At 38.4% G+C, this 235,674-nt stretch overlaps 6 protein-coding genes and 3 long non-coding RNA genes across 14 annotated transcripts; 5 read left to right on the top strand and 4 right to left on the bottom strand.

The window, feature by feature from the left end:
* The first annotated feature begins 12,251 nt into the window (after positions 1–12,251).
* On the top strand, positions 12,252–18,266 carry LOC111570222 (toll-like receptor 13). Its single transcript, XM_023272857.3, has 4 exons — positions 12,252–12,538; positions 12,849–15,438; positions 16,400–16,517; positions 17,409–18,266. Exons 2-4 carry the CDS (start codon positions 12,858–12,860, stop codon positions 17,647–17,649), a joined length of 2,940 nt encoding a protein of 979 aa, XP_023128625.2. The 5' UTR covers positions 12,252–12,538; positions 12,849–12,857; the 3' UTR covers positions 17,650–18,266.
* A 1,349-nt stretch (positions 18,267–19,615) lies between these two features.
* ccl20b (chemokine (C-C motif) ligand 20b) lies at positions 19,616–22,531 on the bottom strand. The gene is made up of 4 exons (XM_023272858.3): positions 22,345–22,531; positions 22,088–22,190; positions 20,470–20,544; positions 19,616–20,381 (listed from the first exon to the last, which is right to left on the bottom strand). Exons 1-4 carry the CDS (start codon positions 22,424–22,426, stop codon positions 20,315–20,317), a joined length of 327 nt encoding a protein of 108 aa, XP_023128626.1. The 5' UTR covers positions 22,427–22,531; the 3' UTR covers positions 19,616–20,314.
* Positions 22,333–28,969, top strand: LOC129348053 (uncharacterized). Its single transcript, XR_008600473.1, has 2 exons — positions 22,333–27,526; positions 28,474–28,969. It is a non-coding gene; the product is annotated as an uncharacterized LOC129348053 (long non-coding RNA).
* LOC129348054 (uncharacterized) lies at positions 28,170–30,439 on the bottom strand. The gene is made up of 2 exons (XR_008600474.1): positions 28,999–30,439; positions 28,170–28,701 (listed from the first exon to the last, which is right to left on the bottom strand). It is a non-coding gene; the product is annotated as an uncharacterized LOC129348054 (long non-coding RNA).
* Positions 30,440–39,307: 8,868 nt separating this feature from the next.
* LOC111570217 (uncharacterized) lies at positions 39,308–45,620 on the top strand. The gene is made up of 4 exons (XR_008600357.1): positions 39,308–39,710; positions 42,369–42,489; positions 43,600–43,677; positions 43,906–45,620. It is a non-coding gene; the product is annotated as an uncharacterized LOC111570217 (long non-coding RNA).
* A 2,999-nt stretch (positions 45,621–48,619) lies between these two features.
* Positions 48,620–81,466, bottom strand: map3k15 (mitogen-activated protein kinase kinase kinase 15). Of its 2 annotated transcripts, XM_023272863.2 has the most exons (30): positions 80,678–81,466; positions 78,228–78,367; positions 76,256–76,279; positions 75,875–75,952; positions 74,332–74,525; positions 72,881–73,049; positions 72,638–72,744; positions 71,889–72,059; positions 71,688–71,800; positions 71,215–71,374; positions 69,816–69,966; positions 69,614–69,721; positions 68,479–68,528; positions 68,116–68,211; positions 67,877–67,964; positions 67,505–67,638; positions 65,059–65,186; positions 64,629–64,759; positions 63,513–63,618; positions 61,788–61,945; positions 61,509–61,692; positions 60,144–60,321; positions 59,439–59,613; positions 58,228–58,413; positions 57,615–57,720; positions 56,508–56,748; positions 54,722–54,834; positions 51,870–51,976; positions 51,701–51,777; positions 48,620–49,832 (listed from the first exon to the last, which is right to left on the bottom strand). In XM_023272863.2, the coding sequence occupies exons 1-30, from the start codon at positions 80,985–80,987 to the stop codon at positions 49,739–49,741; spliced, it is 4,077 nt and encodes a 1,358-aa protein (XP_023128631.2). In that variant the 5' UTR covers positions 80,988–81,466; the 3' UTR covers positions 48,620–49,738. The 2 variants fall into 2 exon arrangements, with proteins under 2 accessions (XP_023128631.2, XP_023128633.2); XM_023272865.2 differs by lacking the exon at positions 75,875–75,952 and having other exon boundaries at positions 80,678–81,464.
* A 2,714-nt stretch (positions 81,467–84,180) lies between these two features.
* sh3kbp1 (SH3-domain kinase binding protein 1) lies at positions 84,181–136,195 on the bottom strand. Of its 3 annotated transcripts, XM_035949366.2 has the most exons (19): positions 135,929–136,194; positions 125,693–125,850; positions 112,013–112,127; positions 110,226–110,332; positions 108,757–108,895; positions 108,521–108,597; positions 106,269–106,358; positions 98,584–98,653; positions 96,854–96,948; positions 96,661–96,756; positions 96,516–96,567; positions 96,359–96,430; positions 92,403–92,538; positions 92,232–92,302; positions 92,013–92,119; positions 90,133–90,270; positions 88,715–88,926; positions 88,570–88,633; positions 84,181–87,809 (listed from the first exon to the last, which is right to left on the bottom strand). In XM_035949366.2, the coding sequence occupies exons 1-19, from the start codon at positions 135,930–135,932 to the stop codon at positions 87,771–87,773; spliced, it is 1,842 nt and encodes a 613-aa protein (XP_035805259.2). In that variant the 5' UTR covers positions 135,933–136,194; the 3' UTR covers positions 84,181–87,770. The 3 variants fall into 3 exon arrangements, with proteins under 3 accessions (XP_035805259.2, XP_035805260.2, XP_035805261.2); XM_035949367.2 differs by lacking the exon at positions 96,359–96,430 and having other exon boundaries at positions 135,929–136,195; XM_035949368.2 differs by lacking the exons at positions 92,232–92,302; positions 92,403–92,538; positions 96,359–96,430 and having other exon boundaries at positions 135,929–136,195.
* Positions 136,196–145,080: 8,885 nt separating this feature from the next.
* tfr1b (transferrin receptor 1b) lies at positions 145,081–165,106 on the top strand. The gene is made up of 19 exons (XM_023272854.3): positions 145,081–145,177; positions 148,368–148,417; positions 149,746–149,953; positions 150,863–151,097; positions 152,303–152,440; positions 152,983–153,067; positions 154,261–154,383; positions 156,089–156,184; positions 156,283–156,422; positions 156,834–157,000; positions 157,091–157,210; positions 157,967–158,052; positions 158,157–158,220; positions 158,303–158,370; positions 158,453–158,520; positions 159,829–159,919; positions 160,350–160,577; positions 160,689–160,838; positions 161,894–165,106. Exons 2-19 carry the CDS (start codon positions 148,382–148,384, stop codon positions 162,104–162,106), a joined length of 2,316 nt encoding a protein of 771 aa, XP_023128622.2. The 5' UTR covers positions 145,081–145,177; positions 148,368–148,381; the 3' UTR covers positions 162,107–165,106.
* Positions 165,107–165,625: 519 nt separating this feature from the next.
* tnk2a (tyrosine kinase, non-receptor, 2a) lies at positions 165,626–197,183 on the top strand. 3 transcript variants are annotated; one of them, XM_055007281.1, is made up of 21 exons: positions 165,626–165,842; positions 167,969–168,046; positions 175,414–175,576; positions 175,765–175,835; positions 177,087–177,293; positions 177,434–177,583; positions 178,431–178,526; positions 178,810–178,991; positions 179,104–179,230; positions 179,374–179,520; positions 181,158–181,252; positions 181,669–181,863; positions 183,987–184,078; positions 184,204–184,248; positions 184,361–184,596; positions 188,828–189,031; positions 189,182–189,834; positions 192,350–192,491; positions 193,111–193,203; positions 193,831–193,957; positions 194,992–197,183. In XM_055007281.1, exons 3-21 carry the CDS (start codon positions 175,414–175,416, stop codon positions 195,015–195,017), a joined length of 3,051 nt encoding a protein of 1,016 aa, XP_054863256.1. In that variant the 5' UTR covers positions 165,626–165,842; positions 167,969–168,046; the 3' UTR covers positions 195,018–197,183. The 3 variants fall into 3 exon arrangements, with proteins under 3 accessions (XP_054863256.1, XP_054863255.1, XP_023128623.2); XM_055007280.1 differs by lacking the exons at positions 165,626–165,842; positions 167,969–168,046 and adding an exon at positions 172,756–173,283; XM_023272855.3 differs by lacking the exons at positions 165,626–165,842; positions 167,969–168,046 and adding an exon at positions 172,760–173,283 and having other exon boundaries at positions 193,111–193,206; positions 193,830–193,957.
* Positions 197,184–235,674: the final 38,491 nt, after the last annotated feature.

Here is a 235,674-nt window from a genome sequence, read left to right as displayed (position 1 = left end):
AATCATGCAGATATGATGGAAAAGGGGAGATATTCTCAGAGGATATTTAATCAGGACGCGTGTGTGTGTGGTAAGAGGAGATGGAGATGAAAACATGAGGTACCTCCACACACTTTCTGCTTCAGCTGCTCCGTGAGGAAACTTAATGACTCCGGTCAGCTCCACCTCCACAAGATCATTTCCCTGCTCCGCTCCAACCATTTATTTCCAGTCTCCCTGTTTTGAAATTCATAAGCACTTTTAGACATTTAGCATGCAGATCTCTTACACTTGCAGATTTGGAAGACTTTCCCAAATAGGCACCATAAGTCTTCATAATGACAGAAATAACAAGAACAGGAAAAGATGCAATATGGCTGCAAGAAACAACAAAAGACCTGAAAGAGACACAAAGTACTGAGATTGAAATTGACTGTAAAGACCCAAAAAATGACCAGAGACAAAATAAGTCCACAGACACTCAAAATAGCCACAAAACAAGACACAAAATCACTAAAAGGAGATTTTGCGTGACTGAAAAGATACAGAATGACAAAGAGATGCAAAATTACTGAAAAAGACACAAGAAAGACCACAAGGACAATTAAAATTTCCACAAAGAGGTAAAAAAAATGACTTTGAGAAAGAGCAAGAGACTCCAAAGTGACCCAAAATTACAGAAAAGAGATGCAACATAGAAAAAACTGTCCTCGGAGACACTCAAAATGTCCACAAAGACACATGAAATCACCAAACAGAACCACAAAACAGCCAAAAAGAGATGTAACATGACCACAAAGAGTTGTAAAACCACCACCAAAAGATGCTACATGACTGTAAAAGACCACAGACACTAAAAAAGATCCACAAAAAGATTAAAAAAAGCACACCAAATGAGCCAAGAGAGACATAAAACCACCAAAATGAGATGGTATATGACGGCAAAAGACCATCAAAATAGTAAAAACAACCACAAAATGACAACAAACTGATGGAAAATGCTATAACAGCGACCAAAAGGCTCCAAAGAGACATGAAGTTGCCCAATAGACAAACAAAATACCCACAAAAAGATCCAAAATGACTACATGAAGGAATTAAAGATCCAAAATGATACACAAAAAAACCCAAAAAAAGACAAACTATGACCACCAACAGATGCAAAATGACTGTAAAAGACAAACCAAGACCACAGGCAATCAAAATATGCACAAAGAGGTGAAAAATGACTTTGAGAAAGGGCAAAAGACCCCAAAGTGACCCAAAAATACAGAAGAGATGCAACATAGGGATTCTGAATGACTGTAAAAGGCGAAAACAGCCTCAAAGACACTCAAAACATCCACAAAGACAGATGAACTCACCAAACAGAACCACAAAACAACCAAAAAGAGATGTAACATGACCACAGAGACGCCAAACCACCACCAAAAGATGCTACATGACTGTAAAAGAGAAAATAAGACCCCAGAGACACTCAAAATGTCTACAAAAGATTTTAAAAACACCAAGAGTCAACAGAGACACACAATCACCAGAAATACATTGTTACATGACTGCAAAAGACCATAAAGGTAGGAAAAACAACCATAAAATGACAGCAAACAGATGAAAAATACAATAACAAACACCAAAAGGCTCCAAACAGACAAACAAAATGGCTGCAAAAAGATCCAAACTGAGACAAAAAGCAACCAAAAAACGATGAACCATGACCACCGGCAGATGCAAAATGACTGTAAAAGACAAACCAAGAATACAGACACTCAAAATGACAATAAAACTACGATAAAAAAAAAACCCATCAAAATACCCTAAAGAGACAAAAAACATTTGCAGATTTGGACAAAACCCTGTACACTGTTAAAAAAAAAATACATCTTAACATTTTTTTCTCTGTATTTTGAACAATTTATAGTTATTTTATAGATTTTCTTTGTTTTAAGTTACACAGAATACCTAATAAAATCCCAGAAAAAGCTATTAATTTACATATTAACCCAGACCTGGGCATCCTACGGCCCGCGGGCCACATCCGGCCCGCCGGATGACCCTGACTGGCTCGTATGAGGTCACTGGAAAATATTAAATGTCAATGCAAATATATATCATCGCAATACATGCAAGCAATACGCCTGCACTGCTTTTATTTTGAAAGGTCTGCTAAATTAACGTTTTTTCGCGCGTGCTTTCAGTACTTAGCATAAGGTTTATGTGCTGATTGGTTTGTTGGTCAGCTTCAGCCCGGGAAGATGTTAGCTAACGGCAAAGAAAGAAAGATTGATTCCGAATGCAGAGTTTTTAACAAGGCACGGACTTCCAAGTATTTCTTCACTGAAGTCAGAGGTAAAGCTCTGGCCTAGTTTGTGGTGAACAGGTTGCGGTGCTCAAGGATTATAATCTGAATCGACATTACGAGACCAAACATGGCGGAGAAGTACAAACAGACTGATGCAGAGCGGGGAGGATGTCTGAAGGTTTGCTAGCTAAACTGCTAAAGCAGCAATGACTTTGTTTTACCAAAGCTCACACATAAAGGGATGTCAGTAAGCCATTCTCTGATGGAGAGTTTGTCAAAGAATGTCTGGTGGACTCTGCAGCGTTTATATGCCCGGAGAAGAAAGGAGCGTTCGTTAATGTGCCCCTTTGGAGGCGAACCGTAACGAGGCGGGCGGAGAGCAGCGCCGAGAATCTGGAGCTTCAGCTGCACAACAAAGTGGACAATTTTGACGTTTTCTCCTTGGCTCTGGACGAGAGCTGTGATGTCCGTGATACAGCCCAGGTACTCATCTTTGTACGTGGACTAACAAAAACCTTTGAGATGACGGAGGAGCTGGCAGCTGTGCAGCCAATGAAGGAACCACGACGGTGAGTGATTTGTTCACTGAGGTAAATACACGCATGAACAAGCTGGGACTAAAATGGGAGAATTTGGTTGGTGTTACAACTGATGGCTGTCCAAATTTGACAGGGGAAAATGTTGAACTTTTGAAACGGATGCAAGATAAAGTGACTGAAATAAACCCAGAACAGAAACTGATATTTTTGCATTGTATTATACATCAGGAGGTGCTGTGTAAGTCAGTGCTAAAAATCAACCACGTGACTGATGTTGTAGCTAAAGTAGTTAACTTCATCAGGGCAGGAGCATTGAATTACAGACAGTTTGTTGTCTTTTTGGAGGAGATGAGAGTGAACATGGTGACCTTGGTTACCAGACAGCTGTCAGATGGCTCAGCCTGGACAAGGTGCTTAAACGAGTTTGGGATCTGAGAGCAGAGATTCAAGAGTTGGACATTGTACATCATTGTGTTGTGTGATTTACTGTTTTTATTGAGATATATTGAACATTGCTGTAAGTGTAGTGGGGAGCTGTTGTCTTTGTTTATGCTTCACAGTCATCTTAATGTAGATTTAGAAAAACTGACAACACCTCATAGCGTTCATGATGAACAAAAACTGACATGATAAGCCAAGTTTCAAATCTCTGCCAGCTGATGGTCATATTGTTTTAGAATAAATTCTGAGTGGTGGCTTACTTACTTTGTTTGTAAAAACAGTGACTGCTGAAAAGTAATTAAAGTACTTGGAAAATCAGTTTCACATTTTAAGTATGTCTTTATGATAGTAAATATCTACAACTCAGTAGGCAGCAGTCATAGTTTGAATGAAAAAACAAAATCTTTCATTAAATAGTTGTGTTCTGTGTTCCACATTTTCATTATATCATTGTATTGTTTCATTTACTGTTTTTATTGAGATATATATTGAGCTGAGCTTTTAAGTGTACTGGTCCGGCCCTTAACAACCGTCAAAGTTTCTCATGTGGCCACGTATGAAAATTAATTGCCCACCCCTGTATTAATCGATGGTGCCAGATTGTCGTTGTTTTTTACCGTGTGCGGTGCCTTTGGGGAATTCACTTAGAGTGTAGGTAGTCAAGTTATTCATCCCTCCCCCACAAAAAAAAATCTACTTTTCAATGCTACATATTATTTAGAGTAAATTAAAACAATTTAAAATCAGAGGGCGTTTTTGTCTTTAATGATTAAAGTAGAGAAACGTAGGCCGATGCAGAGGTTAAACTGGGACATTCAGGCTGCATTCATTAACATTTTCTATCAGAATTTTAAATGTTTTTACCACAAAGTTGTTTGTTTAGTTGTTTTTTGTCATACTCAGTATGTGGAAGACAGCTTGCAAAGGAAAGTGGAGTCCTAAAGGAGCGTGCAAGTGAGGTTGAAACCTCCTCAGCTTCTATTTGGATCACTTGCTCCTGCTGGTTTCCATTTCGTCCAGACTCTCAGACATCCACTTTCCTGCCTCCAGCCAGTTACAGTGGAAGTGATCTTTTCTTTAGGGGCATTTCTGCTGATGCAGTGCTGCAATTTGAGCCTTTTCCATGCGTTTCCACAAAAAGAAGGTATTATTGGAGACTCTGACGCATGAGCCTTGACGCATAGGGAAGATCTATAGATACAGACATATTACATCCCATTTGTCGTTTACATACTCATCTAAATGTGGGTAAATGTCAGGATTTGGCTCATGGGACTCTGATTTATCTAAAAAAAATAGCATAAAAACTTGCACAATCTGCCATTTTGCTTATTTTCCTTGACTTACATCTGCAGCAAAGTAAAAAACTCTGGCGATTCTGACTTAAATAGGTGGATTTGTTCACAATCTGGCACCCGGTTCCTGGTTCCAGAACAGAACCGGTTCCAGAAAGAGGAACATTTCCATTGAAAAAACTGCAGGTTCAGTTGCTATAGTGACTATCTGCCACTTTTGAGGAACTTCTTCTTATCATAAACAATTTGTGATAAAAGCTGATATTTACTATGAAGAAAAGTTCTTCTGCTGATCTTCAATAGTCTCCACAGTGAAAAGATGTGCACATACTTCCTGTCAAATCAGCGACGCCTGATCTACCTGGACCTCCTGATATTAAGTCTCAAAACGAAATAGCGCCACTCGTGGTTGGAGGAACAAATAAAAACAGCGAATATTTAAGATATTTTACACTGAAATTTCTCTCTCCTGTTATGCTTTTGGATACCGATCTAAAAAATATACAAATTGCACATTTTTAGCATAAAATAAAAGCTAAAGCCAGTCTACTTTAGCCTCATTGTTGTGTTTTTCTCAAATTCAAATGCCTGAAGTGGCATTTTCACTCTACTGTCATCATAGTTTTGAATGATGCTGCATAAACACATTCAACAAAAGCTGTCTGCTATAGTTACACAACCTTTTCCACAAGCATTTTAGAGACAAATATCTCTGCATCTGTTTGCTTTTGCATCTTCTGAAATATTCTCCATAACAAAAATAATGTGCTCTCACTGACTCCATCTTCAGTTTAATTTCCCTCAGCTCTGTTGACTTTAACAAGCTGCTGCAGTAATCGCACACTGCAGATCTTTGCTGCACTGGAAACTACAGGAATGACTTCTTAGTTGGGCAGTAACTGGAGTCATGTAACGATTACAGTGTTATTTAGTTTAATCAAAAGACTCGTGTTACATTGAGGTACCTTCTCACCTTTACAGCTTTTTACAAGCACAAACAGTTCAGCTGTAACAAAGTCCTGGAGGTACACTCAGATCCTGTTTCTTTAGGTTTGATTCACTGCTGCATCATCTCCTCTGTAGGTGGAAGTATGTAAATACAGTAGAAGGATGTGGCCCAGTGAGCGGACAGTCAGAGTTTTCTTTCCCTGCAGAGACCTCTGCTGGTCACAAGTGTTGCTGGGAAGTTATGAGGCAATACAAAGCATACTGTGTCTGTGGTGGTGTGTTGTTTCGAGATTTGTAGAGGAGACCAAAAAACTAATCACTACTTTTTATTGTAGAACTTAATCCAACATGTGGACACTGAGAATTTCTTCCTACGGTAGTCAGACAATGTGACCTCAAACTTTACATCATCAAATCAACATTTAAGATTGATACCAGCCTCATATCTGCCTGTTAAATATGAAGCTTCACCCAGCAGCTGCTTAGCGAGACGACGTGCGGATTTTATCGACTGCTAAAGTCAGATCCTCTCAGACTCAACGACACCGGATGTGCACAAGCCTCCTGATTTGTTTCAACTTCTGCAAATTAAAAAAGTCAAAATGATAACTGACAAAAAAGCTTCAGAAGCTCTCTTGATTCATCTATTAGGAGAACTAGTCCACTTGTCATTTACTGTCATTACATAAAAGGAACTATTGATTCATAACGTGCAGTTGGGGAAGTGAAAAGGGGATTAAAGAATGCATGGAAATTCATAAATCATGTTCCCACATTGTGTGCCGGTTATTTCCCCTCTATAAACCACACTTGATGTTGGTAAATTAATAACTTAATAAATTAATAACTGTGTGATTTCAGACAACTTTTGAGCCATTTTGGTTCAGAGATGAAAGTTTTCCGGGTTTTCCCGGAAATCCGGGATTTCAAATTTTGTGAGTTCATTTCCGGGAATCTGGGAAAATTGATCGAAGTTTTCAGTGAAAATCAGAATTTGATTGATAGTATTCTTTTTGAAAATCTTATTCTTATCGCTAATGCGTTGTTTGTTGTTTATATTCCTGTACGGAGGCAGCCATTTTGAATCTCGTTCATTGACGCGATTCCAATCTAATGCTGAATACATTGCTGCGAGAATTTGCGAGAGCGGATGCACTGAATAGCGCCAGTTTTGAGTACAAAGGAGAGATGAATCATTGAATAGCGCTCATTGAATAGACGACCTTTGCTTTTGTGTAAATGTAATGACCCGTACCTGTCAGGACAATGTTTAAACAGGTAGACAGGCACGCTGACGTGCGTGCTATAGACGCGACAGTCAAGAACGCGTTCCGGTGGTCGTGGTTAGAAGACAAAGATAAGAACGGCGAGTTCTTGTCTGAATATATCAGGAAATTAGACAAACCAGGTACGTTTTTTTAAAATTTTACAAAAATAGATATCAATATGTTGATAGTTTACTGTGTCTTAAGGTTCCTGTCTTAATGATATTATAATATAATCCTTATAATAGATTAGTGACACATCTAGACTAGAGTATGAAATGATTAATATATGAAATATGGGGTACTAAACTACTGAATAGTTTACATTACTGAACATGTTAACAGGAATGTTTCCGCATTTTTATTAACATTTTCACAGTTTTGTGCTATTCTTTTAATGAGGGAAGGGGGTTATGAAATTCTGGGCTTGGCCCTTAGGGGAAGTTCTGCCGAAATTTTTTTCAGGTCAGGACTTAGAATATTTTTTTCATTTTTTTTTTTGAATGAATATTATTTGTGCATGTTTTAGAAAAGAAAGATACGAACGACGATTTCTTGTCTGAATATATCAGGAAATTAGACACACTAGGAACTTTTTTTTTTATTTTACAAAAATAGATAGACCTCAATTTTTTCTTTTTTTTTTGAGTGAATAGATATCATTTGTGCATGCTTTTGATAAGATAGACTCCATTGAAGATCTATATTTGGTCATTTTTAAATTTTTATCTTCATTAAATATTACGTGGTCATTTTAATTTTTTATATATAGTCTTATTGTTAATAAAGACTATAATGCTATGTTAATTTAATTGTAACAATGACACTATTATAATTTATTATTCGGCACTCGCATATGGCTGCCTTCGGCAGCCTCTTGGAGCACCTTCGGCGCTCACTTGGCAAAGTTGCTTTGAAAAAAAATTTTCAGGGTTTTTTGCCAACAGCCACTTTCATCTCTATTGGTTAGATTTGAGTCATTCTAGTCAAATTGTGAAGCCTTTGGGAAAAATTTTGAGTCATTTTGGCCAAATTTTGAGTCACTGTGCAATTTTTGAGTCATGTTGGTCAGGTTTTAGTTATTTTTGACAACTTCTGAGCCATTCTGTTCAGGTTCTAGTCACTATAGACAAGTTTTGAAACTTTTAGGACAAATTTTGAAACTTTTGGGGATAAGTTCTGAGTCATTTGGGGCAAATCCAGAGTCATTTTAGACACCTTTTGTGCGTTTTGGTTAGATTTTAGTCATTTTAGAGAAGTTTCAAAGACTTTGGGACAGATTTTGAGTAATTTTGGGCAAACTTTGAGTCATTTCAGACAACTTTTGAGTCATTTTGGTCAGGTTCTAGTCATTTCAGACAACTTTTGAGTAATTTTGGTCAGGTTGTAGTCATTTCAGACAACTTTTGAGTCATTTTGGTCAGGTTCTAGTCATTTTAGGCATGTTTAGAAGCTTTTGGGACAGATTTTGAGCCGTTTTGAACAAATTCTGAATCATTCCACACAACTTTTGAGTCATTTTGGTCAGGTTTTAGTCATTTAGACAACTTTTGAAGCTTTTGGGACAAATTTTGAGTCATTTCAGACAACCTTTGTGTATTTTGGTCAGATTTTACTCATTTGAGACAAGTTTAAAATATTTTGGGACAAATTTTGAGTAATTTTGGGCAAATTGTGAATCATTCCAAACAACTTTTGTGTCATTTTGGTCAAGTTTTAGTAATTTTAAGCAACTTTTGAAGTGCTTAGGACAAGTTTTTAGTCAGTTTGGGCATATATGAGTTATTTCAGACAACTTTTGAGTCATTTCTGTAAGGTTTTAGTCATTTAGGCAACTTTTGGAGCTTTTGGCACAGTTTTGAGACATTCTGGGCAACTTTTCAGTTAGATTTTAGTCATTTTAGACACGTTTTGAGTCATTGCGGTCAGATTTTGGTAACTTTTCAGCTCAAGACAAATTTGGAGTCATTCTGCGCAAATTTTAGACACGTTTTGAGTCATTTTGTTCAGATTTTGGTAACTTTTCAGCTTTTGGGACAAATCTGGAATAATTCTGGGCAAATTTTAGACACGTTTTGAGTCATTTTGGTCAGGTTTCACTCATGCTTTTAAAAGGTTAAACATATTACTAAAGAAGAGTTCACAGCAGTAAGATGTAAAAGGTTCTTAATTGGATCCCTCTGTGGGCCTGTAAATGACTGGACAAAATGAATAAATATGAATGATAATGCTTCTATGAATAAAATATGTTTGGCGTATTCACCTAAAGAGCTGTCTTGCATTAACTACAATCAGAGAGTGTACAACAGATTAAGGGGTCAGGAATGGGAACACTTCAGAAGTTGCCTCAGAATCAATTAAATTTTGAGGATTTCTTTCATTTTAAAGTCATTCACTGGGTGTTTTCACTAAAGCATAAGCAGCAAAAAGGGAACTGGTAATTCAGCATACTTTATTTTAAAAATGTGAACATATACAGGCTTTAAAAAATAAGGCATGTGTTGCAGCCCACCCTGTAACTCACTGTCACCTAGCATCGTACTTCCTTTTCTTATAACTAATGAAGTGTGGACTCAGACCTTTCACTTCTCCTCTTTTAGCCATTCCACAAAGCAGAACAAAAACCTCTGGTGTGCCGCTTCCTCCGTTTCTGCTTCAAGATGATGTAGATTATTTTTTTTTTAAAAATCGATTTCTATTCTGTCTGTCTTTTATGCAGTGTTTTATATGTTTTTGGTATTTATACTCATTATATATTTTTTTATCATAATTAAACTTTATAATTATTAACATTTTACTGCAATATAATCAATTCATTTCCTGATAATAATTGATTGCTCTACCATTTATTCGTATTTGATTATTTTAACTACTCAGAAAATATGCTGATTTATTTCACTGTGCATTAGTCTCTAAATCTACTTTAACAACCTATGTTTAGTCAGTTGCTTGTAAAGCACTTAAACTGCATATAATGTGCTTGAAAAAATGCTATATAAATAGATTTTGATTGATTATCCTGCTTCAGTATGCATCTTTCTCCATGAAGACTCTTATAAATACTCTAAAATGACTAAAATCTAACCAAAATGACTCAAAACTGTCCCAAAAGTTTCTAAAGTTACCTAAATGACTAAAACCTGATAAAACTGACTAAAAAGTTGTGTGAAATTATTCAGAATTTGTCGAAAATTACTCAAAATGTGTCCCAAAAGCTTCAAAGTTCTCTAAATGACTAAATTCTGATCAAAATGACTCAAAGGTTGTGTGAAATGATTAAGAATTCGTCCAAAATCATTCAAAAGCTGTCTGAAATATGCCCAAAATGACTCAAAATTTGTCTGAAATAACTCATATGTGCCCAAAATGACTGAAAATGTGTCCCCAAGTGCTTTAAAAGTTGTTTAAAATTACTAAAACCTGATCAAAATGACTCAAAGGTTGTCTGAAATGCCTCAAATTTTGCCCAGAATTACTCAAAATCTGTCCCAAAATCTTTGAAACTTGTCTATATATTTCCACCACCATGTATCATTGTGAGTTTGATACACTGCAGTATTATTCTCTCTCCTATTGGTCTCCTCACACACCTTTCAGCTATTTTAATCTCTAGAGTTTATCAGTAAGTATAACTTTTTTTTCCGTAGTACAAAATGCTGCTATATTTAATTCCACCCTGTCTTTGGCCTCCTGAGAAGTAGTTTAGAGATGCTCCTCATCTTCTCAGACCACTTTGGGAGTCTTGTTTTCTTTATTAAGTAAATTCTATATCAGTGATGCAGCCATTTTGTATCTCTTAGTGAAAAAAGCTTTGTGTCTTGACCTTCTGATGGTGTGTTCACTGCCTGTTCCTGCTTTGGATGCGACCAAAACTGTGAACATGAGATCGGAAGTCACAGACCAGACTGCAGAAAGTAGAAATAGGAAACTTTACATGAACGTACTGCACATACTGGGTTCTGTTGATGTAAAATGTTGAGACAGACACATTTTCTTAATGTTGTAGCGTAATGTTGAAACTGAAACTGAATGCCATTCCCCTCCAGCGCATTAGTGAAATCACAGAGTCAGATATCTCAAAGTAAATCCGACCATCTACAGTTACAAACCAAAGAGTTTTTTTTTTTTCTTTGAATTTAAGTTTCAAGAAACAGTGACATTGCTGTTGTACATAAAAACAACTAAAACTACCTACAGTAACGTGTAGGCTGAGTATAATAAGCTGTGTTGACTGATTGTCAGCTGTCTTATTGCTATTTACTTCAATGATGAAATCAGTTCATTGTTGCAGTAATTCCACTGTTGCAAGTATAGCTGCTTACAAGCAACAAAACTAAAAACATTCTACAATAATCCACTTCATATTCTTGAAAATACCGTCCAGAAGAAACTATAAATGCAGAAAACAGAAAAGTATTAACAGTGAGACATGTGCAGTAGCTTGTAGAGAAGTGTTTAGGTTAATAATACTAGCATAATCATGTCATAAGATGGAAATGACTCATAAAAACCAACCGCCGTGCCAAACTGCAAAGAGCTTTTCACAACAGTTTGGACAAGAAGTGAAAGAAAAGAAGGCACAGTGTCTAGACGGGGATTTCAAGATCTGTAAATGAATTTAACCCCTGGATAAAACTCATCCAGTCTCTACAAAGAGCTTTAAAAGCTCCATAATCTGTCCTCTTGGGAACCTTCAGCCTAGCCATGATTTAGCTTTAAGAAATCTCCTGTTTAAGGTTATTTTTTGTGGAGTTTTATGCCTTTAATGTAGAGACAGGACTCAAAGGAGGCTAGAATTCAAGCCAGGCTGCTATGGTGCTGATTTTGGGTGTGGTACATGGACTGTGTACTCAATCAGGAGGCAACACTTAGTGATTTTCTGCTGGAAACCTGAGATACTGCTACATTTCTAACAGATGAAGAGGCCTTGAACAAGACAAACCTCTGATGAGCCGGTCAAATCCACTTGGGTGGCGTCTAATCACCGCTTCAATGGAAGGATACAACTCGAGGGAATCCGACCTTTTGTACTGAATGTTTAACTGTCTCTGAATCGTCACACTTTCTGATTACTTGCAGGTTTACATGAGAATATGTGGTCTCAGGTTCTCGGACCCCAATGTCTGGATGTTTGAATGAGTGTTGGAATTTCGTGATCCACCAGTGAATGGACTGACCCCAGAGGTTAAACTAATTGGAGCAGTGAAATATGTCTCTGGCCCTCTGGTTAAACTCAACAAAGAAGCAGAAGTGATGCTGTTAGTCTCTAGGCTTGACCTGTCTTTATCAATTCTGGACAGTTTTTTATTTTTTAGAGGAAGTGAGTAAAACCACAACACCTGGTATAATGAAGTAAAACTGAATTGAAGGGAATTAACATTAATGCCCAGCACATCAAAAGTAAACAATCGTTTGTATCATTTCCAGATATTTTGACCTGAATGTGAACTTTCCCATCAAAACCTGTTTCAAAAGTGAACTGGTCACCACTAAACAAAACATATCTTCTCATGTTGAACACTGTGAGTCGTAACTAAACAGTTTAGACCTATGACACTCCCCTCCTGTCTCGACTCTCACTTCCTCAGTTCATCCACAAAAAGACGATACAGGCAACAGGAAGACCACAAGCATCTATAGCAATACTAGAATGCACTGAAAGAAGTTATTGTCGCTATTTTCATAAAGAGGAACATTTCATTCTAAGAAACAAGGAGAATTTAACTTCAAGAAGCTCTGAACATTATCACTGGCTCTTCTCTCTGTGATGCAGTAAGTGTCAAAAACCATTATTTCTAACTATTATCCTTTATTTTTGAAATATATTTGCATTTATTAAATCTTTCTTCTTCCATTTTTGTTCTTATATTCTTGTTTATTGGGTTTTGTATCTGCCAACCTACCGAATGCCTTAATTCCGATCATTATTGATGAAGTGTCTATCTATCCATGTATAGTAAAGTCAAAATACAAAGATAATTTCTTCAAATGAACTATTTTTGAGTATTTTCCATTTGTTTGTTCTCTTTATTTGCCTGTTTAGTTGGATTTTCAAGAATATCCTTTACTTTTTATTCACCAGGTGGGCTGTATGTTGGAAAATCGCAATTCCTTGTCAGCTGGATTTTGCTTTACTGTTTTGAAAATGGGCCACAGATTGGAAGAGGACAAAATGAAACCAAGAGGAGGATTAAAATGTTGCAAACTAGGAATTATTTTCCTCTTGTTGACGATCATCAGTTTCGTCGGACCTGTGAGTGGATTTGCACTGAAGACTTGCCGAATCAGCCAAAATAACGCCATATGCGTCAAGAGCAAACTGAAAGCTGTTCCTCGTGATATTCCCTCAACAGTGACGGTCTTTGATTTATCTGAGAACAGAATTTCAAGAATACAAGCAGCGGATTTCAGAGATCTACCAGTTTTGATTCGGTTAGACCTAAACCGCAACAACATTTCACAGATAGATAGCGGCGCTTTTGCTAATCTGATTTCCCTCCAGAAGTTAAATCTAAATAACAACAGACTTGTCAAACTGGGCGAGAATGTTTTTAAAGGTTTGAGTGGCCTTACTGAACTCAGAATTCTCAGTAACCGCATGAAAGAAGTTGCATCCACCTCTTTCAAGCCCTTGACAAGCTTGCAGGTTTTGGATATTTCTCACAACAAACTAGACAGCTTAGAAAAAGTTCATTTAATATTGCAGCATTTGCCACATCTGGGGGAGCTGGTAATGAAAGACAACAATTTATTCGCTTTTAGGTCATGGGAACTGACAAACAGGTCATTGGACCTTCGTGCCATTGACTTGTCTCAAAATCCCATCGCAGTTTTTACGATCACCGAAGATATTTTCCCAAATCTCACTCGGTTTAACATCGGCGGCTCTTCCAGAAAGCAACAGATGATCTGGGACGTACATAACCACACTTTCCTGAGTCGAGTGTCTACACTTGATATCAGCGGGCTTCAAATGGCTCTTGGAGACATGAAAACACTGCTGCAGAGAGTGAACTCGTCTCTAACTTCTCTGAGAATGAACGCAATGAAATATAACCTCGCCAAGCTCATCAACATGTCCTGCACCATCCCAACTCTGTCCTCGCTGCAACTTCGATACAACAAGCTCAAAATTGTAAGCTCAGATTTGTTTAAGCTGTGCGTTAATGTCACCGAGTTAGATTTAACAAAGAGCAACATAAAAGCTATCGACGACAACGCCTTCAAATCCCTTCGAAGTTTAAAGATCTTGACCCTGAGTTCCAACAGGCTTCCGTCTGTCCCGGCTGCCACAAGGAATCTTCCGGCTTTATTAGAGCTGGACCTCAGTAACAATAACATCAGCTCACTCCAATGTCACGATTTCGCTGATCAGACGAAGCTTCGGCAGCTCAACCTTTACCGGAATTCAATCCCAGATCTGAAAGATTGCCTCTTTAAGGATTTAACACAGTTGCAGGTTCTGAAACTACAGTCCAGCCACATACGTAAATTGAACGGCGCTTTCAAAAGATACTTGCCAAACCTCACACAGCTAAATCTGTATGGAAATGAACTGACTGCTATCAAAGGGGGTGTGTTTAAAAGCCTGCGGTCCCTCCAGAACTTGTCGTTACATCAAAATAAGATAACGACTCTCGAAAAAGATAGTTTCGTTGGCTTGACAAATCTTACGCGTATTCAGTTGCAATCAAACAATATTAACAAACAGCAGCTAGACAAAGATGTTTTCAATACTTTGATTAACTTAAGAAGATTGGATTTGGAGAACAATAACATTAAATATGAGTCTAGTTTTGCTTTGCTTAATCCACCGTTTTCTAAACTATCCCGTCTGGAGGAGTTGTCTATCCCTGCACAGCACTACAGAAACAAGCATTTGCTGCCTCGAAACTTCCTGCAAGGTTTGACGAACCTTTTGCTTTTCAAGGTCAGGAACAATCAGCTTGTTTACCTGCACAAGGACACATTTAGTTACACGCCTAAGCTGCAAACGCTTGACATCAGCTCAAATGACCTTACCGATCTCCCTCCGGAACTGTTTTTCCCAATTCAAAACCTGAAGAGCCTATATATATCTAGAGCAAGCCTCCACTCTCTAGATATCTTCATAGGTGCCAACCTGACCAACCTGGAGTTCCTGCAGGCGAGAAATAATCTATTCTCAGTTATCAGGAAGGAGACAATAGAGTCCCTGCCAGCTCTGGTTTATTTGGATCTTCAATCTAACAGTTTCACCTGTGACTGCGATAACGCCTGGTTCCTCCAGTGGGTAAAAAACGACAGCCGCACTCAAGTTTTTGATGCTTATAACTATACATGCAACTATCCGCCAGTCGTCGAAGGTACGAAGCTGTTGGACCTCGACATCCGGGACTGCGTAGTCGACACTGGCTTCATCTGCTTCATCTCCACCACATGCACAATCCTCTGTTTTATGATGGCGACCTTCACCTACCATTTCATGAGGTGGCAGCTGGTCTATGCCTATTACCTTTTCATGGCTTGGCTCCTTGACACAAAGCACAAAAACAAGCAAGCGCCTCATCAGTATGACGCCTTCATCTCCTATAACACCCACGATGAGCCCTGGGTCATCAGAGAGCTCTTACCAAAACTGGAAGGAGAACAGGGCTGGAAGTTGTGTCTGCACCATCGAGACTTTGAGCCAGGTAAGACTGACTTTACACCTAAATTAACAGGCTCGTTTGAATTCAAAATGCCATTTCTAGAGGGGGGTGGCTATCCAACTGAACATATCTCTACGAGTAGATGGGTGGCCATGAAACCTGGGACATTCCTACTTATTTTGGGGATCTTTTGAGATGTCCTACTAGATATGCCGTCAATAGATATGTTCCGGTTTAACAGGTTAACATTCACCAAACCAGCCAGTTACTCCTTGTTCTTAACATCTTTTTTCTTTCTAATTTTACAAAACATTGTTTGAAAAGTCTTACAACAAAGCATGAATCTGGCTTTTGTTTGCAACACACAGAAGCTTCAGGCTAAGCAGCAATGTACTGTAAAAAAAAGCCTCCTGTTGTAGCTGAAGATTGTTATTTATCTGTGCATCTGCAGGTTCTACACTTTCTATAATTTTATTTGCCAAGGAGCTTCAATACACACAACAGTTACTGAGGTCAGAATTTATGTTTCGATGATGCTAACTGAAGCCACAGAAACCAGATTTTCAACAATGAAAGCTCTTGAGACTATATTTTTGTTTGACCACGAGAGGGTGCTGCTGCTACACATTAAACCTGACTTGCAGTACAGAACAATGTAGGCTTAAATTCAGTGATTATGGGTTTAATCAGACAATAACAAATTAAAAATAGTTTTGGACTTGGCTCTAAAGGTAAATTAGAGTACCTAACTGCTCTTATCTGGACTTTTCTTTGGTCCAGTCATAAAAACAAAGCAACTCTTTTCCTTGCACATGTACAGAAAAAGTGTAATCACTGTATGTAAACACAGTATTGGTGCACATATGTGAACCACCACAACAGATTTCCCCATTTTGTACTTTCATCTGCACTTCAGATGGTGTCACCTTAGCACTTTACTCAACTGTTGAGGAGATGCTGGTGGAAATACTCTCTCTGTTCTTTATCTTCTGGTCTTCCTCAGGGAAACCCATCATTGACAACATCACAGACGCCATCTATGGGAGCAGGAAGACCATCTGTGTGATCAGCCGCAGATACCTGGACAGCGAGTGGTGCTCTAAAGAGATCCAGGCGGCCAGGTAGCGCAGAGAAACACTTCACATCATCTGTATGAAGCACAAAAGTGGGAAACACTGAGTTGAGGTTAATCGTTTTCCAACTCTGCTTGGATTATTATATTTACAGTTGGTATCAATGTTTTTAATGTACATGCAGCCATGAAACAAATTTATCTTTCAATGCAATGCCATTGGAAAAGCAAGCCTGTCCCAGTCTGACTTGTAAATTTACACTATTTAGACACATATGTGACCCAATAAAGCCACTTTCTCAGCCAATTATAAGCCAAAATTAAGTACAAATTTCTGAAAAATGGCAAAACAGAAAAGCATGCTACCATTGATTACTGTTATTACTTTAAGATATACAGCTGGTGATGCTAACTCTCAGGTTTTTTTTTTTTTTTTTAACAATTAAATAGAAAAGGAGAATGAAACTAGACAATAAAATCATTGTCAATTGTATGAGAAAAATTTAATATTTATTGCAGTTTCTTTTCATTAAGTCAGCAAGGAATCCAAAATGCAGCAAGTTTAATGTCTTTATGCTAATGACAAGCTGTTTAATTAAAACTACCTACTGTACTGTTGTAGACACAAGGGTGCAAGTGACTTTTGAAAAATGTAGTTTTTGCTTAAATTTAATGCCAAAATGATCATTTATTCTATCAGTTTCTATAGATGTCTAGATCTTTAAATTGGTTAAAATGTGCTTTAATTCAGTTTTTTAGAGGAACTTTGGGGTTTCACTTCCCTCAACGTCGCTGTATTCTCCTCTTTAATCAGACAAATTAGCTATTTTCTTTTATATTTTACTTTTTTAAATCCGTTTGTCTTTTTATACTGACTCCTATCTTGACTCATTCTTCCATAAAGCCTCTAATGCTGCATTGTCTCCTTCCTAACTCACAGTTTCCGACTGTTCGATGAGCAGAAGGACGTTCTGATCCTGGTGTTCCTGGAGGAGATTCCCAGGTATTTACTGTCTCCGTACCACCGCATGAGGAAACTACTGAAGAGGCAAACCTACCTGAGCTGGCCGCAAGCCGGAGAACACGCCGAGGTGTTCTGGCAGAAACTCCGACAGGCTCTGAAGACCAAAGAAGATCCGGATGAGGACAGATTCCACCTCACTCTGCTGGAAACACCATGATGGAAATAAGAAATACAAGGTTTTTCAGCTTTGTTCTCAGTGGTTTGAGCAGTTTATCTGAAAGATATCAGCTACTGAACATAGCAGTCTTTACATATCAAAAGAAATGGACAATCAACCATACAATCAAACTAGAAGACCAAGTTATGGTTAAGCACTGAAGACTGAACATTTAATATGTCTGAGAAAAAAGAAGAAGGACTGACATGAACAGTTTTTTCAAAAGTCAGCTTAACCCTCCTGTTGTCCAGCGGGTCAAATTGACCCGTTTTAAAGTTTGAAAATGTGGGAAAAATACATATATTTTCACAGTGAAAACGTCTACATTTTCAACATTTTTGGGAAATTTTTGAACATTTTTTGGTGCAAAAAAAGAAATGCTAAAAAAAAAAATGTTTCTTTAAGAACCTTCGGAAAAACAATCTACCAAAATCCAGCGAATTTTGCTGGATTTTGGCAAATTTTTTCTGAACGTTCTTAAATAAATTATTAGAACTTTTACTGATATATATGGAATCACTTTAGATATTTTTAGGATTTTTTTGGAAGATTTTTATTCATTTCTTGAAAATATTTACATTTTTAAATTAATTTTTTTTATTTTTTAAAATTTTTATTTCTTGCCAAATTTGGAAATTTATTTTTTATTTATTATTATTATTATTATTATTATTATTATTATTATTATTATTATTATTATTATTATTATTATTTTATTTTATTTTATTTTATTTTATTTTATTTTATTTATTTATTTATTTTTTTTTAAACAAACTTTTAAGGGAAACTTTTAAGGAATTTTTGGAATTTTCTTCTTGAAGATTTTGCAAATTGTTATAAATTTGGGGAATTTTTTTACTGAGTTTTTGGATTTTTTTCCAAACGAGGGAACAACTTTTTTGGTGCCCGTAAATGAAGACATGAGAGTTAAAGGCACACAAAAAAAATAAAAATTTTTTGAGAACCAAGGCGAATTTTGATGCAGCAATTTCTCACTCACCTGTTTCTTTGCAAAACTTTCCCCCGTTTTATTAAAAGCTGTGATGAGATTCCTTCATGCTGATAGATAGCTTAAGTCTCAGAGTGCTCACTGCTTGACATATGGGACATTTTCCATTAATTACTTTTGCGATTTGTGCAGTTTAAAGGGCACTTCTGGTCTATTTCAACCTGGTGTATATCCCACTGATGTGCTTATGAGTGGTGTTATCTTTCCACCTCCATTGTAATTTAAATCTAGCTCGCTTCCAGCAGCTTTTTTTTTTGCATGAATCGTGTTAAAATGTTTGCTTTTGAGTGCTATCAATTATCTTTTTGATAAACTGCATCCATTCTGGGTTGTCCGTTCCAAAAAATATAAACTCTTTGGTGCAGCTCTTCCCTGAATCTCCACAATGGAGGTGCTGAGTGCGAAGCCAGCATCACCCAAAGAGCCAAAGTTACCAATTTAATGGCTGAAATAAATCAGAATTAACCTTTAAGGCACAATTCCTCTCACATGAACTCATCCTGGTATGTTTTCAGCTCCTTCTTGGACACCCATGTACAAAAAATCACAGTATTTGTACTGAATTTGCAGGTTTTAAAATATATATATTATTGTTAATGATTTTTTTTATGTACATATATTTTTATTTTTCACACTCAATTCTTTTTCAAGTGCATTTTGAGAAATCTGACTGTAAGAGGGCGGCACTAAATACAAGAGTGAGCAAGTACAGATCCATTCTACCAGTCTCAACAGCTGGAATAGTGTGTATTTGGACTTCTTCAGAGACAGACTGGTTAAATGCATCTGCACGGGGCCCTTTGACGTGTTTAACAAAATCTGAACACAGTGAAGAGGCATGATGAACAAAGGTGTGAACAGTGATGTCTCTCAAACCGAAAGCAAACAAGGTCTCAATGTTTTATCTGGTCTTTGGTCCTTTCTGAGTCAAAGTAGTCAAACACGGTGCAGCCAAGCTTTGTTCAAACCCACAAAACTTTATTTTTAAATTCCAAAAATTTGCAAAGATGCTAAATTTGTTCAGTTACATTTGGGGGAAATATTTAATGATGCAAAATAGTACAATGTTTGCACTGAATGAAGCAAGAGCTCTGAAGAAGACGGTGTGGAATTAAGCTATTTCAAAGTGGAATAAAAGGGAAGCTTTACCTCCTCTGTGCAACAAGTTCGCATTGATATTTTGTATTTCTTGTAATACTGAGTTATCATGAAGTAAAATGACATTTAAATGGCACAATATGTGACTGTTTGTCCATCATGTGTATTCTCAAAAATTGTTCTAATAAATCCATTGATAAAAATCAATTACAAGTAAAAACTCTCACTTTATGAGAAGTGGGTTTCTGACTTCATCTCTAAAAAAATATAAAGTCAGACCTGATAAACATCAAAAAAATACATTAAAAATATTTTCCAAAAATATTGTTTTCCTTCTTTTTTGTTCTTTTATGCACCATATCTACAACTACAGCTTAGTCTGTATTAAGAATACTACACTTCCCTGTTTATAAAACAGAACAAATATAAGAAAAGATCACAAATAATCACTAGACAGCCCCTGATATGGTAATTTCAAGATCTGAATGCAGAATGTGAGGAAATACTATGAAGTTAGGGCTGTTTTTCTTCTCTTTTTTTTTTCTCTGGAAAAACAGTTTATGTCAGCTTTGGGGCAGCAGAAGTTTCCTCTTTTGGAATGCGATTGACTGGCCTCCTTGTTTCACTGCAAAAGAAACATGAATTTGGTTCAGTGAGCAGCAGAGAGGAATAAAAATGAACAAAATGTACAGAAAACTGCTTTTTGTACTCACTCCACACACTTCATCGCCCTCTGAGTCCACTTCATGTTAGGGTTGCCGCACACGAACCGACCAGGAACATGAAATCTGCAGCAGGAATGAAAAATGATCTCATGAATGAATGCACTTAATTAAATTCACATATTTCTCATGCCAGTGTGTCAGGTTGAAGATTAACTGTGGACTTTCTTTAACACACATTGACAACAAACTAGTCCAAACCAGCTTGTCGTTATTGATTTTAGGTCAAACATTAACTTCTGGGGAAACTCAGGAAATTTAGACAAGTTTTTTTTTTTTTGTCTTCTTTTTTGTGACGCCTCTCAAATACTTCAAACTCAGTCACTGAATATCTTTTATTTCAGCCACAGTTGCATTTCAGGTGTATTTTATGAGTGGTCTGGTTGTCTTTGCATCCTATTTTCTTCTGTATTTAAGTAGAGCTGCATTTATTTGTCGGTTTCTTGGCGTTTATTTCGCTCCCGTCACATTTTTTTATTTACTGATTTTGACGACAGTATAAAGTCCTGCACCACAATGGAAACAACCATGTTTAGAGAGAACCTGAAACTTGGAATGAAGAAGTACAACATTTTCCCAAGTGCCCACAAGTGTTGTTAATACTGAAAAACAATGCTGGCTCTGCAAATTAGCGATATCCAACTGTTCACGTTTCATTTCTTTGTGTACTTGTCTCTTATCTGCTCTGCGTGCCTGCAGTTCAGCCCAGTTCAGCTGATAAGTCCTTGAATTTCTGTCACGTGACTGTTTTGCTCTTTGTTTTGTAGTATCTGGCTACTCCCAAGAGTTTCGATTTAACACATTTTTAATTAAGATGTGAAATAAAGAGATTTTGGCAAAATATCACAATTTTAAGCTTAGATTTCATGAATTTTTCCAATGAAGCTGCTTGTTCCAGATGAGTAGTTCAATGAATATTGTTGTTTTTTAAGTGTCTGCCAATTGATTAGCTAAATATTTCGATAACTGATTTTTTTGGTCATATTTAAAGTTCCGTTAATGTTCAGCCACTGCTAACTAGCTAACCCCAACCTGTCCCATCTTGTATTTACCAGCCTGTAGCCTGATCAAGTCGCTCCTCTGGTTTTCCTCGGTGTCATTCAGCCACATGGCATTACTTGGACGGATTTCAGCTCCATCATCTTGGACTGCAGCCGTCAGCGAGTCGGTTATTGCATCACCGGCCGACTCACTGCCATTGTAGCAGCAATTCTCTACCTGCTGCAGGTTCTAGTTGGTGCTCCAGCTTGCAGCAGATCTCTTGAATATCAGAACTACTGTCTTTACAAGCTGCAGTCCAAGATGATGACGCTGGGAGTCCAATGGTGGGACAAGAGTCTAACATTTGGCACTTTTAAAACAAAAATGCTCAACGCCTGCAGAATCCTGCTTCTTACATGTGAGAAACTGACATTTTTCTTGATCTTACATGACAGTAACGGAATATATTTTGATATATTTTGCAATTTTGAACCAATATCAGACTAGAAACGGCTCTGGATGACTGACGTGAACTTTAGAGGAAACATACTGATTGCAAAAACATAATCATAGGTCTTACTGCAAGCTTTTAAATTATACCATGATGTTTTTCTAATGTTTTACTCACATGATGGCATTGATATCACAGGCAGTGTTGATGTTCTGGATGGTGTAGCCAAGAAGTCGTCTACAAGGCAACGGACGCTTGACGTACCTCAGGCAACAGCTGGCTGCAAACACAAACACTAACTGTAAAGAATCCGCTACAAACAAGCTTGTTTTATTTTAACACCACCTCTGTGAATATGAAACAGTTTGCAAAAAAATCTCCTTCCCTAAATGCACCAACACTTTGACAATGTTTTCAGAAAGTGGTGGACTCACCTGACTCTGTGGTGCCAGTGAAGGTGACGAGGATGACGAGTGAACACAGAGCTGCGATGAGAAACACTTTCCTGGCTGCCATGGTTGGTCGGTCGGTGCTGTCGCTCTGCAGGTCTCAGTCAGTGTGAAGCTGAAGAGGTATGAAGTGCCTGAAGGCATTCAGTGAGAGTGTAACTGATACCGTACGCCGCTTGTTCCTTAAGTAGGACGCTTCTGGGATTTTCCCCTGTTGGGCAGGATTGTGTAATGCCATGTGCTATTGTTGAAATCGTGGAAACAAGCCAGGAAACGAGGCAAGGTACACCTGCTGACTTCCAGCCTCCAGGTGGAAGGAAGTAAAGCAGAAAATAACACAACTAGTGGAACTATAAACTTAGCTGAGCTCAGATTTCATGGTAAAAACATGAAAGTCTCAAGCAAGGTGATCACTATTAATCTTTAATCTCTATAATCTGTCATTGTAATGGTCAGCTCGAAGAAAATTTGGCCTTAACTTGACTGGAAAGAGGGACTTTCCTTGAACTTTGTTAATTTTAATCTGCTGATCTTTGGCCAGTGGACAAATGGTCAACCTGGTCTCCTGCAGCTACCAGATTTCTCGCAAAAAATACAACACAGTGATCCACTGTTAACAGAATTAGCACTGTAGCTAAAGACTGATTTTTTTTAACCATGTAAGAAGGGTACCAACTTTTGTACAGGATGGGACAGAATCAAGCATACAAATAAATTCATACCATAAACCAGGTGATGATGTATGAATGTTTGAAGAGAAATGTTCTAGAAATTTAGAGAAGCTAAAACAAGGCAAAGACCAAAAAAAGCCACTCTTGTTTTTGCTTTTCTGCAATAATGTGAATATACTTTAAGACTGAAGTAGGTAGTTTTCTCTGGAAACCAGTGTTGGATAGCCTAATGGATGTTTGTGTTGCCTGTTGTGTTATTCTATCTCTTTTTCTTCAACTGTTAGTCATTTATGTGCAGAATCTTTCATGTGTACAACCAAATACTATCTATAGGCCAAATCTGGAAGTATCACACTAATTAAAAAAAAAACCCAAAACATTCTAATTCTTGCAAAAAAGTTTTTAAGTTTGCTCAAAGTTCATTTTTAACTTATTCGAAAAGGAGTTTGCTTCTTGGGAGATGAAAAGGCCAATTTCTGAATACGTTTTGATGTAGTAAACATTTAACTGACACAACTGATTGGCTGCTTCCGCTTCTTTAGGTAACTCCAAAAAGCATGAAACATAGTCAATACAAGCTGAAATGTAAGAATAATTACAACTTTCCTGATCAAAAATGATTCTTGAAGACTTCTGTCCATTTTTCTCTTGCATATGGGCTAAATATTGTTTGTTTCTTCTATTTCTTTGAAGTTTTTTGGCCGCTGCAACCAGCTGGGTTTTATTTCCACCATTCTTCTGTTTTTTTACAGCTATGTAAAACATAGTCCATACGACCACCCTCTGATGATACTGTGCAGCGTAGTTTAATGCAATGCATGAAAACAAGCCTAATTTTCAAAATTTCAAAAGTTTACCTCAAACTGACTTGGAAATAACACGCAAACTTACAAATGGTAAATGTCCTGATGGAAAAATTGGCTGAAAATTTAAAATGTTTGTTGGTTTTTGTAAACAGTTTTATGTCCTTAACCTCACTTCCACTCTTTACAATGAGTGTTCAGAGTCCCTTAAGGTTTGGTGGAATCATTAAGCTCTGCAGGTGTTTTTAGCCACTTTTCGCTCATTGTTTTGACCCCAACTGCAGTCATTCTGAACAAAAATGGTAATAAATCCAACATACACTTCCTGTCCAGCAACACAAGCAGGCAGACAGCTAGCTAGCTAGGGAATATTAGCATCTAGTTGGCTAAAAATCAAGCTGTTCTTCTGATTAACCGGTGGAGACCAAAATGGAGCTTAAGAGAATGAAAGTTGGACTTTTGCGGCCAAAACCATGAATCACTGCTACTGTCACTCCTTGTTTGCTGGATTTTGAAACAAGATTTCTATTTTTAGAAAAAAAAAAGGATTGGCTCATTCTGTAAATGATCAAACCTAAGAGCATACCATTAAATGTCACTTGAACCATGACAAGAAGTAATAAAAGACGCCCAGCTGGAACGCATTTTTCTTTTTATGTTCATGAACAAGTATTAAATAACTATCTCTCTGGCAGCAGTGGAATTTCATCTGTGGGGGTTTTGTGATGTAGAAATGAACACCACATGTAAGAGACAAAGTGATATCTGAGGATACGAGGGTCAGGTAAGTTTAACATGACTCTTCAGCGTGTGACATGACACTAAATCTGGAAAAACCTCCTGTACAGCGCGTGTGAAAAGGACCTAGAACTGTTTAAAAATCAGCTGTATTTATCTCAGAGATGCATAGTTTAGATAACAATGTGTGAGCAAAGATGGGAAAAGACAACAGAGGCGTTCTGCAGAAAGTCCCTCAGCTCAGTCATCAGCTAAGTCCACTCTGTGATGAATTTATTTTAGCCTGCTGCTGAGTGAAATGGGACTCCATTTCACTATTTTAGGAATTTATCAGGAGTTTATTTTTCTTTTTTATCGCCTTCCACCCTGAATGTCCTTGAACAGGCTGTTCAATTCTGTCTGAGCCGTTTAAAAATGCAACCGAAACCATTTTTTGAAGGTTGCAAAGCTGGTGATAAGGATAAAAAGAATTACTATGTTTCACCTTTTTCTGCAAACACCAACATTTTAGAAAAGGCTGAATGTCGCCTGATGTCACTTTTTTAAATAAACAATGATAAACAGCAATTCTCTCTGCAATTGGTGCAATAAATCATCACATTCGTAAAAAATCAGTTTGTTGTTCAACAAGGAGAGGAATGCAACCAACATAAATATCATTCAAACACTCTGAATACATCTGCAAATGACAGATTTGGGTTTTTGATTTTTTAAGAAATTTGGAAAAAAATTCTAAAACCATGTTTTCACTTAGTGATTGTGGATTATTATTATCGGTAAAACATCACGTTTAGCCATTTAAACCACAATGGAACACAAAATAACCACAAAGAGAACAAAAAAAAGAGACACAAACAAATACAAGAAAAAAAACACTATAAAGCTTCATAGGGAGGAAAGGAACACGAAAACACACAAAATGGCCACAACCACAAACAGACACAAGTCAACTACTGAAACAAAATGACCACAAGAGAACCAAAACGACCAAAATGATACACAAGACAACCACAGACTTAAAAACCAACTACAGAGACACACAATGACTACAAGAAGACACAAAACAACTGCAAAAACACACATGTAAGTCAGAGACATAAAATGACCACAAAGATGCGCTTAACAACTACAAAGAGACACAAAACTATGAATGATCCAGAGAGAAAACGACCCAAAAGCACTGTTCCCGCTAAGCTGCGCGCATGCACAATTGAGCACTGCTGACACGCTCTCCGCGCACAGAAATCTGCGCTGTGCACACACACAAAAAATCCAACCTAAATTGAAAATAAAATAAACATGTAACAATTCATTCTGTGCTATTTTTCAGTGTGAGTCAGTGAGTGATCGGTGACTGGCTGCTGCAGCCAATGATGCGATTCACATACGTATTTACCATAGACTGTATATAATGGTATTTACGCAGCTAATCAACGTCATTGACAGGCGTCCTTATGTGCAGCCATCGTTGTTGTCATAGTTATGAATGAGTAGATAGGACACGCCCCTTTGAGCTGCGTGCTACAGCGAGGCTAAGCTAGTGGGGGCAAAGTTTCAGTGCATTCCGTTGATGTAGACGGCGTGAAAATGGAAACAAGAAGTATGCCGGCTCACTGTGCTGCATACAATTACACACTACGTCGTACGATTGAGACAAGGAAACTTGGAATGACTTTTCATAGGTAAGAATAGTTTTGGGCTCTTTTTTCATTATGAAATCTTGTTGAGAGCTTCCAGTTTATGAGAGCTAACTAGTTAGCCACTAGCAAAACACTTAGCCCTTGTCCACACGTAGCCGGGTATCTCACAAAACGAAGATATTTTTCTACGATTCGGCCTATCATCCACACGAAAACTCAGATTTACGTCATCAAAAACGATTCTTTTTAAAAACTCCGACCAAAGTGAAGATTTGCGAATTCTCTGTTTTATGCGTCTGCATGTGGACATCGGTAACCGGGGTTTTGCGTTTCGAAACGTCACCGCCTGCGACAAAATATGTTCTTACCTCACATATGCGACCTGTGTTTACATTCGGTAACAGTATGGATGCTCTCAAGGTTTTGGGCGCTGTTTCTTGTACAGGCGCTTTTTACTTGCTTGTTTTTACAAGCCCAGATACTGCTCCACATTCAACAACACAGGCGAAGGACGTTAAGGACGGTTATTCTCCACCACCTTGCTAGGATTTGGGGAACTACTGCCACCTAAAGGTCCGGCATGCTTATGAATGTGCTGAAAAAGGCACTTATGCGGTTAGGTGTGGATGAAGGCGAGCTAGCAGCTTGACAAGCAAATACCAGACGATTAATAGTAGCTGTAGTAGTTGTACAAGCAGTAGTAGTAATACTAAAAGTACAAGCAGCAGTAGTAGTATAAACAGCTGTTAGAGTCGTAGAAGTAGTATCAGCATTTGTAATAGTATTACAAGTTGTAGTAGCAGTGCCAGTATCAGCAGCAGTAGTTAGTACTACCACTACTATTAGTAGTAGTCACATTGCTATTACTACCACCAATACTACCAATAGTAGTTATAAAGCCTAACTCATGTATATCCAGATTACCATCTATGTTCTTCCTCCAAACCCATTTTATGATTGGGATTACAGGCAGTTCTTTAGGACTGCTCTCAAATAATGTTACTAAACAAGGTTATACTTATCAAATTAAATAGCTCTGGTCTCCAGTATATTGGCTAATTCGGTTCTTTGTACTGAATTTATTAGCATGATTTCTTTTTAATATGTTGTGTACAGACTTAATTACTTGTCTGTCTACTTTTCTTACTCCATGTAGGTTTCCCAGAGACTATGGGTTGAGGAGGAAGTGGAAGTTTGTCGGCTTAGACCTGGTGTCATTCCATCAGTGTTAAACTTCCCGACTCATCTTGGAAGAGTATGTGCCAGAAAGACCACGACCAAGCAGCCTTGAGATCTTAGACAGCGTCTCCCTCAGGTGGGTGTCAACGGTGTTCACAGTCAGGTCTGTGGTAATCCTGTCAAAAAACAAAACAGAAAAAAATCTAGATTATAAATGAACATGTAACCAAAGCACTCTGTGTATAATGCCATAGTATAGGATGTAGTTCAGAAAATGTCAAAGTATAGTATGCTTTACTCAATAATAACATAGTATGGTCTGTAGTTCATAGTACAGCATGTTGGCAAGAAAAAAAAAACAGATTATTATGTGGTTCAAAAAGCGCAAAATGATAGGATGTTGCCTAAAATTGTCATGTATGATATGTGGTTCAAAAAATGTCATAGTGCAGTATATTGTCAAAATAGTATGTTATTCAAGAAAACATCAGAGTATAATATGTCATCTAAAAAATGCCATAGAATAATAATTTCATTGCACAAGTAAAAGTATAGTAACTTTTAAAACTGTTCAAATTCTTATATGTTGCTAAAAACAACAACAAAAAACTAAAACAAAAAAAAGTCACAGTAATATGTCAATTAAAAAAGCCTATAGTATAGCGTGTCGCCCAACAAACATCATAGTATAGCATGTCGCTCTAAAAACGTCAGAGTATAGCCTTTAGTCCACAACTGTCAGTAGGTGAGGAGCAACACAAAAACAGTCCAAACGCTGGTTTCCAGAGGGTTAGATGAGTATTTATTTGAAAGAGTAAGTTTACAACAACACAACATGTGAGGGAGTTAAAAACAAATGGGTGTTAGTAAAATAAAAATAAATAAACAGAACTAAAAGTGAACTTCATGTTGACATTGATGGGCATTCCAACCAGGAACAAAGTAAAAGATAATCAATACGAAAAAAAAAACTCTTCGTGTTCACCTCTTAAAACCCAAAAACACACCGCAGTAGCAGGCTAAACCCTAGGCTAACTAAAGCTACCAGTGGGTTTCCTGTTTTCCTTTCTGAACAATTCAAAGGTCCCTCTCTATCTCCCCACACGTCCACCAACCACTGGAACACATCTCCAAAGTTCTGCTGGACCAGCTCAGCTTCCCCTCAGAAGAAGTTCCTCCAGATGAAGGAACCTTTTGAGAGGCAGCTGGCATCGTGATTGGACTGTACTTTGGTCTGTTCCAATCCAGCTTCAGCTCCAGAGACGGCAGGCGGGACGAGTCAACGGAGGCCGGATGGACGAAGGCATGCAGCTGAGTACAATCCAGAAAACAACAGAGGAGGAGTGCAGTGGCCCAGGGCCAGAAAAAACAGAGTAGCATGATATGTTTCTTAGAAAACATCATAGTCTAGCCTTTGGTATGAAAAAAGGCCATCATATACATCGTATATTGTACAAATAACAAGTCAAAGGAAAGAGACATCAACTGTAGAATTGTAGTAATTGTGGGCTGACTGATTTACTGATTATCAGTATTTTATTTTTTACTGATTTATGGTAATAAATACATTTAAAAATGGCGCTACTTTGGCTCTGAACCTTTATCTACCTGTGGTCGCTCTGTCTTCTGGAGTGATTTGATTGGTTATACGTCACGAATAAAACTCCTTTAACATCTGTAAACAAAAACGTATCAACAAAGTTTTCTGTTAGAGTTTGTGTTCTTCTAAGTTAAACTCCAAGATTTTAAATACTTTCATTTACTGCAAATGAATATCTACTCCAAATGTCTCACAAATAATCATTATCAGCCTTAAAAACCCACAAAACACCCCTCTATACTCGACCACACTTAGTACAGTCTGGTTCCCCCTTCTATAAATCTGCTTGGAATCTTCCACTTCCTGTTTGTCAAAGTGGCCTTCTACCTGGACAGGTTTTGTTGGAGCTCATGCAACAAACATTTTGGGTAACTGCATTTTAATATGGATGGATGACACTGAATTAGAGTCTGTTTTAATGAGACTGAGTTAAAATGTGTAGCTCTGTCATTAAATTGGAAATTATTTCTCAGAATTCACAGAGAAAAGTCTGAAATGTTTGCTAGGTTAGCGTCCCACATGTTCTTTGGCTCAGCTAAAGCTAACTCTCTCCAACTTCTGGATCTCTTGAGTTGCTTGTTGTTAAAATATCTTGCTAGAGGTGCTGAAGCTCAGAAAGTCTGAGATGTTTGTTCAAAATAAGCTCATTCTCAAGTCTGATCTGAACTGTCCTCTTTTGTTTGAACTTTCCCTAAACTTAGGAGTTAATGACAGAGCAGCACATCCAGACTCAGTCTCATTTATGTAGAAATTAAACTTTAGTGTCATTCATTGATGTTAAAGTGCAGTTTTTCAAATATTTGTTGCACATGCTCCTGACCAAACCAGTCCAGGTGGAAGACGATGTGAAGAGAAAGCTCCAGAGGATGAATATCACACATTTACGTTGGAAATAAATGTCCTTTAATTAGACATTGTCATGCAAAAGTTGGATTTCCCTTCAATGATGTTCAAATCTTTGTTGAGTGTTTTGTTGATGTTGGTTTCTAAATGTTTTTTGACACTCGGCCCCAAAGATTAAAACCTTTTACGACTCACAAGCTGCAACAATTCACACATTATCAACTATCTTTCTGACTAAACTAAGATAAAAAGTGAAAAAATGTAAATCTTTTTGGTTTTTATGACAGTAAACTGAATATATTTGGGCTTGACATTTTATAAACCAAAACAAGAAATGTATTACTGGAGAAAACGACAGATTAATGGACAAAGAAAATGTGTTTTCTATCATATATGGCTGAATTACTCCAACATTACAAGATACATACAATTTTAATTCAATTTTATTTATATAATGCCAATTACAGGTCAAATTGTCTCAAGACTTTATTTTTATGTTTTTTTGTCATATTTAAAATATGACAAAGTAAGAAATTTAAACCTCTTGACTAATCCAATTTATTATTTAGTTTTTAAGAGGCTAATTGACAATTAAAACTTTCTCCACTAAAACTAATAAACATGAGGTCAAATAGAAGGAACAGTTTTAAATACTGCAGTCCCATGACGACAAGAATAAAGTTTGTCAACAAAAACAAAATCTGCTGGTGGATTCCATTAAAATCCTAATAAATGATTAAAAAAAAAGTGTGATACTAAAGGTTTGTGGTGCTAAAAATGTCAAAGTAAAGATATCAAGTTGAAGATCTGGATGGAGGTTGATAAAAGTTGACCTCCCTTCATTTCTCTGGAGTCGACTCCATGGATTTCATGGATGGTGGTTAAAGACCTGCTCTTCTAGTGGTCTTCCTTCTAGTCACTGTAAAAAGTCAGTCCATCCTGACCGACTTCAACACCTCTTCATGACAACTTGTTCTGCCTCCGACCTGGTGGAAACTCCAGAAACTCGGGAAAACCCGTGGAGACTCGAAGAACTCGTGGAGACTCGAAGAACTCGTCGGGCGGGGGAAGGTGTGGTGGGCGGTGGGGAGAGGTGGGGGAGTAGAGGGGGGAGGCCGCCACCCACCTCTCCGCCTACTCTCCGCCCTGACTCCACCCAGACTCCGCCTTGGCTCCACCTATGTGGTGACTTCAGCAACTACGATGACAAAGGGACGACGAAATTATGTCTTTTCATCTGATCTGTAGCTCAGTGAGTTAAGGATTTGCCTATGGAGCTGCAGGTCGCCGGTTCAAGACCAGACACTTCTTAAATTTTCTCAAAATCCTGACAAAGACAAAGAAAGAAAAAGGCCGTTGGCGGGTCTCGAACCTGCGACCTACCGCTTGGTAGGCTCTTGTCTTATCCCCCTGAGCTATCCACTCAGATACTAATTCTTCTTTTTTTTGCGCATTTATCATCTATTTTTTGTCGTTTTCGAGTTTTTTTTTAACTCGAGTCTCGTCTCGACCGTTTTTCTCAGGAGGTTGGACTGGTTGGAGGGTGGAACCCTCAATTCCAAGACTTTCCAAGCCTCCACACCTCCCGAGTCCTCAGGACCTGAGCTTTCACACAGTCTGAGGGCTGAAATTTTCTAAGACCCACAGTAGTTCTCTGTTAGATTGAACTTTCAGACAGTCCAAGGACTGAAATCTTCGAAGTTCCTGAGTAGTTCTCTGTTAGTTTGAACCTTCAGACAGTCTGAGGGCTGAAATTTTCTAAGTCCCACAGTAGATCTCTGTTAGATTGAACTTTGAGACAGTCCAAGGACTGAAATCTTCGAAGTTCCTGAGTAGTTCTCTGTTAGTTTGAACCTTCAGACAGTCTGAGGGCTGAAATTGTAAAAGTTTCTCAGTACTTCTCTGTTACTTTGAACCTTCAGACAGTCTGAGGACTGAAGTTTTAAAAGTTTCTCAGTACTTCTCTGTTAGTTTGAACTTTCTGGTTAACAGAAGCCTCAAAACTTGTGACCATGAGTCTTGATTTCACATTTAGACCATCCATCTGAGTTCTTCTCAGACCTTCACCTGTGGGTTTTTTAGAAATCCTGAACAAACTTTGACTCTTTTCACTGAACAGTAAAGTTTGTGGAGATCAGAAGGTAACATTAGTTTGATCAATGCCTTCAACTACTAGTAGATTTTATCTGGAAAGCAGTTTTCTGAAATTAGTTCTTAGTAAATCTGTCCACAATCAAACCAAGAACATAGAAAGAGGAAATGTTTGAAGAAACAACTTGATGTTTTTATTTCAGACTAGAAAACGCATTAAGACCTTGATCTGTTTTTGCTCTTTTTGATCGTTTTATTGTCTCTTCTGTTTAATTTGATCATCTAAAGTGTAACTGGTGTCTTTTCAAAGGTTTTATCTTTAGTTTGATTCTTCTTAAATGTTTAGCTTTGCTCTTTTCTCACCTTTTATTCTTTTCTAATGTCTGATCTGATTTCAAAATGTTTTGTCTTTTTTAATGTTTAATTGTTTTTTCAAATGTTTTATCGGCTTGTTTGAATTTTTTTTTCTTTCCCAGTATTTAATTTTTCGATTAAATCTTTAAGGTTTTTCTTTTTAAATGTTTTACCACCTTTTAATGTTTAATTTTTAAATGCTTCATTGTATTTTCTGTTTAATTCCTATTTGAAGTTTTATTGTCTTTAAGATGTAATTTTCTAATTAAACATTAAATTTTTTAATTAATGTTTTGACTTTTAAAGGTTTAATAATCTAATTAAATGTTTTATATTTTTCTAAATGTGTAATATTCTTGTTTAATTGTATTTTTTAAATGTTTAATATTCTTCTTGTTTAATTGTATTTTTTAAATGTGTAATTATCGAAAATATTTTATCTGTAATTTTTAATATTTGTATTTTTAAAATTTTGTTTGATTTCATAATGACATGTATTGTATTGTGTTTAATTATCTAATTCAATATTTTGTCTGTTTAATATCATTTAATTGTATTTAATGTTTAACTATATTAAACAGACAAAATATTGAATTAGATAATTAAACACGATACAATACATGTCATTATGAAATTAAACAAAATTTTTAAAGTACAAATATTAAAAATTACAGATAAAATATTTTTGATAATTACACATTTAAAAAATAATATTAAACAAGAAGAATATTAAACATTTAAAAAATACTTTTTAATAATAAAATTTTTAAAAAGTTTTATTGTATTAAATGTTTTCCCTTTGATTTAATTGCTTTTTGTTATGTAGTTTATTTCTTTAATCTTCTTTTTCTGTCAAGATTTTAACCCCAACCTTAAAAATGAAATAAACCCTTAAATCACAATGAAAATACTTCTGTTGTCACAATCATGAGTTAGTCAATTATTCAGTTTATCAATTCAACTTTATTTGTTTAGCACCTTTCACACAGATGACAAAACTAAACAAGCAAAGAGAAAAAACTATGCTAAAACTATGATTAAAACTCAAAAACATAGTTAAAAAAAAACATTTAACATGGTAATAAAATATGTTGTGTCCAGGGGATGGAGGGAGTTTATTGACGTATTTTTGGGCTCACATGGTAAATCATTTAAAATATAAACTTGATATTCAGTCTAAAGAAACTGGAAACTGCAGAGCGACAGAAGAACCAACAATATCTCCTGTTTTCTCCTTTAAGGAGTCGACTCTTCTTGTGCTTTCAGACCAAAGAACTACAGACTCTTCACAACCTCCTCAAACTCTTGGTACAGGACCTCACCACACGGGTCAAGAAGGTTTCTGTCTCATTTCTACTCTGAAGCTCACCTTCTCCTGCTCAAACTGCTGACAAATGTTCTACTGCTCTAAAGTCTGGTCTCCAGAACTTCCTAAAAACTCTCAAAGTCTCTTCTGCTGCAGGTTGCTTTGTAGAACTGTTCCAGAAAACCTCACTAAACCACATGGAGGGGCCTCAAGATAGTCGTCCAAATGAAACCATACAAAAACCAAACTAGCACAACCCAAACGCTAAAGTCTCCTGCAGCCTACCAGAGAACCTCTGAGAACAGAGAATCAGGACAGGAACTCTTACCTTCTGGACAACCAGCGCTGGTTCTCAAACAAGAATACACAATGTGTCTGAGCAAAAACCTCTGAAGACTCACTACAGCCAAGATAAAGACACAACTCAGGTGCACCAAATCCACTAATCACTGCACACATTAGCACCATGTGCTAACTGTGGCTAAAGAACCACATTTACCAAGACAACTATCCAGTACAAAGCCCTAAAACACACCAAGAATCACATTAAAGATGATTTTACTGCTGGAAGCTGCAAGCCAACGCCTAAAGAACAAAGGAAAGCAACAGAGCCAAACCCAGATCAGTGGTGAAGAGAAGCAGAGGAAATGTTTGTCTGCAGCTAAATAAAGCAGGAAGACACTGAGCTGCTCAGGTGTTCCTGATAACACCAAGCTGCCACCTGGACAGCCAATAGGAACACAGCTTCCTGGAAGTCCAGAGGGCTGGCTTAGTGAAGGAAATTTAGTTTAAAGTTGAAGCAGAAAGTTAACAAAGAAAGTTGAAAACCACCTTCTGATACCTGAAATCTCTGAGTTTTCACACAAAGAACACCTGAACATGTCAAACTGGTTCCATTGTAGAACCATCATTGTAAAAACGTCATAGTATGGTGTGTTGCTCAAAAAACATTAGGACCCAGCTGTCAGGGTACAAACCTGTAAGAAACATGAGAACAGAGAGAACCCAACCAGTAGGTCACAGTTTATCATCCCCCAGTCATCTCCTGAAGTCCATATGGTGAGAGACATCAGTATCTGGTTGTTCATTTACCAGAGGATGCTTATAATCATGCTGATGTGGTCTGTACTCTACAGTATTTTAGTGACTCAATAAATGCCTAAGTTGTTTTTTTTAAATGCTTTTTAGTTTTTAATAAACATTTAACAGCCTATATGTGATCAATAAATGGCCTTTGTCTATCTTAAGAAAAATTCACTCAGAACTCTGATATGTTAACAGTACTAAATAAATCAATAAATACATGCATACACACAAAAATAAGTTAATACATTAACTGTGTTAAGATAAGATTTAGATAAAAAAAAGTTGTTTATGTGTTTGCAGAATCCAGTATTACTCACTGGTTGGTCATTACATTTTGTTAGTTTGATTTCACTGTTTAAAATGATGCCACCTCTTTTCAGACAGAACCTGTGATAATAAAACAATACAAAATTTTTAGTTCCGTGTTAATAAAGCACTTAAAGCTTTAAGTATGGCTAAATGTTTTTTTCAAAATTAAATATATCACTCCTTAGGTGGTAGTGGCCCCAAGTTCAGTAAAGTTGGAAAGATATTCACAGATTCAGACTTCCAGCATCAATAACTCGTTAGATATAGGTTGTCAAAACATAAACGGTGCCTCTTTCCCATTGTTGCAAGGCAGACAATGTGCTACAAGCCCAGTTTTATCAAAAGTAGCTGTCTTTCAAGCTACAGGAATAACATTGGTGTCTATGGAGTGAACAGGGTCCGTCTGCAATTTGCAAAACCGCTGCAACAGTAAAGAGAGACAAATATTCAATAACTTCACTCTTATACATTGTAGTGTCACTAAAATCACTGCAGCCTTCAACTGGCTCCTGTTGACAAAGTGTTTTAACAGAAATGTAAATGCTGTAATTTGATTCTTTTAATGAACCATGTAACTTGAATGGATGTGATGCTGGTGTGACCACAGTGCACACGTCTGATGTTGCTCACAGTGGTCCAAGGGACGCTCAGGGAGTTTGTGTCTTTGCTCACACTCAGGAAAAATTACAGGGAACGTTGTTCAAAAGGCTCTGATACTGAACCACATAGACACAAAATGGCTACAAGGAAACACAAAATGACACAAATCAACTACAAAAACACACAAGTCTACTACAGAGACACAAAATGTCCACAAAGACATAAATAACTTAAAAGAGGCGCCGTATTTCCTTTTACTATTATTTTTATTGGGAAGCTGACTATACTGAATTATAGAAAACTGTTGTGTAAGAAACATATTTGGACAAAAATTTGTTTGCGCTTTAAAAAGACAGGCCTAAATTTATAACTTCTGGCATACGGTTCATGAAATAAGGCAACAATTCAAGGACCCTGAAGGCTCTTAGTGGACTGCGTCAGACATTATTTGCACAACAAATGCTCAGTGATAAACTCAACGGAAGCAACTCTGATTACAGAAGCAATTAAAATACTAGTCTTGAGGTGAGGTTTGTTATCACACTATTACAAGCCGGCTGCATTTTTATGAAAGACCTGTGACGCACTATTCTGAACTTTAAGATAAAAACAAAGTGGAAAAAAAAAGCACTTGATGGTTTTATTGCACCACAAGTTTTTATTGAAACACAACAGATTAGTTTGCTTTACAATCTATCAGGGTAAGGAGATAATCTGCAGACTTTAATCATGTTGGCAGAAGGAATTCCAGTAGGAGAGACATTCTTTATGGCCTTCAGCCGTTTATGAAACATTTGTTCCTTCCTTTTGAAGTCACTTCAGCACTGTTCATAATGTTACACACGTGTTGGAATGCAATAAAGAGTCATCAAGGAGTGTTTGCTCGGACAAAATCGAAAGCTATAATCAAATAAAAAGCTTTTCCACCAACTTTCCTTTCGCTAGAATGTTTGTTTGGGTGGTTAATATGAAACATGTCTCTATAATAGCCAATATTCTGTCAGATTTAATACAAAAAGCAAAAGATTAAACAAGAAAGACAAGCTCAGATATAAAATAAATAAAATAACCACAAAGACATGCCAAATAACTGCAAAGAGACATAAAAACACCTACAAAGAGAGAAACGAACCACAGAGACACAAAATGATCACAAAGAGAGCAAGAGCAGCTGTGAGGTACACAAACTGACTGTGAAAGAGACACAAAACAACTATGCATATGCAAAAGTACTACAAAGATACACAAAATGACCGAATAGGCAACAACAGAGACATAACAACTCCAAAGACACACATCAACCACAGAGAGACAAAGACAAAGACGACACAAACTATGAAAGGTGCAGCGAGAAAATGACCATAGCGACACACAAAATGACCTTAAACGACTACACTGCCACACAAAACAACTGCAAAGAAACACAAGTCTACAACAGATACACAAAATGACCACAAAGAGACAAAATATGACCATAAAGAATCACAAAATGACTGCAATTACATACAAAACAACTACACAGACACAAATTGATCACCAGGAGAGACAAAACAGCTAGAAAAAAAATGCAAGCATAAAGAGACACAGAGAAAACGTCCAAAAAGAGACATAAAATGACCACAAAGACACACAAAAACAACTACAAAGACTCACAAAAGAAGCACAGAGTTGCAGAATGGCTACAAGGAAAAAGAAAATGACCACAGAACCACAAAAATCAACAGAGAGACGGAACAAGTTGGCCGAGGAAGTGCAGTCACAGCTTGGCAAACTCTTTGGAAAACCAGTAGTGACTCTGACATAAAAATCTATAAACAGAATGAGCAGAAGGTACAAAAAGAAAAGATGCAGCTGTTTTCCATAAATTGTTATTTTGATAAACTGCTCACATATTTGAAATCTAAAGAGCTGCTTTCTTGCATAGAGGTGTAGAGGTGAATTTGCAGTCAGAAGAAGCCGGATTTGAACTTTAAGGCTTCACTTAAAGGCTCAAAAGCTGTTTGAGGGGTATAAAGTTGAGTTTTTTCATCATTTAAGTCATAATAGTTGGTATTTTGGACATGTTCTGTATCTTCAAACTTCAGTGTGTGGAGCTGAAAACACGATTAAACAAAACTCTTCATGTTTGCTACAGACTTGTATGCAGTGAATGAGAGTTAAAAGCAGAAGACGTTGTAACCCGGTGCTCTTATCTAAACTATGTCACTCTGAGCTTCAACCCCAATATATAAGACGTCCTGGAGGTGCTAAAAATAGGACGAGCTTAAAATAGCAACGGATTGTGAAAGGGATGCATGTGGACTTTTGTTTACAGTGGCGAGGCGTGCCACTTACCCGTTGGTGATGCAACTCCACGAGGAGAAACGTAAGAGAGATTACAGCGCAGTATCGTGCGGGTGTAAAACCTTTCAGCTTCAGGTTTCGGATGATTAGAGGTTTATATGTGCTATAATGGGTTGAGGAAGTCATCCATCATCCATTATCTATACACCGCTTAATCCTTGAGTAAAGTACCAATAACACTATGTCATTTTACTAGCCAGAGAACCATGAGAAAACCCACACATGCACAAGGAGAACACGCAAACTCCATGCAGAAAGATCCCGGGAAGCGTTGATGTGAACCAGGGATCTTCTAGCTGCAAGGCGACACTGCTAACCACCGTTCCACCATGCAGCCTGAAACTAATCAGTCTTTATTATCAGTGGCAGTGTCCTTATCTTCTGTGGACAAGCATTTATTATCTTATCTAGGAAGGAATGTTTCACAATGCGAGCCACATCAAACTACACACATTTAATGTTTCATTTAAAGTTCAATACCTGCACTAATCTGTATTGTTCCATTAATAATGGATCGAATAACTTCTAATACCACTCCCTTTACAGATAAAACAAAGCTAAAGTCATTTAGATTGTTGCAGCAATAATTTCAGACCTTAAAAAAACACCTCTGCACTCTGAAAAATGAGCATATCTCAAAAACTACAAGATACACACAGTTCTATTAACTTCATGTTTGACAAGAATTAGTTGTCCTTATCTTGTAAACTGATCATTTCCTTGGATAACTAGGTTTTGTGTTTATTTTTTTTCAAAAGTGCACAGATTTTCGTCATGTTTACATGCATGACATATAGTTTATTGCGTCACAGCAGCCTTTTACCATGAGTTGTGCAGATTTTAGTAATAGAAAACATTTGAATGTGTCCAGGCAATTTCATGTTTTCCATGAAAATTCACACTTTTATCCATGTGCTAACATAACTTCACAAGGGTTTTCTAATCATCAGTTAGCCTTTCAGCACCATTAGCTAACACAATGTAGCATTAGAACACAGGAGTGATGGTTGCTGGAAATGTTCCTCTGTACCTCTATGGAGATATTCCATTAAAAATAATAGTTATTTACCACATTAACAATGTCTAGACTGTATTTCTGATTTATTTAATGTAATCTTCATTGAAAAAAATTGCTTTTCTTTCAAAAATAAGGACATTTCTAAGTGACCCCAAACTTTTGAATGGTAGACTATTTTAGAGTAGACTGAACGATGAACAAGTTATACAACTCAAAGCTTTTCAAGAACAAGAAACTGCAGCAGTTTCATCAGCAGTTTGTGACAAATAACAAGAGACCTTGGCATAAGACCTGTAATCTGGGGTTGTAATGTTACTTATCTGCAAATCACACTACGTGCCAAGACAGGAAGAACGACCTTCGATCTCAACCACATGTTTCCTTGCACAGATTATTGAGGTCAGCTCAGTGATAATGAGGAGGAAGTGGAAGATAAAAGGTTTTACTTGGCCACTTGAAGCAATAGTTACTGTGATGGTATCAAAATAAATGGTTTTTAACCTGCGAAATAGATGACATTTCTGCAGTATTAAATAAAGCTGTGAGTTTACACAGCATGGTAACTAAATAACACAAAGGCAGACAGAAAAGCAACATTAGACCCTCCCTCTGTATCCCCTATGTCTCCTGTAAAATATTACTGGCATCTTCACCTTTACACCCATTCCCTCGAGTCCTCAGTTCAGGTGAAATGAGGCTGTTTGTTAACCTTATGTTGGCTCTTCTCTGGCTGTCAATCACAGCTACAAGAAAACATGCTCAGGCAGGAGGTAAGCTGTTATTTGCAAAGCAGCTGAGACTGAAAGACTGTGTAAATTCTTTTGTTCGCGCTGTCTTGTCCAAATACCTGCTTTCTACATTTATGTACAAAATGATTGCAATGGATCTGCAGGAGGCTTAACTACTGGGAAAGATGATCCAAAGAAACAAAGAACACTTTATAAAAGTTTGGAGGCATGTATCCAATTTTTCAGCCAATGCATAGTTTGCTCATTTGTCATTTGGATGGCATTAAAAGCTCAGTTTACCATAATTTAGACTGAACTGAGTGTTTCTTTGTTTAAAGCTGCACTAAAAGATGGATCAAATAGCTAGACGTGATGTGACAGATGTTGCTCGTGGTGATTGCCATACAAAGAATTATTATTCAACTCTGTTTTGTGCTCTAAAGCATTGTTGGATGAATTCCTTTTTTCTGCAGCTGTGGTGCAAACCAGCAAAAAGTGGTGATTAATGGCTCAGAAATGATGCAAATGATACCTGCTGGCTGCTTTGGTGTATATTAAGTGTATTTATAATATTTACCAATTTATTCACCAGTTCAGTGTTGCATTGTTGTTGGACCAAAGCTGTGTTTGTATGCAGCACGTGGTCAAAGTATGTGTATACGTCGCTTTTATCACATGAATTGAGGGAGACATCTGACATATGTGCCAGCAAACTTCTCTTAATCAGCACACTGGTGTGGTTACAGTGGAAATCCATTGTTCTGGGTCACTTTCATTGCTGTCAGCTCAAACAAGCTTGAATAAATCCACAGTTCACTGCACTGTAAAAAACAAAAAAACAACAACAACAAAAAACAATCGCATTCAAAATATGTGAAAAACTGGCAATGAGGTGGAAAAATAACAAAAATAGTGGAATGTTATAATGTTGAAAAATTGTAAAAGCTGTAAAAAAAACTGCAAATATTTGTGGAATATTAATATTTTTTAGCTGATTTAAATACAGTAAAACTCAGTAATGTTAAAAAATGGCGAAAATGTATTAAAAAAATTTATAAAATTCAGAATTTAGATGTGGACATTATAGACAGTTTTGTCTTTTTTTTAAAGTGAACATGTAAATTAGCTCTTTTTTTATGTGAATTTCCTAGATATTATTTGTAACTAACAAAACAGGGGAAGTCTGTGTAAATTGTTTGAATAATAATTTACAATTTATCAATCTTCAACATACATTTTTTCCTTCAAAAATGGTAAACATCTGTGAAATAATATTTTTTGCTGATTTTAATACAGTGAAAATAGAATCATTTCACAGTCAAATTTTATAAAAGAACAAAATTTATGAAGACTTTTGACATTATTTACATTTTGGGCCTGTGTTTTTGTAGTTAACCTGAAAATTAATACTTTTTCTATGATTTTACTACAGTTTTTTAGAGAAAATCTTCAAAATAATGATGATAATTCCAAATCTTACAGTTAAAAACTACATTTTTACAGTGTGCCTGTCAAACACCAAACAGCAGACCAACAAAATCAGCAACGAGCAAAAAAACAAGACTGAAACAACAAAATAAATCTGAATACACTCACAGTCTCCTGGTCACCAGAGGAAAGGCTCCAAAGGTTCCACCGACTTCATTCAACTCCACCCATTCAACCACGTCAGCTTTATAAAATATCAGTGTGTCAACGTCTTACCTTTTACTCCAAGGAGCCTCCTAAAGGTGATGGCAAAAGTTTTTCAAGGACTCCAGCAGCTGGATGCTGTCAGAGAGCAGCCTTTTGAAATGAATAATGAGCAATAAATGCCTCACATTGGATCATCTTTCCTTTATATAATATCTGCAGAGTGTTTCCGTAAACTGGCACTGACTTAGAACCGGACTGGACCAACTCACAGACAGTTGGTGTGGACCAGATGGAATGTAAAACATATTGTAGGGTAGTTCAAAAGTTACTGCAAGTCACGCAAGTAATGACAACAGGTCTTCTGGGATGTTGTATTTTTAAAAATTTGAGCCAAATATACGCTATTGTTCAAAAGTTTTGGGCCACTTAGAAATGTCCTTATTTTTGAAAGAAAAGCAGTTTTTTCAATGAAGATAACATTAAATTAATCAGACATACAGTCTAGACATTGTTAATGTGGTAAATGACTATTCTAGCTGGAAACAGCTGATTTTTAATGGAATATCTACATAGAGGTACAGAGGAACATTTCCAGCAACCATCACTCCTGTGTTCTAATGCTACATTGTGTTAGCTAATGGTGTTGAAAGGCTAATTGATGATTAGAAAACCCTTGTGCAGTTATGTTAGCACATGAATAAAAGTGTGAGGTTTTCTGCAAATTATCCACCAAAGAATGCTTGAATTGTTGATAATTGGGGCTTTCAGATTGGGCCGACACAGCCTTCAAGCTGAGTTCTTTTTGGAGAATGCATATTGTAATCCGTGTCTGGAGTCTAGTAATGATTGCCAGAAGTCAAAATGTACTTTCTATTCCTTGGAATTTATTGCTATTTTGTCCAACCAAAACAAGCAAAGTGATGCATGCTGGAACAAAAACCTTCATTATGATACAGAAGTTACATGCGTCAGCTATTACCACGATGTTATCTGAAGAATTGGAACATTGGCTGGGAAAAAATGTTTGGTTTGAATGTCAGATAGTGCCTGTTTGTGTTTGTGCAGGACACCGAGGCTGCTGTACATCTTACTCAAAAATCCATGCTGTGAACTCCATCCTAAGAAGAGGAGGGATGGTGCAGTGCCAGAGACAGGAGATCACAGAACTCTGTAATATTAACTCAGTGTAAGATTATGTTTCTTGTTTTGTCCTCTCTTGTCTCCTGTGTGTCTCAGTATGACTGAAATATGATGATTTTCTTTGTGTTTTTCCCTTTTATAGTCCCTGCTTCATTTCAGGTAGACCTACTTCCTGGATTTCAATTTCCTGTCATCACCTCCCACATTCTCGAGCATTTCTCTGCATTTGTTTGAAAAAAAAATCACATAATGGGCACTAAGGCTCCTTGATAAGCTGTTTTAGCATTTGATGGCTTAACTGGATATATTGCAGATATCCCTAATTCCATTCCTCCTAGTCATAAAGAACATTCTTGTCTGGACAAAAGATGCAACTTTTGCTTTTCATGTATATGTGTATGGGTTTTCTCATGACAGGCATCGGTCCCTCAGGGTTAATAAAGTATCTATCTATCTATCTATCTATCTATCTATCTATCTATCTATCTATCTATCTATCTATCTATCTATCTATCTATCTATCTATCTATCTATCTATCTATCTATCTATCTATCTATCTATCTATCTATCTATCTATCTATCTATCTATCTATCTATCATCTCACCTGAACTGTGGGTATCGATAGCTGAAATATGACCAGTTGTAATTTCAGTTTCAGATATCTATAGTTTTATTCAGACTAGTCATAGATCTAGTCCAAGATGTCTTCTAATTCCCTCCGATTAAAGACATTGATGTCCTCATCAGATACCTTAATTTAAGCCCTACAAACTCTTTGCTGATAAGCTCTTCCAATTTTACAGTGTTTTCTATCAATTTTATCCACCACAGCACCCTCCATTACCTCTGCTAACATTGTTCAAATGCTTTGTTGGACCGACATCCAATGGGAAGCCAATTTGGACTAGTCATAATGATATTTGAGACACCTGCAACTCTTATTTTGACAAGTCAACAGCAAATGGCCAATATCCTGTCATACTGACTAAACAGAATGATGTTATAGATACCGTAGATAGAAACTTGGACTGGTCACAGCGTAATAACAAATTATGCCGTTTAATTCCAGACAGTCAAATTCAGCTATCAATGTTAGCGAAAGCCCAAAATGGTATCTAGTTAGCAACTTTCTTTTCTTTCTGTTTCTCCTCAAGTGTACTCAAGTGGAAATACAGGCAAATATGTGTGGATCCAAACCATCGCAACACACGGAAACTCCTTCCAAGCTTGTGGTAATTAGGACACAAACACACATCGAGTCAATTACAATTCTTTAAGTCACTCTTCCGAGGAACTATAATTATATATAAATGGGACCTTTTTCCTCACAGATAAAGCCAAAATGTTCAAAATGGGCAACATGCTTACATAAACAAAACCTAGTTTGCTGTCTATTGTTTGGACAGAGAAAGCTGACACAAAGACATGTAATTATAACACACTTTCTTTCTGTCCAACAGCAACAGAAAAATTCAGAAGGGAAGAAGAAAGATGAGTCACCTGCACAGAAAGAAACCCATTATCTGAACATACTCACCCAACTGACCGTCTTCTTTTACTAAGGAGTCATCCTCTATGGGAAACTATGATAAGAATTTTAAAGGTCTGTACAGAATGAGTTTTTTTTAGCAAAAGCTCAAAATGTTACAAACAGATGAGAAGCTGTCATCATGAGTCATTTTATCTCCATATTTACTTTTAAACTGCAGTTTAGTCAGTAAAATGCATGTACATCTACATGTCTCCAGTGTCAAACTTTGGCACAGTCATTTACTTTCGCTGCAACTACTTCATCTCGACTGCATATCACTAGTGCAGGACAAAGAGACATTAGCAGAAACACAATAGGCCTTCGCAAAACTATTCATCATTCAACATTTACATGTCTTCAGGCAATATGGCATGGTGTTAGGGATATCATCAGAGTCTGACTAGCAAATTGAAAGATATCTCTGAAGATAGAGGAACATCTCTGCTATCAGAATGAAACCTCAACTGAATTTCAGTCAGTTGATCCCTATTGTGCTACATGCATGCCACAGGCCTGAAGACGATACGTATTCCTGCCAACTGGGGAAGTCGGCAAATTAACAGTGCAGCAGAAGAACTAGCAAAAGAGAGGCAATAAACAAAAGAAAGACTAAGCTGGTGAAAACAATGCAGATGCATAATGTGTTAAGAGATAGCTTTGCTGGCCTTCTTGCTAATAGTTAGATAAGAATAAATAATGCTGTCACATCTGTACGACAAATTTAAGGCTTTGACCGACAGTTGGTTAGCGTAGCTTAGCACAGTAGCTAAAACTATAGGATTACCAGGATGAATGGGGAAACAGCTAGCCAGGCTCTCTCCAAAGGTAATAAAATCCACCTCAGTACCTCTTTAGCTCATCAATTAACTCAAGCTCAACCCTAAGAATCAGAAGTGATTATTATTTTAAAAGACTGGTAATGGTAGGAAGCTAGGTCCAATTTTTGGTCTGCATCTATTATCACACTAGCACATGAAACAAGCCACTTAGATAACTATTTCATTTGCCACTGGAATGCAGGAAGACTGGCCAAATTTATTTCAGTATAACTGAATAGAAATGGGCTGGCTGGATGTCATTAAACCTCATGGAAGACTTTGTCATGGTGCTTCCCTACTAGCTAAACTCTCAGTGCTCTGCTACTGTACGTCCTGCCTGGTCACTAGAGTACCATACTAATGGTTTTAGCAGATACCAAATATTAAAGGACTCAGAATGGATCAAGAGAAAGAAAAAAAACTCCATTGGGAAATCCCTAATTAACATATAATTGGTTTAAGATATATACAAACCAAGATGCAAAAATAGTGGTAGTCGACTATTTTGTGCTCATGGCCAAGACAAAGCAACAACTTTTTTGTTCTTATTCATGCATTTTAACACAGTTTATATGTGGACGATTTAACAAACAAGACATAATGAGTGAGCTTTAGTGGTGCCAGTAGATGGATCATGTTACTGTTACAGCCAGTTTAGCTGTTTCCCATCAGGTCTCCTCATTTTGCGACATCTTTTGTACAAAATCTGCAAGCTGCTTTTGAGGTATCTTTCTGAAATTTGTGTTTTGTTGAAAAATGAACTGGTTTACATTTGCATTTCTAGTATCCTATTTCTTATGTTCAAATGAAAAAATATATTTCTTTAAATTCACATTATTTCTGTTACTTTCTGTTATTAATTGCATGAGAAGTTTCCTTGTGTTTTGATTGAAGTGTTTTGTACTGTTGTCTTCATTAAGGGGGTTCACCACTAAGTTCTAAACCACACATTCCCATGCAGTGCCACCACAAACACATGCACGTACAAACACGGAAGAATGCTTCTGGAGGATTGGGCCTAGTGAAAAAACTAAAAAACATGCACACAGGTAACTGAGGTTCTTTCCAACCGTTCACAGGTCACTTAATTTCCTTCAACAGACTCGTGTCTCCAAATGTTTTTTTGTAATGACAGCAGGCATAGAAAGAAAATCACCAAACAGCACAGCAAAAGCTCTGACATTTCCTTCTGATTTCCGTGTTCCTTTGGTATCTAAAGTAAACCTGTTGGATTAGTAAATGCAGGCGATGTTGCATGAAATCACTTGAGGTAATCACCCAGCATATGCTTTCCAATGCCAAGCAGTAAGTAAAGACGCCAAGTTCCCAAGTGACGCCTGAAAAAAGACATTATAAGTACAGAGTGTTAACTTTGTCAGAAACTTCCAGAAGAATGCTTCACTTGATAACAACGATTTCATAATCAGATGCACTGAGCTTTGATAAGGGGCCATTCATGGGTTGGAAAATGTTCTTAACTCATGCAAAAACAGAAAACTTCACTAGGATTTTAAAAAAAAGACTGCTTTTCTCTGTTGGTCCAAGCGGTACACAGCAATCCATAATCAAAGGAGCTATTTCTTTGATACTGAAAACACAAGTAGAGAAAAGAAAAGAGACAATATGTCCAAACAATGGCACTGCTTGGACTAAAATGTCTTTATTATTTTGCTTAACTCTTTAAAAGATAGCAGCTTGTGCCTCCTGAGCTGAGAAAGATGGGCTTTTGGATACCTGCCCAGGTAATCAATCAGAAAGGAGCACAGGTGCCTATTATCAGTCAAACAAGAGGTGCAGCAACAATCCTCCGAAAGAATTCCGTGGCAGGGCAATCTAGTTTATTGAGATTGCAAGTAGAGAGTTATCTCTCACTAGAACACCCACTCGAAACCCAGCAACAACAGCATAAAATGAAACCAACCACACAACCATCACAAAAAGGTCTAAATTATGTTTCCTCATTCATGATTTAAGGACGGTCGGTTGCTCCTGTGTACCTTTTTTTTTAATTCTGTAAGTACCACCCACATAGTCTAATCCACAAGGACAAAGCAGGCGATACACAAACTCAGAGTTACAGCTGATGAAGTCATTAGTCTTGTATTCTCTCTGAAGTCACTAAAAGCCTTGCTCTGAATGATACTTTAACAATAGTGACATGAACCACACATGAAAAGGCCCAAAACCTCTTTGTTCAGCCGTGTTTTTGGTTTGGAACCTGGTAGGTAACTTCTTCTCTATGCTGACAACAAGTTCTCCTTTACTAAAATTGTACATTTCTGGCCAAACTGTTTAGGTTAATGTTTGGTAATGCTGCAGCAAGATGATGTTTCGTGTTAAGTTAGATCTGTAGCAAACTTGCAAAGGACATCTGGCTAACTTTGTGGAAAACTTAATTAGCCACAAGTACTTTAGTCCCACAGGGGGTTTGGAGCCTATCCCAGAGAGACAAACAACCACTCATTCTCACCATCACACCTCTGGTTAATTTGGAATCACCATTTAACCTATAATTACTGTCTTTAGCAATCAGGAGAAACCAACCCAGGCATAGGGAATACCAACCACCATGAGGTTCAAACCCACAACCCTCTACATGTGAACCATTTGCATATGAAAATATGACATTGACAAAGTTTAACTCCAACAGTCTGCTTGAAACCTGGAAAACAAGAAATGTTTTCTAAGCCAAACATAAGGTGACATGCTTGCTTGTAGGGTCAAACTTGTCACCAGAAGGCTAACAGAAGTGTAGCACTTCTGGAAAACTGTGATGCAAACCACCGGTGAACATGTTTGCCAGTAGTGTCAAATTTCTCATTAATACTTAAGTGTTTCTGGAAGTTTGCCACTCATGGCCAACCTTGGCAAACATGTGTTTAGAATAAGCTGAAGCTACAAGATTATTATTGGCATTTTGCCTTCCATTTTTCCATCTGTAGTCTCATGACAGTTATATGCCCTGAGGATTTTCTTGCATGTTTAAGGCCAACCCAGAATCTCTGTCTGTAAAATTAATGACATTCCTATCAGCTTCACCTGTACTTGGCTGACATATGGCAAATGTTGGCATGTAAACATGCTAAAAGTTTGAACAAGGCAAAAATGTGCTTACAAAACATTACAAGTGGTGTGTTGGAGTTAGCTTAAGCCTCAGTTAGCTAAAAGCATGCAGCCTCACAGAGCTAGCGAGGCATGGTTATTGCTTCTATATCCATAGATGGTTGCAGATTCAACCTCTAAGGACTTCTAAATTTGGAGTTTATTGACAATTTGCATATATAATTTGCTGACCAGGAAAGCATGGTTTGGCCTTTTAGTAAAAAATGGCATCAGAGCGGAAGAAAAAAAATTCACCTCAGCAGCTAATATGCTTTCTTTCAAAGACATTGCAAAGACCAATGCCACAGTTTTATTGTTGCAGTACTGGAATGTAATGTTTTTAGGTAAACTGTTTGAACTCAGTTTACTTCAATAGAAAGTCAGATGTGCCCACAGCCTGCGCCTAGTATGATGTAAAGAAAGTCATTAAATCAAAAGCTGTGGTCGGAAAAACTAACAGATAATCATCGTTAATCTCACACGTAGGCAGGTAAACAGGTTTCGTCCAAGTGTAATCCTCACTGCAAATAAGAAAGGAATGCAGAGCAGGCCCTAAAGCACATAGGCAACAGTTAAGGAGACTGCCAAAGAAGAGCAGTAAAAAGAGGTTAGTGTGTACTGTCAGTGTAGATTTTGCAAAGTGAAAAAGTTATGTCTCTCTCTTCCAATGGCCTACACAATGTGGGCAAATATCAGAAACCAAGAGGTCAAAGCAAACTGGTCAACTGTTGAATTATTTCCAGGTTTATTGCAGTTGTAAAGCACATTCAACAATTCATGATAGTTAGAATTTTAAAAAAAAACTAATAAATACAGATACACAGAAGAGAGAAGAAAAGATATAACCAATAAATAACATGCGTCCAAATATAAAGGTGGGGCTGATGAGCCATTGGGATGTGTCTACGTGCTGGATTATTTTGTACCTAAAACATTTGAATCAGGAAATCCGTGACTCATGATGATCCCTGCCTTCAATGGAAAGTCAGCTTAGTTATAATAATAAAGATTGACAGGTACAAAAGACGCGTCTTGATATCACCCTCTTTTCAGTCACGTAGGAATCTATTTCCTACTGATATTTGTGACAGTACAGCTGGTCATAGTGTTTGCAGTGAGTTTAGTCATTCACAGCTGCAAGACGTCAGTGGAAACCGACAACGTACTCCGCTGTCCAACGTGTCTTTCAACATATTTCTGTTGGGCCTGGGAGCACATTTTTCTGCTCGTTTGCTCCTCCAATTATCAAAAAACTGCTCTGCTCGTGGAACTAGGCAACATGTATTTGGTTCAATCTGAATGAACTTTCACCTGCAAAATCTCGAGGTTCTCTAAGAGTTCAAGAGCTCACTTGGTGTTCAGTGATCATTCAGAAAATACTGTTTCAATCTTATTTTACTCCAAAGAAGCTGTATAATTTACTGTTTGTGGTGTGTTGTTAGCTCCTTATGCAATTGCAATATTATATAACATATACAACAGACCTTTTAGATTCACTTTTCAGTTGTGCAGCATTGTTTAACAGCCCAACAAAACATTAGGAGACGACTTTAAACTGTTTCAAACTCATTCAAAATCATCAGGCACAAATACACTGAGGCACACGTAAACACTTAAATAAACATGAAGATACATACAGTAGTGCCTGCACTAAAGCGCTTTGGTCTGGTCAAGTCGGACTCTGCATGGATTCAGTCAGTCCTGTTCGTACAATACAGAGACTAGAACATGAGAAGGCACCGCGGAGACAGAGAGAGAAAAGAAAGACGGCCATGCAGGGCTGGTAATGTGGGGACGTGTGCGTGTTTGCTGCAAAACAGAGTCGTAGTCCAACAATCCCCGTCATGCATCATCTTCCGAGCGTTTGCTGCTCGTCTGCCTCTCTCGCTCTCGGTGCCGCTGGATGGCACGCCAGACCCGGCAGAGGACTCCACCCCTGAGGAGGACATGGAGGATGTTGGATCAGAGAAGTAAAATCTTTAGTGGATGAAAATAATTCAATAAATATTACTTCAGGTTAATTCAGAATGGATTTGGTTGAATTACTGATGTCAACAAAGGTGAATGAGACAGTAAAAGCCTGGATGTGACCAATCAGATAGACAGATAGATGGATAGATGGATGGATGGATACTTTATTAATCCCGAGGGAAATTCAAGGAGTTTCAATCAGCAGACAAGAATATGCACAGCAGCGCCATAAAACACTAAACTACCAACATATACAACAATCAGGCATAACATTATGACCACCTGCCTAATATTGTGTTGGTCCCCCTATTGGTCAGTGTGTCCTATGGGGTCTGGCACCAGGACGTTGGCAGTGGATCCTTTGGGTTGTGAATGAAACTTTTTCCACTGCATCCTGTTAATGTTTGATCAGAGTGGGGTCTAGGAAGCTTAGAGCTCAAATCAGTATCTTGGCCGATTGTCATGTTCCCCAAGATGTTCCTGATTGTTTGATGTTCTTGCCATGTGGTGGGGTGCATTTTCCTGTGGTGGTAGGCCAGTGACATTTGGGATTGCCGTTTGCATTGGGGAGTGTGGTTGTTCTGGGACATTTCTTTTTGGGCGTCTAAGTTTCATCAACACGGATGCCAGAATCCAAGGTTTTCCAGCAGAACACCACATAGCACCAATATGATCAATGTTATTCACTTCACCTGTCAGTGGCCATCATGTCGTGGCTGATCGGTGTACAGTCGTAAAGTTTGTCCGGTTAATATTTCACAGTTTCATCCCTTGACGCCACAGATTCTATGAAATCTAGACAGTTTCTTTCACTCTCTGAACCTTAAAATCCACTGGTGAGTTTGACAGTCATGCCATCTTTCAAAAATATGACCAAAATGATATCATGAATCAGAGCAGAAAACTATAAAAACAGAAAGAATCGTGGGATTTTCAGCGTTTGACAGTCCTTGAACTACTCATCTGTGACGTGCTGTTCTGTTGGAAAACAAATCTAAGCTATAAGATATGATCAAAACTACTACATTCTACATGTTTCATTTGAAAATTGCCAAAAATAAAAGAATTGCAGGAACCAATTATCTAAAAAACTAAAAATTCTGCTCTCCTTGGCACAACCATGAAGCCGTGAGTGAAACCATCAGTCACATGACAAAAATTCTGAGATTTTTCAGTTGAACTGCAGGCTGTGTTTCTACCAATTAGGAGACAAATGTGGAAACAAAGTCAAAATGCAAGTTTGAAAATATCTGTGGTAGCAGATTTTCTTCTTTTTTCCCATTTTGGAAACACTTCGATATGTTGATTGCGAGTTTTTAAAAACTTTTCTAAAATAAATAAGGAAATATCTTGAACTTTATTTTTTGTATCTTGATACATGGTATTGTACCTTTCATATACTGCACAAAATACTACTTTGTGTCTTCTAGTCATGGTTGTTCTGTTTCCATAAAAGCGCAGGACTTTATATTGCAGTGAAAAATGAGCCCACAGTGAGTAAAAATGTGACAGGAGCTAAAAATTCCAAGACACTGCTTGGCGTTCTGAGGGTTAAGAGACTTTAGCAGTTCAACAAGCTTTGCTTTACAGAAAAAAAAATCACACCAGATCCCTTTAGCAAATGCTGATTTTGCAGTAAGATAGCCTGAAGCCTAGTAGTTTGCTTTAACCTTTCCAAAATGATTATTTAATGATTTGTGGAACCTCAGTGGAGTCCAAGCAGTCAGAAAATCAGTGACCTATCAATGTAAATGTCAAGCACGCAACAATGAAGTATTACACCTGAAAATTCTGTGTAAACATTGTTCACAAGACATAAAGATTTGTAGATACCGTAGACGTAGGCAGCGGAGGTCGTCTTTGGTAACGTCATTGAGAATGTCGGTCAGCGTGTATTCCTCTACCACAAACTGGAATACAGAACAGAAACACTGTTAGTCTATGAACTAAACTTAAAAGAAAGTCAAAGAGGCTGCAGACTGATCCTCAAAAGTCGACAAACCTTGTCCACAGTATCCGGATCCGCCCCCTGCTCTTTCAGCCAATCAGTGAGCTGCTTGTCCGGCTCGTGGTCCGCTGGGATATGGAAGATGGAGGGAGGTGAAATGTCTGAAACAAGACGCACCCGGTTCGCTCTCTCCATGGCCAAAGAAACACTTTGCTCACAGTAGTTTGTCACTGTGCCTGTCTGTACCTCATTAAAGTTGCAAATTTAGTGCAAATTTAAGCAGCACAGCACGTCTAAATCTAATCAGATCATCGCTTCCATGTGGGAACCTGTGGTTTAAACGTCTTCTGTGTATTATTCCTGAGTTATCATGTTGACTAGAAATATCTGTCAATGTTAATCAAGCTTATTAGCTCATCATAATTAGGAAAAGATTTATCATGGCAACAAGAGTTTGAGCAGTTTCTGGATAATCAGCGCTCACTTTGGCACATCTTCTCTCTTCAAACATCAGCAAGACTTCAGATGATGAGGAAACAATTAATACTTCTTCATCAAACTGTACGGGCATTCTTTTGCGATGGTTGTGGCCGAAAATGCTTCATTTCTCAACATTTTCAATGAATTTTGCTGTGTTTTATGTTCTTTTTACATGAAAATATGGAAATGGTCATAATTACAATTAAACACATTTTTGTTCAATCTCTAATCACTTTCATTGATTTAAAAGCGCACTGAAGATCACAAAAACTACCACATTTTAATGCATAATACTGTGCTTTGAGTCCAGCTTTTAGTCTTGGATAGGGCTGAACAATATACATACACAAGTTTTAGAATACCCCAACTTTTCCATTTTTTAATTGGAAATTATACATGCTAATGTCTCATTGTACTCTGAAATGAAACCATAGTTTAAAAGAAATCCGTTTAGAAATCAAAATGTATTCTAAACTTTTGACTCATCTAAGTCGCCACCTTTGGCAGATATAACAGCTGAACATGCTTGTGGCATTCTTTTCACAATGGAAATCAAATATTCTTCAGAAAGTTCTTCCCAACTTTGTCGTAGAAATTCCCATAAATCCAGGATTTATGGGCAAAACAGCCCCAGAACATCACACTTCCTCCTCCATGTTTGACAGTTGATGCCACACACTGAGGAATCATCCTTTCTCCTACTGGACGGCTACAAAAATCCTGCGTGATGAACCAAAGATTTCAAATTTTGATTCATCAGTCCATGATACCTTCTTCCAGTCTTCAGTAGTCCACTGGTGGTGTTTCATGGCCCAGGCAAGCCTCTTTTTCTTATTCTGATGTCTAAACAATGACTTTCTTGCTGCAACTCAACTTGTCAAACCTGCAACTCCAAGTCTTCTGTTCACAGTTGAAACTGAGACTTGCTTACTGCAACCACTATGAAGCTGTGTTTGAAGCTGTTGTCCTGTGAGTCACCTGTCATCAACCTGTTGACTCTTAGAAACTTGTCTTCTGATTCTGTTGTGGCTTTAGGTCTTCCAGACCTCTTCCTGTCAGAGTTTCCTCCAGTTTCTGAGTTCCTACTGATGGTGGAGAAAACTGGACTCACTGACACCTTGACTTTCTTTGCAATTCCTCTATAGGAAAGACCTACATTTTTAAGTGTTATGATGGTCTGTCTCTCTATTGTTAACTGTCTTTTCCTCACCATTTTTATAGCAACACACTACTTTCTGCAGTACAATACTGTACAAATATTGCTCTCGAGGGTTTGGTGCCACGATGTGTTCCAACACTACTTTTATGCAGACAGAGGGGGTTGTAAATAATCTAGAAAAGTTGGGACACCTGTAGGATTTCATAGCACCAACTTTCAAGGTTTGATCAACCTCCATTGCTGCAGAACAGCCCTAAGTTGTTAACCCATTTCTTGTTCCCTAAAAAAGGCTTTTCTGTGTAATTCTGAAAAGCACATTATTTTTCAGTTGTAGGTAACCTTGCCTTTTTTTTTTTTAAACCTCTGGCAGTTCATGACTTACCTTTGTACCATTTCAAGCTATTCATTGGTCTTAAACTACTAGAATTTCAATAAAAAAATGGAAAAATTGGGGCGTTCTAAAACTTTTGACTGGTAGTGTAAAATCATGAAGGTATGAAGGTAAAATGTGTTACATCATACCATTATTAATGAAGCACTGTGGTGCAGGTAACATGCCTGTTATCACATCATTTTCTGTATTTGTTTCACTTGTAATGAATAGCAATAATAGCCATTCTCGCTTAAATTATAAATCATATTGCAGTCACAATCAGCAAAAATAATTGCAATAAGATTTTTTGTCCTAAATAGACTTAAAAAATAATCTTTAAAGGTTTTCATTCAAAATAAAAGAGACCCTTTTTTTTTATGTAGGCCATATTCATTTGTCCAACCTTAACATTCACTTTACAGAAACCCCCCAAAAAGAGCAATCTGCAAACATACAAAAATGCACATTTTAGAGAATGTATACATATTGTCTGCAAATATTTCCAATGGTTTCTTAATGGTCTTTTGGTGTAATTTCTGTTGAAAAATGTTTATCTTCCCTGCCATGAATGTCAGTGTAGCTACGTCATACGTTGCGTCACGGTCCAGATATTAACAAGCGGTTTGCTGTTTTGGTCACTTCTTGTAAACAGTGATGGAGGCGTACGTGAGGCAGGCTTAAGCCCCTCCTATTAAGACAATGTTTCCCGATAACCAGTGAGGTTGTCTCTGCTGGGAAATGTTTCTCTAAAAACTACTGCTTAAGGTTAGCAACAAGGTTGTGTTCAGCTCATAGTGCTGGGAAACACGTATCGACAGGGAAATTACAGAGTTACAGAGGACAAACAGAGGAGCTGGGTGAATAATTAATGAGTGTGTGTTTCAGTGTGTCTACCTGGAGGTCTGTGTCTGACTCTGACCAGCTCCAGGTCATGAGTTCTCTGCTGCAGCGTCGCCTTCAACACCTGCTGATACTCCTTCTCCTTCTGCAGCAGCTCCTCCAGCAGCCTGAAGCAACACACACAACTTTTAGAGCTGATTACACAACAGAAATGCCACCATGGACAAACAGTCGTATGATTTAACAAGAAAGTTACCAAATAATACGGACAAAGAAGATGAGCCAACACACACACCTTCACTTTTAAGCTTTATCATTAACTTGTACTGTCTGCCAGAGAGTGTGTTTTGGGTTTGTAGACCCTCCTAGATCAGTGATTTGCTACCTGCTACTTGTATCCAGGTTTTCAGGAGGTGCATGGGAAGATTAGCGCAACTAAAAACTGAAATTGTGGTTTAATTAAAAGACAACAAGTATTGAATTGGATTGAATCAGCTGCAACTGTGGTGATTGAGAATACATGAAAAGCAGAAAAGTTAGCTAAACGTACTGGGGAAAATAATAATAATAATAATAATAATAATAATAATAATAATAATAATAATAATAATAATAATAATAATAATAATAATAATAATAATAATAATAATAATAATGGTACAGTTAGTAATAGTTTCAATTAATTAATTGAAATTATTGTATATTTATTTAACTTAATTTCATTTATTTGCACAGTGAGAGTTCTAGCTTGTTTTATTCTAAATACTTTTGTCTGTTGTATTTTATGTATTTATTTACTTATCAATTTATTGATGGATTTATTTATTTATTATCTAGTATACACTATTAAAATAGATTTTATGTGCGTTTTGTGACATACAAATTGTCGTTGCAGCGCTACAATTTCACTTAGGAAATCAATCATCTGTTAAAGTAATAGCGAAAGGTGACCGATAAAGAATTGCTATATTCTTTAAAATAATATTAGTAAATAATAAACTGTGAAAGTAATAGTTTGCTTAAAGTGTGTAAAAGTGTAAAAGTAACAAAAGGCTCATAATACATAATTTGTAACAACTGATACATGGTCAGTAATAGTTCATTACAATTTAATTTAATTTAATTTAATTTAACATAATATACACTGTGAGAGTTATATCTTATCTTATTCTATATGTTTTTTCTATTCTAGTGTATTCTATTTATTTATTTAGCTAGTATCCACTATATATTTTATTTTTTTATCTACTATATTTTTTAAAATTATTTTTAAACTGTTTCTATTTGTTTTTTCATATGTAAATTGATACTGCAACACTGTAAATTCCCTGAGGGGATCAATAAAGTAATAGATCTATCTATTAAACGGTTAGGTGAACGTTTGCCTTAGTTTGTGAAAAGTAATGACTTTAATGGTTAACTTAAAGCTTACCAGTAAATAGTTGAAATAGCTAAAGATAAAAACTTTAAATTAATGGATTAAAAACTAACAAATAAGTGGTAGTGGTGAAAATTAATAGTGAATTTGTAATTATTTTTAATTTAATTGAATTTATACAGTAAGATTTTAAATTTAGTCTACTCAATATTATATATATATATGCATATACTATCTTGTATATATTTTTAATTTGTTTTTTATATGATATGTATATTGCTGCTGCAACACCACAGATTTGTTTAGGGGATCCATAACGTTCAGTCTATTAAATGGATAACACTTTGCTGCAAGTAGTGATTTAAATGGTTAACTAAAGGTAAAGAATGGATTAAATGTTGAGCTTAAAGTATTGAAAAGAAAAGAACTGTACTTTGCTACTTCAGTATTCAGTGTTCGTACCTATTGGTCTCCTGTTTGAGTCGCCCCAGCTGAGCTCCCAGCTGATGATGCGAGCGCTGATGCTCCTGGCAGTGGGCGGAGCTTAGCGTGATGACGGCGGGGTGTCCGTGGTCGGCGGTCGTCCCGGGGTCGTCGGCGTGAGGAGCTAAAACTGGACCGAATTCTGCTTCCTCCTCGTCCACCTCGTCCTCCTTCTCTGCTCCTTCACACTCCGACGCCGGGCCAAAGTGGGTCTGCAGCTCTGGAGGAGAAAACACCAAAACATTAGACTGTTTCTCTGCTTATACTGACGTCTTTAACCATGATAAGTGTGGATGAATACACAATTTGAAGACAAAACTGTAGATCCACGTTTAACAGCTTTTATTGTTTTTAACAAACTGCTTGCCTACTACACCTGCGTTGGCATTGGAACAAATGTACTGAATATTGGCAGGTATATTCTGTATTATAGCATAAGCATAGTAGAAAGAACTGACAAAGCAAAATATACTGAGGGATAAGCACATTAAGAAAAAAGAGAAAAAAAAACCTTGAAAGAAAACAATTATCAATAGTAGCTATAATAATAATTAAGAATAAATTTAAAAAAGAAAGAAAATGGGGGTTTAGTTAGGTGGCTGCCCTCAAATCATTGTTATCCTCTTCATCCTGGTCCATTACATCTTGATAGTATTGCAAGAAAGGTGCCCAGGTCTTTGTGAAATGTTGTTTGGTTTTCCTGAGTGTATGTCTAATTTAAATAATAATAGATGGCACGCAGCACTATCTTAAGCTGAATTAAACCATGACGTGCACATGGGGAGGATTTATGAATTAGTCTAAGATATGTACTCCATTTATCATCACTTAATTCATCTTCCGAGTCAGTTTCCCGTTGTCTCCTAATTCCATCAATCGATAAACTATAGATCCAAATGTGTCTATTGCATGGAGCCAACAGGCCTTAGCTGTCCAAAACTTGAACCTGTTTTATGGAACTTATCCAGGTTGTTGTCTCCTGACTAGATCCTCACTTGTGTTGTATCTACTCTCACATGTACGTAGCTTTGGATAAAAGCATCTGCTAAATGAAACTCTAGAGTTGTAGAACTGTAAAACACCTACCAGGTATGAGGATGGTAATTGCCGCCTGCACAGCTCGACGGATGATGTTATCCATAGCGAACATCCAGTGGGGTTTAATGTGATGATTCCTCAGGACCTTGTTCACCTGAAGACATCAGAACAGACATTTTCTATACTTAAATAAAATGTAAGAATCACTACAGTTAGCTTTAGATTTCCAGACTGTTTGAAACCACTGTATTGGTCGATTTTCATTCATAGAATGTGTTTAGGGTTGAAATCATCTCAGTTTCATGTGTTTTTCCATTCAGAACCAAAAGTTGCTTCACTTCTATAATAAAATCAGACCAGACCCTTCAATATTTAGCTGAAGTTCTAAACTACATGTTTAAAAAACCTTAATCCTACTGAAATATCATATATGTAGAGTGAAGAAAGCCACGTTTAACCAGATTGTTTTTGGCTTCATATCAGCTCCTCAGGCAATATATCAGCCTACAACATCTTTTTTGCTACTTTTCTGTCTTCGGCACTCTGCATGTGTTTTCTAACACGTCAAATGAATCAGTCCAAAAGCTTTATACTGCTGTTTTATATTCTATGTTTGCGTGTACATGTGAATTTCATCCTGTGTAAGTGTATCGGTGCTGACCGAGTCCTGGAAGCCGAACAGCACCAGCTGGATCTGGTTGATGGATGTGGAGTCGAAGTCGAGGTCCAGCTTGAGTTTGGAGATGGTGGCCGCCATGACGCGCCTCTCTGGGGAATGGATGAAGTCTCGAAGGATGCAGATGATCTGCTTGATGTGTTCCACGGACAGCTGGAGCTCCTCGCTGCCCTGTAAAAACACACATGTACATTTATATACACAAGCGCTTTAGAATTTAATTGAAGCTTTCTGAGCCCAAACTGCAAGAATCATTTCTCAATGTAAAGTCTCTTCGTGATATAGATTCATGTCACTAAATGGGGGCTTCAGGGTTTTGTGATACACTGTCAGAGCATTAGAACAAGATATTATGAAAGAGCTTTTGCGCCCCCTACTGGTACTGAATGTGGCAGACAGCAATGCAGGCTTCTGTTCTCCCATGCAGGTGTATTATACTGCTGCCTTGTTTCCTAAATGAGTGTAAACTCACAGAAACATTACATTTTCTCTGCAGTTTTACTGCATAACAGCTCATTTAGTCCATTTCTTTACCACCACTGAAGTGTGTTTGGATTCATTGTCTTGTTGGAACATCCAACTGCATCCAAGACTCACACTTATGTCTGATGGTTTTAGGTTTTCCTGAAGAATGTGGAGGTATTCTGCAGAGCATGATACTGCCACCACCATGCTTGACGGTAGGTTTGGTGTTCTTGGGGTTTAACACCTCACCTTCACTCCTCCAGATATAATTCTGATCACTGAGGCTAAACAGCTCATGTTTTCTTTCATCTGATCACAGAACGTTCCTCCAGAAGGCTTTTTGTTTCATGCATGTGATCAACAGCAAAGTTCAGTCAAGTTATATCCATGACTGCGTGTCAAATTCAACACTGGTTGGCAATGCACAGCACATTTCATGGGACAAATATCTGTAATGACAATAAAGCTATTCTATACAGTGTAAAGAGTAAAAAAGGAAAGTCTGCTATCCAATTCATACAGTAATCCATGTTGTGTTTCCATCACTTTTGAGGACATTGTGTTAAATTACATTAATTTCCTGGACACCACTTGCCTAAGACTAAGGTTAAAGGATGCATTTATCTACAATTTAAGGTTGAATTAACAATTCTTTTGTTACTAAAATGAACTTCAGTCCCCACAGTGTGGCTGCGTGTCAAACACTGTGAGTACTACAAACACACACCAACCTGGATGTGGTTTTCCTTGAGGTTGGAGATGACCTTAGCCTGGTCGTCATTGAGGACTTTGTACAGAATCGCCCGTCTCTCGCTGTCCTTCTTCAGCAGGAACAGGCCGCCGTCCCTGTCCTCAGGTGAGGGGGGAGCACTGCGGTCCTCTGACACTGAACCCTCATCAGGAACACTGCAACACACACACACATACACACACACACACACACAAACACACAAAGAGTGACCTCACGGCAGTATAAAACAAGTCGTGAAGCACACCAGTGATTTACAGCATCGTGACGCGACGTTCGGTTTATTTACGGATACAAGCCTCTCCTGGCTACTCTGTGTGAACAGGAAAGTGCAGAGGCAGCATGAGTCAGCGCGCCAGGTCGTGCACGCACACACACACACATGCACGTGTGGCCGTGCACGAGCGACAGTTTGTGTGTGCACAGCCGGCAGCTGAAGCTCATAAAATGATCAGAGCTCGTTATATCAGTGTTGTAAAAGTCAGCAGAGCGCACCGGGAGTCCAATAAGGCCACCTGCCACCCAAACACACACTCAGTCAAATCTTTTCACATGATCTGCACACAATCTGCACTACTTGACCTCAGTAACATATGGTTCTAATGCTGTACTAGTTTCTAATGCAGCATTCAGAGTCAGTGAAGATACTTTTTAAGGAGTTTGGATCTCCATCTGCTCTCGAACACACCTCAGGTAGTTGGAGTTGGGCGGTTTGAGCAGGTTTTCGGAGCCGGAGCTTTTCTTTTTCTGGAAGAAAACGTCATGTTTGGAGTCGCAGTCCGGACTCACGGAACCGTGTTCGCTGCTGCTGCTGCCGGCTGCTTCGCACTGCAGCTGCACCGGCAACGACACGCTATGGATGTAGTCTGAAAAAACACACAAGTGTGACAATTAAAACTGCAGTCTGTTTACTAAAACTTAAAGCATGCACAATAAATCATAGGCAATGTCTCTGTGAGCTGATGTGACAATAAATCCTGACCACATTTTGTGAAAATGAAACAGAAAGTCTTAGAAACTGCTCTGAATAAATCATCCATTTTGGGTTTTTCCTGATTTTGTTCGTCTCTGCAGAGATTTGTCTTCCTTTGTCCGAACATGTGGTGCTTTATGCTCACATAAAAACTGTCTCTCTGCTACCAAACTGTGAATTAGGCAGAATAAATGATTCCAATTAGGGACATCTGACCCACAAAAGTGGATCTCTTCTGAGCAGGAGTGATGAAAACCCTCATGACACCCAATCTTTAATCAATTTTAAACTCATTTGGAGTTACAGAATTACTGAGCTGACCAAAAAAATGGAAGAATATTGGTGTGATCCATTTTGTGCAGTCAGTGTTTATCAGATAGTGACACATTAAACAAAACTAAAGTAAGCAGAATTACAGCACGAAGGAACTGCTCAAAATTGGCGAAATGTCAACTAAAACTGTTAAAATCAATTTTGTTTGCAGCATGAATATTGACCACAACAGTTTTCTCAAACAGCAAAGGACCCTTTAATTGATAAAAACAGACGTTAGTTATTAGACGATGTTTAAAGCAGCGGGGATGACTCCTTAAAAATGCGACTACTTGATTTTATCCAAATTATATCCAAATTAAGGAATGAACAGCCTTGGCAGAGTACTGCGCTCTTTAAGTGCTTTTCTTGCTCATTATGCAGCCATATTTTTTCTGTATGCCGAGTTTTTTTCTTTACTTTGAAGCTACTTGATGCTTTAATTTCCCTCTGGATTCATAACGTATATATCTATATATCAGAATCAGATCCATTTTTAATACTTGTGCAGCAAACAGAGAACACAATCACAGTTGTTTGTTCTCTAAACGCCTTTAGTACCTTAATTTAAATGAATAAACAACAGTTGCTGACTGAAAAAAAGACCCAAGATTAAGGTGTTTTGTCATGTGTCATGATCGCTTAATACAACACCACATCAATACTGTCTCAGCGACGAGCAAGAAAACTACAATATTTACGAGATCTACAAGTTTGATTTTTGTTCTAGTTCTAGCAACTGACAGTGTGTTTGTATGAGTTTGTAACCTGATGGCTTGAAGGCGATCTTGCTCTTCTTGCCCTTGGTGTGGTGCCTGACAAAAGTGTCTCTGAGCAGGTCCGAGGCGATGGCTCTCTTGTGGGGGTCGGGCTCAAAGCAGCGCAGGATGAATGATTTGGCCTCCAGCGACAAAGACTCAGGGATTTCCGGGTGGATCTTGAACATGCCAACCTGCAAAAAAACAACGTTTTAAAGGAAGATTTAAAGCTTCAAATGCGTTTAAATGCGTCTCATTGGCAGTTTTAACACCCGCAGTCACTACCGACCTTAAACATGGCTGCCTGTGGTTCCCCCAGCTCATGAAACGGAGGTTTCCCAGTGGCCATTTCTATGATGGTACATCCCAGTGACCAGATGTCAGCTGGGGCCCCGTAGCCTCGAGGGCCCTTATCAATAATCTCTGGAGCCATGTACTGCAGAGTACCTACAATCAGACAGGCAGATTTTACAATAAGCATTGTTTTAGTCACAAACTGAACATCAGATTAAACAAAAGATGGCTTATCTTCTCTAAAAGTTAATCATAAACCCACATCTAACCTGACTGGATGTTTTATTACACAGCTTTACACACGAACTGGAGTAAACTGTAATTAAGAAACTCAACATCACAGTTAAGACTTGAGCTTTAGTCGCAACGAGTTAAACCAGAAGAATTAAGTTTCATTTTGTCTCCAATATTTAATCTGCAGTCAGAAATTCAGAGCAGATTGGGCATTTGCTCCAAATGCTGACGTAAACAGAGAGAGACAGCGGGAGCTATAAAAAGTAAAAAAGTCGGAGGCGAGCGAGCAGAGCAGCAGAGGAGAAACCGATAAGGAGACACACACACACACCTGCTAATGAAAGGTAAACACCCTTCTGCCTCTGCCTGATTAGCTAATCTAATTACACACCTCGCTGGCCGCTGGAGAAGCCAGATGGCAGATGAATGTGTATGTCCAAACACTGGTGCATGCTCACGAGTCTGAGTGTTTCCATAGAGGCTGATAGTGGCTCTTGACATTTTGAGGGTCATTTGATATTTACACTTGTAGACTGAGACGGCAGCATTTCAGTGGCTCCATTTGTGCAGCTCAGACTGAATTACTGTTTGTTTCTTTCTCTGTGAGCCATTACAGGAGAAGTTTATTTAGTTTTAGAGGATTTAGTTGGTGCTGCCTTTCATTTACTAAACGCTGCGATTTATATTTGAAGCTCCTCAGTAGAAAAGTTGTTCATATCTTCATAGGAGAACTGACAGACTTCATCTCTTAACCTCTTAAAGCCAGAATGAGGGACTTTTACCTTCAAATGCACCTCGACATTAAAGCCAAACAAGTTCACACAGGTAAACCTCTCTATATTTTGAAGTATATTGAAGTTTTTATCTGGTTTCCACAGTGACATTTCTGCATTGGTACACCAACATCAATGCTTTTTATGTCTAACAACAATTACCAAGAAGGCTACAGCAGCCAGGAGTATTGCAGAGGAAAAACTGAGGAGATGTGCAAGAAGAGATACTGAAACTTTAGATGAAAAGAGGAACTTGGTATTCACAGGAACAATTACAGTCTGAAAAAAGAAAGCGAGCAAGAAAGCCAAAAAGTGGAGACCGAAGTTCAGCACTGCAGGTTTAAGTCCGTAATTTAGGAAAAAACAAAACAAAAAAATCCACCCAATGAAGCTCAGTAAATGTGAGGGGAAAGAAATAATCTAGGCTCTATGGATAAAAGCCATTTGGGAAATTTCTCAGTCTCAGTGTCTCCATTAGCAGCCCAGAGTCACATTTTGAAACAGTGGAAAAAAAGCCTCGCAACAATGAATCAATACACATTGACTGAACTTATTTTCCACATTTTTGCGATCAGAAAAGCTCCCTTGATCTGATAATTCAGCTAATAATGTATTTTGCCCCATGTGTAAGTGTATTCTAAATCCTGTTTAAAGTCAATAAAAATGAAGTCTTTTCAAAGCAACAAATCAGAATCAGAGGTGCTAATAGTTACCCGTGAATGTTTCTGTACAGGGATTGACTCCCGCCAGCCGTTTCGAGGTACCAAAGTCTGAGATCTTTAAGACGCCACTGTAGGTGTTTACCAACACGTTATCACCCTGATAAAGAAACAAGCCAAAATGGAGAAGGATGATTTATATACAGCAATGCAGATGTGATGAACCCTCTCGTACACCCTTATATCACCTGGTACTTGTTTTGAAAACAGTAATATGTAGTTTCCCATCAGTAATGGAGTACCACAGGGCTCTAGTCTTGGTCCTTTACTATTGACTACACATGATCTACACTATTCTTCCAGTTCAGTGTTTTATGTCATTTTTTTTGGAGATGATACAACTTTATACACTATTGTTCAAAAGTTCGGTGTCACTTAAAAATGTACTTATCGATGAAAAAAGGTAAATGTGCTATTCTAGCTGGAAATGGTTGATTTTTAATGGATTATTTACACAGGGGTATAGAGACCCATTTCCAGCAACCATCACTCCTGTGTTCTAATGTTACATTGTGTTAGCTAATGATGTTGAAAAGCTAATCAGTGATTAGAAAACCCTTGTGGAATTATGTTAGCACATGAATAAAAGTGGGAGTTTTCATGGAAAACATGAAATTGTCAGGGTGACCCCAAAATTTTGAACAGTAGTGTACATGACCAAAGACTAGCTTTAAATCCCAAAAATACTTTTTCCACCTCTAATTGTGACTACTACAATCATGCCAATAAAACAACAGATGGTACCAACATCCCTGAGACGAAGGCTTGACAACAGACTGACATGAAGATTCATATTAAACATCTAAACTGAGTTTTTAAAAAATAAATCAGGATTCTTGTGCAGAATTAAAGGCTGTTTGTCTTTTTTAAACTGTAAAACTATCATGCAGTCACCTTTAACGATGGTCAGTATTATACTATGATGATATCCCACACCATCATGCTATCAAATTATCATATGACTGTACTTATATTAGTTTGTATCTGTACAAAATGCATACATTTTGTTGGAATTTTTATCAAATTAGTGTATCACAAAAACATTAATCTTGAATAAACTGATGACGCTGTTGTATACAGGTTTGTCATGTTCAGTGTGGTTCCTCGTACTTTGATGTCTCGGTGGACGATCTGGTTCTCGTGAAGGTATCGCAGCCCCTCCAGGATCTGTCTGGTGTAGAAGATGATCGTCGCCTCCTTCAGAGGACCCCATTTCGACCGCAGCAACGCAGACAGGCTTCCTGGAGAAAGGAGACAAGGAGTGTCCAAAACCTATCATGAAATGGGAAGACGACCAAGCAGTTAGAGAGACCGCCCGGCAACCGAGAGGTCACAAGCATCGATCTCTGAAATAGAATATTTGCCCATCTTGAGACTTAAGTTGCACTTAGATGAGAACATCAGCCTACTTTTAGGGCAACAAGTGATTCAGACAGAATATCTGATTCATCCTGATGATGTTAGAATCATTTTATGTGTCTCTAATTAGCCTTAACTAAAGAATAAATACAATCTCTTTCTGTGCTTTGTATAAACGCACCTCCAGGAACTTGCTCCATGAAGATCTTGATGTATCCGTTCTCAGAAACAGAACCCAGATACTGGACAATGTTCCTGTGCTTCAGGTACTTGTGTAGGGCGATCTCTTCATGAAGGGGCTGGGAGTACCTGATTCACAGGATGAAAAACACACACAAAGAAAGACAAACAAATTTGGCTTGATGTGCTAATAATGCATGTTTCATATTAGAAGTTCCTGCTTCACATTTATGTAATTTTACATTTATTAATACAGGATATAACATTAGCATGTTGCCCTATGCTACTTTTGCTGCAAAACTAATAAAATATAGGTTAAAATATTACAAAATATTACTACAATATTTAAGTTTATTTATGTTAATTTAATTCATGTTTCTCTGGCAGAGGTTAAAGTAGTGAAAAAATACATTTTTGTGTCTCTCTTAATGTGGAAGTGATTTAAATATGTTATGGAAGTGCTTTCTTTGGGGAAGTCATAGGTGTCTTAGTGGCCAGATTTCCACGTGTCATATTCCTTCCATGATTTCTTAATGATGGATTTAACTGAACTCCAAGGGATATTCAGTGATTTGAAAATGTTCTTGTATTCATCCAATGACTTATCCTTTTTAATAACATTTTATGGAGTTGTTGGAGCATCCTTTTGTTTTTATTGTGTATTGATAGCCAAGAATACTGATTCAACACTGAATGGACCTTCCAGATACATTAATTTACACTGAAATCACTTGAGATTATTTGGCTTATGTGACTTCTACGATGTGTTGAATTAGGTGAGTCATTCTAAAGGGGATGAATACTGATGCAATCACTAATTTTACATTTTATAATTATATTTAACTGACATTACTTTGTAGAAATCAGATTTCACTTTGACATGAAAGAGTCTTTTTTTTGTAAATTCTGGTCTGAAAAGCGAAATTAAAGCTGCAAGCAACGTTGTTCAGGTCCTCACATCTTTGCTGGACAGCGAATTGAAGCATATGCACTAGGAGGCGCTGTGACCGAGAGTGTATTTTAGCCAATGGATGTGATGAGGGCCTGACTCTGATCACACATGTAAAGTTTCAGGCAGATTGGAGCATGTACAGGCTAGATATACAGCATTTCCTCTGTCATGGTGAAACGTCAAAATTCCAGGGGCTGCCATTTCCACACCCTCAGACTTTTGCAAAGCATTTTGATGACTTTTGATCACCCATGCCTGCTGTACATCCTGGCCAAATTTGAGCTCTGTTGGGGTTACTCTGAGTTTAGCGCTTTTGAAAATGTGCAAAAATTGGTCCAAAATCATCCAAACTATGACACATAATTCAAAACAGCCAACTTCCTGTTTCGTTTTAGGTATGGTTGTCAATTACATTTTCGTGCATCTTGGCGAGTTACATATGCCTACCAAGTTTCATAGCTGTAGGTGACACGTACTGGCTGTAGTTCCCATTTGAAATTTTCCAGGTGGTGCTATTGAGCCATTTTGGCTCAAACTGCGATTCAAAAGACGAGGAATAAAAAATAATAAAAAACTCATGGGTTTCAATACAGTCTTTGCACGATTTCGGTGCTCGGACCCTAATTAACCATGATATAATGTTGAAAATAAATAAAAGGGTAAATCTTCCAAAGGGGACTGAATACTTTTTATAGGGCCGTGTATACTGCACATTTAATTCTTACTGAGTGTAGTCACCATAAGGATTCAATGAAAAGCTGGAACAAGCTGATACAGTCAGTCAGAGAGGAAACAGATGCTTTGAACAATCATAGGGTTACTTCAGGGGAAACACGAGGCAGCATTTGTGTGCACACTGTGATCCAACAGTCAGAACACTATTAACGTTGACGTGCTCCCAGAACAGAAATTCTAGAGCACGAGTTCAACCCAGAACACTTTGGCAGCGAATCAGTTGTTGTCTGTCAGCTATGGATTTGTTAAGAGACCTGGATACATGCCTCTACTGAGCCTTGCTGCCAATTTGTCTCAGTTGTCATTCAAAACATTGTAACAAAAATCCCCTGCAGCCCAAAAAGCATTTGTCGTGAGATCGCTTTTGTCCAAGAGATGCCTGTAAAGCTGTCGACATGACACCTCCAGCTGCAAACAAGGTTGGGTTTTTCTCTTTCTAGTATTCATTTTTAATCAGTGAAGATTTCATACTTGCATAATCTCACCAGGGATTAGAAAAGTGATTTTTTTTTCTTTCTGGAGGCACTGTTGAAAAAAAGCTGGACTGGAGTTCACCAGAAGGAATGTAGTAGACTCTGAAGTCAACACTTCATCATCACAGTGTAAAGTCTACGGCCTGAGCACAAACCAGTGGATGGGAGCCAGTGAGAAGTTATTTACAGTGACATTGTAGGCAATGGGATGCTTTTCAATGTTATATTTTTTCATATTTTTTTGTATTGTCAGCTGTACCAAAAACGGACAGGCATAACAAACCTACCTGCTGTCTCTTTCGGGGATTTCTTTGATGGCGATTCGGACCTGGTTGCTGAGGTCTCTCCCAGCATACACCACTCCATAAGTACCCCGACCCAGCACCACCCTGTCCCCTGTCTCATTGGTGTCGTATTCATACTGTAGCACACAAATACATACAGAAAGATCAAATCAAATACTGGTATTTAAAGGTTAATGCAAAATAATGGACTTGCAAACAAGCCGGGGCTGTAGTGTCCAGTTGATTGGTTGGTTGGTGGAATCTTGTCGGTTCAAATTGTCACTGGTTGGACAATTGTGAGTGTATTTTCATTATTTTGTCTAAATAAGTCAGACCTAGAAGTCTACAGTCCTGAAACAAGCCTAAAGCACCAACCTCCAGCGTATCTCCATCACCTTCCCCCTCCAGCTCCACAGCATTCCCCGTCCCATCAGATATCATCTCTTTCACCATGGAGCAGAACCTGAAACACACCACCGGTTGCACTTATTTCCACTTCATGGCTTCCAGGCCACAATCGCACATGCACACTGTACAAACACAATCACGGACAAGCACGCACACACACACACAGACACACCTACACAGACACATCTAGAGGTGTGTGTCCTCACCGACCACACTGCTCCTCAGTGGAGAAGTAGATCTGGAAGTCGTCTGAGTTGTCGTGGACGTAGAGGAAGCAGCAGCGCTCGTCAAACTTACTGATACTGCAGACAGGATGACAGAAATCTTAGACTAAATCACACTTTACATTTATTTACACGGCTGTATGTGTCTTAGCACATCCTGTAACAGAACTTTTAAAAACTAGTTACCATGTTTTTGTGCAAAAAAATGTAAATTTATTCTCAAAGCTTGAGATGACCTGAAATTCTTACTTTAAGAGCAAAAAAATTACTTTTTCTGATTGTTTGTATTTGTGTTTTTTTTGCTGCACAATGTCCAACATGTCTGTTCAAAGTGTTTATCTATACCTGATGCCTTTGATGGACATTGCAGTGAAGTTCCATTCATGGATTCCTTTCTGTAATAAAAGCAAATCATTGCATTTTCCACATTATTCACATTTAATCATACAATCAATCAAAGTATTAGGACTCTCTTTAAAATGGTAAAGGAGGTAATCAATGTATTTGGGATTAATAAAGCATCCATCCATCCATCCATCCATCCATCCATCCATCCATCCACATAGCTGCAATGTTTTACTTCACGGAACACTACATACTGAAAAGTACATGCTCACTAAATTCTATATGATCTAATGTATGACTACTGTTTTTTCCATGCTTCTAGCTCTCTGCTGCGGTGGCTAGGCTAACCATAGCCATCTTAGCTAAAGCTAGCTTTAAATATAAAGTTTTGCTGCATTGACAGTCATACCCACATTACTTTCCAACTGGATGTTTCATAAGCATGTAATCCAACAACAGAAAAGACCAGAATATTTTTTTTTGTTTTGCTTTCAATTACATTTCCATGCACTATATTGTCAATAAAGACCGAAACATGTATTTGCATACGGATTAAAATTGCATACTCTAATTTCAATAATGAATCAGGAACTGAAGGTGGCAACACATGTGCCATGTTCTTTCTTATGAAGGGAGAGCAGGTTTCCATCCAAATGTAGGCCAAAATTACATAAATGCGTGTGTTTTTTTCACCACTGTTGAATGATCATGATTGGTTGATGCTTACAGACATTTTTTGTGTTGATTTTTTCCAATGGTCCTAGCAGGAAAGCACAGAATCAGGATAATGGAGCTAGCTCACTGACTAGTAGACATACGTTTTTATGTTTAATGCTTTTCCTGCTATGACGAGCCACAATGTCTGCAGTAAAGACACACATCTCGAGTTGAGTGCCATTAAACCACTGCAGAAGAGGGCAAAGCAGAGTAGTGTAAGTGCAAGTGCCAGTCAAACCTCAAACATTGAAGAAATGTGCAAAAAAAAGTGATGAAATTTCACATTTATGTTCATTCAGTTTGCAAAACACTTGACTGTTTAATCAATACACCAACTCTTGGTGGCTGGAAATGCACTTAGTGGCAGTTATCAATGAACATGAAGAGGGTTAAGTGGGGAAGAAGGTGATGCTCTGACCGTTTCAGCAGGAGAAACATGCCAGATCGAGACGTTCTTCTCTTCAGCCTCATTGTTAATCGACACATAGGACGGCTGGTAAACTTTGGTCGGCTCCAGAATCAAAACCTGTAAACAAAACACCAAAAACAAAAAGTCATCTCAGCATACGTGTGTGTTAATATCACAAAATGCATGTTTCTACGTATATGTGTGTTTGTACTGGAAACCGCAGTCTGTTGGTGGTTCCCTGAGTGGCCTCTACGATGATGTCCATCCAGAAGTCGAGTCTCTCTCGCTGGGGAGAATGTTCCACCATCTGCTTCTTAAACCTTTGGATGAGCTGCAGGTTCTGAACCACTGACCTTAAATACCTGGAAGAAATTAGACATGAACCAAATAACCAGTAATGACATCAATAAGCATCACAATAGACCCAATAAATGCCCTAATCTAATAAAAATGTTGGTTGTTATTTGGATTTTTTTTTCTTAGGATTACTGCAATAATAAATGGGAAAAAGTACAAATTCTGGACTTTTTGAAGGGAGTTTGGATTGCTAACCATCACCAGAACCTCCTTTTACTTCTGCAGTAGTTAGCTTGTCACTAGTATTTGAAAATGCAAATCTAACCAGACAAAACAGATTTCCATCTCCCTTTGGTAGTTTTCCATCCCTTTTTGACTGTCATAGTGTCTCTTGGTGGTTGGTATCTTTTGTGGGTAATTTGCGTCTCTTTCAGGTAGTTCTGCTGTTGCTTATTTGCATCTATTCTGGGCATTTGATGTCATGCTGTGTTTAATTTGTATTTCATTGCTCCCTTTGATAGTTTTCCATCCCGTTTTGATTGCCTTTGTGTCTCCTTTTGGTCAATTTCTGAGATTTTCCATTTATTTGGGTTGTTTTTGCCCAATCTAATTTTTCCCAAGTTTGATCGAGAAAATAGGAGATAGCAATTAGTCTGTAAGTGTTTTTGAGACTTTGGTTTTGAGTTTGATTAGGATTTATTGTCACGTCGTACTCAGACTTTGTTTGCACAGTGCACTTCCTGGTTTGACTCTCTGAGATTCAATAGGTGGGTCCGTCCAATTTGTATTTTATTGCTCCCCTTTGGACATTTTTTGTGTCCCTCTTTTGGTCAATTTTTCAGAATTAAAATTTAATTGTGGTCATTTGTTGTCATTTTGTAGTCAGTTTGAAGTTTGTTAGCTATTTTGATCAATACTAGATGATTTATTGGCAGGCATTAATCTGTAGAACTTAGAAACCTTAAAACATAATTTTATTTTCTTTTTTTGGGATCACAAATGTTTTAATTATGTTGATTTTGTCAGTAGTGATATGGGCCTTTAACCACGGAAGCACATTAAATTAAGAAACAAATAATTAATAACGATTTTAAAAAATATGGATTTGGGATTTCTGGTTTCTTGGATTTATTTTGCATGTTTTCTCATAATTATGACATCTTGATCTTAATCTAATTAAAAGATAGAGTCATAAAAAATAAAAATAAAGTCTCCAAAATCCTCTTTTTCCTCTTTGACTGCAATGCACTTTTGCACATAACAGTATTGCCAACACAGAAAATAAACTTTTTCTCGTCGTGTGAGATCTTTACCATAGTGGCGGTTTCAGTTTGAAGAGTTTCTCAGCAGCCTGAGTAGCTTTAGGGATGTCGCTCGCCAGCATGCTGACTGTGAAGAACTGGCCAATGTCCCAGTAGTTATTCATTTTCTCCAGGGAACCTTTGCGCCCCAGCAGGCTGTTCAACCTCACACCTATAAAGATAAGATCAGGAGAGAGATGTGAACATTGTTTCCAAAGCTTGTTGATACTTTTGTGTGTGCATGACTGCTAGTAGCTGCAAAGTTTGAGTTTGTTGTAAACTCTCTGACCTGAAAAATGAACTTATTTCACGTTTTTGATTTTCTGAAACAGACAAAACTTTTGCAGAAAACTAATAAAGCAGACATAGTGATGATCTTGCAGCATTTTAAAAGCAAGTTGCATGTTGAAAATGCACAAATCTGATCTTTTTAGTTGGTTTCCTGGTTTGTGAGTCCGTTAAAATCAAAGGTGGGGTGAGGTTACCTATTTTTCTCAGCTCCATGGAGCTCTCAAACTGCTGGCCAGCGACTATGAGGAGGACAGCCAGGTTGATGCCAGAGTAGAGAGTTGGCTGCAGCTCAAAGCCCTTCCTGTACCTGCAGATAGGAGGGGAAAACAGATGAATACACAAGGGGAAACAACTTTATTTAGAAAAGATCCATTTATTCTTGACTGCGCTCTCACCACTGAATGGCATTGTCTCTGTTTTTAGTGTCTTTGCAGTCCGAGTCGAGGAAAATGTCCTTGTAGATGCGTCCACAGAGGCAGAACATGTCCGGTGCAGGATGTTCGCAGGACTGTAACACCTGCAGCATCACTCTGAGAGCCTGTTCCCTGTCTCCAGGACTGTTCCTCCTGCACACGTACAGATGCATATTCAATGTGAATTACTACTTGGTGGAGTTGTGATTGGCAGCATTACATTGTTATAGTTATAGCTGGACATACCGATAAATATGCTGTTCTATAAATGTGACAAAGTTGAGTAAATTGTTTATTGACAGTGCATGGTTCACTATTAAATGTATTTCTGGTCTGTGTGTATTGGTTTAGCTACTGTTCATGGTCTCGATATACCATAAAAAACATTTTGATGTGAACTTTGACCGAATATGTAACTGCTTGTCACTGTTTGCTGGCATTCTGTGGTGGAATAATGTAGAAAACTCATACATAAATAGCTCTTTGTAAACTCCTTACAGTATCTGTAAGGTTTAACAGATGCTCTCTTTAATGCACAAAGGCTGTCCTTAAAATACAGCCAATGGGTCAGAAAAAATGGAATGAAAACATGATGTCAAGTAGTTTTTTGAATTAGAAAAAGGAAGAAAGAAAGTCAACAAAGCATCTCTCAGGTCTCCTAATTCCTTCGCCCATGAAGGATGTTAAATGTGTTTTGGCTACAGGTTTGAAAGCCTCCAACTGCTTCCTACCTGTTGAGGGCGAAGGCGTAGTGGAACTGGATCATAGGTTGGGTCGCCAGATCGCAGGTCGGCAGCATCTCCAGGGTCTGAACCAGCTTCACCATAGCATCATAATCCTGGTGGTCAGATAAAAACAAGGTATAGTCTGACATTTTTAACTCTATGATGATGCATGGACCACAAAGAAAACGATGCTGGTATCATTTTCGCTGATGCTTCTTGAAATCACGACCATGTTTTCAGTGTTTGTACCTGAATGTCTCTGTAGGAAAACAGCAGGTTCATGACAATGTCCTGCGTTAGAACTTCTGTGTTGTCGATTCGGAGTTTGATCCGGGAAAGCTCCTTGGCCAGCTCCTCCCCCTGGTACTTCTCTCGGGCCTTCCTGATGTCGTTGAGCAGGGTGTCCTTAAAGGAAGCACTGCAGGGAAGAAAATCAAGAAAATTAGTGGGAGAAGGAGCAAGATTGACATCATTCTGATGATGATGATGAGCGTTAAGGTGTTACATAAATTTGAAGAAGATGATGAAAGAATAAGGGCATGATTGCAATTTGGACTTGAGGGAAGCTCATTTTCCTCTCAGAACTCAGTATTCAAAGCATAAATCCACCTTGTGAGGCTAAAGGGCTACCACTAAATAGCAACACAACATGCACTGAAATAGAGAGTTGTGTGAAACACAGAGTCTCAAAGAGTAGGAAAAGAAGTCTGTTCAGGTTAATTAGACCTTCAAAATCAGCTATGGACTCTCAGAATTTCACACAAAGTTGAAACTTAGATGCTCCAATATGGGAGCAGTGAAAGAAGTGAACATTAGGCTACATCAGCAAATCAAAATAACCATAATCTATCTGAAATACGTAAAATTAATGCTATTTAATAGGCTACTATGTGAAATATTATCTATTTCATCTGTAACTTTACCAATATTGACATGTTTTCTGCTCCAAAAAGAAAAGCTAGTTTTTCTTTCGATGATACTCAACTCTACTTGCCTCCAAAATGCAACCGAAATAACAGTTTCAGCTGCAAAATCAGATTTAGAAGTTTCTATAAGATAGTTTCCCTAAAATAAATGAAAAGAAGACTGAAGTGGCATTTGCACTTTTACTTAAGTAAATAATCTGAATGCTTCTTACGTCACTGTTTAACTGGTTTTCAGTTTTTTAAAGAATAAAAGTCACAGTCATGAGCATCATTTGACACTTTATGGTGCTTTTGTCAATTTAGCACATTTTATCTATCTATCTATCTATCTATCTATCTATCTATCTATCTATCTATCTATCTATCTATCTATCTATCTATCTATAGTTTATCTATCTATCTATCTATCCATCCATCCATCCATCCATCCATCCATCCATCCATCCATCCATCCATCCATCCATCCATCCATCCATCCATCCATCCATCTATCTATCTATAGTTTATCTATCTATCTATCTATCTATCTATCTATCTATCTATCTATCTATCTATCTATCTATCCATCCATCCATCCATCCATCCATCCATCCATCCATCCATCCATCCATCCATCCATCCATCCATCCATCCATCCACTGTAACAACAGAATTCAATCAACAGTATTTCTATTCTATTCTATCAGTACTGTAATGTTTTGAAAGATAAAATGGAGGCATTAGTTGTTTTTTTTTGCTTGGTTGTGTGTGACTGCGTTTTAGTTTCCATCCTACCAGGATGTTACGTGGATGTCCTTCAGCAGGCTGGTGAAACGGTCGGTCAGCGGGACACACAGTGGCCCCAGCAGGTTGTCCCAGCTGGGCTGCATGTACTCGCTGGCCCTCCGCTGGGCATCGCTCTCACAGCACATGTACTCGTGGTTAGGAGTCACTATGTAGGGGATGAAGTAGTAGTTACCACTGGATGCCTGGAAGGACGGAGGGACAGGACGCAGATTAGTGTTTAAAGAAAGAAAGGACTCGGTTTGCTGGAGATTTTAAACATCTGCTGTAGTTATATATCACATGAACACACAAGCCGGATACTGACACCAGGTGTTAAAGGAGACCAGAAAGGCAAGAAGGAAGAGGGATGAAGAGAGAAGGGATTAGAGAGTGATTAATGAGGAGGATCAGTACACCACAGAGATTCTCTGGCAGCATCATGACAACATCAGCAAAGGTTAGCAGGAATAATAAGCCTCACGTGGCTGTTAAACATCCAGAACAGCAGGAACTTATGCACACAAATATACTCTGGAACTTCTATCACTCATTCCACCTGTGTTTTCAGTTGTTCTGCAGTTTATCCTTTATTTTCACTCCTTTTTGCCATCTACGTCTATCAAGAAATTAGTTGTACAGGTTCAGGAAAAGCTGCTGTTATTGTGACTACTGTGGAGCAAGAAAAGTACAGTTCCAAGATGTGCAACTCTTGTTTTTTGTCTGCCTAAACCATCGGTAGTAAAATAAGCTAAGTAAAGGAGCATATTAGAATGCAACAGTGCATAAATCTTTGCACTGATTAGCATCAGTGCATCTCTGGCGGCAGTTTTCTTATCATTTCTGCATATTGTCAAACTGGGATAAAGCCAATTTCTTCAACCCCACTCATCACAGATTACTAGACAAGACTCATTATCACAAAATTTGAATAAGCAATAACTATTTGTTAATAAACTCTGTCTCTGTTGCTGCTAAATGCTCATATATGTTCATCAACTCATCAGTGTGCTGTTTGTTGCTGTGCAGGTATTAGCTGAGTAGACTGTGGGTTTTTGCACTCCAAACAACAGCCTATTGCAGCCAAAAATGACACTATGATTGATGAACTTGTAGCTAGAGAACTCAACAGTGAGCTGAAACTCCCCATTAAGCTCCTTTTTACATTGTTTTCACATTATCACACTTGAAAAAACAATGCTACTCTAATAAACTAATTCATGAAGATCAGGTGGTTGACAATACAGACTCTTGTGGTTACAAAGCTGCCAACATATGATACTTTTTAACAATATATGCTCTATTTTAGCTGTAAATTATTGCACAATGCAGCTAAATATGATACAACCACAAGTTACAGTACGTTTGTCCAGTCTGCAGCTAATTTTTTCCATCTTTGGCACTGAAAGTTGCCCCTTAGAGGATTTAACGTGTTAATCACACAACCAGCATCCCATGGGAAGGTCATTGTTTTCCAGCCTCACCTCCCTGTTTTTTTCTTTTTAGTATTAGCAGGAAATCTCCCAGCATGCTTTGGTGCAAGCCTGGTACCTACTTTATTGCGCAATCCAGAACCTCTGTATTCTGGAGGCAACTGAACCCAGGGAAAGCCTAACGCTGGAGGACGAGCGGCCTACTCCACAAACACACACATACACAAACGGAAAGCACACAAACTGGATATGAAACTCAAGTTTCGATGAAAAATGGCTGCTTAAAAGCCAAGTTTCTATTTCAGGAGCCTGCCGTGCATGTTTGACCGCATGTGAGCCTATGTATATTTAATAGAGAGAGAGGTCCATGTGCATTCCTGCATGCTTTCCTGCATGAGAGGACAAACGCCACTTGTCACGAATATTATTCCAGGAATAGAAGGAGATAGTGTGCACACATAAATCATTGTGGAGTGCACACACACACACACGTAAAAACTTACTGTGTTTTTCTGTGCCACCATGTCCTGCAGGGAGAGAAAACAAAGAGAATGTGTTTGAAGGCTGCATGGCAGAACGATAAAGTGTATCCTTTAACCCCATAAGACCCAAATACTGAGAAAAATGAGCAAAAAATAAAGAAAAAAAAAACAATCTGAATATATATGCATATATATATATGCATATATATATATATATATATATATATATACATATATATATATATATATATATATATATATATATATATATATATACATATATATATATAAAAATTTTAAATATATAAACAAGAAATATGCATGTAATTTATTTTGTGAAATATATACAAAAAATATAGAAAATATAATTTATTTATAATTATTTTTTGTCATATATATATATATATATATATATACTAAATAAATTATATTTTATATTTGTATTTTGCTCATTTTAAATTCTATATATTTTTCTGTAAAATATATATAAAAATTTTTAGTTTTATTTATTTTTTTAGCATTTTTTTTCTATATTTAGGTATATATATTAGTGGTGGGACGCGATTTAAAAACTAATCTAATTAATTACATGCTTTGTAATCAATTAATCGCTATAATTGCAGTTTTGTCAAATAGCAATATTTGACACAATAAGTGAAGTTTTTCAATTCAAATAAAATTGTGGTTGACAGTTGAATCAATGAATAGACATGTACGTGTTTATAATTTAAAATTTATTTTAAAAAAGGAAAATGGGACATATAGAAAAAAGTGATTTTGATGACTTAAAGCCTGAATTTAGTTGTTTTTTCCACTGTATGGCACATAAAATCAGCATACGTAGTTCAAGGAGCTTCAGAAAGTTGAAAATTCAGAGATTCATTCTGTTTTCATCTTTTCTGGGTCTGATAAATGGTGTAATTTTGATGGTTCTTTTTATAGGAATATCAATTTTTATTTATGTAATTTTTTTTTTATAAACAAAAAGTTTATAATTAAGTTATTAAAAGAGATATTTTTGTTGTTTAGGTTATTCCTCCTCCAAGGAGGCAGAGCCTCAACGGAGTAAAAACTTAAACCACAAAAATGTTTCATTTCTATTTATCTGCATTTTTCATCTGTCTGCTACATTCACAGATTACTGCAAATCTAAGTGCAATTATAGCGATTTTATTCAACATTTTAAGACTTTCTGTAAACTCAAGCACTGTCTAGAAGAGTGGTCTATTATGGGATGGCTACACCGTTAGCATGACTCGTAGCTAACGTTAGCTCTGGTGCTAACAGCAACATGTTTTACATTGAGGTGATACCGTCGGCTTGAAGTGCTGCAGTGATCAGAAAACTCTTTGTTGTACAATTTGCACACAACCAGGCTTTTATCCAAGCTACCATCAGGAAGATTTTTAAACGGAAACGTTCTGCCCAACAAGCTCAATCTGATCTTCCTTCACTGTTCACCAGTGCCTGACTTCACTCAGTGCTTCCTGTGCTTCTTCTTCATGGCTACAAACAGACTTTAGGTTCATTATCGCCACCTACTGGGCTGGAGTGTTCATCAGAGTTACCGGTGTGCCAGAAATGAGGGAACTGAGGAGGGTGCAATTAATTGCATTACTTTATTTTCCGCTGTAATTAATTAATCGAAATTAAAGTCCCAGCCCTTATATATATATATATATATATATATATATATATATATATATATATATATATATATATATATATATATATATATATATAAATAATAGAAAATAATTATTTAAAAACATTAAATGGATGTATTTTGCAGCAGTGGGCTTTACATGGTTAAACAGCTGTCAGGCCTCACAGTGCTGCACACACACACACACACACACACACACACACACACACACACACACACACACACAAACTAGTCTGGAAATAACTTTGCGGATCACTTTGTTCTAAGGAGGCGTGGGGGAATGGCATCCATGAACTCTGGATTACGCTGCGGGGAGAGTGGCGGTACCTTCAGGGACTGGGCGGTGTCGGGGTCGGTGTCGTGGTACAGGATGACGTTGTTGGCCATGTCGAAGCTCTCCCTCACGCCCAGGTGGTAAAACAAGGAGGGCTGGCGAAACACATCACTCATGTCCACAACTGCAATGTCTGGAAGGAGGAAGCAATGGTGATGACAACGTAGAAATGTGCCTCGAAGCGCAAATTTTAACAGAAAAAAAAGGTTTGCAGAAGTGAAATTTCCCCAAAGATTCAAGTTCATGATGAAATCCATCTGCTTATGAGCGTCACTATGACCAGATTCTATTAAATATGTGGAAGTAAGAGTTGTTAAGAGAGGCTAAAACAAGAAAAAAAACTGCTGGGAACACCCCATTTGCTTTATTTCCCCATTTTTGTGGCTTGATAAATGGTTTAGTACCAAAATGTTGTGCTGATAAATGAGTATTTACTAACTCCTCACTTTCAATACACCAGAACATCACAATGTACAAGAATCTTCTGGTTTCCTGCACTACTGTAAGGGTCATTCCAGAACTGGAGGACATTTTACTTCCCGCCCATCAAATTTCAAATAATCCATGGACAAAATACTAAAACATGCAGTTGTGTAAATTTACTTGTCCTGAGACCAAATCTAAAAAACTAGGAGAAAAGAAGGTTTGAAAATATTTTTAAAAATATCAAATAAGTCTGGAGTTCCCCCTAAAATACTATTTTTCTCTTGTCCCTCCCCCCTGATAACCAAATTTAATCTCAAATAAAACAGATAAAATCAAATTTAAATCTCCTTTTTTGGGGTATTGTTTTTGTCATTAATGTCTCTTGTAATTGTGGGAACATCTGTTTTAATCAATATAATATTTTTAATAATTTTATTATGCATGTCCCACAACAACCCTGTTGGCATAACCTTTTAGCTGCTAGAAGAAGAAGAAAACAGTGAATCACATGAAACGCTGGAATTAACACACTTTTACGCTTATTTTTGATATTTTAAATCCATTTTCTGATGTTACTTCTGCATGGAGGAAGATTCTCAGTGGGGATATTTACTAGAAATGGAGTATTTTTTTACCATTTTGTATAAATATTTTTACATAGGGGTCCTAACTCTTCTTCCACCATGTGCACTTAAATGGTGCCGCCACAGCTGGAATTACAATAATAGATAAAGATATACATGTTTCTATCAAGACATAAGGGATATTCAGTGATTAATTAGCTTTAATAATAAGTATTAGCGACCAAACATGTTTTTCTGTGGGTTTGAATGTTCATATGTAAGTCTAAGTGCCAGGCTGACCTCTGTGTTTCAGGCTTTTTGCTTCCTTCCTGTTGGAGAGCTGTGCAGTAACCATGGTAACGGCGGCATTCAGCAGCAGTTTCCTGAAAATCTTTGCTAACTGTGCTGGTTAACCTGAATATAGTCTGTGTGCGTAAACCACAGCTCAGCTCACGCTATGAAAACACTTTGACCTAAATAAATCTGTTTCTTACAAAGAGCTTCAAAATTTCCCCATTTAAAGTCAATTTAGCAACAACAGGTAACCCACAGAGAAGCCAGTGTTCGTGTTAGTTTGTTGTCTTTTGCTGTCATTAGCAGGTACGCTACTGTATTTGTAAAGAAAATAGCCATTACAGCATGACAAAAAAGTCCAACAAAAGAGTTAAATAACAGATAAAAACACTGTATGCTGTAAATCTCCTTTACTTCCCTTAAATTTATTCACATAGTTTAATCAGTAAGCTTGTTTTTCATTCATTGTGGTTGGGGTTTGTTTAGTGTGTCCAATCCTCTGAACGATGGTGATTAAAAATGTTCACCTATGTTTGTCATCATGGTTTTATCCCCTGAATGCCTACTTTGTGCCACACATATCTTTATGATATCCTTTTTTAAAAAACTGTACTGTTGTATTTATTGTCTATCTAGCTGCTGTAATCTAGTACACAGTACAGTTTATGACCCAGAGGGATCATAACGTTTATTTTATCTTACTTTGAAATGTTGTTTTCAGACATATGCTATAACAAATAGTTAACTGTGTGGTCTAGATAACCTGCATTACATCTGGAAACATTTCATTAATCAGCTTTTGCTAATAAATCCAGAGGTGAACAGTATTTATCAGATATTTTAGGCTGCCTCTGATCTGTAATAGATTGTCTTTAAGTTGGAGAAGGAATAAACTGGCAGATCTATGTTACAAGTAAATGTGCATGATGATTTTAAACTTTTTATGCCAGTACTGTGGAATAAGGTAACTGCTGTCCATAAATAATGCTATGCATACACATAAAACCTGGCATGCTGAAGACATTCAAGCTGCTTTGCACAGGAGACAGTTCTGTTGTTTCAACACCATGTGACTGTGGCTGTTTCAACATGTTGAAGCTACTTTTTGTGCAGCTTAACTTTCCAAGATTTTGTGACCCTTCAGTTCAACTCAAACTCACCTGCGTCGTAGAAACTGTCCAGCACCGACGTCTCTCCAAAGTCCAGTCTCCCAAAGGTGACGGTGGTGAGCAGGGCGCTCTCCGAGTCGCAGGCTCTCTGCAGACACTGCAGCGCTCCGGACTCCGGGCTGCTCGCCATCACCGACTTCAGCCCGTCGTTCAGGACGTATACGACCCGCAGGGAGCGCTGCTTGGCCGGCGGACTGGGGCTGGACACGTCGCCCCTCTCCCGGTCCCGCTCCGGTACGCACACTCCGGCCGAGTGCTCTCCTCCCATGTCGGCGACCTGCGCGCTCTGCCCCGTTTCCATAGCGCGAACCTGGGAAGCGTCTCTGCTGTATTTATCTCCTTCCCTCTCCGCTCGCTGTCCGCCTCTCCACCCTCTTTATTCTGGATGCTCCTCTGTCTCGTCCTCCTCTCGCTCACTCGTGGCGCACCTGTCGTGGCTGGAGAGGAGCGCGTCTGGGTTTGTCCTCCCGCATCTCCGCCTCATTAACTCCCATCATCTGCCGATTATCTCGCACCACGAAGCCCGCTTCACCCAGACTGGATCCGACTAGATCCACGAGAGAGAGAGAGGAGGCGATGTTGGTGCATGCAGAAGTTCAATTAGCACGTTTTAGGGCTCCAAAGTGTCTTCGCGCGAATTCTGGACGATCAGCTCAGGTCCTGCTCCAAGTGTGAAATGTTATCGCCATGTCTGCAGATGTCTAAATATATAACTGAGTGTCCTTGTGGCCCCCTCCTCTACTCTCTGCGCACAGCAGCCAAGTTATTCTCAGTTATGTTGTCTACAGCAAGAAAGGAACCAGAGGGCTGGTGTGATTTATTCTCTTCCTCATGCGTAATTGTCCAAAACCAAGATTTTTATCCCTCTAAAAGCAGAAGTCGTCACTTATTTTGAAATATAAAGCTTTCACATTTAAAATAAAGCCCCAGTAAAGGGGACATTTCGCAGTTTGCACTCTGATCCTGCAGAGAATGAAGTTCTCGGCGTTATGGATGGGAACGCTCCGTTACGCACCGGTGCCACGGGTTAAAACTGGACTGCAGTGACTGCCAGAGGTCATCTTTCACACCCTGACTGAGGGAACTGAGGCTACAGATCCATGTGTTCCCACAGGGGTCATAAGATACCCAGTGGTCAAAAGGTGCACCAAAAATGCTAAAGGTCGCTAATAATGTTTGCATTTCTCATAATAATGTCTTTTTAATCCTGTCTTAACTGAATATTTGGCCGCAGAAAACAAAATGTGCAACATGAAAGGAACAGTTGCTTGTTTATATGCCAGAAATTATGCAGCAACCATATCACTTATTTGAAGTTTGTACTCAATATTCACTCTCCTTTAGCTTTGTCTTACTTTTATCGGATAGCTCATTAACCAGATAATGACAGGAAAGAGAAAAATCCAAAAGTCCCCTGGTGGATTGGTACTCTGGACGTTGCAGCTTATTTGTATTCACTTTTCTGCAGCTAGTTTCATTAGTATGGTTGTTAAAATATCTGTTGAATATCTGCTTGAAAGCTGACTGTGGAAGATAATCATGTTTTTGCATTCCATGGTAAATATTTGCCACACAGTGTTCTTGTTTTTGAACATCTTGATTTAGCACAAACTAGAAATTTAAGATATAAGACTAAAACAACTACACAACTTCTCTATTAATACATATAAACTCCATGATTGCTATGTAACAAAGTTGGTGGTTTTGTCATGTTTTAGACGAGACAATCTTACTTTCATACAGCCTAGTGCACATGTTTTATAATAAAGACTATTCTTCATGTCTGCCATTAATATTAACTGTAGTAAACAAGAGTGGAGTTCTCTCTCCACTAATCTCCATGTCAGAGTTGTCTTTCCAGTACCTGTTTGGTGGCTTCATATTTTCTTTCACGTCTATTCAACCTTAGCAATCAGAAAACACACTGGAATTTATGGGTGCACAGATGCCAAATCCAAATGATCATCCTTGTATCCACTGTGTCTGACAAGCACAGACAAGCCAAAGTTACCCTTTCCTTGTTGACTGATGGTTTTAAGAGCAAGCCACCAGTCAGATTGAAACATTTCTGTGTGTTTGTTATTCATTATACTCACTAAATTAGGTCACATTCTTCTTAAAACTTGTCCATTATCAGTGGTGTGTGTTGTTTACTCCTGAAAATAAAGACAACAAGGTACCAGAACAATTCCAGCCTGTGCCCATAGACTCCCCTGGTGAAGACTAGTGTTTGCCTTTGCAAGACAGACTGACTTCACAGTATAAAAACACCCACAATGCCGTGCTCTCCACCACCTCAACCGAAGTAATGCACTCTTGGTGGCTTCCTTTGATGGACTTGACATTGGGGTGCAGAGAAGCCAGTGTGGGGTTCCCAAAGCACCTGAAATCCTCAACCTCAGTGCGGTGCAGCATCTCTGGGCTTCACTTCCTTTCTTTAATTAAAATTTATCAAGCAAAGATCATTCCTTTATCATTATTTATTCAAATTTGTGTATCTATATGGGATTTATTTGTGGGTATTTTTCATTATTGCATTGAAAAAAAGGCTAAAGTGCTACAATTCAAAGGAAGGTGGCCAAATTCAAAATTCTTTTTTCCCCTGACTATATTAAAAACAGGCTATTAAAAATAATTATTAGCAATAATGACTGAATTGACACATTTTGTTGTGATAAATCTTTCTGCTTTATCACTCAGCCCTACATGAAAGCCACTCTGAGTCAAGGTGTGTAAAAGTGCTTAACTTACCTTATGGTAATTAGCTAGGACAACCTTTAAAGAGAAATATCACTAAAATGAATGGACTTGAACATAGAGTCAGACAGTTAAAAAGCGAATAAACTTTATACTCTACTCTGTTTGCCCTGTTAGGCTACATAATATAGCAGCTGACATTAGTGAACTTGCTGGCAGGTAGCCGTTAGCAGCATTGGCTAGCTAATGTTAGCTAAATAGCATCATCAAAGTTGCAGTAGAACAAGAGGTTTGAATAAAATTAACTTTAAAAATAAAAAAAAATCAAGAGTTATATATAATCTGATGCCACATTCTTGTCATTATAATTATGGTTGACTCTCCAACTACTGTTATTAAATTAGTGGCTTTAACTTGGTTGATGGACATTAACTTAAATATGTGTTTGGTCTAACTGAAGTGGGGGAACAAAGGCAAATAAAGTGTGAGGATAATTACTTGGCACAGGAAACATTGAAGCAATCTTCAAAACAGGAGTCAAACTCAATTAAGGTCCTTTTCAAACCATATTCAGGAGCAATCATACGTTATATTATAGTAGGTGCAAATTCTGAACAGATTTGAAGTTTATCAAATTATATGGACAGATTACAACTTTTCTTTTTGTTCACTAAGATTTTGAGTGACCTCAGAACAGTTAATCCCACAGGAGCATCAGATATTTCAATAAACAGTACTAATAAAAGTCACAGCATGGACTAAACTGCTCCTTGACAGAGCAACAAAATATGCACACATACAGTACATAATAGCATCTTTATTACACTGAAATATAAAAGTATATATATTTATCACTATCCTGGAGAGAAAGGACCAAGTCAAGAAAACAACTTGTAGCCTCAGTTGTAGCAGTTTCCTCGTTGTCATACGAAAGACAGCAAGAAAAGAAACGAAAACAAAGATCTGGAATCAAAAACAGGAAGGCCACAGTGACGGGTTGCCATAGATTCTGTGCACATATAAGGAAGGGAGGCAAACAGCCACACATGCTGCCACACATACACTCACATGCACACACACACACACACACACACACACACACACACACACACACACACACACACACGTTTTAATCTTCCTTTTTACCTGTAAGGACCTTTCATTGACTACATTCCTCGAGTCCTGTCCGTAATCACCTGCACATGGATGATGGTTTGATTTTTAGGGATGCGATGCGGCCAGCACAACAGCTTTGTTAGCTTTACGGAGTCGTGGAGCAGAAGTGCAAAAGCAAACAAAGAATAATGAGGTTATTGAACAGAAGGCATTGACTTGATAAACATCATACAGGTGTGTTTGTGCAATGTTGTATACTTTTCTTCAGTCATATGTCACTGGGGAGTTTTCTGTTTTGTTAGAGAAATAGTTTGCCATTTACAGAAATGTGCTATTGTTGCATCCATGATGAGAATTACATGAGAAGGTCTCATGTCTGAACAGGAAAAGAGAAGCTGGGAGCCAGGAGATAGTTAGCTTAGCATAAAGAGTGAAAACTGAGGGAAACAGGTAGCCTGGCTGTGTCCAAAAGTAACAAGGGAATGTCATTCACAAATACGTTCCTCTCTCATCATTTTTAATAAAAGACAATTCTGAGACCTAGCAATTATGAGAAAACATCCAATATGCAAATAGGGCAAGAATTAGAACCCTTCAGAACTTGCCTAAGAATCATCATATGATTCAAAACAGACACAAGCGCCAGATCTCATAATTATCTGATAGTCTGTCATGTTTATCAGATTTTCTGTGCTTTTTCTGTGCTTACATAACTTCCAAACCTCACAGTATACCTCGTTTGTATAATCTGTACAGAGGATTATGTGCTAAAGTCCTGTTGTAAAACCCAAAATTGTAAATTTTACACCTTATACAGAAAAAAACAAACAAGCTATCATGTGTGAATTTGTTACCATTGCACACAGCAAGTCTTTATGCTAAGCTAAGCTAACCACCTGCAGACATGTTTTGCCCCAGATGTACATCCACTTCTTTAAGTAGCACCTTAAGTGTCAGTACTCATCATGTCAACAATGTTTAGTCATTAAGCTGTTGCAGACATTTCCTATGTGCTTGCCAGTTTAACCTTCCCAGAGGTGTGATATCTGACTGCAGATTAAAACACTAAGAGGTCATGTCCAAGGTTAGGGAAAAACTCTACGTTCCAGGACTAGTGCTTCTGAAAATGGCTGATGCTTCAGAATCACCCGCCTGCAGTGTACCTTAGAAACATCGAGCACAGTTGGAGCTTTGATTGTAATCTTTACCCTAAGACCAAATCCTTACTTTGAAGGAGACATATCATGCTTTTTGTGGTTTACTGTCATATACGTGATAAAATTTGCAAAACTTGAAGGGAATGTGTGTGAAAATGTTCCCTGCAATAGTTCATTTGCAATGTTACGTCTATTTCCTCATAAAAGTGACATCAGATTTTTCACAAAAGCCCACAAACAGCCATTGATTTTGTAGCGTTTGTTGCTTAGTGGGTTGTTAGTGTCTCAACAAACTTTTCAAGCTTCAACACATACAAATGCAGTTAAAAAGTTGACATCTTCAGTAAAAACTTTAAGAAGAAAGAAAAGAAATGCAATCAGACTGTTTTTGTCAGAACTGAATGTGCTCACTGGGAAGAGGATCTTGATGACAGGAGCTGAACGAGCCAATCTAAGATAAACAAGACAGGTTCTTAAACTGTAAATCATGTAAAGATGTGCAAATAAAGCCCCATAATATTATTATAGACCTGGAAATGTGCATGATATGTCCCCTCTAATCCTGCTGAAGAAGTCAGGATCCAGCTAATACAACAGCTATAGCTGCATTTACACCACAATGTCCAGGAACTTTCCAAGAAACTAAAGTTTCCTTCACCTCTTTTGTTTCCACTATAGTCCCATAAAGACTGGACAAATTAAAAAAGCAATAAATGTGTCATTTTTTGAGCATGACAACACAAAAAAGTGCTTAACAAGACCTGGACTCTGACATTTGTCCCTCTGTCACAGAATTTCATCTGCAGCTTCATAAAATATTGAAGTATAAAGAACAAATACTAACTTGACTTGTTTGCAGTGGCAGGTTTTTAACAGTGACTATTTAAAAGTTGTGGAAAATAACACTCCAACCAAAATGTTCCTGAATACTTTGGAGATGATAACCCCTTGAAGCGGGAACTTCTTGGTGAGAAAAACTATCTCTTGGGATCTTTGTTTAGATGCTGATTCCTTCAGTGGGAACCAGGTTCTTGCATACTGTTTTTCAGCAAGTTGATTTTAGAAAGTCAAAGCAACATAAAAAAAAATAAAACAAAAAATGCAGTTTTAACAAATCATTTCAAAATTACTTACACTTGGAGTTGGCTTGAAATCTGATTCCAATCAGATTTCAACAGATACGTCTCTGTGTGGACGTTTGGCCACTTTATAGTCTTTTGCATCTTGAAACATGACACATAGAAAGTGATGAATGTGTTGAGCAGAGTCAGTTACTACTAGCTGACTGCTGTGGAGACCAACAGGGAGGACAAAAGACACACACACACACACACACACACACACAAAAAAAAACTATTGGCAAGACTTCCTGCTGAAGGAACCTAATGCATCAACAGTGCAGCTACGTAGTTGCTGATGTCTCTGATTTGCTGTCTGAACAAAGCCTTAGTCCCTGGGAAAGTTCCTGCAGTGTTAATGCTGCTAATATGTTTTTTAAGAATTTTCAACATCTACACCTGTAGTCCCCACATGGATGGAAAACAAACACACACACACACACACACACACACACACACACACACACACACACACACACACACACACACACACACACACACACACACACACACACACACACACACACACACACACACACACACACACAGATAAGAGGCGAAGGCCGCAGAGTGGACACAGAACAGCACAGAGGTCGTCTGAACCGACCGGGCTACGGAGGTCACAGTTTCCTTCACACTCAGAAACATAAAGTACCAGTGATGAGGTCGCCGCTGCAGCCACGGCTCCGTGTCATCGTTCTGTAACCATAGCAACACACAGCGACGGGCCGCGGTCAGCCAGTACCAGTGGCACAGCAAGCTCCGTAAAAGAAAGCAGTAAACTGAAGAGAGAAGCTTCTTTAGAAGAAAAAATAAAGACGTAAACACAGGATAAGGCGGCGTCGGGGGGGAAGGGGGCTGACTCCATGGTGCTGAACTGTTGCTGATCATTTGGCACAAACTTTTGTTTTGGCTGAAGTGTCTCGGCCAACAGTGAGAATGTTTTTAAAATGATGGCCTCCGATGTGGTGATCAGAGTGTGACGGTAAGGATGCTTCATTTGGACAGGCTCTTCTTTATGTGCTCTACTTCCATCTGTGAAACAACACAGATACACTGTTAGCTGATTTATTGTACAATTACACAACAAAATACGACTATCTAAATGTTAATGTGCATCAACAGCACCTTCTAGAATTGGAATCAAATACATTTTAAGTAAATAGTGCTAGTTAAAATTATGTACTCAAGTGCAACTTAATGGTGTCTAAATATAGCATGCTAAGCTAAGACAGATCCCCCAGCGGAATTTGTGCGGTGTTACGGCAGTAAAGTGCGAAAATGTGGGGATATAAGTAGAAAAACATAAAATAAACAAGAAATATACATAAGCAGTATTGATAGTGTGCAGATTTGTGAATTAAATCTGTAGAAATTCAGAAATTGCACACTTTTCTGTGAATATAGAAAATAAAAATATTGCACAGGATCCCTTTATGTGTAGGAAAATTGGTTGAGTAGAAAAATATTTAAAAAAAAAAAAATAAATAGTGCACAGGTTCTGTTGATATTCCAGGTTATGTCATGAGCAAACACTGATAATGCACAAATTTTTCAATACGTAAAAAAAAAAAAAAATTATATTGTATAGAGTATTATTATTTCTACACTAATAATCTCACATTGTACATTAGTCAAGCATGCATCTGGAAATCTTCTGAATATACTTAAATTAAGAGCATCCTTTTTAAATCTGGGATTTCTCTTGTTGCTGTTAGTTTGTGGACCTGCTTTGATTTACTCAGGCTTATTCCATAAACACACATCTGCTCTCTTCACTCCCTTACGTTCCCACCTGTAAACTAAGACGAATCTTCTTCTCCTCATCCAGCGCATTGGCCAACTGCTTCATTTCCAGCCTGAAATAAACCAACACAAACAGCTCAGCAGGCACGCTATGCAAACCCACACTGGTGCAGGCTTATACGGCGCCCTCTTACCTGTGCTGGCTCTTCAGCAGGTCTATGGAGGCCCTCAGGTCTCTCAGCTGGTTCCTGAGTTCCTCCAGCGTCGGGGGGGTCAGCGGCGAGTGCCGGAGCTCGGGGGAGGGGCTCAGACCCGAGGAGGAAGACGGGGAGGCGGGGCGGTGGCTGGCGTTGGGTGGTGCCAGGACAGAGGGCTTGGTGGGCAGTGGTGCTTTACTGTCATGTGCCTGACACAAACACACAAACACATTTCAAGCATTTGGTAGTATGTTTTACCTTCACGATCACAAATTTACCTGGTGTTATGACTGTGCAAAATGACACACAAAGAGTGAAAATATACACTGCCCGGCCCAAAAAAGAGCCGCGCACTAATATTTTGTTGGACTGGTTTTAGCTTTGAGTATGGCACTCATTCACTGTGGCATTGTTTCCATAAGCTTCTGCAATGTTACAGCATTTATTTCTGTCCAGAGTTTCATTTTTCACCAACATCTTATATTGATGATGGGAGAGTCGGACCGCTGTACAAAGTCTTCTCCAGAGTGATTTTCTTAGAGCTACAGCTGTTTAGTCCCAAGTTATCTTTGCATTGTGTGTGTGGAAATGCTCTTACTGTCACTAGTAAACATAGCTGAGTTCTACTGTTGATTTCCTACAATCATCTAAGAGTTTGTTCCGACCACATTTCTTCCTCTAAGATGATGGTTCTCCACTATCCTTCATGTTTTAATAAAGCGTTGGACGATTTTTGACCTTATTTTAGTAGTTTCAGAAATTTCCGTAGTTGTTTTCTTTGCTTGATGCAGGCCAATAATTTAACCCTTCTGAGACAGATTAACATCTTTTCCATGACCACAGGATATGTCTTCCAACATGGTTGTTTCAGAAATGAGAGGCTTCTCACTGCATCTAGAGTTAAATAAATTGTTCCTACTGAAACACATTCATCACTGCAGTAATTATCCAGTGAAAGGTTCTTACCTGTTTGCTTAGTTAAATCCAGGTTGAGACTTGTTTTTCGCCAGGCAGTGTACAATGATGTTGCAAAGTTTTGCCAACCAAGCCAATGAATGAACTTTTTATCTTATTTTTAAGCAATTTACTACAGAGATGGCAAAAATCTACATCTAGAATTTCAGGCCAAACTCCATGTGTTAAATAAAATGGTAAGATATGATCAAAACAGCCAAAAATGATGGACATGGAGATTGCTTGGCAACCCTCCAGGCTCTAAGTTTTTTCCTTGCTTTCAACCTGAAGTATAAACTTATTCATATAAATCTAAACATTTTGTTATCTGTTAACATGCTTTAACATCTAACATTTGCCAGCAGGCCTGTGTTTCAACTTGGCTCAGAAACAGGAAAATGTGTAGTTTGGCGCTCTCTGCTGGATGAAATAAATAGTGTGTGTAGGTGCAGCAGTCGTACAGAGATGGTGGGGATTCCTTTCCTCAGGGAAACTTCTACAGATCTGGTGGAGGCCGACTCGTGGTCGTCCTTCCCTCGGTCCTTCTCTTTCCTTTCCTCTACTGTGGGCGAGTCCAGGTCGATGCTGGACAAAGAAGACTGCAAGATGGAGAAATGTGGTCAGAAATTCCTCTGCTCGTCTGATTTATGAAGTTTCAGCAGATAAATGAAAAGTCCAACCAAAACTGAAGGTTTTCACTTCTGGCCAACTATCCACAAGAAAAACAAAGCAATCAAAACAACATAAAAGAGGAAGAAATTATGATTTTAGTCAGCAGTGAAGATTTAACTGTGATAACAGATTAAGACTCAGATGAGAGACTAGAAGGAGATAAAATAAAAGACAGATATATAGTATATTGATTACAAAATTTAAAGCATTTAAGCAGCTCACACCCACCACAACAGTTCAACTAAAATATGCCCAATTATCTTATTTGGCAAGATTGATACCACAACTAAATTTGTACTTGAACATTAAATTGCAGCCGGGAGACTGCTAGCTTAGCATAAAGGCTGCCCTAATTCTTCCAGAGGTAAAAAACCTGCCTACCAGCACCTCCAAAGCTAAGCAATTAACCGTTTCTTTAAGCTCTACTTGCATATATTGTTCAACAATCTAAGCATTAACTTTTACAAACATTTCATACATTTTGTTTGGAAAATCTTATTTTTTTAAAGTCACTGAAGCAGTTAGATGAATGTAGTACAGTAAAAAGTACACGATAAAAGCTAAAAAGCATGAAAAGTACATTGAAACTGTATTTTAGTACAACACTCGAGAAAGTACATTTAATCACTGGGGCTATATATAACAACTACAAATTCATTACTGTAAGATACAAGCAAGTAACTGATTATTTTCCTCAGTGTGGGTTATTTGAAAATGTGTGCCGTTATAATTCCATGTGATGTTAAATGGTGAAACAGAATGTTAATTTATATTTTTGTATTTACTTTTCAGCATTGATGCAATTCTGTATGTACGTTTGGCTTCTTCAAACTTGCCGTTCAAGACTGCAGAAAGTTGACATTCTCATGATCTCCTCATTACTTCACCAAGGAACGCGGTGGAGTTATGTGACGATTGTCTGTTTATCTGTTAGCAGCATTACTCAAAAACAGATTTGGATGAAATTTTCAGGGAAGGTCAGAAATGACACAAGGACCAAGTGATTAGATTTTGGCAGTGATGCGGCTTATAGTCTGGATCCACGGATTTGTTAAAGATTTCTGTATCATTGCCAGATAGCGGCACGGTGTCACTGTAACCATGACAACAAATGAATGCTACATCAGCTGCCTGCTGACGATCACATGATTTCCATCGGAAATGATACAAGGAACAAATGATTAAATTGTGGGGGTGTTTCTGAGTCCCATCAATTCCCGCCGCCCGCTACATATTTAGGTCATGTGATTCGGTATCCGTACATAATGTACACATGCATAACACACCTGTGCTCAGCTCAAGGTCATTTTTTATTAAAGATTTGATCCGTTGGAAATGATACAAAGACTGAGCAGCCTTGGCGGAGTACTGTTCTCTCTGAGTGCTTTTCTTGTTTAATCTGTAAAGAACTAGTTTCCTACATATTCAATGACTGATATTAAGGTGGTATTGATCTTTTAATCAGACTCTGCTAAGGGAGTGAAATGAAGCACATTACAAACTGTTGCTTTGACCTTAAAATGTTGGCATGAAGTGCAGAGAGGTGCGGGGGTTTATGACCTATACTATAATCAGCCACCAGAGGGCGATAGAGATATTTTGGCTTCACTTCTGAGGTGACGCACACTTTCATGGACCTTGCAGACAGGTTTACTGCAAACACCCTCACCGGTGTGATAATCTGTGAGCGAGGTCGGCGGTCTGTGACTCTCGGCCGCGACGCCGTCGGATGACTCAGCTTCTCCGTAGATGAGACGACTGCGTCTAGGTCCATATCTGCACGGAGACACAAAAACCCACACATTTCACCCTCGTGCAAAAACGAGAGACAGCGCTCTGACACTGCATCCTCATCTGATTGGTCGAGGCTCCTGTCTGTCAGACTCACCGGCGTCATGCGACCTGTCAGGGGCAGAATCTGGTGTCGAAGCCCCGCCCTCAGACTTGGGGCTTTCACACCTGAGCAGGTAAACCATACAACAACATTAGGCTCGATGCACTCAGGGATATGTGGGTGTTTTCTGGGAGTACACATGTGTGTTTAAGTGTGTTTACTAACGCTAGTGTGGGCGGTCTCTCGGGACGCCGCGGGGGTTGGGAGGAAGAGGAGGAGCTTGACTTTGGGGGGAGGGGTTTCTTGGGGAGGAGAGTTGGGAGGGAGGGCTTGGGGATGTCTCCGACCTTCACCTCTTCGCCTGCACACGGGTATATACACACAAAAATCATACAACCAAAAAGAAACACAAAAACGGACTGAATCCACATGCAGAGGGGCGACCCAAACACAAACATGCCCAATGAGGCCAAGAGAAAGAACGGAAGCAGAGCTGCAGCAGCAAAACTCAACTAAATTTGACCTTTAAAGAGTAAAGAGATGAAGGAGAAAGGTCTAAAGATGCTGACGGCTGCAGGAAAAAAGAAAAAAGTGAGCCATGGATTACAAAGAGGATTAATAAGATCAGGTGTCAAGGTGGTGGCAGGAGTATTTATGAGAGATTTGATTTTCTATTGAAATACTACAGTAATAGTAATACAGTGTGCCAGTTTGTCTGCTTTTAAACATCAAAGGCAAGAAAATCCTGAACAAGAGGAGTGATCTCATCCCAAAGGTGGATTTATACGTATATTTAAAGATTAAAGGTCCCCTCAGGTCTGCATTTAGACATTTAATGTTTCTCGAAATTCTGTCTCCTGTGATTCTTCCACAAAAAGTTGATATAATTAGTCAGAAATTCTTTAAAGCAACATCTCCTTTTTTCCTGTAACTGAAAAACTCATGATCTTTTAACGTTTTTCAAATAGAACGATAAATGAACATGAAAATACAAAGATTAAAGATCCCCTCAGGTCTGCATTTAGGCATTTAATGCTTCTCAAAATTGTGTCTCTGGTGTTTTTTCCACTAAAAAGGTTCGCTTAATTAATTAAAAATTCTCAAAAGCAACATTAGTCTTTTCTTTTGTTGTTGAAAAAAATCTGGATCCTCTAAATGTTTTGCCTTTTCAACCATAAATCCTCACCTCAAACCTTTCTCACTTCCCCATTATTGTGAACCGAAACCATCTAAAACGTTAGACCTCGACTAAAATAGCTCGTCTGGTCAGAAAGAAAACCTAAAGTTTCCGGTTAAAGTTTAAGAAAACCTGGAGGGGATACAAAAACTGACAAAGGGGCCTTTAAAATCATCAAAAACTGTAGATTCTTTTAGTATAAGTAATTCATATCTTTGCAAAATCCAACTTCAAGCAATCATCTTTGGACTCTGTCTTGTGCAAAATTGGTCAAACTGATATAAGCGAGAAGAAGAGGTCAGGACTTTATGGGATTAAGGTACTGATTGGCATCCAGAATAATTGCAAATATTCACAGATCCTGCTTCTACGTGCACAAATTAAAGCTCATTAGTGTTATCTAGTCTTTTTTAAACATGTCTATGTGACATTTTACTCACTGAAGGCTGTTTTCATTCCTCTAAATCCATTATTCTGTACAGCGCAGTTTCAATTTGGGCCTCCAGCAGCCAGTTTCTGAAGCTATTTACAGACTTCTCATTTAACAGCCAATTAGAGAACTACCTGAAGAATTATTCTGCATCTTTAACCCTTTAAGACCTACCATTGTGCAAGTCTGCCAGGACAAATTCTTACATTTTTACATACTGGAGTGCAGTTTTTTGTAGTATTTTTATTTGCTTTACATCAATATAACCCTTTAATCCCATGTTTTAATAATATGTATTGACTTATGTCTTAACTGCTACGATTAATTGCTTAAAAGTGCAATAAACCTAAAACAAAAAATGTTTTTTTCATATATATTTCAAAATACAGAAATTGCATAGCTGTATCCCTTATATTGGTAGAAAAAAGTTGAACAATATCCCATGGTTTCGTTTATAAAGATTTTTGTTTTGTGCGCTTTATTGTGTATTTTTACAAACTCAACACTGCAATGAAAAAGCTCTGAGACACGGTGAACGTGTGAAATGTTAGTGCAACTCCCCAGATTTTATATGCAAAAACAATGATCCATCTATTTTATCTGGTTTCAAATCTACTGCCAATAAATAATGAATATGCAAATCGTAGCGCTGGGCAGTAAAGGCTTAAAATGAATACTGACTGCCACTGGAGACATCAGACTTTATGAATCTGTCTCTGAACTGACCTGCTGTTGTGACTTCAGCAGAAGGAAAGGTCACGTTCAAGTTATCAGACACGGTATTTTGTTCCAACATAGCTGCAGGTCGATAGCTTAGCTTTAGCACCACATGCTGATAACCGAGAGAAGGTTTTCTCCAGAAAGGAATTCCAGTCACCGGCCTCTTAAAGGCTGACATTTAAGTTGCAAGAATACACTTCCACTGTCCTGCTTTGCTTTTTATCTGGTCTTCATCTTGTCTGTGTATCGTATCTTAAAGAACGCTTGATTTGACCTCTTGGTGTTCTGCTCCAATAATATGTATCACCTTTAAAACTGCTCACTTTTGAGGTGTAAATGACAAAAAAAAAAAAAAAATCAGGTTCAGGAGACAGAATTTAGAAGTTTGACCATCATCCCATTGAATCCATTTTAAAACTAACTTGAATGTGAACCTTTCCTCCTCCAGCAGGTGATTATACAAACAGCTCTCTAGTGTCTAACTTACATTTTTTCACAAGTTTTTCTATTTTACTCTTTTATAATGCTACGGACCAACCACGAGCTGCGTCCTTAATAAACTTTGAAAGAAAAACTACATTTATTTTACAGTGGATGCTTCATAGGAGGCTGCACAGTGGCGTAGTGGTTAGCACTTTCGCCTTGCAGCTAGAAGATCCCTGGTTCGCGTCCTGGCTTTCCCGGGATCTTTCTGCATGGAGTTTGCATGTTCTCCCTGTGCATGCGTGGGTTTTCTCCGGGTACTCCGGCTTCCTCCCACAGTCCAAAAATATGCTGAGGTTAATTGATTATTCTAAATTGCCCGTAGGTGTGAATGTGTGAGTGCTTGTTTGTCTCTGTATGTAGCCCTGTGACAGACTGGTGACCTGTCTAGGGTGTCCCCTGCCTTCACCTGAGTCAGCTGGGATAGACTCCAGCCCCCCCCCCCGCAACCCTAGTGAGGAATAAGCGGTGTATAGATAATGGATGGATGGATGGATGGATGGATGGATGCTTCATAGGATGAGAATTACTTATGTGAAAGTCGGTTTTACTAATTGAATCTTTTTTTTTTTTTTTCAGATTTGGCTTTTTTAAAAATAAAACTGCAGCTCAAAGAACATAGTAGAAAAGTGGATTAAATGCTTAAAGCTCTAATTACCATAAGTATTTCTTGACTCACTGAGATTAGAGAGGATGTGTGCAGTATTTTAAGATAGCTGCTGTGCATTGAATTTACTGCCTTAATTCCATTCCACTTCATTTTACTTTTTTATGACACCATATACTCTTTACAGCCTTTTTAAACTCACGCTTCTGTGTTTATTTAAACTCATTCTTACCTCAAAAACCTGTATTTAAAGTTTATATCTCCTTTTTTAATCCTTATATTTGCTTTTCTCATTTGTGCACGTGTTTGTTCTTCTTCTAAACCTTTCCTACTTTTTAATTTCCTTAATGAAAACCACAAGAATAAAAGGCTTACTGCTTTGTGCTACTGTGATGTAAAGAGGCCATTGTGGAGACGATGTGAGCATCTGCCTTGCACCAGCTGTAACACTGGTGCCAGTGTTTGTCGAGATTAAAACCACAGCGACTGCAGCTCCCTGCTGCTCCACTGATGCTGATGCACTTCAATCAAAGCTCTGTTATGTTGCCCAACAAAGGAGATATGTTTCGATCATCTGCCCACGACAGAAACCTGCTGCTCTGCACTGAAAGTCAAAGCCTTTCTTTGTGCTGCGCAGCAACAGAGCAGATTTAAAGCTGGATGTGTTATAATTCAGCATGTTAGTCGGTGATCTGTCCTCTGCCAGCTGAACAGATCAGTTAGAAAGTCGTGAGATGCCGAGGCTGACCAAAGTGGACTTTTACCTCGATCCTGGTCTCTCTGGGGAAGGTGTTCGGGCCGCTCAGGAGGAACCTTCTTGAGCTCAGGCTTTTTGTCTACAGGTCAGAGTTCACAGAGTTTCTGATTCACTAGCGTCTGTTTTTCTCTCTCAGACTAGAAGAGGAGACGTGATTTTCTTACCTGCGGTGTGTTTAGCCGACGGCGCGCTGGGCGGAGGTGGTTTCTTTGGTCTCTGTAAACACACAGATGCACAAACGTCACTAAAACCACTTTGAGAAAGTCTCCAAACATCACTGTAAACAGACGATAGAGATGCAACAGTCACCTCTTTCTCGACTTCTAGCAGCTTGACAAAGTTATCTGGGAAGACGCCTTGCCTTCCTCCGATCTCCCCCATCCACCAGCCTGCATCGGCACACTCCTGGAGAAACAAGACAAGTTGGATAAATGCATTTAGTGTGCGCCTGCAAAAGATGAATTAGACAAAGAGGATGCATTCACGGTTGAGACAGGCTCACCTTGGTGATGATGTTGATGATTTCCCCCTCTTTGATCGACAGCTCGTCTTCATTTTGTGCTTCGTATGGAAAGAGGACTTTGCACTGCTCCCGCCCTGACAGTCAGACAAACCAAAGACGGTCAGATAAACCCAGACGAGCAAAAACTGCAGCACAAAAGTGAGAAACAAGAGACTGCAGAGGGTTCAGACAACAAAGCAGAGGCATAAAACCAAAGTTTCAAGAGATTTGTGAGCAGATTTGCCCAAAAAGAAGATGTGCAAAAAGCTGAACTCCATCACACCAGTGTAACTACAAGGCTCTTGCAAAAAAATCTGAAATCATTTCACTAAAAAGTGGAGAAAAAGCCGGAGAAAAGCCCCAAGATACAAGAAAACATATACAAATTTTAAGAAAAAAATAAAAACAATTGCAAATGAATGCAGTTGTGCCAAGACTGTTGTTTACATTTTGCCTTTTAATCAGATTTTTATGTTATTTTCACAATAAAATCTGCTGAACGCATGGATTTTTCCTCTGAAAAAAAAAGATAAATGAAAAAAGTAAAAAATAAAAAAAGTACTGATGCCCAATGGTGGTGTCTGAAGGGACATGATGAGAAGCAGCACTCTTAATAATCAGAAATCAGAATTGAGAAAGCTTTTATTGTAATTTTATAGAAAATACAAATATTAATTCTCCTGTTGTCTTCATTTATGGGCACCAAAAATATTGTTTCCTTGTCTGAAAAAAATCCAAAAATTCTGCAAAAAATTCCCCAAATTTCTGAAAATTTGCAAAAACTTCAGGAAGAAAATTCCAATAATTCTTTAAAAGTTTCCCTTAAAAGTTTTATTTAAAAAAAAAATCCCCCAAATTTGGCAAGAAAATTCTTGTAAATATTTTCAAAAAATGAGTAAAAATCTTCCAAAAAAAAAAATCCTAAAAATATCTAAAGTGATTACATATATACCAGTAAAGCTTCTAATATTTTCTTTAGAACATTCACATAAAAATCAACCAAAAGCCAGCAAAATTCGCTGGATTTTGGTTGATTTTTATGTGAATGTTCTTAAGAAACTTTTTTTTTAACATTTCTTTTTTTCCCACCAAAAAATGTTCAAAGATTTCCCAAAAATGTTGAAAATGTGGACATCAGAAGTTTTACTGTGAAAATCATTTTTTTCCCCCACATTTTTAAACTTTAAAATGGGTCAAAAACATGCAGGACGACACGAGGGTTAAAACATAAAATACGAGAAATTCTAGATAAAAAGATTAATCTAAAAAAATTATAAACACTAGAAAAGTAAGTGTATGTAGAACTGTATATATAATGTAACGTTGTGCAGGTTCAACTATAATAATAAACATAATAAATGTTGATATAATTAGAAATAATACCAAATATAAAAGCTCTTTAAATCCCTCCCTTGTAACACAATGGAGACAGTAGCTGTGTGGTGACTAAATGTGAAAAGAACCAATAAAATTCTGAAAAATATCCCAGTTTGCATCCATGTGTCAGATCTTTCCACATGAACCTGAACGCACCAGCAAGAAAACATATTAAAACCAGTGCAGGAATGTTCTGATGCTGTGATAAGAAACAATACTGTACTAGAATGAAAGGAAACTGAATCAGAAAGGAAGGAAATTACAAAGAAAAAGGTGTATAGCTAATAGAATCTAATGCTGGCAGAGCTGCTCGTTCTCTCGTAGCTGTTCAGGAGGTTTGTGTGAATTCTCACCTTTGGTTTTGCTGTCGGGTTCCGTCTTCATGCTTTCAGCTGCAGCGCTTGCAGATTTCCCCTCGTTGACCTGAGTGAAGGACAGATGACAAAAAACTTCCAGCTTCAGACGTCTCCCCACACACCAATGCGACACATAACATTTTTTTTCTTTTTTGCTAAGCTGATTTGGTTTGGGACTTCCTGTGCTTACTGTACCATCAGCCTCTCTAGAGAATACAGTGACCTGATTTGATTTAGCTGCAGCTGGTGACATGTTTTCAGTCATTTCTATTTGTTTATCTGTGCTTTATTGTGAATTTTAGCAATTTAGTTATGTATTAATAATCAAATCTCTGTAAAATATTTGCTTTGAGTGTGATTTATACACAAATTAAGTTTAGATTTCTGCATTTTCTGCCACTTTATCTGCTAGTAAATGTGTTCTGTAGAATAATGTGTATGTTAAACGTTTTCTTCTATTTAATTTGGATGTTAAACATTTCAGTCGAACATTTTTGCTCCTGTTTGGTGTGTATTCAGCTACAATTAGAAGACAATAAGCTATATAGTAAATCCTACAATCACACATGCCCAACCTACAGTGTCTTTTATAATAATTAACATCAGTAACTTCTGCATCTTCTTCCACCTATTTAGTTGTTTGTACAAATATAAAATAAATGCTCATGCCCATTTAATATTTTTGTTGCTCTACAAACTGTTTTTTCTTTTCATTCTTTATTTAGTCTTTATTTGGATCCACATTAGACCTAACAAACTAGTTTTTGTCTGTTCTATGACACAACAAACAACATCCTAATGATAAACATCTGTAGTCATACTCGTGTCTTTGTGAGGGTTTTCATGAACATGGTGGCGTTTAACACTAAAAATCATTCTTTTTTTTAACTGAAAAGATGAAATCTGAGGAGCATTTTGTTTGTTTGACTATAAATAATGTGCGGTTTGGGCTTCTACAGCAAACAGGAAATGAAAGAAGCTACAGTTTTGGAGCTGCAGAAGAAGTATTCAGATGCTTCACAAAGGTACCAATGCAGCAATGAAAAAATACGTCATGAAGAGTAAAAGTCCTGCTTAAAAAATCCTGCTGAAGCAAAAGTATTAGGAGAAAAATGTTAAAGTAGGTTCCTCTGGAGATTTTAGAGCATTAATGCTACAGCATCAGTTGCTGTCGTAGCTGGTGAAGCTAGTTTGAACTACTTTGTATACAGTTTTATAAACATTTTTGTACATTTAATAAGTCTCTGTAGAATGTCAGTTTTTCCCCCACATATACAACAATATTTGCAATATCAGTACAATCCTAAATATAGAATAATATTGGACTCTCTGCAATAACTGAAGATCTATGTATCAAACAATCCGTCCAATAGCCACAGGAGTTACACAACCGTTCAAAAGTTTGGGGTCACCCAGACAATTTCACACTTTTACTCATGTGCTAACGTATTTACACAAGGGTTTTCTAATCATCAATTAGTCTTTCAACACCATTAGCTAACACAATGTAGCATTAGAACACAGGAGTGATGGTTGCTGGAAATGTTCCTCTGTACCCCTATGGAGATATTCCATTAAAAATCAGCTGTTTCCAGCTACAATAGTCATTTACCACATTAACAATGTCTAGACTGGATTTCTGATTAATTTAATGTTATCTTCATTGAAAAAAAACAGCTTAATTTTTTTCAAAAATGAGGACATTTCTAAGTGACCCCAAACTTTTGAAGGATAGTGTATGTTTGAAGAAGAGAAGATGAGGCGTTAAACCCCAAGGACACCGAACCTACAGTCAAGCATGGTGGTGGTAGTATTATGCTCTCGGGCTGTTTTAGAGGCATATCCTATCTTGTAGCAGTTGAGATATTTCCTGGTGGTTGATCAAAGCAGCTAATGTGATTCAATAATAAACTGCATGTTACAAATCTAAGAAAATAAGAGAACAAGGCAAACAAAATAGTGGGAATAAGAACAAAATTCAGAAAAGAAAAGCTAAAACGCTGACAAAACAAAATGAGGATTAAATTGGAATACTCTCTTGTCTCCTGTGAATAATGCGACCAGCTAATAAGAGAGGATGAGATCAGATTCAGCACAAAAACAAGTTGCCGATGAGGTGGGTGTGTGTTACAGCGTGTGGGTGAGCTGTTAAAAGCAGCCGTTGTTTCCCGGCTGGAGTGGATCCCTCGGCGGTGTTTGTGGAACCAGGGTGGCTCTTCCACAGGAAAACACACTCGCACACATTCACACACTGTCCGGTCTGTCCGAAAACACACGCACAAGCTCTGTTCTGTTCGGCCGGGAGAAACCACACCCCTGCCTCCCCCGTCTTCTCCCCATTCCCGACCTAATGAGACCCACGTGGAGCAGCGAGCATGGAGGCATCGTTACAGCATCGCAGGAAAGTCTCCATGTCCAGCTAGGGCATGCTAACTGGAGCTAGCATGGAATGAGCAGCAAGAGTTTCTAAAGCCTTGTAGTGGCACGGATGTGATGGTTTTAAAAATAAAATGGCTTTAGTGTTGGAAAAACTTCAAACAACCTTGCTTTTTAATGCTGTCAACACTTGAATTTTAAGAATCCATGTCATGTATGGTTCCTTAGTGCTGAAATACAAGTCTACACACATGCAAACCCATCCAATCTTCTTCAAACATACAATCTGGGCATTAAATTTAAGACAAAATACGAGGTACAACAATAGAATTTCAAGTTTCAGCTCTAATTTGAGCAGATTTACATGAGTACAGGAAGAACTGTGTGGAAAATGCAACTCTTAACATAGTCTAACCCATCCAACCTTCTACATATTGTACTACATACAATCTGGACACTCAGTTCAAGATAATATACTAGGTACAATTTGAGCAGATTTGCATTGGTATAGGAAGAATTGTCTGGAAAATACAACTCTTAACATAGTCTAACCCATCCAACCTTCTACATAATTCAGCAGGAGCATATTATTCTAATCATATTTCAACACAAATATACACAAACCACACCAAACTCATTAACTGACCACAGCAAGCCCTCTACAGTACAACAAAGAGGCACAGGTTACAACATTTCTATAAAACTATCACACTGACCATGTAATGCATAAGTTAAGCCTTCCAATGTGGAAATGTTAAAAATGTGCTGTAGTTTAGATGCTGTCGATCCTCCAGTGATCTGCAAGCTGCATTTATTGTGAAATCCTGCTGTTTTAGTAAATCTCCACTTGCAGAGCAAAGTGCAACCAGCGGCAGGAAAATCACACAAGACTGTTACAAGAGTCAGCTGTTTGAAGCAACCTGAGGCAAGTAGAGCTTTCAAATGGGCCCATATTTTCTACATACATATAAACAAACCCAACTAATCATAAGTTATGTCAAGGGCAACATGATAACCAAGTGGTTCATTCTCATATCAGCATATCACATAAGTCCTGAGCAGCAGATCACCAGTTTAATTCCTGGGGAACCATTTTATTTGCTGTTTCTCTACACTCTACAACACATTAAATACATAAATCTTTAAAAAAATAAGTTGTGTTGAACTCGTGAACTCAGTAATCATTTATTATTTGCTTTCTTGCAGAGTCAGAATAATAGACCATTGTCGGGTCTTTACTGTGCAGCTACAGCAAGTAGCCAATTAGCATAGCTTAGCTTAGCTTAGCATAAAGACTGGAAATAGGTCTTAGATACCCAGGCCATTTTGCAGCACAGAATTATCATCAATTCTGCTATAGTGGTGAAGAAAAATAATCGTTGTTGCATGTTTGTATTTCTTCAAACCAACCACAATCGTCTTGAGCCCAGGATAAACTCCCATATTCCCTCAAAATAGTGACGGGTAGAATTGTTTGGTCTGAACTTTTGCTTACAAGAAGGCAAGCATTGTCATAAACAATGGCAAATTTATGAAAACAAAGCTAGCAGGACTATCTTACTGCATGATCCAAAGGCGTATGGTATGTTTACACACCAGCAGCACTTGGTTAAAGTTTTAATTAATATATAACCAAAGCCACAATCTTTCCAAACCTAAATGACAGAAAATAAAAGCGAAGACGACAAATAGGACTCCGGTGTGAGAGTTTTATAGACCCACCATCCACCTCCTGTGACTCTTTAGTTCACTAATGTGGCGTTTTGTTTGGAAAAAATGTACAAAATACTGCTAAAAACTAACTAGAAAACACAATTTATCTTTGTAAATGTACAGGATATTAGAACAATGAAAAGGGGGTGACAATATTACACACCTTAAGGTGGAATTTAGACCAACAACTTCTGTTCGGACCTCACTTCTGACACCACTAAGCTCTCATTTCTGATATTATCTGCCTTCGCTTGCAGAAACATGAAAGTGCATCTCAGCAGAAGCTTAAACTTTGCCTTCATTCTCTGAAAAATGTCCGTAAGAATGTCTTTAACAACATCAGGAAAGTTTCCCACCCTTTTCTTGTTTGTACAGTACGACATGAAAATACTACAACATACTACTCAGCAGTCAGTCACCAAGCTTCTGCTTTCTCACAACTCAAATTGTATTTTTAAGCCACTAAGCACAGAATAAAAGGTCCAGGTCAGACAATAGGAACACTACATTTAGCATAAAGTAAATCAAGTGTCAGCTCTAATTAAAGCTGCTGTAAATCAATACAGGAAGAACTCTGTGGCAGAAACAACCCATTTAGCACATAGAGTCCAAACTTTAGGAGGTCAAAAGTCTCTGGACAGATAAACATGAAGCCAAACAGAATCATCATATTTAAAATCTTACGAAACATTCTTTGCAGTTAAGGACTCCTTAAGGTTTTAAGCAACAGATATCAGCTGATGATTGTAAATAATAATTAGAAATGACTCTACCTCATCATAACTCACAATTACATCTCGTGTATTCTTTCTATATTGATGCAAAGTCACTCAAATTAAAGCTGAGACTTGACACTTCACTGTCGTATCATTATTTTATCTTAAATTTAATGTGCTCAGAATGTAAAGTAAAAAAACTATGTACTGCCTGACACCACTATGCACCCTTTAGCTACCTTGTTTTTGATATATTTATTACCATTCTCCATGTCCAACGCTTATTTTCTGCTAACAAACACTTCAAAACCAGCAAAACCTTTATGAATTTATTCAGTTTGTTTTCATGAGGTCTCCATCATGAGTTGTGCAGGGGGGTAATGACTCCACATGAAATTACTTCTATCTGTACGACTCAGCTGACTTCAAGCCTGCATGACTCTGAGTCACCGCACAGAATAAAATTTTTTTTAAAAACCAACACACTGAACACTTCTCTTTTTGCTGAAATAAAAGCCGAACACTTTCAAACCGTCAGCCTTCAGCTCGTCTCTATGTGCAACCATCTGCAAGCAGCTGAACCCTCCACTCCGGTTGTAAAGTAGACGTGGCTTCGTGTGACTCAGCCGGATGGTAGAAGTTCTTCTGTCACCTCCTCCAGAGCCTCATTAGGCAGCAGAGTCTCGTCTCACCATAAAGCAACATAACAGCCTCCCACTCAGCAGGACAGGCGCACAAACATCCTTCAGACGCGCTCAGGAGCTCCAGGAGGCTTTCCACAACCAGGATGGGCTTTTAAACGCTCCCTTTAAATGCAGGTTTATGCCTCTTTTTTTCATCCACTTACTTTATTTTCTGCTACTTGTTGCGCACTGCTGCTTATGACATTTAGCAGCGATTTAAAGTGTTGCGGTTTTGCTTTGGGGCTGTTTGACAACTCAGAAGGTGACATGGAGCGTTTACAGTTTGAATCAGTTGGCTAATTCAGGGTTTCAGTTCACTGATATTTCATGCAGAAAGCAGGGTTTTGTCCAGATTTCTTATTTAGACAAGAAAATGTAGGACAAAAATCAGAAAATATGAGTTTTCATAAAGACTACCATGTTTCTTTATGGTCAAAATGTGCTTTTAGAAGCTGTTTTACCATTTTTGGGATACAATAAATAGTTTTTGGTCAAATTTCTGATCAGTTTCTGGTGATTTTTGCCCATTAAGATGCTATTGGTTGTATTTAGTTAGCTTTTTAGGATAAAAAAAAAAAAAAAAAAGGCAATCTATTAAAAAATGACCACAAGAATTAAGAAAAATGGTTTGTTTCCTCTTATGTTTAATTATTTTATTGTTAAACTGTACAACTTTAGTGATTATTATTACAAAAAAAATTATTTGGGGTAAAAAACACCACCTGAAATTATATTTTGACCATCAACAGACACTTAATAGCCACATTAGTCATTTAAATGACTGCAGAGGGTGAAAAAGCCTCTTTCTCAGTCTTTAAGAGCTTCTTTTTAAATATAATGAACCATTCTTTAAATTCTAAACTTGCCATAATATCAAGAAGCACTTCTCTCGAAAAATGTCTGTATTTTAAATCAGAAACCTTTCTTCAAAAAAAAAAAAAAAAAAAAAAAAGCAACCTGCTACACAAAATCACAACCACCACCACTCCTCAAGCTCTCGTCCACTTGTAGCGCTGCTTCATTTCAAGCCGGAAAGAAAAGAAAAGAGCAAAGAAAATGCAGAAGGAGGAGAAAGAAGCAGAGAAAACTGGACCCTACCGTCCTCTCCTGTGTTTCCAGCTAAAGTCAGACGAAGCTTTGCTGCATCAGTGAGGCAGCAGCAGAATATGTGAATGTGGACGTCAGTGAGAAGCTGTTTTACCTCCCCTCCTCTCCCCTCCCCTCCCTTCCCTCCCTCCCTCTCTCTCACTTCTGCTTTGCTTGTCAGATCCCTGCAGGATGTGTGTGTGTGTGTGTGTGTATGTGTGTGTGTGTGTGTGTGTGTGTGTGTGTGTTAACATAAAACCACTTCCTGCATTGTAAAACTGAAACAGAGGAAGAGGAGGAGCCACTGCTGGGGGCTTCCTTCCCTCGCATGCTCACAATACAATGATCACAGTATCAAAAAATGCATAAAGGAAGAGTGTGTGTGTGAATTATTCATGTTGTGGGGGACATTTGTGGAGACTCAAGTGTCGTTTGAGTTCAAAACCCAAATCCCCCTCGCGGGAATCATTACATTTTGTTGTTGACTGCTTGGTTTACGTCTCCAGGGAGTTAATCCTCCTGTTGTTCTCATTTACAGCACCAAAAAATATTGTTTCCTTGTCTGGAAAAACAATACAAAAAATCTGCAAAAAAATTCCCCAAATTTCTGAAAATTTGCAAAACCTTCAGGAAGAAAACTCCAATAATTCCTTAAAAGTTTCCATTAAAAGTTTCATTTAAAAAAAATAAATAAATAAATCCCCCAAATTTGGCAAGAAAATTCTTGGAAATATTTTCTAAAAATGAGTAAAAATCTTCCAAAAAAATCCTAAAAATATCTCAAGTGATTACATATATATCAGTAAAACTTCTAATATTTTCTTTAAGAACATTCACAAAAAATCAACCAAAATCCAGCGAAATTCGCTGGATTTTGGTTGATTTTTTGTGAATGTTCTTAAGAAACATTTTTCACATTTCTTTTTTTCCACAAAAAAATCTTCAAGATTTCCCAAAAATGTTGAAAATCAGACATCAGAAGTTTCACGGTGAAAATATATGTTTTTCCCCACATTTTCAAACTTTAAAACAGGTCAGTTTTGACCCGCAGGACGACACGAGGGTTAATGCAAGTCAATGCAAAATCTTCTGGGTGTGTTTGACTCACTTTGTCCCCTTCCGAGTCCACGTCCATGGAGCGAGGTCTGAGCTTGATGGGCTGGTCTTTGAAGATGTCACCAAAGCCAAAACCTCGAACCTAAAGGGTGGATCAAAGAGGCAAAGTGGCATTTAGGACGATTTTTAAAGGGAAAAATCCACTCAAACAATCCATGACAGGCTTAAAACACAACCCTGTAAAGTTTGTAGCTTCATTTCGTGTAAGATGAGTCATCGCTGCTGCACAATAATCGCCTTCTCCTCATACTGTTGCCAAAATATGGCTAAACACACAGATTACATTTGTCCCTGGGGTGACCTTCACCAAACATAAAACACTGGTCACACTGTTTGGTCCACGTTATGTCAGTCAAATCTGGAAGCACTGATCTGTTAGTGCACCTGGCTCACAGTGTCAACTCCAGAAAATTACCAATTTTCAAGACCTACAAGGGGCTCAGACTTTTGCTTGGATCTTTCTTAGCTGCAGATGGTCTTAATATGACCTGAAACATTGTGTAGAAACAGATGTTTTTGTCTTCGTATGTAAAAAAAAAAAAAAACAAACAAACAAAAAAAAAAAACAGCTCCAGTTTAACTCCACTCTGTTTCTGTCCACATAATTTGATTAATCACAGATTGTAGCTCCCCTGTCTTGAGGCCCTTGTCTTGTACAGACAAGAGGCTTTAATTATTTCAGTGTTGAGCTCATTTGCTGTAAAAGTTGTGTCACAGTTGGAGGCAGAACCCTCAGCTATCAGGTTCCACTTCTGTTGAACCAGCTGCTAGTTTGGTTTGAGGAGGCGGACGCTACTTTCAAGATTAGGCTTAAGACTTTCCTTTTTGATAAAGGTTAGACTTGCGGCTGCCGTAGTTGTGCCTCTATAGGTGTAGACCGCTTTGAGACTTCCCATGATGCACTGAGCACCTCTCTTCTTTCCATCTCCATGCATTTCACTGCCACCATTACAGTCTTTCTCAGTCGCTTTGGTACATTTCTCAGATCAGAATTGAAATTCTCACAACTACTTGTTCAATCTTCACATCATTGTGAAGATTGAACTTGTGCACATCAAAAAAGCAGTTTCTCATTTCTGTGAACAAGTTGCAAATGCTTTGGTACATCCATGCAAATGATTCTGTACAATTGTCTGCTGGTTCCTACATTATCAATTGCTTATGTCATGTTGATCTAAATGTTATATAATGGGTCTGTTGAATATTCTCACCCCCCACAGCATTTAGGCATCAGTTCATCCCACAAGTCTTTACATGCAAAATGGTTGAACAAGTTGTCAGAATATGTCAAGGATGTTTCTATACATTTCCATTAGACTTTTTTTTCTAAATCTGTCCTGAATTGGACTGTATTTCTGATTAATTTAATGTTATCTTCATTTAAAAAAAACTGCTTTTCTTTCAGAAATAATGACATTTCTACGTGACACCAAACTTTTGAACGGTAGTGTATCTTTGCATCTGGATCTAGACGTCTCTGAACAGCAGTTACTGGCTTCACCAAACTTCAAAATGTTTGTTTTCTTGTCCATTTGCTATCCTGTTCTCTCTCATCCTGACCAGTCGAGGCAGATGTCCACCCTCCCTGAGTCTGGTTCTGTCAGAGGCTTTTCCTTCCGGGCAAAAGAGAAGCTTTCTCAAACTGAATCCAAAAGAAACTTTGGATTTGTTGGATTTCTCTGCCTAAGTGTTGTCAGGTCTTTTCTTTGAGGTGACATATGTTGTGAATATATATATATATATATATATATATATATATATATATATATATATATATATATATATATATATATAGATATATATATATATAGATATAGATATAGATATATATATATATATATATAGATATATATATATATATATATAAAACAACAAAATATTTGTCGACCACCTGTAAAAAAATAACAAAATTTGGCTTTTCCATCATAAAATAATGGGGAAAATAAATTCACATTTGACAAGTTGGTGTCACATTGAAAATTAGGTAATCACTTATTATAAAGATTGGCATTAATTTTCTAACAGAGTAAACATTTCAGCTCTGGAGTGCTTTGTGATTTCTGAGGAAATAATCAAACTGTCATCTACAGTTGATGCCAATATAGGTCCGATGGCAGATTTGCCCTTTGAAGGTTCATTCAGCCGAGAGTGTCAAGAAATGTGAAGGACAGCATAGATTTACAGTTAAGAGGGCCACACCTACAGAATACATTTAGCACCGAATAAACACATTTGATTAAGTACCTTCTTGGGCTGGATTTCAGACCCTGTTTCTGACCGAGTGTCCGTTCCATCGCTTTCACTGCCTGGACTTTCCTTATCTTCACACAAACACAAAAGACAAGACAAATGTTAGCTTGCGGCAAAGGTAGATTTAGTAGAATGTCTCAAAACTCGCAGAAATCAATAAAAATTGTAATGAAAGCGAGATGTTTCAGATTTTTGGATTCTTTTCCCACCATCTGATTGCTGAGACTCACTGTTGCGGCTGCTGCGGAGTTCCTCCTGTGACGTGTCCAAAGACGGCGTCTCCGAGTCGATCAGGATCTCTTTGGTGAAGTTGGAGGGAAACATTCCAGTCTTCCCATTAAGAACTCCCTCCCACCAGCCCTCCTCCACCTGAACACACACAGACACACAATGCAGACAACACACTGTAACACAACGACAAATTTACATAGGTCCCTCTAGATAAATACACCGATATTCAAGATTCAGCCAAACAAACATAATCAGAAAACTACAACCATAGTGTGCACAGATTTTTTTAAAAAAGCTTTACTGCTGCTGTTTCCTAGTGTTTATTTTGCAGTATGGAAGCACATCACCACCAGAATAAAATGTAAAAAATTAAAGAAATACTAAACTCATTAGCCATGGCAATAACTCAGAATTAACAGATTAAAAACGCAGAATTAGTTGTATTTTTTTCTTACAGGTTTTATCTCATAATTTAGACTTTTTCATAATGTTGAGGGTTTTTTATCTCATTAAATAGAAGACATTGAGAAAGTCAATATATCGCACAAAAAATTGCAATTTAAAAAAAGTGTAATTAAAAAAAGATTTAGCCGTGGTTAAAATAAAGCACTAAATTAAAATAATGCTTTTAATCAAACCAATACAAAATATTTAACTATATGCCATAATGTTGACTTTGTATCACTTAAATTTAAGTTTGATGTCAGAAATTAGATTTTTTTTACCACATAATTTTTTTCTCAAGATTTTTTATGTCATAAGTCAGATTTTTGATCTCATTAAATAAAAAAAAAAATCAGAAAGTCAACTTATCCCGTAATTTTTACTTTTATCCAAACAATGCGAGTATGATTTTTTATGTCATAATATTAAAAACATAAATAAAACAAACTTTCATATGACAGTATTGTATTGTTTACATATTGCACAAGATGCTAACATTTGCACAAAGAATTCCTTTTATTTTTATTTATTTTATCTTATTTTTATTATATTCCATTTTATGACAGTTAATTTTATTTGTTATTTCAGTTGGACGAAGGGAACTCGCAAAATAAAAATCTCACAACTCAGGGTAACTGCGTGGTTTCTGCTGTGTATAAAGTTCTTGAATCTTTTTAAAAGTTACATATCTGCATGTTTTTATCTCATTAGATGAAAAAACATAAGATAAAATATTTTATGATTTTTAAATTTTTTAAAATGAGACTTAAATAAAACTTATTAAGCCAAAAAAAAAAAATTTAACGTGAATATTTTTTATGGACTTTATTTATTTTACTGGTGGAAATGGGCTTACATTCATCAGAAAGGGTCATTCCATGGCAAAAATGAAGCAAAGACGACGCAAATATGTGATGTGGAAGTACCGGGTGAACTTTTAGGAACGTGTGTCGTCATGAAGCAGCTGGCAGATGTAAAAGATGTGTTTCCGTTTTATTTCTGCTGAGGAGATGTGTCTCCTTACCTCTGCTACGACCTCGATGACGTCGCCTATTTTCAGCTCCAGCTCGTCTTCATGCTGAGGAACGTAGCTGAACGCCGCCTTGCATCTCCGTTTGCGGATTTGCTCTCCTGCAACGCACACATTCATCAACACAACACGAGCTTACATGTGACACACTGCGCTCACACACACTCCTCCATATCCAGACCTCATGGTGAGCAGGCAGGTGTTCTGTAATGATTTCATAAAAAGGCTGAAGCCCGACATGTTGACCTTTGAGGACATCTAACCAGCTCTGACACCAAACGCTCCCCTACTGGCCTTACAGTTGTTTGTCCTACACCCATTAGCCTCCTCATTACTCCTGACTCACTTCACACCAGCTGGGGCATCAAGACATGACCCTGCAGCTCCTCTTTGCCCCACAAGGTGGCACTGCTCTTCATCTTTCATTTCCATGTGCAGCCATGCAGAGTATGTGCAGAGGTGGATTAAATGTATAAAATTCAAAGCCCTGGTTCTAATAAATGTGGTCACTTTGCATCTCTGTATGCTCACTTTGTGTTTTGTTGTAGTGAGTTTGCACTTCTTTACAGTCGTTTTCTTATAATTCTTCTGCCATTTTGCGCTTGTTTCATGTCTTTTTGAGGTTCCATTTCTTTGTAGTTTTAATTCACTGCAGTCATTCTTCTGTTTTTCTATTCACTTTGCATCTTTTCATGGTTCTGTTAAGCATCTTTGCAGTCATTTAGTATCTCTTTGTGGTCTGTTTTTAGTCATTTTGTCATGTTTTTGTGGTCGTTTTTGCAACTCTGTGGGTGTTTTATGAGTCTTGGCGATCATTTTGTATCTCTGTGGCTGTTTTATGTCTCTTTTTGTCACTTGTCTTCTCTTTGAGGTTGCTTTGCAGCTCTTCAAAGTGGTTTTATGTCTATGTAGCCACTTTTCACCTCTGTGTGTTCATTTTGCATTTCATTGTGCTTCTTTTGCATCTCCTTGTGGCTGCTTTGTGTCTCTTCGTAGTCATTTTTTATTTCATTGTGGTTGTTTTGCACTTGTTTGTGGTTATTTAATGTCTCTTTGTAGCTGTTTTTCATTTCTTTGTGGTAGTTTTGCACATCTTTGCAGCTGTTTTATGTCTCTGTTGTCATTTTGCGTATATTTGCGGTTATTTTATGTCTTTTTGTAATTTGTTTTTCTTGTCTTTGTGGTAGTTTTGCATCTCTTTGTGGTTGTTTTCTGTCTCTGTTGTCATTTTTGTGTACCTTTGTAGTCATTTTGCAAGTCTTTGTGTCTGTTTTATGTGTCTTTGCAATCATGCTATATCTCTCTGTTGCTGCTTTATGTCTCTTTGTAGGTGTTTGTTCTGCATTTTCTCGCATTTGCTTTCTGTCTCTTTGTGGTCTTCTTGCATATTTTTGTGGCTGCTTTGCATTTTTTTTTGCAATCATTTTGCTTGTCTTTGTGGTCATTTCACATCTCTTTAAAATGACTTGATTAACTGCCAAAAACGAAGCGTTTACTGTCACTTAGTCCACAGGCTGAGCTCATTAAGGACTGTTAAGTAATCCACACTAATAGATCAACTATCTCACCTTCTGCCTCTGGTTTAGAGGCACCAGGCCACACCTCTGATCATGTGTATACAGTGAATGTATGTGGATACATGTTCACAGCTGAATGGTGCTTGACCCAAATCCTTCCTCACACTAATAGGATCATTGTTTCAACCTGAAGACTTAAAGCTGCGATGGCTGCAGTCTACGAACGTCTGAGACTGTGAGTGACGCAGTGACGGAGCCGAGTACCTTTCCTTCCTGGTCGTACGCCGGGATCGGACACGGGGCTGGCTCTGCCGTTGGACAGGTCGGATCTGATCATGCTGGCCTGTCCTCCATCCCTCTTCCCCTCTTTCTTTATCTCCTACAGAGAGAGGCACAGGAAGTCAGTGGAGGAGGAGGAGGTGAGGAGGGACGGCGAGAAAACTGGAAGGTTCAGGTGAGAAGACGTCAGCTACAGAAACAAATAAGGTGAGAATGAGTCAAGGCAGGAATAAAAGAGCTTTCTGTAAATGTCTGGTTTATTCAGTGTTAATGAATAACGGGTTACATTCCTGTTGGAACACCAATATGATGAAACGAAATGAAAGGTTAATCCCATTTGTCGGCAATTTAGCTGAAAAAGATCCACCTTATAATGTCTAAATGTCACATTTATTTTTAGAATAATTCGTCTTTTAGAGTGCTGCTTGACTCAAATAAAACGATAAAAGCTAAAAATGATGCTGTAACGCTCAATTAACCTAAACAATCACAGTTTTACACACAAAAAATTACTTAAATATGTCAACATCACCACAAGAACAGACTATGACAACACAATGGATGTCAGAAAATTTTAAAAAATACACCAAATTCTCACTGTTTTATTTAATAATATTTCCTCTCTGGACTAAAACTAAATATAAAAGAGATAAACATCTCCTAAAATATTGTTTTTTTTCCTCATAAAACATGAGAAATCAAAATGTTTACTTATTGTTAAAAAATTAAGTTTGACTTTTTGATCAAAATAAAGGACAAAATCTTTGAATTTTTAATTTTTATCTCAAATTATGGGATAAGTTTGACTCAATATGAATATGTTCTTTACTGTACATTCTCACCACAACAGTAATGTTACATTCATGAACATAGTGACAAAAGCAACTTTTTACTGCCTAGATTTATAAAACTAAATATACAAGAGACAAAGATCTCTTAAAATATTCTTGTCTTATTTCATAAGGTAAAAAATATATGAGAAAATCCAAATTTCAAAGTTTGAAAATGTGGGAAAAAAAAATAAAAATTCACAAACTTCTGATGTCCACATTTGCAACATTTTTGGGAAATCTTTGAACATTTTTTGGTGAAAAAAAAGAAATGCTAAAAAAATGTTTCTGAAGAACATTCACAAAAAAATCAACCAAAATCCAGTGAATTTCTCTGGATTTTGGTTGATTTTTATGTGAATGTTCTTAAGAAAATATTAGAAGTTTTACTGATATTTATGGACTCACTTTAGATATTTTTAGGATTTCTTTGGAAGATTTTTACTCATTTTTAGAATATATTTACAAGAATTTTCTTGCCAAATTTGGGGGATTTAAAAAAAAAAAAAACTTTTAAGGGGAACTTTTAAGGAATTATTGGAACTTTCTTCCTGAAGGTTTTGCAAATTTTCAGAAATTTAGGAAATTTTTTGCAGAATTTTGGGATTTTTTTCAGACAAGGAAACAATATTTTTTGGTGCCTGTAAATGAAGACAACAGGAGGGTGAAAGTTCCCACATCCAGACTCAGAAACAGAGGCGACTGAGCCTTTGGTCTGTGGAATCGCTTAACTGTTCAAATTAGAACCACTCGGTCTCCTGACACCTTTAAGTGCCTACTGAAGACACATATGTACTCTCTGGCTTTTAATTTTAGCTGAGCGCTGACACTTTGACATTGTTTGTCTTGCCTGTATATTTCCTCACAGAATATGTCTTGTTTCTATTTTGAACTGTGAAGCACTTTGGTCAACTTTGGCTGTTGACTTGACTAAGGGTTAATTAAGCGGGAAATCATATTTTTTAGACGCAAACCATGATTAAAATATGTCTAAATATGAGTCATTTCTGCAAAATGAAGGAAAGCAATTGACTATATGATGTTATGTGCTATGCAGCAAGCTTGATTATGCATTCGAATGCAAATCATCTACGTCAAACTCTATTTGTGGCTCTGCTGCAGCTGTGGAGCAGCAGCAGTATCAGCAGTGACCCCGACTGTTCACCAGCAGAGCACCGGCTAAAGCTCGTGAAGCTTCGGACAAACAAACACAGAAAACCTGCAGCCTGTTTCTGTGTCCCTGTGACTTTCACGCTCACGAGGAATCACAAGACGGCCTGCGAAAGCGATCGAGGCGCAAACAGCGCGACGGAAGAACCGACAAGCGGGCACGACAAACGGCGAGACGCACGAACCTCCGTGCACAGAGATCCAGGGGAAAAACCAGACGTGACGCTTCACGTCTCCCCACCACATTCATCATGACACCGTTTCATAAGGCCGGGCCTGTGGCGAACGCAGCCCAGCGAGGCAGACGGGCCACTCTGACTCAGAGTCCGAGCCCTGGGACTCACTGGGGTTGTGGCGTGAAAGCCTTAATGAGCCTCCCAGATCCAAAAATATCAACAAGAGGAGACGTTTCCTTGACGACAGCTCAACCTCATTTCAGGCCATTTTGGGAGCTGCAAAGGTCTTGGAAATAAAACCGAGGTCAGATTGATTTTTTAACCCTCGTGTCGTCCTGCGGGGCAAAATTGACCCGTTTTAAAGTTTGAAAATGTGGGGGAAAAAAAGTATTTTCACAGTGAAACCTCTGATGTCCACATTTTCAACATTTTTGGGAAATCTTTGAACATTTTTTGGTGGAAAAAAGAAATGTTTAAAATGCTTCTTAAGAACATTTACAAAAAAATCAACCAAAATCCAGCGAAATTCGCTGGATTTTGGTTGATTTTTTTTTGGGAATGTTCTTAAAAGAATATTAGAAGTTTTACTGATATATATGCAATCAAATCACTATAGACATTTTTAGGATTTTTTTGGAAGATTTTTACTCATTTTTTGAAAATATGTACAAGAATTTTCTTGCCAAATTTGGGGGATTTTTTTTTTTTTAAATGAAACTTTTAAGGGAAACTTTTAAAGAATTATTGGAATTTTCTTCCTGAAAGTTTTGCAAATTTTCAGAAATTTGGGGATTTTTTTTTTTTTTTGCTGAATTTATCGATTTTTTTCAGACAAAGACACAATATTTTTTGGTGCCCGTAAATGAGGACAGCAGGAGGGTTAAGCAAAAATGCATCTTCCTTCTCAGAATAAACCACATATCTGGCACTGAGCCGTGAAAAGATTCAACCTCCTCACAGCTAAGAGGTCAATTAAAACCTGACGTGTGGCTTTTCTCCCCACAAGATTAAAAAAAAGCGCAGAAATTGATTTATTTTTCCTCAAGAACAAGACGTGTTTCGTGCTTATTTCTTTGCAGTCATCGCCTTACATGACTCCTGGTTGCTGGGGTCGCATCAAACTGCCAACTTTGCCTCACATTTGGTGTTAAACAGGCTAATGCAGCGTTAATGTAAGCCACAGAAGCAGATATTGATTCTGCAGGCAGAGAGTCGGCTTCAGCTCTGCAAAAACACCATTTCAAAACCTAGACCCACAGACTGACTGCTGAACACTTTTAAGTCGGAGACACTGCACAAGCCAACCTACGCACAAACCCACAGTGGCCATTTGTTAGCCTACAGTTTCCTCTTTTTCTTTTTTTTTTATGAGTAATGAACGAGGAACGCAGTATTTACAGCTGTTTGGCTGCACGGAACATAAATTGTTGACCTCTTAACACCCACATTTTATAGTATTTTCACATAGTTGGCAAATGGAAATGCTTGTAACAGAGGAACTTTACAGCCAAAATGCATGTATGAGGCTTCATTTGAAAGACAACATGTTTTAGTTTCTGGAAATGTGCTTGTTTAACCTGAACTACATCAGTTCAAACGCAGCTCAGCAAAGCTTTTTTTTGTGTGCCTCTGCAAAAAGTCATATTTGAATAACAGTAAGTCGGTCTATGCAAATCACTGCATACCTTCTGCATGTTATGAGCCAAAACTGAATGAAATCTCAGACCTCCAGGCCTGACATTATGGGAGCTATGGGACTTTCTGCAGAATGAGCTCAACAGAAATGTGGAGACAAAAACCTTTATCGTTTATATCTTCGAACTGGCTTAGACAGATGGCTCTCGTGAGATAAAAATATATGTTTTTTTTTAAAATGAAATGATGAATAAATCTGGAAATGAAGCAAAAAGCTCCTGTTCTTTGAGGCCTTTGTTCCTACTTGGACTGCGTTCATGCTCGACTGCAGTTCCTCCTGTGGGGATGTTGGAGGTAACCCAGAGTTAAAGGAAACCCAGCAGAAAAGAGAAGAGGAAGACGACGTGATTCATCATATCTGAACAGGAAACACCTGCATTATGTACACTGCCTCGGTGGGGTTGTGTGTCTTTAACGGGCAAAAAACAGCCTGAGAAGCAGCTATGTGGTTTACACTGCGCTGCTTTACCGCTAACTATTGCTCTGTGCGTGCCCTATCAACAGACCCCACGACCTTTTCTACTCACAGATAACGCAGAACAATGCAGTGAAGCAGCTAACACGCACCGACTCGGGCATATTGGTCCTCGAAACACTGCGATGCACAGCGGAGAGAAACGAGGAACAGAGAAACCGAGCTGATGCTTGTAAAAAAACATAAAAAATCATTGTGAAATGCAGAGCGGAACAGTGACGCAAAATATTAATTCCCCTCTTTTCATACACTCCGTCCTTATTGCTCAACTCTGCTTACATTCACATACAGTTGCTTCAGAAAGTATTCAACCTAACCTTCACCTTTTTCACTCGTGTTGAAGATTTTAATTTTAACGAATAAAATTGCTACTTTTTCCACATCATTTTACACTCAATAAGATTTTTTTTTAAAAAAATTTTTTTTTTACAATCTTTCTTAAACCAAAATCAAAACCTCTCCTTTACAACAGCATTCAAATCCTTAATTACATACTTTGCTTAACTAACCTTTAAAGTCCTCTCACACCTGGTTTTGGGTGCATGTCCCCTTTTCCCTCTTTAATTGTACAAAATTTAAAGGTCCCATATTCCATTTTTATTGCGTTTTGTATATTTTGAAGCCTTGAAGGTGTAAAATCAAAGCTGTGAGAATATTAAGACGCTTACTACTGCCACTCCACCACTCGTCCTCGATCAGATGGCCGGAATTTTACTCTGTTTCCAATTAGAAACTGGGAAACCAACAGTCGTCCGGCCAAAAAAATTTGCTGCTGCTGCTTCCAAGTGAGCCTCTCATTCAGCCTGAGCAGCTGGTGTACACTTTGGCAGGTTTATTTGCTTGCTTAAGCTGCTTCTGCTAAAATGCTTGAGCTATGAGCAAAGTTTACCAAATGTTGTGATGTTGGTTGCAAGAGTGAACACAAGAGTCTTCATGCACTCCCAGCATCGGTATGTAAGTATGAAATTGAGAGTAAAGGCCATTAGGACTACACTTCAGAGCGACTGCTGATTTTTTTAACCACAACTTTGCCTGACAAACTCACCAAACGCATCAGTTAAAAACAAGAGCTGTGCTGTGAATTCTGCCATATTTCATGTCAAAAGATTGCTGGGAGAGAAAGCTAAAAAGCGAGAGAAAGTCCTAGTGTCACGCAGTCAATCGCAGATGCAGAGAGAGTTTTCTTCCTGAAGGGGGCGTGGAAAACAGCATTTAAGGCTACAGACACTCAAACAACCCATTTACAGCAGGACTAAAACCAGCGGTTATACAGTCATGGTGAAATTAACCATGTTTAAAGTGTTTTTATACATTCTGGGGATGTTGGACTTTCATTGGTGAAAAGGAGGAGCAATATGGCACCTTTTAAAAAATAATCTTTAATATTTTCACAAGTTGTTGGTGTGTTATAAACATTTTTATTGGAGATTTGAAAAAGCAGCTTGACTAAAATAAGAGCTGAAATTAATAATTTTAGCCATGTTTCTAAACAAAAATGGCAAACATTTTTCATATATGAAATATACTACAATTGTATGAACAGCTGCTTATACTAAAGTTTTGAACTGTTAGTCAGACACAACTAGATATCTGAAGATGTCAGCTGAGCTCTGTAAACTATGCTCAAAACACTGGATTAATTAGCAATCAGTGTTTCCCTAATTTAAATGTACATTTATGGTAATTTTCTTAATAAAAACACCGAAAAAATGACTACTCCAGCTTGGTCTTAGCTCTCTCAGACACACCCAGTGACTTAGATTTCTAAAGCACAAGACGTTAACCTTCACTCCCAAAGAATGTCCTGTCAGATCAGCACATGTGACTCTGATTTGCAATATCTGCTTGTCTAATGAGCAGCAGTCACATGGCTACAACACTTCCCATAAACAGGATATCCTCCACCTCTGCTAAGGGTCTGTGTGGACGCTCATGAGGAAACCAGACACTTCAGGCTCCTTCTTTTCTTGGAAGGAAAGTGAGCGGTGCTAATTAGCAGATTAATCAGTCGATAAAAAATACAATTAGCAACAGCTTCCACAATTGAGTCGCTGCTTAAACTTTTTTTTTTATGTATTTGCAGCTTCTGACCATCTTTGGCCTAAAAAAAGCAACCAAGACAACATTCAGTAGGTTAAAAGGTCATGAAAAAAATCAAATAATCTTAGCAGCCACTTCTTTTGAGAAACAGCAGTAGAAATGAGCTCAACAGAATTTGACATATACAGAAAATATATGTAAAATATGCGGTTTCTGAAATAACTCAGTGTTTCGCTTGTGAATGCTGTGGTTTTTAGATAGATCACGTATAACTCGATGGTTGAGCAGCTAATTACGGATATAGCCTGCCAGTGGCTCATGAAATCTAAAGGTACCGTTGCTTTGCCAAATCACTCAACCGATTGCATTAACAGTGTCAGGATGGAATTCACAGCGTTTTAGCCTGAGCTGACCCCTAACAAACACATCTGTAGTGACGAATGACAATCTCAGGCCTTTATCTGTCCCGGTTGTCGCCAGCGGTGACGGTGCTGGAGGGGTGCTGCCTGCATACCATCGCTTCCCGTCACCTCTTCAACCTGCGTGTCCACATCCCCCACTTCCTACGTGCACACATTCATCGACAACGCAAGGCTTAATGTCACTGATTCCCATAACTGCAGTCTTGTGACAGAGCAGTCTGGTATTACTGCATTACTCACAGCCTCCCTCTGTCTCTCTCTCTCTCTCTCTCTCTCTCTCACACACCACAACATCCAGGCAAAAGGCTTCATGAGGCCCATTGTCCGGCGCTCTGACGGCAAATGAGAGCGGTGGCGGTCGGTCAGCACAAATGAAGCCTAACTGCACAGCCTGAACAGCCTCACAATAGATGGACTTTTATACTGTTGTAAAAATGTGTCCTGTTGTGCCCTTGGCCTGCGGCACTTTTCTACTTCCTCTTATTAGACAGTGAACAAGAGACTTCCCTTTACATACCACCACAAACATGTCGTTTTACCACCTTACATATCAAAAGCTTCTTTTGGGGGACTTCTCAAGTTTCAGCTCCAGTGTGAGCAGGTTTACATCAGTACAGGAAGAACTATGTGGAAAACAACTCTGGACATTCAGTTCAAGATAAAATACTAGGTACAACTATAGAATCTCAAGTCTCAGCTCTAAATTGAGCAGGTTTACATTGGTACAGGAAGAACTGTGTGGAAAATACAACTCAACACTAACTCATCTAATCTTCTGCATGCTGTACTACATACAGTCTGGACATTCAGTTCAAAATAAAATACTTGGTACAACAATAGAATGTCAAGTCTCGGCTCCAATTTGAGCAGGTTTACATCAGTACAGGAAGAATTGTGCAGAAAATATAACTCTTAACATAGTCTAACCCATCCAATCTTCTACATACGAGCAGTTCTTCAAACAGTTCCTTAAAGAACCCCTACAAGTGCCTGTTTAACCATCAAAAAATAATTTCTTTATACACCATAAATGGGATTTTACAAGAATAAGCTCTTTAAGGACACATTTTCAAAGTTCCTTGTGAACTTGACAACCATTTATGTAATATTCAAACAATCAAGTCAAATGTAAGAATCTGCAGCATTTCAGGGTCGTCCTTTATAACACATTTAATATGATTTCTAGACCGTTGGTGAGACAGAATGACAAATTACAAGATGCCAGCTTGGGATTTGGGAAAATGTGATGAGCATTTCTCACTGTCTCCTGGTGTTTTATAGGTGCCTCTTCAGTTGCAGTTCTAATTGTATGCTGTTACCTACTGACAAATACCATAAACGGAGCTCCAAAAAACTCTTTAAGACCCGTTTTCCAGATAGTTCCTAGTGGATGCAGCCGGTTCTATTTTGATCATAGGACCTGATAATCCTTTGGGTAACTTTCAGGCAAAAACGAGTTAATTAAATGCAAGAATTAGCAGCATTTTTTGGGTCCCTTCCATAATAATACATTTAAAATTTTGGGTTCTGAACTGTTGGTCAGACAGAACAACATATTACAAGATGCTCACTTTGGAATTGGGAATCATGAAGGCCATTTTCCTGACATTTTATTGACCAAATGATTAATTAGTTAATATAGAAAATAATCTGCAGGTTAATAGATAAAAATACTCATTAGCTGCAATTCTAACTGTATGCTATTACCTGCCCCCAACCTGCTATTAAGAACCTTGTGTAGGCTGAGGAACCACAGGAAGTGTGTGACAAACCATCCCTAATACAGAGGTTCTTTGGAAGGGCCTTCTGAAGAACTGTTTGAGTCCCATTGTTTTCTCAGAGTACATCTGTACCTGATCTAAGACACCAGCAGACCAGAAGAAGAAAAGCCCAGAGATTTAATAGAAACTGGGCGTTCATAGATGCACTACAAACACTTGATCTATCACAAAAAGGACACGTAAACTATTCTGACAGTTGTTGTCTCAGTCAATGAACGGTTTCTTCAAACAATTATATCTTCAAATTGCCTGTTTTGTCTGAACAGTGGTCAGAAACTAAGCCTCTTTAAGACATAGAACACACACCATTGCTGCTTCATTAATCTGGTAAAGTGATGACATTCTGCATCACTTTGTTAATGTTCCGCATCATCTCACACATTCTCAAGCAAGTAATTGATGCAATACTTCTATTACTTTTAGAATTCCATGTATTTGCAACACTGGCTTTATTTGACATGAAACACTTGCTTCTTAGGTGTCTTACAACGCTTTTTAAAAAAGAAAATCCTTTTATCCTTTAAAAATGTTCTACTTGTCACTGTTAATTAATATAAACCAAACATCTCCTTGCATGTGAAAACCTACTTTGCAATAAAACGGATTCATTGATTTTGAACAGTGACAGAGAGCCACAATACACATATCTATCATTTATCAAGCATAAAACCGCACTAATAAACCAAAGACTAAATTCAGATCTGCTTTGTAACAAACGAAGTACACTGTGTGACGTCGTTACATCCAGACCAATCCTGTCTCCACGTCAGGAGTAATTTACATTTTTAAGTAATTAATAAAGTTAATTCTGTAGTTTCATGTGCAAAAATCCAACTTTGCCACTTTGGAGATGCTCATATGGATCCTGTTGTCTGTGTGAAACTCCAAAGAACCACTCCTACGAATAGCTGGAGCAATGCGATGCTTGTGTGTAACTATCCGTTGATGCATGCAGTTCAGACTCATGGCGTGTTAACAGGAATGTTACTCGGCCCAACCTTGTCAGATTGCAACTCTTTAGTAAAAGGTGCTTATTTAGACATGAAGCCGACACTTTCACTTCGCTGTCAGATAATTGGAAAGGAGTGCATGTCGAAAACGGGGAGATAGAAAGTAATGAAAAGCAGCTAGTAATCACATTTGAGGCTCTGGCACCACGGATTTAGTCGTTTAAATGATGACCTAACGGGGAACCTGCTCCTGCAGCGCTACTACATATGTTGTATAAAGCCCTTTGTGGCTCCGGAGGGAGCTGCATGAAATCTGATAAACTGCCTCACTTGAGTCAGCGCCGGTCGCGTCTGCAGACTACAAATAGGTTGGGGAAAAGTGTGAGTACCACACCTCTGCAGCCACTCCTCATGACTGCTTGAGGCTGGCAGCTCCAGGCTATAATCTCTGAGCTAAATGTTGGTGGTTGAGCGTCCCATCTTTTGGCCGTTTGCTTTCAGTCGATACAAGCAGCGGAGACAGACAGGAAATGGGGTTAAATACAGCAGTGGAGCAACATGCAGTTAAAGTCCAGAGGCCCAAGAATCGACCATGTGGCTTCCACCCAAAACCACTTGACTATTGGGTTGTCCTGTAGCCACCATGTTTCGACGAATGAATGAATAAGAGCCTATTTCTGGTTCTGCTGCAATGACTTTAATCCTCTTTTTAAAAATACTAACAATGTTGTTCGAGAGCAGTGCTAAATCAGAGGGACCAGGTTGGAACTCTTAGTAAAACTGCCACTGTGAGAAGGTTTGGCTCATTCAATGATGTAGCTGCCTTGCAATGCTATTAAAAACGGACGTAGCTTCATTTCGTTGAACCAAACTGGGTAAAGCTGCAGCAGAGGATTATTAGAACAGGTTCAGTATCATCAGTGTCACTGACTCACTGTTTTAAGGCTGTTACATACTCTATAATTACTGTTTTGATTAGAGCAGAAAGAAAAAATAATAGTTTCATGCTGCAGTGGGGATTAAAACGCAGAGACTTAGTGTCTTTCAAAATAAGAGTCTCTAATCCATAGAAGCCGGTTTTAACACTTTTGGCCTCAGAATTGTTGATCTGTTAGTGACTGGATGCGGGACTTAAAGGGTTAATCGACTAACTTCTGCTCTTACACGAATAATTAAATAAATAAAACACTCATTTGTTTTCTGATAATATATGCAGCGATTTGGCAGCTGAGCAGGAATGCAACATACTCATGTTTACGCCAGCGTTTGCAGCTTTTTTTGTGTGTCGTTTTTGCGTCCTCAACTTGTAACTGTGGGTGGTGCATTCACAGTTTCAGCAAAACACAATCAATCTAATGTAAGAGGAAATCACGAGACGTCTACCACATGTTTTTTTTTTTCTTTTTTCAAATCCTTATCAGTGTTGTGAGACTCGCTGCGAGCTACAGAAAAACAGCTAACCGATGAAGACTGTGACCGTAGAGGCACTTCGACAAACAGCTTCAAATCTAAATGTGCGTTTGTGACGGTGATGCTTTAGATTACAGTAAAAGTGGCTGATAGGATGACATACTCTGAGAAATGACACAAAATGAAATAGGCAGCTGTCTTGCTTTTATCATTAAAGCATGACAGCTGCACTTTATGTCCAGATTCACTTCCCCTCTTCTCGGTTAACTTGCCTTTGAAGTGTTTATTGCAGCGAGGTGTTGCATGTATCAATAGAAACCGCACAACTTCACCTTTGCAACGATTTAAGTCGCTCGCCTGCGTGACAAAGTGTAGGTGAGAGAAATTATTTTGAAACATGCGTTCCGTTTTCCACCTCTGCAAGTATGTCAACAGTTCACTGAATAAAATGACATTTAATTTCATTAGGCACCATGCACATGTTTTTCTCTCTTTCTGCTTTCATACATTATCGCACCATCGTGATTCCGATATTATCAGATTCCACATATTTTCCCCAACATACATATGAAAATATATCTTTGCAGCAGCATTTTACGGTGAAATATGTGTAAAAACACAACAATTTCACAATACAAAACGTGGTTTTTCCTTGATATACAGGCTAACATAAAAAATCTGGGAGTATTATCTTATCAAACGATGAAATATCTGGATAGTCTAAACCAGAGGTGTCAAACTCATTTTAGTTCAGGGACCACATGCAGCCCAATTTGATCTCAAGTGGGTTGCACCAGTAAAATTATAACATAATAACCAATAAATAACAACAATCCAAATATTCCCCTTTGTTTTAGTCCAAAAAAGTACATTCTGAAAATGTTCAGATTTAATGAACGCTCTTTTCACAAAACAGTATGAATGACCTGAAATTTCTTAGGAAAAATAAATACAATTTCAACAATATATTATGCCTCAGTTTATGTGTATTACAACTTACAGATCAGTTTATCTACAAAGGCACAAAACATTCAGTCACAGTTATCTGGAACATCTAGTATTTTACTTTAAGATCCAAACAATTTGTCAAGATCTAGAAATTATTTTAAATTTACATTCAGTTCTACATCTGTGTGGTAATGCAGACCACCTGAACTGACACGCTATGAAGGAAGAAGGTGGAATTATCCCTCTGCCTTGCAAATGTATAAAATGTATACATAAAAAAATACATAAAAGTTGTGTCAGTGCATCAACAATAGGGTTCCACCAACACAGATTCTTCTGTACTGAAGCTGCTGACTGACATAATATTGCACAGTGTTTACTGTCTGTAGCCCTTCATCGGGCAAGTGATCATATTCGGTCACTTCTGCACACATTAAATATGGCGTTGCTCTCACCTCTCAGTGAGGTTGAGAAGCATGTGGTTTTCATCCAGACAATCAGCGAAGATCACTCTATGTTACATCACACTACATCATGGCATCTGACCAATCAGCAGAGGCCTGGAATGCATCAAACTTTGTCTTTTCTCTGAAGTTAGAAAAAGACGGACTCGCGGATCGGTCCTCTTCCATATATGTGGTCGAAACGTTAAAACTAACCATGGTTAGTTGACGAAACGCCCACATTTTATGGCTGAGTAGTTGTGCTAAGTGATGATATATACATTTCTTGGATTTTTTTTTTTTTTAACCACTAATGGACAAGGAACCTCACTGATCTTGAATTTCAACAGGAAAATTAAACATTTAGAAAAATGTCACAAAAGTTTAAAAAAAAAAATCTTATGTCCTCCAATAACACTAGGGTTGAAATTTTGAATTTCAATGCATTTCAATGAGTGCCCTTTAAAGGGTTATTTTCACAGTAAGGATTCACTTTCAACTGTAATTTTTACACTTTGCAAAGTCATCCTGTGGGCCAGACTGCACCCTCTGGCGGGCCGGTTTTGACCAGCGAGCCATATGTTTGCCACCCCTGGTCTAGACTGTTCTGAAATAAGATACAGCATATATGGATAAGCGATTAAGAGAATTAAAGTAAAGTAGTGAAATGACCCTAAAAATTGCTCATAGGGTTAAATAGACAACACCCAACCATGAACAGGACGTGGAAGCTTTGTGGTAAAACAAACATTCTCTGCTTGCTGTTTTCCACCTACTTCAACATTAAATGTGGGGAACAAATTAAAATGAGTCCAGAAACATAATAAATGCATCTACTTCCAGCGTGGGAATGAAGGTTTGATGAGCAGGAGAATTATGTAAATCATATGCTGCACAGATCTGCTCTCCACCGCCGACATGAAAACTGGATGAGAATGTTAACAACATGCTAAGTGTGCTGTTCCAAAGAGAGCAAATGTTTTACGGTGGTTAAAAACGCAACCAACTCATCAGAGGAGGGCGTGAAATACTTTTGGTTTCCTGGAGGCTCCATAAATCTTCATCGAAGAAGATCCCAATCACGATTTCAGCTTTAACTTAACTGTACTCCTAATTCTAATTTTGGTTTACCTCATGTGACAACACAACAGTTTGTTCAAAGTCTGCAAGCTTGTACCTGCGAACAAGATGTGTTTTCCTGTATGAAAATAGCAAAGGAAACACACAAACCGCAAACATTCTGCTGCTATTTGTGGAGCGCCTCTTGTGGGTTTGTGAAGTCTGTAAGAAAGTGATGTTTTGGGGGCGTGTTTGTAGTTACTCACCCTGACAAAGTTATCCGGGAACAGCCCCCTGCGTCCGCCCAGCTCGCCCTCCCACCATCCTCCATCGTCGCGCCGTATGTTCACGATGATGTCGCCCACCGTCAGGCTCAACTCATCGTCCTGCTGAGCCTCATAGTCGAACTCCACCACGGCCTCCACTGAGGGCGAGAGAGAGAAAGAGCAGACCGTAGTGTGAAAGGTCAAACGCTGCATATGGGCCACGTGGTTCTGCATTTTCCTCTCTGGCACGGTGCTTTCTCATTCTGATGACGGCGCAGGTTTTATTTATCGATTGGACTAGAGGCGAAAGAGGAACAAACGTGACCCGTTGAATTTTACATCAGAACACCGTTGCACACTCTGGCAGAGAAACGCTCGCTAATTAAAGGTGTCCTTGTAAACAAACCATGGTGTGTGTGTGATTCTGGAGCTGGAGCTCCAACAAACGCCGGCTGCCAATCCGAGTCGATTTTAAACCTTTTAAAAAAAACCTGCACTGTTTGTACCCACGTTTGCTGACTCGTATTCTTTGCCTTTGTTTGCCAACTTCTACTTTCCTCTCCTCTTCCTGTCCTTGCCTGAAATACCTCAGAAAACAAAGTTAGTTACTATAAAGCAGGTTCCTTTTCACATATTCATGCATCAAGTTAGGAGATGATAATTAACGCTGGAGGTTGCAGGGGAAAAACAACTGACTCAACCCATAAAATGTTGACTGATATACTGTAAAGAAGTGGCTTACCACATGCCAAGGTGATGCTCTTTAAAGCCACAAGGTGAAAATGGAGCTCCAATTCTGAGTAAGTGCAGCTCAAAGTGGTGACTTTTGGTTTTTACCAGGAATATGCACTGAATGCAAACAGTTCCAGGACATTTCAGCCTGACATGTCTTCCATTGGTATGTCTAATGTGACTCTGTTGGTCATACTAATACTACCTTCTCCACCTCCATTGTAGAGATTCAGAGAAATTAACAAACAGGATTATTTTAAACATTTGTTGTCATGGTGACAGAAAGGAAACAGCCATTTTGGACCTCAGTCAAGGTCAACTTGCCATCCCATGTGTGAGGCTGATTGTATGGAAACTCAATACAAACGCTGATTCCTTTGTGGACCATTATGAGGACAGCTGCAGGTCTTTCCAATTAGGCATTTATTAGAACAGATATACAACAGGACGTCCTAAAGGATGATGTACTATGGCTAACTGGTGGTGTTCCTGAGGAGGATATTTGATTTTGCGATCCAATCTTTTGAAGTCAAGCTTCAGATTAATATTCAACATGTAATAGACTTAAAGCGCGATGGAGTTTTAACACGAGACGCCATCAAAAGCGTGACTATCAGCATGAATTTTCAAAACTGTCGATACATTTAAACCCTGCAAGAACTTTCCTCACCACTTTCCGCTACATGTTCATTTTGCAGGAAACATATAATTTTTTATATGTTAGTAATATGTTCGCAGGTCAAATGCGGCTTTTGTTATTCATTCATACCTTTTAAGTTCACTTGTTCAAAGTCACATGCAGGATTAATGTCTAGAAATAGTTCGCCCCGCATTTCCTGATTACAGGGGGTCCTCGGTTTACGACGTCCTTGACCTACAGCGTTTCATCGTTACATCGGAACTGGTTACGGGCAGGTCCTCAGTTTACGACATATGGCGTTTCGTCGGCGGAACTAGCTGTCAAGCGAGCGGACAAATACGTCGTCATGCACTGCTATAAGAGGACTTTGTTTACATTTGCCGGTTGTACGCCACCTTGGATTGTGCTACATTCGCTAACTTGTAAAATGACTCATACATGCATGAAAAGTCATTGGTATTCATGACTTTTCCAAAGAACTGATCAATATCGTGATGTACATAATGGCTTTATTCAGGCTTGGGGCGAAAATCGACTTACTTTGATCTGTAGGAACGGAACTCCGAGGTAATTCAAGGACCCCCTGTATATTGTATTGGTGGTGTCATAGTGACATCACTGGGCCAGACCAAGTTGGGTGTTTAGTCTCTTTTTAGGAATTTTTCTTTCGTATTAAATGCGAGTTCAGTAAAGGTTTCCGACAGCTTCTACAAAGACATCTAGAATGGTAGATGAGTACAAAAATGTTGTTTGGCATTAAGGTTATGGAAAAGGTCAATGTTCTTTCTAATGTTAAGACTGGAACTAACAAGGTATGAACTGATCACCTGATATAAACAGGTGGGATTTTGCTCACCAAAGACAGAAGTGAGGCTGTAATTCTAAGACGTGTTGCTTATTTGATTGGATATGAGCTAATTTTGGGTCATTTTCCTCACATCAGTGAAGAGCACTATGAATAAATGCTTCACCTATTCGCAATCAAGAAGTCTGCCGAGTCTTCTTTGATCTTTTGGATAGTTTGCGCTACACTCTGGGTCAGACCTCTGATCAGAGTGTGCATGCCTGAACCACATAGTATAAACCAATCAATGGGCAACATAAATAACCCCTTTAAGTTTCAATCTGCTCGTATTAAATAAAACTGCATTATTTGACAGCCACCTCTTGTATATTCTGAATTGTGGAATTTGTGATTTGCTAATTTCTCTTTTGATTTGAAGGCAACCACTTATTCAACCCTATAGTTCACAAAGGAGCATAATGAATCTGTAGCTTTGATAAACACTGCTGATGTGTTTCACCTCCACGAAGCTGATTGGAAGAAAAGACCAAGACTGGGCGGACCACACATTCAGCTCTCGAGTTATTTCAGGAAGTAACAAGTCATTTTGTGTCCCAGATATCTCATCTGCTGTGACCTCTCCAGCTAGAACACACTCAACTGAAAGCTATACACAGTCTTACGTGTAAACAACCTGCAAAAATAAATGAACTGTCCATCCAGCCACCTGGCAAGCTGCTCCTCAACAAAATGTCCTAGTGGCTAATTTTTGTGTTTAGTTTCAGTCGGACTCGAAAAAACTGAGTTCACAATAATTCATGTAAAAATCAGGCTTTAGGAAAGTTTCAAGGAGGTTTTAGGTCTTCATATATATTGATTTGTGTAACTCTTTGCTATGATTTTCTACAATGGTGGTAGACAACGCAAACAGCCACAATAATTAAATAATAGGAAATATACCAGATTGGAATCAGAGATGAACCCATAAGTTTCCCATAAGTTTGAAGCTCAGTGTTGTGGCTCTTGCCTTAGCCATCTTGGCAGTACTTGACTCTTTCTAACTCATGGCTAATGCAAAAATAAGCAAAAAGGTGCAGCAAACATGAAGTTGAGGTTGGCTATGAAAACACATTTAGGTCATGCACTGCTCTATGACAACACCCTACTCTTATGTAATACAGCCTCGCCCCTAATTATGCATAACTTTGAGCCTTAATACAATTTAAATGGGTGAGTTATAGAAGTATTCACCCTCATACAGTTTTTGGAACAGGGAAATTAGCTATAGAGACCAAACATTTTTTTGCAACAGGCTGTAAATGTGTTTATTTCTGCTGTACAGTTGGCAGTTTTAACATAGGGGTCTATGCTGATTGAATCATTTTTGAGCCAGCCCCAAGTGACCATTCAAGGAACTGTAGTTTTTAGCACTTAGCTTCGATTTTCATGGTTTCTGCTTGGTCAAAATAAACTAGAATTATCTTTTCTGTGTGTTTAGACCTTCAATTTTGTTCACAAGAGCATCCTCTTGTCATACTAGTGGTTAAAACACTGTCTGATCCCGTTACATCCATTCAGTTCTATTTGCACTCCTTTAAATACCTTTGGTGAACGTTCCTGCAGATGACTCAACAGAGACAGATTATTCCCTCTGAGTCACTGGAGGAGATTTAGTGTGAGATACAGGAATTGTTGTTAAACACCAATTAAAACATGGCAAAGTAGATGAGAAGGGAATTAACCGACTGAGTCAAATCACCAGACAGACAGAATTACTGCTGTGGAGGTGTGTTGAACGTTGAATTTTTAAAGACTCTAGATTAAAAGTGATTAATACATGGCTGACAGTAGCAGGAGAAATCGGTAATTAGCGTCAAAATGAAAGCCTTGTGACTGCACACAGCAACACAGGCAAACACATTTACTGCCGCTTTCGTCTACACTAAATCACACTTCCACACATGTACCTTGTGACTGCTTGTGCGGCTGCTAATACTTGTAAAAATGTACTGAATGTGTCATATCACATATAGCTTTCTTAACGCTCAGCACACACACACAGACACACATACCGGCCGCACATACGAGGCCTTGATCCTTGTCTAAACTGTGCGGGCAGCTGACGGCGGGGATGCAGTGGGGGAGTTTCGGGATTGGGTAACCATGGGAACAACAGCATAAAGGGGTAGGTATGACTCAGACACACTGGCCTCCTTCCCCAAAACTCCTTCACACACGTATATATTATTGAACGCACAACATGGTGATACTAAGCAGAAGCAACCACTTCTTGTGCGACTAAGTGGAAGGTCAGGGCGTCACTGGGAGTTTACATCACGGGGGGAGGAAGCCTTACACAAGACATCAAACAGACAAGGCAGATGACTGTAGTCCAAGTTGGCCTGCTGCTCAGATGGGGAGGATATGATTCTGGCATCAGATAACAACAGTTATTAGTCGCAGCCGAGACAGCGACGTGGCACAAATGCCATTTTTCTCTTCTTGCACTTGGTTGTGTCGTCCGTGGGAAAGGCGGCGGACACCCTGAGAGCGAAAGGGGGAAGGTTGTGCAGCAAAGAGAAGTGCACCTGGTGAACTGATCGCTTGTGGCAGTTGTCTCGCAAACTCCATTACAGTACATCTGAGTGGCAGGACGGGACAACGCACTGCAGTCCGCCCCCCCGCCCACCCACGTCCGTCAGCGACACATGCACCATTGAAGAGCACGACAGCTTGTGGCTCTGCAACATCGCCGAGTGCAAAGACGGGTGCAAGTTAAAAGTGACACAATGTTAATGCCAAAGAGGAGTTCTGTCTCGTGTGAAGCAATGCAGAAAGAGCCGAGTCCCCTGGTTAGCAGTTTACAAGCTTCAATTTATTGCCTGTGTGATGTACAACACAGCCTGACAGCATCGGAAGTGGAAAAGTGCATTTACTCAAGTGCAATCTGAGGTACTTGCACAGGATTTAGTATGCAGCTGTACAGCACATACCGACATCCCTGAATAACCTCTCCAGTGCAGGGCATATGCTGGGATTTAAAGACGAACTAATAAGAGCTGAATAAATCTTTCGCAACAGAAAGCCCATTAAAAATGTTTTTTATCTGTTGCACAACATAACTTGTGCACATGTGTTGCGATGTTGTATAGAAATCCATTTTTTAACCCTAGAGGCTGTATAGCTTAGCACTCTGAAAGGCACCACTCTGCGTAATAAGTAGACGGTATACAGCAAGAAAATCCAACAGATACGTAATGCTCTGCAACAGTCGCAACAAAGTTCAGTTCTTAAAGTTGCCTTAATCCACTGATGAAGTCACGAAACATTTTCCTGCTTCTATTTTGAAGAGCGAGTGTGTTGATAGTCTTCATTTTTCCACTTGTCAGCTAATCCCATTAAAAACACCAAAATTGTCCAACTATTTCTAGTTTATAACCTTGGTTATTATCCAAACAGTAAAAAACACATCACTGAGCCACAATGTTGCACAGAATGACATGTTGCTCCAGTACCATGAACACACACTGAAGTTTATTCTGGTTAATTCCCTCATACTCCGTCCTGCTGCTGCAAACACTTGTGCACAAAATCCGCAGCAGAAAATAGTCACCAAGAAATCTGTTATTTACCCTCGGCTCAGTGAAACGTGATTGATTTTGTTTTTTGTTTTGTTTTTTATTGGATTTGCTGACAATAATAAAAAACCACATACCTGCTTTGACCTGGAACGTACCAGAACTTCACTGTATATTTAGACTTCGTCAAGATAACAAGAACATGCTAAAGATGCCATCACTGGCCTGTGCGATATCATATTAAGATACAGATCACATGTGAATACCACGTGCACAGAGATAACATCTAACTGTTACGATTATTAGCCCGTTTTTGTTCATATTTCTGTAGCTATGCAGCTAAGCAAGTCAAACATGTTGCAGATAAAGAGCTAAATATTTTCCTCAAAAGCTGGTGAAGAGTCACAGAGAAAGAAAAATGAATAATGTACTTGTATTAATCAGGTGGATTCAAACAAAACTCCAAATCAATGCTAATTCCTAAAAAGCGTGCTACTGCCTAAGTATGCACTTGTTTGCTAACATGCTAACAACTGCTTGCTAACAAGTTCAGATAAGATGTGAGGAAGAAAGCAAATACAGTTTTTTGTATCTAAACTGACAGTTCTAGCTTTCCTTTGTTTTCTAGCTTTAATAGGAAAAACAGTTAGCTTAATGTTAGGCACTTTCCCACCAACACATTTAACATAAATTCATATGCTAACATACAACAACAGTCTGCTAATAAGTTTAGCTCAAACATGAAAATGTGAAAGAAAGTGACAAATATTGTTTATTTTTGGACCATAACAAAACATTAAAATCTCCAACAGCTAATTATGCAGGTTTAGCTTTGACACAACAAATAATTAGCTGGGTTATGCACTTTCCTGCTAAAACATTGAGCATAGCATCATATGCTAACACACTACAACTGCCTGCTAACAAGTTTGGATCAATCTATGTGGAATAGACTTTTTTTGTTTTGTTTTTGGTTCTAAAGAAAAAAAATAATAATCTCATACCTTTAGCTGAGTTTTTAGTTTTGATAGACAAAATAATTAGCTTAATCTTTGCTTGGCTGGGCACATAGCTTGACTGTCTTTCTCACAATTGCTCACAAGTTTGGCTCAAACATTAGCAGTAATGCTAATACTGTTTACTTTGGACTTAAACAAAGCATTAAAATTATATAACATGCTTAGCTCAGATTTTAACTTGATAGTTTTTACTAGAGCTGCACAATTTATCAAACATTAATCACTGTAATGATTTGGCTCCCCACAGTTACATGCAACTCCCATGCAGACATTTAACAAGCTCATGTAGATAAAATCATTTGGTTTTAATTTCAAATCAAGTCTGACTGACCGCATATGAACTTACAAAAACAACATCCTCAAGCAGCATCCTGCACGCTGAAAATGTCACGTTTTGCAGAAGATTCAGATCATGCAAGAAGTCGGCCCAGCTTATCTTTTTAATGACAGCTTTTGCCTCTGTGCATGCAAGCGTTTTACCAAAACAATTCCATCATTACTGTTTTGCTGGGGCACCGTCGCTGTGTCCCAGGCTTGGTTTAAAAAAGCATAAATGTGTAAGAGTGGGTTTTTTTTTCTTTCTTGAGCAGAACGATAATGAGGTGCAGTCATATCATTCCGTAACTTTGTGGAAACATGTATGGCTATGCAAGACGAGGGTACATGTGGCATTATTTAACATTTATAAGAATTTTTTGGTCTCACACTGCAGTGACTAAGTAGGGAGACTAGAGGCTTCTCTGTGCACAACCACCTACTAGCCACCATAGCCTCCATGTGAATCGTTTATGGAGCATCAGCAAATTGTGGTGTCTATCAAGATGTAGATGTTCACCAAGTACTCGTTTTAAGTATATTTTATTTAGATTTCAGCTCCAGAAGATACAGTGAATTCATGTGAAGAAGAAATATTATTATTATTGTTATTATTAAGTCTTATTTTGATGCAAAAACATGTACATTAGCACACGAATGGACTGGGACATGGAACATGGAAGTGAAAACAACCTTCTGTTTATTCAAATGTGAAAGTCCAATAAAAATACTTTTTTTTTGAAAATCTGTGAATAATTGAGACAAATGATTGCAAATAATTTCGGCACTGAACAAAATAATCGCGATTATCGTTTGTCGATAGTCACGCAACCCGACTACCTAGCTAGCTTTTCAAGAATTCAGTCTACTAATGCAATTCACCGAAAAATAGAGCAACATGCAACTTATTTGCAAGATAAAGAGCTACACTGACTAGTCAACGGAAAGAAAATTGGTCACCAAATTTAAGAAAAAAAGCAGAATACTGGCTGGATTTGGCTTCTCGATTATCCGAACATGCAGCACACTTGTATCATAAATGGCACTAAATGAAATACTAACATCAGTTTGAGTTTTGGGGAGTTCTCTTCACTACTTTTCACAGACTGAATGGTTAATCAGTATTTGCAGCCCCTCTTGCTTACACTTGTACTCTCATGCTTGTGGTAATACGCTGCTTCTACAAGGCTAAAAAAAGACAGACATAAGGCCTTGAAAAGACAAGAGAGCGAATATCTCGAAGCCTGCAGACAAAACAAAAACTCCCACTCGAACAGGAACTGAGGTGGGCCTGTGAGCGTCCTCCGAACAGCTGCATCAAGTTTAGATTTGGGGAAGCTACACATTCTGACGCGCAGAGCTCTGCAAAGCCTTGCTGACATTTCGCTGGTTTACAGTGGACCTGTGTTTAGTTGTGGGTGAGTTTCATTGCTGCTGTCGCTGATGATGTCAAGAGCAGCTGTGTGTTTCTGTCTGTAAAACATTCAGCGCTGGACCGCGGCCCACTGGGAGTCAAAGCCACCCACTCCAACTGTGGATCACATCTCAGGCTTCAGCAAACGCTCCCACATTAAAGGAGAATTCCAGCCATTCTTTTGCTCATCGCTCTGCAGCTGAGCGCATCTTGAGACAAAGTCCACTGCATTCCCTCAACTCGCGTTATCTGTTTCAAATTCTCATCATTCCCACAACTCCTGGCGACAAGAGAAGAGCTCGATGCATTCATCATGTTTGGAGCTTTGAGTGTAGGTGGAGAACGCAATGCTGGCAGAGAAAGCAAGGAGGAGAGCGAAAGTTTTTCAGTTTCAGACGAGAAAAGTGAAACATTGTTTGGCTGCACAATAAAGGAACTGCTATTTTTACACTTGTGTAACTGTTGAATATGTGCTGAATGGAACGGTTTGAAAGCATCGTCTTCAAGTCTGAGCGACTGAAGGTCGCTGTTAAACGTCCGATAGATTTTTGCCCCTTGAAAACTGCAGCGGCGGAAGAATTACACAAACCTATTAACCTTAAGTGTCTTCACTTTGAAGCTATAGGAAGAAGCAATGACATAAAGCAATCTGTAGAGCCCAGCTTTTTCAGTACAGGTTAATGTAAAATGACCTATAAGGTGCATTTAAAGGCCATTGGAAATTATATTCTGCAGGAAAAAGGTGCATATTGAAAAACAAATGTGCAATTAATTGAATTAAAACTGTTTATAGACACAGGAAATGGCAGGATTTAGGTGTTGACAGTCGCTTTATGATGCCAGTGTGCGAAGTTTCCCCCTGAGGGGAGCCATGCATTGTTTGTTTACATGCATCCAGTAGAAAGCATGCACACAAACCCAAGTGCTGCAACTAATGAATATCCTCATTAGCGGAACTCCTCTGCAGAGAAATGAGATGTCTCATAAGATCAGCAGATAGTAAAGTATCATGCAGAAGGGGAAAAATGGAAGTCAAAACCTCCAGCTTTGCATGCATTCAGCACGTTATAACTGATTGATCACCCGAGCAGCGAATATGCAAACAATTAATAATCATGCATTATGTGGGGCAGCAGCAGCAGAAGCGGCAGCGGCGCAGTGTCGTGGGAAATGATGGCGAAGATGAGAACAGTCAGGCCTGTTTCGTCCACAGAGGCGGAGAGCTGGAGAGAGCCAAACACTGTGCAACACAATGGGGCGCGCACACACACACACACACACACACACACACACACACACACACACACACACACACACACACACACACACACACACACTGAATGTAAACGTGTCAACATCTGCAACTCATCAATGTGACCCGCAGCTTTTCCTGAAATCGCACAAAAAAGAGAAAAAGCCCTGCGCGGCCGAGCTGCACACCCACGCGTGGCTCCTTTTCTCGCCCCCTCTAAACCATGAAATAAGGCATCGGAAATGCGCGACAGAAGCCTGCGGTATCTCCCTCCAAACAGCCCCGCTATGCGTGAAGGGGAGGTGAGGTGAGGAGCGCGGAGAGGGGAGGGAGGGGAGGAAGGAGAGAAGAGAGGCTGCGCGCATCTGGACCGGGCGTTGATTCATCCAGATGCGCGGCGGCGCCGGAGGCTATTTTGGGTCTTTTTTTTTTTCCTCCAAAGTGGACGCAAACAAACCCCAAAAAGGGAAAAACCAACCAAAAAAAGGGCGTCGCATCTCACCCATTTATGTGTCCCGGTGTGCTGGCAGTGCTTCTGGAGGCTGGTCGGTCGCAGGGAAGGGAGCTTGTCTCAGGTACAGAGGGGGGTTTAGCTCCGGACTGAGCCCCAGCCTCCTGCTCCGTACTACAGATCCGCTGAAACGGGAGGAGCGTCAGACGAAACCATATTCCTTCCTCTTTTCTCTCTCTCTCTCTCTGGTGACACGACAGAGGAGGCAGAGCGAGTGGCCAGAAAACGGAAAAGCGCTGATGATCAAATCTCTCTCTCTCTCTCGATCTCTCCCCCCTCTCTCCCTTTTGTTGCCTTCAAGTGCGCCGCGTAAACTCCGGCTTCTCCATTTTCAATTTCAGAGGCTGAGTTGCGCGCGTCGTGACGCAATGTGTCGCACCACGCGTGATGCGCTCCGAACAGATGGCGGTGACACAAACACGGTGTTCTGGGACAGGAAATCTCACTGCTCCATGCGAGCTGTACCAAAGTTTAACACGGTCATTTTAGCTCATCAAAAAATAGATGTTTTCTTATTAATTAGCATAAAATTGTCACACTTATGCCACAGCTCACAATCTATTCTCTTCTTGTGCTACTTTCTTTATAATATGAACATAATATGATGCCATGTGGGCGTCAAAGTTTTGCCTTTGTCTTATTATATTAACATTAATAGTTAAATTAGGTACATTTCTGCAAAATATACTGTAAGCTCTTAATCTTGACTTTTGAAAATGTAAATGCAATGTGCATTTTATATATCATCACTGACTCCTAACCATATTTTAATTAGTTAGGTAAACTTGTATAATAAATACTACTGTAGGGTCATAATTTTGATATTTCAACTTGTTAGATAAACATCTAAAGTCACTCTTATCTCTCAACTGGAAAGCATGTTGGCTCAACATCACATAAATAATATTGACTTGATAAATTATAGTTATGTTAATTCATTTTTAATGATACACTATCCAGTGCTGAGGCTTGAGTACAGATGTGACACACTTGCACTTTCTTTACTCCATCAGCCTCCATCTTACATGGAAATATTGCACTTTTTACTCCATTTTTATTCGGATTGAGATTTTACATACACACCTGTTGTTAGATTTTTAAGGTGAAAGGTTAAACCGTATGTTAATATATAGAAATTTGTCAAAATTGCTCCCTTGTCACCAGTTATAGCATCAAAATTTTGTGTAACCATCAATTAATATAATATATGGAGTCAAAATAACACTTAGAGGTTATTTTTTTCTCCATAACGGGTACTTTGATATTTTAATTAATTTTTCTGCTAATATTTTTTCTACTATTATGGGAGTACAACATTGAATACAATATTTTCATTGTGTTATAGCTGCTTTTGCTTGTAAACCATGTTCACTGGTCCATTAATATGCACTATAAATACAGTATGCATCCTGCTCAATCAACCTAAATGTGTGAATTTTATTCTCCTTAACAGTTTAATTTGCATTTTTTGGCCTGAAAATGTCTTTTCTCAAAGAAAATAATTCCGTAAACTCCACATCAGCGGATACTATTACTTTTATGCTAGGTATTTTATGTGTTACAGTAAAAGTACCAGTATTTCCAACAGCCTTCAAAGGCAGCATATGTCTGAGCTCAAAGCCTCGCACCTGTGTAGGCCAAATCTCGCGATAAGAAACTCTAATGAATGTGAAGCCACCCCAACATTACTGTGAGGGAATTACAGCAGCTTATAGTGATATGATCTTAAACGGGGTAATTGATATGTTTTACTGTGTTGTCAGTGTAATTCGGTGTCTAATTGTTTTTCATTGATTTTTTTTTTTTTTTTAATTTAAATGATTTCCAAAATGAAAACTGAAATACAGAAGCACTCATTCCCCCCCCTTGCTGATGCAGTGCTGTTGTGCCCTCTGGATCAAACCACATGCAGAGCAGAATGTGCTGGCGGCAGCAGAAAGAGGCCAATGAAATGATGCAGCGATAGCAGAGCAAAAGAGACACGGAATTTAGATTTTTTTTTCTCCTCCCCTTTCCACAATCAGCTGTCACTTGGCTGCAGTACAGTGACAGAACAAGCTGCTGCACACACAAAGAAAATCTGATATGATAAAGTGCAGCACAGCCCAGAAATGGCACTCAGATGACCGGAGATAGGCTATATTTGTAAATGCATCTCAGGTATCTGTGACGCAGGAGATACTCGTCTGACCTTCACTTGAATGTGTAAATGATTTTGTGAACAGCACTGCAAGCGGATATCTACAGCAGAGAGGCAACTGGAGAGTTCACATTATGTAATAATATGGTTCAAAAGTGCAGAAAATAGCTCGACTGTGTGTAAAAGCCCTAAAATTACCCCTCATATCAGTATTTCTAGTCAAGATTTAGATGAGAACACTGCCATTAAGCCAGATAATGCCATACTTTTTTGCCCATTTTACTCTAAGTGAGACCAAAATGTACAAAATGAACATTATGCTGTATGGACGGTGGTTGGAAACTTGCAAATGACACCATGACTTCATTAGAAAAAGGTTGACTGAGGTATCAAATCAAGGGAGAAGTAGCATCATTCTCTCATAGATTTGTGTACAACTGGACTTCTTTTTGCCACCACAGGAGTCGCCCCCTGCTGGCTCAAAATCACTAGCTTAGCATAATGATTAGCTAACAACAGCAAATTGCTAGCGCTATGCTACTTTGCACTTAGTTTTATCAAAATTTGCATACTTTTATGTGTAATTTGTCAAATGTGACACTGCTAACCAGTTAAAGAAAGTAGCCAACTAGCTAAAGTGGTACTCAAGGACGATTTTGTGGTAGGCTGCTTTCTTACTTCTATTTGAGCATATTTCGGATGCACTTGTTGTGCTTTTTACTTTAAATGTATTACTTTTCAGATTGTACACACAAGAAAGTTTAGTTTAACTGTATACGTACTTATACATTGTTGCTAACACACAAAACCTAATAATATAACGACCAGCCATTCTGTGCTTTGGTTTTTTAAAATTCTAAGTGTAATTCATTGCTATGTAGTTTTTACTTGAAAGACTATTTCTATTGTGATTAAGCCTCAAAAGGCTTTTGTTTGAGCACTTTAAATGAATTCAGTTCATCTCTTTGGTGCACCACAGTTGCAGTAGCAAATAAATATCACACGTTTGATCCCACAACAGCCTCAAATTTATTTACCACCAAAGCTCCTGAGTAACACATAGAGCTGTTCTAAGGCACTGATATTGTGATAAAAGATCACGAACACGCCTCTTCTCACTCACAGAAGATGTAATCTGTGCTGCTGCTGCTTTAAGAAATGGTTTTATCATCCAGCGATGGAGGTTAATTTACTCCAGAGAGGACAGTAATTTTAACACAAAGCGCTGAGGTGACACCATCTGGGACAGTGCTGCTATTGCACGATGTGCTCAACCCCAATTACATTTTCCCACCTTCTGTGCAGTGGAAACATGGTGAGGAGTCTCTGTAGTGCAGACAATATTTCCAGCATCATCCATCCTCTGAATGCATGTTTGATGGTGCCGGTTATGTTGCATTTAAGACTATTTAAATTCCCTGATTAGATGAGATGATTAGATGAGTATCATTAGGCTGGGGAGACAGTTTCCATCATTACTGATATTTATATTTCAGCTTTGCCACTACAGTTTGAATTTTAAGTTGTAAATGGTATTTTATGGATTTGTTGCAGGTGTGCAATGATTACATTTGTGAACTTTGACACTTAAATTTCATAAATTTTATAAGAATGATCCAATATATTCCAGTAACCTAAGACTAATTTCCCTAAAGAACCATAAAAGTCTATCTTGGCTTGATAAGATATTAATAATTCTCAATTTTTGCCCACAGTTCACACTTGCTCATTATGAGTCATTTACTTTCCTATTGCTACGACCACAGCTAGTCATGGTAACAATATTTGCAGCACGTCTGATGGTTATGACTAACGCATTGAACAGCCTCCTGCAGCAAACTAGACCATCACCACAATCCCATTTTCATTTATAGGTGAGCAACATCTTGCTATAAAGACAGTCTGTAATTTACTTGAGGTAGAATGAGCATAAAGGGATTAAGAAGACCAACAGCCCCATCTGGGGGATCGCATCCAGGAGTACCATCATAAAAACCTTGAATGTTGTGTGCAGAACCGATGATAAAGCACAAAGACGGGGACATGTTTTCACAGTAAACCAACAGTTTTATAGAACTATTCTAACTAATTAGATAGACAGGAAGTGAAACTGTGGATAGGAAAAAAATTACTAAACTACTGAAACTAATTAAATGGAAGAATGGGTTTCATTACAGTTATAGCTACGGAAGACCTTATTGCAATATGAAAGATAGATGTATTCACTGTGGTGTAACCTGTAGGTTTGTAGAATATCACTGTGACATCTTTAACATTAGTATCATTTTGGTTTGTTAAAACCAGCGTATGTAATATAGTGATATAATAGTGTCCTATCAATCACACAGTAGCCCCATTCCAGCACACAACCTGCTTTACTGTTTATTTTATTACTCCGCCAAGGAACACAGTGGAGTTATGTGATGATCAGTATTGGCTTGTCTGTCCGTCTGTCTGTCTGGACTGGCAAATTTGGATGAAATCTTCAGGGAGGGTCAGAAATGACACAAGGACCAAGCGATTAGATTTTAGCAGTGATGCGGCTTATAGTCTGGATCCATAGATTTGTTAAAGATTTCTCCATCATTGCAAGACAGCGGCACAGCGTCACTGTAACTATGACAACAAGTGAACAGCTGCTTGCTGATGATTGCGATCCTACAACAAATCAACCACTGCAGACCTATCTGGACTTATCAGTCAGAAATGATACAAGGAGCAACTGATTAAACTGTGGGGGAGTTTCAGAGTCCCATCAGTTTCCGCCGCCTGCCACATATTTAGGTATCCACACATAACGTACACATGCAGAACACACACCTGTGCTCAGCGCAAGCTCATTTTGTTTGGGGGTACATCTATATTAAATGGCCACATTCTATGTTGCTGTGATTTCTGATCATCAACAGCTAATAAACAAATGCGTTTTAATAAACAATGCTGCAACTTTGACAGAGTACTACGTTCTCCGAGTGCTTTTCCAGTTATAAATGGGACCATAATTTAAAAAATGCACATCATGTTGCATTCAAAAAGTCTTACAGCTAGCAATTGAGACTCTAAACTGATCAGGAAAATATTTACTGAGGTGGCAAATCCAATGAGAAGTAGAGGAATTCTCTGTCTTCTATGCAATAAGACTTCTTTGTGGCCATAAATCGCCATCTGCTGGTCATTAGCAGGAATGCAGGTCTAAGGCACTGAAGCAAAGGCTACATCTATCTTTTGTGTACAGTCCATGCATACAAAAGCACCTCAAACTGCCCAGTATTTTTACTCACATTCATAAAGTGCAGTAATCTCACACAGGCTGTCTTCTCCTAACAATCCCAGCAAAATGGCACCCTGCTTCCCTGAAAGAGGAAACCAGTAAGAAAAATGATAACAAACAGTCCAGTTGGTTTGACAATAAAGATAACCATCACAGTTTGTGCAAAGAAACCAGAAAACCTAGCAAAACAGGAAGAAAAGCAGCAGCAGGTGAGACTACAAAAGGAGAACAGGAAGTAGCCAGACAATGCTGCGTACAAAAATAATGCATTTCAGTTGTGGTTAGCCAACTCACCACCTCTGAGGCCTGTACTACAGAGCAGGATTTGAAGTTAACACTGGAGCTTCAGGTTTAATGTTGGGTTTTCAGGACTACAGCTGTTGTTCACTTCTCACCATTGTAACCAAACACTTCAACTTTCTCTGAAGCAGGATGTATTCAAGATGACAGATCAATGCTTTTGTAGCACTCCCTACTGACTAATCAGTTCTCTTGGAAAGTAGCATCACCATTCCCAGAAGATAGAGAGAGAGTCTCTGAGGAGGGTAGGAGTTTTTAGAACTGCAGCTTCAAAGCCTTTACATTGCTCTCTTGCCATTGGTAAATCAATATACTCACAAAAAAGAGACTAATAAAGCACTCGAGCCTTGTTTGCTGCTTCTTGATTGCACAGCATTTGCAGTAAACAGACTTTTTGTTCGGATTATGTTCTTTACTTGCTCCCAAAACCATTTAACAGCACCCAACAATAGGCTGAGCAGTCTATGACAATGTAAGAATATCACATTAAATGTAAGATTACTGAATTTATCCACAAAAATAGTTGCATTTTTAGCACTCAACTGTTCTTTAATAATTTTCCGTATTCATAAGTAGCAAAAAGGGACTATATCTGTAATTTAAATGTGCACTGTACATTGCACAATGGTAATTTAATCAAATATTACATTTGAAACCTTCACGTAATTACAGTTTTACTCAGATTGTGCCTCACATTATTGTAACCATGCACAGTAACTCTGTCACCAGCTGGTTCAAAGCCCTCAACTCCGCGGTGTGTATTTTGTTCTAATAAAGAAGTCGGAAGGCCGTGTCTTCTTTTGTGCCGTCTATTTCTCATGCACTCCTCTCTGGAACTGACAGTGTGCTTACAGAACCATACAATACATTATAGAATACAATCAAGTTAATAAAACAGAATATGTACCTGGTAAAATACAGAAATCTCTGGTCAGCAGGCTCACTTGTCCCGTGCACAGCACATTAAAGGAAAGAGCACGTGCATTAACTAGTGCTAGCAGCTAGCTCCCAGAGTGTCCCACACTCCCCAATCACATCCCCAAACACATAAAACATTAAATACATGTGAACACACTCCATTCAACATCTGGATACATCATATTGCACCTGTACTTAAAAATAAACAAAAGGACAACACAAAACAAACCATTTATGGTCCCGTGCTGTGCCCTCTGACCTACCTCATGCACACCTCTCTGGAACTGACTGTACCACCAACGCCAGCTGCACACCTCAGCTCCAGAGAGGGCGCCACTGAGCCAATAACAATAAATACAACTAAACTGCAGCAAGTGGAATTATTTAATCACATATTCACTGTTAGATTAGCAGTGATACTGATAAGAGTATAAACTCACAGCTGGTCATTGGCAGTGGCAACATAACCAGGCAGGTGTGTCTCTTTTAGCCTGTGTTTTAGTTGTAAATTTCTCATACTGGTTTAGGATTGCAGTTTGTTCAGCAGAAATGTGCAGCTCTAAACCTACCTATGATTGTGGTTGGTCATCCAGTGCCAACTGTAGCCAGGTAACAAAAAGATTGCCTGGTTATGTTGAACTTGCTTCGTAGTACAGGCCTCTGTGGGGCCTTAACACAGAGATTTATTCAAAAAGGGTGAGTTCAAGCACCGAATATGTACAGCCAACATGCCAGGTTAGACTAAAGTCAGTCAACTTAGGATGCATAACACTAACTTGTGCATGTGAAGTGATCACTTGAGCTGCAGTACATGCCTGTAAACACAAACAGCCACATCAGAATCAACAAGCCACCTGACCAAAGAAAAATCTGAGCAAAGAGCAAGAGGTGTCTTATATAGTCAGGCCCTGATTGATTGAATCGACTCAGGGGAGGAGTCAGGAATGGGGCTGCGTTCAGCAAATGTTACACGCTGCATTCATCTTGACAAAAGTGAAGATTTTCCACCACATTGAGGCCCAATCCCACATTCATCATTCATAGACTGACAGACTTTGATGCACATTCATCCCAAGTGTGTGAAGGCACAGAGCAGTCCCACAATGATGTGCATGATGAGGTCTTTTCTATGCTATTATGCACCCTCTCTACATATCTGTAGACTGGCCCGAGGCACTTGCCCATAGTTCAGAGCAAAATTGGTGATGGAAAAAAGGTGCTTTATATTTGAGTAACACCAACTGTTGTAGTAGCCGACCGCACATTTGTGCAGCTGTTTGTATTTTCAGTCAAAAATAGGATTTACAGATGTTCATAGCTTTCCTGATGTGGGCCAGTTTGTCAAAATATAGAAACATGGTAATGTCAGAAACAGGAAGTGGTTAGCTGAGCAGCCAATCCAATTCTTATCTTGAAAGATTAGAGCCAGAAGAATATCAGAGACATCAATACCCACTGAACAAGCTGCATTTCTGTGCAGCGCCACAGTACTGTGCATGTTATTTTTTGAATTTGCAGCTGTTGGTAATATCAGTTTTGTTTGTCTTCTTTAATTAAATATCTCAGAGCTCAAACTGTTTCATATGACAAACAAAATTTTGAATCACGTAATTTGAATAGTTTTCCTTAAAATAATTGCAGTGAAAATGTCTCATTTGACTCGCATCATTTGCAGTTAAATCAGTCAGACCGAAAATTAAGTCAATTATGTATTTAGTTTTCAAAATTCTTATTAATTTCCTTATTCAATATTTTAAGACAAATATTCAAGTTGAGCAATACAAATCAAATTATTTGATTAAATTTGGTTTTGCCAGTGGCACAGATTTTGCAAATATAAAAAAGAAATTAAAAAAGTAAAAATAATGTTTAAAATAAAACAAACAAGCACAAAATAATACACATACATTTTAAAAACAAATAGCAAACAAACAAAAAAAAAACCAAACAAACATGCTACCTAATGGGGGATTATTTACTAGGTTTCATGTATAATTTTGTAGGGTCATAATTTTACTTCTAAACTGGTCAAGTTCCGTAGTTAGTAATACTATAGTGTCTTACGCTTAATATTTATTATAGTTAAATAAAATAAAATAGTATTTGTAATTTTTTGCCGGGTTAATCCTTAATATTACTCAGGTAAATTAACAAAAATAATACTATAGGATCCTAATCCGTATTGTCAGTGTTATTTTTATACAGGAAAGCACTTTGATTGATTAGCTGTTGTTTTAAATGCGTGTACAAAGAACAGTGACTTGATTTCATATATTTCTGCTGCTAAAACGATTTAATGAACAACAAACAAGAAGGTTTCTCAAACGTTATCTACCTAAATTAATTTAATCATTTATGTGGATTTTTTTTTTTTTTTTTTTTTTTTTTTGCATTCTCTTTTTTTCCACTCCGTTTATTTATTTATTTTTTTGTTCTGTTTTACTTTTATTTACTGTTATTTCATGACTTCCTGCTTTTCAGGCACTTCAGCAACGGCTGACGTTACGCAACCGGTTACGACATGACGTGAGGCGGAAGTATTGCACGCCTTATAAGGAATGAGGAGATTTTCTGACCGGAGAGCTCCGGGAGGCTGCAGAGCGTCGTGAAGGTGAGATGACTTCCATCAACGAAACAGATATTTATTCCCCAATTCAATCATTACTACCATTATAAGTTGGTTGTTTATTTAGCTGCCGTGTGTTTGCCGTAACTTCTGTGTTCCGTGAAGCGGCGACACAGCTCAGGACAAACGTTTAGCTAACTAGCTTATTCAATATAATGCTGCACCTGGTATCCTTCTGTGACATTTCCATCACTTTTCGGCTAAAAATGACGACTGAGAAAATATTTAGCAGTTTATTTCAATATTAATTTACTATGTACGTGCAACTATGTCCAAAAATTCTCTTCTCGGAAATAAAAAATTAAGGCTTAATAGCTGCTCAGACATCATATCTTCATCCAGGAAGAGATTAACTACATGTGGCCGCTCCCCAGCGTGTCCCTTTCACTTACAACGGAGTGATTTTTTTAGATTTATTTTCACGGTAAAAATCTAAAACAAATGCTCATGAACAAATAAATGAAGGTATAATAGAGCTGATGCAGGATTTTCGAGGTCCATAAAATATTGGGGGGTCTAAAAAAATGCACATATTGATCATTAAAGACTTGTATTTAAGAAATGTACTGCTTATTAACTGTCAGTTGGGCTAAATTATTACATTTCTGTGTCTTATTTTAACAGTTGAATAGCAAAGTAAAAACAAAATTAAGGTAAAATGCCAATATTTGTGTGTTGTAGCTTTTCACAACCTAAGGAAATTCTGCCTCTCTGTGTTTTGTATCAATGTATATGAAAATCTGATAATTAAATGCATGTTTTTTATACACAAAATCACTAAGAATGTTGAGAGATTGATTAATTAGATTAATTAATCATTTGCAGCCTGTATTAAGTTTGCAATGGGTACCAAGTGGGAAATTTTACAGGTAATGAAACAAATATAATACAGTGAGAATAAAATCGATTTCTTTGCCAATATTTGTTTGTACATCAGTGCCTGAAAATATTCAGTTTTTCAGTGTTATTGTAAATCAGACAAAAATGATTTGTGATGGGTTTTTTCCACTGAGGTTTTTTTTTTTTTTTTTTAACATACAAAATAACTGAAAGATGTAGCGAGAATGGTTAATTGATAATGAAAAATAATAAAATTAAATAAGGGATGATAAAATACAATAGTAAATAAAAATATTTTGCAACATTTTATCAACCAAATGTTTAATAGAAAAAGTAATAAAGACAATAATCTGTAATTAAATAGTTTGTTGCAGATCTGTAGCGTTCAGTCTGAAGTGGTGAAATTAAAATAGATTGCCTTTAGCCAACACTTGTACCAGTCTCTTCCTGATGTTTCTTCCCCATTTAAAACGATGAGAGTTGACCAAAAAATAGTAACACCTCTGTGTACGGCCGAGTTGGAGTTCAGCCTCGTAATGACACAAGATGACATGGGATGAAGTTGAATCCACGACCTCTCTAACGTTGTTTGAATGAAAGTAGATCACTGTAACCTTCGTTAAAGGAGGATTTATTGCAGGACTCAGCCAGGCTGCTGTGAACCTGTCATGCTGTTATCAGCCAGAGCACGAGGAAGTATTTAGATCCTCTGCAGATGTTGTTTTGTGAAGAGTCTCTTCAGAACAATGGCATGACATTTGAGGCTCTTGTGTGATGCTGTTGCCTGTTTTTCAGCACAGTTTTCAGTCAGAAAGGGGAAGCCCATCGCTAACTGAACCACACGTATACTGTAATCTTTCAGGAAGAGTAGTAGCGGTTTCCTTCTTCTGCACATGTTGCACCAACATGCTCCTACAAGGAAGTAGACTTAGACTTATACTGATGCATCACTGACATGTTTTTAAATGCAACAAAGCTGAAAAGTGTTGTTTTGTTATGAGGAAACAGTAGCTAAAGGTCAAGATTATACTGGCATTAACGTGTTTTGTAAGCATGCTTGCGTAAAGCGAAGCAGTTTCTGGATGTCACCTGAGACAGGATCCCTTTGCAGCGATGGAAAAAAGCATTCGTCATTCATCAAATGTCCTTTTTTAAAATTTAATCGTGTAGTCTATAAAGCTCAGAACACAATCATTTGATTAGCCAACGGAAAAAAAGATAGTAGCAGCTTAACTTCCTGTTGAACAGCTAATCAATTTATCGGGTGTTTGTTGCAGCTGCTCATTATCTGTCATGTCAAATACAAAATGTCTCACATTAAAAATCTGCCCAGCGGTCCAAAACATTAATTATACTTTAATAAAAGAAAAACAAAAGCCACAAACTTTATCAACTGAGCTGCTTTAAGTGATTTTTTCCCCCCTTGAAAATAGACATAATCAATCAATTATAGAAATGGCAACTGTTTACGTTCTGCTAATTGACTTATTCATGAATTGTGACTGATTGTTTTAGCGATACATTTACCAGACCATCATAATAATATATAAATATGTTGCAGACTATGTTACCTTGTCTGTATCAGGTGTTTGATGAACAATATGCGCTGAATCTAGTGATTATTTTAATTGTCTGTCAATACGTTGACCTTTTTTTTTCTGGATTAATCGATTACTTAGGTCTAAAAAATAATTTAAAATGTTAATTAGTAACCTTAGATGTTGGATTATTCCATCTTAAATCATCAACGACCTTTTGCTTGACCATCTCTGACTTGCCAAGAAACTTTTCTTTTATCATAAACTTTGGATATTTAAAATAGTATAAACAAGTACTTTCTGAGATGATTTAAAAACAAAACGCTGTCAATAATTGAGTACTTTACAACTAATCGAATGTGTAAGTTGCAGTTCTAATGAGCTTTCTCTTACATGCCACATATCGATAAGAATCTAATCTTGCCATGAATCTGTGCTGGTTTGTGGCCACAATACAACCAGAAATGTAAAGTTTTTCAAATCCTGCATGAGACGTGTACAAAACACACATAATGCAGAAAACTGTATATATGATGCAAGTTTTTAACACAGTTGGTTCAGTTTGTTTCTCTGCCTCAGTAAATCAGCGAGCCTGTTTACACAGAAAACTCTCTCCACTCTGAAAAAACCCCAGACAGTCATCTGAATAGCAGCTCTGTTACACTCCTGACTCACCTCAAGCCCTCCCCCTCCTCACCCGTTTTCCTGCCCTGCTTTCGTTTCTTCTCCTCCATGTGCTTTCTTAATTTCCCGCTCACAACCCTCATCGCTAACTTTGTCCCATATTCTGTCTTCAGAACAACAACAGCGGATGATGGATCGAATGAGATCGATGTTTAACGGCATGGTGAGTAATCACTACAGTGCATTCAGAGTTCACATTTTACACATTTATCACATGTTTTTAGTGTCTGGAGACAACTGATTAAACCGGGGGTGTCAAACTCGTGTTGGATCACATTCAGCCCAAGTTGATCTCAAGTGGGCCGGACCAGTAAAGTCATAGCATAATAACCAATAAATAACAACAACTCCAAGTATTTCCCTTTGTTATAGTGCAAAAAAGTACATTCTGAAAATATTTGCATTTTATAAACTATAGTTTTTACAAAACATTATGAACTACCTGAATTTTTTAAAAGAAAATTAAATACAATTTCAACAACATTATGCTTCAGTTTATCAGATCACAATGTGTCTACAAAGGCACAAAACATTTAGTTGCAGGCATCTGGAACTGAACAATATAATATTTTACAAGTTGTCAACATCTAGAAATCATTTAAAATTTACATTCTTTTCCACATCTGTGTAGTAATCCTACCCACCTAAACTGACACCACACAAACTAAATGGAAACTATTAAGGAAAAGGTTAATTTGTCCCCATACATTGTAAATGTATAAAATTTTTACATAAAAAATACATAAAAGTTGGGCTGCTCAGTGGCTTGGTGGTTAGCACTGTCATCTTGCAGCTAGAAGATCCTCGTTTCGTGTCCCGGCCTTCCTGCCATCTTTCCACATGGAGTTTGCATGTTCTCCCTGCATATGTGGGTTTCCTCCAGGCATTCCTCCCATAGTCCAAAACCATGTTTAGGTTCATTGGTAACTCTAAATTGTCCATAGGTGTGAATGAGAGTGTGATTGTTTGTCTCTATGTGTAGCCCTGTGATAAACTGGTGACCTGTCCATGGTGTCCTCAGCCTTCAGTCTAAGTCAGCTGAGATAGACTCCAGCCCCCACTACCCTAATGAGGATTAAGTGGTTTGTAGATAATGGATGGATGGATGGATACGAAAAAGTTGTGGCAGTACATCAACAATAGGTTTCCACCAAGCCAATCTCTTTTGTACTGAAGCTGCTGACTCACATTATATTGCACAATGTTTGATGTCTTTAAATATTTTCACAGTAAGGGTTAATATTCACCTTTGTGATTTTTACGCTTCGCAAAGTCATCCTGTGGGCTGGATTGGACCGATTTTGGCCCGTGGGCCGCATGTTTGACACCCCTGGATTAAACAGAATCAACTTTAATGCGTCATCTTTCATTTTGCAGCGACGGATACTGAAATAATTGGACCTTTTGTAGCCACTTGGCCGCTCTTCCTCTCCTGCAGCTGTCTAATCAGGAGCGCATTGCTCTCATATTTTTCACTCTAATCTCCTCCAGGTTAAAAGCGAGCGCTACAGCAGGTTCACTCTGCAGCCGACGGAGGACGGAGAAAGACACGCTGAGGTCAAACTGTCAGACGATGCCACCGATGACGCCACAGACATAGAGGCGGGAGGATCTCCGAGCTTCAGGCCGGCACCTCTGCAGAGGAGCCACCGGACTCTTTCCTACGTGGCCCTGGTGACCGTGCTGGTGTTTGTTTTTGGTAGGTTGCTCTCATTAGGTGACCTTTCTGTATTCTAAAATGAACAGTTTTGGTGCTGCATGTAGCAAATCATTTCATTGTAGATAAAATATGTGAGTCTCCTTTTTTGAAAACTAAAATATCAGAAAGAATTTCTCAGATATATTTCTTTGTCTCAAAAGAAAATAAAATAGGATTTTCATTGTAGAAAATCAGTATTTTATTTCTTTATTTATTACAAAAAACAGTGTTGCCGCAGTTTGTTATTCGTGGTTGGTTGTAGTTTAAGTCTTCTTTTTTATATGAATGTCTGTTTTTTAACCTGACAGATTTTTCTGGAAATAAAACTATAAAAAGTCAGAAAAAAGTGACCAATGCTTACTACAAAGTCTTGCATATCTTGATTTGTCCAAAACTGTAAAAAGATATTTATTTTTACCCCAAAAATTACTGAAATAAAATATTTAACCAATTGAAATAAGGAGGTAAATGTTTCAGCTCCATCCTAAAGTGTAATTTGTAAATACCTTTAGAACCTATGGAAGAATTATTGTTAATAAATGAGCATTTTCTTTTGTGTGTCTTGAAATTAGGCCGTGCTATAAAAAACAGGATGATATTGGAAAATACTATTTATGTGCTGGTAGAAAATTGTCAGTCTTTTAAGTTAATTTAAACATGAAGAAGTGCAATTAGGTCTGACACTTTCATAATTAAGGGTACATGAAAATCACTCCTGATTTTGGCCAAATCAAAGTGAAATTAATGTTATTAATACAATTTTATGCAATAAATACCAACAAGTTAATCAATTTTCCAGTCTGGAAACCCATTATTTCAAGTGGCATCTCTGTTTGTACACTGAAAGCAGACAGCAGCTGTGCCTCTTTAATATGTTTTTAATCACTCTGGTGTCTTTCTGTGTTCCAGGATTTCTGATCGGCTACGCCAGCCACCGTCAAAGCCAGGTGGAGCCGGTTAACTGTGGCACAACGATTGCGATGACAACTCCGATGAAGGCAACGCCGTCTCCAGCTCCTCCAGCTCCTCAAGCCCCTCCAGCTCCTCCAGCTCCTCAAGCTCAAGATGTCCAGCTGGACTGGAAGGACATCACCCAGCTCCTCACAAAGAAGCTCACCAGCCAGGCCTTCGAGAAGACTCTGACGTACGTTGTTCACCATCAAACCACTCAGGCTTGATGTCATTATACACAAAGTAAAGCTGAGGGGAAAAAACTACCAGATCCTTGTAGCAGCAGGTTCACTTTTCTTTCCTGCCAAGGTGGGAAAGAACTAAAAATATGAATTAAATACATGAGAGGGATCAAAGAACTTCTTATTTATAGTGTTAAACCGCAGACGGCAAGGTTACAGTAAGTGTGGTTATGTAAGAAATAATACCCAGCAGTTTTCACGAGTGCACTGGAAGAACCAGACATCACTGTTTCAAGGTTTCTCATGATGTCCAGCTGTCACTGTCCAGATTCACTGAGACATCAAAGAAAATGCAGCTATTTTATTTTATTCTTGGTTACAGAAAATAATGAAATAAATAAAAAAATAAAATAATGATCTTCTCCGAAAATTTCATCCAAATCCGTTATTCCGTTTTTGAGTAATGTTGCTAACAGACAGACAGACAGACAAACAGACAAACGTACGCTGATCGTCACATAACTCCACCCCACATGCCTTGGCGGAGTAAAAAAAACAAAAGCATGTCATAAGTAATAAAACCTCCAGTGCACCACAGGAATGAAATCAAAGATGCTCACTGACGCATATTCCAGAAAACATTTACCGTGTTTGCAGGGGCTTCCTCATTCATGTGGTTGTGGCTCTGTGGAGCATTCCAGAACAAAAAAACAAACAAACATAGACTTCTTTTGGCTCCTTGCACACATTAAAAGAAAAACAAAATTGGCATAAAGCTCTTTTTCACTTTTCCAACAAGATTATATAAATTTACTGCCTGCACTGCTCTTATTCTGTGTACGGTGATGCAAAATTAGAGCGACCAGCCAATCAGAACCAAGTGATGATGGCTCAGTCGCCTCTAATCGGCTGTATTGCATGATATGTTAGTGTTTGTCATGATGTTGTAGGATGAAAACCCCCCAAAATTAGTCTGTGAAAACATTCATTCTGAAACTCACTTTGCCATTTTGCAAGAACATTTCTCGGTTCTTCTTGAAACCCCACAGGTGACATTTGAAACAAAGCACTTTCTGTGGTCTTCATAATGCTTGTAAGACATCTGGATTGTTTTTTCTCAGAAGTGGTTCAGCTTCACATGAAAGAGGGTGCATTCATTTCAAGACTAAAGTGAGACAAAATGGGTAGAAAAATAATATGTTTCATATCTCTGCAGGGAGTTTGCTCTGCCCAGCCGCTCAGCGGGAAGTCAGGACGATATGAAACAAGCGGACCGCATCTTTAACGAATTCACGAAACTGGAGATGGAGCCCTGGACTGATGTTCACTATGTTCAGCTGCAGACGCCAGACAGGTTGGCGCATCAAGCTTTTAATGCACTTCAGTCACATTTCTTGAAGATGTCACACTTTGTTAGGATGGTGATATAATTCAAGTATTGAGTTGAGCTTTTTTGCAGCAATTTAAAATGAAAAGGAGACATTTGCTGAATAGATCTCTCATTCTTTCATTCAGTTTAATGTATCATCTTACACAGTCATCCAGGAGTCTCATTATATTTGTCCAGCTGCTTTCCAGATGCTGTATCTTTGACTTTTTGAATATCTGACATTTTATGACAATTAAATGTTAGAGATAATAGAATAGACCTAGAAATAAGTACAAATAGCAAATGAGAATGATATTAAACCAGAATGAGGTCTCCTCGAAATCCAGTATTTATGTTGGTGTTGGTGGAGCATTTCTTTTGAAGGAATTATTTTCCCTATAATAAGTACCAGATTACACCATGAAGTTTTCTTGGAGACTCTTGAGGAAGTAATTAAAAACAACAAACAAAGCCTCTCCAAGATAACAAAATTATATTTTCGCTTATTTTTATCCTTTCCTTTGCAGCAAGGCCCCAAACCATGTTGTGTTTGGTTCAGTTGACTTTAAACCTACGGGGTATCTGGCCTACAGCGCTACTGGCAAAGTTCAGGTGAGTCACAAGTTAAAAATACATTTAAATTAATTACCAGGAGCTGTAATCAGAAAATATCCCCAAGAATAGAAGCAATACTGGAAGAGAAAAATGAGGCCTGTCACTCCGAAATTTATTTTCCTCCAGAGTTTTGTGGTCTGAGGAAAGTTTGAAGTTCAGAGGACTCTTAGGCAACAAACACCTGCTGACAGTCTGGAAAGTGCTACAGACTATAAAACAAAAAAACATGCAGAGATGCATTTTGAAAACATCAAAGCTATGCTGATGATGGACCTCTGCTCTCCTATGCTTTATTCTTTATACATTTACAGGATTTTACAAGACTAGAGGGGTGTTGTATGCAGCAACTTTGACATAGCCAGGCTTTCTTTTTGCTACCTGGCTCGATAAAAGTCTAGAAGCTTATATATGCTCGTATAAAAGAGGCGTTTGGTGCGTCATTTGACTCTGATTGCATGTCGCCTCCTTCAGTCAAGACAAACGTGGTTATAATGCAAAGTCAGTTTACTACAAATAGGGCAACAAAGGAATGCTGGTTGAAAACTGAGGTTGTGTAACATAATATTGGTATATATTCTACATTTCACATTTACGGCTGCACATTAGAGCTCTAAATACACTTAAGCATGATACTTGAGAAGTGCATTTAGGACTGACTCTGTCCTGTAATGAAAGATACATAGAAATCACTTTAGCTTTTTGATTATTTTACTGACATTAATGTTAATGATTGAATAATTGCTGCTACAATTAGAAATAAACTAATCCATTTTCTGCTATTCTGTGTTTTAGCTGCCATGTCAGCATTGTAAAACACACTTGGCAGCAAACCAGAACCTAAGAAATATAAAACATAAAAACATTGATGTGTTTGGGTTCTGATGGCAAGACAATGTTTACAGTCTGTGTTATTGGAACTGCACAGCTTTATTCATAAATTGATCTTGAATGTTAGGCTGAGCATGCCTAATTAACCTGTAAATCCCTCAGTCTCGCAAAATGTTTCATGCAGTAGAATCACTCAGTCATATAAAGGTGCCTTTAATTAAGAACGCTTACTGTGTAGGGGGACTCCTAGTGGTAAGATGAGACACTTTGTGGATACAGCTCCAGACTTTAAGAGACATTACTGCCTTTTTCTTGAAGGATTGGTTTAACATTGTGGCTCCTGCTCGTATTTGTGTTCACAGGGCAAGCTGGTGTACGGAAACTACGGCCGTCCAGAGGATCTGGAGGTTGTGAAGAAGAAGAACGTTGAGCTGAAAGGCTCTGTCCTGCTACTACGTGCTGGAAAGATCAGTTTTGCAGAGCAGGTATGTGTCTTTGTTGAACTTATGCTGTTATTCTGATGGAAAAAAATACTCTCTTTCCCCTAGCTAAGGTATTTCCTTGCAGTTGTTGGCTGAGCACATCTCAGAATCAAATGCAGTCACTTTAAATCATCCTGTAGATCCTGTTCCTATTTACTTCTCCTACACTAAGGCTGTGAGCTCGTTCAGGCCTTCTCTCCCTCTAATATGGCCCTGAGAAAGACGGATTCTGCAGAAAACAATACATGAGAGAGACAACTCCTGGTCACAGTTAGATATTGTCAAGTCTGACTTGCCTGAGCAGATAAGTTGTCCCCATGTTAGGCTGTAGTCTAAATATGACATTCCTCCCAACCCAATATATACCCAAAGGTCGAAGAGAATCCTGAGAACTGATGCTGACAATGCTCACATGAATGTGCTGCTTTGTTGTATCACTTCTCCTGATATCAGTAAACCTTATTTTCAAACTAATTCATCTGAGTGTCTAGAGTGTGTCTGTGTGTGTGCCTCCTCATACTCTCTCTACATTGCTAAAATTCCACAACAGTTATGACACAAGGTGCAAAGTAAGCATGGTGAAGCAGGACCCATAAGTCATTCCGCTGGCAGGAAGAATGTAACCAAGCATGCAGGGCAAGTTTTCAGTTGTTTACAGTGAGGTGGCAGGGTAACAGTGCATGTACCATACGCTTCAATGAGCAAATTATTTTTACGTCCTTCAGTATTGAGGTTAATTACCAAGTCTGACAACCTGCCTTCTCACATAATACATAAAGTCCTGCTTTAGAAGGATGCTTTAAACAAGAGCAAAACATGGTCTCATCAAAGAAATATGACAGACTGTGTTTGAACCGATTTAACACTAAAACAGTTTCTGGATCTTTTTCACTCCTGACACATTTTTACTGTCCTTGGGTTCAATTTTCTCTGCAATATAAAGACAGAACAACCATAGCTACAGTAAAGAGGACTCAAATATATCGTCTGTACCATATAACAGAGATATAATGCCACTAAAATACAAAAAAACTGGAATCAACATGTGCAACATTTTCCCCAATGTCCACAGTTGCTACCAATACTAGAAAATGGTGGTTCTATATAGTCTAGATTTTTCACTTCTTGCATATTTCATTTGTTTCCATACATATGCTGTCTGCTCTATGTAAACACTGCCTGCAGTTTAGCTGACAACTCCCTGAATTTTTGTCAAGTGACTTAGTCACAGCTGAGTTGGTAACAACTTGTCAGTTGTAGCAACTAAAGCAGAATTTATCAACTTTTCGCAGAATTTGTTTAGTTTATTTTTGGCAAATTTGTAAATGAGAACTGTAGGATTAAGTGATTTAGATTAAATATTCGTTTTTTTAAGCCGAAAGAGAAACATGATAATGTCAAGGACAGTTGGAAAGTTGGAAATCTGAAAATTGTTGCTGTTTTTACAGTTTCTTGTTGTGATGAATGTTTTTTTCTTTTTTTAAGTGGTTTAGGATTATGATCAAGAAATAGCCTCGGAGCCTCAGTCCAGTGGTGTTTCTGTCAGTTGATGCTGGTATTTTAATTTAAACAAAGAAAACACACTGCGTGTTATTAATGTGTCTTTCTGAACAAAAGGGCTGAGCATGCAGTAGGAGCAGGAGCTGATCTACAGGTTTAGTTTCAAAAACGTGAAGCTTGTTTTTGTGTTTTGATGTTATTTCTTCAGGTGGCTAATGCTGAGAAGGAGAGGGTCGCTGCTGTTCTAATCTACCCCGATACTCAAGACTACAGTTTTCGAACAGACACCGTGCTCTATGGACATGTGAGTTTATAAGTAAACCCAGCAGCCAGTGAACTCTTGTTTTGTGACCACTTCTTTCATGTCTAATTTTTTTGTTTCTGTTTTCGTGTCCCCTTCAGGTACATCTGGGCTCAGGTGATCCTTACACCCCTGGATTCCCCTCCTTCGAGCATACCCAGTTCGCCCCAACTCTGTCGTCTGGCCTTCCCAAAATTCTTGCCCAGACTATCACCGCCAACAATGCTGCAGCTCTTCTACAGTAAGGCCACCAGCACACAAATACAGACACAACAGCCTTTTACGGATAAATATTAAAATGTCACCAAAAGCTTTACCCATGGTGTTGCTGTGGTTGGAATGCACAAATAATATCTAGAGAGTTTATATTTCTCTTTGCAACAAGCATAAATCACAGAATTTGCTGGAAATGCAAAGAACCAAAGTTAGGCTGGTGAATTCAAACTTGACTTGTATTGCTGCACTTGTATAATCTAGTTTGTTATTGCCACATTTTTCTACCATGGATTCAAATTTTTACATATGTCTTTTGGAAATTATTTATCATTCACTCAACTTTGGTCACAGCAGTAACTTCTTACCTTAGCTTGTTTTCAGTTTCTGCATCAGTTTTAAAAAGGAAAGGTAAAATTCTCCGTCTGTCCTCCTCTAGGAAGATCGGTGGTCCTGCACCAGATGCAAGCAGCGGTTTTAAAGGCAAACTCGATGTGCCTTACGACCTGGGAGGCATCGAGAACATCACTGTTGAGGTGAACAACATGCTGGTCAACAGGGAGATCCATAACGTGTTCGGAGTGATCAAAGGATTCACCGATCCTGGTAGGATGGTAACCTCTTTTTTTACAATGGGATGTTTTTTCATCATCTATAACACGTGGTGTTAAGATATGTTTGTGTATGAAACTGCAGATCGCTACGTTGTCCTGGGAGCTCAGAGAGACGCCTGGGGTGAAGGTTACGCTAAAGCTACTGTTGGCACCTCCATACTGATGGAGCTGGCCAGGGCTGTCCACAAGATGGTCGAGGAAGGTAAGAGATATGAGCAGCAGTAAATGTAGATCCGAAATATAAAACTACAGAGGCAGACAATCCAAAACACAAACTACAGGATATAGGAGACCTTCAATAGTGGTATGTACATGTATAGAGATGTATGGCTTAGTGCATTATGGGAAGTCGTCCCAGCAGCGTGAGCCTAAAGCAGCTTAACTAAAAGATGGTTCAGGATAACCAAGCCAGCCCTAAATATATACCTTTAACTATTAGCGTCACGTGTTTAAGATGCACTTGAAGATTCACTGATTTGTTCCATCTGGCTTCATAGGTCAAGTGCAAATATTCTTTATGCTGCAGTGGACTCTGGTGCACTAATGTCATGCTGTTTGGCTGGACGGTTGCACTTTTAAGTTATTTAGTACTTTATATTATTTCGATTTAACTGTTTTTATATGTTATGCTGCTTGGACTTTGTATGCTGCTAACAAAAAGCTACCAAACATGGTTTTATTGTATTTTTGTATGCAATGACAATTTCATGTACATAGTGTATGATGAAATGTATGCAGTGTTTCCAAATAATAATGCCTAATTGAAGCATGTATAAGATAAAAAATATTGGCCATAGCAAAGAACCTTGTAGAACTCCATGACTAACTCGTGAATCAGAGATACCAGATATTAAAGGATCCAAAAAATACTTTATCAGGAGATCCTAATTTTCACTGTTAGCAGTAAAGCAGTGGATCTTAGTGCCATGGTGTTAATTTAGTGCGTGTCTTCCTTTAGATGGGTTCAGGCCCAGGAGAAGCATTGTGTTTGCCAGCTGGAGTGCCGGAGAATATGGAAGCGTTGGCGCTACCGAGTGGCTGGAGGTAACATTACGCAAAACATTATTTTAAAAAGAAAGTACCTGCTGTGTCACAAATCTGCTCTAATGTGTCTGTTTTGATTTTTTTTTTTTTTTTTTTTAAATTAGGCCTACATGTCCTCTATTGACAAAAATGTTTTTACCTACATAAGCCTGGATGGAGTGGTCATGGGTATGTACAGTTCACACACACAAATATACAAATAATTGACTGAAAAGGTTCTCTAACTGAATGTATTTTCTTTTTTCACAAGGTCGCGGGAGCTTCATGGCCTCAGCGAGTCCACTGCTCTACAGCCTCCTTGAGAGAACGATGAAGGAGGTAAAACAACACTGCATGGTGATCCAGTTCTTGTACAGACCAGCTGAGTTTGTACTGACTGTAACTTGCCTCGTATTTACAGGTGAAGAATCCTGTGGATTCTGGCATGATGTACAATATGATCGGAAAGGATAAATGGGAGAGCAAAGTGTAAGTAGGAAACCGTTATTTATAGCTAAGACAAGTATGTATAGTTGAGGGTAATGATGGTCCAGTGTGAAACTCAAACAAGAGTGGGAGACCTCTTCTGTCAAACAGAAAGGAAAAAATAATGGTGAAATTATAGATTTATACAGCTTTTTAGTGACGAAGAAGGACAATCTTTTCACCAGGAAATCAAACCTTAAACCTCCAAACTTTTTGCACTGTATATTTACCGTACTTTCCGGACTATAAGCCGCTACTTTTTTCTCACGCTTTGAACCCTGCGGCTTATACAACAATGCAGCTAATGTATAGATTTTTACAGGTGAGCTTCATACCACCAATAGTGACCAATAGCCTCGTCACATCAAACCAATGAAATTACTGAACAGGTCACAGTGGAACAATGAAACTGTTCGAATTAAATCAAACGCATTTACACTAAATTCGTCAAATCAGTCATTTTGCATTTCATGCACGCACCCTCATCATGGAAAACACACAAAGAAATTCATATGATGCAGCTTCTAAGTTAAAGGCAATCGATCTGCCTGTCGAAGAAGGAAACTGAGCTGCTGCACGTAAGGTTGGCATCAATGAATCGATAGTGAGACGTTGGAGTCGGCAGCATGAAGAACTGACTCAGTACGTTTTACTGCCGTGTTACAGGCACTGTTCGGAAAAAAGCATTTATTTAATTAAAGGTTAGAAAAATCTTTCTGTGTAAATATCTCATGTTATAACATGGACGCCTGTGGTTTATAGACAGGTGCAGCTTATATATGTACAAAAATGTTTTTCTTTTTAAATTTAGTGGGTGCGGCTTATATTCAGGTGTGCTCAATAGTTTGGAAATTACGGTACATCTCTTAAAATATGTCTGGAATGGAACTTTAAAGTTGTACTGCATCTACAGTGTTTCAATAATTTTATGAAAATGTTTTTTTTTTTTACGTTTAGTAGCCTTTGCAGCAACTAACAGTAAATCTAAAAATACAAAAGAAGTGTCAGTGCTGCTACCTTACATTGACAAAGTTCTAAAAGTTAAACGTCTAAATGCAAACTTCCTAACAAGAACTTTGCTCTCATAAAATGATCTCAAACTGGCAAAATAATTATTTTTAAGAACTTCTTTTTAATAAAAGAAAACATTTAATGCCAGCTTTCATTTTTTTTTCAGTTATTAGTGCTATATATGCATTTCAGCTGCTATCAATAATTACTGAGATTTGCCTTCTAGTCATCTTTTTTTTCCTGTAGGAAGGTCTTTGTGGATGTTTTGTTGCTCTAATGTCACGTTTTTCCTGCGTGCAGAATGAGGCCGATGATGATGGATGACCCTGCCTATCCCTTCCTGGCTTTTGCCGGAATTCCCTCCGTCTCCTTCCACTTCATCTCTTCCAACGTGAGTCTTCATGCAAACTATTAAAAACTAATCTGCAACTTTGTAAAAGTTTTGTCAAATTCATACAAAAAACATCTTTTCTCAACTATATACCTGAAAATACTTAAGGCAGCTTTGATTACCAACATTTATTGTGCCCAGAAGTAGTTATTTTAGTGTTACCTTCGGTTCCTGTTGATTAAGATGTTTCATGCTCATATGTGCTTTTTATGGTGACACTGGTACAGAAGCTAAGGAGAATCCAGATAGCTAAATATTAATTGCAGCCCTTGATTATTACCTATATTCTATAAATGTACCCATAAGGAATATGGTAACATGCACACAAATTTTCTGTGTGCAGAAACATTGAGAATAAGATGACAGTTGTTGGAACGTTTTTAAATAGACCAATTATTTTAAATAATATTCATGCGTTTTGGTGTTTTAGTCTGAATCGTACACGTACTACGGCACCAACCTGGACAACATCGATCACCTCAACTACCAAACCAACCACCACACCAGTGAGATGACGGCAGCGGCGGCGCAGTTTGCCGGACAGATGGCTCTGCGGCTGGTCCATGACCACCTGCTGAGTCTGGACGTGAGCCGCTACAAGAGCCTCCTCACCACGACTGTCACCGGAGTCTTCCAACGGATTAGGCAGCTCTCACAGGTCGGGTTCTTTCTCCTGATTTCCATGCTCTTGATTGGCTCATTTATGAATTCTGTACATGAACCAGAAATGCGTTTATTTTGATGTTTTTTCCTGTCTTTTGTTTTGTAGTCTGGGCAGCTGAAGAATGTGAGTCCCACCTGGCTGAGCAGTGCACGAGGGTCCTTCCAGCGAGCTGCCGACAGCATCACAAACGATATTGAGAACACTGACTTAAGCGACAACGAGGCCTGTCGGATCCTCAACAACAGGATCATGAGGGTAACACACATACTGCTAGACCTGTGCTGTGCAGTCACATGAGTTTTCAACTTTTCCTCATAATGTTCACCTCTTCAAATCAGGTTTTATCGCAGCGCATCCCTGTGGTGATATTTAAGGGGCAACACTACAGGTGAACCGGGTAAAATATTGAACCAATATATACCAAAATGAAACTTTTGCTTACAGGGGTTTGTTAATTCTCAGTGTGCGTCCACTCGCCTCGTGACTCACCAGCTGTTCTACACCTGAAGCTACAGTGCCACAATTAGACGATGCAAAATATCCCTGGCCTAAAGAAAAATTTCCCCTGTGGGAAAATCATTGTAAGACAGCAACAGCAGCTCATGTGAACAGACAGAGCTTTGGTTATGAACACTGTGTTGAGGTTGGTACATCAGGGCGTCTGTTTACACTGTGTATACCAAAAAATCAAGGATGCCTCTGCAGTGGGTGGGGAAGAAGCCACAAGGTCATGATGCATTTCAAAATACTGAACATTTCCACATGTAAACCCAGCAACTTCCGAGAAACCTTTAAAATGATTATTTACAGGTAAATATGTAAGCAAAACAGATTCTGGCACAAAACCTTTACCATATGCCACCTTTGAGAGACATCCGTGAGCTCTCAGTAACTAATATAACACAAATTAGAATGAGAAACAGCAACTAGTGGCAGTAGAAGTTCTACAGGCTGAGAGAAATAAACAGTGCTGGACCTAATGCTACCTGAGTTGAAAATTATCTCAATGCTGTACACTCTATATGTAATACATCAGATGTGTTCTGTGGTAATTGCATTGCATTTCTGAGAGTAAACACCAGGACAGATTCTTTACATATTGTACTGTTATAACAGATTTTGACTCTGATGTGGATGGATTTCAAGTCCAACCACTAAGCTCTGCAATATGCTAAATAGTAGGTTAATAATAACTGCAGCATGAGTCACTCATGTGCAGCACTTGCAGTGAATATTTCTGTCTTTTGTTGTCTCTGTAAAACTGCAGCAACTGCCCAGTTATTAAACATGTTTTTGTCTTTTTATTTCAGATTGAGCACACCCTCCTCTCCCCGTACGTGTCGCCCGTCGAGACTCCGTTCCGTCACCTCCTGTTGGGCCGAGGCCCCCACACTCTGACGTCCATCGCCGAGACCGACGACATGGAGGAGCTCCACACCCAGCTGGCCTTGGCCACCTGGAACCTGCAGGGATGTGCCAACGCCATGGTGGGAAACATCTGGGACCTGGACAACCAAATCTAAAGCAGCGATGTGAGCGTGGGAGTCGTGCGATGGTGTGCGTGTGTGTGTGAATGTGTTTGAAAATAAATCTGAGGTAAATTGTAGAGCTCCAACATCAGCACTTAAGCACAAGCTGTCAGTCAGAGGTCCCATCCTTTAAATACATTCAGCTTTCGGGGGGGAACGCTACTTTTAAAGATCGAGGAGGAGATAAAGTATTGAAATTTAACATTAATAACTGTGAAACAAAAGCGTCAAATACTTGAAGATTTAAAACGCTAACGACAAATCCGCCTTTTCTTCTCCTACTGCTACACCTCGAACCAGTTGAAGCCTTTGCTGCTACGACCCGTTGCCATCGAAGCACTGAGAAACCTTATTTATACTTAAGTTTTTTTTATCAGTGGCAGTGCCCACTATAAAGTTATAGTTTGTCTTTTTATACGACGTTATCGGAAGCAGTGCCTTCCATAATTATGACGGTTATACTGTCGAAACCTACGGCGGCAGCATCTGCTATGGAAAGACTCCTCAACTGTTGCTGACAAAATGGAGCCTCAGATAAAGTTAGATTTGTGACCTCCTGGCCTTTATTTCTTCCTTTTGTGTGGAGCTATATTGAAACTTTGTCATCAAAAGGCGGAAATAAAGGGATGAAAACTTAATAGTCAGTTAGCATTTCAATTGATCTGCCAGAAACAAAACATCTGAAACTACTCCGATTGTTCATTTACCACAAGCCAGGAGATAAATTACTGAATTTTATTTCTGCTTTTGATGGCAAGGTGAATGCTAAATTAAAAAGCATAAAAAGCCATGCAGAATTTCTGAATATAATATCCAATCCCCCCTTTGTGGCCCAGTAAACTGAGCTGATTGGTTGCATAATTTGCAAGAAAGCCATTTCTGTTGCACAGTCTACTTTGGAGCAGTTTATACTATGACAATGTTATCGGGAGCAGTGCCTTCCATAATTAAAAACCCATTATCGGGAGCAGTGCCTTCCATAATGAACAGTGACGGTAGATTTTTGCCTACCATTGTATGTGTTTTTTGTACATGTGTATTTATCGAGAGCAGTGTCTCTCATATTTCACTTGCAGGGTGGAACAACTTATCGGGAACAGTGTTTCCCAGAGTTTTATACTTGACATATTTATTTGTTTTATTTTTGTGTGTGTTTAGGCACAGTCCTCTAGACCGCCACAGTGCATCCACATCCAGTTTCTTTAGTTTTTTTTGCATGTGTGTGTGATCCATACCATAATCTAATCATAATAAACCTCATCTGGACAAGATTGACATTACAGAAATCAATTCAGACAGCGACAGCATTTTAATCATCAGGAAATCACAGTATGAGGTCTGTAACAGCCAAAAATGTCCTGATTTGACCATGAGACAATTGAAATCCTTTTCGCTTTGTTTGGCCATTGTCTCCCAAGTCGATCATGAATCACCCGCCATAAATTGGCTTAGAAAAATGTCAGAAGTTGCCTGAGAATGATCACTTTTTAAACATTTTCTGCAGTCTTAAGGGACTCCAGTGTTATTTGTCTTTACATTTGTGAGTACAATATAATCAGGCCTTGCTAATGGCTAATTTGGCATACTTTTAATGGCCAGGTTGCCAAAATATATGCTGATGTTTCAACTGTAGCTGCTTTTGATTTCAAGCTTCCTAAGTTTGTTTTTTTCTAAATGTCGTCCTCTCTGCCCACTCCACTGTCATGAAATGTTATCTACCTTAGAGCAGCCCACTGAATGGGCCGCTACAGTGAGTTCCTGTTAATTTTTTCTGTTGATATATTCGTTTCTGTGAGATTCTTGAAGGCTTTTTGGCTTCACACTGAGCTGATTTTAAACAAATTGCCAGAAGAACAAGCAGCTCTTACAGCGAAGGGTCAAAAAAAGTCAGCTTAAGATACACAGATGTACCTTCAGACTGGATTTAGTTTACAGGACCAGTTACTGACCAACAGGAGGAGACTGCTGCTGTGATTACAGGATTTAAAATCACTGACCACCGCCCTCAGACAAATCCATGTGGTAGTAGATTTCAGATTTGTTTACATCTGATCAACTTACTGAAGGATGTTTAAATGCACTGATCTCGGCAACAAATGTGTTCATCTCGATACCTCCAACTCTCCTTGTGTGTTAGTGGCTTTAAATCCACTCAGACACACTGAAGGATGTTTCAATGCACTGAATTCATGACAGCCAGCGACAAATTTATCCACCTCGATACCTCGAATTCTCCTTGTAGGTCAGTGACTTTAAATCCGGTCTGAATGCAGCTCAAATAAGTGAACAGACACAATGTAGGATCTTTAAATGCACTGAATTCATTGTAGTTAACGCCAAACCTGGGCTGTCTGCTTCATCTCCATACTTCTCTGTGTGTTACTGACTATATAAACACCACACATGCTGTACAACACGTGAATTCACCCCACAAGCCTCAACCATTTGCATGCATTCCTTCCCCACTGCATGTTACCGAAGTGTAGTTCAGACTCGAACCATATTATAAAGGTTTCACATTTAAATTAGCTTCGTTTGCAGATATTTTGACCATTTCCTCCCAGAAAAGTTGGTGTTTTTCCCAGAATTGTATTATCAAATGTCTGGAACAGAATCTAAAGTTAAAAAATGTAATGTAAAACCCGATAACTGATATTCAAAGATAAATATTATTGCAACTTAAGTTGTAATTAGTAGCAAGAACATGTTACTCAGTAGCTAGTAATGTTTCATTTAGATAATTCAGATTTTGTTTGCTCATATTGGTTCAACTTGTGTTACTATTCCAAATTATGTTTACTTTTGTTCATGTCACAAGAAAATTCTCTGACTCCTACGCTAGAAATTGGGTTGCTAGGAAATACATTTCCATTCACTGTGTTGCTTTAAAAAAACTTGTTCAGTATGAGTTCTATTCTTCAGAAGTTATGAGGTTCTGTTTGTGATTTCCATGTTCAGCAGAAAAGTGTATTAAACCCTTTGGCTTAGCATCCAGCACGTCTCTGCTCGTAGTTTTTATCAAAGCAAACACTGCCTGGAAGGGGTGCACATGGAGTGTTTGGGTGTTTTTCATCATTCTTGTCTAAATCCTACAGTTTTTGTGATGCATTACAGCAAACTTCAAGGTCAAAATCAAGCGCTTTTATCATCCCTTTGTGTAAATGTTTTCTGGATAAGAGAACACGTGAGAAAGTGATTCACCTGTGAGCTTCACTAGTGGCACTTTTCGTTTTAGTAACATATTTTTGTACTTACAGTTTTTTACTTTTCAGTTTTATAAAAAATTAAACATTGGCACAAAGTTCTGCCGCTTAGCGTGTAAAACAAACAAAATTGTTAAACAGGTAGCAGAATTGTGCCATGAAATTGATATCCAAAATATAATCATTTAACATTTTAAAAATTAAGAATGATCCGCGCTTTTATTTTGAAGGCCCGCACCTCAGCAACATGCGGCGCTTTTATTTTGGCGACTACGTCAGCAGCGTGACGCACCGTGACGCTCAGAAATCCCGGCACGCGCACTTGGGAGTTTACCGGAGAGGAGAGAGACGGAGATAACGGTTCCGGCGGTGGTTTAACCGACTCACGACTGAAAGCACAGGGGCTTCCCGCCGGGGCTGCCGACGGCGGAGAGCGGTGGCAGCGGCGGCGGCGGGAGGAGCGGTGGCAGCGGCGGCTGACCGGAGGGACGAGCGACCGTTACCCCCGCAGTGCCCGTCTCTTGCAGGTCGGTCAGTTTGTTTGCTCGCTCTGTGTGTTGAATCTGCGACGTGTCGCGCCAAAAAAATCACTTTAAATCATAAAAGAAGCTAAATAACGGAGGGAAAGTTTAAAGGCGATGGGACATACGGGCAGGTGTCCGGCTAACGTGACCGAGGAGGCTAATCAGCTTTACACCGACTCTGAAGATCAATTAAATCTGCTCTATTAATCATCTCTGTTTACTAACGGCTGTCGGTTTTGACATATTTGACTTCATTTCCGTTCAACTTTATTCACTAACACATTAGAAAATCTTCACAATTCAGAATTATCCCTAGCTGTGGACTTGAAGCAGTAATAAAGAGCTACTCCTCCGTATTTACATGCCACTAATTAGTAAACAGTCCTGTCATGGCTGCTGAAAAACTACCACATTTTTATAGTAAGGTTACAAATGATGCTATCAAGATGCATGATGGGAAGTGTAGGACTTCTGTTAACCCACAGACACTTTATTAGGAACACCTGCACACCTGTTTACTCAAGCATTTATCCAGCTGTATCTCTGTACTGCTAGGCTGTTTTAGAGCAAAAGGAAGCTTACTGCACTGTAAAGAAAAATCTGTAATGAAACAGTGAAAAATCTAGTGGCAAGGGCTATATCTGCCACTTTATCTCATGGACATGTTTATATTTAACACAGTTCTGCTTTTCTTAGTTATTGTTAGTTGTTGAGGTCCAGTTTTGCTCCCTTTGTTCTTAGTTTACCTGATTTTTGCTTTCGAGTTCTTAATTCACTTAATGTTTGCCTCTTTAAATCTTATATTTCTAAATTTATATTTTATTTTTTAATTCAGAACCTGTTGCGTACATTGTTTATTTAATGTCTACTGTTGCACGAAGAGCGAGTAAGGTAACGTCAATCCTTGGTATGTCACGTACATATTGAGGAACTGACAATATAGCTGACTTCAAAGGATGCTAAAAAATAGTGGAATTCTGTAACATAAAAAAAAAATTGTCCAAATGGGAAAAGTACCATCAAACACTTGTAAAGTAAATATATTTTTAGCTATTTGAAATACAGAAAACTATAATTTTGCAGTCACTTGGACAAATTGCAATGCAGTTTATTGATGTGGACATTGTGTAAAGTTTTGCCCTTTTTTTTTTTACAGTTAATATGTAAATTAATCATTTTTCAAGTTCTAAATTTATGTGCCGTTCTTCACTTCTTTGTATACATAATTTTTCTTATACATATGGCAAATATCTGTAAAATGACATAATTTTTGATTATTTAAATAAATATCAAGGTCAAAATATCTCAAAAGAACAAATTATACATTTGTAAAAAATAGAGATTTTTTATATGAACATTATTTGTTTTGGTCTGTTTTTCTTTTTTGTAGAGTTGTGAACTAATACTTATTTTCTGTGATTTTACTAGATATTACCTTAAATTTTTCAAAAGAATGGAAATCTCTAAAATAACAGTAAATTGTTCTTTAAAATTACAGCTAAAAACTGTTACATTTTTTATAGTTAATAGGAAAGTTATTGGAGACAAACAAGACCAGCTCACTGTCTAAATGAATAGCGAGAGAGTCATCATAACTGCAGTTTCAATGCTTGCTCGGACAAAAAAGCGTTGCTTAAACATTTTGGCAACTTTTCCCCAAAATAAGATTTAAGTGCTACACTACTACTTCTGTTCTACTCTAAATAATGACTGTAGTTCACAAAATGAACATCATACTGGATTGAAAGAGACTTGAAACTGGTGATTGAGACCAAAAAATCATGAGGAAAACGATTAATGAGAAGTAGGGTCATTTTTTGACAGACTTCAAAAAGGTGTTTAAATTTTTTGTCTCTTATTCTCTCCTTCTTTGAGCTCTGAGACTTTTCAGAATTTAGACTAAAGCCCCTAAAGATGGAATTCATTCTTATAGACTTGACTTGGACTCTTCTCAGCAGCGAGGCAGCAGGTCTGTCTGAGCCTCCCTGTGGTGACAATATGGGCCCGGCTTGGCCTGCCGTCACACCTATGAGTTATTTATCTGCTCTCCTTACAGCAACAGATGGAACTTCATGTTCTTGTTAAAAAGTTTAAAATGATTCCGACTCTCTTTTTTAAAATGTGTGTAGATGTGCAGTCCGTCCATCCATGGCTGTGTCCAGGTGACCTCAGTCGCTCTTGACTGCAGCTGATCTGACCTCTGCAGGGTAAGAACTGACCTCTGCATGTACATACATACATAGAAGTCTGATCCACAGCAGCTCCAACTCAGTAATTCCATGACTTAAAAGATGTGCTGCAAAGAATCAACAGTATGGTATTAATGTTTTGGCCCGTTGGTGTACATCCTCTGTTCAAATGACAACAAAACACAGCAAAATTGACAGTTTCCTGCGGGTACAAGTAATTAAAATAAGAAGACATAATGTGAAAAAGAGCTGAGAGTTGTTGGATGTGATCTTTTTTTTTTGAGAAACCGTAACTTAGATTACCTCCTACATGAAAAGGAGACTAGCGGTTGTCTTCATCATGCATTACGGTTAAGTTGATAATACTATTAGTGTAAAAAAAAACAACCTTTAGCTCCTTAAACAACAATCAGTTGATGTCTGGAACTTTAACCCTACATAATCCTTTGTGGTGGTGTGATTGAGTGTCGACTGTGGCAGATCAGGGTATTCTGAGAATACACAGTGATCCCTGACTGACACATTCATGGTTTGCTGCTTTCAGGTCACTGATTTGCAGCTGATTGTAGCGAGTCCTGCTGCCTCACATCTGCAATAAAACATTAAATACTTACTGTAACAACTGGGAGCACAATCATTCATGAGTGATTAAAATGAGTCCTTGTTTTATTTTCTCAGTGTAACTGATCAGACTTTATAATGAAAGACTAATTTACATCATTTTTCGTGTAAGTGTTGGCTGCTAGGTGTGTTTTTAATAACAATAATGTTTTTTTGTTGTTGTTTTTTGTTAAATATTAAATCACCAAATTTTCTTCAAATATAACATTACAGATATGACTAGCTGAGTAGCTTACTCACTTTAAAATGTAAGCAAACATAGCCAGTAATTATATTAATGCAGATTTGAATGCTTGTACCTGCATTAAAACTGCAAATAAAGAGTAAAACTTGACAGATTTACCAGAACTTTTAACCCCTGACTCTCCGTCGGGGTTCATTTTTGGGCATATGACAACTCATATAATGTATGACATAATATTTAGTTTCCGGCACCCTGCATCTAGAAATACCAGCCAGTTTCTGCACTGTATTGCACCTGGTACTGAGAAAAACATGGCAGTTACTGCTTCCCGACAACAAGTTAAATCCCTTTCAGACATGCATTCCTTTCCATTAATCTGACAACATCTGAACATGTTAGCTTCATGTCTAAGTGAGCGTCTTTCTCGCTTTTCTGTAAAACTTGTAACGGCAATCTTGCGAGGTCGGACCTAGTAACATTTATGTATCATTTTCAACAACGCAGAAATCTGACATGCATGCAGTCGTATTGTCAGACAGGCAAACACAAAATTACAACATACTGGTGAGAAATGTTATATACAGAGTGCGTGACATGACAGTCTAAGAAATGACACTGCAAAAGCTGCAACTTAATTCCATATTTTGTTATAGAGAATGCACTAAACACCAAAAACATGAGAATTAAAAGGTTTTTTTTGCCACTATATGTCACATGTATGGCAAATTCCATACAGCGGCTTTGTCCGTCATCGTGATGGGGATGTCTAACTGAAGTAGTGAGGAACATTAATGTAAAAGTGACCTGTGTGTGAATGAGTGAATGCTGTTACTGTAACAGATTGATGAAGCAGCAATGTTACATAATAAATAGTAATAATAAGCTTTATTTTATACCACTGTTACTTACAAAGTGCTTCACAAAGCATAGAAATACACAAAACATTAGATAAGACAATAAAAGATCAGTAAAAAATAATAGAAACACTGCAATAACCAAGCATCAAAGTAGGAATGAAAGTTATATAAATGCTTGTCTGTACAGGTGAGTGTCTAACAGCTTTTTTAACTGAGGAACTGACTGAGCTGCAGAACTCACTTATGAAAGAGTATCAGATTCATTGAGTTTGCAAATGAATGAATGGACTGCTGAAGGAAATTATTGTTTTCCTATCAAAAATAAGGGCCAAATCATCCTCTTTTTGTGCAGCGTATTTTCTCTCAGTGTATTGTTTGAGGGAATATTGTATTGAATCGAAGTAATAATTGTTATGTCATGACACCCGGGGGGTTTTTATCTGAAAAATTCTTCCGTTGCTACTCACCTTCCCATTCTGTTGAATGTTCCCTCTTCACGCCATGCTGTGATTCAGCTGTAAATTTATTAAGCCAGCGCTCAGGGCAGAGCAGGCCAGAGTGAACAAGATTCAGAATAAGTGATCATGCACATCTATTGACTAATTCTCAGGTATCTGATGCTGAGATGAAAGTGAAGCAGCTTCTTTCACACCACTTTACTCAGCATGCAAGTGAATGTAAGCTAAATTTAGCATCACTATTTTTAGTGCATCGGCCTCGATAAAACACATGCTGCACAGAGATGAAAGCTCTGATTTTGTTCTCATGTAGGCCGCAGTTGCACACACACACACACACACACACACTCAACACACACATAAAGGGTCGTGCTCTACATGCACTGACACTGCAGCTGCAGTTCATGCACCAGTTAGCCTGTCTGTGCTGTCACATGTTGCTAATGGTAACGGTCCAGTTTCTTACTCTTGTCATTCTCGCGTCCTCCTTCTCAATCTGCAGCTGAATCTGGAGCACCAAGTACACTGCAGCACTAAGGAGAGCTTTTTATCAAGATGTTTTTATTAATAAACAAAGATTACAGCAAACAACACATATATCAAAAATTTTATGGAAAATAAACAAAATAGACAAACTTAGCATCTTCTGGCAAGAAACAAGCAAAAAAACTACCACATCAGCTGAATGTCTAGTTAAATGAACTCTTTATTTTGTATTGCACATCAAATTTTCCAGTAAATTGTGAGATAAAATTCCAGAAGCTGCATAATTTCATACACATCTGATGCTTGAGAAGTCATATATGTTGTCTAGACCTCTGGTAAATTTAGCCACTTTGTACCAATGAAGATGATGAATAGGCTTAAACAGAACAGACTGATGACGTTTGTAGACTGTATTTCATCTGGAATTTGTTCCCTGACAAACTTATCATATCTCATAAATCTGTCTTATGACTATTTTGCACTTGAGCGCTAAACCCAGGAGGGATTGTGGAGAGCAAGGGAGGGATGAGTCAGAGTAGGAGGCTACAAAACCCTTTAGCTGTAAATATCTGTCACTTTAAGCTTGAAGACTTTTGAGATCAGAATAATGGGAAAGAATTCTGTCATATCTCACCCTTCCATTCAAGGCCACATCTGTATTTGTCTGTACTAGTAGAACTGTGTGTTCAGTACTCAAACAGCCCTGATGTTCATGGCCAGGATTTAGAAATGCCGAGGTCTTGAGTCAACCTGTTTTATAATATTTGCCATGGTCACCATCCTAGCCTGCTAACATTTGCCTGCTTTCATTAACCACCACTGAGGCTGATGGGAATGTCACTGGTTTGGCTGGGAGAGTCTCAGTGGGCAGCTAGAACCTGCAAGGAGAATCGGATGTTTGCCAAAAACACTTCAAGTTTTGTTTCTTTTAGTAGCTCAGATGCTTACACTACTAATACTTACCGTAAAAAAAAAACAACTGTAAACACAATAGGTCATGAATGATAAAAACAAGTCCTTGCATTGGAAGTTTTTAAGTGCTATTGTTGTTTTGTAATTAATTAAAATAGCTTCCACTCTGTTTTTAGTATAGCTGATTGCACCATGTCTGCATTAAAACCAAAATGAATTTATTTTTCATGATATCATAATATTGTACCAACAAGATACGATTAGTATGTAATTTATATTAGGATATATATATATATATATATATATATATATATATATATATATATATATATATATATATATATATATATATATTATACTATAGTAGTATATATAGTAATTTTTTTAATTTATATATATATATATATATATATATATATATATATATATATATATATATATATATATATATATATATATATATAGTAATTTAATGGTACTTATTGTACCATTTAGTGATACAAATGTCTTATTCAGTCTAAGGGTTCTGTATCAAGATTGTTTGTATATATTTGTGTTGAAAAACAGCAAAACTTGATTTAAAGTCAGAATTAGTAATTGCCCTGAAAATTCAGTAAGCTCGGGTTATACTAAGAATGCTAAATGATCCAAGTCATTGTTGTTGAGATTGTCTGGATTTAGACAGTGAACACGATCACCACCCCTAGAACCACAATGCAAAGGTGATTAAAAAAGGATGAAATGATCATATTCTGGTAAAATGGTTCTCAGAGCTGTTTTAATGTCTTTTTTTTTTGCCAGATTATACACCAAAACAGAAAGATATTCTTTTTACAGAGATATAAAAATAGAGAAATCAACAAATCCCAAAATCTCAGACGCTGAAACCAGTAAATATTTTAAAATTTTGCTTAAAAATGGCTTGGTTAATTCATCTGCTATCAATAATGCTGCTTTGATGCTCGATTCCATTCATTTCCTGAAAAACAGCCCTGAAATCCTGAAATCTACAGCATCATGCTCCCATCCTTTAGAAGTGTTCTGCTTGTTTGGGTTGAGCTTGGCTGCTTTGCCATCTGCATGTCAACATCTATCAGATGCATGCCTGGAGCCGTCTCATTGTCCTTTTTCTTTGGCTCGACCATCCATCCATTTACCCATCCATCTGTCCACCTATTTGCTCCTACATTCTCTCCCCTCCCTTCCTCCAAGATCTCCCTCTCATCCTCCCGTTGGAGCTGCTGAATTATTTAACATCAGACAGTGGGCTCAGCCGCTGAGCCAGGAGGAGGATGGAGAGGGTAGGAGGAAAAGCTGGAGAGGGAAGGGGAAGCATGGAGGTGTCCGACGCTGCAGGAAGTCGTGAGTCAGCAGGGAGAGAAAGGAGCGGTGGGAGGGAAGACGGAGAGAGTTTATAGATAGCTTTAGGTGATACGACAGGAAAGAGCGGCGTCAAATACCTCCCGTGGTTCGTGTGTGTGCATGCGCTCATCGATCGAGCAGAGAAGGTCATGGAGCTGAGAGGAGATTAGCAAGCTAGACTCGGAACACGGCAAGCCGAGCAAACGCCTCTCCCCCTGAATAGCACAGAAACAGGAGAGGCAATAGACAAAAAAGGACGAGAGGAGCCGTTACAGTATGGGGGAGAGCTATATGTACCGGCGACTCCCCTACGCCAGAGGAGAGGGGGAGGGGGAGGACGAAGAAGAGAGAGACAGGAGTGTCGGGGGACAAATGGTAAAGTGTGAAGTTGTGCGACGTTTCTTCTGCTCTGGTTGTAATTGTGCAGATATGTGTGTGTGATCATGTCAGTGTGGTGTCTGATGGTGGGATGAAGGATGCTGCAGGAGTGTGTTTCTGAGATTATACCTGCATATGTGTGTGTGTGTGTGTGTGTGTGTGTGTGTGTGTGTGTGTGTGTGTGTGTGTGTGTGTGTGTGTGTGTGTGTGAGAGACGCTGCAAGTGTGTGTAATTGCATGATCATTCATTGTGTAATGTGATTTAACAAACCAGTGTCACCCGTTGCAAGTTCAGACAAACACTAACTGAATCATTTGAAATGCTCTAAATATGAATCGGTTAATTAAAGGCAAATCTGATGAAAGCAATGACCGTAATAAGCCTGCTTTCCTGTTTTGTTAACAATGAAAAATTAACTTGCGAATCCATGTTTGGGTCTTGAAACTGGTTGAAACTGTTGATTTAGTCTCTACAGTGTAAAAAGACAGAAGAACTGCGCTTTAAGATTCAACTAGGTTCAATTTACAGTCATTTTATATACATTTTTGTTCAATATATGACTCAAATGATTGGAAGATTTTTATAATTGATGTTTCATTGTCTGCAGAATAACTAAGTAATTTGACAACACGTGGTTTCAGCACCATTTTACAGTTTAGTCCTCTGCTTGTAGTGGGTCAAGCCACACCTAATGTAGGAAATAAATCAGACAGTCATCTGCATATAAGGCGACTGATGAGTAAACACCAGTTGCAGTAGAGAAAATGTTTGTTTGAATTCATAATATTATTTTTTCTGTTATAAAATGTTCCCCTCACAAGAAGTCTTTGTCTCAATGTGTAAATAAAAAAAAAAACAACTAAAATAGAGGTGTCATGTTAGACCATTAGCCAATGTAGTTCTAACAGATTTTCAAAAATTCTCAAATATCCTTAGCAATAGAGAGGGACAGAAACCTTTAAAGGGAGAAGATTGCTTTTTAAATTTGCTCTATGAGTATTAAGGTACAAAGAAAAATCCACATTAATACAATACAGTTTTAAATATTGTGAATTTCTGGGCACTTTTTTGTTTGCTGATGCACAAGAATTCCGCAACATAATGAATATGAGATGTCATTTTGAAATTGAAGATTAAATTTGTTTTCTAGCTGAGAGTTAAGATCAAAATATTGAGGCCACTTTGCAGCTAGTGGCTGGTTAACCTAGTTTAGCATAGAGATTGCAGAGAGGAGGAAGCAACTGGTTTTTGTTCAGACAGTCCAGGGCTAGCTGATTCCCACTGTATCCAGCCATTATGCTACGCTAAGCTAACCCACTGGAGACTGTAGCTTCGAGATCAGTGAGTGAACTTTCCCTTGATGAGTCCCACCTGATTTAGGCAAAAAAACAAGATGATGCATCCTAGTTCCATACTTTACACTAAGACTGAAGTACTTGCTATACAATGTACCATTTGGGCTGGTATTTAACAGGAAATTATCATTTGGTCACCATGAAATGATGCAAAACTGGTTAGTGGGTAGAAATTTTATTTTAGTGATCTTTAAAGTAATTTTTTAAGCAAAATTGCTCAAAATATTCTGGTTGCAGCTTCTCAAATGTATGGATTTGTTGATTTTATGTGTTTTATGTAGCTATTAATGGTTTATTTTGTAGATTTGAGAATTTGACAGAACGAGAAATCTGAAGATATTAAACTTGAACCCAATTAATTTTTTCTGCATTTGATGACCAATTAACCAATCAGTTATTTGAGAGAATAATTGATAATCTCAGCCCTGAGCTTCTTCTGCAAGGTATTGATTTTGACTTTAGATGCAAAGCTAAGTAAAAATGTTTTTCCAGGGCTTTCATAATGGAGTTAATGCTGGAGCCACTCGCACTTTTATCAGTATTTTTATCTTTTTATAGCTCAGAGTAGCTCCTCCATTTTCACCGCACAGTACAGTGTGTCCATTAACGGGGTCCATTAACATCCCACTCAATAACTGAACAATTCAGGCACACTGCATACTCAAAACTGGGTTAAAACTGTATGGTGTAAAGATCTAGACCTCAGTAATTAGCCAGTGAAAGCCTCGTGACATGCTCAGATATTAATGCAGATGAAATGTTTGTGTCCAGATGCAGTGTGAGGAGGGCACGGAGTGGCTGCTGGAGCTGCTGACAGATGTGCAGCTGCAGCAGTACTTCCTGCGCATCCGTGACGAGCTCAACGTCACGCGACTCTCCCACTTCGACTACGTCAAGAATGAAGATCTGGAGAAGATCGGCATGGGGCGCCCCGGTACGTCTTTGTAGTTTCACAATTTTTTTGTTTTGGCAATATTAAGTGTCTAGCTGGACACTTTTGGAAATATTTAAATATATACAGAGAAATTCAGTTTTATTTGTGCCTTTTGGAAGTTTCTGCTAGCAAATTCACTGAAATGCAAATGTGAACCGTTTTCAGTGTTTGTATTTGTTTTGCTTCAGGTCAGAGGAGGCTTTGGGAGGCAGTCAAGAGGAGAAGAGCTCTTTATAAACGGAAGTCCTGGATGAGCAAGGTGCAGTACCATTCCTGTCCTGCTATTTTATACAACAGGACACAGAGGGTTCTTCAAGAAGAGCCCATCACACAGACATTACTGCTTAAATGACACCTATTTCACTCTTTATAAATGTTTGAATACTCGCTGAGACCTCTAATCAAAAAAACACGTATTCCGAACACTTTTTGGTCCATTTTACAGGCTGACCACTAATATATTTATGGAGCAACTTTATATATTTAAAGAGCAATATACAAGAAAACACAGTTTCTAATTTTAGTATTTGAAGAAGTGCATTTTCATGTCGGTGTCTTATTCACACATCTATATATTAATTAGAAGTATGTACCTCGTTTTCAGTAAAGTAAGTAATGTTGTAGTTGTATTTGAAAGAAAATTACCTTTTTATGCATCTGCAACCCTGCAAAGTTCTCTGCAATGTATTAATACAGCTCTTATCCAGAGTAACATACAGTAAGATTAATAGGGTTTTCATATTTGAAAGCCTCTCACAATCTTAAACCATAATTTAGCCGTGTTCTAATTCATTGAGACACTTTTTATTGAATGAGGTAAAGGTTCTTTACTGACATTTAACTTCAACAATGGCTTCAACTAAAAATACTCTTCTACTATCAGCGCTCATTACTTGCATAGTTTGTTTAATTGAAATACATTAAAGGCACAATTTTCTAACATAAAGGTTATTTCACACTTAATTTGATTGTGTTTTGCGGCTGAAATATGACTTATAAATCTTAAATTTCTTGGGTTACTCATTTCTTGTTCACAAGTGAACCGAATTCCAGGTTAGTGTGTACAGTTTTTTAATGTCCACATGATGCACTTGACTGTAGTAAACATAAAATTAGTTTTGGAAGATGTTTTTATTATTTACAAAACAGCAGTGCCCCTGATAAACTTCTGATTTCACAGATTTGTCGCTTCAAAGTTGCCAATAATTTTGAGATCTGTATTTGTACGATATAGACACCAGGGTGTGTTGCAGAAACACGTCAAATTATTCAGTGTGAAATTACCTTTGGGGTGTTTTCAGTTTGTATTATTGTGGTTTTGATTTAGATTTGATCTTTTTTAATCTTATGTCAAATGTTTTGTATCTGTCTTTTAACATTTTAACGTCCACCCGATGAGCAATCCGAATTCTGCCTTGTATTGATGTTTTTTGTAGATTTACAAATTAATTCAATCAAATCTTATAATGGTTATAATGAGGAAGAACGATTTCTGCCTCTGATCCTGCAGGTGTTTCCAGTGAAACGGCCGGACAGCGACCCCCAGCAGCCCCTTCCCCAAGGCGCATCGTCCGGCACGGTCCCAGCCAGCAGCGAGTCGGCGGCTTCCCTCACCTGCCTGATCAGAGAGTCGGAGCTGCAGCTGTTTGAGCGGCTCGGGGACGGCACGTTCGGGGTGGTGCGACGAGGAGAGTGGACCGGACCCAACGGCAGAGTGGTGAGAGGAAGAAAAACAGCAGAGGATAGTATGGAAAACAGAACATCCTGTTTTTTGAGGTTGAAATTGTTTCCTAAAGTACAAATGGTTAGTTTATGCTGTTGGTTGTTAAGTGGATATCTGTTTCTGTGTCTCTCTAGCTGTCTGTGGCAATAAAGTGTCTGAAGGCGGGTGTGCTGGACTCAGACGGTCTGGATGATTTCATCAGAGAGGTGAACGCCATGCATTCACTGAGCCACCAGAATCTCATCCGCCTGTATGGTATCGTCCTCACGCAGCCCATGAAGATGGTAATCTACACGCACGCTTTATCAACTTTAATGCTAGACTAGTCCAATTATAAAACGATATTCTTTTCTTGAAATCAGAATTGATTCTAGCAAAACTACACGTTCCAAATGTTGGAAATTGTTGCTAAGCTGGCAGATGTTATCAGTGTGTTTGAAGTGAGTCTTCCAAAGCTCTTCAGCCAAGTTTAACCTGCAGGAGTCTCTCAAGGCTTGTGGTTGTCTGCCATGGAACATCCATCCATCCATTATCTATACACCGCTTAATCCTCACTAGGGTCGCGGGGGGGGCTGGAGTCTATCCCAGCTGACTCGGGCAAAGGCAGGGGACACCCTAGACAGGTCACCAGTCTGTCGCAGGGCTACATATATAGACAAACAAGCACTCACACATTCACACCTACGGGCAATTTAGAATGATCAATTAACCTCAGCATATTTTTGGACTGTGGGAGGAAGCCGGAGTACCCGGAGAAAACCCACGCATGCACAGGGAGAACATGCAAACTCCATGCAGAAAGATCCCGGGAAAGCCGGGACGCGAACCAGGGATCTTCTCGCTGCAAGGTGAAAGTGCTAACCACTACGCCACTGTGCAGCCTGCCATGGAACAAATAAATAAAATTAAAAAAAAAAAAAAATAGTTCACATGGTCTGCCAATGTCTTTATAGCTGCAACGGTCAAAACATGCCCTAAAAGATGCTAACTGGAACCAAAGTTATTAGTCTCACGGGAACTTTCCTAAAGTCTTAAATTCACTCTGTAGTCAGGCAAATATTTCATTTATAGCTCACAAATCAATACACAAAGCTCAAAACTTAGCATTTTTCTGCTTGTGTTTGAGTGCAGGTGGCTGAGCTGGCTCCTCTGGGCTCCCTGCTGGATCGTCTCAGAAAGCGTCAGGGTCACATCCTCATCTCCTCGCTGTGTAACTACGCCGTGCAGGTCAGTGGACGCCAACAGGAAAAACACGAGAGGAACTTGCAGTTTGAACCCACAAGCTCGTGTTGTTTTGTTTAGGTTTATTACATCCTTAATCCAGTTCCTAGAGATCTGTGGCTGGTTTCTTTCTTAAATTTTCACCAACACTGCCTGTGTAATGTCTGTGCATGAGAGGGGTTTTACATGCAAAGATATGTTGCTTTGGAGATAGCAGCATGTCCTTTCACTCAAGAACCAGCACTTACTTTACATGAGCTCCACTCATCCGTCCTGTGTTTCTGTGCAGGTGGCGTGTGGGATGGCCTACCTGGAGCAGAAGCGTTTCCTGCACAGGGATCTGGCCGCCCGCAACGTTCTGCTGTCCACCAATGAAACAGTGAAGATCGGAGACTTTGGCCTGATGAGGGCGCTGCCTACACACACCGACCAGTACATCATGGAGGAGGGCCACAAAATCCCTTTTCCATGGTGAGGAGAGCAGGAAATGATGTGGTGTTTTGGTGACTGATTTTGAAGTTTGAAGTTTTCCTTTCCTTTTTCACCTCTCTGGATCTCTGCCTTCGTCCTCTTGTCTCTTCAGGTGTGCCCCAGAGTCTCTTAAGTCTCGTACTTTCTCCCATGCCTCTGACACCTGGATGTTTGGGGTCACTCTATGGGAGATGTTCACCCACGGACAGGAGCCGTGGATGGGCTTAAATGGGAGCCAGGTGCTTTTTTTAACTTTTAACTTTACCACAAAACTTTAGGGAGAAAGGAAAACCTGTCGTTGCTTGTAAGGTGTCTGAACACAGCATCACGTATAAACAAATACATCAGTTAATTGTAATGTTATTTATGAATGTGTGGGCAGATCCTCCACAAGGTGGATGTGGAGGCTGAGAGGTTGTGCAAACCAGACGACTGTCCTCAGGATATTTACAACGTCATGCTGCAGTGCTGGAGCCCCAAACCTGAAGACAGGCCGACCTTCATCGCCCTCAGAGACTTCCTGCTAGAGGTAGCGCAGTAGTTTTTAGTTAAACTAAACCGAACCAAGGCCTGTAGTTACCTCACAAATCTCACCAATATTTATCCATGATACAGATTTACACAGCTGCTCTAAATGTGATTGCCATATTGGTGTCAGTTGACTACAGTAACTTTGAAAATGAACGTAATCCGATTACATTCATGTAGACGTGCTCATATTTGCAAGAGACTCTGGTATTTTAGAAAAGAGTCTTATGCTACTAATTGTGGCCATTTCTTATGCTAATTTTACAGTCACCACTTTTGTTTAGCACAGGCCTAATAAATCATTCCAAATAAAGTCAATTTTACATACATAGTAGCCCAGAAGTAGGAGCTAACCAGCTAAAATGGCTGAAGTAGAGGGCTAATTTCTTTGTCTACTTTTGGTCACAGTAAGAGAGGCATTTGAAGTGACGTATACCTCAAAGTTTACCCGGAAAGTAATTGGAAAGGTTTCCCTGATAAACACTTTGCAACATGACTTAATGTTGTCTGAATCTCTACTACAGAAGTAGTGAATGCAATGTTAGCATTATGAAAACATAACCAGAATCTTTAAAAAAAAAAAAAAAAAAACCTCAATTGAAAAACATCAATTCTTTCAACAGCTTGTTTTCAATGGTAGCTTGAAATGCTCAGTTTACTAGAATACTTAAGCAAATGTTTCAGCAATTTAGAATTTGCTAAAATTAGCATCCAATAGCGTGTTGTTTCTGGTTTAGCTAATGAGAAAGGGTTGATTTCTGCAGATGACAAGCTTATGTTATTTATATAGAAATGTGACACCACAATTCTCTGTTTCGTCGTAGCTCCAAAAATAATTTGTCACAATGTGTTTCAGCTGGCCAATAAGACAATAATGGAAAAGCAAGTGGAAACAAATACATCGGTGTTATAGAAAATGACATTCACAGCTAATTTGTGAGATTGGATTAAACCTGGCCCTATAATTAAATAAAGAAATCAATGACCATCTCTACTGAAAGCAGTTTTTAGTCCAAGACTATAATTACTGCATGTCTGTAGCTCCTTACAGACAGTTATCCCTTTCAATTAGTCTGACTGCAAATTAATATGTTAATCCCATGTCTGAATAGTCACCCTCATTACTTATCCATAAAAGTTGCAGCAGCAGTTTCACTTGGAAGGCATAGCGACATTTCCGTGGCCCTTTCACTACAGAACAAGTCTGAATCGAATGCTGTCCAATTAATGAGAACACGGCATCAGTAACCAGGGGAAACATGCAATCAATATGCAGTAAATGATTGATCAACTATGAAGTATGTGAAATTTAAAGCATCGGGGAGATTTTGCTCAGATCAGTCTATAAAACCAATTTCCCCTTGCAGTAGAACAAGTTTTCTTAAAGAAAACCCACGTAAAATAATAAACTGAGATTCTTTTAATGTGTCTCTGGTGTCCATTCATGCCAGCAAAAACCCTGACACATACAACATGTGAGGAAATAGAAATAATAACTGTTATTTAATGCTTGTCCCCTGTTGGATGTAACAGCAACAACAAGCATTTCAGAAGAATAAAAAGTGCGTCTCCCATGTTTGGAAATATGCTCCTGATCCTGCAGGTGACAGCAGTATTGTATTACTGTGTATTCTGCAGACTATGCCCACAGACATGAGAGCCCTGCAGGACTTTGAGGAGGAAGACAAGCTCCAGATTAAAATGAATGATGTCATCACCATCATAGAGGGAAGGTCAGTTTGTTTGTTGGCCAGTACATGCCTCAACAAAATGTCGCAGTCCTGTAAGCCATTGTTTCAGGCTCTCCCTGGTACAAAAACCAGTGTTTAAACCTAATTACTGGCTTAGAAAGCCATGCTTATGTGAATCCCACTGGACTACAAATGCATGTCTTGTTGTAACTGAATTCTTTGCATTGTGGAAAATTACTGTAATTACTGTCCTGTTACTGGCTTTTTATGGAAATGTCCTTGTTTAGTCTGTGTCTGTATGTGCATCTAAACACCAAATTCAAACCCAGCAGTGAACATTTTATTTACAAAACTTGGTTGTTGTGTTATCTGCTAGTAAAGTACAAACAGCTGTAGGAATTTCTTAGCTATTGTTTTGTTTTTTTTTTACCTGTTTTTCTGTGTTTGCGTGCCTTTAGGGCAGAGCACTACTGGTGGCGAGGTCAGAACCGACGGACGCTGCGTGTCGGCCAGTTTCCTCGTCATGTGGTGACGTCGGTCGCCGGTCTGTCTGCCCACGACATCAGCCGACCGCTAAAACACTCCTTTATCCACACTGGACATGGAGACACTGACCCTCACAGGAGCTGGGGACACGCAGACCGCATAGACAGGTTCATGCTCCCAACTAATAATGATATAATGTTGAAATAAAGCAACCAGAGGATTTTATTTTTAGTTTTATGTTCAGGGGTGAATGTATCCTGCTGTTTTAGGGAGGAAAATGCAGCTCTTAGTGTGAATAAAGTATGCTGTGTTCATAAACTCAGCTGACCTCCTACAGCAATAAGTAGTTTGAAAGAAGGACATGATTATGAAAACTCCACAAATACACTTTTTTTTGGCTTTGGTTGCCCTGAAAAGCCTCACAATTGAAGCAGCATCTGCTTGCAACAGGCTCTTTGGTTGTACGCCTGAGGTTTTCAGCCAAAGTCCTTTTACAGTTGTTTTATTTGAAGGATTGAAACGATCTAATACTTATTAAGAAAAATGCTCAATTTCAGTGAAAAATCTGAATCCTGTGAACTCCTCTGATTTATTTATTTGAAAGACTTTTTGGCACTTTTTGTTTTTGTACTAACAGTGGAGAGAGAGACAGGAAATGTGGAGAAAGAGAATAAGGGAATAACATGCAGCATAAACTCCCACTAACCAGGAATCAAACCAGAAACTGTTTTCAGGGCATTTGTATGCCTGTGGTGTCTCTATCCTTTTTTACAGACAATTAGTGCCCTAACCCCTATCTTTGTATTAGTAGTTAAACCACACAAGATTTCAAAGTGCTTTAACTATAAGGCAATAATAAATAGTAACACAGTACAATCAGAAACAGAAGAATCACAGTATAGAAGCCTGCTACAACCAGGAAATGTAAAATGATAGACATGTATTTTTAGAGAACATTTGTCCACCCAGAGACTTCGTCATTGGCATGTTGTTTTTTATAAAGCTATTCTTGGTCTGCTTCCTTCATATCTACAGATCTACTATATCCATTTATGAAGTACTAATAGCTGTTGTCTTTGCTCCCAGGACTTTTTCCTGCTATGTGTTCCCAGACTAATTACTGAATTGCCTGAATCTTAAAGAGCTCATCTCACTGAACGAATTCAGAGCAACTTTATGTGACTCACACATATTTGGATGTACATGTCATGACTGACTCACATTGCCACTGAATGATCAATGACACTGGTGACTTGTTAGGTACACTTCTGTAATTTTACATTCTGTACATTTGTGCTGCTGCCTCTCTTGGCCAGGACACTAGTAAAAGCTGAATCTTTCTCCATTAGATATACACTGCCGTTCAAAAGTTTGGGGTCACTTAGAAATGTCCTTATTTTTGAAAGAAAAACATTTTATTCAGTGAAGATAATATTAAATTAATCAGACATACAGTGTAGACATTGTTAATGTGGTAAATGACTATTCTAGCTGGAAACAGCTGATTTTTAATGGAATATCTCCATAGAGGTACAGAGGAACATTTCCAGCAACCATCACTCCTGTGTTCTAATTCTACATTGTGTTAGCTAATGGTGTTGAAAGGATAATGGATGATTAGAAAACCCTTGTGCAGTTATGTTAGCACATGAATAAAAGTGGGAGTTTTCATGAAAAACATGAAAATGGCTGGGTGACCCCAAACTTTTGAACAATATTATATAATCACCTCTTGTCCTTAGTCTGAGGATCTCAGGGTGCACAAGGACCCACAGAAAAGTAGCTGTTCTTTAATGTAGCTTCATGCCAACATAAAGTTCTTTAAAAGTATCAGTAAAATGTTAAATCATGTGCAGGCAGCCATTCTTGGACAACCTGAAAAGTGTGTAATAGTTCCACAATGTCTAAAAGTTAGCATGTTTGCCTACAAACAGGGTCAGAAACAGGATTTGGAGATCTAAATATGAGAATAATTGTCTAAAAACATCTGTTAGAAACTGATGACACCTAGATGTATCACTAAATCCTGGATCTTTTAGCTGGAACCATGTTATCATGCACCTCTGTCTGAACTGTAGCTCTCCACTGGAGGGCAGCAGTAAACCACATGTACTTCAACAGATGTTGTGCTTTTTCAGGTAATGTTAGAAGAAGCTCACATCTAGAACTTCCCACAGTGGCTGCATCTGTTACAGTAGCAGACTGTGCACAAAATCAAATCTTTTCTTTCTTTTTTTTCTTTTTTTACTTCAGCTATTGTCAGTATCAAGAAATTTCTATCTTTTTGCAGTCTGTATTTGGGGAACCCTATGGACCCTCCTGATGTCCTTGGAATGGATTCAGGCGTTGCAAGACCAACCAAACTCCCCAACCGTGCAAAAAGTAAATCCATCCATCCAATGACACTTTTCTTTGTTTTTCTGATACTATTTTTCTGCATCTATTTGATCATGTAGAGAAGTGAGCTCATTCTTCACATTCTAAAGGTCTAAATCTGTCTTTATCAGAGCAGCCTCCTCCTCGTCCACCCCAACCTGCCGTTCTGCTGAAGAGTGAGTTTTCATCCTTGCTCTTTGTGTTGTTTGTGCTCCAAAATCTGACCTTCAAACACAACGCTGCTGCTGCTGCTGCTCTGCCCTGACTCTGGTGTTTGCATGTGTCCAGAGCCGTTCTACGACTCGGTGATGGACGACTACGACGACGAGGACGACACCAGCGCTTCGTCGGGGCTGAAGAGGCTGGGAGTGTCCCTGGGTCTGAAGCTGCGACCGTGGGAGGGGTCCGGCGTGCGCTCGGCCAAAAGCGAAGTGTCGCTCATCGATTTCACCGATGACAGCTTCAGCTCGACCACGCCGTCACCGCTCACCGAGACACGGCAGCCAGATGAGGACACACTGAAGGTAGCGCTATGGCTGGTTCAGACACACTGTTAACCCAATAATTGCAAAAACACACGGATGACACAATATGAAAAGAGAAACGGATCAATTTCCTGGTATAAAATGGAAGGTTTAGATGGTTTTCATGTTATAACAAGGTGCTTTCACATTGACAAACTTTTAAGTCCTAACAAAATTTTCTTGCTTGTTATAATAATATACTAACTAGCAACTTTCAATTCATTATAATGGGATAAAATTGATAATTTACACATTTGGTTGAGTTGTACTTCGTGCTTGAGTTCAGAGATTGAGACATTGATTCTGCTGTTATTAAGTACATTTGCTGATATTGTGATAAATCATGAATCGATGGAGACTCGAATACCCCTCCAGCAGATCGATGACAACAATCTCCAGGGGAACAGACTCATTCTTTCTTCCTTAGAGCCCTGTCCATTTTAATATCCTTCTCTGTGTATGTAGACATATCACATTATCCCTACTTGACAACATATTATCAGTCATATCAGTTTCTCTATTCTCCACACACTGTTTCCTCATTCAAACATGAGATTCACACTACGTCAGAATAAGTTAACATGTTGTGATGTAAAATACTGCACATTTTATAAGATAAATAGTATATTTTTAAACAAGAAAATGTCCTTGTTATCACTTGATAGGTCATAATAACTTGAAAATGTCTTGCTTTGACAAATTTTCAAGCTATGATGTGATACTGATTTGATTTCTCTTTCTGGTGTGGAAGCAATATACTGCTGTAGATATTAGATCAACCTGACCTAAAAAGGCCTCCTAAATTATCAATAAATATCAGTAAATATCAGATGTTGATAGGCAGCATTCAGACTCATAAATTCCTAAAGGATGTATCCCAATCATTTTGTGATCATCAGATTTTTTCCCTTTTATGCTGTGGTGAAATGTACCTTTGTGCTTTTAAGTAAAAACATATTAACTATATGAAGTATTGGGTTGGTTGCTATAATTTTAGTTCATGCACATTAATGAATGGTTTTGTCCTGTTAATGTATTACAGTGGACCCTTTGTGAGCAACAGGACTAGGATTTCTCTTCTTTCTCTCACGTCTTATGATTCCGTGATGTTGACCAGTAGCAGCCTGAAGTGCTCTCTGTCAATTTGTCTCTCTTTTTATAGACCTTTAATGCCAGAACACAAGACCTCAGATGCCATTGTTTGCTTACAGTATGGGTTTGTGAGAGGAACCAGTGTGTAGTTTGTCATTTGAAGTCATGGCAAAGCAGCATGACTATGACTCTTTATGACTCTCACCTTATCTGACACGGTGAACATATTATCAGCAAAAATATTTTTGAGTTTTAACTCAGCATTAGAGAGAAGATGGATCTCAGAAATGGCTCCAGTTTGTAGAATGTATGCATTTTATCAATTGCATTCTTATTTACAGATATCATCAGGGTAAATAGCTTCTTAGCATTAACTAAATTAAGATGACCAACTTAGTAGTTAATAGCAATTAATGCAAAGGACTCAGCTATATGGTATTGTCGTAGAAAGACATAAAATTAATTATTTTTAAAAACAAATTCCTTTTTAAATGTATCCCTTGCAATATAAAAATACATAAAACACTCTCAAGCCCACAGCCATCTGTATAAAATCTGTATAAAATAAATTTGCTGTAAGAGCTCACAAGCATGCTATCAAATTAGCTTGCTAGCTTTAGTGCTAACTCAAACGTCCCTGTCCGGCATGCCACCCTTGCTCTGCCAGTCACAGTGCTTGAAAATTGTGTTTTAATTAAATGTTGACGGTCATCGAGTACATCTTTGGGCTGGGAGAAGAATTTATGATAGACAACCGGTTTTTAATTTTGTTCACCGGTCTGTTGAGCTGAGGTTTAGAGGAAGAGTGATTTGTTTTTCCAACCCCCCAGTTTAACTACCCAGCAACCATATTCACATTTCCCCAGGTGATCTAAAGATTTAAGCTTCTGATCTTTTAATTTTGCCCACAAAAAGGGATTGTGCGGCAGTTTATAGGTTTTAAAGAGACATGAAAGACCTTAGATGACCACACTGCAAAAGGTGTAGAAAGAGCATGAAATAAATCTGCGCCACTACTCACAAACAGTCTCCAAAGACAGTGGTTCAGCCTTTGGCCTGGAAATGTCATAAATAACCTTTTTCCTCTTGGATGCACCCGAGACAGGTGCCGTATGATGGATGATTGGTGGTCATTGATTGATCATGTAGGCATTCATGCTTTAGTGGGCTTCTGTGGGGTTTCACAGTGATTCCACCCTGTAGCTTCTGTCTGTCTTCGATCATCCCGATCAAGCTGTGGGTAGAAGCTTTAAAAGTTGGGCATGGTGTCACAATGCTCTGTTCTAAATAACAGATTATTTATATTATTTACCTGATTGATTTCCATCCATTTAGTTTAGACATTCATGGACCACTGAGGATGAATTGTTTTAGCCTTTAATCATTGTAATAATAATAATGATAATAATAATAATAATGATTATGAATTTTATTCGACAGCATCGTTCTTAACAAAGTTATAGGGTGTTTAAGAGGAACAAAAAAATAAAACAGAAGACTAAAAACATCAATAAAATAAAACAAAGATCATAAAAGTGACCAGAGAGCATCAAAACAGAGAGCACCAATCAAAAATCATAAAAACAGGCCATAAAACAGAAAGCAAACAAAACGGGGATTATAAAACACAGCCGTATATCACAAATTCATAAAGACCTTTCAATAAAAGAATGTTTTAAGGAGATATTTAAAAGACACTAAAGATGCTGCCTGGCCCATCAGATCTCATTTGAAAGACTCTTCAATAGTTTATTTACTCTACAGGTAAAAGCCTGGTTACCGGCCAAGCTCCATTTACCAATCTAAGAGAGCACTCTGGGCCATAAGCGGTTAAAAGGTCTTTAATGTAATTTGGAGCAAGGCCATGTAATGCTTTAAAAGTGATTAATAGAATTTTAAAATCAATACGGAGCTTTACAGGTCGCCAGTGTGAATTGGAAAGTACCGGGGTTATGTGATCATATTCTTTAGTGCCAGTTAAGATCCAGACAGCAGCATTTTAAACCAGTAAGTGAAGGGAGCTCTGACCGATGCTGGTCAAAAATGTGTTACAGTAATCGAGGCAGAAAAAATAGGAATGCACATATAGTCCTATGCATGTCAGTGGCAGACAGGAATGATGTGATTTTAGTGATTGGTTTTAGCTGTAAGAAGCATTTCTGGATAGCAGTCTTCATTTGAGCATTAAAAAAGAGAGATTAGCATCAACAATCTGTAGCAGAATGACTTAAAATTTTTCTTCACGGGGCTAAGTTTACTGTGAAGCATGCTAACTATTAAAGTAGGACTGATAATATTCTAAAAATGATACCTTCTAAGCATCAGTATGTTGTCATAGTGAGCACACTGGCATTAGTGTGAAACTTGTGCTTGCATGTATTCATATGGCAGTGTTGTTTCTTTATTGTGCATTAAAACAAAACACAGCATTTCCTTAAAGCACAGCACAGACAGAAAATAAAGAAAATGAAAAATCCTTATCACAATATTAGTATTTCTTATTGAATAGTAAATATTTCAAGAATATGCAGAATCCCATAGAAAATAATAAAACAGAAGCATGGTAGGCTAGCAAGGTAGACTACTTTGTTGCCTGATGCATTACAATACACAAAATTAGAACAAACTACTTTAAGTAACCTAAAAAGCTGAGCTGGAAGATTTAAGTCAATTAATGTGTAAATGCAAATAATTCAACAATTGATCAGTCATTTAAATCACTTAAATGTAAATCACTTAAATAAATTAATCAATTATTAAACAATTATTTTAAACAAAAATGGCTCAAAAATGTATGTTTCCAGTATCAAAACTGTGAGTATTTTTTGGACTTTTTATTTTTTTTTTAAGCTTTCTGTGACATTAAACAAAATATATTTGTGTTTTGGACTATTGGTCAGGCAAAAAAAAAAAAAAAAAAAGATTTATGAAGATTATTACTAATTAGTTGCAACCTTGCATTACAGCTTGCTCATAATTTCTATGTTGCACAGACCTCTGCAAAACTGTAACACGGCATCACAGCATTATCCTGATAAATGATAATGTTGAATTATTTTCATCTAGGTGACAGGCTGTTCTTCATATCTTCTATCATCTGTAAAACTTTTCCTGATAAATAATTCGTCCTCCTCCCCAGGACACTCCCTCCATCCTGGACTGGCCCCTTCCTCAGCCAGCTTACGACGAAGTTACTACAGACCTCGAGGACCAGTCTGAGGACCAGGAGGTGCGATCAATCAACAAAGGGTTCACCGAAGAGGCCTCGGCGACCCCTACCACCGGCATGTCAGGCCGGAGCGAGTCTCAATCAGCTGACCTCTTCCAGGAGCTGCAGAGAGAGGTAGGAAAAAGTGTTGCTCACAGAAACTAAGGGTTGTATTTCATAGCTGGTGGGCATGTTTTCTTCTGTCTAGATTGATTTTTGTTTTGCTGTTGAATAATGAACTCAACACATATTTCATTCTGTGCTAATATCTCTCTGCTGACATAGGTGATGGTGAAGCTGCAGGTTCCCATGGCAACAGGCCGCTCACTCCCCTCCTCGCCCCTCCCGATGCCTCTGGCTCCTTTGGGACCTCACCGTCAGATCTGCCTGCCTCCCCCCTCCCCGTCCTCCACCTCCTCCTTCACCTCCTCCTTCGAGGACCGGCCGGTGTTGCCCCCTCGCAGCCCCGTCCCTCCCCTGCGTCCCTCCAAACACAACTTCTCCAACCGCACCATCAACCCACAGGCCCGGTCCAGCTCCGTTTCACTGGGCGACGAGGACGACACGCCTCCTCAGATCCCACCCAGAGACCACGCCTTCTCCCAGCCGGGCTCCCGCTCCTCCTCTCCCCTCCCACTAGTGCCGCCGCTCTCCTCCTCACCCGTGGTCCTGCCCCCTCCTCCCATCTCCGTCTCCCCACGTCGGGCGTCCGGACTCCTGGGTCCCCTCCTGTCCTCCAGCTCCCCGTCCTCCTCATCATCCCCGCCTCAAGCTGCTTCCTATTCTTCACGGCTGGCACCTCCAGGCTCCTCCTACTCCTCCAGCTCTTTACTGGATCCTCTGGCGTTTCGTGAGGGGCGTGGCCTCTCCTCCCTGATTGACAGCTCTCAGAGCTCTGCTCCCACCCCCCTGCCAGAGAGGCCGGCTTTTCTGGAGAGGTGAGTGTCTCATATCAAACATGGTCTATTAATCTATAAAACAAACATTTTATAGTTTCTTTGATTGATAACAGATGAATTCACAAACTATCAACTATTCAACAATCTCGATTCACTGAAGGATTTATAGCAACAAGTATTGTTTCTGTACCCAAAGTCTAATTTAGCTTATTCTTCTGCAGTTTGGAGCATTGACTTCCACAGTTATACCGGGTAACATGTTTCTTACCCACAAAAAATATTCACTTAGAAAGATCTCCACTGACTGAAAAATGTGATTAATTTCACCGTTTCCAGAGCGTAGTACCTGTAAGGTTCAAACTGGCAGAGTTTCTTCTTAATTGTCCAACTCCTTGTATTGATCACTCTGTAAGAAAATGTAAATTTCTCAAAGAACCTCAGTTCAGCTGGTTGTAAATTTACCAACAAGTAAATAAACTAAACAGTTCTAAATAAACCTCAGTACTTTTTTTGTAAAAAAAAAAAGACAACATCATTACTGCAGCAGTGTGACTTGCTGATGTGTTTTTAATAGTTTTTGCAAAATATTGGAGCTTTATGGCACAGAGGAAGAGGGTATATCAAACATTGTACACATGGCCAATACTTTTTAGGTGAATCACTGGATTTTGGATCAAAAAAATATAGAAAATCACCAAAATTATCATTTAAGCTATAGTTTGACTTTCTGAAAATTCTCTCATCTCTGCACAGTAAACATAGAACCTACTTCCAGCAGCCTGTTAGCTTAGCCCTTATGTCTACCCAAGAAGATACTGGCCCTGCATAGAAGTAGTTCTACACATGAGAAAGATATAGTTTCTAGGTGGATTTTCTACATTTAAACACCGCTAGGCTAGCTGTTTCCCATTCCCAGTCTTTTTCGCTAAGCTATGCTAACAAGCTGCTGGTGGTAGCGTGAGAGAGAGTTTTTCCAAAAGACTCGTCTAATTTTTGACAATACAGAGAATAAGTAACTTTTCCAAATTGTAAGCCTGTTCTCTGGTATACGTTTTTAATACTTTTACTATTTAACTTAAGAGAAAACTTTGGTGCTTTTCTTTGTAATTTTGGCTTTTCTGGCTGCAATGTTTTGCTAACATTACACTTGGTGTTCCTGTTGTATCTGTTACATCTGTGGCAAATAGAATTCTATGCTATATGAAAGAAAAAATAATGTCTAGATATTACAAAAATCAAACAGAACCAAACCAAACACGCAGCTTTGTTAGCCAGGAACACGAAAACTCCGATTAAATTAGCAAAAATGGCTAATGTAGGAAGTAATTTAGACACAGACTATAAACTTTAAGCTTATTCATAAAATGTTTTGGAGCTTTACTGGCATTGTATTTCCCAGATTTCTACAGTGTAAAGATAGCACACCCTATTAGTTAAAATATCCACAATTACAAGAATAAAATCCATGTTGAAAAATACAAGAATTTTCCTTTACTTCTTACTTTCAAACCTGACCCTGTCTGTTAAAGGCAAGAACTGGATTTCTTGGGCTAAAGTGAGTCTTAAAATATTTCTGTATTCAATAATTCTATAACATTTCCAGTAAAAATGTGACAGCGCTGTTATGCCGGCAGTGTGCAGACTTCCTGTGAAAATCCTGCATGTTTTGCAGTCAGTTTTGCCAGCTTGCTGCTCCTGAAATACTAGAAACACTAAAAGATCCTGACGTATTATGACAGTTTCACTACAAAAGCTCATGTAACACCCACAGAGCAGCAGGCTTCGCTCAATACAGAGTGAGAAAGTGCTGTTTGACTGACGGCCCGGATTCGTCTCCTTGTGAAGTGGTGTGCTGTACACACAGATTTAATCCACTTCCATTATTTTGTTGGTTTTGTGACAGTCTGGCGTCGCCTCTTTGAGATATTTTCAGTGTTTCTTCTGCTCTATTCAGTCTGTATGGATAATACATTTAGTTTTTCCTGGTCTTTATGTGATCGACGGCAAATTATTAAATGCACGTGAATGAAACACTGTAATAAAAGGAAAAGGAATAACAAATCAGAAGAAACAAAATCATAACTATATAAAAATTAAAAGTCTTGTTTTGTTGCCATAATGCAAAATCAGTGTTTAACTTACTGTTTTGCAGAGTTTGCATGAAATATGAAATTAAACTTGAATCTGAGTCTAAATTAAAATCAGTAATAGACCTTAACTACTGTCATAAATAGCCATTTTCAAAGTAATATGTAAAGGTTTGTGGCTTCTTTTCAACTTTTAAATAGAGTTTCAGAGGGAGGTTATTTTTGATTTTTAAAATAACGGTTGACTAAACAAACTCACTTTAAGGTGAATTTACTGACTGTTTTTGAGCTTTTGATCCTGTCAGTTAATAGATATACATAAAATTAAAGCATATGGATAAGAAATGTGTATAAATGCAACTTTCTATAATGTCATAGTTTTTATTCAGTGCGAGGTGCATTTTTCAGTCACATGACATCGTCATCATCAGTTATAATTGTTTGTTGTATTTTGGTTTTCTCATCAGATACGGAGCAGCCAACATGGCAGCAGTGAAGCCCATGATGCAGCAGCAGCATCATGGCGGAGTCAAACCAAACACCTCCTACAACAACAACAATGGAGGAGCTGCAACTCCCAGCATGCAACAGGAGCAGAGCGTCACGCAGGTGAGGCAGGACAGAAAGATATGTTGCCTTTTCCTCCTTTCCTGCTTATTCAGAATGTCGTTATATGCCACAGGCAGACAAATTAGAGACGGTAATTTCTCAATAACGTTTAAAAGCTGCCGATTGGCTTCTTATTATATCCACATTCCTTTTTCAACAAAACTTTTAATTGGCAGAACTGTGCGCACAAAGAAGCTGATTTGAAAACTTGTCAAGCTTTTATCACTTGCTTTTCTACTGTCTGGATTGAGTGTTGTTGTAACATTAATGGAGAATTAATAAAGAAAATCATTAACTGTGTTACTGATTTCATTATAATGTGTATGCGACTGTGAAAACTTCAAGTGCTTCTGGCTAATTTGAAATCTTACGCAGTTTGACTCATCGTACAAGTGACTGAGCAAGTTTAAAATTAAAAATGGAAACAGGCTTCTTTGTTGTTCTTCTTCTATGCACTAGAATACTTAGAATAGACTTTTGTTCTCAGAAATGTTGATGACAGGAGCCTATTGCGTGAATGCTGAGCACATAGTGGACTTGGTAGACTTTATCGCCCTGTTGCCATTGTTTAACATGCAAACAGTCCATAGGTTCAGACATGCTTCTTTTAACTTCGCAGGTCCAAGGAGCAGTGCACGGAGTCACCATGGAGGAGTGTCAGGCCGCTCTGCGAAGTCACAGCTGGAGCATCCCACAGGCCATTAACCATTTGAAAGTACAATTATTTGTCTACATACTTACTCATTTATTCAGATTTGCCACACAGGAAGTACCCACTGTTGTACAGAAAGTAGATGAATGAGCCAGAGAAGGCTAAAATAGCCAAGTAAAGTCACAAGTTAACAGATGTTAACACAAGTTTTTTCCCACAATAAGGTTGTGTGTCCACTGAAAGAAAATCCTGTTGTTCCTACATAGCACTGGTTTTGTAAATGGGGCCAAAGTGGCTCAGACTAAACTACACAACACATTTGAAGAATTACAGACTGCTCCTTTACCCCATATACAGTACATATAACCAAAAAAACATATTATTGAATAAAATGGTGGTAAAACAGAACAGTGACGTTTCAATCTGCTGACAGCCAATGCAAACACAAGACAAACAGTTAACACACACGACAATTATTCAAATTATTACAGTTGCAATAGAAAAAGAGCCTCAGTGTAATTGCAGTGTAAGCGGTAAAATGTTATGTGAAGTGACGGAGAACGCAGGAACACAGCGAAAATGCACAAAAATGGTCGTCAGGACAGCAGGAACATGTGACAGCACAACGCGCACTGAACAACAATGCATACCCACCTAAAATCCTCCTCTCACCATCTGCATCGTAGGTGGAGCAGCTGTTTCGGTTGGGGCTGCGTTCGAGAGCAGAGTGTGAGGAGCTTCTGCAGCGCTGCCAGTGGAACCTGGAACAGGCCAGTACGCTCATGCTGGATGCGTACGGACCGCATCTCAAGAGGTAATCAATGATAAACTGCAAAAACACAGGAGGATCATTCTTGACCACTATGTAGCAGCAGTTACTAAATCTAACAGTTTTCCCCTTAGATTTCTTTGTCAGTGCTGGTTGTCACAAGACGAATGGATCTTTGACACAAAAGTTAAGCTAAAATAATGTCTGAAGTAATTTCCTGTCTTGAGTTTGTCTCGTCAGCTCTATTGTGGCTTAGAGATCGATTTTGGAAGCAGCTTTGATTCTGTTGCTGTGCACTTGTCTTGGCATCCTCTATCCCTCTATGTTCCTTTTTTATTTTTTATTTCCTCTAACTTTCTTTATAATGTTCTAAAATTCTTTTTCTTTACTGGTTTTCTTTCACAAAGGTTGATGCCGATACCAAGTCTGGGTCCTGATATTTAGCTGTAGCCAGGAAGCGGTTAGCTTAACTTAGCTTAGCATGAAGACTTGACAGAAAAGGAAAGAGCCTGCTTGACTGTATCCAAACCTCTACAGCTGACTAATTTTTTTATTAGTGAGCTTTAGAGATGCTGGCTAGCTGTTTGTCTCTTCTTCCAGTCTTTATGCTAAGCTAAGCTAATCACCTCCTGGCTCTTACATGCACTTAAATGCAACTTTTTGTTATAGGATTTTCTAAAAAGCACCTCATAAAAATTATTATATCTATTACAAAAGCAGATTTTTTCAGCCGCTTAGAGATCAAAGAACTCCTCAAGCTAAAAACATGTTACCTTGAAAGCCATTACAGGTATTATGCTCGAGAATATGAATGTAAGTAAAATATTCTGTCACTTTTTAGCTCTGTTTTGGTCTCCACCAACCCGACAAAAATATCAGCTTATGTCCCTCTAAATGCTAATATTTTATTTGAGCTTTTGGCTAAAAACAAACAGAAAGACGAAAACGAAAAGCTAAAAAAGATGCTAAAAAGAAACTCATCAAAGCTAAAAGGGGCTGGGTTTAGCTGGGTATAAAAGAAATCCTAGCTGACCAGAGATTTCTGAAAAACTTGCACGGTTGTCTTTCTGCATCCACAGGAAGTGACAGCAGGAGGACACACTGAGCGGCCGGTTAGCTACTGATCAGCTTCTTGTGTCACCCGAATGACACATCGCTACGACGACGCTTTTTAATGAATGGCGGAACATCAGGCAGCATACGTGCCTCACTTTCTGTACTGTGAATAACTGCTACAACCTGTGTCACACGCATGCATGCTCATTATTAGCGAACAGAGCAGCTTGTTGAATGAGTCACAGCATTTACTTGAACGGTTGCTATTTATGTTTTTTATATCATTAGATGAATTCCGCTGGTCGCTGCTGCAGACGTTTACTGACTTTGTTGTGAATGTGTGCATGTTCAAGTACATGTGTGCGTCCAAACTGTACATGCCCATGCCTTTCGTTGCTGTTCATGAAGCGATATAAATCAGGGAAGTATCAGCTAGCATATAGTTTTACTTATTGTGAAAATGTACAGATAATGTTGTATATATAACAGTTTACTGAGCATGTCGACACACGTGCTAACTGCTGGTCAGAAGATTTATCTAGTTAGTGAAGTGAATACTGATATGATTGATAGCATATCAGATATTATTAATGTATCATTTGTGTTTTAAAGGTTCCCTGTGGAGTTCTCTTGTAAACATTCGAAAGTCTAAGGATCTGGTCCACATGTATGCAGATAGTTTTTTTTTAAAGTGGGTATATTTATTGATAAAAATTAATAAAAACAAAATCTCTGTCCACATGAAAATGCAAATATTGGCCAATAGAATCCTGGAAAAAAAGCTAATAAAAGTTCCTGTAGACTACAAACAAACAGAAAGGAGGAAATCATGTGTGGTGAACTGATTCGGATGCCTTTTTACCTCAGTCTAGTGCAAAAGTTGTTGTACATTTATGAGTAAATATGTAAAACAGTAATCCTTCTAAAGGTTTGCACTGGCAATATTTTTGTCCACATCAGCCATTGCACAAAATTAGCATCTAAACAAAGGAGGGCCAAACGCTTTATCAGAGTATCTTCACTGTTTACCTAAAGGTCCATTTTCAGCCACCTAAAATTTGGATAAAAGGCCAAAATGTATCGAATAATCTTCCATTTTAAACATCACCATGTACATGTGGGCACGACCTAGATTTACCATCAGGCCGTCTTCTTCCTTCCTGGCACATCGCTGCACATCCTGGCACATTTAAACCACCTGTTGGACGGTGAATCATAGAAAAACGACTCCGCGGGGCCATTGGCGTTCACAATCTCCACAGGTTACCTTTAAACGAGGCTTTACAGGCTTTATAGCAGCGGGACGTCTGAGAGATTGATGGATTTTGGTCTTTAGTATAATTTCCTTCAGCTGGATAAAGACATCCGCCATCTTCTCATGAATACAGGGTATTAGTTAAACCTGTAAATTAGATATTTAATGCAGCACTTGGTTAGTATTTCTTCCTATGAAACTGCTGTATGATAATCACGGACCCATGCTGAAGAGCTTTCCTGTCATTCAGTTGATTAAGCAGGCTGCTGCTGTGTATGTGCGAGCTTAGCGCTGCAGGTGGCCGGTGACGTCCGACTTTATAGTGTGTGTGTGTGCAAATATCGATGTCTGTGTCGATTCTTAGTCGTCCAGGTCATTGTAACACTATGAGAATCGGTAGAAGGGGGCTTTTTTATGGTTCCGCTGTAATCTTAGTGAGCTGGTGGTGATAATATGCACCTAGAACTCCCCACCAGTCATTTAGAACTGAGGAAGCCTCTTGAATGGAAGTTAAACGTCTTCAAGAACCAAAAATACGGTCCAGTTGTCTTCTACTGAAGCTCTTGGTGGTGCAGATATTGATCTCGGGTGTGATGTATTGTAGGAAATGATCAGCAAATACACAGAAAACAAGATCAATAACAAATAGTAGATTGTTGCGGAAATGTCAGCTTTTAACGGACCATCAGTCGTAAATTGTTTCTCTTCGACAACAAACGTTTAGACAGTAAGATTAGGAAACTAAATTTCTCATAGTGGCAGGTGAGTGAATAAGTTTAAAACTGTTATATTTGTGTGTGTGAGGCATCGCTTACGCTCAGCTGTAAGCTCATGTGCGGAAATTGTTTTGATTTTTTGTGACGCTGACTGCATTAGACTGTTTAGTTAGAGTAGCTTAAAAATGTAAAATGCAAATATGGCCTTTGTTGTTTTATAATAAATTAAAATGCTTTTTTCAGACCCGCTGGTATTTTTCTCTGTTTATTTTATTAGCTGAATACAGATAATACGGCTCATGCTGCTACTGTGAGAGATTTCCAACAGAATTTCATTGTTTTCATGTATGTTGATAATGAAGGCATTCTTTAATCTTAAACATGCTTGTAAGGAACTGATATGGACAGGATACTAAATGATGCTAAAGGTCAAAAGATGACAATAATGGGTTCAAGTAAAATTAAAAGCATACTCTGTTAGTCACTTAGTCCTCTTCTAATTGCATCTTCACATATGGTTAGGAGTGTGAAAAGCTGCTGTTTGTTTTTCAAGCCTGACATGAGTTTCTACGGTTTTGAAAGAACTGAAAAATGTAAATTCCAAAGTGTGTGTTCGTGTGTAGAAAAGACCTCTGAGCTTGTATTGAGATAAAGGGGATCTTTTTAAACTTAAAAAAAATGTAGGGAGGAAGAGAAAATATACACTGGAGTTAAATATTACATAATATGTTAAAATAATAAGGTTTTAATGATGCACCGTCATTTTTACTGTTAAACTAAACAAGGTCATGCTTTTATTTTGAAAAAAAATCATTTTTGCTTCGGTTACTTTAACAAAAACACATTTTTGTCATCAACTGCGTTATAATGTGGCCATTTAAGTCTTTAATAATGATCGGAGGAGTTTGGTTTGGAGTTGTCAAGAAAATACTGCAATCACAAGTGAGGCATTTAACATTTCCAACGGGAAGTGAGCCCTAGAGTTCACTCTGCTCAGAACATCATCAGAACTCCTGTCTCTAATGGAAGTCTTGTCTCTGCTTCCTCGGGGATCAAACCTGTGACCTTTCCATTATGGGAGCGTCACACCGTCGCCCCCTCTCCCTCACTCTCTCGCCTAGTCATCTCGTGCTCGCTCGCCCCTTAAATTGATTGCAGCTGCAGTGCATTGTGGTCTGATTGCTCGGTGTGATCCCTGGACGGCACCCGGACGCTCGCGGCTGCACTTCTCCGCTACAGCAGTAAGCACTCTGTCACTTTCACTGATGATGCATGAGATGTACACACACACACACACACACACATCCGCGTTTTGTGTCTGAAACACACACAAAGATTCATTTAGGAAGCCGGCTCTGGTAACCACGAGGTGTCACCACGTTCCTGCTTCATATCACTAAAAAAATCACTGGATTTAATGAGTGTTTGTGTAGTTTTATGTGTGCGCATGTGCATTTGTGTGTATTTTAGTAAAATTAAGTCTTAATCTGAACAACTGTTATCGTATTGGCAAGTTTGTGCAACAAAAAATAGGCTACAACACTTGGATTTATTAAGGATTTGACTTGTTTTTACTGATACAAATACATGAAGAAATATACTGAATATTGTAATTTGATTATACCATATTTAGAGGGTTGTTTGGCCTTAACAAAGGTTGCAATCTGTCTTTTCAGTTTATTTTCTTGCCATATTAGTATTCAGTCTTGTTTGAAGCCTCAAGGTGTGTTTAGATGGAAAGTAATGTCAGTTTTTGTCATTGAACACAAGTTTGAATGCTGTGTTTATTCACAACAAAAGGCCATTGTAGCTACTGCAAGTTTGCCACTGGAGGCTGGTTAATAGGATATTAATTTAGCGCCAGTCGCTACGGATGCACTTTAGCTAGCCAGGAAGAGACCTTTTTTCACTTCAGCCATTTTGGCATGAAATATTTGGTGCCCAGAGGTGTTACTAACGATGTTAATGAAGGATCCATTCTATTTAAGTACAGAGTGTTAATTAATGTGATTAGTAACACCTTCTTCTGTCTGCTAGTTCATGTGAAAATAGCTGCTGTGACTGGACGCACCAGAAATGCATTTTTTTCTCTCATTTCATAGCAGATTACTCACAGTCAAAATCAAATACTGTAAAGCTCAGCTGGCTTATTTAGCGCCGGCCTCATGTAAAAAACAAAGAATGAAAGCGTGTTTGACGTCATATGTTCTGCTTTGTTTGCTAATATAGAGTAGTGACAACAGAAATCAAATCAACTAAAATATTATATCACACTAACAAGACAACTTTAGCTCAATCTGAAGCTGCAGTCAGTGTCTTGTTCTCTTCACAGTAAAGTTCTCATGCATTTCCTCTATTTTGAGGAGTTAATGTCAATTTCAGTTCACCCTTTCATTGATTTGTGTTCTTCACGTTGCAAAGGAAAATGGAAAATGAACCAAGGAACAAAACAAGTCGGCAAAGTACAGTGGAACAAAAAAAATTGAATGTTTTCCGCTTTGTTTCATTTAATTTTCAGTGTTATTTGGAGAGTGAAAAAATTGACCTATATATTTGTTTTGTTTTTGTTATTTGACAGGAAAACAGTTCATGCTTTATACCCAGACTGATAAAACATGCAAGCAGCAGCCAGCGAAATCAATGATCACCCTCATGACCTCTGTCGAGCCAGAATTTTGAGCGTTAACTCGACTGGTGTTCGTTTCCGAAACCGGATGCTAATTTAAAAGTGTCAGAGATGACAGTGACTACGCAAAGCATCGATTAATCAAACAGTGAATTCACTCGGCCGGTCGAGGCGATTTATTTTCTCTCCTGAAAGCTGAAAATCCTCAGCATGTAATTCCCAAAGGTTTGACATGTTTCTAAATGAAACTGTAATTACTTTTCAAACATCTAGAAGCTGGTCGGCGCAGGAACATGAAGTGTATCTAGAAGAATCTCTGTGTTGACGGTGGAGTGTGCATTGATTTCCCCAGGCCCTTCCGACGCTCGGCTCAACAACACGCTCTCGCTGCAATCGACAGCCAGCTGGAGGCCGAACCTGGAGATCGATCGCTCGGGACTCACCTGCCTCTGCTCCACCTGACACGGGGATCAAAAGGATGGCGGGTCGATGCGTCAGTCGATCGTATGGACTGACTAACTGGACAATTGACCCACTGATAACTCTCCCTGCTCCCCCAGTCTGCTGAGGCTCTGCACAAACATTCATGACACAAAAAAATTGAGTCTTTTCATCAGCCGAAGCCGCTGCTGAACTGTTTCCTCTCTCGTCGCTGCTGTGATTGCTTCACATGTGACCTTGAGTGATGCATAAGACCTTTACATTATTGAAAGTCTTTCAGAGAAGATGTACTCATTTCCTCAGCCGTTGGAGAGCACATAGGGGAAATTACCTTTCAGCTTTTCATTTCTAAAGAATACATTTGACTAAAACGATCTGCCTGTACACGAGAAAGACAGAAAAACCGAACAAGAATCAAATATTGTGAATGACGTCTCTGCTCCTGCTGCACCTGACAGCTCGTATTTTTCGACCTCTGTGATTGCATGCACACAGGTGCCTATTAACTAAACGGGGCTTTCAATGGTGAGACAAAAAAGGGTAAAATTACAGAACAGAAAAAATAGCTTTTCATCATACAACCTCTCTGCCTGCACTTAAACATCCTTCCTGCACATTTTTGTGAGTAACTATGTCTCATGGCCAAAAGATGGGTTGGTATCAAGGTTAAAATCACTTTTTTTAAAATTTTTAATTATTTTTTTTTTTAGATCTGTTTCATACATTTCAACATGCAGTTGCCTCCCCCTTAAATACAGTCATTTAAATGCCATTGAAGAAATAGTTAAAAGTGGTGTACACATCTAAAATACTGTCATTTTAACCAAATCAGTGCATAATTTAAAATGTCAGTGTGTGCTTTTCCATTGTGGCTTGTTTTGAATTGTGAAGGACTGACTGTCCTTGGTTTAATAGATAGAATAGAAATATAAACAGATAAATAGATTGACTTTATTGACCCTGTGAGGAACACTGTCACGTTACAGCATCATAATTAACAACAGATTAATGCTATAATATACAAGAAAAGCACTCAGGGAGCGCAGTACTCCGCCAAGGCTGCTCAGTCGTTGTATATTTTCTGATGGATAAGTCCCGATAAGTTTGCAGATTTGTTGTAGGATCGCAATCATGTGATCATCAGCAGACAGCTCGTAGTTACAGTGACGCCATGCCGCTATCTCGCAATGATACAGAAATCTTTAACAAATCCGTGGATCCAGACTATCAGCCGCATCACTGCCAAAATCTGATCAGGTGGTCCTTGTGTCATTTCTGATCGTCCTTGAAAATTTCATCCAAATGCGTTAGTCCGTTTTTGAGTCATGTTGCGCACAGACAAACAGATGGAATGACAAATGTACAGCAATCGTCACATGACTGACGGTTAATATCGAAAATTGTAAAGTTGGTTTGTTAAAAAGTGAGCGAGTTGAAGGCTGGATGATGATTTGCAGTCAGTCCAGATTCAACAGGCAGCTTGAGGCATTTTGCTACACTAAATGTGTAACAAATGCTTTCATGGAGCGAAAGTGCTGCAGAATTTAGCTTTTTACTCGCTACACCTTCAGGCAGAACAAGACAGTGAACTCTGACTTTGGGATGTTGTATCTTGAGTTTCTGGACTCAACACAGCGTTGTAAAGCCTCCAAGTGTATCACTGAGTTTGTGTAATATCCCAACTAGCATAGAACTTTCCCACCACATTACCTACCAGATCTACTAATTTATACTCAAAATATTGGAATCAAATGTTAAAAGCGTGCTTTAAACTATACAATATTTAATAATGTTAAGTTGAATCAGGTCAAAAACAGAGACCTTAGCCTCTCATGAGGAATTGATTCAAAACAAACCAATGAAAGAGTTTTGTGTTCACTGCTGTACCGTAACTGATCTGCCACTCTTGATTGCATAAATAGAGACACAATATGTCTTTGAGAGAAAGATTGTGGACAAATCCTGCCGTTCTCCCTGTTGAAATAAATTAAAATTTACCATCCAGAACACTCAGCTCAGACCGGAACAGACTCAGTCCAGCTCAGTCTGATCGATTGTTACACTCAAATCATCTGTCTCCACAGTTGTTATGTTTCTCTGCGTTTCTTTCTCAATCTGATCTTTAGGATGCTGATCATATCACTGCCTGTTCAGGGTCATTTCGTGTCAGATGATCTGATTTTCACAACAATTTCTGCTCGACAGTCTTTGATTTGCTTGAAAGTTTTAAAGCAGTTTTAAAACTTTATTTCTATAGCACTTTTCACAGAAAAAGATTCACAAAGTGCTTCACAATAGAATACAAAATGACATAACTAATGATATAGAACAACACATAAATACACATGACAACATGACACTAAAAGTCACCGACCATTCACTCAACCAAAAGCTTGTCTAAATAGCAGGGTTTTCAGCTGACTTTTAAAAGAGTCGACAGAATCAGCCAGACGCAAGGACCGAGGTAAAGCATTCCACAAACAAGGAGCAACAGACTGGAACGCCAAATCACCTCTAGTTTTGTAGCGACTTTTAGGTATCGTCAAAAAAAATTTGTTCGGAAGATCTAAGTGACCGACGAGAAGTGTATGGAATTAAGAGGTCACAAACGTATTGTGGAGCTCGTCCATGTAATGCTCTAAAAGTAATGACTAAAATTTTAAAACCAATCCGGAATTTAACTGGTAGCGAGTGTAAGGCAGATACAGTTGGAGTCAGATGATCCCATTTACAACCTCTCGTTAAAAGTCTCGCCTCAGCATTCTGAACGATTTGCAGACGGTTCAAGGAGCTCTTATAAGGACACAAAGAGTTGCAATAATCTAATCACAAAGAAATAAAAGCATGGATGATCATCTCAAGGTCTGAGCTTGATAAAATATTCTTAATTTTGGCAATATTCCGCAACTGGAAGAAACACTTTTTAACCAGCTGCCTTGAATGGACCTCCATAGACATGGATTCATCAAAGAGCACCCCAAGGTTCCTGATGCTCGGCTGGACCGTGGAGCTCAGAGCCCCAAGGTGGAGCTTGATGTGAGAGATTTTGTCATCGGGGTCAATGATCAATATTTCAGTTTTTTTGAGCATTCAACTGAAGGTAATGATCTGTTCTGTCTGCACTCATGAGGAGCAGACAAACAAACAGATTTTAACTTGTGAAACTCAGTGTCATGAAAAGAACAGCATAGAGAGCGTTTCCAGAACTTTAGGGCGTCCCTAAACACTGTAGTAGGTATAAATGTAGCAAAATGGAAACCTGTTAGCATGGATGTTACCTATGATGGAGCCCACATCTTGGTGAGCTCAGTGTGCACACATTAGTCTGGTGTTTTCAAGGAGTCAGCCACATTATGAGTTCTATTAGCCAGATCCATTTTCACAGTGAAACCTCCACCAACACGAGGCATGCTGTGAAAAAACAAACTCAGCAGTTCCATTTGGAGACCACTTTAGTCGCTAACCTCAATTTACGCCTTTCTAGATAGTTTCTGTCAGTAGCCTGTCACCAGCGGTTAATCCGGTTACTTCACAGCAGGTAGATTCTGGGTTTGAACCCCCTCTACCCTGGATACTCACATATAACACGCCTGAAATAGTTAAGAAGCAAAAAGATACATCAATAAAAGTATATTTTGATTGCATTGTTTAATCCATTGTTCATCTGTTCACATGTGAAAGTCTGAGCTGACATCCTGCTCCCTCTTTCTGCCATCTGTTAACTGCTCATGGGTCTAATCCAATCAATCGCGTAAGTGCTAAAGTTGGAGGACGAAACAAACCAAGGCATTATGCTGACCCCAACTCACATGTTTTATCCAGAATTTGAGCTATTCCCATCTGTCGCGACGTTTCCGCTCTTCACAGTTTAGACACAACGCCACAACAACCCTTTTGTTTCTTTGCTTATGAAACTGTTTAGCTCTAATACGAATGTCATGACTGTATGAATGTCATATTACGCAGCTGCACATCTATGCCGAAAACAAAATTTCATTCACCGGAAGCGAAAATAAAATGTATTTGATGTAAAATCACAAGCTTTAATAGTGCAGATGAGAACCCGGCACTGTGTCCTCCTCGCATTGTTTGTTGTTGTTGTTTTTGAACTGTGACTTAGAGGGCAGACAACTTGGAGACAAACAGCGCTGCTGGTCTGTTTGTGCTCCTGCCAAAGCTGACTAAACACAATCTGGCAACCATGCTTGACTAGGGCTCTAATGAGTGCACTTGAGAGGGTCAACATCAAGAGGGAAAGCGAGCCAGACGCAAACCGCACACACTCTCTCAATTAGAAACTTGAATAATTGCACATTTTTAGGAACCAGACGACATCAAAGGGCACACACACACCATCAAATGATACCCAAAATCAGAGTATGAGATAAGCTCTGTGGGGCTGAAAGGTGCTTTTGTTGGCTTCTTCACTGGGAAAACAGACTTCAACAGAGACGCTTCTTTATAAGCTGAACCGCGGAACTTTCTGGAGGGTTCGAAAGGCTTGTTATCTCTCAGGAAACAACAACCGCCAAAATTACATGATTTATCATAGGCAGAATCTGTGAAAAAGAAAAAAGTGTGAAGTTGAAAATCTTATGATTTCTTTTTGTGCCCTTGAACTACTCACCCGCTCTGTCGGAAAACCGAACCACATCTCAGCTAAAAATTGTGACATTTCATCAAAATTTACACTTTGTGTCTCCTTAAAAAATTGCAAAAAATAAACCTTTCAAGCTAACCATATTCTATAAAAATGAAAAATTCTGCACTCCTTGATACAACTGTGATGCTGTGAGTGACTCAGCTGCGATCGGCGGTCATGTGACAAAAATTCTGTGAATTTTCTGGGTTGAACTGCAGGCAGTGTTTACATATTGTTGATAGGGGACAAGTATGGATACAGATGAAACATTTAAATAGTTAAATATCTAGAGTATGTACAGTACATCATTTTCCCCAGTATTAGCAATACCAGGGATACTTGAAAAAAGGTTGTACATGTTGATTCCAGTTTTTTCTTCTATTTTTGCATTTTAGTTCTAAATAAAGGCGAAAAAAGCGTACTTTTGTTTTCAATTTTTTCCCGATAATTCCTGGCAATCTAAGTGTATCATACTGCAGAAAATCTATTTTCAAGTTCTCTCTACTTCTAGTCATGGTTGTGCTGTTTCCATAGAGGTGCAGAATTTAATATTACAGTGAAAATTGAGCCCACAGTGAGAAAAAACATGACAGGAGCTAAAAAAAAACAAACAAAAACCAGCAAGAGGCAATTTGTATTCACCTTCTCGGTCCTAATAAATAATTTTAAATGGACCCACGCGTCAATAAAGCTGCCAGACAGTCTAGTTTGAAAAGAAAAGGAAAAATATAAGTATTACATCCAAAAACAGCCACGGAAATGTCTCCGAATGACACTCTTGCAGCCTGGAGCTGCTTGTTCCAGGATTTGGTGTTCGTCTGCAATTTACGGATTGTTGGCGCTAAAAGCAAAGAATCTGAGGAATCAATAACACCTGATCAAACTTTGATTCACCTACGTTCATCTCGATGAAATGTGTGGTAGCACAACTCATATCAAATTTAATTCAACACTTACTTTGAGCTCTAGCACTACAGTCTAAGTATGCTCACAGGGAGGCTGCTGGAGAAGACAAACGCAGGAGAAACATAACAGGAATGTTACAACTCTCCTAGCGTCTATGTATTAGAAACATACGTGTTGTTCTCTTCTTGTTTTTTACAATAGTTCCCCTTGTACTCCTATTTACACCGACCGAGGGACCCAACACATCAAACTTGACAGAGTATCTCACCCAAAGACTTGTTAAGAGGACTCAAAAACTGTAGTTCAGGGTCGAAACGCCCAGTGATAGTTAGATGACACCTGACGACATCTTCTCCTGGCTGAAAGCTACAGTCACTTCTCAAGTGACTGAGAAAGGTAGCATCTAGATGTTCTTCATAACATCATTGCCTCAAATATAAGTCAAACGAGTGATTTAATTCTGTGACTTTTTCCACCCTCAGAGTTTGACGAGACAATTAAGGGCAATAATAAGTGTTTAACCTGGCTTTATCTTTTTAAGATGAGACAAGACGGGATAAAATAAAACAAGACAATAAGATAAGACAAGAGAAGACAAGATAAGATTAGATAAGACAATATGATGAGATGAGACAAGACAAGATAAGATTAGATGAGATAAGATTAAACAAGACGATAAGATGAGATGAGACAAGATGAGATCAGATAAGATAAAACAAGACAATACAATAAGACAAGAGAAGACAAGATAAGACAAGATAAGATGAGATAAGACAATAAGATAAGATGAGACGAGACAAGACAATAAGACAAGATAAGACAGATGACAATCAGCGTTGGTTTGTCTGTCTGTCTGTCTTAATGTTCGCAACATTACTCATTAACGGATTTGGATGAAGTTTTCAGGGAAGGTCAGAAATGACACAAGGACCAATTGATAAAATTTTGGCAGCTTATAGTCTGGATCCATGAAGTTTTTAAAAATTTCAGCCGTCAGAAATGATACGACTGATCAGCCTTGGCAGAGTACTGTGCTCTCTTTCTAGTTTCACGTGTGTCTTGTCTCTCCAACTGCTTCTCTCTGTATAAATAGTCCTGCATCTTCCTGTCTTTTGTCAGTTCATCCTGTTGGCTCCTTCCTGTTCGGATTCTCTTTGTTAGTCCCTGGTTTGTACATTTGGTTATTATCTAATTTTGTTGCTTCTCATGCCCTTGTGTGTTTTTTTTGCATGTAGTTTTCTTGGGAGTAGTTCCTTTTGATATTCTCTTCAGACTTCAGATTCTCCAGCCACCTTTTGTTTGCGCCTCAGCCTTCATCAGCGGTTTATATTAAAGTTTGTCTTTTGTTACCACAACCCGTTGGCTATGTTGAAGTGTCTGCACCTGGGTCCTTATCAGATAACCCCTGAGACACTGATTTAAAAATGTATGAACATGCTTTGGGACAATAATTCACTGCTGTTGTTTTTTGGCTTTTTTTCACAACCTTCCTTCGCCTTGCATTGATATCTCCATCATCTGTTATTACGCTACCAAAACATCTTCTGATGTTTTAGCTTTTCGCTGCGGTACCTTTTCAGGATCAACTCCAAATGCAAAAACTTCAGTAACGTCTTTTTTTTCCACTGTGAAAACTTTAAATCCATCATCATCGACTGTTGAGTTTCATACTTGAAAAGAAGCACGGTTTAAATGTTCGCAGTAGATCTTCAAGTGCACACAGGGTGATGATGGTGTCTGGTCACAGGGGTGGGCAGAAAAAGGGCCACTTTTGTTTGCAGCATAACAAATATTAAACAATATTGATTTGTCTAGAAGAGCACAAGCTGAGGTCGAAGGATCGAGGGTGTCATAAATCCCTCCAAGACACATTTTGGGGGAGGAAGGATTTCAAAACAGAAGATGTTGTTATATTGGTGTTAGAAAAACAGAGACAAATAGTTGGAGGTGCAGTGTGTTTATCTCCTAACCTGCCAAGACTTTCTCCTCCTTTTCTGCTACCTGTCCCACTTCACTCAGTGTCATTAGTGACATGATGGTAACAGCTTCAACCCTGTCATTTACATTTGCCACGTGGACGTCTCCTTTTCTGCTATGCCAAACCCTGACTGTGTTCACTGGAGAAGCACGGAGTACTGGAATCTGATTTAATTTGATGTGATTGGATTGATTGAGGGAAGGATGTAATTGGATAATTATATAAGTATATACAGAGAAACAGAGACGGAGAGATGGAGAGAGAGGCATATAGACGTAGAGAGAGAGAGAAAGAGAGAAAGAGTGAAAATGACTCATCCTTGAACTGGGTTGAAATCGATTGTGTCAAACCAAGAGGAAAATGTGTTCTCCCAGCGGAGAGGTAAAAGGACGGAGAGGAGGCTGGAGGCAGGAGGTGCAAGAAGAAGATAAAAGGGTTCTCCCAATAAATAAAACAAAGCAAAAATTGCTCTGGAGTGCTCACAAATGCACCAATTCAAACAGACACACTTGTCATAGTGTACTACTGTGTGTGTTCTTTGGATTTAATGAAAGCAACAAAAATAACACTCCCACCTCATGGCACCTATGGAGTGCAAGAAGCTGACACGTTTGGCTTTTAGGGAACAACAAGAAGCCATCATTCTTTCCTTCAGCTGCATTTCTGTTTGTCTTTTTGAGCTTTCTTTTAAGACCTCTTTGTCTCTGTACTTCTAAAACCTGTCTGAAGGCTATCTGGCAGATGCTGAAGTTGAAGCACAATCTCATCTTCTTCTGTCCATGTCTGACCTTGAAGGAAGGCTTCAGGATGTCCCACTGTGAAATCTACAAGTGCTTCAGGGTTTTCTGCACAGTTTCTGTTAAGCTGGGCTGAGACTACAAGAGTTTGAGGGATTTATCCCTTTTTCACTTTTCATCCGAGGAGAAATCTGTCCTGGATCTTGATCTGAACTGATGTTTGGTCCAGATTATTTGGTAATGGAGGAGTTTACAGACTCATTGTAAAACCTTCTTGAACTGTTTGCAGACTCATCGGTGCAGCCCCATTAACATCGAATGTGTTTCATATTTACGAGATCCGCCCTTGAGGCTGATAATAGCCACCGATATTAAAACCGACAGTTAAAATCTCACCTCTAGTTCGCACATTAGAAGACACAAACTGTGCTGACCTCATCTTTACAAACATTTTCTCACTCAGACTCATTTAGCCTTCTGCTTTTGTTTTGTTTTTCGGTCACTGCAAAGCATTATTCGTGCTATGGTTTTCACAACACACTCTCCCTTTAGTTTACATCCGTTTCCCCATGAGATCACGAGGTGCTGTTTTGCTCCCTGACTGCTCCCTCTGGCGTAAAAATCTTATAATACCCTACACTGTGAAATGAGGTTTTATTTTCCAATCTTGTAAGGTCTACATGTCTGAAAATATAGAAGACTATTTATGAAGTTTCTCCTTTTATGCATGAGGCTACCAGATATCGTCATCACCATAATATTTTTTTTCTTTATTGAGCAAAATCCAAGTTCAAACGTCCTTCACAAGGCAGCAAAATAGGACAAACAGAATTTAAAAGCACAACATAGTGTATAAAACCAACACACTGTTAAAGAGGCAGGAACATTATTGAATAAAATGAGACAGTTCAAAGGGAATAAAACTCAAATAAATCAAGAAGGACTTTCCAATAAAATTAGAAAAGACTTGAAAGAGATTGATGACTCAGCCAACTTGATTTCCTCGGGCAGATTGTCCAGGCCCAAAGAACAGACAATATATAACTAGAACAGAGGCCATAAAGGGCTTTAGTGGTCATCAGTAAATCTCCTATCTATCCTAAAACACACTGGGAGTTCGTGCAAAACGACTAAAACAAGAGTGATGTGTTCGCTATTCTTGTTTTTTATTAAAAGCCTGAACTATCTGATAATAATCCACAGATTTTTTTCATTTAGGCAGGTATAAAGCAAAGAGGTAAAAGCATGTAAAATGGTCTGTGTCTTTAAAAGTTAAAATAGAATGTATTTTTGACATATTTTTGAGATAGTTAAAAAATGATTGCCGAGTTTATTGTTTTTTTATGTATCACAGGTCTGACATGATATGAAAGACCTGATGTTAGAATATGTTTAGCCAAGTACTGTGAAACAAAACTAGAATTTCTGGTTTTGTTTGAGTTTAAGTGAAGAAAGTTATTTGACATCCAGTGTTAGTGTTAGTTAGAGATCTTAGCATACCAGGCTGAGAGGATCGAATAGATGGATAAATCTGTGTATTGTCAGCATAGAATATGTTTCGCAATAATCTGTTCAGGTGTAAGCATGTATAATGGAAGCAAAATAGATCCAAAAAACAATCCCTGTGGCACACCATACTAGACAGAAAAAAGATGAATCTGTTAGGTTTTTAAAACCTTATTAAGAAGTCTTTGCTTGAGTGAACTACGAATTACTAATGTTAAAAATAGGAATCAAAAAAGATGCTTTAAATTATCGAAAAGCAAATTTACAAAGCAAAAAGTACCACGAGTAGCATCTACTGTAGTTATCTTTTTATGAATCACACAAACATCATCTGTATTCTGGTGGCAATGCAGCAATTTTGGGCTCAGTTTTATCAAACCACTTCTGACATGTGAGCTTTGCACTTTGCAGGATGCAGAAAACACCTCAGTCGAGGCAACATGTGACTTCACAAAGTGCTGCCCTATTCCTCATACAGCATTAGAGCCACTCATGCTGATCACACAGGCGATACCAGTTAAAGGCTGAGAGGATTCCAAGCTCAGGCTAAGTGCTGTTTTGTATGATACGCCATCCGACCACTTACGAAGTCAAAAGATCCAAATGGCCAAAAACTCAAAAGTGCAGATAAAAGCCTGTCGTCATGAAGAGTTGCTTCGGAAGGTAACACAAATGGTTTTTACTCTGCCTTTTCTTAATCTGACATTGAGGAAGCTGTGGAGGGAGATGGTTTCCAACGTGGACTTGTTAAGGGTGGATAATAGCAGCTGAACAAATTGCAGGAGCTGCAATTTTTTCATAAAGGTAAAGTGTGTCAAAACATACCATTAGAAATGAAGGATTGTGGTGCTACAGAGATGCCTCGGACCACAAATCATATTCTACAGATGTGAGGGAACATGCTTGTTGGGCACAAACTGCAGAAAAAAAAACCCATTTTTTTAATATTTGTTTCAGTGGAAATGTATTAGAAAGCAAACATTATATATCCCAATATATACCAATCACAATATCTGTCAGAATAATCCAAATATGATTTATTTTGCCCATCTTTCTAGTCGCTAATGGAATTGGGCCCAGAGTGGTTTTCACTTTACTGTCTGCTTCTCATGTTGAGTCTTTTTGCCATTTATGCTTCAAATCTAAACTTTTGTTCGAAGGTTTTTGACCTTACTTGTAGATGCTACAACCAAGTTTGCTTTATCTAAGCACCACCTGACCAATCACCTGCCTGCACAACTGCTCACTGCTACTTGTTAGATGCAGGGAACAAAAAGGCTCCCAGCAAACATTTTTACTTTGACTAACTGTTGTTCCAACATCCACTTAAAGACATCTTGTTGAGATTGAAAAACATTTTTGAAATAAAAATTGTGCATGTTGCTTGAATGTCCTTCCTAGATGTTGTAGAAAAGTGGAGCCTGGTTGCCTGATTTTTTAAAATATTATCCTTTTGTAACAATTTTTCTCCATTTCCATTTTGCTTTTCTGGGGTTGCAGTTGAGTTGGCTGCACGTCAAGCACATCTTCTAAGCTGCAACTTTTTCTGGTTCCTCCTGGAGAGTCCCAAGGTGTCTCCAGACCAGATGAGAAAGTAAAATCTTCCATTGAGTTCTGGGTCAACCCTGGAATCTCCTCCCAATTGGACGTGGATGGAGAACACCTAAAGATAAAGGAGCAGCTGGTCTACTCCAAGCTTCCTTCAATGCCAATCAAGAGTTTATCATTTTACTTCTACAAAAGCGGATCCTTTTCCATCCATCCATTATCTATACACTGCTTAATCCTCGTAAGGGTTGCGGGGGGGCTGGAGTCTATCCCTGTTGACTTGGGGCGAAGGCAGAGGCATATCCTTATGTAAAATAAAAAAATGTAAAATAAAGGAAAATATTCTGAAACTAGCATGAATGAGCAAACACATAAATGAGGATCAGAGCAGAGATCATACCTTTGTGCTAACCCAAGTTAACCAGCTATCACGCAGTTTGTCACTATGACAGTCCAGACAGAAGCTAAGACAGGAAGCAAGAATAGAATTTACATAGTATACTTAAATGGTATGGGCGTGTTTTATATGTAAAAAAAAAAAAAAAAAAAAAAAAAAAAGGATGCCATGTAATACCAGGCATCATCTCAGAATCAAATAAATTCTCAATCAGATGTTGTATGCTTTTTTGTTTTGGGTCTTTTTGCCTTTATTATAGTGCACAGTGGCGAGGGAGATGGGAAACATGGGGAGAGGAGTAGGGGAAAGACACGCAGTGAATGGCCGTGGGTTGGACTCGAAACCAAGACCACTGCGTCATGGACTATAGCCCCTGTTGATGGATCGCCTGTTCAACCTGCTGAGCTATAGGTGCCCAAGATGTCGTACACTTAAAATAACATGCCTGACTATGGTCTGATTGGACGTGGAGACAACAATGCTTGCTGAGCTGTTCTTCATTTGGCCACCCTTAGTGTAGTTAATAGTCCAAGAGCAGCAGGTGGTGAAGATGCTGTTCCTTTAAACTTCAGCTTTTAAGCATCCAGAGTGCAGCTCTATCCACATTTGGAGTCAGCCAAAGCCACAGTTCTGTGGCACAGAGCCATCAGTCTAAGTTGGCATATGTGACGTGCTTTTATGTCATTAAACTGGAGAAGGGCTGCCAATAATCTAACACAATAAGCCAGTTTCATTATTGGTTAATGTCTCTGTCAGAGACAAAGGCGACATCTTTATATATCTGTCTGAGTAGCAGGCTAAAACCCAAACAGATTCAGTTTTCAGTCACAGAAACTAACCAGAAAAAAGCTTGAAGAGGAATTTTTGGCTTACAGAAATACTCAGAACATGAAACAGCTGAACTGGACTCTTGTTTATTGAATTTTTGTGTGCTTTTTCTATGCAGTTTCAACTCTAAACCACTTGCTAAGCTCATACTAATATGTTACCTTAGATAGATAGAAAGATACATGGATGGAGCACTTTTTAAATCCCCTATAGGGAAATTGCGGTGAGAATAAGAGATAACTATGATGGATACTTGGTTTCTACATTCATGTCTCCAGACAGCTGCAGGCTAGAACTCATTACGGCAGATCTGCACGTTTCTGCACATACTACAATCTGGGTTATGCGTATACCAACTAGCTCCCCACAAGCAAACCTGAAAACTAACTAACTGCAAGGAGAAGGCTTGCTTTGTTCATTGTGCAAGTCAAAAGAAGAAGACAGTATGTGAAAATGCTGAAGAGACACAGAGCCAAGGATGCTGAATACAGTGCAAACATCATGACAGGAAAGAGAAATGTGTGCACCGCTTGTCTGGCACATGGGCAGTCAGCACGCTTGTGTGGCTTCAGATTTCGGGCTGCTTGCTGACACCAAAACCATAAATTGGCTTTTAGCCTTCCAGACTTATTCATGTTTTTCCAGCCTGCTCTGATGCTGCCTGCCTTTTGAAGTTAGCCCTTTAGCTTTGCTTCTCTTATCTATCTCCACATTGCTTTACCGCACTACCTTTGTCTCCTCATCTGCATTTGAGTCCAGCTTCCTCAGCCAGTTTTAAAACCATTATTATTCTTTGTTGTTGCCACAGATTGATCGCTACTGTTTCCTCCTGCAGCGATGATGCATTTTACTTCGGTTTCAAGGACTGAAAACATCCCTTTTTAACTTCAGGTGAAGCTTCAACACTTTGGGCCTGGCAGAGGTCACACCGGTGACCTTTCACTTACGGAAGTTTGTCTCCTGACACCACTTCCTGCTTCACTAACCTCAGAGTGCAGTGGTGGAGGTATAAAGAGAAATAACGCTGGGACTGCTGTTATTGATTGGCAGCGCGAGCATCTGGCCAAAGCTCTTTGCTGGGTTCTGTTCTTTCCTTCAGGTGGAAGAGGAGAGTGAAATTGTCTGCCTACTCCACATCCTCGGGGACGTCTCAGCCTTTATTTATCCCCCGTTAAAGCTTTGTCTGATTCTTTCTCCTCTCTGTTTGCTTACCCACACGATGATCCCCGTGAAACCAGTCCATGATGAGGAAAGGGCTGCCAATATTGCTCATCCACAGCTTAAACACTCTGATAGGGAAAGGGGATGCCTTTTATAATAATGATCCTCTAGTAAGTAATATGCAAGTAAGGTCAAGTGGGAAATCTCAGTTAAAGCTGGGGTTTATGCCCTCTGCACTGGCAGTGATCTTAGTTAACATCAGGAGCTGTGTGGGCTGATGCTTCAGGAGGCCTTTTTGCATTTAACATGAGGTGCATCGAAAATCTTTTTCGTGGTTTCAGTTAACAAACTGAAGAAAATCAATGTAAGCATGCTGTAAATCAAAGGGCACGTGGGTTGATCTTAATATGTGTTAAATGAAAGGTGACACAGGAGTAATTCCACAGCACGGTGGTTGTTTGTGTACGTTAATTAGTAATTTGGGCTTTCAATTAATAGCCACTAATGCAAACTATTGTCTGTGCTCTAGCAGTACACAACATAAATACAGCAAGTTGTTTAACAGGAGAAACTGATCTTGTTACCTCCAGGTACCTTCAACAAGAAAAAAAAATCTGTAAATTCTTGTGGATTTGTTTAGATTAGATTGCAGGAATGTTGATCAAAAAGTTGCAGGACTGTGCTTAGTGTGTGCAAGTTACTGTCATGAGTCTAGATAGCATGTCAGATCACATTATTACACAGCAGAACAAGTGTTGCACACATTTTTTTTGACTTCTGGTAAGTACTCCTTTGCCTTTTCTTCATTGGAGTTCAAACTAGAGTAGCGAGCAGACACCACATTATGTGTTGGGAATAGCCAGCCTTAACGTAGAGGATCATCACTGGTGACGAGACGTGGGTCTGCAGCTACCACTAACAGAAGAAACACCATTTTTTAAAGTGGAGGAGCCCACAGTTATCATAACCGGAAAACGGAGAGCATGCTTGTTGTTTCCTTCAACATTCATGTGGCTGTGCACTGAGAATTAGAGTTCATAGCCCCCTGACACAGCGCCATGATTATGCAAAGGTTTTTTGGCCACAACACCACCATCATCACTCTCCGGGTGCTCTATTCATCAAATTTCACCCCCCTGTTACTTCTTACTCTTCCTCCAAGAAGAAGGTTTACCATTTTGACACAATTTTAAAGAGATACAGCATTTATTATAGAAGTGACGTTCACGAACGAGTCAGTCGTTTGAACGGCTCTTTTAAGTGAACGATGAGAACAGGTTCGCAGTTGCGAGCCGTTTGTATTTGCAAATTTTTTACTTCACGTGTCACCTGTGTGCCCCATGAGTCTGAATTGTCCACACTGCCTTCACGTAAGTGACAAATGACATCTCCAAGTTTGAATTGTCCACAGCAGCTCCATCCACATGAACACAACTGTATATGCAGCTCACTTAGAGGAGGAGTGTGAGCACCGTCAGAGTCCGACTGACTGGAGACTGGAGCGGAGCCACATTTACTGCTTTATCAGGGAGGAGCAGATATTAAACACAGATAAAAAACACGAAATGAGCCAGAGTCAAAGGAAATGCAGGCAGCATTCGGATGCACTTTTCTGGGGACGACACGCAAGGTAGAGCACAATAAACAATCTAGGTCAACAAACAACTTACACCACTATATATCATAGATATATATAAATTTACCAAAAACAACGTAAACCACACAAGAACATTTTAACAATGCAGAAATAAAATATAAAAGTAATAAATAAGAATAAAATTTGTATATTATATAAAAAATATAAATAAAACTGAATAGAGTATATGTTGTCTTTGAAGTTTTAGTCCAAACTGGGTTCATTCAGCCAACATCTCATCTTTTCACAATAAAACAACCAGTGATTGTTTACTTGATGAAAACGAGTTACCTCTGGTTGACTTCTAAAATAAATGAATATAACAACGAGCCAGTCTTTTGAACAGCTCGTCAAGATCCCTTCAAAGAGCCACAAATCCCATCTCTAGCACTTATCATAGATGGTGCTTAACACTTAGGTTATATAAAAAATGTGTGTAATACAGCTTCATTCAGTCTTGGAACTCTTTGTATAAAAACAATGTAGAGTCAACAGCAACCAAAGTAATGAGTGCTTCTTACTAAAGTCACAGGAGAACAGTGGTAAACATTGTTCAGGAATTTAGTGAAATCAGCTCATCTCAAATTAACAAAAGTTTTATTACTCATTAAAGTTTAATTATTCAAAGTCTGTCAAATGCAACTTTCAGAACTCTCCCAATTTACTTCTATTCTACTACAGGTTATATCGACTCTCTTGACAGTTGAATAAAGGCTGTCAATGTAGATCAGCTACACCTGTTCTTTTTTACTATTTAATGCACTTTGGGCACTTTAACTGCCACACTTCACATTTCTGTTTATTATTTCCATGTGAATTCTTACCTGCCATTCCCCATCCGGCCACTAGAAGCCCCCGGACTTCCCCATCTAATCCCAGTCAGCTGACCCACTCTCACATCTGGTTCCAGTTTGTTTACTAGCTTCCTGCTAGATTGTCCTGTCAGTCACGGTCTGTTTATCTGTTACCTGCTGTGTTCCCTGCAACCTGCATCTGTTCCTCCGTTCTGGCTCCTGTGGCCACTTCTGAGTACACATTTCTTTGGTAAGCCATGCAGACTCTGTGCTGTAGTCACTATTTTTGTAATTGTTTGGGCAATGTGGCTGTTTATACTGTGTCCAATCCTTAGGCAAAGTGCTGGTTGCCATTTGCTTTGTGTTACGTCGTTAGTCGTAGTTATTTCCAGTACTGCAGGCTGGTGTTGGTCTCTGATTCCTGGAGTGGCTCCAGTGGGAGTTCACCTGCTGATTTGTGGAGATGTGATTCAAGGTTTACTGTGGAAAACTAGCTTATTTTGTATTTAATTTTGTTTGTTTACATCTAGTACACTCCCAGCGTATCGCCCTGCTGATTAATGTGTCACCCCCTGCAGCAAAAACTCTTGAATTTTTTTAAAATTAGTGACTCTGATTTTAATAAACTAACCTCTAGTGGCATTTTGACCCACACCATAGTCCACCTATGGTTTAATATTCGGCATACTCAGATGCCACATTAACCCGGTGAATCCCATTGTTGCAGAAATACAACATCGGTTTTATTTTTTTGAATATTATTTTCTATTACATACATAGTTTTTGCTCACTTTTTTCTATATTTGTTTTACATGCATATATATTTTCTTTTTTGTTTTTTTACTCATTTTCTTCTACATTTGGGTTTATATATTTTTATCATTATTTTTTAAATTTCTTTGCTGTATTCTATTTTTTGCAAATTTTTCAATATTTGATTTATATATTCTTTGTGTTTGTTTTTTGCTCATTTTCTTCTATATATATATATATATATTTGTATATATATTTGTGTATATATATGTGTGTGTGTGTGTGTGTATATATATATATATATATATATATATATATATATATATATATATATATATTCTAATTTTTTTGTTTATTTTATTTTTTTGCTTTTTTTTTTTTAACAGGGTTAAGAATCTCCCACATAAAGGTCCAGAAAACAAAAGTTGTGTCTCTATTCTCATGAGGACATTCATGTGTTGCAGAATGCACATATATGTGAAGCTGATTTATGTATTGGTGAGTCTTCTTTGATCCAGTGCTGGATGCTCATTGATTGTTGTACAGCTGTGATGCCATTTACCTTATATGCTTACGTAGCCAGACCTATCTGCACAGCACTGTGTCAGCGCTGAAAAATGGTTGCACAGCAGTTCATTATCGTTCTGCTACAAGGGGAAAAACGCTTTGGCTTATTTTTAATTTTTTCAAAGGAATCACATTTGTCTTGGGCAGTGCTTAGCCCAGGATGCAGCAACGGTGCCCCAAAATAGTGTGGGGAGGTGAATTATTTTTGTTGGAACATTTGAACCACTGTCATTAAAATGCTTATTTACCACAGTAAACAGTAAAAGGCATACAGACAGGTGACAAATTTAAGGGAAAACCAACATAAGTAGTCCTAGTAAAGTGTTGGATGCCACTAGAATAGCTTCACTGAGCTTTGGTATTGCTTCCTGAAGTCTCTGTAATTTTACAGACGATGAAACCCATTTTTCCCAAAGTTATTCCCTCATTTGGTGTGTTGATGATGTTCGTGGAGAGCGCCGTCTAACATGTAGGTTCAAAATGTCCCACAAAGTGTTTAGTTGGGGTGAGATCTGGTGACTGCAGAGGCCATAGAATATGATTCACATTATTTTCATCCACATCAAACCATTCAGTGACCCCTGGTGCCCCGTGGATGGAGGCATTGTCATCCAGCAGGAGACTACTGGCATCAGGATTGAAATGTTTCATCACAGCGTGAAGGCGATCATTCCGGACTACTTTGTATTGATGTGCATTGACCCTCCGTTCTAAGGGGACAAGTGGACCCAAATATAGCAGCAAATGCCATTCAGGTTTTCCCTTTAATTTTTCACCCATCTGTACGTCGGCTCTGTATTTTCCTGATGAAAGAAGACAAACAGAATTTGATAATCGGTGGCCCTGAGGTGAAGCCTGCCTACACTGTTGCTCTGGAAGTGAACACTGGATTCATTATTGTTGTGACTCAAATCAGAAATGATTAGTTTTTTGTAAAATGACAGGAATTTATCAAACCACTATGACACAGGCTTGTATGAAGTGGAACAGATCAGTAAATTTGTGTCACATGTTGCTGCCAGAGTAAATAGAGTCCAGTGAGATGCTGCTTTGGTTCTGTGACGATACATAAATGAGATTTGATACCCAAATAAGCTAAAAATAAGACTTGTTAAGTCATGACATTGATGCTCATGGGTGGTTGTTTCCAGTAGAAAAGGCAATTTTGAAAAGGGTGAAAAACAAGGGAGGAGAATGCCATAAGAAAAATGCAGCAGAATGACAAGTTTTTACTCACAGTCAATATAAGGTGAGTCAGAATAGCTGTCTTTAAGCGGATCACCTGCAAGCTCCTGTTGAAAATGTGTAAGGTTTTTACCTTACTACGTGAATTGCTATGAGATGACGTGTTGTGAATTGGTGCTATGGATACTACCATTCAAGTTTGGGGTCAGCCAGGCAATTCCATGTTTTCTGTGAATAGTCACACATTCATTTTTGCAAGTGGCTGTGAATGGTTTTATTGGCCTTTGGAAAAGCAACCAATTCATCTCATTTATTCATTTTAAACCTCAAAACTTGAGGGGTTACTAAAACCTGAAGAACTCACACTGAAGGCAGATTTTACAACTCTAAAGCTCTTAAAAATGGCTTTTATAAGTTATATGACGTGTTACTGAATTATTTACAATAAAGCCATGATCAAATTTAAGAACTTACACTACTGTTCAAAGGTTTGGGGTCACCCTGACAGTTTCATGTTTGCCATGAAAACTCACACTTTTATTCATGTGCTAACATAACTACACAAGGGTTTTCTAATCATCAATCAGTCTTTCAACACCATTAGCTAACACAATGTAGCATTAGAACACAGGAGTGATGGTTGCTGGAAATGTTCCTCTGTACCCCTATGGAGATATTACATTAAAAATTTCCAGCTACAATAGTCATTTACCACATTAACAATGTCTAGACTGTATTTCTGATTCATTTAATGTCATCTTCATTGAAAAAAAAACTGATTTCTTTTAAAAATAAGGACATTTCTAAGTGATGCCAAACTATGGTAGTGCATATAAAATTGAATTGAACTGATAGTGGCCCAAAAACATTTTATTTTAAGGAAAGAAATTTGCCATTGAGTGATTTCAGGAAGACTGGACCGACTTAGATGTCAGGTGTTTTATAACCGGATCTCTCTGCAAATGGGATGTATTGTCTGCTGTATTGTATTGTATGATATGATGCTGGAGCAGGGCTAGTAATTGATATGTGAAGGTGTACCGCTGCAGTGCATCCACCATCTAAATGCTCTATTATTATGCAAATGTGAGCACCATAGCCGATATATAGGGTCTACAGGTGTTGAAGAGAGTGCAGCAATGGGTTGTAAGTATGATGCTGCTGTGTGTGATGGACAATAATGAATAGAAAAATTAACCTTGTGGCTTTTGACACCGTTCGGTATCAAGCCGCTGATCGCTCGAGTGTCGGCCTTGAGTCCATTGTGCTCTAATTCCTGCTTATTCCACAAAGTTAGTGAAAGGAAGGAAGCACAATTCGCCTGATGAGCGAAGTGCAAAGCAAAGAACGTATTAAAGAGAAAAAAAAAAGCGTGAATTCCACGGAGAAAAGTCGCCACCAGCTCCAGACTTTTGTGATTTGTAGTTAAACTTTATTTCTGTAGTTTTACCGTTGTTTGCAATGCGATCCCAGCACACTTCGATCCAAAATGTACTTCCCCCTGCTCATAAACTCCCACCGAATTTCCTCTCTCGGCCCACAGGGGAACAGAAGTCACATTTATGCTTTAATATGTGACAAGTCTTCAGAAGCTGAGAACAGGGTGAAATTGGGGAAAAAAGAAAAGCACTTTCCTGGCTCATTATTAATTTGGGGGCCTGGGGCAAATAAAAAAATGCTCCAGGCCCTTATTAATTTCTGACCCGGACGTTAACCTCTACTAATATTTAACTGGATGTGAGATGAAGAGCCTGCAGATTTGTGCTGGAAAAAGTTGAACATGTCCTACAGAAGTGAGCATTTGGTGCGACAGACTCAAGCAACAACACAGAGGAAAGTAAGCAATGACTAATCGTCTTCCTACATCTGAGCTGTCACAGAAGCACAGAGAAACACCGAAAAGCCCAGTGGGATGCTGGTGTCCTGCTCACTGTTTGACCGAGACTCGTGCCAAACTGCTTGTTGCAGCTCGCCGTCAATCAACACATCAATAGTTCTGGTTCTGAGGAGGGAAATAAAGCGTCACGGTTAGTTACAAATCCAGCTTCATTTGTGTTATGGAGATCTGAGCAGCATGACAGTCAAGGTTAGCTGTCTGTTACTCATTAAAATTGGGAAAGAGGCTTTAATGTATTTCATTTATTGGTGTTTCTGGGTGTTCAGCCTTGGTCTGCATTAAGTTGGTCTTTTTTTCTTGCAAAAAACACTAAATTCTGTCAATGTACACTGAAATGTTTGTACTATTGATCTGATAAAAAAAAAATCATCTGAAGACTTTGCTTTTCAGTAAGCCTCCATGACTGCTAGCATCAACAGGAATCTTACATGTTTGCTTTTCTGGTGGTGAACTATCTAAAAACACATTTTGTCAATGGATTTACTTGGCAAAATCACCATTTTAACCCATTTAAAACCTTGAACTTTTGGTGTCTTTGTCCTTACTTTTGAAACATCGATAGCAATTTTAGTCTGTAAGTGTAATATGGGTGATTTCAGAACACTATAGCTGTGAGTCCCTCGTATGAGAAAACTACTCAATTCTGTCTCCTTTGGTGTTCAAAGTTACATGAAAGTTTCCACTATAAACGAACTTTTTTTGTAATTTTTTCAAACTTTTTTTGTTTTGTTAAATTACAGAAAACTGATAAAATCACCAAAAAAAATCATGTTGACCATAAAAAAACAAGCAAAAAATGTGAATAAATTTTACAGTGTTTTACTGGAAATTAAATTATTGTTATTCCTAAAACAGCATTTTTATTATTTTGTTATTGCTGTTATTTGAAAATAAATATATTTTTTGCTAATTTTTTCTGTATTTGGGTTTTATAGATGATTTAAAAAAAAAAGATTAGTATTTATTTATTTATATAAATAATTTTTTTTTGGTATTTTTTCTATATTTGGGTTTTACATATTATATATAGATTTTTTTATTATTAGTTTTATTATTTATATCTAAATATATGTATATTATTTTTGCTCAGTTTTTTTTCTATATTTGGGTTGTACAGGGATAATAAGGAAAATTATGTACAATAAGGACTGAAAAATGGTGAATAATTTTTCAAACTGTTATTTGTCAGAATGTCCCAGTTTGGTTAAATTGCAGAAAATATTTAGTAGAATTACTGAAAAAAATTAATTTACATGTGTTTAATACAGCATGAAACTGTTATTTAAGAAAAAAATATGTATATTAAAGACTGAAAAATAATCTTTTGAACTGTTATTTGGGGGAATTTCACAGTTTTGTCAAATAACAGAAAATATAGAAATTACATGAAATTACAAAAAAAGTGAATTTATATGTTAACTGTCAGACAAATGTGAAAAGTAATGTGTGATTGTAAAAATTGCAGTTTTACTGTATTTAAATTAGCTAAAATATATCATTATTTGTACGTCATTATCTTATATTTGCCTACATTTTCTTTAAATTTTTCTAAAAGATATACCACTGTCTTTGGTTGGGAAAAAAACTGAAGAAACAGTTTTTTAAAAATCTATTTGTATTTATAAAAATGGGCCTCAACAGGCTGTAATTCAAGACCTTTAACAGTCAATGCACGTAGCTGTCTGTACAATAACAGAGAGAAAAGGATTTCAAGGATACACTGTCTTTCCTAAAAGTCTGAGTGAGTTTCCCCGGCAACGATGCTCCGTGTCCCGGTCTGCCTCGTCCTCTGCTCTCCTGTAATCACATGGCAGCACTTCCCGGAGGTCAGAGTGTCGTCTTGTGGACACGAGATTAGAGAGCGAACGGTGTGTGGATGTGGGTAATGATGTGGATAAATGGATACTGATGCTTTTCCCAACTCGGCCGCTCACTCGTTCACAGCCAAATGAATCCCCTGGCAGAGCGAAGGAAAGAACCTGAGGAGGACGGAAGGAAGGAAGAAAGAAAGAAAGAGGACGAGAAGGCACAAGCAAACAGCTCCCTTTCACGTCCCTGCTGTTTTCACTCGTCTTCTTCAGTGAGAATTAATTTAAAAAACCCTGATTGACGGATATGTAGTTCACCTCCGTGCATTGCTGCTCTTTCTATCCCCCTCCGTTACCTTGTCTTTGCTCTCCTGTTCAATCATCGGTTGACGGCAGGAAAAATAAAAAAATCTTCCACATGGAACGCCAACAGCATTTCTTTTTGATCTTGATGAAAAATGTCTTTGGTCACTCGCTGTTTAAAGCTGCATGTGAGGCAACGCTGTAAAAACCCAAAGGAACAGCCTTCCATTGGTTTGTTTATCCACAAACTCAAAATGATGTCTGTCTTCTGGGAGTTTCAGATGATTTGGCATCATGATCTAATAAAAATCCTGATGATGAAAAGCAGCGGACAACATTTACATGCACTGAAGACGAGAGTATTGGGAGAAAGTGGGTAAAAGCAGGAGCATAAATACTTGCATGATATCCTGAATGCTTTAAAACACGCATCAACTGAAAGCTAATTAAAGCATATAAACACACCGCTGTATTAGCCTCTTTGGATGGGACGGAACAACAAATTTGGTGGTGAAATTAGAAAAATCAACAAATCAGTGCATGGAAATTACAGTTCAACACAAAGCAACTGGGATGATGATGATTTCAGAAAAATACAACTTTCTGTGTGTTTGCAAACAAATAAATTACATTAGAATGCAGGTGTAATTTTTCATTTACCAGCCCAGCAGCCTATACTTCTGTTGCCACCAGTCTGTTGTGGTGTGACTATGATTGTATCTTACAAGGTTCTGTTTATTGGGATTTTTCATCTGCCACATTTGCATTATGAGACATTTTGTCAAAGTTTCGCTGTAAATTATAAAAAATTAGCTCTTATTGTGGGGATTAATAGCATAGATGTAGATGGAAGGCTGGACTTGGACCTGAAGCCTCTATGTTTTTTCTGATTGATCAAGATAATAACCAGACTAAAGACCTACAGTCATGTCAGTGGACCTGCGAGGACAAGTGAACACTTCAAATAGCAGAAAATGACAACTTTCTTTGCAGCTTCTGGAGGTTTCAGGCACTAGTCTTAAGCTAACATAAAGTGACTGTCACAGAGAAGAGCACAATCCATGCTTGATTCAAATTTGGCTGCTATCCCCTTCAAAGTAGTCACCTTGTGCAGCTCTACACAACTCCCTGCACTCCTGCCAAGCTTGGAGACGCTCGCTGGAAATCTTGTTCTGTAAGTGCATCGATCACCATCTGCAGCACATGCTGGATCTCCTCCACTGTGTTAAAACGCTAACACCTTGAACGTGGATTGCATTTTGAAGGAGAGGAAGAAGTCGCAGGGAGCCAAATCTGCTGAGCGGGGCATCTGGAAAGTGATGATTGTGTCGGTGCAGCCAAGAAACCTGTGCGTTTTCAACTCACTGTGAGCGTCTGTGTCATCATGATGGAGCCGTCAAACGTTATCATGCTGCAGTTCAGCTCATTTGTGCTGAATGTTCTCCCTCTGACACCTAAAGATGTTGCAGTAGATGTTGCAATTAACTGTGTGAACAGCAGGGATGAATTCACGGAGCACAACTGTGAAAGATCCTGATCTGATGTAGACCCAACTCTTGTCACCCTTGGCGGTCCTTGACACAAAGGTTGGCTCATCCTGGGTCTGTTTATAGAGATCTATGCAGACTTTGAGACAATGCTGGATCTCCTTCACTGTGTCAAAACGGTAACCCTTGTATCTCAATTTCATTTTGAAGAAGAGGAAGAAGTCGCATGGAACCAAATCTGCCAACTAGGATGGGTAGAAAGTGGTTATTTTGTTAGTGCAGCCAAATAAATGTGTGCATTTTTGTCTGTATTTTTGAAATAAACAAAAATCAAATTAGAAAAATATCTTGTGAATTTAGTATAATGTTTAAAAAAAACATTAAAACCTGCAACTGAATAACCATAAATATTCAACTTTTTTAGAGACGAAAGCCAAACTTTTTGACATGAAAAGACTTAACATAAATTTTTATTTAACAAATGAAAATGCTCAATTCAATCCTAATACTGTAAATATATATTTTGAAATTAGATACAATTAGTGACAGTTAACAAAGAAGGATTGGCTAATTTAAATTATTTTTTTTATATTTGTTTCGTAAATTACAGGTTGAGTACATCACATCACTGTATAATATTTATAAGCATCGCTAATCTGTCAATGCTTTTATTTACATATATCTTTGTTATTATTTTATATTATAGGTCATTTTGTAGTTTTACATATGTAAATATATTTCATCAAACAATAAAAAAACTAAATACACACAATCTCATGTAAAATTAAGGCTATTATATGCATTTTATGATGGAAATTAACTGTATTATACTGTATTTTTAAAGAACCCAAGCTCTGTTTTACAGTTTGTTTTAATACAGTGTAAGAAAAGCAAAAGCTCAACTGAAGATGTGAATCTTTCTGACATAAAGTTACGTAATAAAACCATGTTGTTACAGTCAACAACCTTACAGAGAATTCTAATTGTGTGCCAGGAGACGGGCCCAAATCTCCCTGAAATCGCCTTTGTGTAAGAAAAAACGAACAAAGGAGGAGGAAAAAGAGGAAAGACTGGATATAGTCGACCGTATTTCCCATCCTTTGTCCTCTTAATTGATCAAAGGAACCTTCTGGCCTTGAGGCAGGAAATACCGTTAATCCCGCCTTCCTGCCTCTACACCTGTCACTCACGTCGATGCTCTTAAGACGACATCTCGCCGGAGGCTGAGGTGATCAGCCGCCACAAACACTGAAGAAGGAGCAGATGGTGGAATTTCAACATCTGCAGCACAGCCTGGAGAGTTTAATTGGGCCTTAAATGTGGCGTATTTAGATTTAATTTCTTTTAGTTTTTTTCTTCCCGCTGTTGGCCATTAAACTTCTCCTATGCATATTTATGTGCACCTCTTAATGCCTAGAACATCAAAGCTGCTTTAAATCTGAGTTCATTTGTCCACATGCACCTAGAGTCTCAAAATAAACCCTGCTGATATATTATTAATGCAACAAAAAGTTGCATATTATTGCTTTGATTTGAGAATTAACACATTGTTTTCTCACGCTGCCTCTTTGTGAGTCCCATCGCCTTTAAATGGATCTTTTTCAGCCATGTGCAGTAGAGCAGCTCCAGTGCCAGATAGCAAACAATGAAAACAAAGCCTGACTCCCACATTTCTCTCTGTCTTTTATATCCACCACCAGCAGCTTTCTCCTGCCTCTTTAACTTCTTTAAAGCGAATGTTTTCTCATATAGCCGTAGAAACCCGACTGGCCGCTTACATCCCCAACAAAACCTCCTCTTCAATGTTTTTACTTTTCTATTAGCACATATGTGAAAGCTCACATTTCAGGCTTTTACAATAGACACTAATTAACGGCGGGCTGCTTCATGTGTTGCCTTGTTCACCTCTATTCACTCCACAATCGCTACTTATTACCCTCCTGTATCCTGCCAGTCTCCCTCCCCAACTCCAGTCAATACTCCTTAAGGAAACCGTTTAATGAGCTCTATTGGCAAAACGTCCATGTGCTGCTGGAAATTAATCAGAACATTAACCGGCCGCATTAATATATTTCTCACTAAATAGCTAAATAAAACCGTAACACTCGCTCTCCCTCCCATTATGTGCAGCGCAACGCAGATAATGGAATAAATGTCATTCACCCGACGTTAATGTAAAGTTGTCAGGAAAGTTTTCACTAAATCTCTTAACCTTCACCTGTCAGAGCTACTTGCATGTTGAAGTAACATTTGTTAAGTGATTCAGAATGTCAGATTTAATGTATTCGCAGCACTTTTGTGTCCCCACTTGACCTAGAAATGCCACGAGTGTGCCTCCAGCGACTGCAGACATGGTTTAACCCCCATTTCCATCTGTTTGCATTTGATTTCATGCACTTTGGGGCAGCTTTATGATCCTGTAAAACAGGCCGAGTCCATGTCTGGTTTTAAACTTGCATGAGCAATATTGGCTAAATAGATTTGCTTGTTTCATCTGTGTTCGAAGCCAGTGGAAGATCACAAATCGAACATGAAATCCTCTTCCACAAATAGAATTTTTAAAGACGACAGTATACACGTATTTACTCTGTGTATGGCAGACTGACTAACAAGGTGTAAAAAATCACATTGATGGTCACACAAATGTTTCAAATCATCAAAAATATTATCCATAATAACCTGAATTTCAGGCATTAAAAGGTATATTGTCCCTTAATCAGGATTTTCAGTTGGCAAATTGTAGCGATGCATCAATAAAATCTGCTTTTTTATGCTAGTTGTTGATGCATAGTGTAGCTGGATTCAAGAGGGTTTTCTTATTGATATAATTTCTAACAGTATTCATGTATAGGTTATGATGTGGGCCTAATCTTCCTCCTTAATGAGGAAGTGCACCTAGTCCGCTATAATTTCAAAATAAGGGTTCTTCTAGGTTAAGGTTCTTCCAGGTAGTTATTCATCTGTACTGAGGGTGCAGGTCGTTGCTCACCAACACACACTCTGTTTGGACTTGAGGCCTTGTAGAAGAACTAATTGCATCTCCATCGACATCGGGCTATGTTGAAAACAAATGCAAGAACCAATCTTTCTACTGGGACATTTTCTGGTTGGGCCAAGAGCTTTTTGAAGTGACCTTGTAAGACATTTGCAGAGCCAAATTTTTGCAGAATTCGAAGCATAGGGTTGTACGGGACATGTCCTAACACGATGGTAAATTTAACATCCACTTAGTATGTAGTTCCACAGGGTTGAGGAGGGATTGTGTTTCTGGTCAGTTTACCACATTGCAAAGAGATGGTCTCCCACTAACTTCTAGCGAGTCTGGGCATGTTTTCATTGGCATACAGGTAAATTTCTTTATTGTAACCACTTTCAGGTAATGAGCCTAGTAAGTATCCGAATCTAACATTATCTCAACAACCTATAGTATATAGGTAGAACTGCATTAAAATAACTGCGTTTAGACGTGCAACTTTCACCACTAAACATTTGTCTGCTACTGGTTGCAACATTTCATTTATGCCATTTATTCCAAGAATGGTAGGTGGCCAGTACCAAACAAGATTTTATTAGTAGCATAGAAGTCAATGTTGCCTGAACAAAAACATGATTAATCCTAGTGAAATACTCAGCCAAAACTAAAATGTGCAAGATTGCGCCCCTCTCTCCAACACATTGTTTTTTAGACTTTCTCCTAAACCTTAATGTATTTACCTGAGATGTCCATACAGAACTCACACCCACTGTGTCTTACATGAATCGCTTAATTTGTCGCGTCCTAAATCCAGAAGGCAGTTACAATGGGTTCAGTTGATTTTCAGATGTGCAAATTTGTATCTGTCCCTTCTACTTAAAATAGTTTCTGGTCCCATGCAGATCTCCACTCAGACATCTGCACTATCCCTCATTATTCCAATCACAAGGAGCTTCTGATTGGAATAATCTTCCTCTGTCTCTAAGGTCTATCGCCTCTTTGTCGCTGCTTCAGCTCATCTTCAGTTTCTCTTTATTTTCTCATCTTAACTAAACCTGTACATGCATTTAATGTGAGTGTACTTTCAATTTTTAGCTCATTCGGGTTTCAAAACAATTGGAAATCAAATGGCTTGTTGTATTCTGGGTCTCTGTAAGTGATTTTTCCTTGAGTAGGTGTTGTCAGGTTGGTGATCTGTAGTGTTTGTTGTATAATCATGTGTTTTGTAATGGAAATGAGATGCGACATCTCATGGAACTATCAATAGATTCAGACTTTGTACATTGTTGACATGCCCACCTCACAACTCACTGAATGTATAACTGTCTTCACTACCATCCCTCAGCTGGTGATTAGCAGTCTGAGGCTGATGTCACTGAGTCAGTTCTGTATCCTGTCGGTTGGTTTGGGAATTACTTGGCTTGCTGCATGAGTAGATGAGCTTGGCAGGGGGTATTTCCTTTATAGAGTGGGTAGATAAATCAGATTTTATGTAGATAAGTCAGTCGCTGACTTTGATATACAGTTATTGTAGGCACCTCCAGTCTCTGAGGTCTTATTTTTGGTGCATTGCTGTGATAGTCATTAGCAGGACTGCCATCATATGCATGTATGGATGTGTAAAGATGCTCTGCTGCCTTGCCAGTGGCCAAAATCTGCACAGAGTAGCATTGATATTTTCAGATGAGATGCTATAGGTAACTTTCTTTAAACTTTCATCCATATAGAATGTATTTTACCAAACTACACACAAAGGGAATTCATGTAATTTGATTTATGCTTGGAACAAAAGAAAGTTCTTCCACATTTTTGCTCAAGTTTAATCCTGATACCGATAAAACTGTCCTCTTACTTTCTCTTTGTCTGCATCTTGTGTGCACGAGTATTTTAAAGACAATCTAAATTCTTCTTATCTTTCATTAACCTCAGAGGTCTACTGTCTTTACAGTCCTCCTTTAACCATTTGTTGCTATTTTTAAATGCTGCCTGAATCATTCTGAGTAGTTAGACAATCGGTCAATTGATCAACTAACCACTTGGCACCTTAATCGATCCTTTAATCAGTCTCTTATCTAATCTGTCAAACTGTCAATGTACCTCAAGGACAAAGACCCCTTTGGGCTACCATTTGCACCCATTTTTTCCTTCTTTTACTTGAACATCCTCATCACACGTCTTTTCTGGTGTCGGATACAGGTTGTGTTTTCAGCACCAGTTCAGTTTGTGAGTGAATCAAACACTTTTCTAAAACGTCATGTTGGGGGGTGGAAAAGGTTTCATTGCTACGCCGTGATTCCTTTGATTCTCACTTGCAGGTTGAAGCTTTGATGATTTCCTTTGAATGTCAACAAACCTCATGCTGACTGATTTCGTCATACAAACACACACACACACACACACACACACACAAATGTACACATCTACAAGCCTTTTGCACAGAAATGAAATGTTTTTTTTAAGTATTTCTCCTCAAGAATCAGTCTTAAACATTTTTGGTCAAAATCAAAGTTACTATATTTGGTCCTATTCATCCCAGAAACCAATATTTAACCTTATAGTTGCTCGGAATGGTTTTCCTTTGCACTGATGGAAGGATGGATGGATTAGATAGATAGATGGATAGATAGATCGCAAGCAAGCACTCAAACACAAATTTTTCACATCTTGTCTTAGAGTGGTGCTGAAGTCCATGTATAGAAGTAATAATACTTGTAGGCTGCAGTATTGCATTTCCTAGTATTTCTCTGAAAAGCCTTAATTTGATCCAAAACACTGCTGGCAAGAGTGGAAATTAGCAAAACGGATCATGTTTGTCCCCTATTTTGTAAATGTAAAATCATGTCAAAATCCAGAGTAGCATTTAAAATCCTTCTCCTCAAATACAAAGCTGTTAGGAGGTGTGTCTACCATAGTGTTTTTTCCTAAAGCCAACAGTATTTTCACTGGTTTAAGGTAAATGTACCAGCAGCATGGCGAAGAACTGAGCATCTGTTCTGCACTGACTGCAGTCACTGAGAGTTAAAAAATGCTCGGCTTTGGGTAAAACGCTTCACTCGTCACTGTAACTTTTTTTATCCAGCCATCCAAATGCAGTGCATGAAGGATGGAGCAAGCTCCCCACTGGCCTTACATCCCACTCTACTTCTACAGGTGCTGAACAACAACAAAGCAGACGGTACTTCTGCTGCTCTGTGATTATCCACATGTGCACCGATCGTATCCCCCGGACTATGAAAAATAATGCTTGGAAGAACATCTCTTTCAAAGCGCTCTCAAGTGCTCCCAGCTGGGCGTCTTCAGAGGAGCGCCTGGTGTTTTCAGCTGACTGAAAATGCTTCAGTGGACACACGGCTTTAATGACCGAGCTCCAGTGTGTCTTAAATACCTCATATTACCACATTGTCCCAGTAGAGTACTTTGCTCCTCTCAGAGTAGAGACTTACTTGTGGTTCCTTGAGTTTCGGAAAGCAGAACCGGAGGCAGATCTTCAGCTATCAGGTTCCAGTTTGGGTTCAGTCGGCAGACACCTTTAATACTTTAAAGATCAGCTTTATACTATCCTTTTTGTCATAGCATCGTCTGCTCAGGTGACCCAGAACCATCCCTTAGTTATGCTGCTATATGTCCAGACCGCTGGGTGATTTCCCATGATGCATTGAGCTCCTCTCCTCTCTTACTAATGTATGTTATTACCGTGAGTTTTCTCTCTCACCCTGCTTCTCTCTGCAGGTATCTCTGGCTCCAGAGTTTCTGATCTGCGATTACTTGGCTCCAGCAACCAGCTTAGTTTCTATTTTGTTGTGTCTCATCGCTTATCTCATCTTTTCTTTCTCCACTTGTCCATCACCCTCCCCGAGTCTAGTTCTCTTGGAGGTTTCAACAGTCTTTTTGCCTCCCACTGTTGCCAAGCGCTGCTCACAGGGAATCACTGGAGCTGCCCCTCTGATATAATATGATATAATGTTGTAGGGTCTTGACCTTGCACTGTAAAAATTCTGTGAAAAATAAAATTAAATTAAAAAGCTGTAAAATTGTGAAAGCAAGGATGCCAGAAAAAATACATTAAAAGCTGTGGAATGCTATAATGTAAACCATTAAAAAAACAAATAAAAACATTTAAAATAACAGGAAATGTCTATAAAATAATAATTACTTCTGAATTTCAGTCCTATAAAAATTGGGTTATTTTACAGTTACACTTACAAAAGTGTACAGGTACACTTAAAAAAACAAGACAATAAAAAAAACAACAACCATGATTTGAAGTAGTTATATTATTATTATTATTATTATTATTAATAATAATAATAATAATAATAATAATAATAATAATAATAATAATAATAATAATAATAATAATAATATAATTGTTAGTTGTTGTTATTAATAATAATATTATTATTATTATCATTTTTCAATCAAGAATATACAACAAATATCTGTAAAATAAATATATTTTTGGCTGATTTAAATGCAATAAACTTTGCATAGTTTTGCAGTCAAACATTGTAAAAGAATGAATTACAGTTTGTAAAAGTCCATATTTTTAAGTGAATGATTTGCAATTTTTGCCCTTTTTTCAGTAAATTAATCCTTTTTATATATATAAAAAAGGTTTTACTAGATATTGTCTGTAATTTACCAAAACAGGGAGAATCTGTAAAATAAAAATAAAATCAAGAAATTGTTCCAACGATTACAATTGAAAACTATTACAAATATATTATTTTTGTTTAGTTTTTGGGTTTTTTTTACAGTCTGCTATGCTTAAATTCCTTAATATTGGTCATATTGTGAATTGGTACAATAAGTTCTTGAGTTTTTTTTGATGGTTAATAAATTTCCCAAACTTCAGAAAAGTATGAAATATTTATGTCAAACTCAAACTTTATGTTATTTTATTCATTTCTCAAGTCATTCTAATTTGACTTGTCATGATAGGGAAAAGTAGAAAGACCCGTGATTATTAATGCATTAATAATCACATTAATATTAATGTGGAGCAGTAAAGAAACCCCTGGTTGCACAGCTATGTGTGTTATACCACCAAAGATTAAGAAAATTACACATTCCTGACAGCGGTGCCTCTCGGGAGACAAAAGTGTGGGGGAATGTGTCCTACATTTAAGTTTTTCATGAGCGCTGCTACATTTTTTATGAGGCAAATTTCATTAAATTAACTCATTTTGTTTAATTAATAATTAATTTCCCATCGGAGTGCACCTGTTGGCAAGGTTACATTTGAAATCAAAGGAAGACTGAAACAGACTCAGGCGTGAGAGTGGCGGGAGCAGAGAAAAAAACTTGCATTTCCTGCATAATAAGTGTGCAGAGTCCTCATCGTTTCATGCGAGAGCTCTCAGCAGAAAATGACATTATTGGTCCATTGTTTAAAAGCATAAAAGACTCGCGTTAATGCTTCCTAAAGAAGTGTTTGTGCAAATAATTCAGCTCAGTATCTTCACTTGATGAATTTAATACATCCACTGCCATGGAGGGCGTCATGTGCTTTTTGTAATTGTGGAAAAAAAAGAGCATCGCATGGAAGCTGTTTGCTTTTTTTGATGTTTTTTGACAAATAAACACAGGATCTTCTTTAACACAAGCTAGCTTCTAGATTTATTTTTCAATCATTTATTTGATTCAATTTAATTCCATTGAATCCAATTTTATTTATATAGCGCCAATTACAATTCAAATTGTCTCAAGACACTTTATAGAACCCATATGCCTGAACCCCCAGAGCAGCCCTAAGGCAACAGTGGCAAGAAAAACACTCTTTTAATGGGAAGAAACCTGGAGCAGAACCCAGCTCTGTATGTGGGGGAACCCATCTGCTGCTGGCCGGCTGGTTGACAGGGACAGAAGAGGTAGAGAGGGTGAGAGGGGGTGAGATGGGGTGAGGAAGAGGGAGGGAGATGGAGAGGGATGGGAGAAGAAGGAGGTGGGGAACAAGGAACATATAACACACAATTGGACACATGCATGATCAGATAGATGATATATACAAAGTACAATGAACTGACTCCATTTCTTCTTTTGCAGTTGTACTTTTGTGGATTTAATTGTGTGCTGAAGACATTATCTTCACGCACTCTTTGATATGAGGCAGAAATCATGGTTTAATCAATGACTGCTCAGGCCTTCAAGCACCTTTACAGAGCTCTTTAGATCTTTACATGATGACACCATGTATCTCTAGAGCAAAGAATGCAGCAGAACGTAGATGTCAGAGGTTTCAATAAGACAGGTTCCGCTTAAGCCACTTGAAACCAACACATCTGGAAACTCTGATTGTAATTTGATGGATCTGAAGGTGTTATAATTGTTCCTACTTTCTCCATGTAGCTGGTCTTTATCTGTCGGTGCTGCTGCAAAGAGGATCAAAGGTCTGAAAATGTCAAAAAAGCTCACAATTTTCTTTGTTTTCCCACATGATTTTGTGAAATAAGGCAGAAATTATAGGTGTCAAACTTGAGACTGGAGTTCATGTCGAGATCTGTTTATAGTTTCTAGAAGAAATCATTATATATAAAAGGAAACAGTCTGAAGATAACGCAGGATTACTTCATAGAGTCGTTATGTTTTTGTCTGCCACAAGGGTTTAGTGTTACTGGATCTAGTTGATCAGTCAATTAGTAAAAAATAATCAGCTACTTCTGATTAAATTTGAGGTATCTATACCAATTTGGAAGCAAAAAAAAAGTGAAATGTTTGTCTTCTTCAACTTCTGTGCTCCACAACAGAGCAGTTTGAGTCCATCACCTCAGGCTCTTGGAGGAAGTGATGAGTATCTTCACTGTTTTCACAGTTTGTTAACAGAATGATCCATTCCTTTACTCTCAAAAATGGCTTATTTATCACAGTTCTTCCATAACCTGAAACGCACCCTGTGGAGTTTTCTTGCAAACAACCTCAACATTTTGTATCCTGGAAGTCTAACAAGATGCTTTTTATCCCCATGAAATATTTTTAAAGAAGATAATAACTTTAAACTACTCATTTCAAAAGCGAACAAAAATAGACACTGATCACATGAGCCTTATGTCCATGTTTAAACCTGTGACTAAACAATAAAATTTCACTAAAGGGACATTTTGTTGACTAAAATACACTCACTTAAACTTTATTGTAATTTCAAAGAACTGTGACTGTTTCCTCTAAATGTCTTAGATGTAATCAGTCACCATTAACAGAATAAGAACTCTGTCTTCTGTCATTTCCCAGAGAGCTGTTTGCTAAAGAAGAGGTATCCTGCATAATTAGAGATGTTTTTGCATTTTAATTAGTGTATAATCTCTATAAGCGTTGGTAAACACATTTTTAATCATAATGAGTAACTGAATTGTTTTTACAATTTTAAACATCCTTCATGAAACAATTAAAATCAAAAGAACACACATGATCTCATGCTAAAGTTAGGCTAGAAAATATATTTAAACTGTCAAAAATTAAAGATGGTTATTATCCATTATTTACCATTATTTTTTGGCACACCAGCTGCCAAAATATGATCTTTATTTGCATTTATTACTACTATTTTATTTATTTATTTATTCTTTTTTGCTGTGTATGTATCCCCTTTTTTTTTTACAGTCCTCTTCTTCACTGCCTTTGGGCTCTTGGCTGTGCTTCTTGTTTACTGATCGTGTGTCATCTGCTGATCAGCGGATTAGCTGGAAAACATCTGCAGGACTATTTATCGCCACCATGGTTGTGGGCGTGAGTGAAATCAGGGATCTTCCCAAAAAACATTTGTTAGTGCTGCGAGTGGTCAGAAAATACATTTCTAACAAAATGACAGATACACCAGCTGACCAGAATTGGCTTTTTTTTAGACTGAGAACCTCCTGTAGCCTGTTTTTGAGCCAAAAATAAAGCTAATTTAGTCCAAAACAAAAAGAAAATAACATGTTGGCCAACTTACCCTGCTGATGTGGTGCTAAAGTGACTTCACATTTTTAAATGTTAAAGATAGTCTGTGATTTATTTGTGTCTCACGCCTCTTATACTTAAATTTAAAAAAATAATAAAACGTGAACAATTGCTGCTGGACCATCTCTCATTTACCAACATTTTTTGATGCATGAAATATGGAAATTTGCAAAGATATGAGTGAGATTTTAATTTGATTCATGAGATAGATACAACTGTCACTTTCAGCACGTTTTTTCACAAATTGAAATCATTAAGATGAATATGATGATAAATATCTTAGGAACAGTCAAAGATAAAGAAGTCTGAAAATAAGCCTGACATTTTATCATTTTTCCCTCTTATTTCTCATTATGCCACTGATGTGAGAATCAATCAATAATGAACAACTAATCTGATTCTGGGTGAGTTGGAATGTGAAAAAAAAAATCCTGAAACCGTCATGAAAAATCACATTTTTATACACAATTACCAAAAAATTGAGTCTGCCAGTGATATTATCTGAACCATATGTAGCAGCATGTCACAAGAATACAAAATAAAACCTGTAGAGCACTTTTAAATATGAAATACTGAGTCCAAAAACTTAAAGAAGTTGTTTCCGTTGAACTGTCATAAGTCGTTCC

This window comes from Amphiprion ocellaris, chromosome 22 (genome assembly GCF_022539595.1).
Source record: "Amphiprion ocellaris isolate individual 3 ecotype Okinawa chromosome 22, ASM2253959v1, whole genome shotgun sequence".
Taxonomy (NCBI): Eukaryota; Metazoa; Chordata; class Actinopteri; family Pomacentridae; genus Amphiprion; species Amphiprion ocellaris.
Note: the sequence above shows the minus strand (reverse complement) of the source record. Positions and strands in the feature narration are given on the sequence as shown.

Excerpts from the sequence above, each read along its gene's own strand:
- LOC111570222 (XM_023272857.3), top strand. The coding sequence starts at position 12,858 with ATGTTGGAAAATCGCAATTCCTTGTCAGCTGGATTTTGCTTTACTGTT. Across the intron at positions 15,439-16,399 it reads CCATCGAGACTTTGAGCCAG|GGAAACCCATCATTGACAAC; the intron begins GTAAGACTGACT and ends GGTCTTCCTCAG. Across the intron at positions 16,518-17,408 it reads AAAGAGATCCAGGCGGCCAG|TTTCCGACTGTTCGATGAGC; the intron begins GTAGCGCAGAGA and ends CCTAACTCACAG.
- ccl20b (XM_023272858.3), bottom strand. The coding sequence starts at position 22,426 with ATGGCAGCCAGGAAAGTGTTTCTCATCGCAGCTCTGTGTTCACTCGTC. Across the intron at positions 20,545-22,087 it reads TGTGATATCAATGCCATCAT|ATTTCATGTTCCTGGTCGGT; the intron begins GTGAGTAAAACA and ends TTCCTGCTGCAG. Across the intron at positions 20,382-20,469 it reads AGGGCGATGAAGTGTGTGGA|TGAAACAAGGAGGCCAGTCA; the intron begins GTGAGTACAAAA and ends TTTCTTTTGCAG.
- map3k15 (XM_023272863.2), bottom strand. The coding sequence starts at position 80,987 with ATGGAAACGGGGCAGAGCGCGCAGGTCGCCGACATGGGAGGAGAGCAC. Across the intron at positions 75,953-76,255 it reads TGGTGGCACAGAAAAACACA|GCCGCTCGTCCTCCAGCGTT; the intron begins GTAAGTTTTTAC and ends TTTGTGGAGTAG. Across the intron at positions 74,526-75,874 it reads GTTCTGGATTGCGCAATAAA|GCATCCAGTGGTAACTACTA; the intron begins GTAGGTACCAGG and ends CCGTCCTTCCAG.
- sh3kbp1 (XM_035949366.2), bottom strand. Across the intron at positions 110,333-112,012 it reads CGTACGACCAGGAAGGAAAG|GAGAGCAAATCCGCAAACGG; the intron begins GTACTCGGCTCC and ends TGTGCGTTGCAG. Across the intron at positions 106,359-108,520 it reads CTGAAATCCAGCCCAAGAAG|GTTCGAGGTTTTGGCTTTGG; the intron begins GTACTTAATCAA and ends TCCACCCTTTAG.
- tfr1b (XM_023272854.3), top strand. The coding sequence starts at position 148,382 with ATGATGGATCGAATGAGATCGATGTTTAACGGCATG. Across the intron at positions 152,441-152,982 it reads CAGCTGCAGACGCCAGACAG|CAAGGCCCCAAACCATGTTG; the intron begins GTTGGCGCATCA and ends TTTCCTTTGCAG. Across the intron at positions 157,211-157,966 it reads CCACAAGATGGTCGAGGAAG|ATGGGTTCAGGCCCAGGAGA; the intron begins GTAAGAGATATG and ends GTCTTCCTTTAG.
- tnk2a (XM_055007280.1), top strand. The coding sequence starts at position 173,185 with ATGGGGGAGAGCTATATGTACCGGCGACTCCCCTACGCCAGAGGAGAG. Across the intron at positions 177,294-177,433 it reads CCGGACCCAACGGCAGAGTG|CTGTCTGTGGCAATAAAGTG; the intron begins GTGAGAGGAAGA and ends GTGTCTCTCTAG. Across the intron at positions 184,079-184,203 it reads ACTCCCCAACCGTGCAAAAA|AGCAGCCTCCTCCTCGTCCA; the intron begins GTAAATCCATCC and ends TGTCTTTATCAG.